Consider the following 208,304-nt stretch of genomic DNA (forward strand, 5'->3'; position numbering starts at 1 on the left):
CTCAAAGGTCTAGGCTTCTTTTCATCCTCATTCTGGGCACCAAGATTAAGTCATTTTAAGTCAGTCTGCCCTTCCTTCCTTCTTTTCCTTCTCTCTCTCTCTCTCTTCCTTTCTCCCTTCCTGTTTGTTCCTTCCTTCCTTCCTTCCCTCCTTCCCTTCTTCCTTCTTTTCCCTCCCTTCCTCCCTTCTTATTCCTTTTCTTTCTCCACCCTCTTCCTTTTCTTTTCTTTTCTCCTCTTTTCTTTCCTTTCCTTTCTTCTCTAGGCAGGGCTTGAACTCACAATCCTGAGACCAGGAGCCACACGCTCCACGGACCAAGCCAGCCAGGCACCCCAAGTCATCCCTTCTTTCTTAATGCAACTACTACCCACAGCTTACCTTATAGAGTTGTCTTCTGACATTATCCTATCTACAGTTTCTGGCTTTCTTGTGCTGAAGCTGATCACTGTCACTTTGTTGGAATCTAGTTCTTTTAATCTCTTGGGCTAGATTTTTCTGCCTTTTTCCTGAGACTGATTCTAGAATCTTTGGTTATTATATGAAGAGCCTTTCAGACAGAGCAACTGGGGTTCACAGGCTCATTTGTCTTAAGAAAATAACTTGCATGTCTGAGGAGAGTAGACACAGAAATCTCTCATTATATGCTTATTGAAGGTCTACTGTGAACCAGGCATTGCATGAGATGCTGGCATATTATCACGAACAAGAAGAAATCCCTGCCCGCCTGCAGCTTCTGGTTTGTGGACGATTCGTGGTCTGAGAAGTGCTGTGGAGAAAGAGTAAAGCAATACTTTCAAACTTTTTGCATCCATAATCCAGTAAGAAATGTGTTTTATATCATGATTCAGAACAAATATGCAAACCCAGGGACATACATTTATATATCCCAAATAAAAGCTTCACGAAACAAGAGCCTTACTAAGTCTGATGCTATTGTCTACTTCTTTTATGAAATGTTGGTCATGACCCACTACGTTCATTTTATGCTTCCTCGGTGGGGACCAACCTGCAATGTGAAAATGCTGATAATGGTTAGAGGCACAACTCTGAGGTCAAGCTGATGGCTTTCAGACCTCTTACTGTCTGGGTTTGGGCTCCACCTCAACATGCCCCTGTTTTCTCTACGTGCGAAATGAGGTAATAATAACAGTATACCTGCGTCATGGACTCTTCCTTGACAACTACATGAGAAAGGAGATGATGTGTGTAAAGGACTTAAAATAGGGCCTGAAACATTGTGAGTGCTCAGTAAGCACAGATGATAAAGACTGGGTATGAGGATTAAAGAGCGAAAGCAGTCAATCTGAGGGGATTCGAGAATGCTGCCTGGAGGAAAAGGCATTAACGTTGACACCTTAAGAAGTGGCAGGTGACCAGAAGCTGTAGAGTGGAGAAGAACGTTCTATGCAAAGAAAGCAGCCCTTTCAAAAATTATGAGGTAGGAGAACCTCCCACCATGTATGACTTGAGAGCTTCCTGATTTGGCTGCAGCCTGAGGGAGAAGTCCATGGCCGATGAGGGCAAAATGGCAGCAGGGGTGAGGTCACCAACGACCCCGAAGCCAACTCAAAGAATTTTGGGCTCTAACTTACATGCAATGGGATCTTATTAAGCCTGTTAACCAGGGAAATGACATGATTTTCTTTTTTGAAAGACCACTCACGCTATAGGGCGGAGAACAGATTGGACAGGGCAATTCTGGTGGCTGGGAGACCATGAAGTCTTTTGCAGCATCTTGATTAGAGATGGTTTGGTAGCCTGAACCAACCGTGCATTCTGACGCAATGGTTCTTAAATTATGGTGTTCATGAGAATTGCCAGGACAAAGTGTGAGTAGGGGGGCTGTTAAAAATGCAGTTTCCTGGGCTAACAAGCCAAGGTTGTGGCGACAACCAATTGGGGCCCAGCATTTAAGTAATCAGCCCTAGTGATTCTGATGCACGTAGTTTCCTGATCACACTTTTAAAAACTAAGAACTAAAATACCTCTCGGATGTCTCTAACATTAGATTGTTTTTCCGCTACCCACTCCTCTTTACTTCTCAGGCACCTGCTTGGAGGTCCCTATTGCTTCTGACTCCCCGCATAGAACGTACAAGCTAATTGAGAGCAAGGACTTCGTCTAACAAGTGCATCTCCAGCGTGCCCAGAACAAAAGTGGCACAAAAGGGACCGTCTAGAAATGTTTGCCAAACGAATGAACGAGCGGATAAATTAATGTGCTGTTTTGCGCAGAAAATTTTGCTTTTAAATACCTGGGCAGGGTTTGAAATCAGGAAACAAAGGTCGTTCCAAAGAAAGGGTGAAGATGCGCCGTCAAAGCTGAGGGAAATGCGGGGAAGCCCGTTCCCAACTGTCGAGGCTTACTCAGGAGGTGATATAATTCTCGGGGTTGGGGGGCGAGAAATGTTACTATTTCCAGATTAGCAACCATCTTGGGCTGCCTGCGCCACTCTCCCGAGAGTCCACACTTGACTAATCCAGTTGCCTTCATGGTTCCGGCCCCATCCAACCCTTACAAGCTAAATGTGGGCTCCAGGAGGCCGCGGGGGCCGGGAAGGATGCTCGCCCGAAGCCCCCTCCGGGCCGGCGCGGCTGAAGCAGCGCCGACCTCCCCATCATGGCGGCCGCCGGGCGGGGAAGCTGAGCCCGTGCGTCGCGTGCGTGCCCCCTCTCCCTCCCCTCCCCCTCCTCGGCGGCGGCGGCGGCGGCAGAGGCGGCAGCGCTCGCCATTGCCGCTGGTGGCAGGAGGCTGCGAGGAGCCGGCGCGGTCGCAGTCTCCACGGCGCAGGCCCACGGTAGCGCAGCCGCTCTGAGGTGAGTGCCCTACCGCGCAATCTCCAGCTATTTCAGCCCCGGCGCAGCCGCAACACGCCGCCCGCCCGCCGGCCGGCCGGCCCGCCCCGCAGCCTGCACCCTGCCGCCCCCGGCTCCGGGCCTGGGCCCCCGCCGGATTCGGCCCGCCTCGGGCGGGGGGCCCCGGCCCGGCCCAGTCAAACCGCCACCCCGAGGATGCGCAGGCCGCAGTAGGCCCCAGGCGTCCTGGCGGGCTCGGGAGGGAGGCGCTGCCCTCCCGAGAGCCCCAGGGTTCCGGCCTCCCCCGCCGCCTGAGGCTCTGGGGGCCGCGGCCTCGTCGCCACCGTAGAACCCGGGGCCCGGGCCTGGCCTTCCCGCGGGCTCGGGAGCGGGAGGTCCGGGAGAGCGCGCCGGGCCCGGGAGCGGGAGGTGGGCGGGCTGCGCGGGACCGGAGACGCGGTTCCCCGCTCGCCCCCTCGGCCCTTCCCCGGTCTGGTCCGCGGGCGGCGCGGCGGGCCGGGCCGGGCCGGGGTGCGGGAGCCGCTGTCTCCTGCAGGAGAGGAGGCTGGCTCTTCGGGCGGCCGCCGAAGCTTCCCTCCCGCCGGGGTGGCGTGGGCTTGTTACCCAGGTAGACTGGGGGACGCTGGAATATGGCGCGTTGCCCACCTTCTTGCAAGTTAGGAGGCGGCCCCGGGCAGCAGCGGCGGCAGTTCGAGGAGGAGGGCGCAAAGTCCTTTTGTACGCAGAAATAAGGAGCGACATTGTGTTTTCTTCCTCAGCTGAGATGCTGCCGGTGGAGGGGCCTCGGTTCTTCCTGTGCCTGGGGTGGTGGTCCCCTGGGTGAGGAGAAGGGGGAGTGGCGCGACCCTCGGAAGGAACCAAACTCTTGCCACTGTAAAGACAGGGGCTCTGGATGGCCTTATGCATGGGTATTATTTCACATCCCCAGCCTTTCGGGGAGCTCAAGGGTTTGCCTCTGCATGTTGTCCACCTCACTGTGCAGTGATGTCCACCGCCTTTCTCACCTGTTGTGTCGTTGCTGCTGGTCCCAAAGTTTATATAGTGCATCTGACAGTGCCCATCAGAACTTGGGAGTTGTTTAAAAATCTTAATATTTTTAGGGCTTCAAATGGTAATCTCCAGCCAGTTGGAGGAGCTGTTGCCTATCTCCAACCTTTCTTAAACATTAGAATATATTAATTGCTTACTTCAGAGCTGGTGTCAGTTGTGCTTGATTCTTTTTGTGGTCAGAGCAAAATTCATGTTTTCTTAAGTGTGTAGAGACAGTGGCTTGGGAAACTTAAGGTGAAGGCAGTGTGAGTGAACCTGTCAGCTTGGACAGTGCTCGCAGGAGAATGGGTATGCGCCATCTCGCCTTTTTTTCCCAGGGCATCATGTGTGCTCACCGTGATCCTTTTCCTATTTCATGCCCAGCCTTTTAAAAAAATTCCTTTTACTTTGACTTTGAACAGTAAGTTATTGGGTTCCTCACTCAAGGAAGGATGAGAGGGGAGCCTTGGAGATGCTGGAGTTTTTTTGTTTTGTTTTTAAAATTCAGTACTAGTATCCAGATTTGTGTTTAAATGTTCTTGTTGTGTTATCTCATAAGGTAGTGAAAATATGACTAGAATCTGTGCATGAGTGCAATTTCCTTATTTTATGAGCAGAAGAGGAAACAATTATCTCATGTAATACTTACTCTTGGGTGTTCAAAATTGTTTGTGTCAAGGGATTTTTTTGTTTTTTTAATTCTGTCAGGCATTAGATGTGACTTTCAACTGAATTCATGACAAAGACAAAAATAAAGCAATCAGGTTAATAAGTACTGCTTACCATCTTCTGGCACATCCTTTTTTGAAATCCTTGGATTTCATGCTATGTGCCTTTCCCCTCCCCCAATCTCACACTCAACATATATGAGAGAAAATGACTTTTTGGTTAGTAGTCAGTGGTCATATTCTCATTTAGCTGAGAAAGAAAAGGAAAGCAAAGAAAGAAAGAAAAAAATCATCCTCAAGCCAGGAGTTTTCATGAAAATAGATTTCAGGTTTGAGGAAACTTAGCTCCTGGATTTAGGAAGAAACTCGAAGAGTAGCAGATAATGAAAGCCCTTGTCCACATCTAAAAGGGATTAAAGAAAGGATTTCAAGTTTCCCTCCCAATTCATGTATTGATGGAACCCCAAATTGTAGGTTTCTTATTATTAAATCACAAGTATACATCCATTTCTAATTCTTTTAGGGAGTGGAAGACAGACTCCCTGTGATTTAAATACCTGAATTTTGCATTGCCTGTATACTGTGAGTTCAAGAAGACCCCTGGGTTGTCTTCAAGAAGTATTTTATGTGAAGTAATCCCAAATGGGTGACTTTTTTAAGGGGAATTTAAACTGCTTATGGTCTGGGATTAAATTTTTTATACATCTTATATATAGTAAGGCATTCAGTAAATTTTTGGGGAGTAGTAATGATGAACAGTTAATTTTTGGAATTAAAATTTTTTTCACAAGTATTTGAAAAGACATACTTTTGGTTTTTGGAAGGGCTATGAATTGTCAGCCTTTAGAAACACACCCTCCAGTCCTCTGGAGAACAGGAAGTTATTGCATATGTTCAGCTTCTGTTAGATCTCTTTAGGCAACCCCAATGCTTTGTGCTGCAGTGGGCTTGTTCATCCACTTAGTGCCACTGAAAAATTGGAGTGTAAAGCGGGAACTCTGGGTTGTTGAGTCTCGGAAGTATCTACTCTAACCTCAATTTCAGTGCACCCTCTCTGGGGTTGTAATTAGTCTAGGAAATGTGATATTTGAATTTAAATGTGTGTGACTTTGTGTGATGCGAATTAATTATAAAATTACGCGTGTGTATTGTATTTGGAAAATCAGTCTTAAATGCCACTCTTTTGTAAAAAAATGTTTTAGAAAAATTTCTTTGTTCTTTCATGTTTTCTTTGAGAGCTAACTAGTATTTTCAGCTTGAGCTTATCCAAATACAATTTTCCATAAATGTTTAGTAAAACTGCAATGAAAAAGAAACCTACTTGTTAAGCTTATTTTAGAAACATTTTATTTAGACCAAGTCCAATCATTGGTTTGGTTTTGTTTTGAGACTCTGGATACATGGTAATTTTTGTGCATTGTATATCACAGTTCTTTTCTTATTAGCTAGGGGGTGGGTTATTCACTTTTTGGGCTTTTCAGTAAGAACTTTTATCCATCAATATTCTAAGGTGAGTGGCCTGGAAGAGCAATAGTAAAAGGAGGTGAGACAAATCAATTTCAGGTGTTTCCAGAAGATTACAACCACATTGAGCTATTGGAAACTTTTAATCTTGAAGCAACAAGACTGCTTTGTCTGAAGCTATTTTGATGTAATATGTATAAACTTGGAAAATGAGAAGAATTTTTGACTGCTCAAGAAAAATAAGTGGATTATATATGCCTTGGAATATATATCTTTTCTGAAGTGCAGTTCAGAATTAGGCTAATGAGTTTATGATCCCACTCAGTGCAGTTTAGTTATTGAAGCTTCAAACACATTTTATCATATGGTCGTTTTTTTGTTTTGTTTTGTTTTGTTTTTTGCCTTTTCACCATGTCTGTGTGCCTGAAATGTGAACATTTATATGAACTGAAAAGTCAAATACACATTTAAAGAGAGCTTTTAGTATATTCTTGAAAGAAAAAAAAAAAACTAGGAGGCAAATAAGGCAAGCCTACCACATTTGTGATCCCTTGAGACAAATCTATATTCTGTCACCAAAAGTAGTCTCTTAGAAGATAATTGTACCATATGGGATCTCCTCCAGAATCCTAGACCTTGTAACCTGCTTTATCAAACTGTTACTGAGCCATCAGATAATTTCTTAAAGAAACCAGGTTTGTTTAGAGAGGTGTGTGTGGATGTGTGTGAGTGTGTGTGAGTATGTTTTGGGAAAGTTGGTGGGGGGAAGAAGGGAAAAAGTAACTGATTCTGATAAAAGATTCTAGTTTTATAGATTGGGACTTGGAATTTGGGTTTGTTGTTGTTGTTGTTGTTTTTTTAAGATTGATACACTTCTTTGAGAGAGTGAGCTAGCAAAGCTAGGGACGGGCAGAGGGAGAGAGAATCCCAAGCATACTACTGCAAGCTGAGCACAGAGCCTGACTCAGGGCTTGATATCATGACCCCCTGAGATCATGACCTGAGCCAAGAGTCAAATGCTTAACAGACTGAGCTGGCCAGGTGCCCCTTTGGGCCTGTATTTTTAAAGGAAGCTAAAAGAACTACTTAATGTGTGGGTCATCTGGTGATTGAGACTGCTGTTTATAGTGTACTTAGTATACAAGCATAGTATTTAGATTTATTCATGTATGCTAATTCCTATGGTTATAAATGTGAAAATTTTGGCTGATGGTTTAAATGGACATTTTCTTAATAACTTTTTTTTTTTTTTTAAGATTTTTATTTATTTATTTGACAGACAGAGATCACAAGTAGAGAGGCAGGCAGGGAGAGAGAGGAGGAAGCAGGTTCCTCACGGAGACCCCGGATGTGGGTCTCCATCCTAGGACTCTGAGACCATGACCTGAGCTGAAGGCAGAGGCTTTAACCCACTGAGCCACCAGGTGCCCTTCTTAATAACTCTTAAATGGTGCCTGTTGGGTAAACTAGGCCAAGCCTTTTTCAGAATTATGAAGAATGAAGTTTGTATGCATAAACGTTAAGACTATTTTTCAAAAGCAACTTGTATTACTATTGATAATTTTAAAGTCTTTGCTTTTTAGAACTTGGAGAGACTGTTTTGTTGCTGCTCCTGAATGCTAATGTGGTTAGGCTGGCAGCTAACCCTGCAAAGAACAAGAGGAAGTGAGGAAATGTCCCCATGAAACATTGCTTAAAACTAAGCATTGGACTAGAAATGGGGAATGAGGGACTAGGGGACTCAATTTTTGTTTTATGTTCAAAAGGGGATAAGGTACACCCTTCAGACAGATAATAACCTTAATTAACTCTGTCCTTACTTTGGAGTTTTGCCATTCATTCACCAGTCATTGATCAAAGACATAACTATAGTCCAGGCATGTGTTAAGTACTACAGTAACAACTAAACCACAGGCCTTGTCTACTAAAGGAGAAAGATAAGGGCTGGACTATGATACAGCTTGTTGAGAAGTAAAATAAAGATTGATGTGGAATTATAGAGGCAGGGAGTGAGTGATGTGGGAGAATAAGTGAGGTTAGGGAAGACTGTAGGAGATCTTTAAGTAGGATTTGGAATGGTGAGTAACTGTTTCCTCTGATGGAGAAGCGGTTAGAGGAAGGGAATTGATAGTCTGAGGAATAGCAAGTGGATTTTGCTGTGTTTGAGCAGTAGTGGAAAATGAAGCTGATGAGGTTATGCCGATTGGGAAGAGAATGGGGGAGTTCAGAGATTATATTTCATTAATGAGTAATGATGCCTTTAGTTAAGATAGGGGATGTATTGGAAGAACAGAATTTGAGAAAGAAGGTGATAGGGTATGATTCTAGATGTGGGAGTCAAGATCCCTCAAGTATCTCCCTATTGACAGATTTGGGCTGGAGCAGAAGGGGAAGCAGGGATCAGTTAAGAGATTTGTATTCATTAGCATAATGTCATACAGAAACTGCAAAAGACTATAATATCAGGATTGAGGAGAAGGCGAAGGGCAACCTTGTCAAGCATCTACATCTGAAGGTCAAATGGAGGAAGAGGGGCCTATGAGGGAAGTTGAAAAAGAATGGCTAAAGAGATAAGATAAATAGTATGGGTTCGAAGAAGCTAAGGAGGGGTTAAGGAAATTTTAACAGGAAATTTTAGCAACATGAAATCCTAGGGAGAGCTCATTGGGATGAAAACTGGATTTGGCAATTAAGAGATAAAAGGCATTTTCTGAGTGTGTGTGTATGTAATGTGCATGTGTATTGTTTTGACAGGAATCGTGATAGTGAACACAATAAATTTCTAGAGCATTACTGAATATGGGTAAGGTCTTTAAAACCCAGTTTAATAGACGACCCATGCTTATAAATAGGTTCTGTTCTTCCTTTTCTCTTATGGGAATTATAGCATAAAAGCTTTGGGAGAAGACTTCAATTCTAACAATTAGATTTTATAGATTTGAGTATATAGTATAATATATTTGAGTTTATCTTTTTTGTTTTGTTTTGTTTTTTTGTTTAAGATTTTACTTATTTGTTAGAGCACAAGCAGCGGGGAGTGTCAGGCAGAGAGAGAAACAAGCTCCCCACTGAGCAAGAAGCTTTGCTTGGGACTCATCTGAACACCCTGGGATCATGACCTGAGCAGAAGGCAGGCGCTCAACAGACTAAGCCACCCAGGCATCCCGAGTTTTTTGTCAATGCAAATTCCTCTTGAAGAGTTTTGAGGTTTTGTAATATTTAAATGTTAAGTTCAGGGGTATTTAACCTGGGTTTTATAGTTCTGGGATTCATGGATTATATTTTGGCCACGTAACCCTGATCTCCTGAAATTATATGAGAAGTTTTTTATGTGTGCCTGTGCCAATTTTTCTGGGGAGAGGGTCCATAACTTTTCTGAAATTCTCAAAGCGTTCTTGACACACAGAAATGTAAAGGGCGTTTTCAGTTAATTATGTCAAATACTGGTTGTGTTGGTTGGCTGAAATTAGTCAGTTTGATTGACTGGGACAGACCCAAGGGAAGAAATTTTGAGTATCTCAGGTGAAGAACTTTGGGGAGATCTGAGGCACCTCCAGGAGATAGGACTGAGAGCACCAGAAGGAAGGTGGGAGGAATAACAAAGCAAAGCTTAACCAGTTTCAGAATCTTGCGAAGTGTTCTAGGATTCCTTGTTTTTTGGTTGTTTTGTTTTAATACTCTGGGATTCACACTAGTGTAGGACCGTCTATTCATGTACTATATACAGTAGGCTTTGTGGGCGGTCAAATTACTATTGTTTTTTTTTAAAGATTTTATTTATTTATTTGACAGAGATCACAAGTAGGCAGAGAGGCAGGTAGAGAGAAGGGGAAGCAGGCTCCCTGCCGAGCAGAGACCCTGATGCGGGGCTTGTGCCCAGGGCCCTGGGATCATGGAAGCTTTAACCCACTGAGCTACCCAGGCGCCCCCAAATTACTATTGTTTTAAAGAGAGAATGAGTTTTAAAAGAAAGCTAAGTGGTTCATAGATAGTACTCAAAAATGTTTAAGTTGGGAGTTAACATACTTTGAAAGTTTTCTAAAATGCACAGATGTTTCAGTCTAATTTGGCACAAGGCATTCTTTCCTTGCTTAATTTTTCTGACCATGAAATGAAAATACCATTGGCCTATTTTACAGGGTCTTTCTGAAATATGACAGTTACTGAATGTGTTGAGATCTATGATGGTTTCATGCTAACAAATTGCTAGTGTTCAAATTTCTTAAGTTATTAATAAAATCTAGATTTTATCTAAAATTTATTTATTTAAAATTTAAGCAAATTTTTGGGGCACCTGGGTGGCTCAGAGGTTTAAGCCTCTGCCTTCAGCTCAGGTCATGATCTCAGGGTCCTAGGATCGAGCCCCACATGGGGCTCTCTGCTCAGCAGGAAGCCTGCCCCCCCCCCCCCCGCCTACCTCTCTGTCTACTTGTGATCTCTCTCTCTGTCAAATAAAAAACTAAAATCTTTTTTAAAAATTTAAGCAAGTTTTTAATAACGTTTCATATTAGAACTTATTCTAAAATCATTTCATTCTGTAATTTTATTTATTTTACTTTTAAATTTTATTTATTTGAGAGAGAGCACAAGCAGGCGTTTGGGGAGAGGGAAAGGGAGACTCCACTGAGCAGGGAGCCCAATTCAAGGCTCTGTCCCAGGACTGAGCCACCCACGTTGGTGCCCCTTATTCTGAAATGTTAGATAATCAGTCATTTTTACTTCCTCTGATTTTTGCATCTTTGAAATTAGATTAGGAGACCATTTCGTTGGCTAAGCCCTAGGTTCTGGGACAGTGATCTCCAACTTTTGATGGTCACCCATACAAGTAAAAATTTTGAGCACACATTCTGAATTACATTTATTTATAAACGATGTTCCTATGCTATTGTACTAATACATTTGTGTGTATTATAAAGTATATAGAAGGTAGGAATTTCTTTTTATCAGAGAGTGAGAGTATGGGCGGGAGTGCACCAGTAGGTGGAGTGGCAGGCAGAGGGAAAAGCAGGCTCCCCCTTGAGCGAGGAGCCCTGTCCAGGACTTGATCCCAGAACCCTGGGATCGTGATTCGATCGAAGGCAGATGCTTAACTGACTGAGCCACCCAGGTGTCCCAGACGGTAGGAATTTTAAAAGGACAAGATAAAGATGAAATAGTTTTTAAAAATGTCTTGCTAATTGAGTTAATGATAGTTCAGTAACTTATGAGTTTGATTAGCTCATTTTTATAAATATATTTGTTCATAATTTATGTTTTTTAATTAATTAATTTAATTAATACCAGCAATGTTTTATGGAATACGCTGTAAAAGTATTGGTAAATACAAGAGAGCAATGAATGGTGTTGCCTTCCTGGCTCAGTTAAGCATCTGACTCCAGATTTCCGCTGAGGGCATGATCTCAGGGTCCGAGAGCCTGTTGTCTGGCTCAGCAGGGAGTTTTCTTGAGACTCTCTTTCCCTCCTTGTCTGCCCCTCCCTCCTGTACTCTCTCTATCAAATAAGTCTTTAAAACAATAAATAAAAGGAAAGAAAGGAGCGCCTGGGTGGGTTAGTCCTTAAGTGTTTGCCTTGGATTCCCCTCACCATCCTGGAGTCCCAAGATCAGGCTCTAAGTTGGGCTCCTTGCTCAGTGGGGAGTTTGCTCCTCCCTCTACTCCCTCCCCGTCCATGTTCTCTCTTTCTCTCTCAAATAAATAAAAGCAATGAATTAATATTGAGTAATCTTGAACAGAAAATTAGTGTTATAGAACTTATAATTAGCTGTGTTTGTGGATTATCTTTATATTCACTAATCTACAAAGAAAATCCCTAAATAGAACTGGAGTATTTTATCTTTTCCTTTATTTGTGGTGGTGGTTGTGGGGTGGTTTTTTTTTGTTTTTTGGGGTTTTTTTTTTTTGGTCCTTTGTCTTTTATTAAACAATTATGAAATAAAATTCTTAGTATTGATCTTCTTTGTAACAATATTCCCAAATTAAAGAATCAACCAAGTTTTGCTAATTAAAAACACTTGTCATGGACCTAGTCTCTTGCCCCAAAACTGGCTTCAGGTACTAAGTCTAAAGAAGAAGTAATTTCGATATCACCAGTTGTGTGATTGAATGTTAAAATTTTGTCTTTTCCTTAATTTTTGGTTTTATATTTTAAAAGTTTTCTTGCATTGAAAATATATTATTTTTGTAGTGAGAAATTTTTTTTAAAAAGATTTTATTTATTTATTTGACAGAGAGAGAGATCACAAGTAGAGAGAGAGGGAGAAGCAGGCTCCGCTGAGCAGAGAGCCTGATGCGGGACTCGAACCCAGTACCCAGAGATCATGACCTGAGCCGAAGACAGAGGCTTTACTTTAACCCACTGAGCCACCCAGGTGCCCTGAGAAATTTTAAAAACAAACGAAAAACCCTCCAAAGTCAATGGTTGTTTATAAGCATAGAGGTGATTTTCATTTTCTTTCTTCAAACTTAAAATTATCTTTAGTGAAAATGCTTTAATTTTTATAATTTAATTAATTTTTATAATTTTTATAATTAAAACCTCCCCCAACCCCCATAAGTATGGATAAGTATGATTATGGCCCTAAAGGCTCACTCTCAGATTTTGGGCAGGCAAGTCACTTACCCTCACTGGGCCTGTTGCCCCACTTGAAAAATGAGGACAGAAATGGTATTTAAAGTTTCTTCTAAATAAAAATTCTAAATTTCTGATTCATAAATTCTGAGTCTGTGTTATGACATGTTAATAAATACGGTATTTTCTTTAAAAGGCATGTATATGTGTTCATTGTAGAAAAGCAAAAAGAAGAAAATTTAAAATGTTCATAATTATATCATGCAAAGATAATATTTTAGTATATAAAGTTCTAGATATTTTTCTCTATAGTATGTGCATGCATATACACTGTATATGATAAATGCAGTAATACTGTGCATATTGTTTTGAACCAGAAATGTCTAATTTTATGTAATTCATCTGTTTCTGCCCTGCAGTATTCTTAAGGAGCAGTTGTAAATCCATTTGTCTAAGGAAATATAAAAGATACTTAAAAGTTTCTCTCCAAATGCAGATTTGTTCAGGAAATGCTTGCTGTCTGTTTCGTGCTCCATGTGTTTTTGCTGAGGTAAGGGTAACTTGGAGTAAGGGCGAAAGGGCTGGCTCGTGAAAGCTTATTTAGTGAAGAATGAAAGCTAAATCCTGGGTTAACCTCAATTTCATTCACATAATAACTCATTTTTTTCTCCCACTTTACCCTCATACTTTCTGAGCTCAGATTTCTATATGCAGGATAGTTTCTAAAATGGACAAATTCATCTCAGTATATTATTGGCTCTTTTTTTTTTTAAGATTTTATTTATTTATTTGACAGAGATCACAGGTAGGCAGAGAGGCAGGCAGAGAGAGAGGGAAGCAGGCTCCCTGCCGAGCAGAGAGCCCGATGTGGGACTCGATCCCAGGACCCTGAGATCATGACCTGAACCAAAGGCAGCGGCTTAAACCACTGAGCCACCGAGGCGCCCCATATTATTGGCTCTTTTATTTTTACCTTGGGACATTTTGAGTTGTTATATCCCTATTGAGAGCAAATTAGATATTAGTAGCAGCAATAATATAATACAAAAGTGTGAAAAAATACCTGGTTTTTAAAAAACATTATCTGTGGGGATTTCAAAAGAGTTTAATATATATAAAATAAAAGTATATGTACAAATATAAAATGCTACATAATCTCATTCATACTTGCCCTCAATGAAGCATGTGGTATATATAATTGGAATTTTATGTAAAAATAACTAGATATTTCTCAAAGTTAACTTCTTAATTTATACAGTGGGTTCTTTTTAGAGTTAGTAATAAAACCTAATTTTCCTGCCTTCTCCTTTAGTTCTGTCTTTAATACCTCTGGTAGTTGGTTTGTTTTTGTTTTTTATACAGAATGGAAAGCAAATCTAGAGTAAATAGTTCCTTAGCACAGCAACCAATATCCAAAGCAATCTAGTCATTTTCAACCAAGTGTAGTATAAAGCTTGTGGAGGTGTGTGTCAGAAGAAAAATGTCTGATTTGTTTATTCTCTTCCTTTTACTCTGAAGATTGGTATCTTTTCTAGGAGAAAAACTTTATGCTTGCCAGTTAAAAATGCTTAAATCAATATCTTGTAGATAGAGCAAGAGGTAGAGAATCTGGGAATAAAAAGTACAAATTTACTGCCTCTTAAACTTGTTTTCAGTTTTTGTTATCTGAAACATATGAGAATAGTAGCTAATTCCAACTTGAGAGTCCACCAACTTGAGAATAGTAGCTAATTCCAACTTGAGAATCCACCAATTTGAGAATCCAAACATATGAGAATAGTAGCTAATTCCAACTTCAGAATGAAGACAATCCATTTTGTAGCCAGAGGGTGGTATACATCCAATGTCCTTTAAATAATCTGTTTCATATTTTTTTAAAGTTTTTAAAAAATTTATTCCTTTAGGTAATCGCTACACCCAGTATGGCCCTTAAACTCATGGCCCTTCTGACTGAGCCAGTGAGGTGCCCCAGTCTTTGTTTAGTATTAATTTATGGCTTCGGGTACAGTAGTGATTCTTGTCTTTGGGGTTAGCATGATTTTGAAGTTTGTTGTTGTTGTTTGTTTTTTTCTTTTAGAATAATGATTACCTTATAACAATGACTGGTGTCCCTTAGTGATAGAAAGTTCGTACAGTTGTTCCATGTAAATATGCATACTCAGATTTAGCCTACCAGTAGAGTTTCAGAACACTGTATCCAATGGCCCAATTGGCATTTCTTGGATGTCTCAGATGCACTTATATCTCCAAATGAAATTCTCTTACCAAACTTGTTCCTGTTCAACTTTTGCTTACCTCAGTGAAGAGTACCACTGTTTGATCTAGTTTATCAGAACAGAAACTTTAGTCTCCCTTTGTCATCAAATCCTACTTATTTAACTTTCTAAACTCAATTTGACCTCTTCATTTCACCATTACCACTTCTGAGTTGCTATTATTTCTTTCTTGGACTATTGGAGTAACCTCTCTAACTGGTCCACCTGCATGCCCTCTAGCTGAGTCTTAATCCATTCTCAGGAGAGTCAGAATGAATTGTCTTTTCTAAGGACAGTGCTCTGGTCGTGCCCCGCCCTTGCCTGTGTCCCTCCCCCACCCCCCATTGAATTTAGGATGAAAACAAAGCTTTTTTTTTTTTTTTAAAGATTTTATTTATTTATTTGACAGAGATTACAAGTAGGCAGAGAGGCAGGCTCCGCGCTGAGCAGAGAGCCTGATGCAGGGCTGGATCCCAGGACCCCTGAGACCATGACCTGAGCCAAAGGCAGAGACTTAACCTGCTGAGCCACCCAGGTGCCCCAAAGACAAAGCTTTTAAATGTGGCACCTAACTTTGAACTCATTTTGTATCAGTCATGTTCCCCTAACCAATAAAGCCTTTCCTATTGGTATTCCTTCTGCCTGGAAAGCTTTTTTCCCTTTCTTCTCTTTCTAGTAAAATCATATATATTGTATTCAGGTCTCTGCTCAAGCGTAATTTCCTCAGGAAGTTTTATCAGGCCTTCCTCATTTTTGCACTTTTCAGTTACCATATATGTCTGTACATGTCATTTTATATTTGTTTGTATATTGGTTGATACATGTCTGTCTTTCCCACCAGATTCTAAAGCTTCATGATAGTAAATACAGTGTTCATTACCGACCTCTATGTTTGATGCCCAACAACTGGTCAGTATTTTTTTTGAATGATTGTAGAAGCCTTGCAAAATTCATTTGTTATATTTTGCCTTATTACCAGGCTTTGTGGTGCTATCTAATATTTTATGATTTTTAGGAACTCAGGGTGGGACCAGATTCTAAGTCATTTAAGCCACCTCTGCTCCCCCAAATTAGGTGATCATCAGTCTCTTTGAATACATCCAGTGAGAGGAAATTTACTTTTTACCTGAAGTCCGTTTAATCTTTAAGATATTTGGATAGTTTAGAAAGCTTAGTTTCAACTGAAATCGCTCCACGTAAGTTTTATCTACTGGTCTTCTGTTCTCTAGGATCGATTTCTTTCTTTCTTTCTTTCTTTCTTTCTTTCTTTCTTTCTTTCTTTCTTTCTTTTTTTAAAAGATTTTATTTATTTATTTGCCAGAGAGAGAGACAGAGAGCACAAGCAGGCAGAGTGGCAAGGAGAGGCATAGAGAGAAGCAGGCTCCCCACTGAACAAGGAGCCCAATGCGGGACTTGATCCCAGTTACCCGGGGACATGACCTGTGCCGAAGGCAGCAGCTTAACAGACTGAGCCACCCAGGCGTCCCCTGTTCTCTAGGATTTCTAAAATCAAATATGTTTTGTATTTTCTTTATGAAATCCTGAGTTGTCTTTTATTTTATTTTAAGATTTTATTTATTTGTTTGACAGAGGGAGAAATCACAAGTAGGCAGAGAGGCAGGCAGAGAGAGAAGGGGAAGCAGGCTCCCCACTGAGCAGAGAGCCTGATGCGGGGCTCGATCCCAGGACCCTGAGATCATAACCTGAGCTGAAGGCAGAGGCTTAACCCACTGAGTCACCCAGGAGCCCCTGTCTTTTAGTTTAAATGTCCTGGGACCTTCAGCCTTTTTGGAAAGGTATGCTGGAAAGAGAGTTGCGGGCTATTTCCCTAGGGCAAACATGACAACTTACCATAAAGTAAGTGCCTTAAAACAACAGAAATTTATTCTGCCATAGTTCTGAAGCCCAAAGTCAGGAGTCTGGTGTTTGTATGACCATAGTCTCTTTGGAGGCTCTAGGGAAGAATCTGTTCTTTACTACCTCCTGCTTTTGGTGGCTGCTGGTGTTCTTTCACTTGTGACTGTATCATTCCAGTATCTGCCTCTGTGAGCACATTGTCTCCTACCCTCTGTATAATCTCTGTTGGCCTCATTCCTCTAAGGGCACTTGTCATTGGATTTTGGACCAACCTGGATAATCAAGGATGATTTCCTCATGTCAAGATCCTTAGTTTTGTTGTAGCAAAAGAAATTTTTTTCCAAATAAGGTAACATTTACAGGTTCCAGGAGTTAGGATGCGAGCATATCTTTTCTTCGGGAGCCATCATTCAAGCCATTACAGGTGCTCTGGGTTTAAATCTTGGTAATTCGAAGTTGAATGCAAACTTGAGCATGTTACTTGCCATTGCAGAGTCTGAATCTCCTTACTTTTAAGACAGGGATAATAATGCCTATATCATTGATAAGTGAAGATGTAAGAAAAGTTCATGTGAAGTGCTTCAGATATGATAGCTAAATCATTAAATGTTGCCTTCCACATACCAAACTATCCTGATCCTCTTGCACTTTTTCAGGGTCTCTAGATCTTTGGCTTACTACCCAGCATGAGTTGTGGGATAGGTCTGATAAACACAAACTACAGTGGGTATTTCTGTATTCTGGACACTGTGTAGCCATTCTGACTAATACAGCCAGATTTGAATTATGTGTGTTATAGCCACATCATGAGAATGGTTTGTTAAACTTGGAATTGGTTAAAACCCCCAAATCTTTTTCATTGGTGTAACTATTAAATCTATACTGTGCAGTTAGGTTTTAGATCCAAGTGCACATTGTCATGTGTGACATTGTGTTATAAGTGTTATGTTACTTAGTCATAGTGTTTAGTACATAATAGGAGCTAAATTAGTTCTGACTTTAATGTTGCTGCATGGTTTAAAGGAATTTTTACTTTAGTACTATCCAGAGAGTATTTCTTAAAGCAAATGCTGTGGTGAATATAAAAAAGAAAAAAAAAATTTACCATTGAAATAGCAACTATATCAATGCTGGGCACATGGATGACATTGCTAGATGCTCCTTCTGTAATCAGGTACTCCAGTATTCCCTCATGTAACCAATGGCTGATCACTTCTTAGTTGATGGACAGTTTGGTTTTGATGTTTCTGTCAGGTATATGAAATGTGTATCCATTCTTTATTTAACAGATATGCATTGAATAATCTATATATCTACTAGTATTATTTGGAATTTGCATTTGAGATAAACGGGTGATACAGAAGTGATGCTTTAAAATGTTTATTTTTGTATAAATAAATTTTATCTTTATATATATATATATGCCAGTGGTTAAAAGACCAAACAGTATCAAAAGAATACAGTGAGAAGTGAGTTTCTCTCCCAGTCTCCCTCTCTATAAACCAGATCTTTGCCAGTTTCTTGTGTATCCTTCAAGGCAGGTTAAGCAAAAAGTGTGTAACTCCCTTTTTATTTATTTATTTATGTTATTTTTAAAAAGATCTTTTATTTATTCAACAGCACGAGCAGGGGGAACAGCAGAGGGAGAGGGAGAAGCAGGTTCCCCACTGAGCAGGGAGCCCAGGACCCCGGGAATTTGACCTGAGCCGAAGACAGATGCCCAAATGACTGATCCACCCAGGCACCCCGTATCTCCCTATTTAAAAACACCAGTGATTGCTTATGTGCACATGGCCCTCCAGAAGGTGCTTCCTCCCCTGCCCCTCTTTTGGAATGACATCTTTTGTGTCCTGAGTCTCAGCACCAGTGTAGGATTTCTAGGATTTTTCCCTATTACTGAGAGGGAACCAAATTCCATGGCTTCCCATTACTAATTTGATTATATAGGATGCTTTTCCAAGGGAGTTGTATATTAAATAGTCCTTTGTGAAAAACTTCTCTTTATAGGTTAAGTTTATACCAGAGAAATAAAACCAATTTGATTCAGACCATTTATTTAGAAAACTAGTAAAGAATAACCTATCAATTCACATTGGTTTAATATATAATTTTGGTATTGCTCAAGCCCTTTTTATGCCTGTTTAAAGACTCATTATATTGACAGCAGGGTGAAATAAATTATTTCAAGAGCCTGGCAGGTAGCATAGGTCCAGTTTAAGAAAAGCTGGGATGTCCAAATAGAAGGGCTTTGACACATTTTCTACCTTGGGTTATTTGTGTTTTCTTTTTTTCTTTTATTATACTATAAGCCAGTGACTCTTAGTCTTTGGTTTCAGGACCCTTTTATACCTTGAAAATTACTGAGGGCTCGGGGCACCTGGGTGACTTAGTTAAGTGGCTGCCTTCAGTTGAGGACATGATCCCAGGGTTCTGGGATTGAGCCCCACCTTCGGCTCCCTGCACAGCCAGGAATCATTTTCTCCCTCTCCCTCTGCCTGGCACTCTGCCTACTTTGCTTTTTCTCTGTCTGTCAAATAAATAAAATCTTTAAAAAAAAATTACTGAGGACTCAATAGCTTTTATTTATATGGGTTATAAGTTTTGATATTTACTGTATTAGAAATTAAAACTGAGAAATTTAGAAAATGTTTTATTAATTTAAAAATAACAGGGGTGCCTGGGTGGCTCAGTGGTTTAAAGCCTCTGCTTTTGGCTCAGGTCATGGTCCGAGGGTCCTGGAATGGAGCCAGGCATCGGGCTCTCTGCTCAGTGGGGAGCCTGCTGCCTCCTCTCACTCTGCCTGCCTCTCTGCCTACTTGTGATCTCTGTCTGTCAAATAAATAAACAAAATCTTAAAAAAAATAATAGTACCCCTACTACATGTTAAAACAGGTGAAATATGTTTATAAAAATAACTATTTTCAAAAAACCCAAAACCACCCCAGTATAGTGAGGGGTTTTGTTTTATAGTTTTTGCAAATTCTTCTAATGTCTGGCTTGATAGAAGACAGTTGAATTCTGTTTTTGCACTCCCATCTGCTGAGTATGTTGCTTTGGTTAAAGTATGTGGAAAAGATCTGATCTTATACCAAATATGTAGGTGGGAAAGGGAAGAGCATTTTAAAGAGCCTTTTCAGATAATTGCAGATATTCTTTGATATTACAGCAAAACTCAGCAGTATTAATTTCTTAAAAGTGATTTACAGTGTAGGTTCTGAAACCATAACTGTACTTTGTTTAAATGAAATCTGGCTTATCATAAACTTTGAATGACTCTTTTAATCCATCCATGATTTTGTAACATCATACATTGGTCATTTGGAAGATTATCAATTTACTGAATTATGCATCTTTTCCAAATGTTGATACAAAAATCACATTCATTAACACTACCATTGTTCTCATCTGAAAAGGCTTAAGTAATGGAAAGCTATCCAGCTCATTGTAGCAGATACAAGTTTTCTAGAATTCTGATTATCACTTGAAATAATCAGATTTTATCTTTGGTAACAAATACAGTTACTTTCTTTGGAGTAACAGGTTCACTTTGTTGATTTTTGGAAAAATATCTGTCATTCATATAGCCAGGTCTGAATAACCATATAGTTTATCTGTTAGCCACTCTTTGAAGTAAAAATGGTGTTCTGTGCCCCCCCCCACCGGGGGTCAGTAGCTAATTGGGTTTGCAACTCAAAGCATGATACATATCCTTTTTGAGAGAGCATACTTCTGAATGCAGACGTGCTTTATGAATACTTTCTTTCCATTTGGTTATACAAAATAGTAAAAGACAAGAACTCAAGTGTTTATTAAACTCAAGATTTAATAAAATATGTAACTTTTACTTTCATTAACACATTCTTCAATAAAATTGACTCTTTTACTGTGTGTATATGAAGACTATATTGCACTAATGTGCCAGTAGTTTTACCCTACTGTTTTTTGCATGTACGTGCAAATATAAGCACAGTGAAAAGGGCAAATGTCTTGGTTACTGAGTTGTTCTGAGACCGGTTTGAATGTGTGTGGTGGGGATAGGGGTGGTTTCCCACACATACAGCCAACCAGTTCTTGGGCACCGGCAAGATGTCACTTCTGACAAGGACTCCCTCCAACTCCATGTTAATCGCAAGTCCAGGTTATTACCTGTACTTCTGACTGTAAATTAGAGGTAACCATGACTTCCTTCTCAGGTTCGATTAATTTGCTGGAGTCCCTTGCAAAACTGAGGCAAACACTTAATTTTGCCAGTTTATTAAAGGATATAATAGAGGAAATGAACAGCCAGGTGAAGAGAACATTGGGCAAGGTATGGGGAAAGGGTGTGCGGCTTCCATGCCCTGTACAGGTGCACCACTCTTCCAGTATTTCCATATGTTCACCAACCTAGACACTCCCTGGACCCAGACCTTTGGGTTTTTATGGAGGCATCAACGTGTAGTCATGATTGACTAAGTCATTGGCCATTGGTTGATTCAAGCCTTCTTCCTTCCCCGGAGATGGGGGGTGGGGCTGAAAGCTCCAACCTTTCTAAACACACGGTTGGTCTTCCAGGCCACCAGTCCCTGTCCTTTTGCAGAGTCCCAAAGCCACCTTTATTAACATAACAAAAGACAACTTCAGTTGACCTTATCACCAGAAATTCCAAGCGTTTTTTTTAGGAGCTGTGAGCCAGGACCTGGATGGAGATGAAAGTACATGTGGTTCCTCAAAAAATTAAAACTAGAACTACCCTATCATTCTGTAATCACACGGTGGGCCTTTACTCAAATACAGAAACACTAATTCAAGGAGATGTGTGCACACCTCTGTTTATTGCATTATTTATAATAGCCAAGATAGGGAAGCAGCTCAAGTATCCATCCTTAGATGACTGGATAAAGAAGATGTGGTATATATATATATACAATGGAACATTATTCAGCCATAAAAGAATGAAATCTTGCCATTTGCAACAACATGCATCATCTAGAGATGATCCTATGTTCATACTTCACAGTGCTAAGTGAAGTAAGTCAGAGAAAGATGAATACCATATGATTTCACTCATGTAGAATTTAAGAAGCAACAAATGAATAACAACAAAAGACAAACCAAGGAACAGACTCTTAACTATGGCAAACAAACTGATGCTTACCAGAGGGGCAGTGGGTCGGGGGATGGGTGAAGTAAGTTTTGGGGATTCAAGAGTATACTTACCATGATGAGTACTGAGTAAAATATGGGATTGTTGAATCACTATATTGTATACCGGAAACTAAAAAAAAAAGTTCATCTGGATGACCAAATATATATTTCTTATAAATCACAGTATAACACTTGCTATGAAAATAGATTTGATCTTATGGACCCCTTGAAAAAGTCTCGGGGATCCCAAGGTTCCACTGTTCACTTTGAGATCTGCTACTATAAGCTATGTAAGGGTTAAACTAATCATTTGGATGTCCCTCTTCAGCTTCCCTCTTCCAGGATTTCACACAGAAAAGGTGCTTAAAGAATATTTGTTTAGTGAATGTGGTATGATGACATTTAAACAGGACAGAACTTGGTGAGTATAAAAATGTAGGCAGTCCTCATTAGGCAGCTTTCCACAGACAAGTTGTTGAGGATAGATTGGTCAAATGAGGTATGGATGATAATATATTTGGTAAATGCAAATTATGAAATAACTAAATATAAGGTGATATTAAAATGAGAATTAGCTGGTTTCAGAAATGCACAGGAAAAGGGCACACATGTACAAGTATCCATGGAGCTGACAATTCCAGCCTTGTTAGACTTCTGCTAATGACTCCTGTAGTTTTTGGGTCCTTACATTTGTAGTAGTCTAAGAGAGGATCCTCAAGTCAGACGGATTTGATCTGAGAAACAAACATTTCATTTAAATTTCAATAGGTCCTTGCTTGATCTTATAAAGTCTTTTCAAAAAGGGTTACAGGGGCACCGGAGTGGCTCAGTCTGTTAAGCAGTGGCTCAGTCTGTTAAGTGGCTGCCTTTGGTCAGGTTGTGATCCTGGAGTCGTGGGATCAAGCCCCACATCAGACTCCCTGCTCGTCTGCTTCTGCCTGCTGTTTCTGGAGCTTGTGTGCCTTCTCTCTCACTCTTGTTCCATGTCAAATAAATAGGTTAAATATTTTTTTAAAAAGGATTACAGAAGCTGAATGTTAAAACCAAATCACTTTTTATGAAGAATAGTGAATAAAAATCCTATGTGAATTCATAAAAACTGCAGATCCACATAGATAGTTTGAATGGAGTCATTCTCCCCTTTAAGAGAGCATGTCTAATCAATACCCTAGTGTGATTATAGACTATTGTTTTCTCCTCCCCACCCTTTTTTAGAGCAAGAGATTGGGTGGTAAAATGGCGTGGTTAATATCCTTTTCTTTTAGTGTGGAAATCTCAGTCCCTCTAGCTACCTTTTGATAATTTCAGAGTTTGCTAAGTGGTTCTCCTTTTTGTCTTTCTGGTGATTTGTTAGTTACAGTCAATTTCTGGCTTAGGGCTAGGTTGTAGGAATGGGCAGTAAAATTGAAGGTGGAAATGGGGAGGAACAGTATTAGTTCTTATGTAGGTCTTTCCCTACCTCCACCCCCATCCTTACTTTTCACAACCTTTCACTCCTATCATAAGTAGAGATTGTAAGAGATAAGCTAAGGCATTTCTAAAAATCAATCATAATTTTTTTGTTTCAAGTTAAAAGTTACTGAACCTACTTTAAGGAGTATCTTCAAACATCTTATGAATTTACCTTTTTGTCCTTGAAGGTCATTGCTTCAAATTACAGTGGATACTACGGAAAGCTTGGGTTGGTTAGCCTTTACCTAAACTTTCAGTCATTATCATAGCTACATAACAATGTGAGTGGGTATAGCTAGTACATGGGGTTGTGTTACTATGTGAGCCACTTCTGTAATGCTCTTGTGGTAGGTGTCATGTGCTGGTTAGAATCCATTTTAAATCACCAAGATGAAAAATACCAGTCAGGGGGCGCCTGGGTGGCTCAGTGGGTTAAAGCCTCTGCCTTCGGCTCAGGTCATGATCCCAGGGTCATGGGATCGAGCCACGCATCGGGCTCTCTGCTCAGCGGGTAGCCTGCTTCCTCATCTCTCTCTGCCTGCTTCTCTGCCTACTTGTGATCTCTGTCTGTCAAATAAATAAATAAAATCTTTAAAAAAAAAAAAAAAAAAAAGAAAAATACCAGTCAGAAATTAATCATATTTTTACGACCCCTTTAAAAGCCTAAGTATTGTTTTTATATTGACTAAAAAGTCTGCTCTCAAAAGGGGTCGTCGGTGGAAATGTAAAATGAGGTCATGTTCAAAATAATTTATGTATTACATTGAACAGATTTAATTTTGAGCTAGTGCAAGGTACAGATTAGAATGTCTGCTGCAGGGGCGCCTGGGTGGCTCAGTGGGTTAAAGTCTCTGCTTTTGGCTCAGGTCATGATCCCAGGGTCTTGGGATGGAGCCCCGCATCGGATTCTCTGCTCAGCAGGGAGCATGCTTCCCCCTCTTGTGATCTCTGTTAAATAAATAAATAAAATCTTTAAAAAAAAAAAAAGAAAAGAAAAGAATGCTACGGGTATTTTATGAAATGCAGATTTTAGATTGTTATTTGCTTGTAAATATACACATGAAAACCCACCTTCAGAACCCCTGCTTTAAAATTTCCAAAGAATTTTCTTACTTGTAAATGATACATTTATCTCTATAATCCTCTAGTACCATATTCCATTAAAGGAGTTTGACGACATTGGGGTTAAGTACTACTGCTTTGGCATGACTTCTGTAGCTGCTGCTTTAACAGAATTTTGAAATACTTTAGGCATAAAGAAGGATATAGGACAATTAAAGAACTCCGTGTATCTACTACTACCCAGCTTAATAAATAAAGTATTACAGATATTATTGAAGCCTCTTGGACACTCCTCCTCCTCCTAGTCCCCAGCCTTTCCAGCTTTGACCTTTATTCTGAATTTGGTGTTTATCATTCTCCTGCATTTTAAAAAACTTCCTCTTTGTATGTTGTATCCATGGAAAAGACGTGATATTTATTTTTGTTTTAAAATATTTCACAAGAGATTAATCTTTATTGATCCTTGTAGTTATAGTTTACTCATTTAACATGCTGTAAATATTTGATTTAATGGAGTATATGATCTTTGTAGAGAACTATAAAAAATAAAGTATGAAAATGAACGTATTTGTAACCCTGCCATCCAGAGATGTCACGGTTAATATTTGGGTGTGTTTTTTGCTTTTCTTTTTCCTACTTAAGTCTATGTACTTTTAGTACCTTTTAATATATAAGGAATATAGTTTTATAGATTATACAAAATTGCAGAGTAGCCACATAAAGGTTGTAAAACCATTTTAGTTTGATTTTTTTGTTAGAAATAGAAAATGAGTGAGCATTACATATTGGACGTATACCTGGTAAATTTACTATTTACAACAAATATTGTGACATATTTCTTAGTATAGAAATACTATAAATGGTGGGCGCCTGGGTGGCTCAGCGGGTTAAAGCCTCTGCCTTCTGCTCAGGTCATGATCCCAGGGTCCTGGGATCGAGTCCCGCATCGGGCTCTCTGCTCCGCAGGGAGCCTGCGTGCTCCTTTCTCTCTGCCTGCCTCTCTGCCTACTTGTGATCTCTGTCTGTCAAATAAATAAAAAAAAAAAAAAAAAAAAAAAAAAAGAAATACTATAAATGGCATCTAGAAAGAGTTAGTATTGTTAAGCATGTTGTTAAATTTACATGAGAGATTTTTATAGTAAACAAATCTATCAGATAAGTGATATTTAAAGTACTGTTTTGGTTTTTGCCATTTTTTATTTTAAAAAATGAAAAAGGTGAAATACATAGGTATACATATAACAAAATATGGACAAAGTCTGTATGAGGAAAATTACAAAACTCTGATGAAAGAAATCTAAGAACTAAATGGAGATAGATTCCATGTTCATGGATAGGAAGACTTAATAGTTGTAAGATGTCATAGCTTGAGCCTACAGGTCCTGTCCCTGTGCTTTAATAAAAATACCTTTTTGCACACACAAACACACACATGCATGCGCACATAAGTCATAGCTTGATCTATACATTCAGTGCAATCGCAAAGTCCTAGCAAGTTATTTTATGGATATGGACAAACTGATTCTAAAGTTTAGTTGGAGAGGCAAAAGACCCAGAATAGGTAACACAGTATTGAAGGAGAAAAACAAAGTCCGAAGACTTATACTACTTGACTTCAAGTCTGACAGTAAAGCTGTTGTAACCAAGGCAGTGTGGTATTGAAGGAATAGACAGACAAATCAGTGAACAGAATGGAGAGCCCAGAAATAGAACCCCATAAATATAGTCAACTCATCTTTGACAGGGGAGTAAAGGCAAAACAATAGAGGAAGGAGAATCTCTTCCAACAAATGGTGCTGGAACAATGGGATATTCACATGCCAAAAAATGAATCTAAGCAGACTTTACACCCCTCCCCAAATTAAAGTGGATCAGAGTCCTGAATGTAAAATGTAAAACTATAAAACTCCTAGAAGGTAACATAGAAAATCTAGGTGACCTTGGGTATGGTGATGCCCTTTTAGGGACAACACCAAAGGCAAGATCTATGAAAGAAAAGAGTTGGTAACTGGTACATACAGACAATGGATATTTTAGCACTAAAAAGAAAGGAGCTATCAAGCCATGAAAAGCTATGGAAGAACCTTAAATGTGCATTACTAAGTGAAAGAAACCAGTCTGAAAAGACTACATTGCTGTATGATTCTAACTATATGGGAAGGTGAGGTTTTTTGTTTGTTTTGTCTTAACTAGGCTCCTCGCCCAACATGGGACTTGAACTCATGACCCTGAGATTGTAAGTCACATACTCTACTGACTGAGGGAGCCAGGTGCCCCCACAAAAAGTCTTAAAAATAAAATAAAATAAAAGCCTACAGTGTGTATTTCTGTACAGTTTAAACCAGAATACTATGTACTTTTTATAATTTTATCTTTTTTTGGCAACTTGATATCACTGTGGAACAAACTGATTACTGAACTGTGTTGGAACTTCTTTTGGCCTCAGTGCCTCTGAACTCTTGTGTACTTTTTAGTTAGAATCTTATTAGCAGTGTTGGGAAAGTTCTGACAGCAGTGTCATCTCTTCATTAGATGAAGCTGTCCCACCTCCCTGATTTCTTCATTCTTTCCCATCACCATGCCTCCTCTACATTCAGATGTATTTAGCTTTATATAAGTTAACTATAAACTATGTACATTTTACATATAAACCATATTTTAAGTAAGCTGTAACAATAAATATCATGTAAAATATAACTATTCAGCATTATCTAACTAAAGGCTATAGGCTATGATTTAGAGTAGAGGAGCTCCTAGCTATGCTTGAAAATCCGTCCCCCAACTTGACCATGATTTCTAATGGGAACATTGATTTTTGTCATATTTTAAAAATTAACATACTTTATTTTTAGAGCAGTTTAGTAGAAAAACTGAGCAGAAACTATAGTAAGTTCCCATATACGCCCTCACCACCCCTTCCTTCTATTAACATCTTGCTTTAGTGTGGTAAATTTTTCACAGTTGATGAACCAATATTAACTAAGGCTGTAGTTTACAGTAGCATCCAGTAGATTGTACAGTCTGTGGGTTATGACAAGTGTATTTTTTTTTTTTTAAGATTTTGTTTATTTATTTGTCAGCACAAGCAGAGGGAGCAGCAGACAGAGGGAAAAGCGGGCTCCCTGCTCAGCAAGGTCCCTGATGTGAGACTCGACTCCAACCCTGGGATTATGACCCGAGCCGAAGGCAGATGCTTAACTAACTGGACCACCCAGGTGCCCCTGGGCAAGTGTATTATGACGTATCATCTGTTATGGTGTCATACGGAATGGTTCCAGAGTGCCCAAATCCTGGTGCTCCTTCCCCTCCCCTCTTCCAAACCCTGATCTTTTCACTGTTTCCATAGTTTTGCCTTTTACAGAATGTCATATAGTTGAAATTATTACAGTATGTAGCCTTTTCAGATTGGCTTCTTTCACATAGCAATGGGCACTTAAGATTCCTCCATGTCTTTTTGTGTCTTGATAGTTTACTTCTTTTTACTGCTGAGTAATATTCCATTGTCTGGATGTACCACAATTTGTTTATTCATTCACCTGTTGAAGGACATCTTGGTTGCTTCCCAGTTTGGCAATTATGAGTAAAGCTGCTATAAACATTTATGTGCAAGTTTTTGCGTGTACATACATTTTCAACTTCTTTGGATAAATACTGAGTGTAATTGTTAGATCATATAGTAAGAGTATGCTTAGTTTTGTAATAAACCGCCAAACTGTCTTCCAGAGGGACCGCCGTGTTTATTTTTAGATTGCTCATGCTTTGTGAAAAACATTACTCAGACATATAAAGGAATCTTGTCCTGTGATAGGATAATGCCCTTACAAGTGGTTGAGGTCTGTAGGCTGGCTGTCTCTCCATAATAAAAGCTCATTTTAGTTTGTTCTTGGCTGCTTTTTCTTTTCTTTCTTTGATTGATTGATTGGTTGATTGATTGATTTCTCCCTATTGTTCTTACTCTCTTTACCCTGCTCTACCACATCTCCTGTATTAGCCTAGGGAACCAGAACTACACTTGTTAGAATAGCATACACATTTAAAAGGAAAGTAAGACAAAATTAAATCCTTTCCCAGGGTCTCTTGGCTGTATTACAAGTGAGTGAGATTGCAGCATTTAGTAAAGGTGTTGTTGCATCATCAGTTTCACTATACATAATCTCCAGAGATGAAGCAGTACATTAATAAAACCTGCTTTCCTTTGTAATTTGTTAATAATAAAGAAAGTGTATAAAGTTTTTTTTTTTTTTTTTAAGATTTATTTGTCAGAGAGAGAACGGAGAGAGAGCATGAACAGGGCTAGCGGCAGGCAGAGGGAGAAGCAGGCTGTCCACTGAGCAAGGAACAGGATGTGGGACGATCCCAGGACCCTGAGATCATGCCCTGAGCCAAAGGCAGATGCTTGACCAACTGAGCCAACCAGGCACCCCAGAAAAGTGTATAAATGGTTTTAAGACTATGATAGCAGAAGAATTTTGTTTTTTTCCCCTTCCATTTCTCTCAGAAAGCCTTTCAGCTTCTACTGTTAGAGTTCTCAAAGAGACTAAACCTTTGATTAAAGCTAGTTTTGTACCGTCTGTGTAATTCGGTGTGTACATTTTACACAACCCCAAATGCAGCAAAATTATATATCAAAAGATTATGTTCTTCGAGTAGATGAAGGGCAAGGATTGAATCAGATTTTATCTGCGGTATGTATCCATTTCACCTGAGACAGCCTCCCTGATGTATACCTGTGGAACCTTGGTGCAGAATTTGAGTTTTGTGCTCCCTTACTTCCTGTGTATGAGAGTGAGGATGTGCACAAGCCACTTCTTCAGTGCCCCCAAGTGGTTATGTGTGCTTTGTATGAAGGTGTCTAGTGATGGGAGAACTCCCGGCTTTCTGACAACTCGTCCTCACACAGAGCGAGCTATCAGAAAAAATGAATAGGAAAAAATGATCTATTAGGAAAAAGATCTGTTAATGATCTATTAGCCAGATTCTGCCCCATCTACCCTAACTTCTTACCTATTTTTTCTTATTGGGGCCACATACTATTTATGATTTCCCTTCCCCATGATAGCCCTTTAATATTTGAGAGATCATTTCCCTAAAGTCCTCTCTTTTTTAGGCTTAGACACTCCATGTTTTCCAACCGTTTCTTGTAATATTGGGCCTTCGCACTTACAATATTGCTCTTATAATATTGGGCCTATGTCCCAGTGCTTTAAAAAGTGAAGTGCCCAGCACTAAATGCAGGTGTGATCGGTCTGGTGCAGACATCACCTTTCTTTATCCACATTTATAGGTGTTGCATATCATATGCTCCTTTCCATACTAAGTTTAGTGTGAAATTTGTCCTCGGAGATTTTATTATTTGGGGGCTGTTCGGAGTCCTTAGGGACTCTGATTTTACCCTTCACGGGTGTACTTCACTATCTCCAGCGTCTCTAGGTGTCTTTCTACTTGACCAACAAATCTTTTTTGACTTTTCAGTCTCCAAAACTGTCCTTCTGTTGCTGCCTTTTTTCCCCACTTGTTTTTCTCAGCGGCAGATTCCACTTTCTATTGATGGATATGTATACCAGAACTTGACCCTCAGACAGTAGAAAAACATACATTTCAAAGCCACTAAGGAGTTATGTGCTTGAATCATGTTACTATCAGGAAACTTTGTTTCTTTTCCCCTTTTGGACATTTATTCTACATTATTTTTATTATGCAGTGTTTTTTTTGTTGTTGTTGTTGTTTTTGTTTTTGCTATTTTAGAGTCCATTCATCTGTCTTCTCTGCTTTCTGTACACTTTTCTGGATGTATTTGAAATGACAGGCTCAAAGACTATGTCTCTCATGACTAGCAGATAAAACGACCCTGGGGCTAGTCTGTAAGGCAGAGGCCATAACAGGAGACCAATCCTCGGGTCTCAATTTCCCAACTGCAAGATGGAAGACTTGCATTGATCAGGGAGTTTCTACTTGTGCTCTGTGGAGTCCTCAGGAGCCTCAGAGGGCTTGAGAAGATGAGGAGGATGAATGGGTATAGCTGTCTGTGTTTCCCAGCTCCTTCAGTAAGAGAAGTTCTACTTTTATGTTTTCAGGTTCCACATAGAATTCTGTTGAAGATGGAACAGTGGGTGGCTCAGTCGGTTAGGCGTCTGGCTTTGGCTCAGGTCATGATCCCAGGATCCTGGAATCAAGTGCTGCATCAGGTTCCTCGCTTATCGGGAAACCTGATTCTCCCTCTGCCTGTGCTCCCCCAGCTTTTGCGTGCGCTCTCTCTCTCTCTCTCTCTGAGACAAATAAATAAATAAATAAATAAATAAAATTTTTAATTTTTAAAAAAGAAAGAATTCTGCTTAAAGAAAGAATTTTCACAGAACATCATGCAGCTTTGACATGTGTTGTTTGTATATGTGTTTCTCTGATTCCATGAGCTTGGAGGACATCCTCAGATTTTTCATTTGGTAAAGGGGGAGGGAAGGGCTTATTATGGTATTTGTCTTTTCTTTCCTAGACCTGGAAATCACCACCCCCATTATAAAAGTAATTACATCCTTCTATTTTTTTTTTTTTAAAGATTATTTATTTATTTATTTGACAGAGAGAGATCACAAGTAGATAGAGAGGCAGGCAGGGAGAGAGAGAGAGAGGGAAGCAGGCTCCCTGCTGAGCAGAGAGCCCGATGTGGGACTCGATCCCAGGACCCTGAGATCATGACCTGAGCCAAAGGCAGCGGCTTAACCCACTGAGCCACCCAGGCACCCTACATCCTTCTATTTTAAAGGGAGAAAAAAATACATAAAAGAAATAAAGTCTTTGTAATTCTGCACAGAAGAGTATTAATAGTTTCAAGATATCTTTTTAGAGATTATTTTGTTTGCTCATAATCTATCCATATTTTTTTTCTGAATTATTCTAGCAGATTTTATAACTTATTCTAGCAGATTTTATAACTTGTTTTGTTTTGTTTTGTCTTTTCCAATTTTCAACAGCATACACTGTGGACGTTTTCTGTGTCAGAACACATCAGTCTGCCTCATACCCTCATACTTTAATACTTCTGTGGCATTCCTTGATACTAATGATTTATAATTATTCTAAGTCAGAGTGAATATTCCTTGTTGCATAACACATGGAATCTGTTTTAAAGTAGAACCCTAGTTTTATTTACATATTGCTACTGGCATAGTTATTATTTACTTATTTATTTATTTTTAGAAAATTTTATTTATTTATTTGACAGACAGAGATCACAAGAAGGCAGAGAGGCAGGCAGAGAGAGAGGAGGAAGCAGGCTCCCTGCTGAACAAAGAGCGCGATATGGGGCTCGATCTCAGGACCCTGGAATCATGATCCGAGCCGAAGACAGAGGCTTTAGCCCACTGAGCTACCTAGGCACTCCTATTTTTCATTTTTTAAAAAAGACTTTATTTATTTGTCAAAGCAAGAGAGCACAAGCAGGGGGAGCGGCAGGCAGAGGGAGAAGCAGACTCCCCGCTGAGCAAGGAGGCCAATGCAGGACTTCATCCCAGGACCCTAGGATCATGACCTGAGTGAAGGCAGATGCTAATTGACTGAGCCACCCAGGCGTCCCAGACATGATCTTTTTTTTGTTTTTAGACATGATCATTTTTTAAAAAATAGTTTACTCTTTATTCCCCCGATTTAGGGTAGTGATATTTGTTACCTCCCCCCCGCTTTGATTCTCTTTCCTCTGGTCTGATTATAGATCAAGACCTCAGAAATATTATCCCAATTAAGCTACAGATGCAGATAGCCCTTTTCTTTTAGGCAATAGCTCTAATTTAATGTCCCCCTTAACAGTTACAAGTCTGTTCATAAGAACAAAATCTTGGCAGCCAGAATTATACTTGACACTTTTATTCTAGTGTATTACTGCTGGTGAGAAAGACAGTTGACTTGTTTTGACCCAAGTGAGCTCAGTTCTAAGAGACGAGGAAGGTGGGTGACAAGCAGCTTTTAGTGGTTTGACAGCCAGCTGCAGGATGTCTATTGTGGCCGGGACCAAGTGGCTTCTCATACATGTGTATGTAAAGTACCTCTGATGGTCCCTTTTCCCCTTCTGTTTTTTTAACATTTTTATAAAAGATCTCATGGAGAAACTGGTAGTGAAAAAAAAAAAATTTTATTCTTATAGGATGATTATTCTTTGTATAGTGCTCTATAATTCTTCAAATACTCTAAATGGATGCAACACTTAATAGTCATGGAAAAATTTTTTTTTTTGAACAGGAAATGTAGTAAAATTTTATTTGAGGAGATTTTATTTCTTTACAAAGTTAGGGTAGCCTTCCCCTCCCCCATTTAGTTTAGGGATATCTTGTACAGGTTAAACAAATTCTAAAATGAAAATGTTATTCCTCATTTTAAGAAATCATTTTAATTTTATATTCAGCCACTTTCTAAATTTCATTTGTTTCAATCCTGAAATATATGTGCTTTTTTACTTTTCTCTAACTTCCTTTTCTAATCTAGGATTCTAAGATGATTTTTTTTCCTTCTTACTACTGTTTGTAACTTTGATTAAATGCTATCCTAAATTTAATTTTCTAAGTAATTCAAGATACAGTTTATTTTAATGGATTACAGTGAATGTGGGGATTTTTATTTCTGAAAGGGTGCTATTAGATATCTGACACTTTTCGAAGTATTTATGGGATAGAAACGGTTACCATCTTATGTCATTTAGAAAGGTTGGTTTTATTTGTTATTGTTTACATTACAAAATCTCTGGGTACTATTTATCTTTGTCTTAAAATGTATTTCATGGGGGTGCCTGGGTGCCTCTGCCTTCGGTTGGGGTCATGATCCCAGGGTCCTGGGATCGAGCCCTGCATCGGACTCCCCGCTCAGCGGGAAGCCTACTTCTCCCTCTCCTACTTTCTCTGCTTGTATTCCCTTTTCGTTCACTCTCTCTGTCAAATAAATAAATATAATCTTTAAAAAAATGCATTTCATGTATTCTTAGTCCAAGTAACTTGTAGTAAGTTCTAATATCTCAATTTTTTAGCATATAAATTTGAGTGATTATTGTGAGCCTTGAACAGTTCTAGTGTAAAGTGGAGGTAAAGCACTGAATAAACAGAAAACTCTTTGCCCTCATGAGTTTACTTTCTAATGGGTTGGGAGAAAAAGAACTAATAAATATTGCATCAGATGGTGATGAGAGCCTCGGGAAAAATGATGTCAGCTTGACCTTGTCTCCATACTATTCAGAAGGTTAATCCTCAAAATGCCACAGCTGCAAATAGAAACATGGGTTATATGTAATGGACTTGTTACTGATTATTGATTATTGGTTGATGTGCAGTTTGAGTGGATTCCTATATATATTGTCTGGTCCCTTTCATACTACTTTCAATGTCACAGTAGTGTTAATAATTCTTAGTGTGGTTCTATTTGTTATTGCTTAAAATTATACTTCCATAGTAGCTTACAGTTAAAAAACTTCTTCACATTTCATTTTTTTAAGTGGCTATAGCATAATAGTTAAGGTTGAACCATAGGAAATTGACTTGACTGTTTTGGACTAGAAAAAGTGATTTCACATTGTTCTGTTTAATACTGTACTACATTTACTTTCAAAAATAAAATGTGAACATGTTTTGTAAACTATAAAGCAGTATGTGTATTGTCAAGATTTTAATTTTGTTTCTGCCACTCCCTGTTTGCTCTAGAATACTTACTTAAGCTTGTTGTGCCTCATTTCATCTTTATTGTGTCAGTGAGAATAATAATGAATAATACCTTGTAGAGTTGTGAGGATTACATGAGATTACGTGTATGTAAGTCTTCGAAAAGCACCAGCACATCGTTACAAGGGCTCAATAAATGTTAGCTCTTACTACCCTGTGAGGCAGGCATTTTTCTCAGTTTTGCAGACAATAAAACAGAAGCCATAGAAATTTCAGGATTTTTTTCCCCCAAGATTGTACAACTAGAAATCAAAATCAGGCACTTCTGACTCCAGGTGTGGCTTCTTTCTGCTTACACTACAGTAGCTCTTAGGAAAAAAAGAAAGAATATTTATATAGTAATTTATAGAGCACATGCTCGAATCTCTCCAGTGGCTACTTTATTTATGTAGTTGCCTGTTTTTATAGGTGTTTGACATCCGTAAAGAAAATTGACAGAAATCTGTAAACTGAGATGTGATAGGTAATTGCAGTTGAGGTGTTGTTACCTCAGAAAAGATATTAGTGGCACTTTTTGTGGCACTGTAGTGACACTGTAATTTGTTTGTTGAGAAATTAATGAACCCAGATAATAAGTGTTGTCCTCAATCTTTCTAAGAATATTAGTTTTTAATTATATTCTTCAAAAAAGGAGCAAAAGTAAATGTTAAAAAGCAATTAAAATAGTTTTAAAAAAGCAGTTAAAAAGCATCTAAAAGCAGTTAAAAAAAAACCAATACACTTAAGTCACCAATTCACTACATCCTACCCAGCATTTTCACATGAATATCTATTATTCATTTCACACAAATATCTAATAGGCATCTCAGTTCTTATGACATTGTTCCCATGTCTCTTGTGTTTGAACAGTTGCTCAAACCAAAAACCTTGGAGTCAATCTTTGACTCTTCTTTTTCACTGTATGCTGCCTCTAGCCTTAGCCCACTCAAGCCATTCTTTAGCTATGCAGTGTTACTTAATTTTAAATAAGTGAAACAGTGAACACACTGTCTATAAATTGTGTACAATTTAAAATACAGTAGATTCTGGGGTTTTGGTTAATAGATTTTGATCATTCTGCATATACTTGATTTCCAGTGATTGGTTTGGTTCCCATTTTTACATGTTTTTAATTTTCATATTTCCATAATAATCTAATATAATCTCATAAGTAATGGGGACTTTTGTTCCATTTAAAATTCAGCTTTAAAATATTTTTTAAATAATTTTTTAAATGGTATGATTACAAACAAAAATTGTGTGCACAATTCTCCAGTTTCCTCAAAACAGATTTTTTTTTAAAGATTTTATTTATTTATTTAACACAGAGAGATCACAAGTAGGCAAAGAGGTAGGCAGAGAAATAGGGGGAAGCAGGCTCCCTGCTGAGCTGAAAGCCTGATGAAGGGCTTGATCCAGACTCTGAGATCATGACCTGAGCCAAAGGCAGAGGCTTAACCCACTGAGCCACCCAGGCACCCCAAAACAGTTGTTTTTTAAACAGTTTTGTTCTCTTTCCATCTATTGAAAGTAAGAGTGGGTAATTAGCTAAATCATTTAATCTGCATGAAGAAGAACATGAAATCAGTTGCCCATCCTGGTGCTCACAGAAGATCATTGCTTCAAAAGACAGGAGTTTGGAAAATTCATGAATTGCATTTATTCCTGTGGCTGGGAACCATGCTCTCAGGCCTCTCAGATTGTAGGAACCAATCCTCAAAGTAGCTACATCCTTTCAGGCAGAGATGGTGGGGGTTTCAGGAGGCACAATAGGAAGCCTGGGGTGAGTTACTGAAGGTATAGTTTTTTGTTTTGTTTTGTTTTTAAAGATTTTATTTATTTATTTGACAGAGATCATAAGTAGGCAGAGAGGCAGGCAGAGAGAAAGGGGGAGGCAGGCTCCCCACTGAGCAGAGAGCCCGATTCGGGTCTTAGTCCCAGGACCCTGAGATCATGACCTGAGCCGAAGGTGAAGCTTAACTCACTGAGCCACCCAGGCGCCCCTGAAGGTACAGTTTTGAAAAAGTACTTCAGTATGCATATTTATAGTGCAGATTTGTTATAATACAAATTCACTGCATCCTGAGTAAAACCCAAATTTTGGCTTGAAGATAAGGAATGGACATGATAGTGTGGAATAGCAGTTAAGGAGCCTAAGCCAATAGTGGTTAGATTGTACTCCGGGACAAAGGGTAGGTCTCTGAGGGAACGAATGGGGCACTCAACTGGAAGGCAGGAGATGTGGGTTTGAATTTTGGTTTTGCTGCTAACTAGAGATGTGACTTTGGGTAACTCACTTTACCTTTCTGGGTCTCAACTAAATCTGTAAAATGAGAAAATCAGACTAGAGGGTCTCCAAGGTCTTAAGGATTTTTTTAGTTTGCATCTGGTTGAAGGAAAGCTCTGTGGGTAGTTGAGCATTACTAGTTGTCAAGATAGAAGGATATAGTTAGGGGTGCCTGGGTGGCTCGGTTGGTTAAGTGTCTGCCTTCGGCTCAAGTCATGATCCCAGGGTCCTGGGATCAAGCTCCACTTCAGACTCCCTGCTCAGCTGGATGCCTGCTTCTCCCTCTCCTTCTGCCAGCTGCTCCCCCCCCGGCTTGTGCTCTCTCTCATTCTCCATCAAATAAATAAGTAAAATCTTTAAAAAAAAAAGGATATAGTTAATAGGAGTCAAAGTGAATAGTTACAGATTTTTTTTTTTTAACCAACCTTCATGTGGGTATTATTTGCACTTCCTAAAAAATCAAATAGCAGGGAAAAGCTTATAATGAAAAAAAAAAGGCGCCCACCTCATCTCTTTTTCTTACATTCCTCAGCCTTACCATCCAAAGACAATGTTTAAAAACTATTTCACTACTTTTAAAAAAGATTTTATTTATTTATTTTACAGACAGAGATCACAAGTAGACAGAGAGGCAGGCAGAGAGAAAGGGGGAAGCAGGCTCCCCACCGAGCAGAGAGCCTGATGCGGGGCTGGATCCCAGGACCCTGAGATCACGACCTGAGCCCAAGGCAGAGGCTGAGCCTCTGAGCCACCCCAGGCACCCCTATTTCACTATTTTTGTTTTTAGCTTCTCCTGAAGTCACTTTCATAAGACTTATTAATATGTATAAACTTCTATTCCTTATTCATCAACTTTAGAAAATATCTTGTAGATTTTTTATATAAAAAATAAGAATCAACTCACTTTTTCTGCCTCTTTCTCTCTCTATCTCCCATTAGTTGATATTTATATTATTTATAGACTCTTATTATCTTTATAATTTTAAGTGATAAACTTTTTTTTTTTAAGATTTTATTTATTTATTTGACAGAGAGATCACAAGTAGGCAGAGAGGCAGGCAGAGAGAGAGAGGGGGAAGCAGGCTCCCTGCTGAGCAGAGCCCGATGTTGGGACTCCATCTCAGGACTCTGAGATCATGACCTGAGCCGAAGGCAGCGGCTTAACCTACTGAGCCACCCAGGTGCCCCCATAACCCTGTTTTGACGTCCGTTGGAAACTAAGGAAATAATCAGGTATATGTGAAAGACTTTACTTTAGTAAATAATTCATTTACTCATTTATTCAACAGATATTTATTGAATATTAGAATTGTCATCACAGTGCTACTTATAATAGTGAAAATTTGCAAAACAATCTAAATGATTGACTTTAGAGAATGAGTAAAATAGCTACTGCACATATTTACAAGGAATGCTCTGCAAACATTAGAAAATGATGTGAAAATGTTAATAACATGAACAATTTTATTCTGTATTAAATTTCAAAATATGTATTAAGTAGTATGTACACTTGGGACTCCTGACTGGCTCAGTTGGTAGAGCATGTGACTCTTGATCTCAGAATTGTGAGTTTGAGTCCCATTTTGGGTGTAGAGATTACTTAAAAATAAAATCTTTAAAAAAAAAATGCTATGTACACTATAGCCTTACTTTTGTTTTTAAAGCGAACAAAATAAAACCAACCGTATAAGAAACTTGGCAGGGATGCTAGCAACATATATACCAAATTGTTAACTTTGTAGTGTGGCCACCTCAGGTTGTAGTGATTTCTGTTTGTTTTTTGTTTTCCTCCCCTGTATTTTCTCAATGACCCCAAAAGAACTTGTGGTTTCTTTAATAATGCATTTTTAACTAAAAATAAAAAATAAAAAATTGCCTATCAGTTTTTCTTGGAACACTAATACTAAAATAATCTGGGAGTGTCTGATACGAATTCAGTAAATATTTGTAAACTGAATCACAGAATGATTGAACTGCAGATTCCTAGATCTGTAGTATTGACACTTTTACCTTCATAATTTTATCCAGGGCTAAGTGCTAGTTCAGTTATCTCAGAAGAGAAATGATGCATTGAACTGTCCGCCAGAATCTAAGAAACAGCTTTAACTAACTGAATGTTGGCTGTGTAATGACAGATCCAGCAGGACTGAGGCCCACCCCAGAAGCAGCCGGGCAACAATGCTATATTTCACAGTAGGCAGGATCTGAAATGAAAGTGTCCTTTGTGCTTGTCTGAGATTGAGGGGTGGGACTTAAGCAATTTAAGTTATTTCCCCTTAATGGAAATTGAGGCAGCCACTGATCCTGCTGTCACATGACAAGTACTTATTTGATTTTTGGTAATTTGGGAAGCAGCTCTGAACAAACGATTTTTCTGCAAAAAGAGTCAGCTGTGTTCTGACCCGTTAGCAGGTGCCTGGGCACACTAACCTCCCTATCTACCTTGTTCTTTTTCTTTCTTTTTTTTTTTTAATTATTTTTATTAACATATAATGTATTATTTGCCCCAGGGTACAGGTCTGTGAGTCATCAGGCTTCCACACTTCACAGCACTCACCATAGCACATCCTCTTCCCAGTGTCCATGACCCAACCACCCTCTCCACACCTGCCCCCACCCCCCAACAAGCAACTCTCAGTTTGTTTTGTGAGATTGAGTCTCTTATTCTACCATGTTCTAATCCAAGGATAGCTTCACCAATTCATCTGCTTTTTATTGGTATTTTTGGCTATTAATAAGCATCTGAATATTTGCAAAGGTATTTTCTAATCCTTTTTATCATCATCATCAACCCTCCACTCAGCTGTAAGGTGTTTTATAATGTGGATAGACTACTTTCCTCTGACAGGTGGGTCAACATTAGCTTTATTGTTACCAGATTAAATTGCAGTGTAAAGAAAGAATCTGGAGTGAAGGCAGCTGAGAGCAGGGTTCCTTTGGTCTGCAGACTTTTCGTGAGTCTGCTCTCTGGATGTTCACTGATGCCCCCTCATTACGCCAGGCTATTTCACAAACTGTTGCCTCTGCCTGCAGTGCCCTTCTTTCATTCTTGCACCTGACAAACTCGGAGCTAAACACTCATCTCCTCCATGATATCCACTTGATGTCCTTGCCACCTTGTCTTCTCTGTGCTTCCTTAGCCCATTGGTGCTTTTCACTAGAATGCAATTTTTGCTTTTTTAAATGGCATGTGGCTTCTTAATTAATTTTATTAATTTGTACTTATATTTAAAAAAAAAAGAATGTAGAGCTGCACCATTCAGTGTGGTAGCCACAGCCACATGTGGTTAAGTTAAAATCAATTAAAACTAAATAAAATTTAAATTTTAATGCCTTAGAACATTTCATGTGGTCGATAGCCACACATGGTTAGCAGCTCCTGTTTGGGACAGTGCAAATTTAGAACATTTCCATTGCAGAAATTTCTACTGGACAGTGTTCATCTAGAACCCATAGAAGGGTTCATGTATTTTTAAAGCATTTCATTAGATTCACCTAATTCTTCTTTTCTATGGAAGGGTGCTCCAGTTGAAGAATTTTAAGCAAACTGAAATTCCCTGTGCTTTCTTTATATTTTTCTTTGGTTGTGGCACCCTCTAGTGTTTCAGTTTTGGTCTAGCTATGTTATCATTAAATAATGTATTTGGGATTTGAGTCCAAGAACATTGAAATATTTTGGAAAATTTTGTGTATATGTGCATTTTTCTAGGGAGGAGGTCTGTAGTTTTCATACATGCTCAAAAGGATCCATAATCCAAAAAAGATCAATAACTACTCTCAGATAGAGGACCTTCCTTACATGGCCAAACTATTTTTTAAGATTTTATTTTTATTTATTTTTTAAAAAAGACTTTATTTATTTATTTGAGAGATAGAGACCACAAGTAGGCAGAGAGGCAGGCAGAGAGAGAGGAGGAAGCAGGCTCCCTGCTGAGCAGAGATTTCCCCGTGTGGGGCTCAATCCCAGGAGCCTGGGGTCATGACCCGAGCCAAAGGCAGAGGCTTAACCCACTGAGCCACCCAGGCGCCCCTAAGATTTTATTTTATTTTATTTTATTTTTAAAGATTTTATTTATTTGACAGACAGAGATCACAAGTAGGCAGAGAGGCAGGCGGTGGGGGGTGGGGTGGGACAGGCTCCCTGCTGAGCAGAGAGGTGGACCCGGGCTGGATCCCAGGACCCTAGGATCATGACCTGGGCCGAAGGCAGAGGCTTAATCCACTGAGCCACCCAGATGCCCCAAGATTATATTTTTAAGTGGTCTCTATATCTAGTGTAGGGCTCAAATCTACAACCCCAGATTCAAGATTCGCTGTGTTCTACCAGTTGAGCTAGCCGGGTGCACTTGGCCAGAACCTTTTAGGTTGTGATCTGTGAGCAATTTTTCTCCCAATATAAAAATAAATCATGGGAACCACTGGTTGGCTCAGTTGGTTAAGCATCTGACTCTTGATCTCTGTTCAGATCTTGATCTCAGGGTCATGAGTTGAAGACCTGCATTGGAGCCCTACCTAAAAAACACAAAGTTGAAGCACAGTGTGGAACCCTCTGTAAAAAACCAAACCAAACAAACAAACAAACCAAAAACAAAAAACAAAACTCAATAAAAAAAATTAATAAAATAAATCGTGTAACTTTCCTTCTAATATTTCTATGCTTTGCTTGTATTTCTTTGTGGAATTAATGATAATAATAGGTAGCAGTTATATAGTACTTACTGTATTCTATGTCCCATTTTAAGCACTTGTACATATTTACTCATTGGGTCCTCAGTAATTCTATTAAGTAGGTTCTGTTATTTTCCCCCATGAGAGATGATGAAACTAAGGCACAGAAGTCAAGTGAAACTTCTCTAAGGTGCTAGTGAATGTTAGGGCAAAGACACAAATCCAAAAATACTTCAGCTTCAGACTCTGTACTCTTAACCACCTTGCTGTACAAGTGAGGTTAAGCCTTAGAGCAGAATGGAGAGGAGACTTTGCATTCCCTTGTACACCTTGTGCCCAGTTATATAATAAAAATATATATAATAAAAAATAGGGGGTGGCTGGCTGGCTCAGTCAGTACCGCCTGTGACTCTTGATCTCAGTGTCGTGAGTTCAAGACCCACTTTGGTCGTGGAGCCTCCTTTTTTAAAGAAAAGATAATAACTAAATAGCTGCAAGCTACTCTGAAAATTATACCTAGTACTCACTGTTCATTTTTAGACTATAGTCTGTCAAAAACTTAGAGTGGTAGATGAAGGTCAAAACTGCCCTTGCTACCACATTTTCTTTGATTGGTCCAAACCTGAACTAGTCTATTCATTGAATAATATGACAGATTGTTTTGTGAGGGTCACTACTGTTTCTATAGAAAGACATTTTTGTCTGCGATGTTGATTCTGAGATTTCTGGAATGTTAGACTTATTAAGTATCTTACTTAAAGGATAAGTAAGATAGGGGCACCTGGCTGGCTTAGTCTGTACAGCATTTGCCCCTTGATCTCAGGGTCCTCGGTTCAAGTCGCACATTGGGCATAGAGCTTACTAAAAATTAAAAAAAAAAAAAAAAAGAAAGAAAAAAAAGTAGGTAAGATACACTCAAACAGATAAAAGTTTGTATTTTTATTTCCTACCTCCCTTTCTCTCTGTACCCTCTTCTTACTTGTTAAGGGTCCCATTTCTCTCTTCATGGGTTATATTATAATCTCTAACCTAGCCTTTTTTTTTTTTTAAGATTTTTATTTATTTATTTGACAGAGAGAGAGACAATGAGAAAGGGAACAGAAGCAGGGGGAGTGGGAGAGGGAAAGGAAGAGGCAGGCCTCTGCTGAGCAGAGAGCCTGATGTGGGGCTCAATTCCAAAACCCTGGGATCATGACCTGAGCCGAAGGTAAATGCTTAACAACTGAGCCACCCAGGTGCCCCAACCTAGCCTTTTATTAATGATTCATCAGACTCAAGATTTTGAATTCAACTTCTGTCAGTGTATGGAAATAGAAACCCTAGTGGTGGACTTGCAAAAAAAAAAAAAGTCCTTAGAATCTATATTATTGACAGTATAACATATCAATATGTTTTATTATATTGACTTATAAAAGTCAATATAAAATTTTGCTGCTTACCAGCACACTATAAATTATTTCTGATGAGGGTACATATTTTCTTCCCTTTGTATCAGTGAAGGCTTAGTAAACCATGGGAAGTATTTCAGAGAATTTTGTTCTGGAAATGGGTTACACAGATGTTGGAAGGCTGAAGAGACCAAAAGCAGACACCAAGGTAATCCGGATACTAATAATTACGAGAAGCAGCCATCACCCCAAGGGCTGAGGGAACAGAAGACTCTAGGAGCTCAGAGGGGCCCCACACAGCTAGCTGATAACTGGCTCTCTGGGAGGGATGCCAGGCAGTCGGTGCTCAACCACCAGGGAAGAAGGGGCACAGCTGGAGTTGGGAGAAGGGGTTTTCCTCTTTGCTGGAGCAGCATTGATAGGAATGAGAACATCAAGGAAATCCCTTCTCCTTCTCTCCTCTCAATTTATGCTGTTGCCTCCCCTCAGTAAAACCTAATGGCAACCGGCAGACAAATCTGGTATAGGTTGACTGACCCAGCTCAGAGCTAGGTAGAGAGTGCTTGGGAACAAGTGTAGAAGAGAGGGCTTGGAAGTGAGAGACAAGAGATGAATAGCCAGGACAACCTTACAGGGAAATTACAGAAACTGATGCCTGGATTTAGCTTTAGTAATTAAAATATGCAAACCAATTACCCCCAAACATTTATTAAAGAGCAAATAGCTACTATTCATAAAGACTTGGTGGAACCAAGCCCTACCTTCAGTGAGCTTACAGCATTGTTTTCGCGGTACTGTGGATACTCATCCTTAAGTCATTGTGACGTTGTGTGGTTAAGCTTGTTTTTCTCACATATTCTATAAAAGCACTATTATTAACTGGATTCTTGGGCTGTTATTAATAGTAATGAATATTTACAAATTTTATCAATATATCAGAATGAAAAATGCAGATACATACAAAAATACATGTAATACATAAGTGCAGTCATAGAACATTTTGTTACTTTCAGATGCTCCCAATTAGGAAGTTAGTCTTATACAAGGCAAGACGATTTCTAAACTTGAACTGTGCGGTTCTCTTGATTTTTAGCACAAGATAGAAATTTGATTTTTCTAGTGACACTTTGCTCTAGTACATCACTTAAATATTTAAAAGGCTCATTTTGGAAGGGAATATTGTAGTTACTTGTTTTTGAAGTCTTTTTTGTAGAAGTCAAAGTATATACTCATAAGATAAAAAATCAAGTAGAAGGATTTATAATAAAAATCAGTGGGCCTTTCCACACTCTTCCCTACCCCCAGTCCTACTTTTCAGAGACAGATAACTGTTTTGTTTATAGTTTAATTGCTTTATTTATGGTATTATCAAACAATAATTCCTCCATAACTCTGAATAATAATTTATCAAACATGGGCCTTTTTTACTTTCTTCTGTGTAGGGATTACCTCACAGCATTTTTTCCATTCCCCTCTTTTTGGTTACATTGTCCACCTGAGTTCTTCCATCACCCCTTGATAGTGTCTGACTCCCTCATTTCGTGAAGATAGGATGTCAGTGCTCCTAGCTGGTCCTCCACTTCTCCTACCTCTTGTTTCTCTGCTTTATTCTTGCTTTCACCTTGTCAAGATTCATAACCTTTACATTCTATTTTATACTGTATTTAATTTTCTGTATTTTTAGCTATATTTAATTTTCTGTTTTATGGAAAACAATAAATTGCCTACCGTGGCTTTACACACACACACACACACACACACACACACACCACCCCCACCTTTGGAGAGCCCAGTGGTGTGGGAGGATATTTTTTTCAAGTCCAATATCACTCATGGGCTGTTTGAAAGAGAATATTCCTAGGAAGGTGAAATGGATTCTTCTTGTCTTAAGCTCCATTTATTACTCAGAATTAAGCTACATTTACCCTTGCTTCTATTTTCACCGTGACTCTCTTGTGCAGTTTTTTTCTTCCTGCTGTGTTGAGATTTTGATCCATTACTCTGCATTCCCCCAAGAATCAAATCCTGTCCTTAACTTTAGGCTTTTTTGAGAAAGGCTCTGCTGTTGAGTGAAATTTTTATCATAGTTACGAAGTTTAGATTCTGGACATGTCTGGGACTGTATTTGAGCCTCTTGGTTTTCCTGTCCCTCATTTGGACTGTAGACACAGTCTGGCTTTGAGACTTTGCCTTAGGCAGTTCTTGCAGTTTTTCTTTTGCTATGATAATGCTATTGATTAGTCTAGTGCTTGCCTTTGCATTTAGTTATACCTTGATTAGATTTCCCAGCCTGCTCTTCCTACTTTGATTTTTAAAATACTCTACACTTAATCTTGTCCATTATGTGTGGATTAGATTAAATTGAACTCTGTTGGACACGTCATCCAAATTCCAGTAGCTTCCTAGGAATTATTGACTGGAGCTGCCAGGGTGCTGGGAGACAGGCAGATCCGCGTTTTGTGTCTTCTTCGTTATTACCTTAATGATATTACCTTAGTAATAAAGGTAATATTTATTACCTTTATAAAAAAGGTAATGAAGGTAATATTACCCGCCAGTAAGCACAGATACTGGCCCAGTTGGCAGGAGCAGGAACTCCTCTGTACCAAACCACCCCTCCCTCACCCACGATAGTTTATATAATAAAGACCAATCTATAGATAAAACGCATGTTGTGCCTCCTCCCGCCCCCAGCCATGATGATCCAGGCTAAGAACTTATTAAATGCTGTGCTGTTGTTTTGGGGGAATGGATTTCTTGAATGGAGTGTTGACTAATCTGCTGAACATCACTTGCTCAAGCCTTTTCATTTGGATGCGGTATTTAGAGTGACAGGTGGCTTTCACCTGTCACTTCTCACATCTGTTTGGAGGAGTCACTGTTGGGTCCACCTGCTGGCTCTCCATTTGTGCACTGTCATGAAATTATGCTAGAGTTGTGGGTGCTGTATAGTCTCCTTTTTTATGTCCAGGAGAATAGTATCTCAGTTGTCGGAGTTGATGTAATAAAGAACGGCTTATTAGATGCCTGGCTCAAAACCTTCTGCACACAGTTAAGAAAACCATATTCTTAGAGCTGGTTGCCTGATATGAAGATAAAGAAATTGAGGGGCACCTGGGTGGCTCAGTTGGTTAAGCCTCTGCCTTCAACTCAGGTCATGATCCCAGGGTCCTGGGATTGAGCCCCGCATCGGGGCTCTCAGCTCAACAGGGAGCCTGCTTCCTCCTCTCTCTCTGCCTGCCTCTCTACTTGTGATCTCTATCTGTCAAATAAATAAATAAAATCTTTAAAAAACAACAACAACAACAACAACAAATGTTGAAATTGAGACTTAGAGGTTCTAGGTAACTTGTCCCAGGCATCCTGGATATCTGGTAACAGTCTGTGCTGTTTTTGAAAATTGTTACTGACTAATGTGTTTTCAGTTAGTAGCAGTTCTTATCAGTTTTGCTGACTGCTTGTGGATGAAGGAAAGCTAAAATGCTTTACTGGAAATGAGTGGGCGGGTGCTTATGAAGATCTCTAGCAGTATGTGTATGCCAGTCACATCTGGCTTTAAACAACCTATTTTATGTATTATTTTATGAAAACATTGAAAGCATCATTTATAAGTATCCCACTCTGGTTCAAAGAAGTCTGAAATATGGGGCGCCTGGGTGACTCAGTGGGTTGGGCCTCTGCCTTCACCTAAGGTCATGATCTCAGGGTCCTGGGATGGAGCCCCGCATGGGACTCTCTGCTCAGTGGGGAGCTTGCTTCCCCCTCTCTCTCTGCCTGCCTCTTTGTCTGCTTGTGATCTCTCTCTGTCAAATAAATAAAATCTTTTAAAACAAAACAAAAGTCTGAAATACCTTAGCCTTTGCTTTGTACAGAGTGCAGAATAAAAGTAGTTAGAGAGGCTGAAGGTTGGGTTGGGGGGAGAGGTAGGAAGAGATGAGGCACTGGGCACAAATGACAAGGCCTGTGAAACAGACAGCCCTATTGATTTCTGCCACGAACCGCATTCTGCAGGAAAGAATGGAAATCCATTATAACAAGTGCATAGTGGACAAATCCCTTTGAAAAGCAGTTAGATACCATTTAAAACATTTAAAAATCATTTAAAAACAATTTTGAAGTACCCAGAATTTTAAAATGCCCTAAGTAGTTTGTCTCTTACACTAGAAGAGCAGTGAAATAGATGGAAAAACAGTATTTTCATGGTATATTCCTCTCATAAATTATGTTTAATTGTGCAACTTAAATAGTGTGTTAAAATTGCATTTTAGATATTTACAAATCTGGGGGATAGGATACAGTCCTTTGAATATTGTGAAACACACCAAACATAGGATATGGAAGAAGCCTTACCAGATACCTTTCTTTAAAAGAAAAAAAAAGAAAGACAAAAAGAAAAAATTTATTTTGATATAATTTTAGACTTTTAGAAAAGTTACAAAAATAGTGTAAAGAACTCTCATTACCCATATTTCCCAGATACTAAGGTTTTACCATGTTTTCCTTATTTTTTCCTCTTTTAAATAATTTTTTACCAGGTACGTCTTCCAAACCTCCATTTGAAGAAATCATCATGAAAGTATTATTACACCACACAGAGATACAGGGCTGGGGAGATGACCTCAAGAAGAGAAAGTGTGGAAGAGGGGTGAGGGAGTCAAATGATCCTGAATGATTCCTAATCTTTTTGGATTTGAGGCATTATGTGGTTTTTTATTTTGTAATTAAAGTGAATTATATTTTGAATACAAAATACTTCCTGAGGTAACTGAATAGTCCCAAAGTTAAGAATCAGAGTTAGAAGGATGAGTTGTGAAATGTATAGTAGTAGTGTGAGAATGACAAGAGATAATTGAATTAAGTTAGAGGGGAAAAAAAAATTAGAAACAGCACAAGAATATAAAACAGAATATAAAACAGGCACCTCCAAAAGGTGAAAATTTGTCGTTTACAAAGAACCAGTTTGCCTGAAGAACAAAGACAACAGGATGGGGCTTAAAGCAGTCTAACTCTGGGGTGGTTGAGGGGTGGGGTTAGGTATGGGGTGGGGGGAAGTAAAAAAGGAATCACTCAGAGAAACCAAGGATTTTAGAAGTTTTCAAAGAAGGAAAGGGAGAGTTTTACAATAGAGGAGAATAAAAATGCAAGAATTTTGGATGAATAGATAATTATGTTCTTTTTACTTGTAGTCATAAGGGTTATATCTAGAAGGCTTCTTCTTCTTCTTTTTTTTTTTTTTTTTAATTTGGTTAACTCCAGATATGCAAAGCTGTATTCTGTTGCATGCTGATTGAATTCCAGACTGGGCATGAGGGGTGCGTTACACAAGTAGAGATTGTTAGTGCACAGCTTAAACACTCAGCTTGTCAGTATGCATCAAAATTTAAAATGTATATAATCTTGACAGAAACTTTACCTTTAAGAATTTCATTTTTTAAATTAAAACATTTTTAAAATTTTAATTCCAATATAGTTAACATGCCGCGTTCTATTAGTTTGGGGCTTACAGTATAGTGATCCAGCAATTCTATACATTACTCCATGACTCTTTTTTTTTTTTTAAAGATTTTATTTATTTATTTGACAGAAAGAGATCACAAGCAGGCAGAGAGGCAGGCAGAGAGAAAGGGGAGGAAGCAGGCTCCCCGCTGAGCAGAGAGCCCGATGCGGGCCTCAATCCCAGGACCCTGAGATCATGACCTGAGCCGAAGGCAGAGGCTTAACCCACTGAGCCACCCAGGCGCCCACATTACTCCAAATGCCACCCCTCCCAACCATCTGTTCTCTGTAGTTAAGAATCTGTTTCTTGGTTTGTCTTTTTCTTTTTCTCGTTTGTTCATTTGTTTTGTTTCTTAAATTCCACATATGAGTAAAATCATATGATGTGTGTCTTTCTCTGACTGACTTATTTCAGAGTATTATACTCTGTTTCTTTAAAATAAAATAATATGCAAAGGATTTTTAGAAGATAATAAGGGCTAGTTTTATGATTCTGCTCTATGATAGTTATTTATTCTTTGTATCACTCCTCGACCTTTTGGTAAGATCAAGTGTAGTTATTTATTCTTTGTAAAATAGTTACCACTGGTGTCCAGGATTTTTTTTTAATTATGGGAAAATATATATAACATAAAATTTACCATCTTAGCCACTTTTTAAAAATATTTATTTATTTATTAGAGTGAGAGCTCGTGTATGTGTGAATAGGTGGAGGGGCAGGGAGAGGGAGAGAAGCAGACTTCCTACTGTATGTGGAGCCTGACATGGGGTTCGATCCCACGGCCCTGATCATGGCATGAGCCAAAATCAAAAGTTGGACACCTGGGGCACCTGGGTGGCTCAGTCGGTTAACTTTTTGTCTTTGGCTCAGGTCATGATCTCAGGATCCTGAGATTGAGCCTGGAGTGGGGCTTCATGCTTAGCAGGGAGTCAGCTTGTCTTTCTTTCCCTCTGCTCCTCACACAACTCGTGCCCTCTCTCTCTCAAATAAATAAAATCTTTGCGGGGAAAAAATTTCCTCTTTAAAAAAAAAAAAAAGATTCTCTTTCTCTCTCTATGAAGATAATGAGAAGACAGGCCAGACTGGGAGAAAACAGTTGTAAAAGTCAGAGACACAAAGAACTCTTGACACTAAACAAAAAGAAAATGAACAACCTGATTAAAAAATGGCAAAAGACCTAAACAGACACCTTACCAAAAAGTTAAATAGGTTACATATAAGCCTGTGAAAAGATGTTCAATCATATCATTAGGGAATTGCAAGCTAAAACAATGAGATAATACTACACATCTGTTAGAATGGCTACAATTCAAAACACCAACACCACCAAATGCTGATAAGGGTATGGAGCAACAGGAATCTTCACTTATTAATGGTGGGAATGCAAAATGGTATCACCACTTTGGAAGATAGTTTGGAAATTTATTACAAAACTAAATATATTCTTACTACACAATCCAGCCATTGTGCTCCTCGGCATTTATCAAAGAAGTTAAAAACTTCTGTCCGCCAAAAAACTCACGCAGATGTTTATGGCATATTCATAATTGCTAAAACTTGTAAGTAACCAAAATATCCTTCAGTAGGTGAATGGATAAATAAACTATGGAACATCAGATCATAGAGTATTATTCGGCACTACAGAGAAATGAGCTATCAGGCTATGAAAAGACATGGATAAACCTCAAATGCCTAGCTAAGTGAAAGAAGTCAACCTGAAGATGCTATATAGTGTGTGATGGCAGCAATATGAAGTTCTAGAAAAGGCAGAACTATGGAGATGGTAAAAGAATCAGTGGTTGCCAGGGATCAGGGGGAGGAAGAATTGATAAGTGGAGCACAAATCTTGTAGGGCAGTGAGACTACTGTGTATGACACCATAATGGTGGAAAATGTCATTATACGTTTGTCTAAACCCCTAGAATGTAAAACACTTATATGAGGTCTCTGTGCTAGTCAGATTCATAGACACAGACAGTAGACGGGTGGTTGCAGGGGGCTGGGAAAGGAAGGGAAACTGAGAGATTGCCTCACAGGTACAGAGCTTCAGTTTTGCAGGATGAAAAGAGTTCTGGAGATTATACAACAATATGAATGTATTTATACATTCATGTATTTATACATTCTGTATGAATGTATTCATACATACAGAACTGTACACTTAAATGATTAAGGGGCGCCTAGATGGCTCAGTCAATTGGGTGTCCAACATTTTTTTAAAGATTTTATTTATTTGAGGGGCGCCTGGGTGGCTCAGTGGATTGAGGCCTCTGCCTTTGGCTCGGGTTATGATCCCAGGGTCCTGGGATCGAGCCCCATGTCCAGCCCTCTGCTCGGCGGGGAGCCTGCTTCCTCCTCTCTCTCTCTCTGCCTGCCTCTCTGCCTGCTTGTGATCTCTGTCTGTCTAATAAATAAATAAAATCTTTAAAAAAAAAAAGATTTATTTGAGAGAGTGCAAGAGCATGAGTTGGGGGAGGGGCAGAGAGAGAGGGAGTGTGTTTACTATACTCTGGGTCTTTTGCCCCTCCATATAAGCTTTATTTTTTTTTTAAGGTTTTTTTTTATTTTTATTTTTTGACAGAGGGAGAGAGAACATAAGCAGGGGGAGTGGGAGAGGGAGAAGCAGGCTCCCCGCTGAGCACAGAGCCCCATGTGGGACTGCTTCCCAGGACCCTGGGATCATGACCTGAGCCGAAGGCAGAGGCTTAACGGACTGAGCCACCCAGGTGCCCCACCATATAAACTTTAAAATCAGTTTTTTGTCGTCTATAAAATAACTTGCTGGGATTTCATTGAATCTATGGATCAAATTAGGACATCTTGACAATATTGAGTCTTCCTAGCCATGAACATGGAATCTGTTTATATTATTTAGGTCTTCTTTGACTTTCTTCATTAGAGTTTTGTAGTTTTCTTTATATAGGTCTTGTCCATATTTTGTTAGATTCATACCGAAGTATTCTGTTTTTTTGCTTGCTAATGGAAATGGCATTGTGTTTTAAATTCAAATTCTATTTGCTGGTCTAAAGCAATTGACTTTTGTGTATGAACTTTGTATCCTGCAACATTGCTCTAACTCACTTACTTGTTTCAGGAGGTTTTTTGGTTCTTTTGGATTTCCTATATATATATATATATATATATATATATATATATATAATCATGTCATCTTAAACAAACACAGGGTTTGTTTGTGTTTTTTTTTTCTTCCCAATCAGTGTACCTTTTATTTCCTTTTCTTGTCTTCCTGGACTAGCTACGACTTCCAGTACAGTGTGGAAAGGAGTGGTGAGAGGGACCATCCTTGCCTTATTCCTGACTTAGCAGGAAGGCTTCTAGTTTCTTGACATTAAATATGATGCTAGGTGTAGATTTTTTGTAGTTTTTTTGTTTTTGTTTTTTGTTTTTTAGAGAGAAAGAGAGATGGAACATGAGCAGGGGAGGGGCAGAGGGAGAGAGTCTCAAGCAGACTCCCTGCTGAGCATGGAGCCTGCCACAGGTCTTGATCTCATGACCCTGAGATCACACCTGAGCCAAAATGAAGAGTCAGGCCCTCCTCTCGAGCTTCTGCCTGGGTCGGTCGCGCGGGAGGGAGGCCGAGATGGCAGATGAGATCGCCAAGGCTCAGGCCGCGCAGCCTGGTGGTGACACAATCTTCGGGAAGATCATTCGCAAGGAAATCCCAGCCAAAATCATTTTTGAGGATGACCATTGTCTTGCTTTCCATGACATTTCCCCTCAAGCACCAACTCATTTTCTGGTGATACCCAAGAAACATATATCCCAGATTTCTGTAGCAGAAGATGATGATGAAAGTCTTCTTGGACATTTAATGATTGTTGGCAAGAAATGTGCTGCTGATTTGGACCTGAAGAAGGGTTATCGAATGGTGGTGAATGAAGGTTCAGATGGGGGACAGTCTGTCTATCATGTTCATCTCCATGTTCTTGGAGGTCGGCAGATGAATTGGCCTCCTGGTTAAGCTTGTTTTAGGGTTGATTTTCCCTTCTCTAGGCAGTGGTCAATATTTCCCAGTTCTGTAGGTTAAACAATATACTTCCTTTTGCCTATGTATGGAGAGATTGAGGAGATAATTTTTAAAAGCCATACATAATAAAAGACAATGTTGCATGGTTTAAAAAAAAAAAATGAAGAGTCAGATGCTTAACCGACTGAACCACCCAGGTGCTCCAATTTTTTATAGATATTTAAAAATTGAGGCAAGTAAGTTAATCTCTTTTATGTTTGTATTCCTTTTTCTTTTCTTTCTTTTTTTTTTTTTTTAAAGACTTTATTCATTTATTAGAGAGGGAGAGAGCACAGACCAAGACATAGGGAGAAGCAGGCTCCCTGCTAAATGTGGTGTTTGATCCCAGGACCCTGGGATCATCACCTGGGGTGGATGCTTAACTAACTGAGCCGTGCAGGTACCCCTGTATTTCTTCTTTTTAAAGGCTGAATACTGTTTTATTATATATATATCCACATTTTGTTTACCCATCAATCCATTAGTGGATAGTTGGGTTGCTTCCACTTTCTTGGCTATTGTGAATAATTCTGCTATGAACGTGGGTGTACAAGTAGCCCTTTGAGACCTTTCTTTTAGTTTTTCTAGGTATAATTGCTGGATCATATGGTAATATTTACATTTCATTGAGTTTATTGAATATTATATGCAAAATTTTATATAAAGGATATTCATTGCACTGATATTTATAATAGTGAGAATTTGGAAGCAGCCTTGCTACTTGTCAGTACGTGATTGGTTAGATAATCACAGTACATCCATACAATGAGGTATACTGCAGTTGTTTAGAAAGGTCTGTGTGTTTTGACAGGTCAGAATATCTAAATAGGTTAAAATATGAAAAAAAGAAAACTGTAAAATGGTATGTATAGTGTGAACCTTTTTAAAAAAAGATTTATTTATTTATGAGAGAGAGAATGGGAAGGATGAGGGACAGAAAGAAAGGGAGTAGTAGATTCCCCACTCAGCTGGGAGCCTGATGTGGGGCTCAATCCCAGGACCTTGAGATCATGACCCAAGCCAAAGGCAGTTGCTGAACTGAATGGGCCAGCCACCCAGGCACCCTGTAAATGAACCTGTTTTTATTTAAAATCATATGTATTATATGTATGTATATATGTATTATGTATGTATGCTTCAAAAAATTTTTAAAAGATAATAATTCTATAGGCTGAGGGGGATGAGTGGATAGGTTATATGTGCAGTGGAAGAGCAGACCTTTATCTTACTGCATTACAAGTTACTGCATCATAGCAGGGTTTATAAGAGGCATAGTTTTTTATAAGCAGAAAAACCAATTTAAGTGATTATATTTTTGGAAAAAATAGAGCTTGACTTCTGTTTGTCTATGAATACAAAGAAAATGTTATATGTTTCATTTACTTAACATGTGTTTTTATGTCTACAACACACATCACTGGGATCTTTTTTTTTTTTTTAAAGATTTTATTTATTTATTTGGCAGAGAGAGATCACAGAAGACAGAGAGGCAGGCAGAGAGAGAGAGGGAAGCAGGCTCCCTGCTGAGCAGAGAGCCCGATGCAGGACTCGATCCCAGGACCCTGAGATCATGACCTGAGCCGAAGGCAGCGGCTTAACCCACTGAGCCACCCAGGCGCCCCATCACTGGGATCTTTAAAGTATCTTTTTATTGTTATACATGGTATGAAGGATATATGTACGGTCTTGTGGCCTGACATATAAAATTAGCACAGTGACTTTCTATCAGAATGGTTTTACATAAGGAAAATGTTCTACCATTTTTGGATCATACTTGAATGGTGCTTTCCATTTCTTGTGACTTGGTGTGGTGTGGTATGTGGTGAAATCGTAGGCTTTCTCTGCTCTTGAGGAAAATATTGCTTGGTTTAAGCACTGTGTTATACTGCACACTGAATTCTGTTCTTTGCCTTTTCTTCTGACAGTAGATCTTCATGGAGGAGCACGGAGTGACCCAAACCGAACACATGGCTACCATAGAAGCCCATGCAGTCGCCCAACAGGTACAGCAGGTCCATGTGGCCACCTACACTGAGCATAGTATGCTGAGTGCTGATGAAGACTCACCTTCTTCTCCTGAGGACACCTCTTACGATGATTCAGACATACTCAACTCCACAGCGGCTGATGAGGTAACAGCCCATCTAGCTGCTGCAGGTAATGCTGTTTGGATCGGAAGCTCTTCATTTTTTTTGCTTAACCTCTGGTTTTGTGCATATCTGCAAGGACCTCGGATGCAGACATTCTCATATATATCTTCAAATCACATTTTCATGATTTTTTAAGCCTTGCATTTATAGCTTATGCCTATATTCTACTGAGACTTAAGATCTAGAGTGATATACTACTAGTGATATGACTTTGGTTTTGTTTTTTCATCCATTCCAACAGTCTTTTGACTTCTTACTAAAACATTTAGTCCATTTACATTAAATGTAACCACTGATATATTTAGGTTTAAATTTATCATGTTTACTGTATGCTTTCTCATGTTTACTATATGCTTTCTCTTCATCCCACTTGCTCTGTGATTACTTTTCCTTTGTGTTTTGGGGGGACTAAAAAGTTTACATTTTTTTTTCTTGTTAGTTTGAAAGATGTACACACTTTTCCTATTAGTTGTACCCCTAGAAACTATAACACATCCTTAACTTATTTCAAAGTCTTCTGGAATTGGTACTTTTGTCCTTTTATGGGATAATGCAAGTTTCTTAGAACACTTGAATTTTATTTTCCTTCTGACCTATTTGCTATTGTTATTCTATGTATTATTTCTTCATATATTCCAAGCCATACAAGACATTATTTTTGTTTTATACTTACTTAGTGTTCATTTTTTCCTTCATATCCAACTTGCCTTCTGAGAATTTTTCTTCTGTCTAAAGATAACATTTAGTATTTCCTTGAGCATGGATGTCTCTCAGTTTTTTATTGTCAGAAGATGTTTTTATTTAACCTTTAGTCTCAAAAGGTGTTCTCACTGGGTATAGAGTTTTAGGTTGGCACTTATTTTTTCTCCCTCACATTGAAGATACTGTTCCCACAGTCCTCTGGTTTCCATCCTTGCTTTTCAGAATTAAGCTGTTTCATTCTAATAGCCGCTCCTTTGAAGGTTATCTCCCACATAGGTCCCTCCTCCAACTGTTCTTAAGATTTTCTCTGTCTTCAGCTTTTTGGGGTGTGTGTGTGTGTGTGTGTGTGTGTTCTGGTTTTGTGATATAGCTGGTTTTGGGCTTCTCATTTATTCTGTTTAGGATTCTTTAAACATCTTGAATCTGTAGATTGATGTCTTTCATCAATTCTGGACCATCTTAGTCACTAGATTTTTTTTTTTAAGGTTTTATTTATTTCTTTGAGAGAGTGAGTGAACACAAGCAGGGGTGGGAGGGGTAGGAAGGGCAGAGGGAGGAGGAGAAGCAGGCTTCCCACTGCAGGGAGTCCAGTACAGGGCTTGATCCCAGGACCCTGGCATCATGACCTGAGCTGAAGGTAGACCCTTAACCCATGAGCCATGCAGGTTCCCCTTAGTTACTAGATTTTGCTTTGATTTTGCTTCTGCTCCATTCCATCTTTTTCTTCTGTTGACTCCAATTAAATATGTTAGTTTTCTTCATTGAATCTTTTATGTCTCTTATCCTCTATTCTGTATTGACTCCAATTAAATATGTTAGTTTTCTTCATTGAATCTTTTATGTCTCTTATCCTCTATTCTGTATTACCATCAGTTTGTCTCTTTATGCTTCACTGTATGTCATTTCTTCAAACTGTCTTCCAGTTTACAGCTGTGTCTGAGGTGATCTAAATCTGTCTACTGAGGAACTAATTTTAGTAATAGTTAATAGTTTCATTTTTTAAAAAAAGATTTTTATTTATTTATTTGACAGAGAAAGAGATCACAAGTAGGCAGAGAGGCAGGCAGAGAGAGGGGGGTAAGCAGGCTCCCTGCTGAGCAGAGAGCCCGATGTGGGACTCGATCCCAGGACTCTGAGATCATGACCTGATGAGCTGAAGGGAGAGGTGTAACCCGCTGAGCCAACCAGGTGCTCCAATAGTTTTCTTTTCCTTTTTTAAAAGAATTTCTAGTATTTTTTTCCCTCCTAAATCTGTACTTTTATCATTTCCAGTTGTAGTAGAAATAATAAGTTTTTTAAATCTCTGTGAGTAAAGTAAGCATCATGAATTTACAATACATTTGGTAATTCTACCCTCTGAAGTGCCATTGGGTCTTTTTTCTGTTACATGTTGATAATGCTCTTTCTTGTTTATGTTTGTTTCTCTTTTCATATATTGGTTATATTTAAATGAATGCTGGATGGTGTGTTTGGAAATTTATTTTTAGAAATAATTTGGAGTCTAGAACAGTATTATTACCCTCTAGAGAGGATTTTTGTTTCCTTCTGCCAGCTGCCTAAGGACACTAGCAATCCTGGATTATCTTAATCCAATTTAAGGTTTGAGATTTTCTGGGCCACTAAATGACTTAAAGCTGGGCTATATTTTGTACCATTCTCTTTACTATTTACATTGTTTACTTAGCACTATGTGGAAGACTACGTATAAATCATCCCTTGATGGGGTTAGTATTGTATAAGGAACATTGATCTCAAAGATATTTAGGGAGAGTTAGGCAGTAAATAAATTTTCAGGAATGGCCAAAATACTTCTTTTTTTTTTTTTTAAAGTATGTACTGTATTTAAGGAGAAGAAGACAAATGTGATGAAAAGCCACCTTATTACTCTCAGTTATTATCCACTGTGTCTTTCTGGAATTATAAACTTAAAATAAGACTTAGTGGTAGAACACATATGAGATGTTTGTAAAATATATTTTTGAAACATTTATACTTCCCAGAAGAGGGCATCCTAACATAATGAATGCAGATCAACCTCTCCTGGGAAGGGAGATGCTTTTGAGACAACAGTTTTGCTGAATTACTGTACTGCATTGTCATAGTGTTAAAATTAGGAAAAGACTTCAATCTAACATCTTCAGTGGCAGATGTGGAAACTGAGGCCCAGCTGGTAGAAATGATTTACCCTTTAATCATAAAACAATTATTGAAGAATTATGTATGCTCTGTATTACTGTATATAGATACTATGAACAGGACAGGCATGAACTTGCTCCTGATGTAGCTCACAGACCAATGGTGGGAGAAGGGTACAAATAATAAAGTAAAATAATTTCAAAAAGCACTGACTACTCTGGAGGAAATAAGGTGAATGAAGAGGGAAGGGAAGGAGATTATTGCTTTTTCTAATCCTATTCTCTTCTCTCCTTCCACTGAGGTAACCACTATTTTAAATTTGATCTTTATCATTCTCATGCACTTCTTTTATTTCTGCTATATACTTATGTATCAATAAGCAATACTTAGCATTGTTTGGCATGTTTTAAATTTTATAAAAAAATGTCTCTCTGTAGCATTGTTTATCCCATTTGGTATTATTTTTTTGAGGTTCATTCATGTTGATAATGTGGCAGTATGTTTTTATTTTAAGTGTTATTTGGAATTCCATTCATTATCTGAACATGACAGATATTGGTATAGCATTTAGGCTGTTCATAAGTTTTTGTTATTACTGTAACTGCAAATGAAAATTATTCTATTTTTTCTTGTGCAAATTGTGGGAGTTTCTTTTGGTTTTCAAGCTCTTGACAGTTCCCATAGTGATACATTTTACATTGTGATCTGGGATAAATGAATGTACATATACTTGGAATAACAGTTTCTCATGGAGTAATACTTACCCTCTGCCATGACACACCCATTGATATGTCCTAATATCTTTCACTTTATTCCATTTTATTAAAAAACAAAACAAAACAAAAAAACAAACAAACTACTCATGAACCACCAAAGAATAGAAACCTGCAGTTTGAAAATACTGCTGAAGATTATAACCAGGAAGAGAATGAGAGGGCAAAGATGGGTACATTTTCAACTTTACTAAATATTCCAAATGTCTTTCCAAGTCACTTTATTAATTTACATCCCCACAAACAGCATGCTAGAGGGCCTGTTGCTTCCAGTCCTCACCATATTTGGAATTGTCAATTGTTTTTTGTTTTTGCTAGTCTGATGAAATAGAATCTCATTGTCCGTTTAATTTGCTCATCTCTGAGCTAGAAGTTCCAGCCAGTGCAGGAAGACAAGATAGAATGTCATTTCAGACTATTGAAATGACTTTTTATTTACTATTGCTTTTCTTCTTCTGCGTATTTCCTCTTTATGCCTTTGTCTAATCAGGTTGGTTGTTGTTTTTTCCTTGTTGTATGAGTTAATTATATATATATATTTTATTTTATTTAAAGATTTTTATTTATTTATTTTGAGAGAGAGAGAGAAACAGAGTGAGAGAGAGCATGAGAGGGGAGGTCAGAGGGAGAAGCAGACTCCCCATGGAGCATGGAGCCCAATGTGGGACTCGATTCCAGGACTCTGGGACCATGACCTGAGCTGAAGGTAGTTGCTTAACCAACTGGGCCAGCCAGGCACCCAATGATATATTTTTTGATACTGTTCTTTTCTGGATAATATGCATTTCATTTATTAGTATCTTCATCCAATTTGTTGACTACTTCTTCCCTCAATTTTTTTATTATTTCTTTTTGTCCATAAAGGTTTAAATTTAATTGTGAAATTTATCAGTCTTTTACCTTACTGTTTATCCTTTTGGAGTACTTTTTTTTTTTAAGATCTTATTTATTTGACAGAGAGAGAGAGAGGTCACAAGTAGGCAGAGAGGCAGGCATAGAGAGGGAGAAGCAGACTCCCTGCTGAGCAGAGAGCCTGATGCGGGGCTTGATCCTAGGACCCTGAGATCATGACCTGAGCCAAAGGCAGAGGCTTAACCTACTGAACCACCCAGGTGCCCCTATCTTTAGGAGTTTTAATTAAGGAATTCTTACTCCTGAGTTCATAAATACTCTACAACAGTTTATTGTAGAAGTTACAAAGTTCTTTGTTGTTGTTTTAATTTAGCTGTTTAATTCACCTGGAATAATATTTTTGTGTATATGATATAGGGATCTAGCTTCATTATTTTTCCATACAATCGTTTGTTCCAGTACCATATTTTTAATAGTTCATCCTTTTCCTACCTCTGTCTTTTGACACAGGAAAGTGTTTGTGAACTCTTAATTCAGTTGCATTGGTTTGTTTGTCTGACCTTCAGCTGGTTCCATACTGTCTTAATGACCGTAGCTTTATAGTAACCACTGATATTTGATAGGATGAGCACACCTTTTAAAATTCTTAAAATTCTTCACAATTATTCTAGTGATTCTTGACCTTTTGCACATCTGTTTAAGTTTTAGGATCAGCTTATCAATTTCCAGAAAAACCCATCCTGGGACTTTTATTTGAATTGAGTTTATAAATTAATTAAGCACCTCTATTCATAATAGCCTAAAACTGGAAATTACCCAAACATCTGTCAGTAGGATAATGGATTACTGTGATTTATTTATATTCTGGAATATTACTCACCAATAAAAAGGAAGAAACTTACTAACACATACAGCAGTGTGGATGAATCTCAAGAACATTACTCTAAGTGAAAGAAACCTCACAAAAAAGAATATATATGGTATGATTCCATTTATTTGAAGTTCTAGGATAGACGATGCTTTTTTTTTTTTTTTTTTAATTTATTTGTCAGAGAGAGAGAGAGAGCACACAGGCAGACAGAGTGGCAGGCAGAGGCAGAGGGAGAAGCAGGCTCCCCACCGAACAAGGAGCCTGAAGTGGGATTTGATCTCAGGATGCTGGGATCATGACCTGAGCCAAAGGCAGCCGCTCAACCAACAGAGCCACCCAGGCATCCCGACAATGCTAAAATAGGGTGAAAAAATCAGTATTGTATGTCCTTTTGAGAGATTGGGCAAGAACTGACTGGGAGGAGACATGAGAGAACTTTCTGTAGTGGTGGTATTGTTATATGTCTTGATAGAGATTGGTTATCGTTAGTGTCTACATTTTCAAAATGTATGGTATGCTTACACAAAATTGAATGTACACTTAAGATTTGTACATTGCATTATATGTAAATTTTACCTCAAAAGAAAAAATTGTAAAGAAATATTGAACTCTAGCTAATGATATTCCTACTGAATATTTAGGTGAATCGTACTGCAGTTTACATACATCAGAATAAGAAATGATATGGACTAGTGAGTGGGTAGAAAGAATGAATGGGGTGCGTGGCTGGCTCACCAGAGCATGGGACTCTTGATCTCAGGGTGGTGAGTTCAAGCCCCATGTTAGGTGTAGAGATTATTTAAAAATTTTTTTAAAAGTCTTAAATTAAAAAAAAAAAGATGGATACATGTGTGTGTTAAAATGTTATGGTAGAGTGGTAGATACATAAATGTTCACTAAAAAATTCTTTCAACTTTGCTCTATATTTGAAAGTTTTAGTTATAAGATGTTGGACTCCTACAAATCAATAGAATAAAAACAAATAAGCTAATTTTTAAAAATGGACAGAGGACTTGAGTAGACATCTCCCTAAAGAAGACGTACAAATGGCCAAGAACCCCGTGAAAAAGATGTTCACATTACTAATCCTCAGGGAGATACAAATCAAAACCACAGTGAGATGCTACCTGACACCTGTTAGGATGGCTCTTACCAAATAACAACGAAGGATAAATATTAGCAAGGATGTGGAGAAATTGGAATCCTTATATGCTGTTGGTGGGAATATAAAATGGTGCAGCCTATATGGAAAACAGTGTAAAGTTTCCTTAAAAAATTAAAAATAGAAATGCCCTATGCAATTCCACCTCTGGATACTTACTGAAATGAACTGAAATCAGGATCTCATAGAGTATTCACATTCCCATGTTCATTATTCACAATAGCCAAGATATGGAGCAACTCAAGTGTCCATTGACAGATGAGTGAATAAAGAATGGAATATTATCCAGCCTTTAAAAAAAAGGAAATCCTGCCATATGCAACAACATGGATGAATCTTGAGGGTATTATGCTAAGTAAAATAAATCAGTTACAGAGGACAGATATTGCATGATTCTACTTATATGGGGTATCTAGTCAAACTCCTAGAAACAGAGGTAGAAGGGTAGTTGAGCTGGCGACTGGGGTATGGAAATGAGAGTTGCTCTTCAACAGGTATAAAATTTCAATTATGCAAGATGAAAAAGTTCTAGAGATCTTGCGTACAACATTGTGCCTATCCTTAGCTGTTTGTACACTTAAAAATTAATATGGTAGATCTCATATTAAGTGTTCTTATCATAGTTAAAAAATTAAATACTGGAAAAAATCTTTCAATGGGATTTTTTTTTTTCATCTACCAGCTGTTTATGATGGAAAGGTTAAAAGCATTCATTTAGGGGGCCTGAGTGGCTCAGTGGGTTAAGCCTCTGCCTTCGGCTCAGGTCATGGTCCTAGGGTCCTGGGATCGAGTCCCACATCGGGCTCTCTGCTCCATGGGGAGCCTGCTTCCTCCTGTCTCTCTGCTTGCCTCTCTGCCTACTTGTGATCTCTGTCAAAATCTTGAGATTTTTTTTATTTATTTGACAGAGATCACAAGTAGGCAGAGAAGCAAGCAGAGAGAGAGGAGGAAGCAGGCTCCCTATGGAGCAGAGAGCCCGATGCGGGGCTCGATTTCAGGACCCTGGGACCATGACCTGAGCCAAAGGCAGAGGCCCCAACCCAGTAAGCCACCCAGGCGCCCCTCATTTATTCTTTTACTTGCTCTGGGACTCTTTAGAGGAGTTTATTTAAGTCAGACTAAATAACATGTAGAGAGATTTGTCTAGATTTTCAGGGAGACTTATTTTAATTGAGCCCCTTAGACCATATATAACATATATGCTAGGGCAAGTGTAAGTAGTTAAACTTAATTTTCATGTAAGCCTTTCATAGGGTTTACAAATAAGGATGAAAGTGGATCATCTGCTTAAAAAAGGGAAAGAAAAAAAAAAGGAACGTCCTTGATATGTTGAGATTCCATGAATCAGAGACTCCAATAATTCCTTAGGGTCTACCCTTTATTTTAATAATTAGTTTCAGGGCAAGCCAGACTGACTTTTATTAACATTTTTTCTTTAGAGTGGGCTAGTTTTCATCTCTTTCCTGCCAGCATGCTTTCATCAGTTTAACATTGTGGTCAACAACTCCATTTTAGGCACAATTCTCAGATACATAAGAAAAAAAAAATCCAATTAAGATAATACTCCTCCAGCTCTTCCTCTTTTGGTTACGTTGTTGTTACTATTTGAGTTCCAAGCATGAGTGATTATCTCTGACTTCCTTAACTTGACAGTGTTTTGGGGTAATGGAAAGAGGGGCACAAGGATGGAAATGAAATTTGAAATCTGTGATTATTTTCTTTTGGCAAGCTCTTCCTCTCAGTGTTGCAATTTCATCTAGCACCTCTGAGAATATCAGCTTTGCAGTATGGGCCTGCTGGCAAAACAAAACAAAACAAAACACAACATTATATAAAATTTAGCTTGTGTATGGTGGGGAGGTGTTTAAGTCAATCACTTTTTTAGATTCATTGCAAGTTTTATTGGTAAATGAAAATATGATTTGTTTTGAACAATAGCAAAGTATGTTGATAATATCAGGAACATTCTATATTTACTGAGAATGTATTAGGAAATAAAGGCTACCTTTTTTGTACCTTGAATTGTTTTCTGTCTCATAGAGCTAACAGGCTTTGCCTGCTTTCAGCACATGCGTTATTATTTCAGGTCCTGTGGGAATGGCTGCTGCCGCTGCTGTGGCGACAGGAAAGAAACGGAAACGGCCTCATGTGTTTGAGTCTAATCCGTCTATCCGGAAGAGACAGCAAACACGCCTGCTTCGGTGAGGGCTCCCTTCTCCATATTGTTGCTGTTTCTCCAATGCTTCATGGTGTGGATGACAGAATTAGAACATACGTTCCTAGGTACACTGAGGAAACCAAGTTAGGGTCCTTGATGGCAGAATTAGACTTGAAGGTACTCCTATAGAATCAAATAAATGAAACTAGAAATGATGAACAGATGTAGAATATCACATTATTTCATTCTGAGAAAATTTTTATGCCTGCACTATACCAGACATTATTCTTGGTCTTGGGAATACAACTGTGAACAAAACAAATTCCCTTAGGGAGTTTTTATTCTAGTAGGGAAAAAAAAAATAAAATAAACACTCTGTAATATATCAGGTGATGATAAGTACTATGGAAAAAAAGAAAATATGAGTAAGGAAAAAAAAAGAAAGGTTTGGGGGGATATAGTAGTTTCTCTTTTTTTTTGTAGGGATGATCTGGGAAATCCTTTTTGACAGGCAGCCTCTGAACAGGGAATTACTGATGTCTAAAGGAAGATCTTTCCAGGCAGGAGAAGAACAAGAGGAAAGTTTCTGAAGTGGGATGGAATGTGATGGTCATGTTTGAGGAATAGCCAGGGAAAGAATGACAGGAGATGGAGTTAGAGCAGTAGTAGAGAGACACATCATGGGGTCGTTGGTCTAGTAGAAGGGCTTTGACTCTTGTTCTGAATGAGATGAGAAGTCAGTGAAGGCTTTTGACCAAAGCAGTGATTTGGTCTGACTTATGTTTTCAGAGAAACCATCAGGCTACTGTGTTGAGAATAGAGTTTGAGTATACCAGAATGGAAGCAGGAAGAAAATGAGGTTATTGTAGTAATCCAGGCCAGAAATCATAGGGTCGTAAAACCAATATTGCAGCAGCAACGGTAGTAAGAGGCGGTCATCCTGGGTGTATTTCAAAAGTCAACTTTTGAAAAAAAGTCAACTCCAACATGATGGATTGGCTGTGGGGTGTGAGAGCAAAAACAGGAATGAAGGGGACCTCAAGATTTTTGGTCTGATTATTGGAAGGGTTGGGATGACTCTTACTGGAAGAGAGGAGCAGGTATAGGAATGAGTGAGGATAAGGCAGATAGGTCTCTGATACCTCTTAACCATTAAGTGGAGAAACAGTAAGCAGTTGATACGTGAGTCTGAAATTCAAAGGAGAGATCTTGCTGAAAATGTCCAAGTTTTAGATCTTATCTAAGACTCTGAGACTGGAAGGTCTTGGTGGAGGTCTTGACCGGAGGCCACCAAGAGAGTGAATGCAGACCGAGGCCTAGAGCCCTCTAACTTTTAGAGATTGGAGAGATGAAAGGAATGAGCAGAAGAGTCTGGGAAGCTACCAGTGAATCGGGAGGAAAATCAAGAATGCAATATACTAGAAACCAAGTGCGAAAAGCATGTTAATAAGGAGAGTGTGTGATTAGCTCTGTCAAATGCTGCTGGCAGGTTGAATAAGATGCATATTGACCATTAGATTTAGCAACATGGAGGTCATGATTGAACTTGGCAAGAGCATTTCCAATGGAGTGGTAAGGCTGAAAGGATTGGGGTATCTTCAAGAGAGAATGGGAAAAGAAGAATTAGAGAGTGTGAATATAGACCATTCCTTCAAGGAATGCTGCCAAATTTCTTGTTTAGCATATGGTCCTTTGCTGAAGAGTTTTTTCTGAGGAGTTTGTAGGTTGTACAGAAAGATTATCATGCAGCAATAGTACACGGGGACTTAATATTTGATGGTAGCACAACGTGCATTCATACAGGATAAGAAATTTTGTCTATAAAATGTTCCAGAAGGTTTTTTTCTTACAGTGTTTTAAATACACCCAAAATTTCTAGGTGTTTATTAGAATATTGAATCCAAATGGAGTGCCAGCCCATGTGAATGATACGTGACAAAAGCTAGAAAATAATAGTTTATACTAAGAACAGAAGAGGAAGATTATAAGAAACTGAAGAAAAAAACCCAAAAAGTATTGATTGGAAGCTTTCAGCAAAGTGTTTATATACCAACAAATAGGCAGTTCTTATTTCCTTTCATGATGGGATAGGCCAGAATATGTTATATATAGACATGTCTTTGCTATAAGGGGCGTAGGCATGACAGTACATACTTTTGGAGAAAGGTGGAAAACTAGATATGTTCACTTTGTTTCATTTGAATTAATTACTCACCAGTCTCTGGAAAGAGTAGACTATGTTCCCAGAGGATTATGGAATGTAGAACTTTAAAATAATGCCCCATGATTTCAGAGGAAAAGCCCAGCATTTCTATTTCACCCAGTGTTGATACACTTTAAAATGCTCTTTTACTTCTTCCTCATTTGTAAAATATTACAGAACCAAGAATTATTATCTATATGCAATGAAAATCTAGAAATGACAACATTTTTGAAGTCATATTTCTGGATAAATCTATGTCAGTGAGACATAAACAATGACTACATCTGTCAAAGAAATTAGAAGCAGATCATTTAGGCCCCCTTCATTAAGCATGGAGATAACATGATAATGTCTACAAGTAAATGTCTCAGCAGTAATCTTTATTGTTATTATAAGTTGCAGTAAGAGAAAACCCCTTTAGTGTTGCTCGGATCAGGAAGAATTATACTCTCCCTGTTCAACATTGTGTCATGGCTGTGTCCTGAAGCAGACTTATAGCCGACCCTTTCATCAGTTAGCTAGTCATTGGTCTTTAGGACAAAGGTATGCACATTTTTCTGCTGAACAGGATATTCAAACTTACACTACCCTTTTCACATTTCAGGTAAAACAACAACAACACATCTGATCAGAATAAATTGCCTCAAGTCAAAGTAAATTTTCTGTGTCACTCTAATTTCTCTCTTCCTTAACCGTTTTTATTCTCTTTTCATTGTCTAATTCAGGAAACTTCGAGCTACATTAGATGAATATACTACTCGAGTGGGACAGCAAGCTATTGTCCTCTGTATCTCCCCCTCTAAACCCAACCCTGTCTTTAAAGTGTTCGGTGCAGCACCTTTGGAGAATGTGGTAAGAAAACTCAGCTGTGTTCTCAGAGACTCACTCTTGCTTTCTGTGGGTTATTTGTTCTTTTGATCCTCTGTCTAGTACTATAGCTGTTACTTCTATCCTCCCCTTGTCTGGGGGTAGGAGTGGGACTGGTTTTCAAGCCGCTGTGCATAGATCAAAATAAAAACGATTATTTCTGTTTGTACTTACTGTAGCAAGATAGTCTACGCTCTCAGATACGCCATCTGAGAGATGCCTTGTATCTGTCAGCCCAAGGCGGGGAAAGATGGTGTTATGTTTGTTAAGAAACGAACACGACAGGATTTTGTGGTGTTTTTTGTTTTTCGTTTTCTAATTTAAAGTTATTTATTTATTTATTTATTTATTTATTTAGAGAGAACATGAGCCGGTAAGGGGCAGAGACAGAAGCAGACCCCCTGCTCAGTAGAGAGCCGGATGTGGGGCTTGGTCCCGGGACTCCAGGATCATGATCTGAGCCAAGGAAAGATATTTCACCCCCACTGAGTCACCCAGGTGCCCCAAGGATTTTATAAGAAAATTACTGATTTATGTCAGAAACAAAATGGGAGATAATTCTAAGATGTAAACCTCATGAGGCAAACCTCAGGAACCATTTTACTGATTTCTGGTATTTGAGTTGCATATTTAAAATCTCTTGCATTTCTTTGAAGAATTTATTTGACACTCTGCTTCAATTTTGAAATACAGTTGAATATTTTGATCACCTAACTATCTGTAGCTAAGTTTTTAAAGATAGTATTTTATCTTTTCATACTTACACTAAGTGAACTACTTTTTCTCTGGCTTTGAATAACTTTGAATTGTTAGTAGAATAATGGTCTGTCCAGATTTAAATTGCATTTTATTTTTATTGGAATGAAGTTTATTAGCTGAAGGGACATTTATTGTATTTCTCCGTATCGAATGTAGACATTTCAGGAGTTTAGAACTGATTAGTAAGCAATTGAAATTTTGTTGGTTTTGCTGGTTTTTTTTTTTTTTCACATGCAAATGTTGTGGTTCTTTTTCAACATTTTTGAATTTCGTTTTGAGTTTTACCAAAAATTCCTGAGGCCCTAGACTTAGGGTGTGTATTAGGACCTTCCCTTAGAAGAATATGGTAGAAGATTTCTAGGTCAAAATGGTGCCTGACAAGCTGTCCTAGTGTCATGATGTTCACCAACATGAAATCTGGGCATGTCTTCTTTTTTTCAGTATCAAATATTTAAAATAATTTTACTACTACTAATAATAATATGATTTGTGAAAAGGACTCATCTAGAATACTCAGAAAATATCTCCGAAAATTACTCTCTAAAAGGAGAAGTGCCTGGCTGGCTCAGCCAGTGGAACATGTGACTCTTGATCTCAGGGTTGTTAAGTTTGAGCCCCATACTGTGTATAGAGATTGCTTAAAACAAAATCTTTTTTTAAAAACCCAAGAAACAAAAAGAAATTTTGAGAAACTGTTGGGAGTCTTCCATATGTTATAAAAGGATATAGACTCTATGAAACAAACAGTCATATGATAAACTAGACAGAAAAAAAAGCAGTAAATATTTTTTCATTGACTGACATTTCATACATATAGGCTAAAGAATAAATACCAATAGAATTAGAAGCAGAATGTGTCCCCTAAAACATTAAAGAGGGAAAATACCAAGTCTATATAAAAGATTTAAAAAAGAAAACACAAAGTATAGAACAAAATAATATAAGTGAAACCAGTTAATTCTGTTGTAGATCATAAATATAAATGGATTAACTCCTTTGAGAAAGACAAAGATTTTCTTTCAGAGTGGAACAACAATAATCCAAACCCAAACCCAACTGTATTTAATTTATGTGACATACTCACAGTGATTCACAGATGTTCAAAGTAGCTGCAAATGATACCATTGAAAGTGAAAGGAGGGGGCCTGGGTGAGTCAGTGGGTTAAAGCCTCTGCCTTTGGCTCAGGTCATGATCCCAGGACCCTGGGGTCCAGCCCCACATTGGGCTCTCTGCTCAGTGCGGAGTCTGCTTCCTCCTCTCTCTCTCTGCCTGCCTCTCTGTCTACTTGTGATCTCTGTCTGTCAAATTAATAAATAAAAAATCTTAAAAAAAAATAAAGGGAAAGGACAGTTCACAGAATGGGAGAAAATATTTGCAAATCATACATCTGACAAATAACTTGAATCCATGTAAAGATCTTGTAGAACTAAACAATAAAAAGACAGCCCTATTTAGTTATTTATGTAGTATGCATGCACAGCAGCAGGGAGGGGCAGAGGGAGGTTAGAGAATCTCAGGCGGACGCCACAAGTCGTGTGGTGCCCGATGCAGGGCTGGATCTCAGAACCCTGTGATCACAGCCCAAACCAAAGTCAAGAGTTTCACTTAACCAGTTGAGCCACCCAGGCACCCTAAGCCCAATTTTAAAATGGTGAAGATTCTGTCACTATTTGAAGATGACATACTACTATACTTAGAACACCCTGAAGACTCTATCGTAAATCTGTTAGAACGGATAAATGAATTCAGTAAAGTTGCAGGAAACAAAATTTATATACAGAAATCTGTTGCATTTTTATACATTAATAATGAATTAATTCTACTTCTGAAACCAATAATGCACTGTATGTTAAATAAGTAGAATTTATATAAAAATAATGAAGTAGCAGAAAGAGGAATTAAGAAAATACTTCTGCTTATAATTGCACCAAAAAAAATAAAATACTTAGGAATAAACTTGACCGAGGTGGTGAAAGACCTGTATTCTGAAAAAAATACACAACAGTGATGAAAGAAATTGATGACAACAAAATTGGAAAGATATTTTATGCTCATGGATTGGAAGAATTAATATCACTAAAACGTCCATATACCCAAAGCAATCTACAGATTCAATGCAATCCCAATCGAAATACCAGTAGCATTTTCACAGAAGTAGAACAAATAATCCCAAGATTCATAAAAGACCTCAAATATCCAAAGCAATCTTGAGAAAGAAGAAAACAGCTGGAGGTATCACCATCCCAGATTTACATAGTTTTAATAATCAAACTGTATAGTACTGGCACAAAAATAGGCACAGAGATCAATAGAATATAATAGAAAGACCCAAAATAAACCCACCCTTATATGGTCAATTAATCAATGACTATGGAGGCAAGAATATACAATGGGGGAAAGCTAGTCTCTTCAAAAAATGGTGTTGGGAAAACTGGACCACTTTCTTATGCCATACACAAAAATAAGTTAAAAATGAATTAAAGACCTAAATGTGAGACCTGAAACTGTAAAACTCCTAGAAGAAAATGTAGGCAATAATCTCTTAATACATTGGCCTCCGCAAGCTGTTTATGGATATGTCTCCTTAGGCAAGGGAAACAAAAGCAAAAATAAATTATTAGGACTACACAAAAATAAAAAGCTTCTGGACAGCAAAGGAAGTCACCAACATAAGAAAAAGGCGATCTACTGAATGTGACAAGGTATTTGCAGATGATATATCTTTTAAGGAGTTAATATCCAAAATATATAAAGAAGTTACAAGCTCAACAGCAAAAAACCCAAACAATCCAATTAAAAAATGGGCAGAGGACTTAAAACCTACAGATGGCCATCAGACGCATGAGAAGATGCTCAGCCTCACTTATCATTAGGAAAAGGCAAATCAAAACCATAATGAGATATCACCTCTCACCTGTCAAAATGCCTAGTATCAAAAAGACAAGAAGGGCACCTGGGTGGCTCAGTTGATTAACCATCTGACTCTTGGTTTCGGCTTAGGTCATGCATGATCTCAGGATCATGAGATCAAGCCCCACTTTGGGCTCTGTGTTCAGCATGGAGTCTGCTTTCCCCCTCCCACCCTCTCCCCCTCTGTCCCTCCCCTCACTTGTGCGTGCATTCTTTCTCTCCCCAAAATAAATAAAATCTTAAAAAAAAAACTAACAAGTGTTGGTGGTAATGGGGAGAAAACAGAGCACCTGTGTACTGTTGGTAGTGTGTAGCCACTATGGAAAACAGCATGGAGGTTGTTGCTTAAAAAATTAAAAATAGAAATGCCATACAGTCCAGTAATTCCACTACTGGATATTTACAGAAGAACATGAAAACACTAGTTCAAAAAGATACATGTACCCCTATGTTTACTGCAGCATTCTTTACAGTTGCCAAGATACGGAAGTAACCCATATGTCTATCCATAGAGAGTGGATAAAGAAGAGGTAATATTACTCAGCCATAAAAAAAATGAAATCTTGCCATTTGTGACAACATAGATGGACCTAGAGGGTATTGTGCTAAGTGACATAAATCAGACAGAGACAAGTATCATATGATTTCACTTACATGTTAAATTTAAAAAACAAAGCGGAAACAGGCTCCTAAAATACAGAGAACGAATTGGCAATTCCCAGAGTGGGATGGTAGGGGATCAGCAAACAGAGGTAAAGGGGAGTGGGAGGTACAGGCTTCCAATTATGGAATGAATAAGTCATGGAGATGAAAAGTACAGCAGAGAATATACTCAGTGGTATCACAATAGCATTGTATCATGACAATAGCTATACTTGTGAACATAGCAGAATGTATTGAGTTACCAATCATGATGTTGTAAAACCTGACACTAATGTAAGTTGTGTTCAGCTATACTTCCAAGTTTTTTAAAAAATGACAAAGAATCTGAATAGATATTTCTCCAAAGAAGATAGAGGAATGGTCAGCAAGCACATAAGCAGTAATGATAAACAGTTATTAGTATTAGGGAAATGAAAATCAAAACCAGAACGAGACACTACTACATACTTACTAGGATGATTATAATAAAAAAGGTAGACAACAATAAGTGTTGTTGAGTATATGTAGAAATTAGAACCTTCCATACATTGCTATTGGGAATGTAAAATGATGCAGTTGCTTCAGAAAACAGTTTGGCAGGGCGCCTGGGTGGCTCAGTTATTAAGCGTCTGCCTTCGGCTCTGGTCATGATTGAGTCCCACATCGGGCTCCCTGCTCAGTGGGAAGCCTGCTTCTCCCTCTCCCACTCCTGCTGCTTGTGTTCCCTCTCTTGCTGTATCTCTTTCTGTCAAATAAATAAATTACACCTTAAAAAAAAAAAAAAGAAAGAAACAGTTTGGCAGTTTCTTTCTTTCTTTCTTTTTTTTATTAAAGATTTATTTATTTATTTATTTGACAGAGAGAGATCACAAGCAGGCAGAGAGAGAGGAGGAAGCAGGCTCCCTGCCGAGCAGAGAGCCCGATGCGGGGCTCGATCCCAGGACCCTGAGATCATGACCCGAAGTTTGGCAGTTTCTTAAAAGTAGAGTCACTACATGACCCAGCAATTCTACTCCTAGGTTTACTCAAAAGAACTGAAAGCAAAGCTTTATATACACAATGTCCATAGCAGCAAAACTTATACATAAAACTTACACACATGTTCTTAGCAGCATGATTCGTAATCACCACAAAGTGGAAACAGCCCAAATGCTCAACAACTGATGTGTGGATAAATATATTATCTACAATGGAATATTATTCGTCAGTAAGAGGGAGTGAAATACTGATAAAAAAAAAAAAAAACTACAGCATGTGGGGCACCTGGTTAGCTTGGTCAGTTATGTGTCTGACCTCACTCAGGTCATGATCTCCAGGTCCTAGGATCGAGTCCTGAATCCAGCTCCCTGCGCAGCAGGGAGTGTCTCTTTCTCTCTCTCTCCCCCGCCCACCCCCTCCACTGCTCATTTTCTCTCTGTCTCTCAGATAAATAAATAAAATCTTCAAAAAAAAAAAAATGACAGCATGGATAAACCTTGAAAACATTTTGATAAGTGAAAGAGCCCAATCACAAAAGACCACATGTGGTATGATTCCATTTGTATGCAGTGTCCACGACAGGCAGATCTATGGAGTAGATTAGTCATTGCCAGATTGGAAAGGTGGGAGAGAGGAATGAAAAGTGACAGCCAATGAGTGCTGAGTTTATTTTAGGGGGATAAAAATGCTCTAAAATTAGATTATGATGCTTGCATATCCCTACATATATACTTAAGAAAGTTGAATTGTACACTTTATTTTTTTTAATTGTACACTTTAAATGATGAATTGTATGGTCTGATAGGCTGAATAATGACCCCAAGGATATCCAGATCTGAATTCCTGGAATCTTTGTGTGTTACCTTGTATGGCAAAAAGGACTTTGTGGTGATTAGGTTAACAATCTTGAGATGGGGTGATTACCCTGGATTATCTGGGTATAGCCTACGTCTAACTACATTGTCTTTATCAAAGGGAGACAAGGGGAGATTGATAAAGAAGTAGAAGATGCATTGGTAGGAGTAAAAGGTTGGATGCAGGGAAGGGGGGAAGGGGTCAGGAGCCAAAGAATACAGGTTAGAAGCAGCTAGATGAGGCAAGGAAATGGACTCTCTCCTAAAGCCTCCAGAAGGACCAGCCTTGCCAATAACCTTGATTTTAGCCCAGTAAAACTAAGAGAATGAGTTTCTGTTGGTTTAAGCCACCAAGTTAATGATCATTGTGGCAGCCATTAGAAACTAATGTGTAGGATATGTGAGTTATAATCTCAATAAAGCTGTTAAAAATGTTAAAAGTAAAATAATAGGCAAAGGTGTGTCAGACAAATACCTACAAAAAATAAATCATGGATCATAGCATTAATATCAGTCAAAGCCAAATCCTTAAACAAGTATTAACTGAGAACCGGAGGTAATTTGATATTGATAAATAGTATAAATTTATAATGCACCTTTTTTTGCCTCAAACATTAAAGCAAAGTGTGTAGATCAAAAAATTACAAATAAAAGAAAAAATAAAGCATGACAATGGCAGGAGGCTTTAATATCTTTATCAGATTAAGGAAGAAAATAATAAGAATATAGGGATCTGAATAAAAGAATAAGGTTAATATAAAATATGTATGCTAGCATTAATACTGTATAAGGAGAGAATATGTCATATTTGAAAAATTACATGAATGGGTTATAAGACTTGACCAAATATATTATTAGGCCCCAATGAAGATCTTAATAAATTGTAAAATGCAGAAATTATACAGGCCATATGGTTGGGAGGGTTTTTGGTCCAGGGAACTACTTCAATTTTGTTTTTTAGCTAGAACTACAGATCTCTCTTTTTAAAAATTGAAACATAATTAACATGCTGTGTTTTATTAGTTTCAAGTATGTAATTCAGTAATTTGACAGTTCTGTACATTTCTCAGTGCTCATCAAGATTAAGTGTACTCTTAACCCCATTTATCCATTTCAGTCACTTCTCCCCTCCCGCTATGCTTCTGGTAACCAACAGTTTGTTCTCTGTATTAAAGAGTCTAGTTTTTTTTGGTCTATTTTTCCTTTGTTTATCCATATGTTTTGTTTCTTAAATTCCACATATGAGTGAAATCATACCATATTTGTCTTTCTCTGACTAACTTATTTTACTTATCGTTTTACCCTTTACATACATCCATGTTGTTGCAAAAGGCAAGATTTCATTCTTTTTATGGCTTAGTAATATTCCATTATATATTCCAGTATTATAATATTCTATTATGTGCATATGTATATGTACATATATACACACACCACCTCTTTATCCATTCATGCATGATGGACACTTGGGTTGCTTCCATATCTTGGCTATTGTAAATAATGCTGTAACAAACTTGAAGGGTACATATATCTTTTCGAATTAGTGTTTTCATTTTCTTTGAGTAAATACCCAGTAGTGGCCATATTTTTCACCATGATACAGAACATTTTGAGCTTAATATCAAAAGATAGACAGGAAAAAGTATTCAGCCACATAGTACATAAAAACACTTCTTAATTTGTAGACTGTTTAGATAATATAAAAGCAAAACTTAAAGGATTCAGTTTGAGCTGGTTCTCAAAGGAATATTCATTACCTTAATTTTTTTATATACAAGAAAGATGGAAAAGAAATAAACATCTAATTCAAGAAGCTGGAAAGGGAATAAGATGAGTCTAAGAAAAAATAGGTTAAGTAAATGTGGAAGTGAAAAAAATTAAGGAGTTCGTGAGCAGAAAAAGTAGAATTGTTACGTTCGAGAAGTGATACTATGAAAAGTCCAATAAAAAAGAAAACTTCTAGCATGCTAGTTGAGGAAAAGGGAGAAGAAAGCAAATATATAGTCTTAGAAATTAGATGAGTCATAGTCACAGTTAAGGAAAGATTAAAACTTGTAAGGAAATGCTGTGCATTAATCTGTTTTTACAAATTAAGAACCTCAACTAAGTGGACAGTTCAGTAAGAAAATAAAATAACTAAAGCATATGTAAACCTCAGTAGAATAAACATGTTCAAAACTAAAAAAGTATATCTGATACTTTGGGTAACTCCTCTTAACCTTCAAGATACAGAATATAATCTTAAGATTTACTGATATTCAGAGTCATATTAAGTAATTAGAGCCCATTGTTTATCATAATCAGTATGCAATGTATTGCATATAATCTTGTTAATAGTTAAGGAGATGATTTAGATGGCTAACATTTATTGAGTGCTTACTATGTTCTCAGTATAGTTATAAGCACTTTGTATAATCTCATTTAATAATTTTAAAACTGGTACTTGTATTTTGTCCTCCTGCCTATAGCTGTCATCTTACTTTTTGCTTTTATAGCTATAGTCTGCTGAAAAACTCTAGAAAAATTAAAATTCAGTAGGGCTGTTCATCTTTGAAATAATAGATTTCAGATTTTTTAATTTATTTTTTTATTTTTTTAAGATTTTATTTATTTATCTGACAGACAAAGAGCACAAGTAGGCAGAGAGGCAGGCAGAGAGAAAGGGGAGGAAGCAGGCGGCAAAGAGCCCGATGCGGGGCTCGATCCCAGGACCCTGAGATCATGACCTGAGCCGAAGGCAGAGGCTTTAACCCACTGAGCCACCCAGGCGCCCCTAGATTTCAGATTCAAGATTGTCTGTTATTTTAAGAGTTTGTTGAAAGAGGATTGGAAACATTACTAGTCCTTTTAATAGTTAATGCTGAATTTTTTCTTATATTTTAGGGCTCCATTTATTTTCCCATACTGTGTTTTGCCCATATTACTTTCTTGTCCACAACTGGAGTGTATAGCAAGGCACTGTAAACAAAACTAAGTGACTCACAACAAATGGAAAAAATGTTTTCATAAAATTAGTAACAGCAGTTGCAGTTTGTTGAGTATTTTAAATGTACTTGTTTTCTGCTAAGCACTTTATATTTATGATTTTTACTTAATCATCAAAATAACCCTATGATATATATGTTATTATTTGTGCTTTACAGTTGTAGGAATTGAGGGTTGAGAGCTTAAGTATTTTGTTCAGGATCACACAGTAAGTAGCAAATTAATGATTAATGTTCTTTATAAAGAGCTGTCAAAAATTAATAAAATTATGAACAGATGAATAACAAAGACCCAAAGATATGTTTGAATATAGATTAGATATTAGGTGATACTAAGGAATTCTGATATTTTTGTAGGATGTGATCATTGTACTCTAGTTATGTATGAGAATGCCCTTGTTTTTCCAAGATGCATGCTGAAGTATTTAGAAGTGTTACAGTGTCTGAAATATACTTTAAGTGGGGATGCCTAGATGGCTCAGTCAGTTAAGTATCTGCCTCCAATCTCAGGATCCTGGGATGAAGCCTGGAATCAGGCTTCCTGATCCGCAAGGAGTCTGCCTCTCCCTCTCCCTCTGCATGCACCCCCGCCCCCCGCCGCTACCCGCACCAGCTCGTGCTTTCTCTCTCTTTCAACTAAATAAGTAAAATCTTTTAAAAATAATAATGAAATAAAATATACTTTAAGTGGTTAGCCCAGAGAATATCGTGTGTGTGTGTGTGCGTGCGTGTGTATATGTGTACAGATGGCAGATAAAGTAATTATGCCAAAACGTTGACAATTAATGAATCTGGGTGGTGAGGGTAGAGGATTTATTTTACCGTTCTCAGCATCTTTCTGTATATTAAAGTTTTTTCATATAAATTCATAATTTCCAAACACCCAAAGACAAAAGAGAAGACGTAAATGGAAGGAGGAAGCACAAGTGTCAAACAAAATGTTCAAAGAAACGGGAATTAAAACAGAAAACTACTTTACACTGTGAAAAAGATGTACAGCTTCCAGTGTTGGCATGTGAAACAGGCAGTTTAAATTGGTGTAATTTTCTAGAGGGCAGATTGGCAACCGGTATAAAATGTGCCCCAGATGTATACTTTTTAACTCAACTTCCTTTTGAAATTTTATCCTAAGGAAATAATCGGTCAAATAAGCAAAGATGTATGTACAAGTATATCAGTCACTGTATTCTTTATAGTATTTTTTAAAAAAAATTCAGAATAACCTTAATGTTCAAAGATAAGGGATTAGTTAGATAAATTGATGACTTGTGCCAAGATAGGCCTGCTACACTGCCTTTAAGTATGATGACATAAGTCTTTCTATTAACTTTATCATGTGGAGATGATGATTAAGTGAACAAAGCAACTTACAGAACCATACATAGAGTTTGGGCCTGCTTTAAAAGTAAATCTGCATTTTATACATGTTTATGGAATTGTTGAATGGAGAGGATTGTTGTAACTAACATTTGTGTAATAAAGCAGATTTATAAAACTTAGAAGTAAACATATTCTCAATAATTCTACCAATAACCTTGAGATGTAGGCATATTACAATTATTTGCATTTTGGAAGAGAATACAGGCTCAAAGAGGTTAAGTTATTGGCTCAAGATTCCCCAACTTCTTTTTTTTTTTTAAGATTTTATTTATTTGACAGAGATATCACAAGTAGGCAGAGAGGCAGGCAGAGAAAGAGAAAGAAGAGAGGAAGCAGGCTCCCTGCTGAGCAGAGAGCCTGATGAGGGGCTCGATCCCAGGACCCTGGGACCATGACCTGAGCCGAAGGCAGAGGCTTTAACCCACTGAGCCACCCTGGCGCGCCCCACCACCCCCCGCCAACTTCTGAATGGTAGAACCGCTGTCAAGATTTGGGTTCAAGGTGATGGAATATTACATCTCCCATAGGTTTGTCCAAGGTATTAAATATGGGGTTTCAAATTTAATTTCATTTTCTTAGTCCTTGCTTTCTCTTCTAAAAGGGAACAAATGAAGCCACCTTCTGCTTCTCCACAGTGCTGTGTGTACTTACTACTGATGTGCTTTTATTTGTATGATTATTTGATTAACTTCTATCCCCAGCTAGATTGTAAGCTCGGAGGGAGGGACTGGATCTACTTTGTTCTCCATCATGCTCCCAGTACCACACATTGCCCCTGCCATGGGTGCGTAGTTGCTGAGTAGCATTTGTTGCCTGAATAAAGCATCTTAAATGTTTGGCAGCACTCAGCCATGCAGATTTGACTTCCAAGTTATGATCCTGCATTGGATCTCAATTGAGACCTTGAGATGTAAAGAACTGTGAAGTTAGCTAGTGTCATTCTTTATAGTGCTTGTCCCAGTTTCTAATTATACTTTCATTTTTATGACAATTTTTGTGTTTGTCTTCTCTGCTAGATTGAAATATGCACAGTAATGGGACACTGTGATGGATACATTTGCTTTCCGATTTGCCCCCAGCTCTTCTTAGCACAGTGGCTAGCATAGAGGAGATGAATAGTATTTGTTTGATGGCTAGCTGGCTGGAGGAACTGCTGGGTTCAGAGATCACGTATGCCATGTATGTATTTGCAATGTGAGGTAGGGAAGTAACCTAAAACTAGCTGAACTCTCAGAAAGGGCCTTTGACTTGAATGTATAATGAGATTGCCTTATTTAGAAATTCAAGGTTTCTTTAAGTTGCTTGGGATCTAGCCTCTTAGATCTAATATTCTCTGAAGGTTTTGTTTGTTTGCTTTTTAAAGATTTTATTTATTTGTCAGAGAGAGAGAAAGCACAAGCAGAGGGAGCTACAGGCAATGGAGAAGCAGACTTCCCACTGCAAGGAGCCCGATGGGGGCCTCGATCCCAGGACCCTGGCACCAAGACCTGAGCCAAAGGCAGCCATGTGACTGAAGGAGCCACGCAGGCATCTCTCTTTGCAGTTTAAAACCTTTGTTTCCTTAAGCCTCAGCTTTTTAAAACAAAACAAAATAAAAATAAAAAGTTAAAGGACCTCCGGAACAACTCCATTGGGTGTTTTGGCCCTTTCGAATATCCTTCTTAGTGAAGGTGTGGCTCCCACCTAAAAGGCAGCATTGTTAACATTTAGACAAGCGAATTCAGTTTTGCCCGTGGGTTGGTATTAACTAGAGTGGGCACATATAATTAAAACCTCCGCATTTGTGAAAACTGTTTTTAAGTTTTGATTTTTTGAGTAGTTCCCCACATTGATTTTTCCTATATGTGACTCACTGTCCTCATGTGCAAAATAAGGATAATACCCACCTCACTGAGGAGCAGTAGAAATTAAAATTTATTATCATCCTCTATATGTGTTTATAGAGAGCTGGCATGAAAAGCATTGGCAAATAGTAGATTTTTTTAAGCTGCTGTGCCCCGAGGGCATGTTCTTGGCTTACTGCCATAGCCATCTTCTATAGAGTTGGTAGGAATAGGCCTAGAAATATTCTATTGAGGAATAGAGAATTTCCATTTTTTTCCAGAAGAACTTCAGGAGTTTCTGGAGGTGGAGCTCTTTCCTCAGAGTCAATAATCCGTAGCGTTTAGATGGGGATATGCTGGCTATGACTAACCAGTTCTACAGGTACAGAAATTAGTCACAGGCACAGAGGCAAGATGTAGCCCTGGCATTGTCACCAGCTTCTTTGAAATCATGTTTCAGCCTTCAATTCTTCTTTCCCAGTAGATGAGTGGACTCTGGAGTTGGTTATGATTTCTTGTTCTAAGTCATTCAGTTTTTTATATAGGTTTTTCAAAATGTCTTCAAGTTACAGAAAATGTGGAAGCATATTTTAAAAAATAGTAATGTAAAAAATGCAATATGATTTACTCATATATGGAACTTAAGAAAACAAATGAACAAGAAAATACAAATGAAAAGAAAACAAACAAAAAAGAGACAAACCAAAAAACAGACTCTTCACTATAGAGAACAAACTGGTGGTCACCAGAGGGGGATGGGTGGAGAAGAAGGGAAATAGGTGATGGGCTTAAAGAGAATATTTATCATGTTGAGCCCTGAGTAATGTAGAGAATTGCTGAATCACTATGTTGTACACTTGAGACTAATAGAACACTGTGTTAACTATACTGGAATTAAAATTTTAAAAAATAGCAGGGGCACCTGGGTGGCTCAGTGGGTTAAGCCTCTACCTTTGGCTCAGGTCATGATCTCAGGGTCCTGGGATCGAGCCCCATATCAGGCTCTCTGCTCATCAAGGAGCCTGCTCTCCCCCCCGCCCCCCCCACCTGCCTCTCTGCCTACTTGTGAGCTCGGTCAAATAAATAAAATCTTAAATAAAATAAAATTTTAAAAACAGTGAAATAAAAATTTTTCACTTATTTACATACTCAGCAAATAACTAACACAATTTGATACAAAATAAGGAATCCTTCTAAGTCCAGTGAGGCTTCAAGGTCCCAAACTAAGGATCCAGGGGGTTGAGAGGAAAATTAGACATCTGGACAGAGGCAGGAGACAAAAGAGGCTGACACTGGGGCTGGAGAGAGAATAGGGTGAAAGCCAACAACTTCATGGGGCATACAGCCTGAGGCCTGGCTCAGTGCCAGGTGGCACTGAGATCGTGGGATCTCGATCTTTGGGATCGTGGGTCTGAGGGCAGCTCTGCATTGGGGGATATTTTCACATATCTGAGATGATAACATATTTTTAATCTCAGGGAAGCATATAGGTAAGAAAAACTTTTTTGATCTTTCATGGGACCTTTCTGAAGACTCGTCTTTTCTGCAGAAAGGCTTCAGGCACACACAAGAATTATGGTATCTTGTCTGGAACTGGTTTTGCAGCCTAAGGGCCCATTGGTATTATAGTGGTAGCAGCCAATTCCAAAATCCGCAGCAAGCCGGTTCCATGCCCAGAACTCTAAGGGCTCTTATAAATACCCTGAACACCCTCCACCTCTGGTAATTATGAGAATGTTTGTTACTGTATCATCTGCACGTGTCTGAGTATGTGAACTATTTCAAAACACATGTTAAGTAATGATGGTGATGTCACACACTGGTTGTATATGGTATGTGTAAGAATATAAGTGATCATTTGATTTTGTAGAAATTTAAAGAAGTAAGGGAATTATGACAAGAAAACTTAGGAATTTTTCTTACAGGGAGTTGAAATTGGGTTGGGCCTTGAAAGATGAATGACTTTTTTATATGAAGCAGAATTAAAGGCCCAGAGGTAGAAAAGAACTTGCAGAAGTTAGTGAGGAAACTGAGTAGCTAGGAGGGTGTCATTTGCGTCGTCTCCAGGCTTGGGCAGGCAGAGCAGAGGCCCCACTGGGGGAGTCTTGGCAAAGTGGGGAATGATTAGAAAGGTGGCAGTGCTGGCCGGAGAAGTTTGGACTTCATCCTATGAGAAGGGGGGCACCTGTAGAAGTGGTTTTGAGAAAAAAGATAAATGATAGCAAAGTGGCTGAACATACTAGCTTTGGAGCTAGTTAAAAATTAGTTTGATTTGTAGCCACTAGCAATATGATTTGGGGAAGTCACTTAAGTTTATTAAGCCTTGTTTTTCTTAGCTGCACAATGGGTATACTAGTATTTTCCTTATAGAATTATGTGAGGATTAATTAAGACAATGTATATGTGCTTGACACATAGTAAGTGCTCAATAAATTGTGTTTGATTGTCATAAGCCAGTGTTTCAGAAATATATATATATATTTATCATACAGCTCCCAAAGGGGCTTGGAGTTTTTATTACATACTTTTTTTTTTTTTAAAGTAATCCTAGGGGCGCCTGGGTGGCTCAGTGGCTTAAGCCTCTGCCTTTGGCTCAGGTCATGATCCCAGGGTCCTGGGATCGAGCCCCGCATTGGACTCTCTGCTCAGCAGGGACCCTGCTTCCCCCCTCTCTCTCTGCTTGCTGCTCTGCCTACTTCTGATTTCTCTCTCTGTCAAATAAATAAATAAAATCTTAAAAAAAAAAAATAATCTCTTCATCTAGTATAGGGCTTGAACTCACGACCCCGAGATCAGGTGTCACATGCTCTACTGACTGAGCCAGCCAGGCACCCCAGAGCTCAGATATTTTATAAATAGCAGAGGCATATAGGGTGAGTTGGGGGAAAAGAGATTGGTAGGCAGACCAGCTGAGTTTGTTTTTGTTTTTAAGTGATTTTTAACTTTGTAAAACCAGTTAGTTGACAGTGACATTGGTATGAAGTAACAAAGGCATAAGCTGTGGTTTTGGAATAGAAGATAGAAGTTGGAAAAACAAACCTCTCTGTCATCAGGTTCATGACATTATCACTTATAAAGATGCACCATTATTTGTGTACCATGAAGACTAAAAAAACATTGACAGACTCTAGCACAGCGCTGATCACTTAGAATTTTTATTTTATGCTTATTTAGACATAGATTTTAATTGTATTGCATTTTATATAGTATCAAAAAAGGAAAGTGAAATAAACCGATACTCCTAAAACTTCTTCACTTCCACAGCCCAGTGACTCTGAATAACTTCTTGTTGCAAAGTCATCATCTTCTGTGACATTTCATGTAATATCGTCCTCTCTGCCATCAAGAGCACGAGCGCTGCTGCATGGCTTTATTTATTTATTTATTTATTTATTTGACAGATGGAGATCACAAGTAGGCAGAGAGAGAGGAGGAAGCAGGCTCCCTGCTGATTCGGGGCTTGATCCCAGGACTAGAGGATCATGACCTGAGCTGAAGGCAGAGGCTTTAACCTGCTGAGCCACCCAGGCGCCCCAAGCTTCATGGCTTTAAAGAGCACTCCGCTATTGTCTCTAGAATTTTCCAAGCTGCAACAGACTGATGCTGGTGTTTCTTGATCTTACCAGAAAGATCACTGCGGAGATTATCTAACTGCAACCAAGACCCAACATTCCTTTCTCAAATGGTTTGTTGATTGAAGAGGCAAGGGGTTGCATTCATGCTCCTAGAGAGAACAGCGGTGTTCATAGATGTGCAGCCTGGGACAGCTGGGCCTCAGGTTACCTCATCCACAGCAATTTCAAGACGTATCCCAATTTCAGAGAACTGATAAATGAGAAAGAATATGCATCTGAGGACCGCTAAGTCCTCATACTTAGTCAGAACGAATTGAAAAACTAGCTTGATCATTCTGGGAAAGTTTACCGAGCAACCTTAAAAACACAGTGGTCACAGCTGAAGTTATTTTGTTGTAAATTACTTGGAGAAATGCTCTACCAGCAATTTTTTTTTTTTGAAACTCAAGATATTTTTAAGGAATTAGGTAACACTGATAAGTTCAGCAAAATGCCTGGATACAAATTCCTAGAATTTTACTGATCCATAAAAATGGCCAAAATTGTTTGAAACTGGCTAATGTAATAGTAATAATCTAATGCTTTCCTGTCTTTGAAAATGCCAGGTATTTCTAGCATGGTGAAATTTATTTTTATACTATTATCATTACTCTTACTACAGGCCTACATACTGATATAATGGTTTAACCTGATAGATTAAAGTTCAAAGACTGCATCTGGGCTGGTAGCATAAAAACTCTACATAGGATACAGAAATCTAGAAAGCAGAAAATAAAAGTCCTTAACGTTGGCATGGCAGCACCAGTTGCCTATGTTACAGTAAATATATTGGCAATGATTTCTGAAACTTTCTTTTGTGTTAGAAACCAGGCTAAAACTGAATCTCTAGGATGATAATGATTAAACATGTTTGTACTGTTTTTCTGTCATCCCCTTCATTGTTTACCTATTTGGAAGGTTCTCCAACTGCAAAAGTTGTACTTTGTAGGCAACAGTAATTTTCACTTTTCCACACGGTTGAGATGGATTATGGGAACTGTTCCTTTTTAATCATCATAATGAGATATTTCTAAGAAAGTTTGTCCTGATCGAGAGTCCAGTTTGGAGCAGAAAACCCAGGACTTAATATTGTCGTAATTTTTGGATACCTCATTTTCTCTTCCCTTTTTTCTAAGATAATGGCTGGAGCCCTGAAAGCAGGTTAATTTTCCTATCCCATCTTGTTATATTTCCACAATTCCATGGCTGCTTTTTTATCCCCTAAGGTGTCTTTATCCCCTGTGTATTCTTATAAGTGAATGAACCCGTTATTGGTGGTTGTAGGATCCCATGTCTGCCTTCCATTTCTGCTCATCATGGAGGAGTGTGTGTATGTACAAATGTGCTGCTGTTAAGTTCTGTCTTTGAAGAGACCTTTCACTAGTAGTGGAAAGAAAGGAGTCAGAACAATGATTCCTGGGTCAGACCTGGGTATGTCAGAGCTACAGAGACATCATGGATTTGAAGGCTACTCTGTCACCAGGGAGGACCAGAAAGAAGGAGGGCATGACTGTGGGGTTCTCTCTGGCCCGGGGCCTTGCTGATAGTGGTACCTTTGACTCCCAGCTACAGTATAGAGGGCTTGTTTCTCCGCCCCCAGTGCCTTTCAGCTCAGCCTCTCGGGCACTTGAGTCACCTGTTGGGTATTCTGACCTTGCAGGAAAATAGTGGCAGGTTCAGATAGGCTGCTTAGAGTTTTAGAGACATAAGTCCCTGGTGATCTTGGAAGTGATTTTGGTAGTGAACTGTCACAGCTAGGTTTTATCAAATGGCCTGGGAAATTCAGAATAAAGAACGCCATTCCTATTAGATCTGGAACAGGTAATGGGGTTGGCGTTGAATGAAAAAATGTGATTTTAACCAAGAAGCAGTATTTCTGTAAAACTTTTCTGTCTGGCTCCTTTCTACTGTTATTACCTGCAATTTCATCATCTATTCACTTTAATTCTGTACAGTGTGATGTCTTTGGGGCCAGCGGGTATTTTTGTCTGCTAGTTGTAGAAGTGTTTGCTCTTAGGGCTCCACCGTGGCTGAGGGAGGCAGCCCCACCCCCTCCCCGGTTGCTTGGCACCAACCCTCCCTGGTTGTTGGGCATCTTGTTTACTGCTGCCCTTAATTCCCTGCAGGTGCGGAAGTACAAGAGCATGATCCTGGAAGACCTGGAGTCCGCCCTAGCAGAACACGCCCCCGCGCCACAGGAGGTTAACTCCGAGCTGCCACCTCTCACCATCGATGGAATTCCGGTCTCTGTGGACAAAATGACCCAGGTAAGGGGCGGGAAGTGAGGAGGAGACAGTAAGACAAGTCGCCCGGGTGTGGGCGGGCCTTCTCAGTTTTATGCTTAGTGATACCAGCAAGAGAGAGAGATACAGGTTGGGGTCTGACAGCGTCTGGCAGGGTATCAGCCTTGGGGTAGAGAATGTAGCCTCAGAAGAATGCTGTCCTCCATGGTTGGCAGTTCTTTCCTTTCTTTTGGGCCCTTGGGTTCCATAAAGAAACTCGTAGCTCGGAATTGGTTTGCTTGGACAGGTGACTGTCAGGACTTTGATGAACCACCACCAAGCAGGGCAAGTAAACTATTAGTCTTTCGGGCTAAGTTGCTCCTCTTTCCAAATTCTGAATACCACCGCGCTGTCGCCAAGGAAGGTTCCCCTCTCTGGGGAATAAGAATGGAAAACTCAGGATACCCTTCTGAGTCATTGCTTCTCTCCTCTTGCTTTGACGAGGGAAGTCAAGATGCACTTAGCCTGATAAATCAGCATTGCTCAGGAATTTTGCTGAGATTGTCCATTTTAAGTATCTCAGCTTTGAAAGTGATAGCTTAGGCAAGATCATATGCCCTTTTTATAACATATTTTCCTACCTTATTTCTTTATTAATGTATTCCTCTCTTGCTAAACCCAGTTGTGGGTTTTCTTATCGGATTCAGTCTTCCAGCAGCATTTAACACAGTTGATTATTCCGTCCTTTAAACACTTCCTGCTTTCTCTTTCTGCCCGCACACTCTCCTGAATGTCCTCCTGCCTCGCTCTCAGCTTTTCTGCCGGCTCTTCCTCCTGTTCGCAGTGATCAGGATTGGCATATCTGTTTCTCTAGTTTCTTTCCAAGTGGTCTCATCTGTCCTGTGGGCTTTATGTCCCCTCTGTATCCTGTTTATAGCCCAGCTTATAGCGCTTACTCTAGACATCCAGTGCCCAGCATGCCCCAGACACAGAACCTTGGATTGCCCCATTCCACTCCTTCTGCAATCCCCATGTCAGTGACCAGCACCACAGTCCATCTGGTCACTCAAGTGCCGGCATAGGAGCAACCCTCCGTTTCCCTGTTTTGCCCTCATTCCCACATGAGTCATTAGCACGTCATGTCAGTTCAGCTCTGAGATGGGCCCTGGATCTGACCATTCTTCTCAGTTCCTGTCACCGCCCTCGCCCAAGCCAAGTATCTCTCACATAGAGACTATTTCACCTGATCAATTCTGTTGCTCTCCATTTTGCCACTCTTACCCCGCTGAAGTCTGTACTTCACGGAACCACCAGAGGTTTTTTCCAAAACTTAGATCAGCTCATATCACTGTCTTATTTAAGCCCTTGAATGGCTTTCCACCATACCTAGAGTCAAATTCAGACTGCTGGGGCCTCTGAGGCCATGTTTAACCCGAGAATCCAGCCTTTTCCAGCTCCCTTGTTCAGTCTCCTGCTCAGTCACTGTGCTCTGGCCACCCTGGCCCTCTTTTTGTCAAAACACTCCAAGCCCATTCTTTAAGATTGGCAGTTTCCTCTGCCAGAAATGTTGTTCTCCCAGATCATTACGTGCTTATTAACCTTATCCTGTTCAAAGTCTGGCTCAGACGTCACCTCGTGAGACAAGCCTTTCTCAATTATCCCATCTAATGGAGCTTCTCCTTGCTACTGAGTCACTGCCCAGTCACTCCTATTTTACTGTCCTGGAAACACCGATTACTGCCTGAAATCATCTTCATTAACATGTATACTTACCTGCTATCTCTTCAGCTAGAATTCGAGAGCAGGGCCCTAGAGAGTTCTTGACTGCCATCCACTACAGCTCGCGGCACCTGAAGAACCTCTCAGTTCTAAATAACAGTATCTGTCCAGTAGATGACCTAAGAGTCAGAGTAAAACACATCCAGCGTGGTAGGTGCCTGGATTGGAAATCTCCTGAGTGCGTGGTTCCTGGCTGCAGACATGCACGCTGCTAATCAGGAGATGGCACTTTTTCCTGCTGAGTTTGAACCCACCACTTGGCCTAAAGCAATACATTAGTTTGTAAAGCTACATTGGGATCTTTTGCTTATTGGATTCACAAATCTTTCTGTGAACACTTGAAGAATATCTAAATAATGGTTCAGAAAGGAAAGCATTAGCTTAACTTTTTTCCTGTCACTTCATACCTATTATTCTATCCTTAAGACTGTTCTAATTAAAGAAAATAAGGAAAATTTTTTTTTTACCTGATTGATGTACGGAATCTACTCAGTGCCTCAGATACAAGGTATCTATAAGGTTAACTAAGCTTCTGATTAAGACTACTCTGTTAGGCATGTGAGGTGTTGTGCTCTCTCCTGTGCATATCAAAATTTAACCTTGTATATGTCACGCCCTCCAGGTAAGCAAGGATGTATGTCCATGGCATTGTTTACAATAGGAAAATCTGAGAACAAAGTGCTTGAATAAATTATAGTGGTGATGTTTAGAATTTACATGAGAAGATGAGCAGCTCCCAAAAGAGACCAGAAATTTTCTATTCAGTGAAATATTGGATACCAAAAATGCTGACGTTTTCTCTATTGCTGTGGGACAGAGTTCTGGTAGTTTTTAACTGCTTGTAAAAATAACATTTCTTATGTACTCTAATTCAAGTGCTTTATTTAGTACTTTGTTTAGTGCTTTGTATTGTGGTTCTTTGGGAGAGGGTTAGATTTTTTTTTCAGGGGATACATAATTGAGTTGATCAATTTCATTTGTTTAAAACATGCACACAAAACTTGTGCGCGCACGTGTGTGTATGTGTGTTGCATGTGTGTAAAACTTCAGAGCAATATAAACCTATTTACTCTCACACCATAATATTAACAGTGATTATCTGTGCATGGTGGCATTATGGGTGATGTTTATTTTCTTTGTCTAATAAGCATGAATTACTTTTTTAACCATAGAAACACAAAAAATATTTTCTTTATTTATATTAAACTTGAATTTTTTAAAGATTTTTATTGATTTATTTATTTATCTTTTTTTTTTTTTTAAGATTTTATTTATTTATTTGACAGAGAGAGATCACAAGTAGGCAGAGAGGCAGGCAGAGAGGGGAGGAAGCAGGCTCCCTGCTGAGCAGAGAGCCCGATGCGGGACTCGATCCTAGGACCCTGAGATCATGACCTGAGCCGAAGGCAGCGGCTTAACCCACTGAGCCACCCAGGCGCCCAAGATTTTTATTTATTTGACAGACAGAGATCACAAGCAGGCAGAGAGGTAGGCGGCGGGTGCGGGGGGAGCAGGCTCCCTGCTGAGCAGGGATCCTGATGTGGGGCTCGATCCCAGAACCCTGGGATCATGACCGGAGCTGAAGGCAGAGGCTTTAACCCACTGAGCCACCCAGGTGTCCCTAAACTTGAATTTTTTAAAGTATAAGTGTGTTGAACTTTATGTTGGGTAAAGATGTCAACACTCTCTTTATTTCTCTTATTTTTCTCTTCTATAGCTACGATGTTTTGGAAGGCACACTACTAAGTTATTTACAGGGGTATCTCATTTAATCCTTGCTCTCTAGAGGGTATATATCATTCCTCTTTTATAGTCAAGGAAGCAGAACTCACATGCGGTCAGTAGCCATGAAGGACTAAGTAAATTTAATTGGACACCAATTTTAGAATTCGGACCATATGGGTGATTCAGGACTTCCTTGAAGTGATAAAATTCCAGAATGGTAAAAGTGCACTGTAACAGAGCTGGACTTCGGTTAACCAGACAGCTCTATGCATCATCTTATCAGCACTGAGTGCAGTGGAAATAACTAATGTTTATATTGATGATCCTAACTCACAAACATAATTCTGTATGCAACCCTAAGATGAGTTCTCAGTCATCCAAAGAGTAAATTGTATTTGATACTGTTCTAATGTAATGTGTTCCGTTATTTTAATTCTTTACAAATTTGAGAATTAGTCTGGTTTTTACAGTTGGAAGGTCTAGTCTCTAGTCCCAGTCCTACCACATACAGCCCTGGCTCCCAGTTTTATCTTCTGAAAATGAGAATACTATATGCCCTCCTACTTTATGGAATCAGAGGAAGAAAAAACGAGGTATTATATGGGAAAGTGCTTTGAAAATGAAGGCATCACACAAAGATAGTATTGCCAATTATTAATACTAACTGTTTATATTACCTATATTAACTTTTGAGTAACCTGAACATATCATTTCTCACCCATTTTTCACTTACAGAAAGTTAGTGAACCTGGAATTTTTATTTGGCTCAGCAATGAAGTGGGACAATACAGGTGACAATATACTGAAAAACTGAGGCATAAAGAGAGGAAGCAATTTATGAAGCAAGTTAGTGACAAACAGAAATGGTATTAAAGGGTAGAGTCCTTACTGCCAGTGCTTTCTCTCTCTCGAACTATATTGTGATTACATTACTCAAATTGAGTATTTCAGCTAATCTATGCTAAACATTTACTGTTTTAAAGGAAATTTTTTTTTTTTTTTTTTTTTTAGGATTTTATTTATTTGACAGAGAGACAGCAAGAGAGGGAACACATGAATGGGCAGTGGGAGAGGGAGAAGCAGGCTCTCTGCTGAGCAGGGAGCCTGATGTGGGGCTCGATCCCAGGACCCTGGGATTATGACCTAAGCCAAAGGCAGGAATTTAATGACTGATCACACGGGTGCCCCTTAAAGACAACTATCACAATTGTCTCTTACACAAATTGAAATTACATATGATAGAATATCTTAAGTTCTGTGTGAACTAAATGCTCTTGTTCTTTTAGGAAGCAGCTCTGTAGTTTTTGTTGTTTTTTTATTAACTTTTGGTTTTGGTATACATATCATACTATGTTAGTAATAGAATGTTTACATAAACATTTACTTAGAAACAGAAACTGTTATAAACATATCTTGATCCTGATGAAGGGGTATGTGTGTGTGTGTGTGTGGTAAAAAATACATAGCTCTATAGTATTTTTAGTGCTAAAATGAAAACTTGCATTTCTAGGTACCTTTAAGAATAGTGGCTAGAACTTGTCCCATATCTGCCTATCTCCTGGCATAAGAGTTGAAGGAAGTTAAGATAAGACTTAGCAGAAGAAATCATTATTTTGTTGTAAATTCTGCAACCCCAGGATTCATTTGCAATGAAACAATGATGCCATCTTTTTCAGAGATTTTGAAAGCCAGGTTAGCAAAATTTTGTAGGATACTTCAGACCAGAAACCAGAAAATGGGCTAATTTGTGCTTCTCAAACTTCAGTGTTCATAAGAATTACCTGAGAGTCTTGTCATTTAAATTCAGACTGTGACTCAGTTGGTCTTGAGTGGGACCTGAGATTCTGCCTTCTAGCAAGCTCCAAGATGATGCTGGTGCTGTTGCTAATTCCAGACTGCACTTTGAATTTAGGAATTACATCGTTGCTTAAAGCCTTTAAGCAATGATTATGATTTTGCTAGTGAGCAGTCAGTTCTGCGCTTTACCACACTTGAGTCCAGTAGGATTCTCTTGTTCTTGGGAAGTTGTAAATCTTCTTGGAATTTGTCTTAGAAGAGATCCAGGCAAAAATTGTAATTATAGAAGAAACATCTCTGGAAAGAACAATACAGGATTCCCAGTTGAAATGCAGTCCTTTTTGAGACAAAGAAGGGCACTACATAATGATAAAGGGATAAAATCAGAAATTAAAGGAAGTAACACCTGACACCATAGAAATAGAAAGTATTATGAAAAATTATATGCCAGTAAATTGGACAACCTAGAAGAAATGGGTAAATTCATAGAAACATACACTCTTCCAAAACTGGATCAGCAAGAAATAGAAAATTTGAACATTTCCATTACTAGTTAAAACTGAATTGTTTTTTTAAAAAGTCTTTCAGGGTACCTGGCTGGCTCAGTCAAAAGAGTGTGTTACTCTTACCCTCAGGGTCCTGAGTTTGAGCCCCACACTGGGTGTGGAGATTACTTAAATGAATAAATAAATGCATACATACATACATATACATACTTCTAAAAATAATTAACAGGGGAGCCTGGGTGGCTAGGTTGGTTAAGTGTCTGCTTCCACTCTGGTCATGGTCCCAGGGTCCTGGGATCAAGTCCTGCATCAGGCTCCCTGCTCATCAGGTAGCCTGCTTCTCCCTCTTTCTCTGCTGCTCTCCCTGCTTGTACTCTCACTGTCAAATAAGTAAAATCTTTAAAAAATAAAAATAATTAACAATTAAAACAAGAAACAAACAAAAATCTAGGACCGAATGGCTTCATAGGTGCATTCTACCAGATTTTTAAAGAAGAGTTCTTTAAACTTTAAAAATTTGTTCTTAAACTATTCCAAAAAAAGGAGGAAGAGAAATTTTCAAATTCATTCTGTGAGGCCAGCATTACCATGATATCAAAACCAGAAAAAGGCACTACAAAAAGGAAAACTACAGGCCAATATCTCTGATGCACAAAGGTGTAAAAATCCTCAACAAAATATTAGCAAACTGAATTCAACAATACATTTAAGAAAAAATTCTTCACCATGATCAAATGAGATTTATTCCAGGAATGCAAGAGTGCTTCAGTATTCACAAATAAATCAATGTGATACATCCCATTAAAAAGAGGAAGGTTAAAAACCATATGATTATCTCATGAAATGCAGAGAAAGATTTGACATAATACAATATCTGTTCATGATAAAAACTTCAACAGATTGCTTTTAGAGAGAGTATACCTCAACATAATAAAGGCTGTATATGAAAAGTCCATAGATAACATCATATACTCAGTGGTGAAAAACCTTTTCCTCTAAGATCAAGAACAAGACAAGGATGTCTACTCTCACCACTTTTATTCAGCTTAGTACTGGAAGTCTTAGCCACAGTAATCAGACAAGAAAAAGAAATAAAAGGCATCCAGTTGGTGAGGAAGAAGTAAAACTGTCACTATTTGCAGATGACATGGTACTATATGGAAACCCTAAATACACCACCGAAAAACTATTAGAACTAATAAATAAATTCCGTAAAGTAAAGTTCCAGGAAACAAAATTAATATACAGAAATTATTGTAGTCTATACACTAATAACAAAGTAGAAGAAAGAGAAATGAAGAAAACAATTCCATTTACAATTGCACCAAAAAGAATAAAATACTTCAGAATAAACTTAACCAAGGAGGTAAAAGACTATATTCTGAAAACTATAAGACATTGATGAAAGAAATTGAAGAAAGAAATTGAAGACAACACAAACAAATGGAAAGGCATACTATGCTCATGGATTGGAAGAATTAATATCATTAAAGGGTGCCTGGCTGGCTCAGTTGGTAGAGCATGCAACTCTTAATCACAGGATCATGAGTTCAAGCCCACATTGGATGTGGAGCCTACATAAAATTCAAAAATTAATTAAATAATTAATTAATATCATTAAAATGTCCATACTACCCAAAGCAATCTATAGATCAGTGCAACCCCTATCAAAATTCCAATAGCATTTTTGACAGAATTAGAACAAATAATCCTAAAACTTGTATGGAATCACAAAAGACCCAAAATAGCCAAAGCAGTCTTTAGAGAGAACAACAAAGCTGGAAATATCACAAGTCCAGATTTCAAAATATACCATAAAGCTATAGTAATGAAAACAGTATGGGAACAACACAAAAATAGACACAGAGATCAATACAACAAAGAGCCCAGAAATAACCCCATTAATGGTCAATTAATCTGTGACCATAGAAGCAAGAATATTCAATGGGGAAAAGACACTTGGTGTTGGGAAAACTGGATAGCTACATGCAAAAGAATGAAACCTGACCACTTATTTTCACCATACATAAAAATAAAACTCAAAATGGATTAAAGACCTAAATGTGAGAGCTGAAACCATAAAACTATTAGAAGAAAACATACGCAGTGATCTCTTGGATATTGCCTTCACAACATATTTATGGGTGTGTCTTTTCAGGCAAGGAAAACAAAGCAAAAATAAACTATTGGGACTGTGGCAGAATAAATATATTTTGCACGCAAAGGAAATGGTCAACAAAACCAAAAGGCAGCCTACTGAATATGAGAAAATATTTACGGATGATATATCTGTTAAAGGGTTAATATCCAAAATATATGAAGAAGTTATACAAATCAATACCAAAAAACCCCCAACAATCCAATTTTTTTAAATGGGCAGAAAACCTGAATAGACATTTTTCCAAAAAAGACGTACAGATGGCCAAAAGACACATGAAGAGATGCTCAACACCACTCATTGTCAGGGAAGAAATCAAAACCACAATAAGATATCACTTCACACCAATCAAAATGGCTGGTATCCAAAAGACAGGAAATAAGTTTGGTGGTGATGTAGAGAAAATGGAACACTTACGCACTGTTGGTGGAAATGTACATTGGTGCAGCCACTGTGGAAAACAATGGAGGTTTCTCTAAAAATTAAAAATACTGGTACTCTGGGGCACCTGGGTGTCGCAGTTGGTTACACAACCAGCTCTTGGTTTCAGTTCAGGTCATGATCTCAGGATCGTGAGATTGGGTTCTATGCTGCCTGTGGAGCCTGCTTAAGATTCTCTCTCTCTCCCTCTTCCTCTGCCCCTCCCCACACCGCTTGCACTCTCTGTCTCTCTTTAAAAAAAAAAAAATGGCGCCTGGCTGGTTCAGTCAGAAGACATGCATCCCTTGATCTCTGGGTCATGAGTTAAAACCCCACGTAGGGTATAGAAATTACTTAAATAAAAAAACTTAAAGTTTTTAAAAAATAGAAATACCATGTGATCCAGTAATTCCACTACTGGGTATTTACCCAAAGAAAACAGAAATACTAATTCAGAAAGGTATATGCACCCCTGTGTTTATTGCAACATTATTTACAATAGTCGGGATATGAAAGCAACCTAAGTATCCACCCACAGATGAATGGATAAGGAAGAGGTGGTATATACACAATGGAATATTACTCAGCTGTTAAAAAGAATGAGAGCTTACCTTTTGTGACAACATGGATGCACCTCTAGGGTGTTATGCTAATGAAATAAGTCAGCCTGAGAAAGACAAATACTCTATGATTTCACTTTTATGTGGAATCTAAAAAACAAAACAGACTCTTAAATACAGAGAACAAACTGGTTGTTGCCACAGGGGAGGTGAGTGGGGGCATGGGCAAAATAGATAAAGGGGATTTAGAGGTACAAACTTCTAGTTATAAAATAAGTCATGGAGGTGAAACAATAGGGAATATAGGGGGACAGGATGGCTCAATGATTAAGCATCTGCCTTGATCCCAGAGTCTTGGGATTGAGCCCTGCATAGGGAGCTGCTTCCCCCTCTCCCTCTGCCTGCTGCTCCCCTTACTTGTGCTTGTGCGCTCTCTCTGTCAAATAAATAAATAAAATTTTTTTAAAAATAGGGAATATAGTCAATAATGTAATAACATTGTATGGTGACAGATGGTAACTACATTATTTGGTGAGTACTGAGTAATATTTAGAATTGTCAAACCAATATATTGTACACCTAAAACTAATATAAATATTCTATAGTAATTATACTTTTAAAAATTCTGCTACTTTTCCCTGTCTCTTCCCTTTCCTCACCTGAACTTACTGTCCTCCTCTTACTCTCACTGGGGCAGTCTTTGTTGCTTTAATATTCCCTTGGGCTGATGATGCAATAGGATAGTAATTCCTCACCAGTTTTCAAGAAAAACCTTCAGAAACATTCAGCACAGTGATTGCTTTATTAAGAAGAAGTTATCCACATGGCTTGACATGTTTTACTTTGAAAATATTAGTCAGCTGTCAGTTTAGGTTTTTTGAGTATTGTTTTGAAAAAGCATAGGTCTGGCCTCTTCTACCCAAAGAGTAGAAACATTAAAAGACAAATATTGTGTGTGATTCCACTTCTATGACGTATCTAGAATGGCCAAATTCATAGAGACAGAAAGTAGAATTTATCATGGCCAGGGGAAGGGTAGAAATGGGGAGTTACTGCTTAATGCATACAGAGTTTCTGTTTGGGATGATGATGAATGAATTCTGGAAGTCAGAGCGATGGTTGTACAGCATTGTGAATGCACTTAGTGCCACTGAATTGTGCATATTAAAGGGATAAATTTTATGCTATGTATATTTTATGATAAAAAAAATATTTATAGAGTGGTCTTCGAACTTGACCACATAGTAAAATCATCTGGAGAACTTAAAATTCTAGTGCCCAGGCCATACTCCAGAACAATTAAAACAGAATCTTTGGGGCCGAGATCCAGGCATGTATAGTGTTTAAACTTTCCAGGAGATTCCAGTGTGCAGCCAACTTTGAGAACCACTGTTGTAGGTAACAGTTCCAAACTGCTTCTCCCTACTGTAATGGCAAAATCTATATGCAAAGTAGGCCTTTTCTACCATCTAATTTATCAAAAAATGTTTATGTATATGATGACATTTTGTAAATACTAGGTAGGCAGGATGAGATTAAGAGACTAACAAATTTATTGGTAACAAAAGTATTGAATTCTTAAGTAGAACATAAGCATGTTTTGAGTAGAGTAAAAGAATAATGACATGTTTCAGAATACTAATAGAGGGGAATAGGCATATAAATTCTATATGCAGGTTACAACTAGACTAGAGGAAAATATTTACAGATTATATGGCAAAGTGTGGTAATATCCAGAACAGATTAATAAGAAAGAGATAATTAGAAAAAGAAGTAAAGCATTCTGAACAATTAACAAAAGAAAAATCAATAAATGTATAAAAAGATTCTCAATTTCATGTAATGAAAATTAAAATAATTATCATTTCCCCCACATTCAATGAATCGAAATAAGAAAGCTGGGTAACAAAATTTGAGGGAGGGTTTGGAAACTATAGGTATTGTGCATATTGTTAATGGGAGTGGTGTTGGCACTTTTTGGAGGACAATTTGGCAGTGTGTGTTAAAATGTTAAATGCAGGGGTATCTGGGTGGTTCAGTAGGTTAAGCATCCACCTCTTGATCTCAGGGTTGTGAGTTTAAGCTCTGAGTTGGTTTCCACACTAGGCATGGGGCCTACTTAAAAAAAAAAAATTAAATGCGTATGCCACCTAACCAGCAATTTCACTTCCCTGCTAGAAACCCACACCTGTGCACAAAGAAACATTTTTACAAGCACTGTAAATAACCTAAATGCTTATCAGCAGGAGAATGGTTAAAGAATCGGAAAATCTATATCATGGATACTAGGGAACTACTTTTTAAAAATGAGATTTTTCTAGTTGCACTACCACGAGAAGATCTCTGTGACAATATGTTGAGTGGATAAAGTGAGTTTTAGTAAAATATGTACAATATGGTACCATTTGTGTTTTCTTCCATCACATAAAACTGCTTTTCAGGGGCGCTTGGGTGGTTCAGTCAGTTAAGGGTCTGCCTTTGGCTCAGGTCATGATCCCAGAGTCCTGGGATCAGGTTCTGCATTGGGCTCCCCACCCAGCAGGGAGCCTGCTTCTCCCTCTCCTTCTGCCTACTGCTCCCCCTGCTTATGCTCTGTGTGTGTGTCAAATAAATGAAATCTTTTTAAAAAATTAAAAAAAAATAAAACTGTGCTTTCCATCATGTATTCATGTAAACGCATAGAATTTGGTGTGTAAGTAGGGATATTCTGCTGCTGACAGGTGACTGCATTGGGAAAGGCAGATGGAGAAGAGGACTTAGTTTATCTAGATTTTTGTACAGAAGAGTACAGCTGAGATGAGGTAGCAGAAACGGACCAATCTGAAACTCCTTCAAAGGGAAGATAGAATTTTAAGAGCAATTTGATGAACACGAGGGAACAGTTTGATAGGTTGATGGGGTGCGAAGACAGCAGAAGGGTTGGCTTGAGAGAAGAGTCTCGAAATGAGTGTCTTCATTAACTGTCCCTCCTATTCTCTGAACTTATCTTTCCTCCCAAACTTGTTCTTCCCATGTTTCTGTGGGAATGTGTTTTATGGGGAAATGAGATTAAAAGGAACCAGTGTTTCTGCTGGGACTACAAGGGAATGGAGGATATAGGATTGGTGTTTCTAATAAGGAAAGTCACTTTCATTATCTCTATGAACAGAGGTTGGTGGTAGAAACAAAAAAATCATTTTGCTTTTGCTTTCTAATACCCTTTAAATATCAATTTGAATGTAATTGAATCTGTTGACCTGAAAGGTCATGATTTAAAATTAAAATCATGAAGGCACAGTCTGAAAATTCCCCAGTCTTCCTCCTTTGCCACGTTCCTGTTTCCCTGTAGTCTATAGAAAACATCACCTGCCAGCACAGTTTTATTTCAGCAGCCTTCTCATGAAATTTGTTATGTATAATCTCATCTTTTTAATGGAGGGGGAGTTGGCAAACATTTTGAGAAGCCTTTTCTTGGTAACTGAATCAAAATAGACACTAGGGGCCACAAAAATCCTAGACTCTGGTATAAGCAAAGATAGAATGAGAGCAGATGGGCATTTGGAAATATATAAGGGTAATGCATTATTGGACAGCAAAGAATTTACTGAATTTATAAGTGGAAAATTTCTAACATAGTGAGAATTCTCTCATTTTGGGTGGATTAAACTTTTTAGAATTTCAGAAAATCTTTTTTGAAAACATCAATGGTTTCCACATAATCTTTACTCTTGACTGACACTAGCAGGAATTTATCTTTTTTTTTTTTTTCCTGAATGTGCCCTGGAAGGAGTGGTACTTTCTACTGTTTGCTGGTCTGGGGTGGGTTTACTGACCAAACAGGGCACTTTAAGCCCATAGAGAACCCTAAATCAGAATGAGAGACTGGGAAAGCTTGTTGCGGCCCAATTAAAGGACAGCCTGAGAGGGTAGGCTTTACCTTTGCTGATCCTGTTGATTGTCTCCTCTGGGGATTAAAGACAAACCTTCCCTAACAAGCACATTGAGTAGCTTGGGTTTCCAAAACTCTCCAGGACCAGTAATTAATCCAACTGGTAATGAGAGCACAGTGCTGAATTCTGGAAAGAAATCATTTAACTCTTTCTATACTGAATAATTCATTTTCCCTTATTTATAATGCCTTTTAGCCTGAGCACTGTTTATTTGGGACAGTATTAAATAATAGTCTGATGGAAAATCATCTTTTTCAGTGAAGTCACGTCATTTTCGTGCATTTAAAAGCAAAGAATGGTCTTTGTCCCCCAAATGTACAGACATGAAAAGTGAACTTTTATAGTAGAAAGCACTTTTTAACCTCTTGTTTTGATATGGGGGCAGATTCATATAGTTGATAATTAGTAAAAAGTTAAAATCTACTTCTGAATTAGAACTTGTATACCAGCAGTTATATTTCACTCAGATCCCATTTTTAAATTTCTGATGGAGTTTTGCCTGTGGTTGCAACCTTCCCCATCTGTTGTTTGTTTCTCCTACTCTCTTCTCAAAGACTTTGAGACATTTCCCATCCAGAGATTTCTAGCACATGGAACATCTCTGACAGGCTGCCTAGTTCCAGTTCTCTCTTCTAATTAATGATTACACTTGAGTCCCATTTTCTGATGACTTTCATTCGTAATCTGCTTGTACACTTTTTTTTTTTAAGTGCTCCAAGATCCCACAGAGCAAATCACCTGAGCCATCTGTGCATTGTGGTGTGCTGGTAACAGCTTGCTTCCTCAGGACACGGAATTGGCCCTGATGGTCACTTTTTGATTCCAGCATTCTTTATTTCTGATCTTCAACCATGTTTACATGATACATATAAACTCATTCTTCTGCTTCCTTCTGCCTTTTCCACCATACCCACCATACCGGACATGAAAAATGGAGGATAAGTGCCTTTCCATACATCACGGTGTGTTTAGTACTAGAAAACTGTTTCAGAACATTGACTTTTTCTTTGAATTTAAGAAAAGAGCCGATGACTGAAGTAATAATAAAACTGCTGTTAAGTCAATGCAACATGTGTATATCCCCACTATCTCTGATCCTTTGAATTGACCTGTATATTTACATTATCATTTTGCAGTTGAGAACATTAAGATTCAGAGGGGGCTGGGGTTCAGGGCCAGCTCTCTGAGTCTAGAGCTTGTGTTCTTACTACTGATTGACAAGAAGTTGACTCGAGAAGTAGTCAGGAAATATTTCACAAAGAATGTGGGATTTGCTGGGCAAATAAGGAATGAGTGTCGGCATTGGAGTGGTAGCTTGAGAAGGTACTCCAGTAAGGGGAACAAATTGAAAGGCATAGATGCAGGAATGAGTTTAGTTCTTAAGATAGTGCAGAGACTCACCCAAATAGGACCAAGGCTGCCTGTTGTCAATTAGCAGGAACTGAGTGTGCTGGGAGGCCGGATTGTGCTGGAAGAGCTAGACAGAGGAGTCTAGTTTGGTTGCTAGGAGTGAGAAGCCGTTTAAAAGTTAACACTTAGGGGGCACCTGGGTGGCTCAGTGGGTTAAGCCACTGCCTTCGGCTCAGGTCATGATCTCAGAGTCCTGGGATCGAGTCCCGCATCGGGCTCTCTGCTCAGCAGAGAGCCTGCTTCCCTCTCTCTCTCTGCCTGCCTCTCCATCTACTTGTGATTTCTCTCTGTCAAATAAATAAATAAAATCTTAAAAAAAAAAAAAAAAAGTTAACACTTAGGAAAACCTGCCCGTCAGGGATGCATGGGATGCGGAAGAAAGGGGAGAACGTGTTGTTCCTCAAACCAACTAGAAGGATGCACTAGCCTTGGGCTAGGAATGGGGATGAGGTGGGTATGGAGAAGAAGGGATGGAGAGCACAGACATTTCAAAGAAGAAAGAATTGAACTTGCAGTGAGTAGCTAGGTGGGTGTGGAAGGAAAGAGGTAAAGCTGACTGAGATTTTGAGCTTGGCTGTCTAGGGAATGAAAGTGGGGTTCTACTAGCAAATACTAAGACAGGTGGATGGAGAGAAGGCAGAGGAGGGTTTTAAGTGCATAGGTCGGTGCTCTGCCCACACTTCCTATAACCTGTGAGTCCTTGCAACCCAGTGAAAGCCTGATGGGAGAGAGCCAAAAAGCAAGACAGGATGGAAGGTGTCTATCACCAGGTGCCAGGGTGACCCAGAGCTGAGGGGTGTGGGAAACTATGATGGGAATGGGTGTGGGATCAAAAGCTGAAAGTCGTCAGAATCGGAGAATGTATGGAGTTCCAGGTGGGACTGGAGTGGTCTCTGTCCGCCAAGTGTTTCTGATGGCCTGTTTCTGAACTCTGTAGTCTTATGTTAATTTAGAGCTCTTGAGCCGTACATTGTTATCTCCAGACTGCCAGGTCTGGATATACAGAACTCTCCTTTTGGAGAGTGCTGTTGGGTTTAAAAGAAAAGAGATACTCGTGAAAGTGTGTGATATCAGTTTATTTGGCATCCGAGAAAGCCATTGTTGTTTTTTTCCTTTTTCCACCCTTGAAGAAAAGCAAATATTGTGTGTGAGGGTTAAGCCTTTTCCTTCTCTCTGTATCTGAGGCAAGAAAAAAACGGAGTCCCAGAAAAGCAGAATAAAGGGGAAAATGACTTTGAGATGCACTTTCTTAAAATAACTGGAGGAGTGACCTCATGAGCCAGCTGATAGCCTGGGTTTGCAAATGGATACTTTCTATTAGCCTACTGCTCGATGCCGCAGAGCCAAATATATATGGAGTGTATTATATCATATCCTGTAGGCAGGAGACTGTCTGGGAGAGGCAGACTTGGGGAGGTGAAAGGGTTGAGGATGTAAACACAATCAACCAGAGCTCTCCTTGTTCTGGGAAGCTTTACTGATTTGGGTTCATGATTTCCTATTATATAATAATTGGTGTCAGCTTCTGGTGAAATAATATTCAAATAAGAATACCTGATACCTTAGTAGGCTCTTGAATACAGAAGTGGTGCTGCATTCATTCTCCCATTAATACTTGACCATTCCCATTTCTGGCTTCTTTTTCTCTTTTATCGCTACAAGCTCATGTCCTTGGGTATGACCCATTGATAAAATTGTCTTCTCCTTTTAGTCTTGAGCTGTTGGGGCAGTGTGGATGTGTCCTTAGTTGGAGGGTGCTGCTTCTCTCTGGAGTGTTGCAGAGGTTAAAAGGAAAGCAGTAGGTTCGGGGAGGAACATTATAACTTGATAAACTGCTTCTCTTGCCAAAAATCATCGTCAGCAATTAAGAGTATTCACAAAGTAAGCTCCCCTTCCCCTCCAACGCACATGCTTAGTGTGGTTACTGTGCCAGGAGAATGGCAGTTGTCTCTGGTTTAACACCATGCCTGGTCTGGATTCGATTTGTGAAATAAATCTGGATGAAGTCCACAGTGTGTTTAAGATCACTGTGTAGGTATGTCTGACTCAGACATGGGCCTAGCATACCAGAAACTTTCTGGAAAAGCTTTAGGGTTATTTTCTCTTTTTCTGAAGTAGAGCCTACTTCCCATTTGTAACCAGCCACCTTCCTGAATGCTCTTACTGTTTATGGTAGTTTTTAATATGATTCTCTGGGGTTTCCAGATGCATGGTCGTATCATCTACAAATAGTGATGATTCTACCTGCTCCTCACCTTTTATTTCTCTGATCTGCTTGCCCTGCTCACTACCTCCAGAACAATGTTGAAAACACATCGGCTTTGTTTGACACCTTAAATGTGTGGAAGGTTGTAGAAGGGAAATGAGGGAAATAGCATCCATACAGTATCTTAGGAAGAAATCACAGTTGGTGGCTGATATTCTTGATCTTCTAGGGCCAAGTCATTGAAATACAGCTTAGGGCATGCCTCACCGACATATGTATAATTCTCAGCCCCCCATGGAGCTATGGTATTCTGTGGAAAACAATGGGTTCTCATCAGTCACATCTTGGAATTCTCTGAGACCCTCCAGGAAAGCTCTATGTTTTATTATCTTAGAATTTAGTGGAGGGACGCCTGGGTGGCTCAGTTGTTAAGTGTCTGCCTTCAGCTCAGGTCATGATCCCAGGGTTCTGGGATCGAGCCCCACATCGGGCTCCTTGCTCTGCAGGAGGCCTGCTTCTCCTTCTCCCACTCCCCCTGCTTGTGTTCCCTCTCTCACTGAGTCTCTCTGTCAAATAAATAAATAAAATCTTAAAAAAAAAAAAAAAGAATTTGGTGGAAGACACAGGCACATCTCAAGATGTTTTTCATGACTGCTAATGACCACACTCTTGTCTTCTAGGCCCAGCTGCGGGCATTTATTCCAGAGATGCTCAAGTACTCCACGGGTCGGGGAAAGCCAGGCTGGGGCAAAGAAAGCTGCAAGCCCATCTGGTGGCCTGAAGATATCCCATGGGCGAATGTCCGGAGCGATGTCCGCACAGAAGAGCAAAAGCAGAGGGTGAGGGTTTCTCAGACCTGAGTAGCTTATTGCTTTTCCACTCTGAATCAACTACCTCAATTTTGGGGATTCCACTTCTTGTGCTAAAAAAGTCTAAAAATGTATGTGTGAAAGTCAAACCTGTCTCCCAAAGAGGTTTGCTGTTGTCTGATTTATAGCCTTTCCCATTCCATCACTTCATCTCTATCAAGACTCGGGTTGGGACCATGAGTTTACTGTGCTCTCTGCCTACTTGCCTTTTGGAGCAGTTTTAATATTATGAGGTGCTTGGAAGAACTGAAGAAACGTTAAGAAAAAGTATTAAGCACTTTGAAGACTTAGAAATGTCCTTATTTCTAGTTAGCAGGAACCACTGTTGAAAAATATAAATATAGAATTAAAGAGATGACAAGTTGGTTGAGGCTGCTAATAATGATACTTCTTTTTTATTATAAAGATGGACTCAACTAGATGTCATCCCTTGCTTTTTCTGCAAATTGTTTTTTAGTTATCCTGGAAGTTTATTGAGAATCTTAATATAAAATTCTTGACAAAAGAGTAACCTTCTTTTGTGAGAAGTTTAAGATTTGGCGTCAGGTTAGAAGAGTATAAAACCCAAAAGCTAAACCAGACTTTGATCAGGAAGGAATCTAGTGGGAAATTTTTGATGCTTGATGCTGAGTTTCTTTGTGCCACAATAGGTCTAAGGGAAATAACCCTAAGGGAGCTTATTCTGTACCGGCTTGGTGTGGTTTGGTTTGATAAATAAGTACCTGCTTATTCCATAGTAGGGCTGAATAACCAACATTCTTTGTGACTTTAATGTGGTTGTCTGGTCTTTTGGTGACAGGTTTCATGGACCCAGGCACTACGGACCATAGTTAAAAACTGTTATAAACAGCATGGGCGGGAGGACCTTTTGTATGCTTTTGAAGATCAGCAAACACAAACACAGGCCACAACTACACACAGTATAGCCCATCTTGTACCATCACAGACCGTAGTCCAGACCTTTAGTAACCCTGATGGCACTGTCTCACTTATCCAGGTAAGTAAACCTATGTTATCAGATTGTGGTTTGTGAAGTAGATCGGTGGGCACTTCGCCTCAGACTGGAGAAAGTTTTCATCATGCAAACTCTTAATTAACTTTTTATAGCTCCCCAAAGTCTTTCTACCTGAAATTGGTTTTTTAATAAGATTTTAAATTGTCTGCAATTTGTTAAATACAGGGCCATCGATAGCTTTTTCTGGACATTTTCAAAACAAAGCACTGTAAAAATGGCTTCTTTTGTACTGTTTCATTCTATCAGGGACAGGAACTATCCCTTCGGAATTACCTCTCCTGAGGTAAAACTCAACTTGATGGTAGATGGGGAACCTCTAAAATTCAAATCGGGGTGAAAGTAGAAAGTTGGTTGATGGACGCTAGTTACCAGTGGTGAAATATGCTAGCTTCTAATATTGATTTATTGGGTTGAAATAGAATTCTGAAACTCATGTAAGTGTCTGAGATACGATTTTAGTAACTCACTTCACATTACAAAGCGTATTAATCATTACCTGTGCTGAATTTGGGATTACATAAATCTTAACTTCCGAATAAAGGAGAGGTAGAAGGATCCATCCACTCACATCACTCTCCGTGTTTTTCTTTAGGTTGGTACAGGGGCAACAGTAGCCACATTGGCTGATGCTTCCGAATTGCCAACCACAGTCACTGTTGCCCAAGTGAATTATTCTGCAGTGGCTGATGGAGAGGTAAGAAAGAGGATTTGGTCTGCATTGACTTAAATACATAAATGTATAGGTGAGGGAGTAGTTAGGGTCCAGAAGATTAAAAAGATCGGGTAGCCAGTACATCTGTAGCATTATTTTATTTAAGCTTTTTAAAACATCAGGCCATGACAGTTTTACAAAATATCTTATGCCGTGTATATTAACTGTAATAATTGAAATTCATAGGCCTTCATGATAGACCTGTCAGAAACTTATAATTTTATATTTGCTATATAGCATTTTATATAATACACAATAAAAAGAGATTATCCATGTAATACTTTTATGCTGTGAATCCCAAAGATTTAATCATTGGGCTCTATTAAAAAAATTTGATCATTAAGAGTGGAGCTACTAAAGAATTCTTTGGAGGGATAAAAATATTTGTAAATCAGTGGCCATGATTTACTACATTTTAAATATGCCTTTGAAAAGACTTTATGAGAAAATCCTTCTCTACCAAAATCAAGGTAATTATGGGATGTTAACCTAAAGGTAGTGAACCTTAATTGAGCACTTGGTAAGTGAAGTGCTCGACCCTATTAAGAATAGATTCTTTACTTTATAGATAAGAAAACTAAGACTTGCCCAGAGTCACAAAGGATTGAAGCTGAGTAATGCATTTGGAAAATGCTGTCCAGGCTCTGAAGCCTAAGCCATTTGTGGGGTTCAGGAAAGGGTTCATTAAGGCACTGTGGGCCTTTCCCCTAAGGTACCAGTGTGGCATAGCCCTTGAAAAATAGCTAACAAATGTCAACAAGCAGTATTAGAAATAAAGCTAAAAATATGATCTCACCCTTGTTCACAACCATGGGGCATTTCCACTCAGAACACCATAAAGTCATTTTCATGTGTACAACTCTGGAAAGGGAGAGAACTGAGAAAGTTCTCATGGCTAGTGAGTTGAAGAGAAACACAGCCAGGCTCCCCGGTCAGCCAACAGGAAGTGAGCCCCTGTTGTGCTGTGCTGTGCTGACGTGTTAGAAGTGTGGAGTGGCGTACACAGGAACCCTGTTCTCCAGATGCTCCTCCTGTCTCTCCACTGTGTGGGGGAGAAAAGTGTCTCCATAGATGGACTCTGGCCCATGCCGTAGATGCTGCAAAGTGGTCTGTGCCTTCAGGAGAGAATGTTTCCAGCTAGGGAGTCTGAGAAAGTTTGGAGGCAGGAACAGCAGTTGGTTTTACAGTATAGAAAAGTGACAGTCAAGAGGATATTTACTTTTATAAGTATATATATATAAATATATATATATATATATATTTATATATATATAAGCATCATGTAAGAGTATGGATCAGTTGAAGGAAAAATTCATCAGTCCCCAGACGCTAGAACTGGAGGACACTAGACAACACTAGAACTTGACGTATGAAAGAGATAGAAAAGACAGTGGTGGGTACATTCACAAGACTTTTTACTCTCTGACTTAATCAAAGTTATCAACCATATCTACCTACCAAGTGTTTCCTGATACTATTTAAAGAAAGCAGCTCTTTGTTTCTTAAACATATCCCTAGAGACGAATTCTTTGAAGCCCATTTTACTAAATAACTTCACATATATAGTGGTCAGTTAATTCAGAAGTTCACAGAAAAATATGAAGAATTTTTTTAAAAATCTCAGTGACTTATCTATGGCATATTTTAGTACATCATTTTTAGTCCTCTATTGTAGGAATGGGTGAATGACAGAAATAGCCTGCTGGTAAATACCCAAATTCATACAGATTTTTTTTAAAAAACGTAACTCTTTGCACACTTAGAATGAGACAAAAATGATATGAAGAGAAGCAGCACAGGTTATCTCAGAAAGTGACAAAATGTTTTAGATTTTGTAGCATGATTTATTTGCCTTCTCATTCCTCCTAGATGTTGACATGGTTGTTAGCATGTCAGTTTTGAGCCCTAAGAACTGGAATTACTCAAAATATCTCACTGCTTAGGGCAGATAAGACCACATCAAGTTAATGAAACATTGTATCAGATGATTCAGTAAAAACATCCTATGGCCTTGTATTTACCATCTTTTCTTACAAGGAAGAGAAAGTACTTTACAAAAATAAATGATACCTCTACTTTTAGAAGTTTAGAAGTTCATTTTGTTATCCTAACCTTGCCAGTGAGAGTTCTTACCATTAGACTACACTGCCTCAACATCCAGTTAATTACATTTAGTTAAATTTATTAGAAGGACCATTGGGGGCCAGTCTCTTCTGGTAATATATGGTCTCCCAAATCTGTTTGAGTACTCTCTGTCCTGAGAATACCCAGTAATCTAAGTACAGTTGACCCTTGAACAACATGAGAGTTAGGGGTGCAGACCCCCCTGTTGCAGTCAAATTCACATATAACTTTTTGATTCCCCTAGAACTTAACTACTTATAGCCTAGTATTGATCAGAGGCCTTACTGATAACACAGTCAATTAACACATGTTTTATATGTTATATGTATTATACACTATATTCATACAATAAAGCAAGCTAAAGAAAATGGTATTTTAAAAAACATAAGGAAGAGAAGAGTGTTTATAGTACTACACTGTATTTATTTTTTTTAAAATCCCCCCCAAAGGGACCCATATAGTTCAAACCTGTGTTGTTCAAGGGTTACCCATAGCTACAAAGAAACAAAAAATCTCTAACTTTAGTCACCTTAAAACTCATTAAAGATGCTATAAGTTACATAGACACTATAAGTTACATAGACATTTAGAAATGAACAAGGAAATAGGGGTGCCTTGCTGACTCAGCAAGTTCGGGGCCCACGTTGTGAGTTTGGGCCCCATGTTGGGCAAAGAGATTTCTCACATGAATACACAAACTTTAAAAGAAGAGAGACTTTTGGGGCACTTGACTGGCTCAGTCAGAAGAGCATGCGACTCTTGATCTCAGGGTCATGAGTTCAAGCCCCACAGTGGGCGTGGAAAATACTTTAAGAAAAAAGGGACAATGAAAGAATTTTAAAATAATATGAAATAAACTATCTTGATTTCAAAATATTTAAATAATTTCAGTTTTGATGGCGTACTTACAAAGGCAAATGGGTTTGAGAATTTATCCTGTCGTGTGATAAGTCCACCAATTGGTAGTGGTGATATTCATTGCACTTAAGTGTCAGAAGTCAAATTTTGAAATAGAGTAGTATCTGATCATAATATGGTTCTGTTAGAAGAAGAAGAAACAAGAATTGAAGACATGAATTTTAAGCTGAACCATTCCACATGTAATGGTAGCACAACTTATTCTAGATGGTTTTTTTAATGAATATCAGTGTACCTCAAATATAAGTAGGCTGAAGTACAAGCAGGAAAACATGAATAAAGGAATATGTTCTCCATCCTGCCATTCAGTAAACACTTTCTGAGCCCTGTGCCATTTACTGAGATTTGATAGACACAGGAAAATAAAGACTGCTCTTGCTCTTAGAGAGCACACAGGTAGGTGGTAGAGAAAAGACACATCATAGCACAAAGACAATGAGGTAAGGATCCAGAGGAAGCAAGCCCAGGGTGCTATGGGACACAGGAGAGGTCCTGAGCCTCGGACCACAGGGGAGTGGAAGGAGTTGTCTAGGCTCCTTCAGGTTCCCCTGAGGTCAGACTAGAAGCGAGGGTGGGAGTTGTGTTCCCATCCAAGGGAACAGCACATGCAGTGTGTGGCTCCATGAGCGTGTGGACGGGCCTCAGTGGTTCACTGTAGCTAGAGGGATAGAGTAACCACAGTTTGAAGGGCCTCATTGGAGTGGGTCTCTCAAAAAAAGCATTGATGCTAACTGTACATCCTCTGAATATCTTTCCCTCCTAGGGCTTGGGGCCCTTTCTCTGGGACATGGTGACATCCGGCATAGATAACCACACAGTGGCTCCCAACAGATGGAAAGGGAGAGCAACAAGAGCTCAAGCAAATACAACTAAAGCACTGAGACTGAAGAATAGGAAATTCCAAAGAAATGTTAACACCCAAGTGATTTATTTATCACCTGCCATTATTCTGAATAGAAATTTCTTCTTCTGCTTCTTCTTCCTACTTCCTCTCTACCCTTTGCCACCATCCATTAATCTTTCATGCCATATAATTTAACTTCCTTAAAGTATACTGTATATGGCAACTTTCTAATACCATTTTTGCTACAAATACAGTTGTAACTAAATGTGTATACATTAAATTGCTGCCAACGGAGTCTGAGTATTGGGAGAGCCGCACAGGCCCAGCTCTGCAGTGGGATGGGCAAAAATACAGAGGGGCAGATCTGGAAAGAGGAAGACTGTTTAATGGCAGAAGGTGACAGGGCCTGGCCAGCTCTGGTTGGTGTTTCGAGGGGAATCATAGACCATCTACAAATTGGCAGTGTAACTTGCCATTAAAAGTGGCATCATTTGCAGTGACACTCGCCAGAGTAATGAAATCAAAGCGATATTCATTCTTGGGAAGCCAGAGTTTTGTGAGTTCCTGAGTGGGCAACTTTGCAGCTCTGTGGGGAGGAAATGGGCTGTCTCCGCCTCTTAGAGATGGGCTCCGGAGGCGTGCTGGCCTTGCCCGCTGCCCGTGAGGACTCAGGACAAGTACTAGGGCAGTTCAAAGGAATGTCCCATTTTCTGGGAGGCTTTTGACAAGCATTTTGAGAAGCACTATCATCGTCTCAGTATGGTAATAGAAAAGCAGGAGGCACTTTAAATATCTGCCTCTCCTGAGCTTGGGACACTTTCTTTGGGAAAAAGTTGACCTGCAAGCACAAGCTCTCTACTCTCTGGGCCCGACCCATGTGATCAGGAGCCCCAGGAGCGCCAGCAAGCACGGCTAATGTCCTGAGACCCCAGTCCATGGAGATACTGTACCTGAGCGCACTGATTTATTACCATCCAGATTTTGAATAGAAACTGATTTCACTGCCCCTGCTGCTTTTTGTTTTTGAGGGGGAATAACTGATCAACTGTACTTACTGAGCAAAATGGACTGAAGTAGCTAGATACAGGTATTCGGGACTGAGAAATCTCAAAATGCAGAGCATTATACTAAAAGCAGTGGTTCTCAATTAGGGTACAGCCCCTGCCCCAGACGTCTGATAATGTCTGGAGATGTTTTTAATTGTCATGACTAGGGGGGTCCTGTTATCATCTAGTGAGTGGGCAGAAGCCAGGGGTGCTGCTAAACATCTTAGAATGCACAGGACAACTCCCCCCCACACACACCCTTACTCCCCCCTTTACAGCAAGGATTCATCTGGCCTCAAATGTTAATAATGCCAATGCCAAGATAACCCCTGTCCCTGATCTCACAGAACTAAATTTTAGTCTGTTCTCTCACCAGATAAAATTATTTTTTTAATATTTTATTTTGTTTCTTCGTAATTCCTCTCCACTAAAAGGAAAGCAGGTTTTGCTACATTTTAAAAAAAAAAAAAAGTTTCCTGAATTTGGCAGTTTCCATCAAAAAATTAAAATACAAAATAACTTTAATATACAATCCCACCTCTAGGAATTTACTCCATAAATAGACTCCCATAAAATATATAACATAGTATGTAAAGATACTCATCACAGTACTGTTTGTAAGAGCAAAAGGCGAGAATCATCTTAAATGCCCATTAAAAGATGGCTGATTAAATAAATCATGGGGTGCTTATATACTGCAAATGTGCAGCCATCATTATGTGTCATGAATGAATGAAACAGTTTTATATGTTCTGGAATAGAATCACTTCGGACATGTATTGTGGGTGAAACAAGCAAGGGCCAAAGAGATAACGTAGAATAAGCTGCCATTTTTATTTTTTACAAGGTCGTAGAAAGGGGGGAAGTAGGGAGTGTGTATGTATATAAATATACTTGCACAGAGAGAGAATATCCCTGCAAAGACACATAAGAAATAGGTAACAGTGGTCACATCTGGACAAAAGGTTGAGAATACTGGCATTGCATATCCTTTGGTATCATTTGAATATTTTTAGAATTATAATTACTGTTTGTTCAGAAATTCTAACTTTTGAATGTTATGATTTATTCAAAGTTATTTTAATCTGAGCCATAGTAATATATTACCTAATCAAAAGAATTCAAAAGAGTAGGTAATGCATTGATATGGCTCAGATAATTCAAAAATTATTTAAAAGTATACATTGGAAAATCTGGCTTTCTCTCTCCTATCCAACCTCTTCCCACAACTCCCCTCTCACCCCCCATACATGGAGGAAGATATTTTCAGTGGTTTCTTTTGTGTCCTTTTGGAATTTCTTTGCGCATATATAAGCAAATGCAAATAGATTATTCTAATATCCCCTTTTTTAGACACGAAAGATAGCATACTAAAAACCCTGTCCTGTGCATCGTAGGTCATGGTAATTTAAAAATGTGTGTGTGATTGGCCTAGCTCGTAGCAGTTTATTATACTCCTTTTGTGACTTTGATTCTTTACTGTCATGTCCTTTCTGCCTCAGGTGGAACAAAATTGGGCCACGTTACAGGGAGGTGAGATGACCATCCAGACAACACAAGCATCAGAGGCCACCCAGGCGGTGGCATCATTGGCAGAGGCCGCGGTGGCAGCTTCTCAGGAGATGCAACAAGGAGCTACAGTCACCATGGCGCTCAACAGGTGGAGGCAGGGCTGGGGGAGTAAATGAGGATGGTGAATCTGTCCCTACCTACGGGTTGTGGAGAGAGATGTTGTACCTCAGTCTGTCACAAATGGTGTTTGGAGCTTAACACTCGCGGTCCCTAGGTACTGTCCTTCTCATCAGCCTCACTCACCTCGTTACTGCCCCACCCGACCCCGCCGCAGCTAGTCCAGCCTTCTGGCTTCCAGCTCAAGCGTGCTGCTGCAGGGCCGTTGACCGTTCTGCTGTTTCCTATCTTGTACCCTTTATCAGACCAAAAACAGCAAGGTTTGAGTATTTGGGGTTTTTCAAGGGACCAAAGGATATAATAAAGCAAGAAGCTTCAGGACTGATTTTCCATTTACCCTACAGAACAGATTGCTTTTAGTCATGCTTTCACGCCTACAAAAGAAACTACTTTTTGTTAGAGGCATTAATCCATGTTGTGGCTGGTTGAGAGCTGATTTCACTGGCTTTTCAGGAAATTTGTTTCCCCTGCTTATCAGTGACTTTGAGCTGAGTTTTAGATTTTTAGGAAAAATAATTGAAGTATTTTTCTTCAGGTATTAAGTTTAAGAAAGGTGCTGCAGAATGGGATACTCCAGCGAGAGGGAGTTTCCCAAACTATATCATTCCCTGCTTGGTTCCTTCTGTTGGTTGTTGATAGAAGAGATCATCCCTGTATCATTCTTTTTCTTCTTCATTACTACATAATTTTATTTTCAGTGGACCCAGGCATTTTACCTAATAATTAAGAGTGTGGGTCTTGAAGCTAGACCACCTGGGTTTACACTGCAGCTCTGTCACCTACTAGCTGTTTGACCTTGGATCGGTTACTTGAACTCAGTGCCCAGGCTTTCCTCTTCTGTAAAATGCGACTAGTAACAATAGCTCCCTTATACGGTTATTATGAGAACTGAGAAAGATAGTGCACGCAAGATCCTTAGACCAGTGCCTGGCATATGGTAAGGGTATGGTCCCCGTTATGTGCAGCAGCTGTTAGCCTCACATTTAGTCCCTGAATTCTGACCTATCTGTGCTCCACTGGGTAAGGTCCTAAATACGGAGGACTGAGATACAATGTCTGCCCTCAAAGAGTCATATGGTTTATCTTTGGGGAGATTGATTTAAGTAAAACACTTAGTAAAATAGTAAAACTATTACTCAGCATAATTCACTATTGAATTGTATAGTACAGTCTTTGAATGTTGTAGAAATTCAGAGGAAGGGGACCATCTCCTCCAAAATATAAGAAACCACCCAAAATTTAGGTTTGTTGAGATAGATAATTAGAAAGCCTTGATAGGCTTAGGTAGGAATGATGTCCATGTGACTGTTTAGTATAGGGGCTGAGAAGGTTCTGAGGTCACATAGGTTCAGGTTTGGATTCTAAACTGCCACTTATTAGCCATTTGATCTTGGTTTCCTCATCATAAGGATAATTTTAATCATACAGAATTGAAAAAATACAGAGATGGTATATACAAAACTCTGATCCGGTGTCCCACCTGTACTGAGCACTTCAAGAATTAGAGCTATTGGGGCTCTTGGGTGGTTCAGTTGGTGTCCCGCTCTCGATTTTCACTCGGGTCATGATCTCAGGGTTGTGGGTTGGAGGTCCGCACTAGGCAAGGAGCCTGCTTAAGATTCTCTCTCTCTGCTCCCCCTTCTAAAAAAAGAAAGGAATTAGAGTTACCATTTAAATTTCATTTTAAATTTTGTCTATTCAGAATTCCTTACAATGAGAAGAGATTAGAAATAGAAGGCCAGTTAAGAAGAGGCAGGCCAGGTGTGCCTTGTTAAAGGTTTGGAAACTAAAGTGGTGAGAGTGAAGATAAAGTGATTGAATTTGAAGGGAATGTGGCCAGAGTGTGGTTGATTAGGTATGGAACACACACAGCTCCCAGGGGTCCTCACTGAGTCCCCGAGTGACCTGGGATTGAAACTTTTTTCTTAGCCCATTGAACCATGTGGCTTTTCAGTAACATGAAAGTCTTATTTGACCCCTTGCACTTTGGCCCAACCCCACTCCATCCTTTGAGAGAGGACACACAGAGAAACTGCCTAAAAGTCATGGCCAAAGTGAAAACCTCCCTCTGGTCTGGTAACCCCTCACTGTGGCATGGAGCCTAACGGGCCACCATTAAAGACCAGCAAAACTTGACTTCACTGAACCAGCACCTTGGATATTCCAATGAAGTGTGAGTGTCCTGGGAACCCTGTACATAGTGGAAAATATGAGGCACATTCTGGCTCCCTTCAGTGTAAGGACAAGGAGAGTAATGGTTTCCCCGAGGGCTTGTTAACAAACTCAGTTGCAGCTGAGGTGGCTGTAGTGTTTACTCCAAAGGAAGGAGAAGGCAGTTCACTGTGGCATGGAGGAGGAGTAGAGATGTTGAAATCTGTTTGCAATCAGAGAGTTCAGCGCCCCGATGAGTGTTGGGGGATGGTGTGTTGCAGCCTCTGCTCAGGGTGAAGAAACCAGGCCTGGTGGCCAAGACTAGACTGTCACCTGCTACTAGGGGGCTTTCTGGTTCCAGGCGAGGTCACCCACTGTCTAATGCCAAGAGGTTTGGACTTGAGACGCAGACTCCCCTGGTGTTTGCTTCTTTGTGGGATGAGACAGTACTCCCAGCCTCGCTGCAGATTGTGTTGCTGGAAGTGAAAACTACACTGAGAAATCCGGTCTTTGTTCCCATGGTAACAAAGCGATTTCGTAGAGCTGCTTCCTTCTAGCCTGTTTCAGGTGCAGATGGAACAAGCAGGCTCCTTTAATAATCACCTGCCCCTGTGCTGCGCTGTAAACAGCAGATGTGGGCGCAGAGCGAGGAGGGCGAGGCAAGCCGCGTGGTGCGGCAGGTGGGGAGTAAGAAGGCAGAGGGGCTCCTTCATCTGCTGGAGGGGAAAGGGGGGTCAGGACAGATGCAGGACAGACCTGTTTTTCAACAACGCTGTTAAAAGAGTTTTGTGTAGCAAGTCAGAACAAGGGCCCTGGCCTCAAACAGCCTTTGGCCCATCCTGGCGTTAGAAATGACACAAAGAGGGTAAGGAGAAATGGTCATTAAGAAAAATCCGGAAATTAGTTAATTTTAATTATTTTCAAAATACATAATAAATTAGCACTTTTCGGAAGGAGATGGGGGAGAAAATCAAAATGAACAAATGAGGTGTGGAACACGACAGCTCAAAAAACCTAAAGTATTCAGCTGAGCAACCAGAGGGAAAGGAAATGAAATCATCTTTTGGTTGTTGTGATATAAAAATTAATTTGAAGTTTCAGTTTGTTGGTTAAGCTGTCCTAGATTATATTCCCTCTTAAGTCCATTTAAATCAGTATGGCCCTGGGTTGCCTGGCTGGCTCAGTCAGAAGAGCACACAACTCTTAATTGCAGGGTCCCCACACTGGGCATGGAGCCTGCTTTAAAAAAAAAAAAAAGAAAATTGTTCTAAAGTCAGCACAGCCCTTTCATATACAGATGCATGGTAAGTATTTATAGACTGAGTCTGCATTTGCCCTACTAGGAATTTGCACTGCATTGTCAACACCGAGACAATTATTACTTGTGTGTCTACTGTGTATTGTTCTGCGACTTGGCGCTATGGGGAAGGAAAGGCTTTGAGTCCGCTTCTCAGGGAACTCAGGGTTGCTGTTCTTTTGCTGTGAAGACATTTGGCTTAAAAAAAGAAGTGAAGCTTATCTTTAAAGAAAAGTTTACTGTTTTTGTTTTTGTTTTTTTTTTTTAAATGAAAGTACTATTGACTTAAAATTAGAGATATTATTAAAATAAAATATGGCTGTCATGTATGGACAGGTACTTATTTGTCTAGTACAATGGGATGGATAGGGATGGATAGGGATGGATGACCTAGATTAGAAATCCTCTCTGGAGATGGAGGGCAGGGGCCCACAGCTGCTGTTTTCTCCTGGGGATGAAGGCTGAACACTTGCAGAGAAGAAGCTGATGAAAACTTTGCATTTGCAACTCTGGTTTAGAAACTTAGTTTTGTCAAAATCCTGTGAGGGAGTAGCTTAAGCGACTTTTTTGTCCGTCTTCACCTTGTAAGTAAAGGACATCTTTTCCTAGCAGTCTAGTTGGCTCACTCCCATCCAATCTAGTGTTGGTGGTTAGAGTTCATTTGGAAATGAAGGCCTCTTGGCCAACGGAACTCTCTTCCTGCCCCGTGGGAAGGATCCCTCCATCACTGTTTTGCCTCTGGCCCCTGCCCCGGGATGAAATAACTAACCTCACCAGCCTGCGAGCCCGTTCTCCCCCTCACACCTCTCTGGTCCCGGATTGCACCGGCTTGGGCTGGTTCCCTTCCTTTCTTCTACCAAACGTATTTTAGAAAGGTGTTAAAGAAAATGACTTCAGATATGTGGAGCTTCAGACGTAGTAAAATAGGTCTGACTGGGAACTGGTGTGCTTCCAGTCCGCGGGGCTGTCCTCCCTCCGTCGCCCGTGAAACTCCACACTGCAGGCACGTGTGCAGGGGCTCCAGGACGGGCAGGACACCTGATGGTCACAGAAATGCGATTAAACAAATTGTGATAAAAATTGTGGAGAATGGCGTAGTTGCTGAGGTAACCTGTAAACAAAGCTCATATTTCCATATAAACAATTCTCATTTACAGCTTCCTTCTCTAAAATACCGCGCTGCCACAGCTTAAAGAATGGACTTTTCAGCTCTCCGTGATGTCACAGGCCAGAGTGTGAAATATTTTTGTCATGAATCAGTGACAACTGAGTACTGTAAAATTTTCTTAGAAACAGATTCTTTAAAAATATATATATAAAGATTAAGGATCTAGACACGAAATCACTAATTTTATGATCTCTAATAAAGATTTTTTTTTAAAGATTTTTATTTATTTGACACACACACAGAGAAATCACAAGTAGGAGAGGCAGGCAGAGAGAGAGGAGGAAGTAGGCTCCCCGCTGAGCAGAGAGCCCCATGCAGGATTCAATCCCAGGACCCTGAGATCATGACCTGAGCCGAAGGCAGATGCTTCACCCACTGAGCCACCCAGGCACCCTTGTTTTGTTTTTTTGAGAGAGAGAGAATGTGAGAGAAAGAGAGAACACAAGACGTGGGAGGGTCAGAGGGAGAAACAGACTCCCCACCCAGCAGGAAGCCCAATGTGGGACTCGATCCCGGGACCCCAGGATCATGACCTGAGCCAAAGATAGTTGCCCAAGCAGCTGAGCCACCCAAGTGCCGTCTAATAAAGATTTTTGAAGGACTTTAAAATTAAACTCTACCATGTAAAATGTGAAGAATAACCTTAGTAGCAATTCCAGATCAAAGGTCCTTTTTAGTTGTAAATTCATATTACAGATATCATGCAGTGACTGGCTGTAGGCCTCAGATCACCAAGAAGTATATTTAGGCATGGAGGGTGATCTTAGCTCGCACATGGGCTGCATGTACACTACAGGACTATTGAGGTTTTTTTTGCTTAGCCTGAATTATACCCCCAAATATTTATGAAGGAAGCAAACATATTTGAAATACATAATTATGACTTTGAACTAAGAGGAAACCTGGAACTTAAAAGTTGCCACAGATGAATGACTAGGGGAAAGTGGGGGAGGGGTGTCAGCAATTTTGCATTTATTATTTTGAATAAATGTCAGAGAGCATTTACACGAGGAAATACAGTGTTAGGTGAAAAAAAGCAGCCTATAAAACTGCGGGATGATCCCAACTATTAGCCATTGTGTTTAATAGTAGAAGGAGATAACTTATCTCTGTATGACATTTTTTAAGTTTCTTTTATATTTAATGAAACTAACACATCAGCTACATGTATTTTAGTAGCAGAAAAAAATAAGTTTTGAATGCAGAGACATCAAAACTAAAAAGCAAAGCAAATTAGTAAGAAAGAGAATTTTCTACTTACTGGGACTTTCCTGTCCACTGGGTTTCTTTTACTGCTTCCTAGAATCCTTGCATTTCCCCCCAGGGAAGTGATCATGTCCGTTGCTTTACTTGTCTGCTGACCTTAAATGAAAGCGTCGCTGTTGAGTGTGGTACGTGTTGCTTTGCCCACAGTCAGGACATGTCTGCCCTAACTGGTCCAGGGCCCCTCTTCCCCGCAGTCGCACCTACAGCTCGTGACTGTAAGGTGCCTGCCAGAGTTGGGGCCTGCAGCTTCAGGGCAAAGCTGGATCAATTGGCTTTTTCGGTGTCAAACCCAGGACTTTGCCCACCTCTACAGAACTGGATGACACCCCCCTCTACTCCATGCCCATGTTTGATGCTCCTTCAGTAGCAAAGTGGGAGCTGATATTTTCCCAGAAGAGGTGCTGAATTTCTGCTTCTTTCAAATTTTAACATCTCTGAAATGTGGATACTCCAGTCTTAACAGTTATCAGGCATTTTCCTTCCTTTCTTGCTGGCACATAAAATAATGATGCATTTTCTAGTTTGTAGCATCATAGAATCAATAAAAATGGTATTTGTGCATTTCGGAAAAGCATATAGCAAGGAAAAGAAAGAAAAATAGGATACAAATTGCTAGAATAATGCTCACTATAAAGAGATGGCTAGTATCTTTCTATTTTACTAAGTGTTTGCTTTGCAATGAAGGGAGATTTTTTGGTTTCAGTGTGTTTCTAGAAGCTAGGAGTTTGGGCTTATGTCATCATTTAAAATTTCAAGCCTTAATAATTTAGCACTGCCCACGTGTACCCTGAGATGAAGAGAAAAGCTAGACTTTGCAGGATGTTAGGGCCTCAGTTAGCCATTACTGTGTATTTGAAGTCATAGATATGAACTACATTGTTATTATTTAATATTAATTAAATAGTTCAGGTTGACTCCTCATGTTACTGTCCATCCTCTGCCACCAAAGGGCAGTTGTAGATAATCTGCCTAGTGTTACCATAAAGAGAAGACAGAACCAGAAAACCTTGTGATTGCCAACCAAAAGGGCTTTTGCCTTGTCAGTGTGGGTCAGAGATCCCACTCTGCCTGGCGAGCACTCAACCAGTGTTGATAAAGAAGAGACTGGTAATGAGTGCCTTCCGTCCTCAAACACCCATTTCTTAGATATGAAGGATATCTCACATTAGCTCTATAGATCTGCAAGATGTGGGGGTTCTCTGGCTGTTACTCTTCTCATTTAAAAATTTCCTCTGGGGCGCCTGGGTGGCTCAGTGGGTTAAGCCTCTGCCTTCGGCTCAGGTCATGATCTCAGAGTTCTGGGATCAAGTCCCGCATCGTGCTCTCTGCTCCGCAGGGAGCCTGCTTCCTCCTCTCTCTCTCTCTCTCTCTCTCTCTGTGCCTACTTGTAAAATAAAATAAAAATTTCCTCTGGCTCTATCCAGCAGCACAGGACTCCTGTCTTCACTGGTAGGCTCGGACCCACTGAGTCCATAGAGGAGTCCAAGGAGGGTTGGGAAGATGGTTTCTCTTGGTGCAGCGCTTTGCCTTTATTCAACTTACACACCCCCCCTCTCTGCTGTTCCTGTGCCCACAGTGAAGCCGCCGCCCATGCTGTCGCCACACTGGCCGAGGCCACCTTGCAAGGCGGGGGACAGATCGTCCTGTCTGGGGAAACCGCAGCAGCTGTCGGAGCACTTACTGGAGTCCAAGATGCTAATGGTAAGAGAACATAAATATTTTATTGAATATATTCCCTGTTTCCACTTAAACCTTCATGACATGACTGACAGCAGACCCTTCAGAAAGAGGTTGAGCTTTGATTTGAGTTTTCTTTATTGATAAGGCAATTGAGGCCTAGTGAAATTCTAGGAGTCTCTGATTCTTTTCATGAGTAGGAGACTTGGGGTTTTCTGGGGCGGGGTGGGGGGAGGGGAGGGAATGCCATGATAATGGCTATCTAATTGAATTGCTTATTTGAAAAGTATTTTGCTGTGATAGGACTGAGAGGTACTTTAAAATTAGCTACGGGGCGCATTTTGTCCTTTACTCTCCCATGGGGTAGATCAGTATCCTTTGCAATAGCAGAGACCCTCCCATGGGCGGTACATTGTGGTAAGTTAGAATGTTCTATCTCAAGAAAGGCCCCAGCATCTCACACAGGGTCAGCCCTCAGGCTGTGATGAAGGCGCTTTTCTGGTTTGTGCCCTGGAGTCTGCCTCCTGTTAAATGGGACCTCACCAGGGACCTCTCGCATTTAGCCAATAACACGCCACCACACTGCCCTTCTTCCCCAGGATTTTGACTTCCTGGGTATTGGTGACTGCCTGAATAAACAAAAGGGATAAAGTTCATAGAAATATGGTGGCAAAATTTACAGCTTCAGCCCAGCTCTTTGGATCTATTTCAGCAGGCTCTGGAAGTCAGTTACCCAGACCTGGGCTGCCCGGGGAAGTGCCGCAGAAGTCTGGGTCAAAGAGAAGGACCAGCCCTGTTCTGTGACACTCTGGGACTGTTCATTAAACTTTTAAAATACACATTTTATAAATAAATAAATAAATAAATAAATAATAAAAATTATATGTATAATTAGGTTAAGTAGGACAAGTTAAGTACTCCATGGTTTTTGGAGATTTCTTTTTAGTCTTGAAAAGAGGATAAATAATAGCGGTCTTATTTAGATGGAAAGTTACTTAATGATATCAGTGGCTGAGAGAAAAGTTCCTGCCGCTTTTTAAAGGATAGATCTGTTATAGGTGAACAAAGTTACTTGGAAAAGTCTTTGAAGAAAGACCCAAAGCTGTGTCCTCCTTTGGGAGTGAGAAGAGGAAAGTACTTGTGTTTCTCACCCAGAGAGTAACACAGGAAATGTAAAGAGCCCCTGTGGCTCCTGAGAATCATCTTCTGAAAAACAAACACACAAACAAACAAGCCAAGAAATCAAACACTGCAGCTATAGCCTGCTTTTTCTGTAGGTTTGGGGGCTTCCATGAACTCACCCTGACAGAGATAGACTTGATCTTAGCCAGAACACTGCAGGTTAAAGGGCATCTTACAGCCACGTGTGTTCGGGATAAAATGGACCATAGGTAGATGGAACGAAAAACCTCCCTCTTTAGCTAGAATCCTGCCCCTACTTCCTTACTTTATGCTGTTCCTCTTCTGAGTCCTGATCTACCTTGAACAGCTAGGGTATCTGGCTCTGTGATGCTCTTCTGAAGTGCAGATTACTTTTTTTTCCTGTGGAAAGCTCCAAATACTTATCTGTGTGAGTTTGATAGGAGATTGTTATCCCTTCTAATGGTCTTGACCGACCTGTCAGGGTTTAGGAGAATAGACAGCTTTATAGTTCTGGCTCCTCCTTAGTCTCACCTTCTCAGACTGAATTTATAGGTAAGTATAAGGACCCTGGGGGTCTCTGGCCCAGTGGACCCATTCCGCCATACAGTAAAGCTGAACCACACCCACTATCACTGATTCCCGGAAGCTTCCTCTTCTCCGTAGCCTTGGGGTATGTAATAAATTGTGTTGATTTCATGTAGTTGATTGTGTTGGTGGTAAGAGAATATTCTGGTCTGCATCCTAAAAGCCAGCTGTTCCCAAAGAAGGCCGTCCCCAGTGTGTGACTGCCAACATGTGCCTAACTAAGATGTGAGAGTTGGAGTTAGCACTTTTTTGGAGCAGCGTTTCTCTATCAGACTGGGCGGTTGAGTTGCGCCTTACCCCAGCAGTTTTAGGCCACGGTCAGTCATTTCATCTCTCCCTTTGGGAGTCCAGAGAATGAATCTAATATTGGATGTGATCCAGATAATTCTGATGCTCCTTCTGTCTTCTGACATTTTTACCCAGAGTGCTGTAGAGTTTACTGTGGGGCTGGAACCAGATCTCTCCCATGTACATAGCTGATTTGGTATCTGGGTAGACTTACGGAATTCCCTTCATTCTTTCAGAGTGTGTCCTATTGCCAGAGTTTGTCACTTCTGTGATGACAGCCTTATGGTGTCTGCCAGTAGACCAAGTTTATTAACAGGAAGAGTATTACCAGGAAGAACCAGATGGTAGAGGAACAAGGTGCTATTTGGAAATGCCACTACTGGGGAAAAAGAAATACACCCCAGATTCCAAAGTATGATTTAAATAAAAAATCCTATTAGCAGACAACTTTTCTGAGAGCAGTCTGGATATTGTTTAGGCCTGAAGGAGAGAAGTTTCTGCTTCTTCTGGGATGGAGAACCATTGTGTGTGGAACTTGAGAGAGTATGGTAATGGGAGAGAGAGACAGTTTTGGGAGTGGAAGATAACGACCCAGGCATGCACACCAGAAGTTTGATTGTTGGGTCACCAAGGCAGAATCGACAGAGACCTTGCTCCCCAAACATGTCTTCTTTTGTCTGAACTCTGCTCCTGCCAACACTCAAGCACTGGTTTTATTTTATTTCACGTATGCTTTCCCTTTTTTGATAGCACTAAATGGGTCTTTGGTCTCTTAGGATGGAATTTCATGATTTGGTTCAATTGAAAGCTTTCACAGGTGCCTTTCTTTTTATTGAAGTGCAGGTAGAATTGCCTAAGACTAGGGAAGGCCTCTCCATGAGTGCCTTCCTTTACATCTTGTCTATTCCTTGCTTTTCTTTTCTCACAGTCGTTTCTTGCCTCCCCACCCCTCACCCCAACACCCTAGTATAAAAGGTGATGCAGTCTTGTAAGGCAGGCCCTGTGACCCTGAGTCACCCCTCACCTGACCTCGACACCCATGGTTAGCAATCTTCGGGCAACCAGATCTACATATCTTTTTTCTTCCTTCCTATTACAGCAAGAATAATTAAAAATAGGAACTATAGAGCACCTGGGTGGCTCAGTCGTTGTGTCTGCCTTTGGCTCAGGTCATCACCCCAAGGGCATGGGATTGAGTCCCACATCAGACTCCCTGCTCTGAGGAAGCCCACTTCTTTTCTCCCACTCCCACTGCTTGTGCTCTCTCTCTGTGTGTGTCTCTCTCTGTCCAATAAATAAGTAAAATCTTTAAAAAAAAAAATTGGAACTGTATTGACCCTTGACCACCTCTTCGAGGTGCTGTTATGTCTGAGATCTTATTGCATATTCATGCAGCTGTCTTTTATTCCCAAAAGCTAGGTGAGGGGGTGGGAGGGACTAAGCAGATAGTTCATAATCAATAAAGATAATGGGAATCATCTACTTCAGTTGTTGTCCCATTAAACCTCTTAACAGAGCTGCTAAGAAAGTATCCTATTTTAAAGCTATAACCCCCTTAATTATATATGTTGGAAATAGGGTGTTTTTTTTTCTTCAGTTTATTTGTATTTTACTTTTGTTACTTCATTTTTATTTCCATAATTATTGTCTTTTGCCTTTACATTTATGGAGGCTCCGTATCAGATAAATATCTATATGGCAGTTCTTCTGTGGTCTCATGTTTTATTTTAAATACTGTAAAATAGGGACACCTGGATGGCTCAGTCAGTTACGCTTCTGCCTTCCGCTCAGGTCATGATCCTAGGGTTCTGGGATGGAGTCGTGCATTGGGCTCCCTGCTTAGTAGGGAGCCTGCTTCTCCCTCTGCCTTCCAACTCTCCCTGCTTGTGCTCTCTCTCTCTCTGACAAATAAATAAGTCTTAAAAAAAGGGGGGGTTAAAAAAAATACTGTAAAATATCCGGAATTTGTTTTGGAATATGATATTAAGTAGGAATCTGAATTGATTCTTTTCCCCTGCATAATCTCTTCCAGTACCATTTATTCCACAAAATGGTTGAAATCCATCCTTTCTAAATTAATTTAAGATGTCATTTTTAACATATGTAGAATTCTTTCTTTTTTTTTCAGTTTTTTATTTTAATTCCAGTATAGTTAACATACAGTGTTCTATTAGTGTCAGGTGTACAATACAATGATTCAGCAATTCTGTATATTACTCAGTGCACATCCTTATAAGTGTACTTACTCTTAATCCCCTTCACCTTCCTCAACCCCCCCACCCCCCTCCCCTCTGGTACCCATCAGTTTGCTCTCAACTAGTTAAGAGTCTTGCTTCTTGATTTGTCTCTCCTCCCCCTACCCTGCCTTTGTTTGTCTATTTGTTTGCTTTTTTATTTATTTATTCTTTATGCTCCACACCTAACATGGGGCTCAAACTCACAATCCTGAGATCAGAAATCACAAACGCTACCAACTGAGCCAGTCAGGCGTCTTGCCTTTATTTTCCTTTATTCATTTCTTTTGTTTCTTAAATTCCACATATGAGCGAAATCATATAGTATTTGTCTTTCTGGCTTATTTCACTTATTTGTTTTTCTGACTTATTACTCTCTATCTTGCAAATGGCAAGATTTCATTCTTTTTTGTGGCTGAATAATATTCCATTGTGTATTACTCATTCATCTATGGATGGACACTTGGGCTGCTTCCATAATTTGGCTATTGTAAATAGTGCTGCTATAAACCTCAGGGTGCATGTATCCCTTTGAATTAGTATTTTTGTATTCTTTGTGTAAATAACCAGTAGTTAAATAGCTGGGTCATAGGATAGTCCTATTTTTGACTTTTAGAGGAACCTCCATACTGTTTTCCACAGTGGCTGCACCAGTTTGCATTCCCACCAACAGGGCAAGAGGGTTCCTTTTTCTCCACATCCCTCACCAATGTTTGTTGTTTCTTGTGTTTTGGGTTTTGGCCATTCTGACCAGGGTGAGGTGATATCTCAATGTGGCTTTGATTTGCATTTCCCTGGTGATGAGTGGTGTTGTGCATCTTTTCATATGTCTTTTGGCCATCTGGGTGTCGTCTTTGGAGAAATGTCAGTTCATGTCTTATCCCATTTTTAACTGGATTATTTGTTTTTAGGGTGTTCAGTTTTATAAGTTTTTTATATATTTTAGATACTAACCCTTTATCAGATACGTCATTTGCAAGTATCTTCTCCCATTCAGTAGGTTGTCTTTTAGTTTTGTTGATTGCCTCCTTCCCTGTGCAGAAGCGTTTTATTTTTATGTAGTCCCAGGAGTTTATTTTTGCTTTTGTTTCCCTTGCCTCAGGAGACATCTCTAGAAAAATGTTGCTACGGCTCATGTCAGAGAAATTACTGCCTGTGCCCTCTTCTAGGATTTTTATGGTTTCAGGTCTCACATGTAGGTCTTTAATTCATCTTGACTTCATTTTTGTATATGATTAAAAAAAAAAAAAAGTGGTCCAGATTCTCCTTTGGTTTTTTGTTTGTTTGTTTGTTTGTTTGTTTTTGTGTGTAGCTGTAGAGTTTTCCCAACACCATTTTTTTGAAGAGACTGTGTTTTGCTCATTGCATAGTCTTGCATCTTTTGTTGCAGATTAATTGACTATATAATCGTGGGTCTGTTTCTGGACTTTCTATCCTGTTCTGCTGATCTTTGTGTCTGTTTTTGTGCCCAAACCATATTGTTTTGATTACTGTAGCTTTGTAATGTAACTTGAAATCTGGAATTGGGATACCTCCAGCTCTGTTTTTCTCTTTCAAGATTGTTTTGGCTGTTTGGGGTCTTTTGTGGTTCCATACACATTTTAGGATTATTTGTTCTAGTTCTGTGAAAAATGTTTTTAGTAATTTTATGCAGAATTCTTAAATAGACTGTGTAGAGTCTTTTTTTTGTATCTTCTATTTCCATTCATCTATTTGTTTTGTTCTTTATAATGTAATATTTTATTATTGTGGTATTATTAGCAGTTAGTGAAAGGCCTTTCTCCATATTTGGAAAAAATTCAATCAAAATTCCAAAAAATGTTTGGGGGGGTGACCATTACAGTAATTTTAAAGTTAATCCAGAAGAATTAAAGCCTCTTTTTATTCTTAATTTTACTTCCAGTATAATTAACATAGTGTTAAAGTCTTATTTTCATTTAACTAATTTAAGGTTCTCCTCTCCTTCTGCCCCATCTTTCCCTAGGGCAGGGGAAGTGGGGACTATTCATTATCACAGAGATGGACCAGGAATGGGAAGCAAGTGCTCTTAATACTGCCCCAGTGAATTGAATGAGACACTAATTGTTGCTGGAGGAGACACTGTCCCTGTAGTTAGACCAAACCAGGTGCGTCTTTCTAGATTAAGAAATCGTGCTGTCCATTCTGTTCATGCAGAATTTTGGGGAGGCTCAGGTCTTACACTTTGAAATTTTAATTTCCCCTTTTCCCCCAACTTCTTCAATTTCATTTTTTGTACTAAAATGAGGGTGGGGCACACTCCCCTTACGGAGTACTCCAAACCAGGAATCTGCTTTCTTTCCCACTATTGACCTTGCATTCTCTCAATTCCATTGTCTTATTAATTTTATTTATTAAATAAACATTTATATAATGCTTGCTATGTGCAAGCACTCTGCTAAATGTTGTACATGCATGAACTTATTTAAAACTCAGAATAATCCTATGAGGTAAACACTATTTTGCTCATATAATGTATGGGGAAGGTGAGACACAGAAAGTTTCAGTAACTTGGCCAGGTTCACACAGAATGTGGCAGAAGTGGAATTTGAATTTAGGCAGTTCACCTCCACGCCACTCAGCGATGCTGTCTCCTTTCGATGTGACTCCACAAATACAGAGTGATCACTGTTTCCCAGTGTTGAACAAATAAGTTTGCGAATGTCAGGCCTTTCTCCCCATCCCTGGTAGAAGCCACTTGCTTTTGTCTAGCTTAGCCATGGTGCCCATCTGCCACAGTTGTCCCTGACGGCTGTTAGGGAGCCTGTGGTGATTTCTGATGTCAAGTGCTCCCCTGTCCATCAGCCCTCCCCTCTGCCTACATGAGTGCACACGCACACATCCCTTTGCTAGCCTGGGAGCCTATAGGTCGTGGTTCTCCAGTGGTGGAAATTATAGAACCATTTGATGATCAGCTATCACATTTTAGTATTTTTAGTGAGCAGATCACTTTGCAATTAATGAACATGTCTTCTTATTTTCATTTGATTGAGGGGAGGGTGTCGGTGTTTAGAACAAGGGACATTGTTTGAGGGTGATGAATAGATGATGTTCTCAAGGAAGTAAACCAGCTTATGAGTTGTTTCCTTACCCCCTAGAAGCTTCTGTCCGTGCACTCCTGCCACCATTCAATTTATGCCAGAGCTCTTTGAGCACTGCTACCTGTCTCTAGGAACTAGAAAAACAGGGTGGTAGAAAGGGCTCTGGGGAAAATACATTTCTGCCTGGACCTAGTTCGTTGCTAATTTATTTCCTCTGCTCCACACTGTGCCTTCCCTTTGGCTCTTCCTCCAGCCCTTGATTGGGCCATGCCAGAGAGTTTGGCATCTTTCTCCACTGTTTGACACCCAGACACCATCCACACTGTCTGTGCTGTCTTGGCTAGGACCTGACAGCTACCTTCCTGGAGCCCTGAATGGAGAGACATGGGCTAGAGGGCTGGATCTGTTTGAAAATGAAAACTGATTACAAGGCATTAACATTATACCTACAGAAAGAGCAGCCCTTCTCATTTCTTTGCTGTGCAATATGCCCCTCTTTGTTCTGACCTGGCGCTGGCAACAGCCCTGCTACCTGAAGGTCCCCCTTAAAACTCATCAGCATTAATTTCCGACAACTGAAAGACCCTTCTCCATCTTGCTGCACTGTAAGCCCAGTGTGCATTGTACTACCCATTTCAACTGCCAAATCAAGGGAAATCGATTTTTAATTCCTTTAGAAAAAAAATTCTGTCTTCTCCTTTTCTTCACACTGAAAATGTCTTCAGCTTTCCACCTGGCTACTTTTCTTTGACCCTATTAAAGACTTTTAAAGGGGTGCCTGGGTGGCTCAGTGAGTTCAGCATCTGCCTTCGGCTCAGGTCATGATCCCAGGGTCCTGGGATCGAGCCCCGCTTCAGGCTCCCTGGTGCTCTCTCTTACTATGTCTGTCTCTCTCTCTCTCAAATAAATGAATAAAATCTTCAATTAAAAAAACTTTTTTAAAAAAAGATTTTATTTATTTATTTGACACAGAGAGAGAGATCACAAGTAAGCAGATAGGCAGGCAGAGAGAGAGGAGGAAGCAGGCTCCCTGCTGAGCAGAGAGCCTAATGCGGGGCTCCATCCCAGGACCCTGGAATCATGACCTGAGCCAAAGGCAGAGGCTTAACCCACTGAGCCACCCAGGTGCACCCCCCCCCCAAAAAAAACCCTTAAAAATATGTATGTTTCTCCAGTTTAATTTAATCTCAACTATGCTCATTGGAATACCTTTTTTCTTTTTAATTTGATCTTTTTAACAAAAGGGATAAAAGAATAGATAGAGGAGGACAGAAACACGAAGTTCAGATAAGAGAGCAAGATTCCTGGGTGGAGTTTTTGCATGAGAGATTGGAACACACATTCCTATTCTGCAAGGCCTCCCAAGTGAGACAGGATAGCAGAAAGGTCTGTTCTGTACTGATCATAAAGAGGTGAACGTAGCTGGATCCAAAGGAGGCAGCATGCATGTGCTTTAATTCTCTGTGGAAACATACTTTGTATGTATCATAAGAACATTAGGGCACTCTTAACCTGGAGGCGTGGACCCTAAGAGATTCTGTATAAATTTTTTGTACTTATCTGGGATCCATAGCTCTGATCAGAAGTGCAAATAAATTAGAGAACCCCTTCTCTCCCTCTTACCCCTCTTCCCTTGCGTTCCCCCCCCCCCGCCAAAGGATTAAGAGCTTCTGCTGTAGAAGTCGTGGCTGGGGTCATTTACCTTTGTGGCTATCTGGTCTAGTGCTGAGAGTAAAAAGGTTGAGGGAGATGGGAGGGTCTGCTGCCTCGCTGCTTACTCTAAAAGAGCATTACCAATCTCTGTGATCTTGAGCAAGCAAATTAACCTCTCTAAGCCTGAACCCTAAAATTAGGCTAATGGTCATTACATGCTCATGAGGTTGATGGGAGCGTTGAACAGAGAGTGATTCCTGTAGAGTGCTTAGCATAGTGCTGGGCACATAGATAGGTGGTAAACATAAAACAGTTATGAGCTGCCCACATCAGTTTCAACTCTCCGAATTTCATCCTTCCCCAGAATATGCCCGGTTGCACTTCAGAACGCAGAGTATGGTGTGCGTCCCTGTTTCCAGGGTAAATCCATACGCTTACCTTATGCAGCTGAAGGATTTCTGTGCCAGAGGTAAAGTCTGCAAAAATGTGACATCAGAAGCTCTTTCAATATAGCCTTGAGGGAAGGAAGCTGAAGGAACTCCTGGATTTGGTCCCATCACCATCCTGGGGCGAGGGCTGCTGCTTTCTCCCAGTGCCTAGTTTGCCGTAGTTGATACAACAGCGTTCCTCCCAAGGCCATAATCGCTCTTCAGATCTCACGGCTGCATTGGCTTTCAATCTCCATCATGAAAGGGGGACTTCTGTCACTTTTTTCCTTATTCTCACCACCGCCATCCTCTGTTATTACTCTCTGGATGTCCTTCTGATCCAGCTCTTCTTTAATAATAAGGGAGAAAATGCCAGTCTTCATCTTGATAAACTATAAAATACATCTCTCGCTCTCCCTTTTTCTGTGCTCCTCATTCTCTGGACACATTTCGTATATGGACTTGTTCCCAGAAGACTCAGTGGAAATGTCAGTATTAATTTAATCTAGGAAACATGTCAGTGTTGCTCCTCCAAAAAGGTGCCAGCGCCTGGGTCCCGGATGTTCCAGATGTCCTGTGGACCACATGCTTTCTTTGCGGACAGCGCTTCCCTATTCAAGTCAGCTAGCTCTTTTCTTGAAATGGATAGTTTTCATTCTGGAAACATGTTGGTAGATGTCACACCAGGAAAATCACTTTCACTTTTACTCTCTTTTTGCTTTTTGACTCTACACATTGACCATCATTATTTAGGACCTTCATCATTTTCTTTTCTTTCTCCTTTCCTTCCTTTTCTGTTTTTACTGCTACGACCACCACCATCACCATAACCCCCTTACCAGGGACTAAGCAAGCACCCTCTGCATTACTCTATCTGCACCCAGTAAGGTGGCTAGAACAGAGCTGGGAGCCCTATTTTTGTGGAGGCAGCTAAAGCTGGGACTCGAGCAGGGTCACTCAGGAACTACATGGTGAAACTGGAAAGCAAACCCAGTTCTCCAGTACTCTCTACTGCCTGACGTGGGCCCCTTCCCTCCTCTGCACTCTTTCTTGCCAACCCACCCAACCAAGGAAGTCAAAGAGATATAAAACAAGGAAAAACCATTGTCTTTATTGTTCATCTGATTCAACTGTTCTTTGTGGGGGTCACTGTTTTGCAGGATTGTTTTAAGGCGTGGTTATGGCCTAATTTTACTCACCTTAGAAGTCCGTGTCATGATAAATCTTAGCAGAGGCAAATAAATAAATGGCGTCAAAACCCAAGATCTAAAGGAGTGCTGTCTAATACAGTAGCTACGATTTGTGTTTGAATTTAAATGTGAGTTCACTAAAATTAACTAAAATAATAATTTAGTTCTCCAGTCACAACCGCATTGTTCAAGCCGTCAACAGCCATGTGGGGCTTTAGATACTGTATTTTTTATTCTAATTTATTCAGATTTAAATGTAAATAAGTATGGGGCATCTGGGTGTCTCAGTTGGTTAAGTGGCTGCCTTCAGCTCAGGTCATGATCCCAGGGTCCTAGGATCGAGCCCCAGTCTGGCTCCCTGCTCAGTGAGGAGTCTGCTACTCCTGGTGCCGCTCCCTCTGCACCCCGCCCCCACGCTCATTCTTGCACACATGTGTGCTCTCTCTCAAATAAGTAAATAAAATCTTTAAAAAAATTTTTTTTTCATGTAAATAGCCATGTGTAGCTAGTAGCTACTGTAACAACTGCACAGATACAGAACATTTCCATCATTGCAGAAAGTTATATTGGCTAGCATCGATCTAAAGGCTGTAGCAAATATACTGTGCTCCTCTGGCAAGTTGGGCCCCCTCTGCACAGGGAAGGACAACGCTGCTCATACACAGCCTGGCTTTGCTGAAAACAAAAACAAAACACTACCATGTGACAGCAGTAATCCACAACCAGTAAACAGTTGGGAAAAGGGTTGCAAGAAGAACTGGCCTATTTTTGTGCACGGCAGAGTCCTGGGCAGGGAGACCTGAGACAGGGGCCAGTGGAGACACCTAGACCCGCTTCCTCGTCTCTTTATATGTATTACCCAGGACGTGCGCGTTTCACCCGGATGCCTTACATATGCACATTTCTCCTCTTGGCTACAGGCATCTTGAGGTGAGGCGCTTTAATGATTTATTGTGACCCCCCAAAAGGATCAAATGTCCAGAGCCCGGTGGGTCACGAGCTTGAAAGAAGCCATGACTGTTGGATAAATTCCGGATTTCACAACAAAAACATGGCTGCTTCTGAAATAGGAACAGAGAGGTGTACACTGTGCTCTCGGTTCGAGAATACCCAGAGTGGCTGACAGTTATAGTTCTCTGCCCCAGATGGGTCCCTTCCCAGCCCTTTCCTAGCACTGAAGCTTGTCCTCCTCCGCGACACCCTTCACAGTTCCCGGCTAAAATCCAAACCCCTTCGAGAAGAGCTGTCAGAGGGAAGTGGCAGCTTTTCTGACTCCCCTTTCTGGTCCATCCAGGGAAATATGTTGATCACGGTAACTTTAGGGGCCACAGAGAGTATTTAGTGCCCCTCCCTTAGTGGCTGGAACAGTAAGCATGCGGTGACTTCACTACTGTTACTGCTGCGGCTGCTGTTAAACACAGACTGAACGGGAAGGAAGCTAATCTTCAGAGGGTTGGCTTTTAGCTCCTCTGGGTCACAGTCTTAGGATCTGGTCCAGGAAGCCTCCATTTAGAGGGAGCAGCGTGAGACCCAGTCCCTGAGAATCCCTGCCTCGGAAGGCCTCTGTTCCTGGTAAAGCACACTGTGTCCCTCAGGCGTGCGAGAGAAACAAAACTGAGGTCCAGTTCTCCGCAGCGACCAGGTCTTTCCTGTCACTCATCAGACAGAGCCCCCACAGCTGGAGGGGCTTCTCATTATCAGGATTCTTGGGTGCCTTTGTCTCCAGTAAAAACGCTGACTGGTGGATACCTCCAGAAGGACCAGGACTGTCTCTTGAAAGTGTCAGTGTGATGGTTAGATTGTTCTCCTTGCCGAGTCTGCTCGTCCAGACGGGGTGTATCTTCTCCCGTAGACCGTTATAAACGAGGGTGGCCTCAGGCATTCATCATCGGTACGCCAAAAATTGCTAATCTAGACTCTGCTGCTTGAAGAGTTAAGGATCACAGAAAGGAAGAGCCTCTACAGTGAAATGACAGGCCCCTACACACTGGTCTCTATTCTTAGTATTCATCTGTGCCATGGCCGTATCCTTCTGAGGTAGCTTTTCGGTGCTTTCCATATTAAAAGCTGAGTGCCTCCAGACTTGGCTCCCCAGGGCCCCAGAGGGAATTAGCACACCTTGTCAAGCCAGGCTGGTGTACCTTCACAACTCCTGAGTCGGACTGTGTCCGGTCCCCTCGGCTGGGGGAATTGGGTGAGCCAGGGACATTCTGGGCAAAAGACTCAGACCAGATCTTCAGGGCAGAGGTTCCCAGGAAGGTGTCAGCCACTTGGCAGACGGACAGACCAGTCTCCTCTCCGTCCCCAGTGTCATGAGGGCCAAGTTACATGTGTCCTTATCTCATTCTCCTTCCCTTTAGGTCCCCACATCTTTCTGAGTCTTTGTATTCGAAAGACAGATTCTGGTCTTAGATGATTCCAGCAGAATCTTGGTGCCTGTCATTGCAGGTAATAATCTGTAAAGGGAATTTTTTTTTTTTTTTTTGGGCATACCAAATCCAGAGCCATAACTGGTCAGCTTTAATTGGAGTCATTTCTATTTAATATGTGGATGAAAAAGTAGGTTTTAACTGAGCATGTGAAAAGGGGTTTGATCACTGTTTACACAAGAACCCAGAATATCATGACAGGAAAAGCTCTTTCAGAGTGAAGTCTTTAAGGTTCTTGGGGACAGTGGACTTTCCTCTTTTTATTTATGCTTCCATTAGGATTTTGAAGGAATGTCAGCGCACTGTTATTAACTCTGATAGCTTGTACGTCGCAGCCAGTCTGGTTTGGGGCCCTCTGGCTCTCAGGTTACCTGTGTAAATCCAGGGATTCACTTCCCAGCTCTACCATTTGCTTAATAAAGAGCAAATGTGCAGAACCCAGCAGCAGCAGCAGCAGCAGCCCAGCAGAGCCGTAATCTGAACAGGATAAACATGCTTCCTTTTTGTATGATGCTCTCTCCCCATCCTCCTGCCAAGAGCAGGATATCAAATGAAGGGGAGGTTGTGGTTGGAGTCAGCAAAGTGAATGTCTAAGTGGCACCTGCTCCATTCAACAGATCTGCTTTCCCGGGGCCTCCCACTGCACATCTGCTCCTGACAAAGCCTCTTTTCTCCTCCTGTTGGTCAGACTGAGAGCAAAGACCCAGCAAGGAGACATATTGGTTTTGCTTTGTCAGTACAATTGCCTGTGACATTATAATCACACCAAATCTTCATTATTAGAAAGGCCCCAATTTAGAGATTTTCTGAGGCTAAATGGTGTTTTCAGAGTGAAATTGATAAACACATCTTTTCCGTTCTAAAGCTGGCAATTGGATCTGAAAATCACTGATGGGGTCTAAATCTGGAAACCGAGACACTACTCTGAGTGAGACCAGCCGTGCTATCAGATCGGCTCCCGAAGCCGCTGGCCGACCACTCTGCGGGTTTGGCCTGGCCCGGCCTCTCGGTCCTGCTCACAGTCCTATACTGCAGAGGCCGCTGCATTGTTCTCCAGTGCTGGTGGAGTTCCAGTGCTGGGGTCCTGGGGTGGGGGTGGGGGGTTAAAATGAGTTGATGGGGTAGAGCCGCAAAGGGGAAAAGACCCCCATGATATAAATAAGGGAAATGTGAGGAAAACATATTTTAGGTGATGGCAAAGCATCCAGTTTCAGATTGAGTTTCCAGTTAACAAAGGCAACTCTTAGTGTGTTCTGTGGCATGTGCCCGGCTGAGGCATGTTTGACCTGCGGAGGTGGCTCACCGGAAGCTCGGGAAAGGTCTGAGAGCCGCGCTGTTTAGTTAAAGCCGAGGGAAAGATTGAGCTCCTCGGTCCTGCCGGCCACATTTCATGGGCTCTGCAGCCCCCATGCTGACCAGCGCACGTGTAGAACATGGCCGTCTTCACAGCGAGTTCTGCTGGTTAGCACGGCGTCAGAGATTAGTCTTTTGAAATGGTTTCTGGACTGCTTTAGCCAGCCTTGGAGTTTCTATTTCAGCTTTGTTGGAAGGGAAAAAGGGAATTCGGAATTTGCCTGGATGTTTTTGGAACAACTCCTTCCAGCCATATTACTTAGATTGTGATCTTTGTTTTCCCACCTTAAAAAAATTGTTTTCCTCCAAGAATCTCACGTCCTCACATACACCCAAAATAATAGTAATGAATTATAACCATGAGAAAGGACTTGAATTTTAGGAAGATCCACTTTCAGCTGGTCTGCTCCCTGGTCTTCCCTCCTTAAGCTTTCACGGCCCTGCTGTTTGGAGAGGTTTCTAGCTAACAAGAGGACATGTGAATGCTCAAGGGCCAAGGGTGTGTACACAGATTCTTCATTTCGTGTACAAAGTGGAGTGCAGACAGCACCCGGGCGTGGACCCCTGAGCTGGTGGTACCCTCCATTTTTAGCAACTCTCGGGACCAAGGGCAGGATCTTGAATCTTGCTTCCTCCATTTGTCTGCCTCTGGTAGCCGCTGTGTGGTAGCTCTGACTCCAGAGAGGAAACCTATGTGAAATAACAAAACCACCTCAAATTTAGACCTTGTTCTTTTTCTCCAGAACTTAAATCATGTAAATATATAACACTCCTTATTCTCATAGCAGCCCCACGAGACAGAGTTGTTGTCTGTTTTATAAATGTAAATATAGTCAACTCTCAGTTGCCACATCCAGATAATCTGTCATGCAGATTAGTCATGACACATTTTAGAACCTTAGAGGGTTTCTCTCCACAGTCCAATGTAAGCCTGGACCATCTCCTCCACCCTCCACCCAGCTGCTGGGGACTTAAGGAATATAAATTTGTTTTCATATTAGCTTAAGGAAGATATTATTAGGAAAGTAAGTCTGCTACAAGAAAAGCACATCATAAATTCCAGTTTAGAGGGGAGATATCAGAGAAATGGCAGACCCTCCCTTCGGCTCAAGTGAGAGCTGACTGTACAACCTCCTTGTTTGCTAGCATGGTTACTGAAGGGTTTGTAAAACCCTCCATGGCAGGTTGTCGGGATGGCTGTGTACCCTGGGCACCAGGGTATACAGGGAGGCAGTGTCCTGTGGCCACCCTTCTGCACCACGTTCCAGGGGACCATCTGGCTCTGTGCTTCTTGAAAGTTTTGTGTTGGGGCACCTGGGGGGCTCAGTCGGTTAGGCATCTGCCTTTGGCTCAGGTCATGATGCTGGAGTCCTGGGATGGAGTCCCACATCAAACTCCTTGCTCAGCGAAGAGCCTGGTTCTCCCTCTGCCTACCGCTCCCCCTGCTCGTGCTCTCTCTCTCACAAATAAATAAAATCTTAAAAAAAAAAAAAAGAAAGAAAGAAAAGAGAGAAAAAAAGTTAGTAAGTTAGTTCTGTGTTGTCAGACTCTTTGTGGCTGGCCAGACGTCATGGGGGCTCTTCTCTGGAGAAAGAAGGTAGCGGCCACAGAATAGGGTTCCAGAGGTGCGGCGTCCAACAAGGATGGCAGAGCCCTCCGCTCTCCACTCCGTCCTCCAGCCACCGAATGTTCTTAGCCGTTGATTTTGTGCAGAGATAACACATGGAGATTCCTCTAGTGTTGTCATTCCTTCTGCCGTTCTGGCAGAAGCTGAAATTCTTTTGTAAAGAACTTGTCTCCATTATCAATTTGTTTATGCTAAATATAGTCCAGGTAGGAAAGGCAGGATAAACAGTTGAGCAAAATGAAGTTTATTGAGATAGATTTCTTTCTATGGCTATCAAACCCCATAACTATTTATTTCTACTTTCCACTTTGCTGTCATTAGGTGTCTCACTGCTAAAAGCCAAGTAATTCTGCTCTTTATGTGCTCTTAGAGTTTTTTAGTGTGTGTTTGTTTTCTAAGTGGTACTCTACAGATTGTGCTAAATGTGAGGGGTTGAAAATAGTAGACCATCTTTGGAAGCTTTTCTGGCTCAATCTATCCCTATTCAGTTAAAAGAAGTGAGGGTGGCAAGAGGAGGGTTCCTTGAGAGAGAGGCTAGATTCTCTCCTTTTGTGCCTATTTGAAATTTTCCCTAATTAAAATAAAACTGAAAATAACAACAGAAAAATAAATAAATCTCCATTCCTAACTCTGGGTAACTCCTGATTGGCTCTTACATTCATTTCTACACCAGATTTTGGCAAACTCAGCATGCTGACTTTCCCCTGAGGTTTCTATCCTCTTGGCTCTGCTTTCTATTTTTTTTTTTTTAATTTTTTAAGTTAAATTAAATTTAAATTCAGTTAACTAACATAGAGGTAGAGTTCATTGATTCGTCAGTTGTATAGAACATCCAGTGCTTTAAAAAAAAAGGGGGGGGGGGCGCCTGGGTGGCTCAGTGGGTTAAAGCCTCTGCCTTCGGCTCAGGTCATGATCTCAGGGTCCTGGGATTGAGCCCCGCATCAGGCTCTCTGCTCAGCAGGGAGCCTGCTTCCTCCTCTCTCTCTGCCTGCCTCTGCCTGCTTGTCATCTCTCTCTGTCAAATAAATAAATAAAATCTTTAAAAAAAAAAAAAAACAGTGCTCATTATATCAGGTGCCCTCCTTAATGCCCATCACCCAATTCTTCCATCTCCCCACCCTCTTCTTCTTTCTGCTTAAAATTATCAACACCTTTGGGACACCTGGCTGGCTCAGTCAGTGGAGCATGTGACTCGATCTCTGGGTTATTTCAAGCCCCATACTGGGTGTAGAGATTACTTAAAATCCTAAAAAAAAAAAAAAAAAAAAAATCAACACTTTACATATTGCTCATACCCTGTCCACTAGTGCACAGACTCTAGGGACCTTGAGTGTCCCAGTTCTTCCCAGGGATTTCTTCTGGGTTTTACTAGGCATCTCCTGTCCTTCTCCATATAGTCAGGTCAGATGTCCTCCTGAGCATACAAATGTTCCACAAACTTTAGTTGAACATTTTCCTCCCCTGCCGTTTTCAGTTTAAAGCCCTACTGGGCAGATCAGCACATCTCGAACGAAGTCAGCTTGTTCTGCCCTACGTTGGGAGCTCAGCCTGCAGGTTAGTACCCCACAGTGGTTCAAAAGTACAAAACCCTGACTTCATTAGTGTTCCTGGACACTCCAGGAGTTTCAAAAGGAAACTGTAAAATTGTACCTCCAAAATGTTTTGAAATATACTTACTAATAAAGTAAAAGTTAATTTATTTATTTATTTATTTATTTAAAGATTTTATTTATTTATTTGACAGAAAGAAATTACAAGTACACTGAGAGGCAGGCAGAGAGAGAGAGAAGGAAGCAGGCTCCCTGCTGAGCAGAGAGCCCGATGCAGGACTCGATCCCAGGACCCTGAGATCATGACCTGAGCCGAAGGCAGCGGCTTAACCCACTGAGCCACCCAGGCGCCCCAAAAGTTAATTTATTTTTAACATTTAGCTTATGGGATGAGGGCAAGAGGAATTTCCTGGTGGTCTGAAAAATCAGGCAAAGGAAAGAATTTCTGCCATGAAAGTTATCACAGAAAGTGGTTTTTTTCCAAGCGAGGGGTGACATTGTCAGCCAGAAGGGAGAAAAACTTGTATGCCAAGAAGTGCCTCTTACACCAAGGTACCTGTAAGGCTGCTATCAGCTTCACGAGAATACTCAGTACACCAGGTGTAATACATATTTTAATCCATAAATCCCTCAAATGCACCCAAAAGCCATGGACTTAGAAAACACGGAAAAGAAAGATTAAATGTCCCAGAAGCAGCTAAAATAACAGAAACAGAAAGACTGGGAGAGAAATACTTTTTCTCTGTTTCCTCCTTGTCTTAGTATCAGGAAGGTTCCCTGGATCACCTTTTCATTTGATACTGACATTCATTCTTTCCATCACCTTCCCCTTTTTGCCCCGTGACTGTCCTCTTCCATCTACCTGGTCCTCATATGTTATTCTCGACCTCTTTATCTGCCACTCACCTACTCAGCTAGCTTCTGTCCCGATTTCCTGGCACGTTCTCCCATGTCTATACCAGCACATACCCAGTGCCTATTTTTCTTCATATAATAGTGGCTTGCCTTAGACAGCAGCCACTGGTGTAAATTCTTTTTCAAGCCTGCAAATAAGACTTCAAAGGACTTCTGTCTTTAAAGGACTCCTGCCTATCACCCCTTGAAAACCTGAAGATAATGCTTGATGGCCCTTTAAAAACTGCAGACCTTACTTAGGTAATATAATTCATGGCTTTATTTCTTACTTATTAATTCCTATCCTTTCCAGGTACGGTCTTCTGGTTCCCCATTTAAGCTAGCATTTTTGCTGATACCCGTAGCTAGCTTTCACATCCATTAACTACAGAAGGCGTTATACTGTAAATTTTTACTTTGGGTTTAAGAATTCTTTCTCTTGGGGCGCCTGGGTGGCTCAGTGGGTTAAGCCGCTGCCTTCGGCTCGGGTCATTATCTCAGGGTCCTGGGATTGAGTCCCGAATAGGGCTCTCTGCTCAGCAGGGGGCCTGTTTCCCTTCCTCTCTCTCTGCCTGCCTCTCTGCCTACTTGTGATCTCTCTCTGTCAAATAAATAAATAAAATCTTTAAAAAAAAAAAAAAAAAAAAGAATTCTTTCTCTTCAGGCACCTGGGTGATGCATTCGGTTGGGCATCAGATTCTTGGTTGTGGTCTCAGGGTCATGGGATTGAGCCCCATGTCGGGCTCCAAGCTCAGGTGAGGAGTCTGCTTGGGACTCCCTCTCCCTGGGTCCTCCCCAGAGCACACACTGTCTCCCTCTCTAAAATAAGTCAATATATCTTTTTAAAAAATTCTTTCTCTCTCACCAAATGTTGTACTTATTTGATAAATTTCTTTGTTTAGCTCTTTTTCTCTCACAACCATCAATATTTTCCCCCCAGCTCAAGATATTTCCATGACCAACTTGGAAGGCCTTTGGGCTGAAAGATTCGGTTTCAGCAAACAACAATTCCCAAAGGTTTCCCAGACTGTGAGGGCAAATGAAAGGCCCATTCTTCCTGTTCTGCTCTATCTTGTCGCGGGGTGGGGGGTGGGGGCAGGGCAGTCTGGTTCTGGGTGACCGTGGCTGGGCTGGTAACTCTGTGCTCTGCGACGCTTGCGTCTATGTTGGTATTATCTGGAGGGGCTGAGAAATTTATCAGAGTGATGACATCATATCCTCCTGCCCCTGACCGCATATGTAACATTCCAACCATTGATCAGTGGTTGTGCCTGGATTATTTATTTACCCGCACAGTGAGTTGGCGGCTAGTCCATAGATGGCCTTGTGCAGCCGCAGTGCCAGTTCTGCCTGTCGCTGCATTTCAGACAGGAAGCTTCCCACCAGTCCATCTGCCCTGGGCTTTTATCTCTAATCTTTACATCTTTGAAGGCCTTTGGCGAATGATGTGCTTCCTGGCAGGAACAGATCGCTGCAGAAAGAAGATCTGTGCTGTCGCTGCTTTCATTTCTCTTTCGTGAGAGCTTCAGTCAGACGCCTGGGACCCCACTAGTCTTCATCAAACCTCTTATTCAAAGTCATCTTTGAAAAGGAGCTGACATTTATGGTACACCTACTGTGTGCCAGGCACGGTGCCACACTGCGCCTAAGTCAGCGCGTCTAGCCCCCTACAGCCCTGTGAGATTAGCAGCCACCGTTCTACATTTGAGGAAAGCGAGGTTCACAAGCCATTCAGTAGCAGAGCCAAGAGTCACGTGTGGTCTCTGACTGGCAAGCCTTTCATGGAAATGAAACAGCCTATTTTACCCTCACACACAATGCGCCTGAACTACCTTACAGTGTTCGGCTCTGCTGCCTTGAGAGTCTTGTGAAAATCCCAGTGCCCCAGGGAGCAGAGTGAAAAGTCCCAAGTCTGTAGAGGCCAAGGCTGATAGGAATGTGACCAAGTTTCTGAAAATGACGAGGAACACGATCTATAGTCCTACTTAATTATTAAGCATCTACTATGTTCAAGCTGTTCAGTATTTAAAGACACAGTCCTTCCAGAATCTAAGCAAGCGGATTATACATAGAACAGCCCTAACTACTTGGAAACGGGTTAGCACACAGCTGGTGCCAAATGGTGGAGGGAGTAAAATCCCAGGAAGGAAAAAAACCTGGTGGGCTGTTCTATCCAGGGTGACTCCAGGAAATGACGGTTGATGTGGACGTTGTTGGAAGGACGGGACTCACGTTGGGAGGGCATGCTGCTAGGCAGAGGGGTCGTCCAGAGACCGGCATGCGGCAGTGAAGGTACACTAAGGAGACAGGCACAGTTGTAATGAAGAGAGGATAGAGAGTGTGGGAAAGGCTGCTGTAATCCTTCAGACCAGTAGCTATTTGGACTTTACTTTTTCCGTAGTAGACAGCCATCAAAAGTTGGCGTTTTTTTGGTGGGATGGCATGGCCATTGCCAAACGATATTTCAAGATTTAGCTAACTCTGATATACAGATGTATTCATCAAATCACAGAGTGCTAAAAGAGTTAATCTTTTTTTTTTTTTAAGATTTTATTTATTTATTTGATAGAGAGAGACAGTGAGAGTGGGAACACAAGCAGGGGGAGTGGGAAAGGGAGAAGCAGGCTTCCCTCCAAGCAAGGAGCTCAATATGGGGCTCTATCCCAGGACTCTGGGATCATGACCTGAGCCGAAGGCAGATGCTTAATGACTGAGCCACCTAGGTGCCCCTAAAAGAGTTAGTCTTGAGGAAAGTACATGAATTCCCCTAAGTAAATAAATCGCATATATGCACATCCACACATCCACATGTATGTGTGTTCCATTATACAGTAGGTAAGCGATGAAACTCATTACCTTGGGAGAGGTCAGAAATAGAGTAGATCAGCTCATGAATGATAAATTCAGAGTGTGCTAGGCTGTGACCCTGACCTTTAGAGTTACTCTCATTGGCGCCCATGGTCTACCACAAAGCCTCCCCTTAGTGCCGCCATCAGAGACAGACCACTATAAACCTCATGGCCTCCTGTTCTGCAGAAGACAAAGCCAAGCCCCTTAACATGAGCACATGGTCACTTATATTAGAAGACAGGACCAGGCTTATGAGGTGATGGCCTTATCTGCCACCCATGTAATATGATTTAAGGGGCTTAAAAACAAATATCTGTCCAAAAGTATATTCCCCGTCATGCCTTAATCTTAATTCCCACCACTAGAGGTAGATTATTTTGAATCTTGAAAGGAATTGGGCTAAGCAGACCAGTTTGGAGTCCCCCATTACTGCACCTTGGAAATTTTAAAGTTTTAAAATCTCCTCTTAAGAATTCACCTCTTTGGTATTCATCCTTGCATTTTGAGAAATGCAGTACATTTGGCACAACAGCAAAAAGATCGAAAAGCCAAGGTGTGAGTCGTTCAAGTGCTGGTTAATCAAAATCAAGCACCTCCAGATCTTTCTGTAGTTCATAAGCGTGATGGTGAGGGGCTCACGCTGTTGGGTGCCATGTGCATCCCTCAGACCTTGTTACAACGGCAGCACATGGCCCAGCTGACATGAAAAAAACATAAGGCACCTTCATACAAATGGAATACTTGGCAGCCACTAAAAAAAATAAAATAAAATAAATCCACTCTCTTCATACTTGTAAGTAAAGATCCCGAGAAAGCGAGGGGCAGAAGAGTGTATGTGTGTCTGTGTCTCTTCCCCATTTGAACAATGCATTGTTCAAGATACACAGACACACATACACACATTTCCAAATGCACAGTCTCAGCTGAACTACAGGCCAGCCAAGAAACTGGCCACAGTGGTTACCTCTGCGAGGGAGACTGACTGTTTTCAACTCTCTACCCTCTTCGTACCTTTTTTACTATGCCCTCTGTGTGTTACCTATTTTTCAAAATGAAGTCTCTGTTAAAATCGAGATTCTCCTGAAAGGGGGAAATGTAAGACACAGACAATCACTTTGTGTGAAATGATGGCCCTGGTGAGATGAGCAGGTCCCTCAAAGAACGGACCTTGTATGGGGGTCTCCTTGGAGCACTCTTAGAAGGCTGGCCGCCTCCAAGGTCAGACTCCCTGCCTCTCCTCCCCGAGAAGGTCATCTGACTTGAATGGAGGCCTTTGAAGGGTGCTGGCTAGGAAGCGTGTGAGCTGTATCAGAGCCAGCCTCCTCCAAGGCTGTCCTGATACCCATCGTGTCATGTGGAGGTTTGAGAAGATCCCTCTGGCAACAGTGGGACAAGGGCTGAAGCTGGGAGATTACTAAGGGAGATAAAACATAGTCCTGGCGGGGCACCTGAGTGGTTCAGTCGGTTGAGCGTCTGACTCGTGATTTCACCTCAGGTCATGATCTCAGGGTTGTGGGGTCGAGCCCCACGTCAGGCTCTGTGCTGGGCATGGGGTCTGCTTAATCTTCTCTCCCTCTGCCCTTCTGTCCCCTACACACGTGCCCCTCTCTCTTTCTCTCACTAAAATAAAAAAAATAAAATAATTTTTTTAAACGCAGCCCTGACAAGAGATGATAGGATTCTGCGCAGGGAGGCAGCAGAAACAAGTGGCTGAATTCCAGGTTTATATGTGAAGGGGAAGTTGACAGGATTTGCTGATACTTGGCTTGTGAAGCCAAAGATGACTGCAAAGTTTTCGGCCTAAGCGATTGGAGGGATGTAATTGTTGCTTTCTGCCCTGGGGGAACACTGGGAGGAGTGTGTTTGACCTTGTGTTTTGAGTATGTGATACCCAGGCAGGAGAGGAATGAGCAGGGTCGGGTCTTTTACAGGGAAATGGGGCCCCAGAGCCAGCAGTTCCCCCAGGGATTTTTGTCTGACTGCTGTCGGACAAGGAAGTCCTTGTGCTGGGACCTGTGGCTCCCGAGGCACCTTTGGCCTCTTCCCATTTTGGTCAGTTCCGTAAACCTTGCCTGGAGGCCTGAGGGGAGAGGCAGCAATGAGCCCAAAGAGGGTAGTCCTCCACTTTCCAGGTTCCGGCTGGCCTGTTGTTCCCCGGTCAGAGCGGTTGGGTGCGTGAAAAGACTCCCCGATCGAGAGCCTGGATGCGTGGCTTTGCCACAATTCAGTCATCTTGGGGCAAAGACCACTCAGCAGTCTCTCTTGCTCCATGTTCGGTATATATATATATATATATATATATATATATATATATATATATATAAACTTTTTATCTGTTTACTTTTGAGTTTAAAGAAAAAGAAAGGGATTTACTAAACTGAATGAATGCTAAGGTTTCTTAATGGCTTTGAAATACGGGAGTCCTAGAGACTGGGGTATTTTAAATCTTCAGGACTTTCTACTATGTGCCTTTAGGATAAGTCCATGGTTCTGCCAGATTGCCTATCATTTGTGACTTGGAGGACCACCTGCCCTGCCTGCTCTCTAGGGTCTGAGCAAAAACCGGATGAGAGGCAGTGGGTCTAAGAGGGCTTTGAAAAGTGCTGCACAAAGCCAAGAGACTTACTGCTAGGACTGTCTGTACAGGGTCTCTCGGAAAAACAAAAAAGAACGTCACATTCTCTTTAAGAATGTGAAGAGCTTCCTGTTGCTTAATCAATCGAAATGACCCAGAATACAAACTGAGATTAACATACGCCTTCTAGATTGGGGCTAATCAGGGCCGGGCTGAGCAGATGCAGGGACAATCCCAGCCTGATTACTGTACCTCAGCGTTTAATCATCTCTCCTCCAAGGGCAGCCGCAGACTTAGTGCACCGGCTTGCTGGCCGCCCGCCCCTCCCCCAGCCCCTCCACGGAAGGGAAGGCCACTGGGTCAGAGCTGCTGAGACGATTTAATCTAATCCCATGCCAAAATGGCTGTGTGAGAGAGGGGGAGAGAGAGATTCCGAAATTCTAAAATCTCCATAGTAGGATGGTAATGTGCTGATTTTAGGTGGAAATAGACTGAAATCACGTGTAGAAAACAATGGCATTAGGATTTCGAGGCATTTGGGGTTATGAAATGACCTGGTATATGGAATTTTGCCCTCCGTAAAGCTTTTCAGAGATGCAGTTGCTGTCAGCCTTCACTCTCGGGACAGCTTTGTGTAGGCAGTCACTTCATCACCCGGTCGTAGAGGCCAGATTTATTCCATCCCTGATCCTGAGGTGAAATACAGAAGATGAAATCTTTTTTTTTTTTTTTTTTAAGATTTTATTTATTTATTTGACAGAGAGAGACAGAGCACAAACAGGTGGAGCTGCAGGCAGAGGGAGAAGCAGCCCCCCGCTGAGCAGGGAGCCTGTCGTGGGGCTCTATCCCAGGACCCTGGGATAATGACCTGAGCAGAGGCTTAACCAACTCAGCCACCCAGGCACCCCCAGAAGATGAAATCTTTAAAAATGGTTTTCTTTGGGGGCGCCTGGGTGGCTCAGTGGGTTAAAGCTTCTGCCTTCGGCTCAGGTCATGATCCCAGAGTCCTGGGATCTAGCCCCGCATCGAGCTCTCTGCCTGGTGGCAAGCCTGCTTCCTCCTCTCTCCCTCTCTGCCTGCCTCTCTGCCTACTTGTGATCTCTGTCTGTCAAATAAATAAAAAATCTTAAAAAAAAAAAAAAAAGTGTTTTTCTTTGGATAAGTCCTGAGTGTAGTCCTTTTTACTCGACCGTTCTCTGGACTGGGAGTTCCCGCTCTGAAACTGTCCTGTCACCCTAAGACTGGGCCACCTCAATCACTCTATCTCTAGGAGGGACAGCTCAGAAGGCAGGTTTCATCCATGAGTGCAGAAACCATTTATCGAGCCCCTGCTGATTGCTGAGGACTCAAAGGTGGAGACTCCATCCCTCAAGGACTTGACAGTCCTCCTGAGGACAAAACAGGCAAACGGTGTTGGTGGCCACGACCACTGCCTCCATGGAGGCCAGTGCAGAGTGCTCTGGACCCCCAGAGAAGAGAGACTTGGGCCAAGGAAGGAGGGACTGCCACTGACTGTGACTGCAGAAGGATGACTAGGAGCCCATTCAAGGAATGAGTCCCGGCCCATCATTCCAGGCAGAAGTCGTGGTCATGCACAGGTCACGGGGACTCGGCCAGGTCCTTCACCTGATTGGAGTGTAAAGCAGGTGGCGATTTGCAGTCACTAGGCTGACCTGAACGACAGGGGCTGACATGAGGGTTTAAATCCTGCAAGGAGATTTGGACCTGATACCCCATGGGCCACTGAAGACTTGTAAAAGAAGGCAACAGGATCAGTTTGTTCAGAAGATTGTTCTGGTTACAGCAGTGGCAGCCAATAGATATTTCTGCATTTGCCCCTTTCTCCATTTTATCCTGCAGCAAATCTTCCATGATATCAAAACTTGTAACAACAGTGTTGGATGTGACTCCGCATCATAGGAAACGAGAACATACCTTAACCAGAGATGAAACTAGACAATTCTTTAAGTCTCTACCCACACCCTCCCCTGCAGCCCCCTAGCGCAGGATGGTGGTTCACCTTGAGGAGGTCTCCTTGCTCACAGCGGTCCCTGTGTTTATCAGGGGTACAGCTTGTTCCCCAAGTTGGGAGCTTTGCTTCTAGTTTAGTTGCCGTTTGCCAGCGTGTGGCTTCTTTGCAGGAGGACACAGGTGTCCGGGCTCTGCAGGGGGCCTTCTGCGTGGCTTCATGAGTTTTGACTTGCCTCTGGTGACCAGAAGAGAGGACGAAAGCAAAGGTGACCGTGAATACGCTGGGGCAGTGGACAGGGCCGTGTAATCCTCACTCACACTGAGGCCTTGCCTGGGGTTTATAGGCTGGGGACCAGGGCCCGGGCTCACAGTGTTGAGGCCAGGAAGAGACTCCCTTGGCCTGCTGTCCTTCCGGCGCATCTTGTACCTCACGCTATGGGAAGCAACGTGAACCAGAGCCACGCTTGGCCCTGAAGTAGCCCTCTGTCAAACAGGAAGGCCTAGCCACATGGGTTTGCTGGCCCTGCCAGTGGATGAACACCTGTGCCCGCGTTCCCTGAACACCCAGCACCCAGGGAAGGCTGCTGTCCATATTGCCCGGGGCAGGGGTGGTGCTAGCCTCCAACACAAGGGACAACAGAACCTGCTTTTTTGTAATGCTCTTTTTTTGTAAAAGAGCATTTTCTTCTTTGGTTCTTGTTTGTTTGCATTAGAAAATATTCCGATAAAACATCTTTTTAAAATTAGATTTTATTTTCCACAAAGTGATATATGGCTTTAAATGTCAAAGAGGACTAAAGGGCCTTTAAAAAAAAAAAAAGATTATACCCTAGAGGCAACACTTTCTGCTTGCTCTTTCTGGTGTGTATCTTTACTGCTCTAAAAGTCTTAAATCGTTATTTCTTGAGTGGTGACATTATTGCAGTTTCTTGATAACCCACTTGTATGTTTATATTATTATAACTTACATTAAAAACTGTCCACTGCTGGGGGGGTGGGAGGTTGGGGTACCAGGTGGTGGGTATTGATTGCATGGAGCACTGGGTGTGGTGAAAAAATAATGAATACTGTTATGCTGAAAATAAGTAAATTAAATTTTAAAAAAAATTGTCCACTGCTAAGCCAAGTATATTATCACTGTTACTATTTGCTTTTTCCCTTCTGTGTTTTAGATCACAGACACTGCTTCTGCCCGCTTCTGGAAAACCCCTCTCAGTACTTGTCCCGGCGTGGCTGTGCCAGTGTCCCCTCTCTGCGCTCTCGGACCCACTGCAGAATTCCGGTCCGGGGCCCTCAGCCCGCCCCACTGCTCTTCCCGTGGGCTCTCGGGCTCCTTCATTCCCACGCTGCCTCTTTCGTGGTTTTCCCTCTTGCTGTGGAGCTCACCCTTCAGCGCTCCCTGAGAAAGCGTGTGCGGGTGGCCAGTTTTCCCACCCCATCCAGGTCTGAAGATGCCTTTCTTCTGCTGTCACACTCAGTTGGGAGGGGTGTCATTTCATGGGCGTGGGAACAGAGCTGGCCGGAAAGCAACTTCTCAGACACTTAAAGGCGTCTGCTTTGATGCCTTCTTGAAGGAAACTGCTCCCAGCTTCCAGGCTTGCTTTTGAGAAGCCCCACAATATTCCAACTCCCAGTTCTTTGTACAGGGCCTTTTTTTTTTTTTTTCTTTCGGGACTCTTTCAGGATCTTTGCTTTATCCCCAGTGTTCTGAAATTTTGCAAAGATGTGTGTTAGTGTCTTGATCTTTTGTCATCTTGTCTCCTGGGCATCTAACAATGTGTCTGATAATTCCCTACCTTTGGAGTTTTTTTGGTTTTGTGTTTACTGTCTCTGGAATTCTGTTTTATCAGTGGTTGGACCTCTTCCGTCTCATACTTTTCTTTCCTTTCCATCTTTGAATCCTACTTTCTGAGAAATTTCCATGACTTTATCTTCTGCTTTCATTGGATTGTATTTCATCATTAGATTTTTTTACTTTAAAGTTTTTCTCATACTCCGTTTTAAGAAAAGCATCCCATTTTTATGATACAGATCTCTTCTCTGAGGATATCAGGGTTCTGGGGCTTTCATTTTCTTCTCCCACCCCCACCATTGTCTGCAACCTTGTGTCAGGGAGTGCAGGCCACAGCTGGGCCATCTGTAGGCCTCGGGGTAAGCACTGGCACAGCAGGCTGGAGTTTTCAGTGTCTTCCCCCCCCCCCTGCCCCCGTTTCCCCACCCAACAGGTATCACTGGGGTCTTTTCCAGGCTCTCCAGGTCAGCTTCCCGGAACAGTGGATGAACTTCAGATGTCCTATCAACGAAGGGCAGGGTTTCTGGGTGTTGGGATTGGTGCAGTACAGTTGAATACACACGCTTAACCAATTCCTGTTTCCAGCCTCGTCAGTTTCTGCGTAGTGAGGCCTATGTCCAGCGCCCTCCATGGGCGCAGGACTTGCTACTTCCATTTCTCTGATAAGTCAGAACCACTTTACATCTTCCAAAAACCTGTTGACATCCCTCATTTATATCCTTCTTCCCACTAAATTGCAGTTTCAGTTTTAAGAGGAAGAGGAGCTTGATAATAGGCATTTATTCTGCCTCATTTAATGCAAATCCTATTTTTTCTTTAGTATGTCATATAGAACTATCAACTTTTCTTTCTTAGGAAGGACTGCCCTTTTCTGAGATTATGTGCTTCTTCCTCCGTTTGTGTGAAACCATCCTTTCTATGTGAAATAATAGTGGTATTAGGAAACAGTTGGGTCTTTTTAAGTTGACCCCAAAATGTATTTTTAAATTTTACTGGTCTGTGAATCTAACATCAAGAAAACAATGCCCTAGGCTTCTTTTTTTTTTTTTTTTTTTTTTTTTTTTTTTTTGAGAGTGGTGGGAGGGCAGAGGGAGAGGAAGAGAGAGAATCTTAAGCAGGCTCCATGTCCAGGGTGAACAATTCACACCCGACGTGGGGCTCAGTCTCGTGACCCTGACTGAGATCACAACCCGAGCCGAAATCAGGAGTCGGACGCTTAACTGACCCAGCCACCCAGGAGTCCCCCCACCCCTTTTTTTAATAAGCAAACACTAAAGGGAGAGGCAGTGGCCAAGAAAACAGGACGGATTGAGGGAGGTGTTTTTTCAAGCTGAGAGAAACTTGAGCATAGGCAGGCAGAAGACTGAAGAAGTCCGTAGCAGAACATCAAAGAAAATTAATGGCAGCCTTTCCCAGTGGAAGGAGGCGGTCGGGAGGGCTGGGCTGGGGAGGAGGGTTCACACGTGACCAGCCTTGCTTCCTAAAATGAGAGGCAGGCAGGCTCATCTCCCGGCAAGTTGGGGAGGCCCTGCTCTGGGTCCCATTTCCACAGTTTCTTCGCATTTTCTTTCCTGACAGTCCATTTTAAGAATGACAGTGGGTAAGAGGAGGGATATATTTGTGCTTGGACAGTGGTGGGCGATTACACGAGGCTGACCAGCGGTACCCTGAAGGGCTGGGGCTGGTTGCCCTGTCCAGGCAGCATCTGGGAAGCTGAGCCCGATCCCCACCAACCATCTCCCCTTTGTCTCCCCAGGACTGGTCCAGATCCCCGTGAGCATGTACCAGACTGTGGTAACCAGCCTCGCCCAGGGCAATGGGCCGGTGCAGGTGGCCATGGCTCCTGTTACCACCCGGATATCGGACAGCACAGTCACCATGGACGGCCAGGCTGTGGAGGTGGTGACGTTGGAACAGTGACATGCAGCCATACCGTGGCATCGTTTTCTAGTCTACTTCAAAATTTTTTACACGTTTGCAGAGGTGCAATCAAGTGGAATTAAGTCTCTCGACTTCGGAAGAAAAGTTTTGTTAACCTTTTATTTAAAAAGGAAGAAAGGCAGTGGGTTTTGGAATTGCATTTTTTAAAGCACCACTCTTGATTTCTGGGATTGGTGGAATAAGATACTGTGTTGTCAATTTCACCATCCCGAAAAAGCCAAATTGTGGCAGGACTTCTTTCTGCAGAAACATGTGTGTATACTTACGTGTGTGTATGTGTGAGTGTGAATATATGTATATGTGTACATATGGATATACACATTTACATATATATAAAGTATATATATGTATGTATGTATGTATGTATGTATATGTATATATATACATATATATATATGTATATGAAACCCGCATGGAATTATCTGTATGAAATCAAGGTGAGCTGTGGAAAAAAAATAATTCACCCAGTTTAGTGGGTGTAGGGTACGTGGCCAGACACAGTCACCCGGTTTTTGTTCATACCAGGGTCATGCGTTGAGCTACTGACAAACTCAGGCGGAGGTGACCATGCCCTTCACCAAAGCTGCCTCCCAGTGGCCACCCAGAACTCTCCCTGCTGGACTCACCTGAGGAAGGAGGTTCCAGAATGGGGTGGGGTCCAGAAATTGTGTTTGCAAGGTCCAAGGGCCTCGTGGCCTGGCAGCTGAGATGCTCCTTGGGCTGGCCCAGGTGCTGACCTTGCCACAGGCAGGTGAATGTCCTTAAAGCTCCAGGCAGGGACAGGAGGGATTTCTCCAGCCTCGCATCTCCTCCCCTTCCCAGGAAGCCTTCTTGATCTCATGACTATTAAAATGTTGCTTTGGTTTTAAGGTCAGTCCTGAATTGGTCATGTATATGAACTGAAGGTAACAGAAGTATTAAGGGTTTGAGGAGCCCGTGCGCGTGAAGTGTGCTTGTGGGCGTGTGCTTGGAGGGGAGAGAGTGCGAGGGGGAGGGGAGGGGTTGGAAGGGGAAAGGAAGGAGGGAGAGAAAAATCTTCAAAAACCAGGGCACACCAACGGGAGCAATTTTTTTCCTTTCCAGTAACTTTCTGTAGCTTAACAGAGGAGACCGGAGGTGACAGGAGCCCCCACGTTGAGGAAGGTTGCTCTTCATCCCGTGGGGCCTTGGAAGAGAAAGGGACCTGGGTGTTTCCAGCAGCCCTGAGGCAGGTCCTATCTCAGAAGGGACGCTGCAGTTTTCCCAGGTGCGGCCCGCTGGGCCAGGTCCCCGCGGCCCGCTGGGCCAGGTCCCCGCAGCTGCCTCCTCGAAGGTGTTGACCGGTCTGGGTGTTCTCAGTAACTGTTAAATTCTGTGATTTCTCAGCTGCAAGTCCTGAGTCTCCAGTGGCTAAATTCACCTGACTTCTCGACAGGCCAAATCTCTGCTCCTTGAGTACAGGGACAACTCTTCCCCTCCTCCCGGGCCCCCACGTGTGATAGTGTATTTAATGTGTTTTTTTTAATGCGACATTAAAAGATCCTTCACATCTTGCTCAGCCTTTGAGAAAAGTTTCAGATTCTTGTATTTGCTTGTTTTATATAAAACTATCTAATGTTCTTTGTATGTTTTTTTCTGTACGTAATAGGGGGAGGGAAGGGAAATTTACATATGAACAGTCCTAGTTCTACAACTTGTTATTTTTTTAATTATTATTTTTTATCGTCATTGTGAAGCTGTTCAGGGCTTTAAAGTCCGTGTTCCTTTGTGGTGAAATAACCTCCTAATAGTTTGAGAAATTGCCAAGAAGAAGAAGAAGAAGAAGAAGAAGAAAAGCAAAACCCAAGTAGCAGAGCATGGATTCTGTGTTGTTTTCCATTCTGTCTATTACTGCCTCATTCAATAAATAGTTTAAAATGTGGCAACAGGTAGTGGAACTGTTCATCTCTGTAGGAGTACTTGGCCCCTTGGAACTCCTGTGGGGTGGCTTGTTCTGCTTTTGAAAGGTGCTCGTACTCAACCGAGGTGGTCTTTGAATGGTGCCTGTGATGTGGTGGAGCCCTGTGGCCAGTGCCCACCTCTGGAGCAGTGCCACTGAATTTGTTTTATAAAAGGCTGTCCTGGGGGTGCAGAGCCAGTTGGGGGCTGCAGTCTAGTTCGAAAAGTTCTAACAGTGGTTTGACCACTCTGCTCTGGAGTTCTTTCTTTAAGGGTTCATTGCATTCCACATTAAAACTCAGCTTGGGCGATGGCGCCTGTCCTTCGGGGCTCCCTCCACGAAAGTGGTGTTCGCTCTCGCAGTGGATTATCCTTCTCGAAGCAGAAGCTTCACACCATTAATTGTCTCCTAGCGTTCTCAGTCCTTGGCTCACTTCTTTAATGCAATAAGTGCCTTCTTTCCAGGGTATACCTCCTGCCACACCCCCGGTTGTAGGCCCCTTGTAAACCACCCCCACCAGTGGACATCTGTGTCCGTGCCCACTCTGTACCTCAGCCTGGAACGATGCCCTCCAGCCCTTTCTTTGTCACTGGAGAACTGGGTTGGTTTCCTGGTGATGGTGAGTGAGATAGTTCAATGGAGAAGACCAAGGTGTTTTCCTTCATGACGTCAGTGGCTCCATAAAGCTAGCACTACTTCTCCCCGTTCTTGAACAAATGACACACTGTTGCCTATCTTCACTAGAGGGTGGACAGAAAGAGGATCAGTCGCAGCCAAAGCAACCCAACGTCCCTGCTGTTGGCTACCCAGGGACAGCTGGAGCCAATGGACCTCCTTACGGGGCCAGCCTCTCTCCAGCGGTACCTCCCCAGTGTATTCTGTCGGCCTGGCAAGACCCAGCGGCGGCCTTGTCCCCAGGCATGTGTGGAGAACTTTCCTTGGTGGGGCTCACGGAGACCTTTGTTTCCCTTACTGCCTGAGTCCCCGCTGGCAGCTGCTTCAGGGACCCGGGAGGTAAAAATCACTAAGTGAAGGGTAAGTGGCTCAGGTGGGAGAAGGGGGAGGCGTGGGAGCGGGTGGAGTGGAGAGAATCCGCCTAAAAGGAGCAGCCTCTCCTGCCGCCAGCAGATTGCCACCAAGTGGGAGCAATATGGGCCCTAGAGGCCCATCTTCATAATTTTCCAGAGAGGATGAGGGGTCCAGTCTCCTGATTTCAACAACAGATCAAAAAATCCTTTACATACTCTGCAGGCAAACAAACACCTGTCGACCAGATCTGGCCCATGGGTCCGTTTTGTTTAACCTGGTGATAGCCTGCCCTGTGTCAGACGAATACAGCCCGACAGGTGCCTGTGGGCAACAAGATGGGAGGAAACGTTTGTCTGAACAGAGGTGCTGCAGCCCCGGTGGTGGGTGCCATCTGGACGGAGTGCGGTAGCAGAACGAGTTCTGTCATCTTTTGTCTCCTTCAGGGCCCTCTGCCTTAAGTCATTTATCATCCAGGCTGCAGAAAAAGAGCCAGGGCTCACAGAAATCGAGACTGGGCTAGGCATTCTAGGCTCTAAGTCTGCAGCTGAGAAGTTACTGGCGATGCTGGTGACCACTGGAGTTGTCTGAACTCAGAGCAGTGAGGAGAAGCAGAAGGGCAGGGAAGATCAGGGCTGCTCGTGCACCCTGGACCTCACTCGGACCCAAGCCAGGCTCATCTGCAGCCACTTGGCACATGGAAAAGGGCCTCCTCTGTAATGCGTAATGCACCGGAAGCCTCCACTCCGAGTGTGGCTGGCTTGGTACCCAGCCGTGGTGGGTCCCTTTAGTGTCAGCACCAAAACTAAAGCTTAATTAGTCAGACGGAGGCTGCGTGGGGTGGGGGAGAAGAGCCCACATCCCCTCTCATCCCCACCTCAGTAGGCTCTGGGTCAGGTCATGAGCCCAAGCCAGCCTGTGACGTCAGCATTGCTCACGCCCAGATGTCAGAGGCAAGGATGCCCACTGGCACACCCCCACCTAGCCTCTACTGTTTGCTCCAGGTCGGCAGCTCTCCGAGAAGATGCCCTCAGGATGGCAGAGGCAGCACAGAGGGAGAGAGATGACAAGGTCTCTGGAACAGCTGGACAGGGTAGGTATTCCCACCCGCCATTTCATTCCCAAGGCTGCTGGGCCCCTGAGTGAGTCCCCAACTCATTCTGAATTTGAGGTTCTCTTTCCTGAAAACAGCTAGGCTGTTAGCAAACATTTGTGGACTACTGGTGTCTTGGGAGTGTATTTCTACAAAGGTCTGGCAGGGAGGGGAAAAGAACAGGGATAATATCCATCAGCAGAGGGAGAACCAGGCTCCCCTGAGAACCCGGGACTTAACCCAGGGCGACCTTGGGAGGCAAGGACAAGCCTGCATCCCAAGACCATATCTCCAGCCCTGTCTTGAGGCTTTCCTGGCTCTTGTTGAAAACTATGACTTGTCTGCAATTAAGAGTGTTTGTGTGGTACTCATCATAATAGTTAAAACTCATACAGCCCTTACAATGCTCCATGTTCTGTTCTAGAGAATTACCTATAGATCCACTTAATCTTTGCAAAGTACTGTTACTGTCCCCACTTCACAGATGGGCAAACAGGCACAAAGAGTTTAAGTTTAAAGTAGCTTATTTAATATTTGGGAGAAAAGGCTAGAAGCAATCCCCCCAAATCTAAGGCTCTTGTAATTAAAACTGTTTGTTCGACCGCAATTAATTGGTTTCAACCCAGATTTCTTCTGAATGTGTCTACCTTTAAGAAACTAGCTTTAGCGGGGCACCTGGGTGCTCAGTGTTACGATCCCAGGCTCCTGGGATCGAGCCCCGCATCAGGCTCTCTGCTCAGCAGGGAGCCTGTTTCCCCTCCTCTGTCTCTACCTGCCTCTCTGCCTACTTGTGATCTCTCTCTCTCTCTCTCTGGAAAATAAATAAATAAAATCTTAAAAAAGAAAAGAAACTAGCGTTAGAACTAACAGTAACTGAACAGCCGCTCGGCACAGGACATCATGCAGAATGCTGTACGCCTTGATTTCTCATCCTCTCCACAACCCTGTACGGGGGTCGGATTCCGTTTCATAGGTGTGGAAACTGAAACTTGGCAACTTCACAAGGTAAATGTGGAACTAGCAAACGGGTCCCTGGGGTCAGACTCTGCTATGTCTGTCTCTAGAAGTTCTGGTCTTCGTGCCAGCCATTCAAGTGTCAGGGCAGGTGTCAGAAAACAAGCGGCACATCTGGATTCTGGTCTTTTAAGAAACCTCCAGATGAGTCCCGAGCTTAGCCCACAAGCAGCCCTCAGCCATCAAGGTCTTCTCACGGTGCCATGGTGCTCCTGCAGGCCCAACACCGCGGAGCTTCCTCCGGCAGCTGGCCCTTTTCCTCATGCATGCACACACAGTCGAAGGCGCCCGGATGGAACTACAGCTCTCAAAACCTCTCACCCAATGAGTGACCTTAGTTTCCAGCAGTTCCTTAGTCAGAAAACTCAAGGAACACGAAACATCCATTCCCATATTCTCATTACTCAAAAATTTTCTGCAAAAAGCCAGTGTTAACATTATTAAATAATTAGATGTGAAAAAAAATGTTGATATTAAGAAAAATCTGGCCCATGAGAGCCTGCCAAGGGTGAAGGGCAGTGAAGATGCTGGGCCTAACACATTCTTGGGCACTAGTAGTTACATTATGTTGTTGGTAAAAACCACAGGGCTCAAACGTTACAGAGAGATCAGTAACCCAAGAAGCTCTGGGCAGGGAGGCCAACCCAAACCTGGCAAAGTAGTTGGTGAAGTCCTCAGTTGGGCCTAAGTCCCATACAGTCCTTGGCCTCCCCAGTGGCATTGCATGGAAGAGAATTTTAAAGCTGGAAGGGACGTTAGCCATCACCCCTCATTTAGGCTATGAAGGTTAAAGCCTAGAGGCAGAAAGATGCAGCAGGACCACATAAGTGTGGCATTGCACCTAGACTTCTCTCGGCCAGGGTCATACCCCCGGCTGCACTCGGATCCTCCTGCCTTGGCCTTAGCATCTGTTCTTAAAGCCTTAAAATTTGGTTTTTACTGGTTCATCCAGCAGAGCATGCAACTTGTGATTTGGGGGTGGTTTGTTAGTTCAAGCACCAGGTTGGGTGCAGAGATTACTTAAAAATATTTTTTAAATGTGTTAATTTATGCCTATATATTTCCCTTACCAGAGCTATTTTTTATAGAGAATATTTAAGCCAAATAATGAGTCTGAAATTTGCCAGAATTTACCAAAATTGTTGCAGAAAACAGTCATAAAGGATACTTTATTTCTTTGCCAAAAAAAAAATTTTTTTCTTTTTTAATTGACAAAAAAAAGAGAGACTAATCACATAGTAGGATTCTTTACCCTGGCCCTCAGGGTTCTCATCTGTACAAAACAGCGGTTAATGAACAATTCAGGGGACCTATCACCAACGCCCAGGTGATGTCCCCTTCTCCCAATGAATTAGGTGGGTCAAGTGTCGTCTCTGTTTGTTCCACAGATGAGCTGTGCCAAGTTGAGTTGGTCCAGGCTGTGAGTCCTGGACTCAGTGTCCTCCTGTCCTCACGGGTCCCAGTACTTCTGGCTGGGCCCAGCTCGCCTGCCCAGACGGAATGAGATGACATCAGAAAGTGCCCAGCATCAAAGCCTTTCTGGTGTGAACACCAGAAACCCAGAGGTGCTCGAGTAAAGATATGCTGCAGGTGGAGTGAAGGACCTGTGTCTTCAAAGCCCCAGTCCACGCCGACCCACAGGGAGGCGCGGTCTTGGGAGAGCACAGCTGATTGGCCAGGTGATGTCACGTGTCTGCCTCCAGGCTAATCAGCAACGGCCAGTGGGTTGGTGGCGGTCTTCCTCACAAGAAGAGAAGGGGTTGCGAGCGCCGTCATCTCCACCCAAACTGGGACAACCAGGGGCCAAAGAAGCCGGGATCCTAATAGCCTCCCTGCTGCCTCACTTGGCCACTACCAAAGAACTTTCCCAGATCTGTGAAAGTCAGGAAATTAGGGGGTCACTGGGGTAACAGTGTGCCCCGTCTGCCCACTTGCACCATCCCAATAACCTCAAGGTGTTTAAAAGTAGCTTTATTGAGATAATTTGCATGCCAGTCAGGTAATCCGTTTCCAAGTGAGCAGCTCGCTCCATTGCCTTTAGCGTATTTACAAAGTTGTGCCACCAACCCCGTAATTTAATTTTAGCACGTTTTCATCATTCCCCCCCCCCAAAAAGGTCATAACATTTTTCCCCAAAAAGAGCTTGAAGGTTATATAAAAGATGTATGTGGCGAAGTGAGGGACTGGGAATGAGCAGTCAAGACCAAATAAAAGGAGGCCACACATTTGCGGCTGGTGGAGTCAACATTGGTGATTTGATGAAGTTTCCCATTCAGCTTTGCTCTTGACAAAGAGGTCCCGTTACTAGAAGAAAGGAATAAATCGTCAGTTACTCAAAAGAAACAAAGTGCTCTATACTTTCTCAAAAGTTGAAGGGAACTCCTAAGTTATTTTATGTTCAGCATCTTCTACATTTTTATAACCAAAGCAGTAGCTTTGATTACTTCCTTAGGCTTCTAAAGCCTTGAGCCCTAACTTTAAAACAGCTCAATTTTGAAGGTGTTCTAGGGAGAGCTAAACTAATGTGGCATTTAAGTGTTTATTCAAAGATCATCAACTATCCAAGGAAAGGGTACGGGAGAGAAAAGTATGGTGAGCAGTTGTCAGTGAACCATCTGAGCTGGCCCCTTCCAGGTCCTTGTAAGACCTGCAGGGAATGGGAGAGGAGCATCAGGGTCACTGGTCTTGAGGAAAGTGCTTGGTTCTTATGATTTCTGCCTTCCCATTTCCATCTTCCCTCCCTGCCCATTACTATCCACCCCCCAGTCCTGGAAGATCTGGATCAAGAGGACAAAGGGAAGGTGGCCGTCTACAAGGCAGACCATCCCCCCATCCCAAACAGTACAGGTCCTGGAGTTTGGAAGGGGGTAGAGTTGAACTTGAGTTTGAGACTGAAGCTTCAAGGTAGTCTGGACTTAATGATAAACTGTATTTATAAAGGTATGGAATTCACTCAAAATATAATTAAGGAGCTGGAAGAGAGAGTCAACAGAATCTGGTCAAGGTCATGACTGCAGAAAATAAAACCAACGGTGTTCAAACCCGCCAAGGTGAGATGTCTTTGTCTTCAGAAAGAGAGAAGACACTTGAAACCTGTGGGCTCGTCAGGAAGAGTGAAAGCATGGATCTGTTTCCCCATGAGGGGCACCTCTGTCTGCACCTCCTCTCCCCCATAACCTCCACAGGATGTTGTCCTTGTCCTAAAGGCTTCTGGTCCCCAGCCTGTCCCCACTCCACCTTCTCAGGGGAGCTGCGGAGGCAGGAGAAGACTGGCTCCAAGAAGCTGGGGGCCTCCAGGACAGAACAGGGAGGATGCCACTGGGGGGTGGTGGAGGACACACACAGGAGACCCTCCGGAGTTGTCTGTTGATGGAGCTCGGCAGGGCCCATGGCTGGGAAAAGGGGGCTTTCACTGATGCCTCCTGTTCCAGCCAGCATCTGGCCCAGTGGAGCCAGCAAAGGTGGAGGCCTGGAAAGTCCAGGTCAGGCTTCCGCCAACACTGAATGGCAGAGCTTCGAGAACCCTGTATGGGACAGAGCTACCAACAAAACCCACTAGCCCTACCACCATGGAGTTTGGCTTTCCAGTATCTGCTGTTTGAGAAGACAGATCCATTATGAACCCAAAGTTCTTCAATTAATTTGCCCCTTGTTCACCCCAACAGCCTTTACGTACACTTAAAAAGCTGTGCACACGTGAGCTGAATCAGGCCTAGGTCACAGCTCAGGAGTTTAGGGACATGCAAGTGACCCCCACTTGGGCAAGGAACCAGTTTCAACATCAGGTGACACTCGACACCATGATGAGGCAACTGGTTCAGTCCCCATCTAAGGCTGCCACCCACTCCTGCACCCCAATACCTTTGAGGGAACATCCCCAGAGATGGAGAGCTTACCTGTCTTAAATCACGGCCTGACTGACCAAAAGGAAGCTCTTCTGGGAGACAAACAGCCCCTCTGTAGAGCCCACGACCTCTGCCGTCACAGGGAACCGTCATGTGTCTGGTCCTCCAAGTGACTGAAAACAGCATTCACATTCCCACCCAAACCTTTCCACAGCCAAAATCTCCTGTTCCAGCTTTTCCTGGAGATTGGTGAGCAGTCTCTGAATATAAACTGGACTAGACTTCCTGAAGGACCCTCCCAGGGAAAACCAAAAAAGTTGCATTTTAAAATATCTTTTTTTTCTAAGTTTATTTTATTTTAAGTAATCTCTATACCCAAAGTGGGGCTTGAACTCACAATCCTGAGTCACATGATCTTCCAAGATCAAGAGTCACATGATCTTCCAACTAAGCCTGCCAGGCCCTCCTAAAATACATTTTTTCCCCCTAAAATATGATGACTGAGCAATTATAATCCACAGAAGGGCATACGGGCACCCCAAATGTCACTGGTCTGGCCCAGACCCTCTGAAGATAGTACCAGACCCAGACCAAGGCACAGACGCAGCCTGTCACCGCCCGTGACCTGCTGCGGTCCCTCCTTCAGTGCCATCCCAGGTGAATGTGTGCTCTAAGTCCCCAGATCTTTCTTCTGTCTTCATTTCAGTAGTCTGGTCTCCTCCCTTCTCACCGCTGCACAATCAAGGGTTTTCCATAAACACAAGGAGGTTTTAACCTTTAACCTTCTCTTCAGATGTCAGCGTGCTGCTTTAAGCTGTCGCTCTATCCTCAGGCTTCTCAGCCTCAGCTCTGTTGACATCGGGACTTCTCGCTCTGCTGTGCACTGTCCTGGGCGCTGCCGGCTGGGTCAGCTTTCCTGACCTCCACCCGCTGGATGCCAGGAGCAGCCCCCACCTCTAGTTAGGACAATTGAGTGTCCCTAGATATTGCTACATGTGCCCCAGAGGGGCAAAGGAGACCTGTTCTGTACAGACCTGGTTGTGTTGGCCACGTGCCCTCCGTATCCTGGCGGCAAAGGGCTATGGGGAGAAGAGGCTTACTGCATACAACCCCCGCACACACCCAATGCCCTGGCACTGACATCCTTCTGTCTGACCACAGACTGGAGAGCACAGCCCAGGCCTCAAGTTTCTCTCTTCCTGCTGTCAGGGGGCTCCGTCTTGTTCCTTCTCCAGGAGCTGCTGCCGCCACCTGATTTCTCCCCCGGACCTCCAAGCTCAGTTCAGATGTCACCTTCACTCAAAGCCCACAGGCCCCTTCCCCGGGGGGCCATTGCTTATTCGGGACCCAGCACCTTGTGCCATCTGTTTGTACCACACTGCCCCGCCCAAGGCCTGTGGCTGGGACAGACCCTGTACGTGGGCTGTGCACCTCCAGCAGGCCCAGGCCTTCGCCATTAGCATCCAACAGGATTATCTGCCCATGATGCCTTCTGCATTGGGGCTGGTCTTCAAGGGGAGCCTGTCACATGGGGTTCTGATGCGTTTTGCTTCCAAAGTCGCCAGACCTAGAAGAGGTGGGCTCCCTGCCCCCTTAGTCCTCAGGCCAGAGCCCTCTGACAGACCCTGACCCTGCGGCAGCACCACCCTTTGACCTTGGGGTGGGGGTGTGGGTGGGGGTGTTGAGAGGTGACCAGGATGACAGAGGTGCCCAAGATTAGATCACATGAACTCAATACCCTGTGGGACTCCAGGGCCTCCCTGACCCATGCCTGGCTCCTACCATGTGGTCCTTGGTGCACAAAGATAATGAGACAGTCTGGGCCTCAAACAGCTTCTAGCTAGTGGAGAAACAGACCCACTCGTAGATGCTTCCAAGGCGGGGGCAGCCAAGGCTGGGCCCAGAGAAGGGTGTGCCTCTGGCGCTTAGGAGAGTTCGGGCGAAAGTAAGCCAGCCAGCAGCGGACATGCACAGAACCTCCTAGGGGAGCAGGAGGGGAAGCCCGGGGCAGGCTGCCTGGCAGGCCCAGTCACATGGGACCTCGCCAACCAAGTAAGGCACTTGGCTTGATCCTGGTGGCGGTGCAGGGACAGGGCTGTAACAGTCAGATTAGTGCGGGGGACAGTCAGAAGAGCGGAACAGGGAGCCAGCAGTGGTGATGGTATCCAGGCCCGATCCCCTCCAGCCCTGGCCCTGGCTTCACCACCCTCAACAACCATGGCCCCCAAGCTGGGTCATGCACCCCCAGAGTGGTGAAAGGGGCCCCCAGGAAGGCCAGCTCCCTGCCTCTGTTGCAGACCAGCGATTCACAGCTCTGGAGGCAGATGGCTGGGGCTCAAATTCCCTGCTCCTCACCAAGGTCAAGGTGCTTCTTGTCCTAACCCCGGTTGGCCCGCAGTCGTGAGGATTAACTGAAATCAGGAAAACACTGCACACAGTAAATGGTAAGAGATCAGTAGCTTCTACCCCGACTAAATCTGTCCCAAGCTCCCCAATTTCTTCTGTTAATTCCCCTCCCCACCAAGGCAGAGGAATAATCTCCCTCCTGCCTGCTTGTCCCACACCCAAAAGTAGCCAGGCCAAAGCAGGGGAGAGCAGAGATGGTCACCTCTATGGGCTTTGACTATAAATTCATTCTAATTATGTCACTGACCTGAGTGTTTACCAGCTCGCAGGCACACAGGGCACTGCAACTGTAGATGGTTCACTGTGCATCCATCTGATCCTGCCCCTGCTGGTGTGGCTTACGATGGCCCCATCCTCTTCCGGTCACTTCAGAATAGAGCCCTTTCAAACATGGAGTGGATCCCCCCTCAGCCTCCCGGGGAGTCTGCTTCCAGGTACTTTCCAGTCCCACAGCCTTGACCTGCCCCGGCCAGCCTCTCACCCTTGGATCCACACCTGCCCCCCACGTCCCTGGTCTCATCCATTTCATGGGATCACACTCCCCTCTGTCTTCCAAGACTCCCACTGTCCTCAAGGCCAAAACCAAACATGGTCTGCTTCCCCATACAAAACCTGCACTTTCTCAGGCAGGCTCCTTTCCTTTCTCCTCCTCCCCAAAGTCCTGCATCCATCTTCACCATCTCCATCTCCACCAGATCCCCCAACCCATCTCCTCTCTCTCCTCCGCAATCCCCCATGATGTGCCTCTCGCTCTCCCTCCCACAGCCTGTTCCACCTACCGCCCCCGGTGCTAACGCACTGCCTGGTACATAGTTTAATAAACGCTTAACAACAGGGAACAAACCCTTGTCCTCCTCATGCCTGGTACATAAATGACCCGGTTTTTACAATCAATACAAGCTCAGAGGCCCTCCTCTGGGGACGTACCCCCCACCTTCCTTATTCATCTCATCTCTTCCCAAACACATTGCAGATGCATGAAGTCCAGAGCCTGGAGCCTGGAGGGAGCCGAGGGAGATCTGCCCACCCAGCCCGCCCATCCATCCCAGTGGCTGGAACCACTCTCATCCCTCCAAGAGCAAGTGAGGGGAAGACAGCTAGAGTTGCAGGGGCGGGGGTGCCTCCCAGGAAAGGCAGGGCTGGGGCAAGGGGGAAAGGCCTTTGTGCTTCTTTTTGTACTGTTCACTGTGGGTCAGACCCTCCTCTCTTCCCTCGTCCACACACATGCAGCTCTGGTCCTGGGGCTGCCCCACCCTTCTGTGGGCACAGAAAGTATGTCTACCACACTGCCACCCAGCCATCCCGACCCAAGCTGGGTCCCTGACCCTCTGGCCTGTCTCGGAGTTCTCACTGCATCCCAGGCTCTGAGCAGGCCACAGCACAGCCCACAGCACAGCCACATCGGGACCCGGAGGTCCAGCCCCCAGGCTGCCCACTCCCCAGGGAGCCAGCCCTGCATTCACAGAAGGGGCTTAAACACATCCCCCCTCCCATCTCCAAGCCTCTGGCCCATCCATCCCTCCACTGCTTCAGCAAGATTACAGAGATGCCCATGGGCCGAGGCCGAGCCAACAGCCCAAAAGGGAGACCCACTCTCAGTGCTGCTTGGGAGGGAGAGACGCCCTCCCCTGAGGCCTCACAGCCTACCCGGAACAGAAGAGCTGGCGAAGGGTACTTAACTCCAAACATTCCCTCCTTCCTGAGCCCAGCCACCCAGCCCAACTCCCTCACTTCGGGTCGCACCTCAAGCCCTCTTGGTAGCACTCCTCAAGGCCAGAGGACAGCTTCCCAGCTGACTCGGAGACCTGTGACCTCAGGGGGATGCAGGGAAACAGTGAGTGTCACTTCCGGCTGCACCCACCCTCTGCCACTGCCCAGCACCCGGGGACCAGCGTCCTCCCTCCTTCCCTGGGTAGCAGCAGGTCCAGAGAAGCGGCGGGTCCCTCCGTCAGCGGCTGGCTGCCGAGCTGCCCGCCGAGCTGCCCGCTGAGGCCTCACACCGTAGTTGGCAAGTCTAGAACCACCGGATCCCATGACCTCACCAGTGTGAGTTCTACCATTGCCAAAAACGGGGGAGAGGCAAGCGGCAGCCGTGGGCCAGGGGGGCTGAGGGCGCTCAGAGGCCACTGCCTCTGCTGAGGAAGAGACCGGGAGAGTTAGCAGGGTCCGAGGCTGAGGCTGTCCAGCAGGAGGCAGTCTCCCCACTGCCCGAACAGAACAAGATCACCTCCTTCCAGGCGGCTCCTGTGGGACGGGGAGGGAAGATGGGGAGGTAGGGAGGGGTGGATGGAGCAAACACACAGGCAGCAGCTACCGCACCGGCTCAGATGTGGGCCCTGTCCCCGCCCACTCTGCGGGGAACCTTGAGGGCACCTCCACTCCAGGCAGAGTGGACTGCTGGGCCCCAGGGTTAAGAGAACTAAAGGGGGCCATGCTGTGCTGTGTACAAAGCACTCCGTGTCACTGTCTCATCGGATGCTGAGAGACCCCCTCCCCAGGGTCCAAAGCTGCCCTACCCCTCATGGAAGAAGCAGATTTTCTGTACCTGATTCTCTTCCCTCTCAAGCCCCGGAGAGGCGAACTGCCTGCTGGGGTCTCTTCCCTGAGGATGGTGGGCCAACCCCTGGGCTGCTGCTGCCGTTCTGCCCGGACCCGCACAGGTAGCCTCTGGGCTCATGGAACTCACTCATTTGGGCCAGTAAGTCGCAGAAATGAGCCAAGTCCAAACCCGCTGAACATACCATCCACACAGCATAAAACCCACCGTTTCCCCCCATGCTGGCCGGGCCCATCCGTACATCCCTAGAGGTTGGCTTCCATTGTAACCCCCCAAATGCCACCTTTCCAGGCCTCCAGGAAACTTACCGAAAGGGCAGCACACAAACCAGATGCAGGCAGGCCCTTTCCTAAGAGGTGTCTGAAGCCTCCTACGGTCACCTCAAGTCTTCAGCCAGCATGCAGGCCCAGCCCTTGGAGTTCCTTAAGGCCTCGTAGGCAGTGAGATCAGATAACAAGAGGACCCCTTTCCACACCAGAAGCCCCAGCAGATAAGCAGCTGCCAGGAAGGCCAATCCCACTGGCCGGGGCTGTGGCCCCCAGCAGGAGCAGGAGACAGCAGCCACTGCCCCTTCTGGGGTGGAGCCAGGCCACCAGGAAGATGGAGCGGAAGAGCAGAGACACAGACCTGTGCCATCCCCAGGCTCTGACTCCCCTGTGGGATGGGGCAGCAGGCAGGGGGGGGGGGGCGGGGCTGGCTGTAGAGCAACCTGCTTGGGGCTAAAGGTTCCTAGAACTGAGCAAGGCTGAGACTGTGGGCTTGGCAGGCGGGTTTGGGACACCTGCAGAAACTGGGCTCCCGGTCCGAGGTTTTCCTGGGGGCCAGTGACGAGGCACGGAAGCTCCCCCTGCTCCCTGTGTGCAGCGTGTGCAGAGGGAAGGGTGGCCCCTCGTCCCCACCCACAGGAGTACCAAGCCGGGTGGGCACCGGGGGGAGGGAGCCTTCTCCTCGCACCAGCCCGGCATCATTGGCACAACTGCGCAACCCCCGCCCGCGATCAATGGAGCTGGATCGCATTTCGCAGAGCCGAGGCCGGGCTAGGGATAATGGCTGGGATTGAATAAGCAAATGGAACGGTGGGGGAGGGGTGGGGAGGCTGGAAAATCCACTTCACACAGTCCCCCCGGGGGAGCTGCCATCTCCAGAAGCTCCAAGCCCCACAGACAAACAGGGGCCCGGCATGGGGGTGGGGGGCGGACGCCCTGGCCTGGCTGCTCTTGAAAAACACCAAAAAATCAGAGCAAAGTGCTTCCCGGAGACCTCCCCACTCGAAGGGAAAAATGCTTTCAGCTGCAGCGGGAGGGACTTCAGTCAGACTACAGGAATCCCTGCGGGTCACGGGGCCCTGGACAGATCAAACAGCTCCATAGCTGAGCTGCCTGGGGAGTGGGTTTGCTCATCCCCACTCCGTCCCTCCCCACCCCCCCACCTCCCCCCACCCGATGCACAAAGCAGAATTTAGGCTTTATGGGGTGGGGAGGCACAAAGGCTGGGGGAGAGGGAGGCTTAGGAAATGGGCCTCCGTGGAGAAGAGCCGGCTACAGGGGTGCCAGCCTGGCATGGTCACTGCTGTAGGTGAACTCATCCGGCCCGCCCCCCACCCCTGACTGAGAGGTAGGAGGTGAAACGAAGGGCCTACGGCCTTTGCCAGGGAACAGTGGGGCTGGCCCCCAGGACAGCCAGGTGGGGAGGCTGGCTAGAGGCTCAGAACAGGCTCCCCTGCTCCCCAACTAGCACCTGTTACTTGGGGCTCAGCAAAGCCACCCACCTGGGCAGGTGCTGAAAAGCAGAAGCGGAGCCACAGGAAGAGTGGAGCCCAGCGGCAGACCACCCAGGGGCTGAGGGGCAGCTGCTCTCCGGCTGGAAGGCCCACCTGCTCAGCAGGTACGGAAATGGGGCCTGACATTTTAGGAGCCCCAGCAGTGCTCCAGAAAGTGGTTCCCAGGGGCCTTCCAGCCCCCCTTGCTGGGTCCTTGTGTCCACACCCACCCCTCAGGGGTCATTCCGAGCCAGGCCCCAGACACCCTTCTTCCCTGGCCCTCAGATGGAGGCATGGAGCCTGGAGGGAAGCTCTCAGGCAAGGCAGCCATTTTGGCCCTGGAGTAGAGGGCCAGGGCAGAGACTGGCCGTCAAAGGAGAGATCCTGCTGCAGGGCCAGAAGTCTCCTTCTTGGGATAAATAAGCAAATAAGAAGTAGCTCTTCTTTCTCCACAGGACTTAGAAGAAGCTTTGGCACAGGGACAGCATCCCCCCATCTAGGAGGGACCGTGAGGGAGCTCTTCCCTCTGTGGTGCTCGGGGAACCAGCAGAGGGAAACGCCCTATCCCTCCAAGGCCATCCCTAGTGCCCCGGGCAGGAGGGCTTAAGTAGCCCAGTGTTCCTGCTGAGCCGTCCCTTGGATCCTGCCATCCTTCAGGACACACCACCCCCTCCATCCTACCCCATGCCTGAGGCTCACTCCCCAGGGAGAAACAGCTCCGTCCTCCATGGGGAACTGGGGCCAATGACTTCAGGCTTTGACAGCCCGCAGCGGGCAGGATCCCAGGCCAGTCAGCTGGCCTCTTGCTGGGCGAGGCCACCAGGGCCTCACACTGAGGTAGCCTGGCTGGGCCCAGGCCTCTTGGCCTCACTATCTGTCGTCTGGGGCATCTGAGCCCAGGCCTATAGGTTCAGAGCTGAGAGCCCTCAAGCCCTGGAAGCTAGGAGTGCCTGAAGCACCAACCAATGAGGCTGATCTCCCACAAGTCGTGGATGGTGACTGAAGAGTGTCACTGTCCTCACCCAACTACCCACTGACTAACCTATTCAGCCTGGCCTTCCCTCTCAGCTTCACTGTCTGGAAGGTGACTGTTCCGCCAGGGCCTAAACCATACACTCCCAACTCCAAGCCCACGGTGTACCCTGTTCTCAGGGACCACAGCCCACACCCCCCCCAACACACCTGGGCTGAACTCAAGGACACCCCCACAGCCAGGAGCTGCCTCCCTCAATTCCTGCGACAGAAGGCCAGCCAAGGTCTCACCCCAAGGGTGTGTGGGGAGCAGAGCTGGTCCTTCCTGACCTGTGGCACCCTCTGGGCTGGCCCTACAGATGGTGCCCCCCCCCACTTCCCTCCACGGCTGCAGGCGGCCCCATCTGCTGGCCCAGCTCGGATTGCCCGGCTTCCAGCTCTGCTGTGGCCCTAGGCGGTGTAAGGCGATCTGGCTGCCCACGGGGCTGCGGCCCTGGCGGCAGCTGAGCCAGATGGAGCCGCTGGGGCCCGGACCCGAGGCGCAGGGGCGGGGGCACGCGGCTGCAGTCCCGCTTCTCCCATATTGGCACTGCACATGATTGCTCAGAGCGGAGAGACACAAGCAAAAATGTGCTAGTGCCAAAATCGGCCAAGCAGATCGCAAGTGTGGCGGGCCCGCTGGGGACGTACCAGAGGGCGTATCCCGGCGCCCCCACCTTCCCCGCACCAAAGCAAGCCCATTTCCGATGTCCAGGGCCACCACGGGGCCCCGGGGGTGAAGAGTGCTCCCGAGACACTCGCGGATCTGTCTCTGCTCTGTTTATGGCCCTTCGGTAATTCACTGACCGAGACTGTTCACAGTGAATTCTACCAGTGCCATACACAGAACAGGAGTCGCGCTCTCGGCCCGCCGACCCTGCGGAGAGACTCCCGCGCGCCCGCTCCCCGCATCCCTGCGCAGCTCCCGCCTCCCACCAAACCTTGGGCAGTCCTCCTCACCCCACACCGTCACAAGCTTGACAGGCCTTGTTTCAGCCCCCAAATGACCTTCCACGAGGTGGTTACAGCGGAGGAGAAGGGCTGAACAGTCACAGCGTGGGGGAGGGCGGGGCAAGATGTCCACAGCCGGGTGTTTCCTGTCTCCACCTGAACGCCCACCCCGTCCCTCCATCCTCGGAGCCCACCCCGACTCAAGCTGGGGAGGGAGTAAATCCAGTTCAGAGCAGCAAGCCCCTGGCCAGATCGTCCTCTCGGCCCATCACGCCAGGCCCCAAAGAGGGCAGTGACCAGTGGAACATCCGGGGTGCCTCTCCTGACATCTGAGCACAGAACCCTCCTGTTCCAAAATGTCTTGGTCTCCACCATCCTCCAGCCCCTAGACTGCCCCTTGGCAAAAACAGAGTCTGGGGGCGGGGGAGGGGGAACCAAACCTGCTGCTCCCTGTGCTCCCACCCCAACTACACCTGATCCTGAATGCCCGGGGCTGAGCCACTCTGCTGCCGGCCGGTGGCCAGGACAGCAGAGCAGGTGGGCAGGAAGTTCCTTGGCCAAGCCCGCCCTGGTGGAGGGAGCTGGAGGCACAGCTGCCTTCCAGCGAGGGGAGCAGCGTCTGGCTGGCTCGGAGGGGACTGCAGAGGAAAGCAGAGGCGAGGGAGGCAAGGGAGGGGCTGGCGAGGTTGCATCAGTGGTTGCCAGAGTGGCTGCCTTGAGAGAAGTCACTGGGGCAGCTCCGGCCTCTGGTGCCCCGCGCCCTGGGGAAGGAACGAGGGAAGGGGAGAGAGGGTCGGTCTCGGGGGACCTGGGGCCCAGGCAGGAGGGCTGGGGACTCTGCAGAGTGGCAGTCTCGGCCCGCTCCAACTTGAGTCGGAACCAGGGGGCAGGGTGGCTAGAAAAGCAGCCTGGAAGGGTCAGAGAGTGAGTCGCCTGGCCTAGAAACTATCCAACTCCCAGTGACAACTCCCATTTTGGCAAGCAGTGACTCCCAGTGACCTCAAGGTGCAATAAGTCACTCTGTGTCCCAGCAGCTCATCACTGGTGTCCAAGGAGCCCAAATCACTGCGCAAGGCTCCCCTTTCCCCATGCTCGCAGGGGACTCCTCATCCTGCTTCAACACATGCCCATTGCTGGGCTCTGGCCTTTCAGAAGCCAAGCCAGATTGTGGGGTTGGAGGTCTTCCACAGTTACTCCCAGGCACTCTGCCCCGAGACCACTGTGCACTGGGCTAGAGAAAAGAAGGGACAGGATCTCTCCCAGCCCAGGCAGTGGGAATGTTAGTACAGACTCTAGATAAAGTGTTGGTAGAGATGGAGAGCTTAGGGTATAACCAACAGACTCACTCAAGGGGCCCCTAAATGCAGATGAGGAGGTGCACTCAGAAATCTGCATCTTCATAGGCACCCAAGCAATCCTGCCGCCCCCGCCTTTGTGAAAGGTCTGGGGGGCTCTTCCCAGAGGCCACCACTGTCTGCGATCAGAAGCTTTAGCCCTGCGATACTTCATCCACCTTAAGTTCCTTTTACTTTCTTTTCTTTCTTTCTTTGGTGAGCTGGGGGAAGGGAGAAGTGGATGCTGGGCAAGGGGGAACACCAGGTGCTAGCCTGGCACCAGGCGACTAAGGAGACGGCCAAGGACAGCAGTTACGGGTCCTGCTCTCTCCCGGGTCCAGAAATGGAAGGTAAAGAGCTTGCAGCAGACTGCGGGGCTCCTACAGGCTCCCTCTAATTGCCGAATCCGTGGAGACACTTGGTATGTTTTCCTCGTCTCTGCTGCTGACTTGGGTCTCTGTAAGCAGAGAATAGCTTGAAAAGCTGAATCCCCTTCCAGGTCCCAGATACAGCAGCAGAGCTGGGCTAAGCTCCTCCCCTGCGCCTGCCTCGCCCCTGCGAAGCCCAATGCGGCAGGACCCTGTGCCGCAGTGCCCAGGCGGTGCCAGACTCGACGTCCGGGGCACCCGGGCCAAGCCCCAGAGCCCCTCTCTCTCTGCTCTGTTGGGAGAGGCTCAGGCCTGGGTCCTGGGGGAGCACGGTCTCCCAGCTCTCCTGAAATGAGGGCCAAGGGGAGCTGGGAGGGTATAAGCAGCAAAAGCCTCATTTGAAGGGTCAAAAGGGGAAACAGAGGCCTGTGGTTCAAGGGGAAATCCTCAGGCAGCCTCCTCAGACCTGGTGGGGAGGAGAGAGGGCAATGTGACACAGCCCCCGCCTTGAGCTCCAAAGGCACAGACATCCACTTCTGGGGAGTGGGAAGATGAAGAGGGGGGCTGGGAGCAGCTGGTCCCTGTCGCACCCCCACCCCGAGCCCCGCCCCAGCCACAGGGCGATCCCGACAAAGAAAAGACCTTCTGAGCTGGTGTGGCCTAAAGGGGAGCCGACTTGCAGGCCAGGTGGGAAGGCCAGGCCACCAACACTGAAGCCACCAGAGAGCCCAGAGTACTTGAGGGTCACATACTGGGTATATCCTATCCACCCTGCAAGGTCTCTGCGGACAACGCCCTACCCTCTTCAGCAACCCCCTTCCAGAAACCCACTAGGACCATCTGCAGACACCTCCCTGAGTCCCGCTTCCTCTTAAGGTTTCCGTCCCTCAGGGCACAGAGCTGGTCCCACCCCCCCACCCCAAGTTCTAACAGCTCACCGGAGGAGAGAGCCGCTGGGACAAGATGAGCACTCCGAGATCGCCAGTCTTCGGCCATAACAAAGCGTATCCGTACACACACCCCCAGCCCTGTGGCTCTCCCCTCCGCAAGCACACAACAAGGACACAACGATTCTGGAGTCCTGGATTGCAGCCGCACCACCCACAACCCACCGGGGCCTGGTCCCTCTGGTCTCCAACGAATGCCCCCAGGACCAAGGGGCTAGAGGCTGGGGGCGGCTGGGGCCCTCGGACACACCTAGGGCCTGATGCCTGTCCCCCTGTCTCCCCAGAGGCCCCAGGGGAGGAAGCCAAAGCTGCTTTCCGGGCAGCTCCTGCCACACCAGAGCTCCCACCACTAATGCCGGGGGCTGGAGCTGTGCCAGCTCAGCCAGGAGCCACTGCATCCCTAGACCCACCTGGTAGGGGGAAAGGAATAAACGAAATTCTCACATTCACTACCCAGCAACCTTTTCTCCTTTGCATAAGGCTGATTCCAGAGGTCCTCCCAGACCCCCAGGAGCCAGCCAAGGCCTCAGGTACAAGATGTTGCAGCCACCAGATGTAAAAAAAAAAAAAAAAAAAAAAATCCCCCTGCTGAGGCTGCAGGTCAGGGGCCAGGATCCGAACCCGCAGCCAGGAGGGGAATACGCTGGCCTGTCTGGGCTGAGGGGTGGGTGTGGGGCCACCGTCTTTTGGGTGCGTTCAGTCCATAGTCAGGACAGATTTCTGGGATGGCCTTGTCTGGGCTTAGAGACCCGACCGCTCAGTGCTCGTTGTGCTCACTGCGGGAGGTGGTGCACACCGGGCGGAGCCCAGTGACCCCTCCAGAGGACCAGGGGCATAGCGCAGACATCCGCCACCTGGCCCCCAGGAGGAAAATCAGGCTTTTAATCCTCTAGAGCTTTACGAAGCCGGACAGAACACAGGGAGGCTCGGTCCTCACCTAACCGATGGGGGTGGGGAGGTCGATTAGGGCATGGCCGGCTCCCGGCTCCTAATCGCCCTGAGCCTGTATTAGCGCCCCCAGCCCCCAGCGGGTACGTCTATACACAGAGTAGGGATGCCACGGCTGGGGGGAGGGCCAGCGAATGGCTAAGTGTAAAGGGCCCCGCGGAACCGGGCGATCCCTGACTCGGGGACGGCTCCGTCACCACAGCCCAGTTCCTAGGATGCGCGCACGGGTGAGGGACCCGGGGCACGCCATCCAGCCGCCGACCCCAAAGCAGAGCTCAGGGGCCCCGGGTGCTCGCTAGCGCTACAAGGATATAGGGGTAGACGCAGGGCGGCAGGGTGTCTCTGTCGCGTGCTCCAAGGCTCCAAGGATGGGTGGCCCCGAAGCAGAGGCGAGCTGGGGGTCTGAGAACTGCTTTCCCCTAGGGACTGGGCGGGGCCGTCCTGGAGCTACACAAGTGGTAACGACATGCCGAGAAGCCCGGAGAGGAGGGCTGGAAAAACTAGCTCTGGGAGCAGGAGCTGTCCCCCAGCCCAGGTGGGCGCCCGCCTCCCAGCCCTGCTCTTCCACCTGAGCCCACCAGGGCGGCGAAACGCCGACTCGACCCCCGATCGGTTCCCCCGGGAGGTGCCTGGGCCCGCGCGGATACGCACCTGGCCAAACACAATCCATACCCAAACCGCGCGGCCGCCACGGTCCCGGGTCGCAGTCCTAGTTGCAGACCGACGACTCCACCGGGGTACCCAGGACCACGGGGCCGCGTGCGCACCTCCGCCGGAAGGCGCGGTAGAGCAGGGAGGCCGCACTGCCGCGTCATCCCCGAAGGCCGGCTACCCGCCCAACCCGGGTTCTAGCGCTGCTCGCCCCGGGGCGCCCGCCTCCACCTTCCCTTCCTCGCCGGCGCTGCCTCTGCCCCGCCCCGCCGGGACACTCACCTGCGCCGACTCCGGGCTGGGCGCACCGCCGCCTCCCAGCTCTGCGCGGAGTCCACATGGGAAAAACAAGACCAAAAGGGCCCTGGTTCGGAGCGGGCCAGATGGGACGGAACCCGAGGCGCGTCCGGGCCGAGGGCCGCGCCCCGAACCTCCACAGCGCTACGCGGGAGGAGGCGGCGCCCCAGCGCGGAGTCCGGCGGGGGAACAAAGAGGAGAAGGGATGGGGCCGCGCTTCCTGGGTGTCGGGTGACAGGTCTGCTGGGGGAGGCCCCGGCTCTGCCACCTGAGGAGGAGCCGCCTCCGCGCGGCAGGCGGGGCAGGGCAGGAGAGGCCCGGGGGCCCCAGAGGCCAAGGAAAAGGGTGCGCGGGGTGCCCGGGAATACGCGCCGGGAGAGTGGCCCGCCGGCTCGGGCGCAGAGGTGCGGGGACTCGACGGAGTGCAGAGATAATGACTCTGGGAGGGTTTACCGCCCCCTGAGCCCCGCCCGCCCCCCGCGCCGCGCCATTGGCTCAGGTGCCGTGAGGCGGGGAGGGGCAGGGGGCGGGCCAGGGATGATTCACCTTGAATGTGGCTCGGGTTGGTGCACCGCGCAGGGCACGCCCGTCCCGGACTGCGGAGACGTTGAGAGCCCCGCCTGCTCCACGGACCCGGCCCGCTCTGGCCCCTTGGGGTCTCGCCGCCCGCTTTCTATCCCTGCCTCCTGCCGTTAGGCTAGGGTGCCGCAGGCCGAGGTGCGCCCCGACGCCCTGCCACCCCGCCGCCCTCTGAGTCCGGAGCTAGCCGAGGTGTGTGTAGAGTAGCGTGTTTGGAAATCCGACCCTGTGCTGGGGGAAGGGAGATGCGTTTGGAGCTGGAACGCACTGTGGGGCCAGTGGACGGATCTCCTCCGTCTCCCTCGCAGAAAAGTGCGCAAGGCTGAGTTGTGTCAGTGGGCCCACCCGGAGCAAGGGGCTCAGGGCTGGAGCGGGGACGAGAGGGCTCCCCACTACGCCCTCACCGCCTATGCTTTTCCAGCTCTGCGGCCTCACAGGTGTCTGGCCACTGCGCCGCCGGGAACAAAGGCTGCCTGTCCAGGAAGGGGGAGGGGGTGAGGAGCCGCCCCCAGACCCGTTTCCAGCTCCCTTCCTTCCACCCCCCACCCCCGCGGCAGTGGCTCCCCCGGGAGGGGGCGGGGCGGGCCTAGGTTGGGGCACGGCCGCTGATTAGATACTTCTCTGCGGTCCTTTGCTCGGATACCGTCCGGAGCATTCCGAGGGGCGGGGCAGGGGCTAAAAGACAACCAGGCTGTCAGCGTTTGGGTGGCCTCTTCCTCCTTCCCCAGCATCCTGAGCACCCGCGTGCCTTCCCTATCCCCTTCCCCGGCTGCTTTGGGCACCCTTCCCAGTATGAGCCCCTCCTGGCCTCCCCAGACGGCAACCAGTTCAAAACCAGATTAAAATAAAACGTTAATCCGTCCTCCTCCCTTTTAGCTCCTATTCTCCCTATCGAACCTCACAGGTCTGGCGGCTAAGAAGCCTCTAAAAAGGAGCGTGCTTAGCGGATGCCCCCCACCAAACCTAAAATTCTCTTGTATTAAAATTGAAGACCGTTAGCACGCTGTTCTGGGCTCCACCGAGGAAAGAGTAGGCAATCGTCCATGGTCCAGTGTCCATGGTCTTTAGTACTCCAGACCCTGCCCAGCCCCGAGGGGCCGCAAGCGGCGGTGCTGATACGAACCCTTAAATAGGTCCGACTCCTGGGCGGGGCCTGCTCGGGCCTTGAATGTAGCAGCCACAGGAGTAGGCAAGACACCCAACCCAGGCGGGACCGCCCGGGCAAGTCTCGGGGGCTTCGGTGTCCCTCTTCAAGAGTACCCCGAGATGAGGCGTGTGGTGCGCCAGGACCCGGACAGGGGAGATCTCGAGCGAAGCGCAAGGCCCAATGGGCCAAAGCAAGGGGGGGGGGGGTCGTTCCACATTAACCCCTCCAGAGCCGGCTCGCATTCCCCTGCCTATCCTGGTCGCCCTGAATTTCCCTGGCTCTGTCCCCAACCGCACCCTACCTGCTCCCTGAGAGCCGTGGGATGCTGGGTGGTAGGGGCGCGGTGTGCCAGGAACCGCAAAACCAAAACGCAGGCAATGCCGGCTGCCAGTGGCCCCTGAGGCCTGTCGCACCCCCCTTTATAGCACGCGCCCCGCCCCCCGTGCCCCGCGCGCCCCGCCCGGGCCCATTCACCTGCTGTTGAGAACCAGACACCGCTCAGCGCAAAGCGAGCCACCCGGCGGCGCGGTCCGGCCGTCGGGGCTGGCAGGGCGGGGGCGCCGCCTAGGCGGATCCAGTTTCCACCTTTTCTTAAATGCACTGCTGAAAGTTGAGACGGGCCCCGGCCTCAGGAGCCAATGTTGCTTTCTTCCCTCGTGGCTCCCCGCGCACCCCAAGGCCCCCACCCCCACTCTGGGAGGGGGGCGCGAAACTGCACCCTCAAGGGCCTCATGCATATTTTAGGGAGCAGGACAGGCCGGTAACCGGAGCTAGACCCGGACGGTGAGGGGGCGGCCCCCGGGGACCCGATACCCTGTATCCCTTTCATCTCAGGGCGCTGGCGGGGGAGGGGGTGGCTCCGGACGACCTCAGGTCCTCACTTTGCTACCCTGCCCTGTGCACCCAGTGCCCTGCCTCAGCATGTCGGACGCCAGTCTGCCCGGCGGCGGCATCCTCCTCCCTCTACGAGATCTTTTCCGCCGCTCCACCAATAATATCCCACTCTGCCTGCGACGCGTAGGTTTGGGTTTCGCGACCCTCGTGTCGCAAGGGACCCCTAAACTTGAGCTACTCCAATCCCGAAGACGGCGCCCCTTGCTCAGTCCCTGAACACAGCCCTTCCTTCTCGATCCCGGTGTTTCGGCTTGTCTTTCTGGCCAGTTTAGTTCTTTCCCACCCCCTGCCCATCCTGCTTCCCTAAGCTCACCCTCTCCTTGGCAGTCACGGTTGTGCTGAAGATGTTGAGCAAAGAGGTCAACTTCCCGTCTCCCCTTCCTTCTCCCTCCGTGGGGCAAGATGTCTGAGCTGCAGCCTCCCTTCCCCACCTAGATCCGCCGGGGCATGGGGGTGGGGGCTGTGGTTCAGCCCTCGGCCTCGCTCAGATTGGGCGGGACCCCGCGCTGACCCCGGCTCTAAGTCCACATCACGCGTAACTAGTCCTCCTACGCTCCAGTTAGCAGGAGCGCGATCTCCAGCGATTCAGTTAACCTATTAGAGCCTCAGTTTCCCCATTTGCAAAATGGGCATAATGACTCCCACCTCTAAGGAGGATAAAGAAAATACAAGTGTGAGAACTGGCGTTACTTCGTGACCCGTAGATCTCTGGCAAACTGCAGAACCCGCATCATCACTGCTGCGGACCTTGTACCCCCAAAGCGCGATGCCTACGGGTGTTCGTCCGCCGCCGACGGATCCCAGGTTCCTAGTACTGCCCGTTGAGAGGTCGCCCCTACCACTACCCCACGTCCCGCCAGGGCCTTGTGCTGGGGGCTAAAGTCCACTGGGGAAGCCGAGGTACAGCCTTTCTATCTTGGCCCTCGAGGCTTTGTTCTAGAATCTAAATGTGCATCAGTGGACACTTGCGGGGATGGGGGTGCTTGAAATCCAACGAATCCCCCATTTTCCGAAAAACAGTGTGTTTGTGCGTCCGTGCGTTTTTGTTTGTTTGTTTGAGTGGCGCGTGGTCTCTATACCATTTTTCCGAAGGGCCCGGAAACCCAGAGGTTCAGCTCCCCGGCTGCGGGCGGGGTTGGGGGGAGCCCCGAGCGCAGGGTTTGATAGGGAAAGAAGAGAAAAACAGAGAGACGGCAAATGAAAGGCGATCCCGTCATAGCAATCTACTCCGGGTCTTAAAACGAGTGAGGAAAATATACATGGTCCTAATATGACCTGCGAAATATCCTGAAGGTTAAGTGAATAACGGAAAGGACCCATGGGTTTCCGTTTGTGTAGAAATATAAATGGGGAGTGGGGGAGGGTGGTCTAAGTGTCAGGTTTGCTCCACCCGGACCGCAAGACACAAATAGAGATGCTTTCCTGTAGGAGAATTGGGGGCCAAGGGACAGGAGACTTCCTTTTTGCTGTATGTCTTTCTGGACTGAAGTGTGTTTGTTTACCAAATGATTGTATTAAATTTTCAATTAAAAAAGAAACTGTAAAAATTGCTTTTTAAAAAAATCTGATTAGGGTTGCTGAAGCCTGGAGGAATTGAATCAGAGAGGGCGAGAGGCGGGCTAAGACGGAGACTGTGAGCAGTGCTGGAGGGACTAGAGGGGGTTTGGGGTAGTGGGTCCCCTGGGTTCTCAGCTCCTGGTAGATGTGGGTCCTGTGCCAGGGTCACCCGGGAGGGAAGCCAGCGTGCGTGGCTCCTGCGTCCTTGCAACATTCTGTCTCCTAGCTTCCCCCACCAGATGACACTCAGGCAGAGTTTGGCTGGTGCTTAGACTTGAGTGCACCCCATAGGTGTCCTTGACCCGAGTCCTCGGAGAAGGCGGCTGCCGGCAATAGGGGACTGGGCCCTGAGTGGGTACTCAGGGCCTGGGATTTGAGATGAGCCTCTACTTTCTCCTCTGCAGGAGAAAGGGAGAAGACCAGACTGCACCTCCTTCTGGAGGATTGGGGCAGAAAACGGGCGCATGGCCCCTGGAGAGAAGCCTTGTCAACCGGAGCTCAGCGGGTGCCCCTCCAGGGCTACAGACGTAGCATTCCCACCCCACCCAAGCACCCGTAGCCGCAACGCCCACCTTCCAGCATCCGTGGTGCCCCGAAGAGAGGGTCTGTGACCCACCGGCAGGGGTGGAGCCCGGATCCCATTCCCCGGGCCTGGAGATGGCTTCAGGGATCTAGGACCCCAGAGCTCGGAAGCTCAGTGGCTTTGAGGAGAGATTGTGTCTGCAGTTGGTGGGGGAGGCATCTTGCAGCCTTCAGCAGATTATCCTGAGGTCGGTGACCAAATATGGTTTTGACTAAGGTCCATGTTTCACTTCCCTTGTCCAAAGCAGACTTTAGGTGAATAATTCAGCCCCCAAACCAGGCAAACACTTTGTTTTAGGATGTGTCAGAGAGTTAGGATTTAGTTGTCTCAAGTTAGAATAATCTGCATTTTTAATCACCCAACATATGTATTTGCTGGGCGCCTCCCCGACCTGTCTGAGCCTCAGTTTCTTCATCTGAATTTTGGTAGCTTACCCAAGTCAGAGGACTGTTTGGGTCATCGAATAACGAAATGTTTTTTGCAAGTGCTTTGGAAACAACAAAGCGTTTCTCCAGGGGACAGTTCTTAGTCCTGGAGTCACCACCCATATTCGAGGGGCTCAAGTTGTCCGCCTTTTGGAACGAGGCGGCGGGGCTCCTGCGCGGGCATGTGCCGTCCGCACCCCCCCCCCCCCCCCCCGCAACCCTAGAGAGGGCGATGTGTTCTGTTCAGCAGCGTTGCGTCCCTTCCTCCCTCGCTCCTGGGTGGCGTCTCCCCGAGTGCACCCCACGGGGCCCTGCCAGGGCCCCCTCCATGCTGTGCACCCCGCCGGCCCAGCCTCCGCGTCTCCGCGTCTCCTCTTGCTTATCTGCGTTGGAATCTGGTTTGCCTCTCGTCTGCCCCGACCCTCCCAGGGCTCCGGGGGTTGTCTGATCCAACCCCACGTCTTCCACAGAGGGATCAGAGGCCCAGCTAAGACCTGAATTCCAGTCGGAGCCAGGACCGGAGCCCAGGTCTCCGGAGCCCAGCCCGAGCTTTTTTCCATCCCACTGGTTGGGGAGAACTGGAGCTGGAGATTAAGAAAGAAATGCTGAGGGACCCGCGTGGAGGAGGGACCTCCTCTGAGAGGTCTCCTTCTAAGACCTCCGGGTCTCAGAATTGACCCAGCCCCCTGAGGGCCTGGCCTCTAGCCTAGTGGCTCAGGAGAGGGGCGACGCTCGGGAACCTGGAGGTTTTCCCAGGACAAACCTGAGGAGTGGGTGCCAGGCCGATGCTGGGGATGCCTAGAACGAAGGTTCCCTGGGTTCCCAGGCGGCAAGCTGACAGACCCTCCTGCCAGGAGATGATGCAGGGGGAGGGCTGGAGAGCTGGCAGATGTGGAAGAGAGGAGGGGCCAAGGGAGGTGGAAAACAAGCATCTTGGGTGGAGGTTGAGGGGACTGGGCCCATCAAGTATTCCTGAAGCTCTTTGATAGCTTCCGGAGTCCGCTCTTTGCCAAGTACTGCAACTGGTAGCACGTCCCTGAAGGTGGTGGTGTCCCTCTTAAGAACAGCCTTTGGCCTTTGTCAAGGGGTTGGAGGTGCTGGGAGCACCCTGTAGAGTTGGACTGGGATGGGCGGAATGGCAGAGGGGGTGGGGGTGGGGTCACCTGCCCCGCTTTCTAGCGCTGTCCGGGTTACAGGAAATGCAGACTCTGGGACAGCAAAGGCTACGTCTGTCTCCTCTGTCTCATTCACTGCTGGATCCCCATGCCTGACTCTCTCCAAAGATGCTCTGCAAATATATGTTTGAGTGAATAAATGAGCACAGGTAGAGGGTACAATCCCAATCCCACCAAGGTCCTGCAGGATCTCTCACCCCCACCCCATGGAGAAGGAGAGCCGTTTTTTGTTTGTTTGTTTTTTGCAGAGGAGCTGGGTAAGGGGCTAGAACCATCCCAGACCTTTCTGTCACAGTCGTGGATGCCTGCTCGACTTTACTCCGCCATGATGACAGAGGCCATCTCTAGGGAGGCAGAGACTGCTCAGCATGACTTCTGGGGACTGTTCCTCCCCTCCTTTCCCCATCTCACAGACATGGCTTTGGACATGTCAGTTTCACCTCTAGATTGCAGTTTCCTCATTTGTAAAGTGAGACAACTGGCAGGAACCCTAAGAGCTGTGTCTGCTTTTCCCAAAGCTGAACTGGAAATACCTTCCCTTTCTATCTTCATCCCTTCATTTTTCTTGATCAAGACACATGGAAGAAGTGTGCTGTAGCCATTCAAACGGGGGCAGATGAGCGGGACTGGACTTGAATGAGGAGAGCCCCACTGCGTGCTGCATAGTACGGGGCAGGGCAAGCCCTAGGATGCTTCTGATGTCGCATGCTCCTGCTGGTCAAATCAGCACATATTCCCTCAGGAGCCCAGCCAAGAATTCCAAGCTTTGGAATTCTGGATCATCAAACAGACTAGCCATTTGAGGAGCTCACGTTCTCCTTGAGACAAGAATGTGAGATGCTCAGTCATACTCCAACTCCACTTTCAAGAAACCAAAGCTGGCCTCGAACTTCCCTTCCAGCAGATACAGGCTGGGATGGGGTGGTCCAAGATATCAAAGGGCATAGACTCAGCAGGCACATCTCAGCACAGTTCCTCATTCTCTCATTGACCCACAGAATCTCTGTGGGTACAGGCTCAGAAACCCCCACGGGTGACAGAAGGAATAGATGAACCAGAGCTGGCTATCAGCCCCCACCCCCACCCCTGTCCCCAGTGCTGGGAATCTGCCTTCACTTCAGACCTACCCTCAAATGCAGGTTTTGGGCTCCCTCCTATCCTCTGTTCTGCAGTTGGGAAGCTGCACCCCACCAGGTCCCACTTCACTGGGTCCCCATCAGAAGCCTAAGCCTCAGCCTGAGGCCACCTGCCCGCTGATGGGGTCTCTTTAAAGAATTGATTTCCACAGTCCCTAAAGTGAGTCCTCGGCAGTAAATCTCCCGTCATCCGGGCTCTCTGCTCCATGAATGATTTAGCGCCTCGGAGGGGTTGGAACAGTCTTCCTGTGCACTCGGAGGCCGGTAGCTGTGACATCACTATCCCTGCTGGTGATGGATGGTCTCTTTGCCCTAATGGGAGGAGAGTGCACAGGGCTGTCTGGGAGGGGGTCGGGCCATGGAAGTAAGTACCCATCTGGCTCCACACACTTCTGCTTTGTTGGGGGGGAGGTCTTCCTGAGGGACCAGCCAGTTAATTGCCCTCCAAGGTACCTAGAGAAAGGGCCTGAGTCCATCTCTCTGTCCTCAGCCCAGAGGGACCAGGCTCATTTCAGAGTGGGATTTGTCTTTCCAGTTCCTAAAGTGCTCCAGAGAGAGGAACTATATACATACCACGTGGCCTCTTGCCCTGCTATGACTTTACAACATACACACACTCCCCTACATGGGTGTGCACACACGTCTGCTCTCTCACGAGCGCTCTCAGGAAGTTCATCATTATGTCCCACCTAAATCTTTCCTGCTCCCGGTGGAGCCTGTATTTTTTCTGAATCCATCTGGAACGGATGGAGAACAGCTGCTTGTTATGCACCATATGCTAATCCTCCGAGCACCCGCGGTGAATGATGACTGGGTCTTGATCCCTGCTTGCCCTCATCCCCCTCCCATCCTCGCTCCTCTAAGCTTCAGTGACCCCAGTCCTCCCAGTTCCACCAGCCTCCATGGAAAAAGACGTTTTTATCAGTCAGCATCCATTGATGACCAACTGCTTCAGGTGGAGGACAGGTGGAAAAGACAGCCCCTGAATGGGAGAGAAGCTTCTCCCACTCTAGCAACCCTGACCCCAGCAGGCCCCACCTCCTAGGAAGAGGTGTAACTTGAAGGACCAGCTCCTGCTTCCAAATCGCTTCCTCATTGGCCTATTCTGCCATCAATCATTAGGTTGAGTTTTTTTTTTTTTTTCCTAAGCTTGGTACTGGGCTCTTAAGGGGCCTGTCCACAGGATCTCCTATGTATCAGCGCAGACCCAAAGGAGTGCAGTGCAGAATGGGTAAGTCTTTGTTTTGTTTTGCTTGGACAATTGTGTTGAGATATAATTTACATACAATAAAATTAATAAATTTTTAGCCTACAGTTAGATGACCTTTGACAAATATATACACCTATGTAACCATCACCACAATCAGGATATAGAACATTTCCACCCCCCACCAAACTTTTCATCATGCCCCTTCCAGATCAGTTCCTTTTCCTCACCACCCTACCCCCTCCTTCGCCTCTAGCCCCTGGAGCTACTACTGATTTGCTTTCTGTCACTATAGTTTTGTCTTCTATAGAATTTCATGTAAATGCAACTACATAGTATATTACCTTTTGAACCTGGGTGCTTTCACTCAGCATAATGCCTTCAAGAGTCATCCAAGTTCTGTGTATTAATAGTTCTCTCCTTTTTATCACTGAGTTGTATTTCACTGTATGGGCATACCACGTTTGCTCATCCATCCCTCCCCATCCCCCAGCTGACTGACATTTGAGTTGTTTCCAGTTTCTGGCTACCATGAATCGAGTTACTAGCAACATTCGTGGACATATCTCCGTCAGAGTTCCTGCCAGTTAATGTTCAACAACCAGCTCTCTGGGGTGGGAGAAAGCCCTGATTCACAGCATTTGCTTGTTTCTGAGGTATAAATACTCCCCCCAGGGCAAATTGAAGCTTTCAGTGTGCTACTACTGATTTTCATTTCCCTTGTCTAGTGAGAGATATGAGAGATCCGGTTCTCCACATCCCTGTCCACGCTTGACATGCCAGTCTTTTCAATGTTAGCTTTCTCCACAGGGCGTGCAGCTCTATCTGCCTGTGGCCTCAGTTGGCATCCCCTTGGTGACTTACGGTGCTGCTCATCTTTTAATGTGCTTGTGAGCCTGGCCGGGGAAGTTTTTTTTTTTCTAAAGTTGGCTCCACACGTAGCATGGGATTTGAATACATGCCCCTCAGATCAAGAGTCATGCGCTCTACGTGCTGAGCCAGCCAGTCTTCCCTGGATGGATAAATTTTGAGGGGGGTGGGAGAAGGGCCTGTCTCTGGAGTGTTCTGGCGAAATGTCGTGGCGTGAAGGGCCACTGTAGTTTGCAAAAAGCTTTCCCATAGTTCAGCTCATGGGGTTCTCAGCAGAACCCCATTCCACCAGAGAGGGAAACTGAGGCTCTGGGGACTGAGTGACTTATTCAAGCCCTACTATCTCTGAGTGGCTGAGCCCAGATTTGAACCTTGGTTTCTTTGCTCTCTGACTTCACTCTTTGTCCCTGTGAGTGTCATCTGCCCTCACCTTGTGTTGGGATCCAAGGAATCCCCCTACCCTGCTTAATTCTGTGCAGGGTGGGGGGGGCACAGTAGGAGCTAACCCAGGGGAACTGTCTTTGTCCTTAGCTTGTCCCAGCTAATTGGAGCTCAGCAACCTTCAAAGAACTGTTTTCTCAGTCTATGAATCATGCAGTTCTTGATTTCTGGGCTGTGAGTTCAAGCCCCACATGGGGTATAGAGATGACTTTGAAAAAAACAAAACAAAACAAAACTATTTTCTTGTAGCAGCCGGTTGCGTGAGTCAGTAGAGCCTGCTGCTCTTGATCTTGGGGTCATGAACTCAAGCCCCAAACTGAGTTTAAAAGAAAAAAAAAAAAGTGTTGAAAAAGAAAAAGAGAACTATTTTCTTACCATGGTGGCTTTGACTTTGCCTAAAGACCCACAGATACCTTGCTTCCAGTTGCCTTCAGTCATGTAATTAAAAAACCAGGATATTCTTCCTGAACACTCTGCTCACATTTGCTGCACCTTCTGTTTTCATCATGAAAATCCAGACAGAAATGGCTTATGTCCCTGTGGATGGTCACCTGCAGACTCAGATCCCCACCTCTGCTTGTCCAAGAGCTCTGATGGGAACAGTAGCTCTCTGCACATAGGAGGCATGCTTAAAGTACGTTCCATAAATGAGTGGCATTTGTTAATGAACATGGGTTCTTTTCCTGAACTGTAATGAATTTAAAAGCCCAGGCAGAGGGGAGGGAGATTACATTTATCGAGTGGGTGTTTTACACTCCTTACCACAACTGTGTGAGACTGTGGTGATCACGCCCCCTTGTATGGAGGAAAAAGATGAGGCCTTCCAGGTTTAATAATTTGGCTAGGATGGGGTGCAACCAGGACTCGGACTGACTCCCAGTGCCATGCTGACTGACTTCTGTCTGTTGCATGTGAGGAGAGGGAGTGCTGACATCCCCGGATGGGCTCTTTGGCCTCCAGTGGGCAGTGGGCAGCCTGAGAGCCTGAGCTCCAGACAGTCCCTGATCCTGTCCTGCCGAATTCGCCAGTGAAGGGAGCAAAGACGCCAGTCACAAAACTGAATTTCAAACTGTCCTCTAGAGCTACGTCTCTAAATCCAGCGTCCGCCACACCCTCAGAGATCGTCACTCTGCTCCAGAGAATCAAGGCCCAGAGACCAAGACACAGACATTTCAGTCTGTGCTGGCCTCAGGCCACACTCGACAGCCATTTGCTGCCTCTGGCTTTGACGGGCCGAGGCCACCAGAGGCCTGAGTGTCAGTGTCCGAGTTCCCGGCCACACCTCTTGGGAGGGGGAGATGGTGGGCATCGTGGGAATGGTAGTGTTCCTCCATTAATGTCCAACTTTCTGAAAACCATTGAGACCCGTTTCATGTATGGACTCTTTTATTTGAGGCCTGGCTCAGGAGGAGCGGACAAGGGGAAACCAGCTACAGAAGAGCTCTTCACAGAAAAAACCAGCAAAACTCCCACGGAGGAGGAGTCTAACAAGCCATAGAACCACCAGCTTCTGCCACAGGCGGACTAGGCCCTTACGGGGTGCTGACCTCAGAGGCCCAGGGAGCCCTTACTGCTTGTATCCCAAGAAACAGGCTAAGGTGGCATTTCGTGGTGTGGTGGCTTCTCCTGCCACACCTCGCACCTTTCCTCCTCCTGACCATCCAGGGGACCTGAGGGGTCCAGCTCTTGGCCAGAGGACAGATCTGAACTTGTGGCAGATGGGATTCTCTCATGAGAGAAACAGGTTCCAGCAAAGGTCTCCCCCCTCACCGCTGGTATGAGTCTGGTCTGGGGTGGGGTGCTGAAGCCGGATGGGTGGGCACCTGAGCAGCTCCACAGAGACCAGTTCCTGGCCTGGAAGGAATGGGGCTGAACTGGGACCCAGCCCACGTGGCCAGTCCCCACCAGGCCTTCCTGGGAGCCCTCAGCAAGAGTGAGCGGCAACAGCGGAACTTCAGGGCGCCAGGAGGAACCTATCATCTTTCTCTCTTGCCTCCACAGCCCATTCTGTGGGGGCTGGAGAAGAGGGCCAGGGAGACTGGCAGAAAGCCACCTGAGGCCGCTTTTCAATGAAACCATCCATGTATAAGATCGAGTTACTTGTATCAGCTATACAAGACTTTCAATCCACTTTGTAATCAAACAGGGCATCACTCTGGGCTGCTAGGAGCCTGACATGACAGCCTATTTCCACCCACTTCACAGGTGGGGAAACTGAGGTACTGCGGAGCCGGAGAAGTCATCCACTTGAGCCAGCCCACACCACTGCAGAGGCCGGCGTGGGGCGAGACTCAGCCCGGGGCTGGGGTTGCTTCAGTGCCTGTGTGATCTTTCCAGCTCCCAGAGGCCCTTTTTACCTCAGTTGGGTCTACCAAGACTGGGGGAGGAGAAGGGTTGTATGCAAATACAAATATTTCATCATCCAAGCATGCCCATGGACTTGAGTTTGTGTCTGCTGAAGCTCAGTACCTTCTCTGGATCCCAGCCTAGACTGGCTGAAGAATTAGCTACGCACCACCCTCATTCTGCCTCCCGCCAAGTGGGTTTCCATTCCATTCCCCCCACCCTCCCTTGCTGCAGAACTCTGGGCCGGTCTCCTTCCTACACAGGCCTCAGATTCTGCATCTGTGAACACTGGGGCCATGCTGGTGCCTGGAGCCACTGTGCGCTCCAGATAAGACAAAGGAAGGCAGCGAACTTTGCTAAATAGAAAATGCTAGCTCCCCCACCCCCCACCCCCAGAGGCGGTGGCCTGTCTTGGCCAGAGGCTAAAAACAGTGAGATGGGAGCTTGTTGCCTCACTGGGAGGAGCCCCTTCCTGGTGGTGTGAAGAGGCCCTAGGTGGCCCCATGAAACAAAGGACGCTACTCAGATTGGAATTTGAGGTACCAATGGATCATCTGAGCATATAAGTGTGTCCCAAATATTGCACAGGACATCCTCATAAAAAAAGTATTTTTACAGCACCCTACCCCTAGCCCCCTGCTGCCCACAGTGTCTGACAAGCTGCTTGGCCCTGGAGCTGTCCGCCTGGGCCCTCCAGGAGGCTCTGACTCTTTCAAGCCACCAGGTCTTGCTGCCTGTGATGGCAGCTCTCACTCTTGTCTCCATCTGCTCGACTCTGGCGCTCCTGCCCTTGGCTGTCCTGGGCGGTCCCTCCTTGGCCTCCATCCACACACCCCACCACCCCGCAGGATGGCACGTGGCAACAGGACTAAGAATGCCGGGTGCTGAGGACTCAGGCCCACCCCCACGGGACCCGCCTGCACAGCATGAAGGCAAGACCCCTGAGGGTGAGGGGAGAGTGGGGGTTAGGCCCTCCCTGTGCCCCGTGATGTGAGGAACACAAGCCTGGGGCTCCAGGCCACAGCCCTTTCCACCCCTGCCCACCCGAAGGGCAGTTGGGAAATGAACCTGATTTGTGTTAAACACTGCCCCTCTGTACCAGGGAAGGGGAAGCAGGAACAGCCTGTCTGTGGCTGGGCTCCCAGGCTCCACCCACGTATGGCAGGAGAGCGAAGGGCTTCACCAGACCTACGTCACCCCGGGCCCAGCTGAGCAGCAGCACAGCGCAAGGGACCTCCCTCCACTGCCTTCCTGCTCCACAGAAGGAGCTGAGACCTGGCCAGGTGGGAACAAGTGTGGGGAATAAGGAGCCCTTGGCGGACAGGACAGCCATGAAGCCCCAGAGGGTCCCACAGGCCCCTTCCCACTCCTGGAAGCACTGAGTGTGGGAACAGAGAGGATTTTCCTCTCAGCCACGGAAAGCCAAGCTTCTGGGCTTGAGCCAAGTGCCCAGGAAACACAGCTGCCTTAGGGACAGGAGAGCAGGAGATGGAGACCCTCCTCCCCAGGAGGGTCATATTACCTGAGTGACAGAGAAGCCCTGGAAAGACAGGAGGGAATGGTGGCCATGGAGGTGCCAGGCCTACTCACGTCTGTGCCCCCTGGAGGTGCCATCTGGCAAAATTTGTTTGGGGGCTTTGGATTTTGATTTTTTCCTTTCTCTCTCATTTTCTTTTCAAACTCATGTTGGTGCTTCCCTCATTACAGAAATAATCTTGAGAGTGCAGAGAGAGAGAAGACCAAGCAGACAACACAAACCTCCCCAAAAACCACAGACCACCACCCACTGTAGGCTTTCCCAGGCTTTTTGCCCATGCGCGTTTTGTTTTAATAAAATAAGCGCATTTTGTATATACTGTTTTGTATCTTTTCTCACTGAACTATCTTTGCTCATTTGGGAATATTGTATCCTCTGATAATTAATAACTGCAGTATTTCATCCCAGGCTTATTCCTTAATTTGTCAAGACCGTCTTAAGGACATTTGCGCAATTCCCGATTCCCGGCTATAATACAAATTTAGATTTTTTGGGGGGCGAGGGACGTATTTTGAGAAGTGGTATCTCTAGGTCACAGAGTATACAAATGTAAAACATTAATTTTTAAAGTATTTTTATTTATTTATTATGATGATTATTTTTTAAAAGATATTTTCCTTATTTGGGAGAGATAGAGAGAGAGAGCATGGGCAGAGAGAGGGAGATGCAAACTCCCTGCTGAGGAGGGAGCCTGACATGAAACACTTTCCCAGGACCCTGAGATCACTACCTGAGCTGAAGGCAGATACTTAACCCACTAAGCCACCCAGGCACCCTTACTGTGATTATTTGTTAAGTAAACTCCACTGCCAATGTGGGGTCACGACCCCAAGATCAGGAGTGGAGTGCTCCACCGACCGAGCCAGCCACATGCCCCAAATTTAAAACATTATTGGTTTATATTACAGACTCCACATGCAGGCATACGTGTCCTGTCGTCAATTGCAACAAGCAGGTGGTGTATGCTATTGGCGCTGGGCCTGGGCCCTCGGTGATCTGGACAGCAATCCCTGGACCCTCCAACATCCCTCCACACCCGCAACAGCACCCCACATGCTATGACAAGGGGCAGGACTGAGGGGCTTGTTCCCTTGTCCTCAGTCCCCAGGACCATCGTCCTCCTTGCTCGGGGTCCCGGGACCCTGGGAGCGTAGCAGTTCAGACAATTCGTATTAGTGTTTGGGGATTCAGGATTGTGTGGCCACCATCTGGGCTAAGCTCCTCCTCCTTTTCCAGGGTTGGGATTCGGGGTATTTGGCCTCCCCGCCCCAGGGCAGCAACAGCCAAGGAGGGGCCAGCATGAAGGCAGGGAATGGGTGGTAAGGGTCTGGGCATTATCATGGTGTGGGGTCAGGAGTCAGGACCTCGGAGTCACTGTCAAGACGGATCCCAAACCTCATGATTGTCAGTCTTCCTGCAGACACAAGAGGGGAGGCTGTTCGGCCTCGGGGCTCCATCCTTCCCTCCATCTGTTTGCATGGCTCCATTTTCAACCATAATCCTTAGGACTTCCAAGAATGATCTCCTTGAAGGAAAAGCTTCCAGGCTCTGATGCTAAGAAGAAGCTTGGGAAAACTTGATGTGTACCCTCCCCTAACCCCCATTTACAGATGAGGACATTGGGACTGGGTGTTACGAGAGACTTGGCCGAGGTAACACCAGATTAGTGACATGCTGTGATAGAAATAGATTCCAGATGCTGTCCCTCTACAGGTGTTTTGAAACCCCCACCTGCAGGAAGGTGTTAGCTCCAGAGCCCTTCAAATGGCCCCCTACTTCCCATCTGCCATGCCATGCCAGGCCTTCCAGGCCCCTCCTGAAGGTTTTGGGACTTGGTGGTGCCTATTCCTGTGCTCTGAGGGGCAGCTCTAACTGATGGACTCTCCTCCTGGGCAGCAGCCCCGAGAGACCCAGCCTTCGGCTTCAGCTTTGCCCATGCTAACTCACCTGCCCCAATGCCTCCTGACCCACCCCAGCTCCCCCATCCTTCAGGACCCACCTCAAAAAGCTGCCTCCTCCAGGAAGCCTTCCCTGACCCCCAGCTGGAAGTGCTGTCTCCCTCCTGCTGCCCTGAGGGGCCAGAGCACTCTCCTGAGGCTGGAAGAGGCCCCTCCTTCCAGGAGAAGTCTGGGTCTGGGGCCTGAAGCCTGTTCGGTGGGAGCCTTACTTGTCTGGGTGGGAAGAAGAGAAAGCCATGGTGGGTCGTGGAGGTTGGGAATTTTCCATGTGATTCTGTCAGCACTGAAGGGCCTTGGCATAAAGAGCAACTGCTGTGGCAGAAGGTGGGGGATGGACTGGAGCGGAGAGAGCAGGAGGGGAGGAGCCAGCTGGAAATCCCTGGAAGGCCCCAGAGGATGCTGGCTGTGGGCGGGGGGCAGAGGAAGCACCCAGGGCTTTGTGGAAGGAGGCCTTCCAGGACTGACCATACGGGTTCGGTGTCCGTGTGTCCCAGGCTGGACACAGTGTGGCTCTTCCGTGACTGGCAGTGGGTCCGAGGGCCAGGCAGCAGGACACTATAGGACAAGGGCCAGCGGTGGCTCAGACTACTCCAGTTCCAACCAGCCTGTGTCCTTGCCAGCTGGCCTCCTGCATGGCGCCCTATTTCCTGACCTACGCTTGGGGGAGGACACGAGTTTAAGAGGCCGGATGGAGCAAAGGGGAAGAAGTGCAAGGGACCCCTCGGTGCCTGTAAGCTCACCCCAGTTCTCCTACAACCCTGTTTCCTTACCCGAGGTACCAGGGGACAGTAGGTGCACACCTTGCCGGACTGTGGCTAAGACAGTGACACCAGCCCCGGTATGTGGGGCATCAGCGCACACATAGTAGGGCTTCAAAAGCACAGTAACTGGCCCTCTGACTTCCAGGCACCAGTAGGGCCGGCTCTGGGACCTCTGTGTGGTCAACCTTGGGTGCTGCAGGGCACCCCAGGAAGGGCCTGCTGAATGATGACAGTGACCTGCCCCCAGGGCCATGGGCCGGGGAGGGGGCTGGGAGAGGACTGGAAGGTGGGGGGCTGCAGGGGAAGGGTGGGGTGAGCAGTTGCAAGGGCCTGCAGGAGGCCTTACACAGCCAGCATGCGGCCCCTCAGGGCCCAGCAGGAGGCAGGAGCAGCCCCTGCCCAGTGGTGGGGGTAGGGGAGCCGAAGCTGGGGTACCCAGGTGTCTCAGTCCTGGCCTGGAGGTCTCAGTGTAACAAGGAGTCCTCACAGCAACTGCAATACTGCAGGACTTTCTGTGCAGGGGAGGGTGGTGAGAGCCAGGAGCAGGGGAGGGGCTGGGAGAACCCCACCCCTCAGTGGAGTTGTCCTGGGGGAGTCCTGATTGGATCCCCGTGGGACGCCCTGCCTCTCAGCAGAGTCAAGGAAAGGCCCTGGGGTGTTTGGAAGCAGCAGGCCCCTCGGTCACCAAGTCACCTGATGAATGAGAGGAGCTGGGGGGCCCGGACACGCGGGCAGCAGCGGGGGCTGACTGTTTAGAGTTCAAGTTTATCTCTCTTTTCCACCGAGAGGACACAACCGCTGGTGTTAACTGCCCACCTGCTTCCAACGTTAGTTTGCTTCTCCAGGGTTCCATGAATGGCCCCTGGTGCCGGCAATAACCGAAATGGCTTTCGGTGTTGACAGAGGCTGAGAACGGAGCTCTGAGCTGGGCCCTGTCTTCGCCAGGTGGCTGCGGGGTCCCTCCCTGGCCGCCTGCCTCCCAAACTCAAGGGCTTGTGGTTGTCACCATGGAGCCAGGCAAGGACCTCCAACCTCAATGTGTTTTCCCCGCACAATTGTCCTTGAGGTGGGCACTCTTATCATTTCCTTTTAGTAGGGAGCTGCAATTCTGGGGGTCATTCTGGAAGGGCCTCTCTGTCCAGGTTCTCCAAATACCAGCTTTTCCCTGCCTGCAGCCTCCAGCTGAGAGAGAGCCTTGGCTCAGCTCAATCTGCCCCTGGGCCTCTCCTCCCTGAGCACCATCCTGGACCAGTTCTTTCTCTCTGTCTTCCTCTTCCTTCCTTCCTTCCTTTAAATTTTAAGTAGGCTCCACACCCAACATGGGGGTTGAACTCACAACCCTGAGACTAAGAGTCACATGCTCTACCAACTGAGCCCGCCAGGTGCCCCTGGACTCATTCTTTCACTGTCTGTAGCCCCATGAGCCCCCAGGGATGAGGAGGTGGGCCGAGGGGAGGACTCCTTCCAATGTTCAGGAGCTCAGGGTCTAGAAGGCAAAAGGGGCACCCAGAAATTGCAGGATCTGGACTCCATCTCTCTGCCCTGCCCACCCCACCCCACCCCTGCCCCACTGCCGTCTCCCCTCTGCCTTCTCCATGTCTGCGCCAGCACCACCAGCTTTCAGAGGCGGATCAGGTTCTCCGAAGCACAACCAAGGCCGTCTAGAACTTTCAGAACAGGCTTTGTTAAACCACAGAGGAAGAAAACCTGAGGAGTTAAAGTAGCAACCAAACAAAGTAGAAATATCTTCTCCCACCTTCTCTCCTCCCTGAGCTGGTCTGTCTGCAGTCCCTTGGCATCAGCCGCCCAGCCCCACAGGGTGCCTAACTCCTATTATCAGGGTTCTTTCTTGCCTCTTCTTTGTAAAGGCTGGGGGAGTGGTTTGAATGGTGCCCCCCCTCCAGAAGATATGTGCTTGTCCTGATCCCCAGAACCTGTGAATGTTACCTTATTTGGAAAAGGGGTCTTTGCAGATGCAATCAAGTTAAGGATTTTGAGACAAGAAGATCATCCTGGATTATCCGGGTGGGTCCTAAATACAGTGACAAGTGTCCTTACAAGAGACACACAGAGGAGACAGACCCAGCGGAGGACGAGGCAGTGTAACAGGGCAGACAGGGATTGGAGCGACTTTGTACAAGCTGAGGAGCACCAAGGGTGGCTGGCAGCCACCGAGAGCCAGGAGAGAAGCATGGAAGAGTGTCTCCCCGGAACTCAGGAGTGAGCACTCAGCCCACAGCCTGATTAGGGGCTTCTTGCCCCACAGCTGACAGGATGGTTTTACATATATTTTTAAGATTTATTTGAGGGGCGCCTGGGTGGCTCAGTGGGTTAAAGCCTCTGCCTTCAGCTCAGGTCATGATCCCAGGGTCCTGGGATCGAGCCCCGCATCGGGCTCTTTGCTCAGCAGGGAGCCTGCTTCCTCCCCTCTCTCTCTGTCTGCCTCTCTACCCACTTGTAATCTCTGTCTGTCAAATAAAATAAAAATAAAATCTTAAAAAAAAAAAAAAGATTTGTTTATTTGAGAGAGAGTGGATGTGAGCTGGGGGGACCGGGTAGGGACCGAGGGAGAGGGAGAGAATCAGACTCCACACTGAGTGTGGAGCCTGGCGTGGGGCTCGATCCCATAACCCTGAGATCAGGACCTAAGTTAAAATCAAGAGTCGGACGCTCAACCAACTGAGCCACCCAGTGTCCTCTGAGAGAATTGTTTTAAATGGTCCGCTTCTGGTCATCCGTTACGGCAACCTTGGGAAACAAATAGAGTTGGTGTTTTGAGGTGTTGCCTACAGACCTGACTTCTGCTAACACCACAGACTGTGGAGTTAACTGTTGCTCCAGGCAGACCCCCACCCGGAGGTTCAGATCCCTGGCCCCCCGTGGCCTCGTGGAGACCTCCACTTGCCGGTCCTACCGGCGCCCTAAAGCCCCCATGCTAAAAAAGCCCTAAGCTGCTCCTTCTCCCATCGTCCCCCTCTTCCGGAATGAGACACCTCACCCTCACCTGGGAGGCCTCCTTGTTCCCTGCTCAGTCAGCCGAGACCTCCCCCAACCCCACCTGCCTGTCCAGGACTACACCCTTGTGCGGGGCGCTCTCGTTTCTCTTGGGAAAAACCACCCAGTGGCCTCCCCTTTACACCAGCCCTTTCCAGTGAGCCCAGTGATACTGAAGGTTTGTGAAAACGTTGCCGCCCAGACACTTCTTTCTCACGCAAGTTACTGTGTCCAGTGGGAAGATGCCAGACGATTTCTGCTGGAGAGATAGGGCTCCTCCAGGGCCCCTCCCTGGCTCTGGGGGAACATGTTCCCATTGGGGGCCACAGTGGTCAGCCCATCCCAAATGAGGTTCTACAGGGGATCTGTCAAGTCTCTAGTCCCCTCATGTGTCACTCCAGCATCTTTATTTAATATCATTCTGAAAACGTCTCATCACTTGTCCTGAAGGTTGGGATCCTCAGCACAATTGTCAGCATGCTCCCAGAAACTCTTCCCATGCTGTCTGAAGGTTCTGTGAGAATGGCCAGATGTCCCATGCGACATGAGACAGTGACCTGCTATGGACCAGACTCTCATCATCCCCTGTACAACTGGCCTCAGTGGGATGGAGCATAGCAGGCAGGAGTCAGCAGATGAAACACCTCTATATGTAGAACTACATTAATTAATTAATTAATTAATTAATAATTATTATTTTAAGTAGGCTCCACCCCTAACCTGGAGTCCATCACAGGACTTGAACTCATGACTCTGAGATCATGACCTGAGCTGAAAACAGAAGCAAGGTACGTGGGTCTCCTGAGTGGCTCAGTGGGTTAAGCATTTGCTTTTGGCTCAGGTCATGAGCCCAGGATCCTGGGATTGAGCCCTGCATGGGGACTCTTGGCTCAGCGGGGAGTCTGCTTCTTCCTCTGCCTGCTGCTCTCCCTGCTTGTGTGCACGCGCGGGCAAAAAAAAAAGAGTTAAATGCTTAACTGACCGAGCCACCCAGGTGCCCTGAACCACATTTATTTCTGTATTTATGTATACATACAGAAACCCACAAGCTTTCCGACTTCACAGAGTTTTTTCTAGTTTCCCTCTTTACATATTTGTACCTCCCTCACCAACAGTGAGAAGTCCAGCCCCTGTTAGTCTGAAAATATTGACTTATTTGATGAATCCCTATTATATATTACCAATCTCACATGGCAGCCCCTCCTCCCCCAAGGGCTGCCTCAAGGGCACAAAAGTTCTCTCCCCTTTCCTGGGCTCCCACACTCCATTTGAGTCCACCCTCTCATGTGAGTGCCCTCCTACCATGCCTGGCCTCCGACACACCATAATAGGCGGGCCTCCCTTGGCGATGCCCACCTCACCCCTTTTGGGCTCTGACACCCAAGTGGGTGAAAGGACCCATTCCGTGGATGCCCTCCTTCCCCATTTCCTGCTCTGACCCCCCCAGGCCACGCCCCTCCTGCCCTGGTGCCCTCCTTACCTGACGCAGGCTCCCCACCTCGCCACAGCCTGCACGCCTACCTTGCTCGGCCCACTTCGGGGCCATTCTGGGAGGGGAAGGGAAAAGAAAGAGAGAGAGATCTCCACCTTACAATTCTTTGTTTTAAATTGTATTTAATATATCTGGAAGGTCATTCCACAGAAGGAGGTAGAGAAAGTCTTCATTTCTTTTATTGTTTTTAACAGCTGCAGAGGATCGCGTGCTGTAAATATATCACAGTTTATTCAGGGGCCATCTGGTTGCTTCTAATGTTTTGCTATTTCCAATAGTTGTCAGGCATATTTCTGAAGCACTTGGAAACGACCTAGTCTGGCATTTTAGAGACTGTGTACCCACAGCCCTGTCCTATATAAGCCACCAGATGCTCCTTTCAGGGCATGCCCTGGATTTCAGAAAATCCTGGCCGTCAGTCTGTCAGCGGCCAACCGCACCAAGGACTGAAGCTTGAGCCGGACACTGCACCACAGACTGAAGCTGTGGCGTGTGAGGCCAGTGGCGTGTGAGGCCAGTGGCGTGTGAGGAGGTTTGGCGACAAACCTCGGGCTGGGGCTCTTCCTGTTGGAAGGAGACAGAGGATCCGATTGGAACCTCTGTTTTAGGAGTTATGATTTCCTTTAGCGTAAAGGGAGGCAGGTCCTAAGGGCTCTGACTGTACCCAAATGGCTCTGAGATCAGTTCCCTCAGAGGAGTCTTGGGACCTGGAGTTCAGCTGATGGGGAGGCAACTGTCCCTCGTCAGGTCTCCCTGACATAAGGTCTGAAAGCAACCTTGAATGTGACTTTTGTAGCATATAAATTAAGGTTTCTTTTCTCAGTCATGGTATTTATTTACTTACGTCACAAGTCTAAATTAAAGATGTTTTATCACTGAGGCTCGTGCAAAGTGAATGAGTGTGCGTTTGTGTGTGTGTGTGTCTGAACACCTCATGTTTACGTCCTGGCCAGACCCAAATGAATGACTATTTGAATGTGACTCTGAGCAGGGTGACAAGAGGCAGTGTGAGGAGGAGGAGACGCCCACCTGACAAGGACAGGGACATTCTCTGGTTGTCTTCCCTCCAGGAGGGGAACGAACTGACCAAGGATTTTGAACACACGGGTCCTCCAGCTTGCCAGAGCGGGCGGGAGAGCTGCCCGAAGGAGAGCAGAGAAGCTGGCGTTGATGTTCCAGAAAAGTGAGAAGAGGGATGTGGTCGGGGACTGCCTTGCCAGGCCGGTGCAAATTATTCATGGACAATAGAGGAGTCCGGTGGAAAGAACCCTGGGCCGGAGATAAGGGGGTTGGCGTGTGACCACGGATGAGAGGTCTGTTCAGCTTGAACTAGTGACTTAAACCCTGGGACGGTGCTGTACCCTGCCCTCTGCCCCTCCCAGGAGTGGGTTACAAGGGGCAAACCTAGAGTGCCCGAAACTCTTCCTGCCCCAGGGCAGGGTACAAACAGAGAGACAGATGAACCTATTGCACCAAAGGCCTCAGGGTCCTGGTGAGGACACCTTCGTGTCCAGCCCAGCCCAGGAAAGGCACATGCTTAGGATCCAGGCAGCATCCTGGCCCTGGCCCTAGAGGGACCCCTCTGGGTGAGCGAGCAGCCAGGCCAGGCCAGGGTGGGGGCCCCCCACCCCCGGCAGGAGCACAGGTCATTTTCCTTGCAAACACGAAATTCAAATGTGAGAAGGTATCAGTGCTCGGCCCGGCAGCTGGGCACAGAGGCTCTGAGGGGCAGGGTGCGGCATGACGCCAGAGCCCTAGACCCTAGTTCCTGCCGGTCGGAGCTCTCAGACCAGTGGGGGCTGGTGGTCCTCTCAGGCCAGTCTTGGCCTCTCCCCAGGGAGGTTGCTGAAACCAGGCCGGTTGCTGGGGCCTGGGCCAGGGTGAATGCGGGGCCCCAGCACCCTCCCCCGCCCTGCCCGGCCCCACTGGGACCCAGCTGGGGAGGCTGACATGGCCACAGCCAGCACATGCATTAGTAATGGCCACTGATCCCGCTGGCCCTGCGCCCTGTTTCCAGAGTGGGGCCGTAACCCGAGCCTGGGGGAGGGGGGCGCTGCCCTGGAGACTCCCCCATGGGGTGCAGCCGTTGGACACCTCCCCTCTTCCTGGTCCTTAGTCTCTGCCTCAAATTGAAGAGAAATGCAAACACGTTCTCTCCTGACATCCCCGCATTCGGTTGTTCAGGTTGTGTCTTCTGTCAGAGGCTCCCCCAGCAGGGGAGTGATAGGGAGCTTCTAAGGACAGTTCACTTGGGGACACGGTCTTCCTGGGCTGGGCCTGTTTCCTCATCTGCAGGGAGCAGGTCTGTTCTGAGGCTCCCTCTGGCCCTGGCTTTCTGGGGCCCCAGGGCTTGGCCTCTGCCCTGATGGGGCCTGTGGGGGGTGAGGGGGGACACGTCAGGGCCACAGTCAGAGGCTCAGGGTGTCGAAGAGCACCGGTGACCCAGCTTGTAGCCTCCTGAGTGCATGTTCTGGACCAAGCAGGCCCGAATGACTGTCATATTTGGGGAGAACAGGGCAGAGGACAGTGGGGGAGGGAGGCAGGGAGCACTGTTCACACCCCAACTATTCTCCTCAGGCCCAGGTGCTGGGAGAAAGGCCACAGGCAGCTCACCTCACCCTGGGACTCGAGGCAGCCAGAGGCTCTTCCATTTTCAAGGGCAGAGGTTTAGGCCCTGCCTCCCTCCTGGGCCGCCCCAGTCCCTTCACTCCCAAGGCAGCTCTGGGATGTCCCCGAGGAACTCAGGCTATGTCCTGGGGCCTGTGACCTATTTCCTGCGGCTGCCCTTGAATGGGAAGGTCCTGGCTGTCCTCAGTTGCCTCTCCTAGGAACCTTGTCATTCTCCCTGTGAGAGGGAAGGCATTGTTACCTCAACACACCTCACCCGGGAGAAAAAAGCCCTCCAGCGATCAGACCGTCAGCAGGAGAAGGACTGGCCTTTGTGGGTGAGCACCCCTCAGGTAGGGCACATTGGAGTTTGAGGAGCTCGAAGATACTGAGGAAGCGTGGGACTAGAGGGAAGAGGGGTCAGGCCATGCTCTGTAGGTGACCAGCCCTGTGACCACAAAGAAACGACGACCTTCAGGAAGGAGGATAGCTCAGGCCACTTCCTGCTCCCCCTCACCTCCATGGTCCTGAGCGTGTCCCCAGATTGCTCTGAACAGACTCTGACACCTGGGCTCACGATGGATTTAGGCCACGATGGGAGCAGAGATGGGGTCTCAGGGGCTCGATGACCAGAGCGGTCTTCCCGGGCTGAGGTTTTCACTGGGGTGTAGAGTTTCCACCAGGTGCCCAAATTCCGGGCCCCGGGGGTCAGGGCCAGAGGCTCCTGCACCTGGCTGGCCTGTCCCCCACTGCTCACCTTGCCCCAGGCCTGCCCAGCACCACCACCCTGGGTCTGGTGAGGGAGCTGGTATCCAGGGTGACAAGCACAGGATGGTGGGACTGAGACTCTGGACTGGGGCCAGGGCACAAGCTGCCTCTGAAGCTGCGGTCTCATCAGCCCTCCCAGGGGGCCGGGCCCCCCAAGCAGAGCTGCTGGCCAGGCCTCAGGCCTCCTGGAAGCCGGCAGGACAGAGGATGTCAGGGAGAGCCTGACTCCACCCAGCCCAGCCTGGAGGCCAGTGAAGGAGGGCTCTCTCCCTGGAGGCTCAGGGCTCCCCAGCCCCTTGTCCCCAGGCAGTCAGTGTTTCCAGCATCCCCGCCTTGCTAAGCAGTCGCAGTCACAGCTGAGAGGCAGTGGCTGAATAATTCAGCAGAGCTGGCATCTTGACTCCTACTGGGAGGCCAACTGCTGGCCCCGGAGCCCTCCACCTGGGCAGGCAGGCCGATTCCCTAGGACCCCCAGGCTTCTTCACACCCCAGAGCTTCTCACAATGGGCCCCCAACTCTTGCTTTCCCTCCAGCTGTGCCCCTGCCAGAGCCAGCCCCCCGACTTCCCCCGTCACCAAGGCTATCCCATTCCACCTGGTACAGAGACTCCTTGAATCCATCTGCCCCCCCTCTGACCTGGTCCGAGCCAAACCCCCTCTCCCAGATGACGGGGCAGCCCCTGGCCAGCTCCCTGCTTGCATGGTAATCCGGTTGGCTCTGCACAGGGCATATTGTCCCCGGCTTCAGGCCCACTGGTGGTCACCATGTCTCAGGATCGAGTCCCTGACCCCACCCTCCCCTCACCCTGCAGGATGGGGAACAACAGGCTTCCTCCTCCTCCTCCTCTTCTTCCTCCTCCTCCTCCTCCTTCTTCTTTTTTTATTATGCATGTATCAGGTGTTCCATAGACATATATAGACATAGTAGATATGAAAAAGACTGGAACTTCTAGAACTTTGATACAATAAAGAATTGGTTAAATATAGCTCAGTACTATGCAATATGATGGAGCTCTTCAAAAGAACAAAGCAGCTCTCTATACACTGATGAGAATTATTACTAGGAAAAACAAAGCAAGATGTAGAGCAGCGTGTATAATTTGTTTCTATTTGTGTATAAAGAATATGCTACTTTATGCTTATATACACAGACCCATCTCTAGGAGGACACTCATGAGGTTATAAATAATGGCTGACCTCTGGGAAAGGAAACTGAGAAGGGAAAAGTAGGAAGCACAAAAGGATTTACCTTAAAATTTTAAATTACATTAATTTAAAAAATTAGGACTATTTTTAATTTCAATTTTTATTTTTATCTTTTTAAAGATTTTATTTATTTATTTGACAGGCAGAGATCAAAAGTAGGCAGAGAGGAAGGCAGAGAGAGAGAGAGAGGAGGAAGCAGGCTCCCTGCTGAGCAGAGAGCCCGATGAGGGGCTCTATCCTAGGACCCTGGGATCATGACCTTAGCTGAAGGCAGAGGCTTTAACCCACTGAGCCACACAGGCGCCCCTATGACTATTTTTTAATTTATGAATTATTTTAGAACAGTTTTAGGTTCATAGCAAAACTTAGGAGTTTGGGGGTGCCTGGGTGGCTCAGTCATTAAGCGTCTGCCTTCAGCTCAGGTCATGATCCCGGGGTCCTGAGATTGAGCTCCGCATTGGGCTCCCTGCTCTGTGGGAAGCCTGCTTCTCCCTCTCCCACTCCCCCTACTTGTGTTTCCTCTCTAGCTGTGTCTCTCTCTGTCAAATAAACAAAACCTTTAAATAAAACCCCAAAGCTGAGGGGTTGGTACAGAGATTTCCCATAAGGCCTCTGCCCCACATGCACAGCCCGCCTTGTAACCATCAACCCCAATGAAGAGTCAGACGCTTCACCGACTGAGTCACCCAGGCAGCCCTCCTTAGAGGGTTGCATTTGTTACAATGGTTGAACCTACATTGTCTGTCATGATCGCCCAAATGCATAGTTTACATTAGGATTCACACTTGGTGGCGTGCATCCTATGGGTCTGGGCAAATATTTATTTGTCAGGGCATTCATCATACAGCAGCATACACAGTGTTTTCTTTGCCACAATCCTGGTACCACCTATTCACCCCTCCCCTCCACTGCCTAGTTCAACCTCCGGCGAGGGCTGGTCTTTGTACTGTCTTCATAGTTTTCCTTTCCCAGAATGTCGTATAGGTGGAATCAGACACTGTAGAGACGTTCACATTGGCTCTTTTCACTTAGCAATAATGCATTTAAGGGCATCTTTCTACGGCTTGATAGCTTGTTTCTTTTCAGGGCCGAACCATATCCCACTGCCTGGATATACCACAATGCGTTTACCCATCCCCCTCCTGAAGGACCTCTTGGTGGCTTCGGGGATTTGGCAGTTACAAAGAAAGCTGCTATAAATATCAAAGTGCAGGGTTTTTTGTGAACTGAAGTTTTCAGCTCCTTTGTGTAAATAGCAAGGAGCACAACTGTTGGTAATTATATTAATTTTATATGATCTTAAAAAAAAAAAGATTGTATTTATTTATTTGAGACAGAGCATAAGCAGGGGGAGAGGGAGAGAAACAGACTTCCTGCTGGGAGTGGAGCCTGACCTGGGCTCAATCCTAGAACCCTGGGATCATGAACTGAGCTGAAAGCAGAGGCTTTTTCTGTTGTTGTTAGAAAGAGAGAGGGAGGGACAGAGAGAGAGAGAGACAGAGCAGAAGCAGGAGGAGCAGGGGGCAGAGGGAGAAGCAGGCTCCCCACTGAGCAGGGAGACCGATGCAGAACTCGATCCCAGGACCCTGAGATCATGACCTGAGCAAAAGGCAGAGGCTTAACCCACTGAGCCACCAAGCGCCCCAGATAAAGGCATTTTATAAAAGATTGTGTTAATAAAATCATTAAAATGTTTTTACATTCCCAAACCTCCTGAATATGATCAGTTAAGCAGTTCCTAAAAATGAGAAAGTAACAGTTGTAATTGACATATTTGCTAAGTCTTTAATATATTTGATAACTTATATTCACTGAGTCTTGGGGCGCCTGGGTGGCTCAGTGGGTTAAACCTCTGCCTTTGGCTCACGTCATGATCTCAGGGTCCTGGGATCAAGCCTCACATCTAGCTCTCTGCTCGGCAGGGAGTTTGCTTCCCCCCCCCCTCTCTGCCTGCCTCTTTGCCTACTTGTGATCTCTCTATCAAATAAATAAATAGGGTGCCTGGGTGGCTCAGTGGGTTGGGCCGCTGCCTTCGGCTCGGGTCATGATCTCAGGGTACTGGGATTGAGTCCCGCATCGGGCTCTCTGCTCAGCAGGGACCCTGTTTCCTCCTCTCTCTCTCTCTGCCTGCCTCTCTGCCTACTTGTGATCTCTCTCTGTCAAATAAATAAATAAAATCTTTAAAAATAAATAAATAAATAAAATCTTTTTTTAAAGAAGTTGAAAAACAGGATTAAAATTATTCCCGACTTCTTTCCTAACAGCATAGCTATAAAAAATAATTGTAAAAAACCAGCCCACTCATCTCATCACAAGAGCTATTTTTGCTTATATTTTATAACGACTTTTTTTTGACAATATAATTCCCATCCTAAAAAGTTCACCCTTTTAAAGCAAACAATTCAGTGGTTTTTAGTATTTCACGAGGTCCTGCAATTATGAACAGTATCTAGTATTAAACATTTTCATCACCCCTCCCAAAAAAACACCTGTTACCATAGGTAGTTATTTCCCACTGACCCCTCAACCCAGCCCCGGCAGCCACCAATCCACTGAAGTTTCTATGGATTTGCTTATTCTGGACATTCCACTCCGATATGTGGCCTCTGTGTCTGTCTTCTCTTACACAGCACAGTGTGTGCAAGCTTCATCCATGCTATAGTGTGTTAGTAGTTCATTTCTCTCAGGTCTGCATAATGTGCCATTACATGGAGTTCTATATGTACATATAGATAGGTAGAGAGATATATAGATATATTATAGGTATATATCTATATATACATTATATGAAATATATAATATTATATATTATTAAATATATGTGATGATATAATAATACATGATATATAATATATTTAATTATATCAATAATTTAATATATATTTAATATATAATAACTGATTATATCATATATAGATATATGATATATAATTATATATATTTAATATAATATGTAGATATATATCTATATATATGTCTATATACCTTGTGATATATATTTTATATATATAAATATATATCACATTCTGGTCTTCCTTTCATCAGCTGATGGACATTTGAGTTATTTCTGCTTATAATGCTGCTGTGAACACTACAAGTTTTTTCTTTTAAATATTTATTTATTTATTTGACAGAGAGAGAGATCACAAACAGGCAGAGAGGCAGAGAGGCAGGCAGAGAGAAAGGGAAGCAGGCTCCCTGCCGAGCAGAGAGCCCGATGCGGGGCTCGATCCTGACTCTGGGATCATGACCTGAAGGCAAGAGGCTTTAACCCACTAGGCCACCCGGACGCCCCTCCTTGTAAGTTTTTATTTGAACTCATGTTTACATGCTTTTCATTCTCCTGGGTATACACCTAGGCGTGGACTTACTGGAAAATATGGTAACTCTGTGCTTAACATTTTGAGGAACTGTGAGCCCTTTTCCAAAGTGGTTTCAACATTTTATGTTCCCACCAGCCTGAGGGCTCCTTCTTCTCCACAAGCTGGACAACACTGGTTATTACCCACCTTTTCTATTAGAGCCTGTCTTGGCCGTTCTCCTTCTAGTAGCAAGAAGTGGTATCTTCCGATTTTTTTTTTAAAGATCTTATTTATTTATTTACTTATTTATCAGAGAGAGAGTAAAAGCAAGCAGAGTCAGAGAGAGAAACAGGCTCCCTGCTGAGCAAGGAGCCCAATGCAGGGCTGGATCCCAGGACGCTGGGATCATGACTGAGCTAGCCAGGACCCCATTCTTTTCACTTTTGTAAAAAAAAAGAAAAGAAAAGTTTTATTGAGTTAAAATTAACATGTAAAATTGTGTAAGGTATCATTTTCTTTTCTTGTGATATCTTTGTCTGGTTTTGGTATCGTGATAATATTGGCTTTGCTGAATGAGTTGAGAAATGTTCCTTTCTTTACTAGTTTTTGGCAGGAATTTTAAAAATTGGTATTAACTTCCCTTTAAATGCTTCATATAATTCACCAATGAAGCTGGTTGGACCTGAGCTTTACTTTGTGGGTGGTTTTAAAATTACCAGTTGAGGGGCACCTGGGAGGCTCAGTGGGTTGAGCCTCTGCCTTCAGCTTGGGTCCTGGTCTCAGGGTCCTGGGATCAAGCCCCACATCAGGTTCTCTGCTGGGCGGGGGGCCTGCTTCCCCCTCTCTCTCTGCCTACTTGTGATCTCTCTGTCAAATATATAAGTAAAATCTTTAAAAAAAAATTACCAGTTGAAGCACTTTGTTACAGGTCTATCCAGATGTTATATTTCTTCCTGGGCCAATGGTCCATGTCTTTTCAGGAATTTCTCTGCTTTATCCAGTTATTTAATTAGTGTTCGCAGTTTTCCCTTTGCATCATTTTTCTCTCAAGTCAATAGTAATGCCCCTCTTTCATTCCTGATTTTAGTAATTTGATTCTTCTCTCACTTTTGCTTAGTTAATCTAGCTAAAAGTGTGTCAAGTTTGTTGATCTTTTCAAAGAACCAACTTTTGGTGTGGGTGATTTTCTCCACTATTTATCTTTTTTTTTTTTTAAGATTTTATTTATTTATTTGACAGAGAGAGAGAGAGAGAGAGCGAGCACAAGCAGGGGGAGGGGCAGAGGGAGAGGGAGAAGCAGGCTCCCAGTAGAGCAAGGGAAGTTGGATATGGGACTCCATCCCAGGACTCCCAGATCACGACCTGAGCCGAAGGCAGTGGCTTAACCAACTGAGTCACCCAGGTGCCCTCTAGTATTTTTCTATAGTCTATTTCATTTATTCCTGCTTGAATCTTTATGATTTCCTTCCTTCTGTTTCCTTAGAGGTTAGCTTGTTCTCTCTTTTTCAGTGTCTTATGGTGGAAGCTTAGAATACTGGTTTGAGATCCTTCTTCCTTTTAAATATAGATATTTATAGCTATAATTTTTCCTCTGAGTACTGCTTTACAGCAGTCCATGAGTTCTGGCATGTTATACCTTCATGTTCAAATTCTTTCTTAAAGAATTTATGAATTTCCTTTGTGATATACTCTTTGATCCTTGGGTTATTTAACACAGACTTGCTTAATTTTCACATATTTGTCAATTTCCCGTTTCTGTCATTGATTTTAAAATTCACTATATTGTGATCGGAGGGCATACTTTGTACAATGTCAATCCTTTTAAGTTTATTAAGGCTGCTTTACGGCCTTGTCTGTGGGCTATCCTTAAGAATGTTCCCGGTACATTTGAGTAGAGTATGTATTCTGCTGTTGTCGGCTGAGGGATCTGCTGACGTCTGATGGCTCTAGTTTGTTTATAGGGTTGTTCTAGTCTTCTGCTTCCTTGTGGATTTTCTGCCTAGTGGTTCTATCCACTATTGGAAGCGGGGTCTTGAAGTCACCAACTGTCACTGTTGAATCATCTATTCTCTGCCTTCGATTCTGTCTTTTTTTCCCCTTTGTGTCTTCTGAAGGCTTAACCCTTTTATCATTACAAAATGTCCCCCATTATCTCTAGCAACATATTTTGTTTTAAAGTGTATTTTGTTTAAAAATAAGCAGGGGGCATCTGGGTGGCTCAGTTGGTTAAGCTGCTGCCTTCGGCTCAGGTCATGATCCCAGGGTCCTGGGATCAAGTCCCACATAGGGCTCTCTGCTCAGCAGGGAGCCTGTTTCTTCCCCTCTCTCTCTCTCTGCCTGCCTCGCTGCCTGCTTGTGATCTTTGTCTGTCAAATAAATAAATAAAATCTTAAAAAAAAAAAGCAGGCCCCCTGGGTGGCTCAGAGGTTAAGAATCAGCCTTCGGCTCAAGTCATCATCCCAGGGTCCTGGGATCGAGTTCCGCATCAGGCTCCCTGCTATTTGTCCCTGCGCTTTGTTGAGCCTGCTTCTCCTTCTGCCTCTGCCTCTCTCTCTGTCTCTCATGAATAAATAACAAAATCTTAAAAAAAAAAAAAAGAAAAGCAAAGGGAAAAAAATAAGAGAGAGAGAAACAAACCAAGAATCAGACTCTTAACTACAGAGAACAAACTGATGGTTGGAGGCGGGGTGGAACAGGTGCTATTGATCAAGGAGGGCACCTGCGAGGAGCACTGGGTGACACATGGGTTGGCGAGTCACTCCATTGTACACCTGACACTCATATAACACTGTATGTTAACTAACTGGAATTTCTTTTTTTATTTTATTTTATTTTTATTTATTTGAGAGACAGAGACAGTGAGAGAGAGCATGAGAGGGGAGAAGGTCAGAGGGAGAAGCAGACTCCCTGTGGAGCCAAGAGCCCAATGTGGGATTCGATCCCAGAACTCCAGGATCATGACCTGAGCTAAAGGCAGTGGCTTAACCAACTTAGTCACCCAGGCACCCAACTAACTGAAATTTCAAAAAGAACTTAAAAACTGAAGTCTCTTCTGTTTGATGTTGATATAGCCACTCTAATTTTCTTATAGTTGCTGTTTGCCTGAGCTACTGTCGCCTTTATTTTCAACTTATTTGTATCTTTGAATCGTAAGTGTGTCTCCTGTGGCTAGCATATAGCTAGACTTTGTTCAGTTCACGTTTAAAAAAGAGACATTGAAGCTGCTCAGAAGCTCCGTGGGCGTGGGCAAGCTTGACAACCCATGGCCTTCCCCACTTGTGATCTAACTGGGCTTTCACTGGGAAGCTCCCAGTGTTAGTGTCTTTCTTTAGGCCCTTCTTCTTGAGTTGGTTTGAGTGCTCATGGAGGAATGCTTGGATCCAATAAGCCTGGCTGCTGGATTTCTGGGAAGAGAAGAAGGAGTTGAGGTCACCACGTTCAGGTAGGTCTGTTAACTTTCACTTCGGCCCTGGTTTTCCCTGAGCTGTGCTTGTGACCTCCTGGCTTGCTCTTTCCCTTCACGCACTCTTTTGATCTGTCCAGTTGAAAGGGCCAGAACCCTGGAAGGGACATGGGTGACAGAACTGGGGACGAGATCTCGGTGTCCAACATTTCCTAAACTTGCAACCCCTCCTCCTTTACAGCCTTGAATCACCTCCAGGATCAAAGGAACCTGGGGCCACCAGCCATGGTGGGGGTATGGTTCTGTAGTCGAAATTGGGTCGCTTTTTCATTTCCCTCCCTTCTGGCTTAGGAATGGGGTTTTGCTGAGAAGAGTTTCGTTTTGTTGTTTTGTTTTGCGTTTAATCTATCACATCAGGTACTGCACCTGTTTCCCAGTCTACAGCAATGCTATGTGTTCTTGTTTGTTGTTGTCTACTCTTCTTTCCCTTTGTTCTGGTGGTTATGGCTCCTGCCTCTTCTGTGACCATTTACTTCATTTTAGAGGTTTGGGTAGGAAGTAGGGTTCATGTGTAGAGCCACTTGGTCACCTTCATTGGAGGCCATCATCTTCTATATAAGGGTTTGGCTTAAACCTATCCTTTTTTTCCTGCATTTTTGGAATTCTGTCTTCTAAGGCTCAGGGTATGGCTATTACAGATTCTCAGCAGATCTGATAACCTCAGGCTGTAACTACCCCTTCTAGTTTCCACTCCTGAATAATGGAGGTGCATATTAGCTGGGACCCCTTATTTTAAATTTATTTTATTTTTTAAAAGACTTTATTTGCTTGTTATTTGAGGAGAGAGGGGGAGAGAGAGAGGGAGAGAAAGAGACACACTGAGAGATTGAGAGAACAAGTGTGGGGAGGGGCAGAGGAAGACACAGACTTCCTGTGCAGCAGGGAGCCCAAGGCAGGACTCGATCCCAGGACCATAGGATCCTGACCTGAGCTGAAGGCAGATGCTTGACTGACTGAGCCACCCATGTGCCCAGGGATTCTTGATCGCCAGTGACAGAAAGCCAGCATGATTTGGCTTTAGCAATAAAGGGGTATCATGTTCTCATCTGAAGGAAAAGTCCAGGGAGGAGGGTCTCAGGCAGGCTGTCCAGCCTAGCTCAGGCTCCCCTCCAGCAGCTCGGGAACCCCAGAGAGAAAAGGATCTCTTTATCAGTGGTCTCAGCAGAAGCTCTGAACTCAGAGCAGGACACCTGATGGGCCGGCAGGGTTGAAGGGGCCCACATTGCCGCGAGGGGGAAGAGGGAGTTAGCCTCCAAAACCCGCATGGAGGAGAGTGAGCGAGGAGGGATTGGTTCCCCCAAACAGCATGGCGGGACTGATCCCAGAAAAAGAAGGAACAGATGCTGGGCAGGCACCAGGAACAGGTGAGCGTGGCAGGGAGATCGCACCAGCCGCCAGCCTTGCCATAAATGATGCCTGCAGCTCGAGGCCCGGAACCCTAAAACATTAGCTGTTGCTGCTGCTGTTATCATCGTCGTTATCAGCAGGGAAACCCTGTGGCTTGCCTTTTTATCCTGAAAAATGAATTCCTTGGCCAGGACCAGAAACAGGCTCAGAGCTGTAGATTCGCCCCGCCCCTGAGACACGCCCCTCGGTACAGCTGCCCAATCCTGCTCCCCTCGCCAGACAGGCGCCTAGTTTCCATACCAGGTCAAGTTCAGGTCCTGTTCATCTTTGTCTCCTGCAAGCCGGCTTCCTGAACATCTTGGCCTCACCCTTCATGTTGAAGGAACACACCTGAAACAATCTGCCACCTGTTTGTCTACACTTTTGGCATCACTGCGTGCAGGAGTGTGGGTGTCCTTGAATTCACACTGTGCTCAAAGAAACCATAAACTGCTTGGCACCTGGGCCTGGGTCTCAATGCCTTCATTTATTACCCCTTTTTCCCCCCAGGCTTATGATGCCAATCTGGACACACAGCAGGATCCAGTAAGTGTCAGGCCACTGAGAAATCTAGCTGGTACCATGCCCAGGAGGACAGGGCCCAGGCCCGTTGGAGGACAATCTCTGGCCCTTAGGAATTGAGCTCAGCTGTTAGCGACTGGCAGAGACTGCTCTGGGCTTCCCCAAAGCCAGTCACCACTGTCCCTTAACCATAGAACTCCAGTGTTAAAAATTCTAAAATTCTAAAAAATTCTAAAGAACACCAATTTTTAAAATATAAATATCAGTGCTTTTACTTAATAGCAGGACTTTGAAGAAAGTTTTATAACCTATTCAAAAGTAGAGACAATGGCATCATGAACTCCCACGCACCCAACACTCGGCTTCAGCATGGACACACGGCTAACCTTGTTTCACTGATCACCACTCCTCCCACACTTGGGTTATTTTTTTCCCCTTGGATTATTTTGAAACAAGCACAGACTTCGTGTAATTTCATCCATAAATTCAGTATGTTAAGGTAGTCTTTGAACATGTGCACACATGCACACACACACACTACAAAATAAAACACAACAACCTTTATAACCCATAAAAAGCAATAATTCATGATAATTTCTTAATATCATCATATATCCATTCATTGTTCAAATTTCTCCCGTTGTCCCCTAATTTCTTAAGAACTGACTTATTCCAACACCTTCTAAAAATATAAGATTCACATATTGAACGGGTAGAACCCCAATTTTATTCAAGGGGGCAATGCCTTCAGTACATTTCATTTCCCTACTTTTTGAACCAATGTGTAGCCACGACTCAGTTTGGCCAAGGAGCTGGAAGTCTAGAGGACTTCAAGAAGACTCCTGAAAAGGAGCTGTCACCTGGGAGAGGAACACCTTTTATTTTCCCCTCCTCTGTTCTTCTGGCTGCCTAGAACTCGGGATATGATTTCCAGAGCTCTAACAGCTGTCTTGGACCATGAGGTGACCTTGCAAGGGGAAGCTCAAGCTAGGATGGCGGAGAGTAGGAACTGAATTTCCCACCCCACTGTTATTTCCAGCCTTTATTATTGAATCACTTAAGATTAGGTCCTTGTAATAAATAGAAGACAAAACAAAACATTTATTTATTTATTTATTTATTTATTTATTTATTGAGAGAGAAAGCGCACACACACATGTTGGGGGGAGCAGAGAGAGAGCTCGGGGGCGCGGGAGAACCTCAAGCAGACTCCCCACTGAGCCCAGAGTCCAACGTGGGGCTGGATCTTATGACTCAAGATCATGACCAGCACCAAATTTAAGAGTCAGATGCTTAAGGACTGAGCCACTCAGGCGCCCCCAAAACAAACGTTTTAAAGCAGTGGCTTAAACATGATAGAAATTATTTTTCTCTCCTATAGAAGTCTGGTGATAAGCAGTCCAGGAGTGACGTAGAAGTTCCACAAAATCACAGACTATTAGACAGTTACACCTTGTCACTAATTACAACCCAAACTTAGAAGCTTAATACAATTGATTATCTGTTTTCATTTCTGAGGATCAGGAATCTGGGATTCCAGAGGCCAGAGCTGCAGTCATTGCTAGCTTGACTGGGGTCTGGAGGAGACGCTTGTTTAGTGGGAATCTGCAAGCTCCAAACAAACCAGCTGGCTCCCCCTAGAGAGCCGGGGTCTGAGACCGCGGAGGGAGCAAGAAAGCGCACACACACGAAGCGGGAGCTACAGGCTTCCATCAGTGTCAGAACTGCACCCCTTTTCCTTACCTTTTCTGCCCCTGTGCTCCAGCACCCTCCCGCATTCCCTCTTGCCCGCCTGCTCTCGGGGCTGCCCCCGCAGGCTGTCCCACTGTCCCTCCTTGCCCAGCTCTCGTGATTCTAGAGAATGTCAAGTTCATGTCCACTTGTCTGCCTCGCTCTCCTTCTCCAAACCCGGGCTCCATACCTCTGACGCTTCACTTGGCCCCAAGCCACCATTCAACCTCCCTTTCTCATTAGGGCCTCCAGGCCAGCCTGAACTCTACAGCTTCCCTTTAGAGGGGCTCCTCCGTCCCCTCTTCCCCGGCCGGCGCACCCCCGCCACTTCCCTACCTGGGTTGCCCTCCTCCCTTCTGCCTTGATCCAATTCCTTCCCACCCAGCCGGGCCCTGGTGAAGCCCCCTCTTGCAGGAAGTCCCTCCTTGAGGTCTGTGATGCTTTCGTGACACGTAGTGCTCCTTGTCTGAAAGGTGGGTTGGGAAGCAGGGGGAAGCGGGATGAGCTGCTCTTGGGACTTTGCGGTGGGCTCGGAAGGGCGGCTGGCACCGAGCGGGTGAGAGCGTAGGCTCGGGCACCTCTGGGCTTAACTCCCTTCCCGCTCCGGGGGCTCTTCCCCTGCGTGATCCCACCGAAGAGGTCTACCGCCCTCTTCTCTGATTCCCCAGCCCCTGCAGGGGGGCCCTGGCTCCCGCTGGGGTAATACCGAGAGGAAGGGAGGGTGAGATGCTCGCGGGGTGACCTTGCTCTGTCCGGGTTGCTCCCGATGCCGGGTCTCCGGAGTCTCTCAGCATCTCACGTTCCCCAAATCTTGTCGTACAGCCTCCCCGGAATTCTGGGGCCCCGCCCTGACCTTCCAACCCGCCCTTGCTGGCTTAAGCAACCACACGTGTCACCGGCCACCAGGAGCCCGGCCCAAGAAGCAAGTCAGGCCGAGAGGCCCTGGCTCGTGGAGAGATGGGCGCGGAGGGTCAAGGCCGGGTGACTGCGGGCGGGGTCGCTTCCCCGGGCTCGGGGTTCGGTGGCCTCGCTGTTTTCTTTCCGGCGGCTGTCGGGCTCCGCGGGCGGGGCGGAGGGTCTCCGGCGGGAGGGACACCCCCACCCCCCAACCCGGGCCCTCGGGTCCAGCCCCACCGGGCTCCCAGGGCTCAGGGGCCGAGGGGCGGGGAGGGCAGGGACGGGAGCCCGCGGGCCGCCGCGCGAGGCCCGGGCGCCCCCTGGTGTCCGCGGCAGGGCGGGACCCGGGCCGCTCCGCCGCGCAAGATGGCCGGGGTGGGCCGCGCCTGTCCGCGCCGGCCTCTGCGCGCGTCCTCCGCCCAGCCCGCTCGGGGACGAGCCCCTCCGGCTCGTGGGTGGGCCACTTCCGTTTCCGCCCCCGACGGCCGGGATCCCGGGAGTGCGGGCGGCTGGGGCTGGGGGACGGTGGCCCCCCCAGCCCCGCAGCCGCGATGCATCCGACGCCCCACGCCCCGCACGGGCCCGGGACAGCCTCTGCCGAGTGCGAGCTTCTGGGTTCTGTCCACATTCCCAGTAACTGATGCTCTGGTGGTTTCTTTGCTTCTCCAAGATTCCTGCTGTACCTGGGGTCCTCCTGCGGGTAGCCAAGAGTCACCACCCATGGCCATCGAGCCCTTGAATGGTGGCAACCGAGGAACCGAATGTTTTTATTTAATTGTCATTAAATTTAAAAACAAGCAGTGAATAATTTTTCTGTAACACAACTTTTGTCCTGTTAGGATGGCATGCCACTTTTAACGTTGAAAATGTAGTATCCAAATTGAGATGTGTTGGATAAAATCCATACTGGACTTCAGAGTTAGGACAGGAATAGAATGCTAAAGATTCATTTTTTAAATAGCAATCATACACTGAAATATTTTGGATCTGTTCAGGGAAAGAAAAACACATTTTACCTTGTTTTAAAAAAACATGGCTACTAGAAAGTTGTATAAATTACTTGTGTAGATGGCATTCTATTTCTGGGTTTGCTCTATGGTGTGGAGCAGGCTAAGTCGGAGTCTTATAGTTTGGCTCCACTGTAGGCCCCAGAAGTTGGTGACATGGTTTTATCAGTGAGCATGGGGATGTGTGTGGACAAAGACTGACCCTCAGGGACCAAGGCCATGGGAATGACCCCTTGACAGAAGTCAGAGAGTCAGGCTCACAGGTCAACCCAGAGGCATCTCTTAGGTGCCCCCAGATGTCAGGATAAGGCTCACACAACACTGGTGCCTACACTCCCCACATGTGTTGGAGATGGGCATAAGGCTTGGCACAGCTGAACTCACAGAAAGAACCCTCACCCACAGCCTGAAGCCTTGGCCAGTGTTGGCTGTGCCACTTGCTACCTCTGCTCCTCTCTTGGTGCCTCACAAGGTAGTTAATGTGAAATGGGGTCAAGTCCAATTTTCCTTCCGGAGGAGCTCCCAGGGCCAGTGGGAGTGAGGATCCTTAAGAGAAAGCTCTCTTCAGCCACTGCTGATGTCATCATTGTCTGAATTCTCTCCAGAGGAAGGCTTTCTGGAAGACTTTCACGTGTGTTTGGAATGATTTGTTACCAGTACCTATTTCTTTTGAAATATTTAGAGCTGCATCTTTTAAAAGCTTCGTTCCACACATTTTAAATGCATATTAGTGGACTGGAGCAGGCCCCTGATTTACTGTTTATACAATGGCTGAAGCTTCTTGTTCTGCTCTTGGCGGGTAGGGGTCACAGGAAGTACAGCTGAGACCCAAAGGTCAAACCCCACCGCTCAGCGCAGCCCCTCTCCTGGTTAATCATCAATGACAGGACACCCAGGAGGGCCCTTTTCTCTCTTAGGAAGCCCAAGTCTGTCCCTGCCAACCCTGACTGCTGACACCAGATCCTAGGAGCCAAGTCTGAGGCCTAAAGAGTTCGGAAGGACCCAGGTCCACAGACGTGTCCAGCCTTTACAAAAAAAAAAAAAAAAAAAAAAAAATATATATATATATATATATATATATATATATATATAATATACACACACACACTCCCATACATACATATACATACATACAGGCATACACACATACACTCACACCCCCCCCCCCAGAGGTAGAAGGGAAATATCCCTGTATTTTTAACCGAATATTCACTCCCTTGTCAGGGTAACTCTCCTGTTCCAAGACGTTCTGGGTGCACAAACCCTGTAGCATGAGGTGCGGGGCAACGGGGCTGACCCAAGGTGGATTGTCCTGGGTTCATCCGGGGATCTGGGTCTCTGAGAAGCCTCTGGCTTTCTCATAAATGAGGCTGCTCGGTCTATCAGGCAGCTCCAGGGCCTCTGCAGCACCAGGGATCATGGGGAGCCGTAAATACCCTCTTTGCCCTGGTTCCAGGTGGGGAGCAGGAAACACCAGGGTCTAGT

At 44.3% G+C, this 208,304-nt stretch overlaps 2 protein-coding genes and 1 non-coding gene across 12 annotated transcripts; all 3 read left to right on the forward strand.

Annotated features, from left to right (window-relative positions):
* The first annotated feature begins 2,696 nt into the window (after positions 1-2,696).
* NRF1 (nuclear respiratory factor 1) lies at positions 2,697-148,608 on the forward strand. Of its 10 annotated transcripts, none has more exons than XR_006601404.1 (13): positions 2,697-2,816; positions 53,761-53,992; positions 62,568-62,682; positions 65,568-65,694; positions 83,781-83,921; positions 101,047-101,205; positions 102,035-102,232; positions 102,843-102,944; positions 106,768-106,926; positions 109,397-109,554; positions 117,042-117,166; positions 123,377-123,518; positions 146,520-146,648. XR_006601404.1 is itself a non-coding variant. In XM_045062976.1 (13 exons), exons 2-13 carry the CDS (start codon positions 53,770-53,772, stop codon positions 146,681-146,683), a joined length of 1,767 nt encoding a protein of 588 aa, XP_044918911.1. In that variant the 5' UTR covers positions 2,697-2,816; positions 53,761-53,769; the 3' UTR covers positions 146,684-148,608. The 10 variants fall into 10 exon arrangements, 9 of the variants coding, with proteins under 9 accessions (XP_044918911.1, XP_044918913.1, XP_044918916.1 ...); XM_045062976.1 differs by lacking the exon at positions 123,377-123,518 and adding an exon at positions 143,142-143,237 and having other exon boundaries at positions 146,520-148,608; XM_045062978.1 differs by lacking the exon at positions 123,377-123,518 and adding an exon at positions 143,142-143,237 and having other exon boundaries at positions 106,768-106,914; positions 146,520-148,608.
* LOC101685034 (histidine triad nucleotide-binding protein 1-like) lies at positions 51,373-51,897 on the forward strand. Its single transcript, XM_045062985.1, has one exon. The coding sequence runs from the start codon at positions 51,410-51,412 to the stop codon at positions 51,788-51,790; it is 381 nt and encodes a 126-aa protein (XP_044918920.1). The 5' UTR covers positions 51,373-51,409; the 3' UTR covers positions 51,791-51,897.
* On the forward strand, positions 139,025-139,128 carry LOC123387129. Its single transcript, XR_006601484.1, has one exon. It is a non-coding gene; the product is annotated as a small nucleolar RNA U13 (small nucleolar RNA).
* Positions 148,609-208,304: the final 59,696 nt, after the last annotated feature.

Source organism: Mustela putorius, unplaced genomic scaffold (genome assembly GCF_011764305.1).
Source record: "Mustela putorius furo isolate JIRA1106 unplaced genomic scaffold, ASM1176430v1.1 tig00003845_pilon_pilon_pilon, whole genome shotgun sequence".
Classification (NCBI taxonomy): domain Eukaryota; kingdom Metazoa; phylum Chordata; class Mammalia; order Carnivora; family Mustelidae; genus Mustela; species Mustela putorius.

Coding starts and splice junctions, on each gene's coding strand:
- LOC101685034 (XM_045062985.1), top strand. CDS start 51,410: ATGGCAGATGAGATCGCCAAGGCTCAGGCCGCGCAGCCTGGTGGTGAC.
- NRF1 (XM_045062976.1), top strand. CDS start 53,770: ATGGAGGAGCACGGAGTGACCCAAACCGAACACATGGCTACCATAGAA. Junction 101,206..102,034: donor CAGAAGAGCAAAAGCAGAGG/GTGAGGGTTTCT, acceptor TTTTGGTGACAG/GTTTCATGGACCCAGGCACT. Junction 117,167..143,141: donor TGGAGTCCAAGATGCTAATG/GTAAGAGAACAT, acceptor GCTTCTTTGCAG/GAGGACACAGGTGTCCGGGC.